This window comes from Lissotriton helveticus, chromosome 1_1, assembly GCF_964261635.1.
Source record: "Lissotriton helveticus chromosome 1_1, aLisHel1.1, whole genome shotgun sequence".
In the NCBI taxonomy this organism is placed as follows: domain Eukaryota; kingdom Metazoa; phylum Chordata; class Amphibia; order Caudata; family Salamandridae; genus Lissotriton; species Lissotriton helveticus.
In genome coordinates, this window is record NC_136057.1 from 251,489,359 (window position 1) to 251,777,716 (window position 288,358).

At 46.0% G+C, this 288,358-nt stretch overlaps 1 protein-coding gene and 1 pseudogene across 1 annotated transcript; one reads left to right on the forward strand and one right to left on the reverse strand.

The window, feature by feature from the left end:
- Positions 1-32,512: 32,512 nt before the first annotated feature.
- Positions 32,513-222,649, forward strand: LOC144769022 (glycine N-acyltransferase-like). The gene is made up of 6 exons (XM_078653022.1): positions 32,513-32,649; positions 85,331-85,444; positions 106,205-106,312; positions 122,673-122,799; positions 128,970-129,150; positions 222,145-222,649. Exons 2-6 carry the CDS (start codon positions 85,367-85,369, stop codon positions 222,569-222,571), a joined length of 921 nt encoding a protein of 306 aa, XP_078509148.1. The 5' UTR covers positions 32,513-32,649; positions 85,331-85,366; the 3' UTR covers positions 222,572-222,649.
- Positions 222,650-224,073: 1,424 nt separating this feature from the next.
- LOC144769030 (very long chain fatty acid elongase 6 pseudogene) lies at positions 224,074-224,857 on the reverse strand (annotated as a pseudogene).
- Positions 224,858-288,358: the final 63,501 nt, after the last annotated feature.

Sequence of the window (288,358 nt, forward strand, 5' to 3'; positions counted from 1 at the left end):
GGCAATTTCAGCTGGTTGGTCTGCTATATCTGTCTCTTTTAACCTCTGGCGGATCGCCACGTTTGCTGCTTCACCCTTTATGTTGGCTAGTAATATAGCCGATACCTGCTTGAAGTCTTTTAGTAATTTCATACCAAGAGTTAAAGCAGGTTCTGGACCGTATTCATCTTGAATTTGTTTTAGCACATCTGGTATTACCGAAATGGATGGAACACCGTGCGTTTTTGTGTAGATGGAAGCAAAGACTGTACCCCAAGTGTCACAGTCCTCAATGTGTGGTGCGATTCCCATTGGGAGACATATAGTCAGAATCCTGTGTTTTTCTAATGGGGTGGTGTCAGGAAACACCGCCTCTATTTGGGTAATTTTCTGTGCCAACCAGAATGGTATTTGTTCCCGTTTAGCTGGAACTTTACCTAGGCAGGATTGCATGTTCTGTGGTGTAATTTTATTTGTGTTCCCCTGGTGAGGGGTCAGCTGTGGAAGTTTAATCGCTGGCTGTATTGTTGAAGTCCGCATTACATACTGAACTAATTGTCTGTGAATTTTTAGTAGTTGTTTTAGCTGTATTAGCAGCTCTGCTGCAGGCATTCTTTCGATGTCTGGATATAGTGTGTATCCGGCTAAGACCGGCCACGTTGCTCCTGGTCTTCCTAAAGGACCGAGCCTTGTAATGTGATTATTATGTTTTAGGGCGCCATCAAATAAGAGCAAATGCTCTTGGAATTTGAGTGGTACTTCCACCTCCTCGAAAGGAGTGTACTCATTAGGAGGTTCCTCTACTTTGTAATAGTGGAAGTACTTTGTTATAGTATTAGCTGCTGGAAAATGTATCCATGTATAGTATACCTCTGTCTGCCGATATTCGTGTGCCTCGATTACGAATATGACTGTGCCACCTCTAGGTGTCAGTCCATTTTCTATAAGTTTTAAGGTTATAGATCTTCTTTTGGCGACCGGAATGAGTATTATATCCGCGTCTGCTGCTTGCATGGTAGCATCAGCATCTGCTATTTCAGTAGCTAATCTAGTAACCTCTCGTTCTTCATCGCTGTCCATTTTGCTGACAGGATGGTATTATGTTTATTTGCAGATCAGGTTTCTTTATGGAAACAGAGATTAGATGCACAATATTTTGGAACACTGTTTATCCTTCAACGTTGACTTAGACCAAGAACCATACATAGGAGTTCCCTCCTGCGAGGTTTTGGAGGATATTATAACCTTTCACCCACTCCAGACGTCTTTGGAGTATTTGGGAAAAGGGGTCTGAGTGAGAAATCACGACTGAGTTACTCTAAATGTCTTACGTTAGTTTTATCGCCCTTTCCAAACGCGTTGGGCGCCATGTAGTGTAGCTCCTATTTTCCCAATAGGCTCTGCGCATTGGAATAGTACCTACAGCAGTAAAGGCCTAGGCCAGACGTTAACTAGGTCTACTACTGTCGATACTAGACTTAATTTTTGGGTTTGCCAGCTAAGCTCAGAGTTCGCTAGAAACTTTCTCGAATGTTCAAGGAAGGATTAACTCCCCTGATTAGACAAGAAGGGATTTAGTTTCTGACAACCATAGAACATGACAACTTTGCTCTCCCCTAATCAAGAGTCAATCTCAAGAGTCGTGTGAGCACAAGGCAATTATTTTACTCAGTCAGTACGTGCATTCTTAGTCTCATCAGAGTGTAGAGAAAAGGAAGAGACGGGCGTGTTCAATAAAAGGTGTTATTTATTGATCAGTCTCTTTTCTCGTACAAGAGAAATGGATCGATATTATTGCAATACTTATAGTTAAGTAAAGTGCATACATTAGAAGCAATAGTATAAAATAATACTGTAAAAACATTGATATGGTTTCTGAGCCATATGATGTTTAAAATGATTAAAATATATTTACATACACATATACATTTGACTAAACGTACTCAACTGGTGTTTCTAAATACGCCTACCCCGTGTACCTGACCTAAGTCTAATACGTGGGCGGGAATAGAAAGTTACAGTTTAAGTTAAGTTTGTTTTTGCCAAGTGGATAACTAAAGAATTCTCTAGGAGGGGTTATTCAGTTCTGTACCTGGAATTTAGGATGAATGAGGAATGGTATCTCTTTCTCTGCTCTCGATATTCCAGGCTGCCTGCGAGGGATGCCCAGAAGCGCCGGTGCTGGGTCTCTCGGCTTGAGATAGCAGCGCGTCTCTCAGCGCGTCAGGAAGGCGGGGCTGCTGCCTGCGGGGTCTGCTTCTGCTCTCGGCTTCGGCAAGTATGGCTGCTCCGTCTTGTCACCACGCGTGTGTTTGCATAGGGCAAGGTCGGCAATATTTATACCTTAAAGGTGCCGGGATTGACGTAAGGATGGACATAGGTACGTCAATAAAGATGTCATACGACTTGCTCGTTAGCACATTCTTTACTAAAGTTCTCTGTGAAATCAAAACAATGGCCGCACGGATTATCCAGGTTGTCATAGGTTTGATTTGTTATGAGAACGTCGTATGCCTTATCAGGGGCTGGAGGAATGTCGCTTGTCTAATTAGATCTCAAGCGTTATGACCTAATCAGATAACACGTTCCTGTGCCGTAGTGTGACTGCGTCAGATAACGGTATCTGCATCATGGGGGTTTTCTTGCCTCATGGGCTGACTGTTAGTTAACTAGCTAGTAAGTTTAACCAGAATAGGGTCAGGAATAGGGGGATCGATTCAGAACCTATAGAAATACACGACATTACAACCAGTGCTTTAGGTAGATCTAAATTAACCATCGTAGGATCATAACCTGTATCGGGCACTGATTCGACAGCCCTATAAAGGGAGGAAAAATGAGCCACCCACTCATCCTCTGTAACAGCAATTTCCGTGCATGCTTTTTTATCATACAGGAGCGGAGTATTTATAACCCTCCAAAAAGCAGCCGGATCCTTTGATTGTGATGCCGAACATAATTCGTCCCATGCCTCCCTTTTTATCAGGTCTTTTCTATCCTTCAGCGCTGTATTATAGTTCCTCCTTAATTCTCTAATTAGGGTTACATCCCGGGGTCTTTTATGAATCGCATGTCTAAGATTTGATAAGACTTTAGTGCACTTCTTATCGAACCATTTCCTAGTAGACTTTAAGGAATTTTTTCGTGTAACCCACAAAACCTCCTTAATTGTGGTAGCGATAATGTTAAAATGAGCTAAAATGTCGTTACTCTCAGCGTGTTCATCCAGACAAATCGAGAAGCTGTTCATACATTTGTTCATCACTTTGGACAAAAAGTCATCCGGGACCACTTTACTCCATTTAAGAGTGTAGCCATTTTGGGAACCTAACTTCACATCCTGCACCATGTGCTTAATGCTTGCTACGTTTTCGGGTGGAGCAAATAGGTTCTCCATTTTTACTACCTGCGGAAAGTGGTCACATATAGCTAAGTCCATTATACTAGAGCTAATCAATCTTCCAGCAGAGCTATTTGTGCATAAACTAAAATCAATAATAGTTGAAGCCCCCCGACCCACAAAGGTTGGGACAAATGACATTGTGTGGTTGGCTATCTCATTCATAAACCCAAAATCGAAATTAAAAATCATCTCATTTAGTAAATCTCCAAGTAGGGTATGTTCAAAGTGCGTTAGATTAATATCCTGTTCCAGCATCAGGCCGCATATACCCTTCTGACCCTTTTTACACAGTGTACAATTAAAATCACCCCCCCATAATATCATTACTTCACCCCTTTTTTTTTTGTCAATTTCACACTGCATGTCTACAGTCATTGAGGCGAGTACTTCCTTAATCATGCTACTTGAAAAGTTATTATAGAAGTTAAAAAGAACAATCCTTGGACCCTTCATTGTATCTATCACTATTTTCTGATAGTAACTGGATCCAGGACAAAAGGAAATCTTATCGTATACAAGCAGGTTAGATATATACATAGTCAATCCACCTTTGGGTCTACCATATAAACCCCCCACCGCAGGAGTAAAATGGGTTTTGTAGCCATTTAGGTGTATCGGTGCGATGGCCCAAGTTTCTTGTAAAGCTAGTATGTCTACACCGTTAATTACATCATCCCAAGCTGGATTGAGGATTTTTTGTTTTAAACCTGCCACGTTCCAAAAGACCACCTTGCAGGAATCTTCTATGGGTAACGCTTCTACCGCAACCCCAGCTTGGCCACCCAGCATCCCTTGTGTTATCCCGGGCACCGCTCGAGTTTCATTTGCATACCGTGGATGATGGAGTAGGTTTAATGAATCCCCTGCTAAGCTAGATTCAGTTATTAAGTTAGCTTCCCTTGTGTCTCCATTCCCTTCGTCCACCTCGACTCCTGCTATTGGAGGGGAGAATGCACCTCCCCTAATTTCCCCTTTGTTCATTAGTCTTCAATCGCAGTCATTCAGGCCACTAAACACATCATACCTATTAGATGTCTCCAGTGGGGTGAATGGCACGAGATGGTCCATTCTCCCTAGTGCACTTATGTTAGATCTGGGGGGTATAGTATTCCACCCAGATGTATCTAGGGCTGCTACTGAATGATACATATAAGCAGAATTCCTAGCATTTTCCATATTTGGGGGATAGTTAGTGGAGAAAGCATGGCTATATGTAGTTAATGGTGGAAATACTACAGATCTTGGGTAGAAGTATGTTAAGGGGCGGGGCATGATACAGTGATTAGCATTGCCCTGTGGCCAGTTTAATATATATTGGACTGCATTTGGATCCTTGAAATTAACTACGACCACGTCACCCCCGATATCCTTTGATCTTCCACCTAACCATTGGAGGCGACAGACATGAACTATGTCGCCGTTAATATTACTGGCTATTGGCCTATACAAGGTGAGCCAATGCATTATCTTATTCTTCAATTGAAAAAAGCCTTCCCGTTTATTGTCAGATAGTTCTGGAACCCCAGTAAGGACTACCACATATGGTGCAGCTTCCGGCGGAAGTTCTGTAGGTGGTCTTCTACCTTTAGTCCTCCTGGAGTACCTAGGGCCATCTTCCACTGTTCTTAGTGTCCCTATTGGTATAATACCCGTATCCCTTACAGGCTTACTGACAGAGACATCAGGAGTGCTATTAGGTTTTACGGTTGGCTTTGTTATAGATTTAATTGGCTGATTTTGGATTGAAATTTGGGACTGATTGGATACTGATGTTGACTTAATAGATGGATGGTTAGTGGTTATTGCTACGGATGGTTTCGTGTTGATATGTATATTGCTAATGGTTGGTGCTGCTATAGGTAGTGCTTTCTGAAGGTTATAGACAGATGCATTGGCTTGTGGAGGGGCTACTTCTTTATTTTCTAATGACCCAGTAAGATTGCCCTGTCTTCCCAAGTCTACCTCGATTTTCCCTAGTCTGGCCTCCATACTTTGTAATCTTTCTACTATAGCCAGTGTATAACTTCTGACAATAAGTTCAATACTATCTAATAATTTGTTATTATGAACTAGTTGTGTGCCATCGACTGTTTGGTCAAGATCAATAATAACCTCGTTATCTGGGCATATTACCGGAGGCAGTGGTGGGGATGCTAAAACAGTTCCTACATCATCCGCAACCACTGCAACAACTGAGGTACCTGTAACATTAGTACTTGGAAGCCTAAACTTCTTCCCAAAATCAGAGTGGCTCAGCTTATGTTTTATTGATTCAACCTTTTTACGTCTCTTTTTAGTGGGTGGTGGACCAATAGTTTTGTGTTGCGTGGTCCTTTTGTTTTTACCTCGAACTATCTTACCAGGCCTAGGTGTTGGAGAAATCAACATCTTAGATGCGCTGTATATTGCACTGATATTATGGGGTGAAGTGGCAGCACCGTTCTGATTAAGTCCAGTAAGAGGTGCTAGGCATTCTCTGAGCAGGAGAGGCACACTATCTATGGTTGAGTTGTCATTAATAAGATCAAGACAGGACTCGTTGTCATAGTTAACAACAGGGGTTGGCTCAGACATAGTCCTGCTCTTAATACAGTCAATTGAGCGGCGCCGCTCAGCCCGCCGTTCTGCTAAGAAGAGTTCCTTAGAACCTTCATCAAAGGTTTTGATGAAATATTTGTCCAGGGTTCCATTCATCAAGACCCCGAGTTTATCCGATAGAGCCCCTGCCATGCTATACGCAAAGCATGGCAGGGCCAAGACGCCCTAGGGTATTCGCTGCGCTCTATAAATCTCAACAAATAAATAAATAAATAAATAAATGGGAAACACTGGAATACAATGGCAGGAAGATTACCTTACAGGAGTATATATTAAACAGCTTACTCAATAGCGGTAATGAAGCTTTGTCGATCGGCCAGGGGGACCGGCCCAGTCCAGGCTCCTCCGGCTTCTGAGGGCCACAGAGGGCTCGCCCTTTGCCCGGGCTTAGCCCGCTGGTCCCGCGCGCGGTCCCGCGACGCGGAGGATGTCCGGTAATTTATGCACCTCCTGGCGCCGAACCCTGGTGACCGCTTCCGCCCGCAAAGACTCCCGGAGCTTGTGGTCCCCCCCTGACTGCGGCCGCGCTCTGGTCTAGAGGAGCTGCGGCGGCAGGGGGAGACCGGCTGGAATGATGCAGGCACCGGGAGCAACAGGCAAAGACAACTGTCCCAGAGAAATGCCCCCAACAGCTACGGGCTTAATCAGGTAAGCAGCACAGGGTTTAGAAGCGTCCCCCGCTCCACCGAGGATGTCCGGTAATTTATGTGCCTCCTGGCGCTGAACCCTGGTGACCGCTTCCGCCCGCAAAGACTCCCGGAGCTTGTGGTCCCCCCCCTGACTGCGGCCGCGCTCTGGTCTAGAGGAGCTGCGGCGGCAGGGGGAGACCGGCTGGAATGATGCAGGCACCGGGAGCAACAGGCAAAGACAACTGTCCCAGAAAAATGCCTCCAACAGCTACTGGCTTAATCAGGTAAGCAGCACAGGGTTTAGATGCGTCCCCCGCTCCACCGAGGATGTCCGGTAATTTATGCGCCTCCTGGCGCTAAACCCTGGTGACCGCTTCCGCCCGCAAAGACTCCCGGAGCTTGTGGTCCCCCCCCCCTGACTGCGGCCGCGCTCTGGTCTAGAGGAGCTGCGGCGGCAGGGGGAGACCGGCTGGAATGATGCAGGCACCGGGAGCAACAGGCAAAGACAACTGTCCCAGAGAAATGCCCCCAACAGCTACGGGCTTAATCAGGTAAGCAGCACAGGGTTTAGAAGCGTCCCCCGCTCCACCGAGGATGTCCGGTAATTTATGCACCTCCTGGCGCTGAACCCTGGTGACCGCTTCCGCCCGCAAAGACTCCCGGAGCTTGTGGTCCCCCCCCCTGACTGCGGCCGCGCTCTGGTCTAGAGGAGCTGCGGCGGCAGGGGAGACCGGTTGGAATGATGCAGGCACCGGGAGCAACAGGCAAAGACAACTGTCCCAGAGAAATGCCCCCAACAGCTACAGGCTTAATCAGGTAAGCAGCACAGGGTTTAGAAGCGTCCCCCGCTCCACCGAGGATGTCCGGTAATTTATGCGCCTCCTGGCGCTGAACCCTGGTGACCGCTTCCGCCCGCAAAGACTCCCGGAGCTTGTGGTCCCCCCCCTGACTGTGGCCGCGCTCTGGTCTAGAGGAGCTGCGGCGGCAGGGGGAGACCGGCTGGAATGATGCAGGCACCGGGAGCAACAGGCAAAGACAACTGTCCCAGAGAAATTCCCCCAACAGCTACGGGCTTAATCAGGTAAGCAGCACAGGGTTTAGAAGCGTCCCCCGCTCCACCGAGGATGTCCGGTAATTTATGGGCCTCCTGGCGCTGAACCCTGGTGACCGCTTCCGCCCGCAAAGACTCCCGGAGCTTGTGGTCCCCCCCCTGACTGCGGCCGCGCTCTGGTCTAGAGGAGCTGCGGCGGCAGGGGGAGACCGGCTGGAATGATGCAGGCACCGGGAGCAACAGGCAAAGACAACTGTCCCAGAGAAATGCCCCCAACAGCTACGGGCTTAATCAGGTAAGCAGCACAGGGTTTAAAAGCCTTTTGTCCACCATCTGGGTGTAATCCATATCTTATCACATTCACTAGTCATACAACAAAGAACACTGACCAAAAGGCACATTTAATTAAGGCAGGAAAATGCCAAATTTCTAAAAGTAGCAAACACAAGGAGATGATGGACCAAATGCTTAAACGTTTCAGACACCTACGCCCAGTCACAGATCTGGGTTGAATCTATCATCATTCTTTTGCTCACTTCACCATCTCAGTTCAGACCCAGATATATGCAAATCAGTCTTAACCCGGTGCCTCATGAGAACAGTCCAGCACAAACTACTAAGCCAGGTCATCCCTGAACTGGAAACTATCATCCTGGGACCGGTGCTCTCCATGCCACTGAAGTCAAGCTATCCTGGCTGATGAGAGGTGAAACCCTGAAACCGGTCCTAAGATGCTGGTTTCCAGTCCAGGGAGGACATGGCCTGGCAGTTCAGACTGGACTGTTCCCTTTGGGCGCAGGGTCAAGACTGATTTGCATATGGCTGGGTCCAAACTGGAATGGCATGGTATGCATAACAAGCATTTGCAATGCAATCAGTCTGGCCTTTGGGAACTTATATGTATTTAGCTATGCAGGGCATTAGCCTGGGTACTGATACATCTACTGTTTTTTAACCTGGAGGGAAAGTAAGCACCGTGACCAAACTGCATGACACGCCAGGGGTAAACATCCTTTACAACGCAACTTTTACCACGCAGTGCCTTTACGACACAACTTTTACAACGCAAACCATTACAACGCATTGCGCTGGGGGGCGCTCTAGGATAGGGAATAGGTTTAATGTACTATCCAACACCTTCCCTACTATCCACGGGGACTGGAGTTGGAATAGTAAATTAAACTATTCACTATCCAGCGCCCAAAAGCACTATGCTTTGTAAAGGTATTCGTTGTAAATACTGCGTTGTAAAGGCATGCGATGTAAAAGCATGCGTTGTAATGTCATACATCCCACGCCAGGTATGGGAACACATGGTGAGAAATATTGCCTTTCAGCTGGAAATGGTATAGTCCAAGCCCTGTTTTGAATATAAAATCAGGACCTTCGGTAATCATATCATTGAAAATACAAGATTTGTTTTTTTTATTGTCTACGGGTGCTCGTGGCAGACAATTTCTATGGACTGGAATCTAGAGAATGCTAAACTGATTCTGGTATTTTACTGGCCTCTGATAGTCATTTTCTATCAAGAAAGTTAAATAGAGGCTGTTGCCAGAAAAATTAAAAAAAGAAAGTCCTTCAGCAGAAAGCAATTCTGGTATTTTACTGACCTCTGCTGATCGTTTTCTATCAAGATAGTTAAATAGAGGCAGTTGAACAGAAAAAAAGTCCCTAAGCGGAAGCAGACAAGGCCTAGGGCTGTTCTCCAGAACCCACAAAGTACATACAAATATAAGTATATACTAAAGTGTATAAGTATATACTAATGTATATATATCTTGAATCCTCGACCTAAAAACTATGAATTTAGGCCCATATCTCTGAACTGGGGTGAATGTGTGACATTGTTCTGCATTCTGTCCATCAATTGTTCTTTTTGCATTTGTCACCCCTTGAGGGACAGGTATGCCCAGACGTAGGTTCCTTGCTCTCCATACCACTAGTGTCAAGCTTAGGTATATAACACAGGGGAATGATTCAGCTTAGGAGAGCAGAGGCTGGAATCAATATACAATAAATGTTATACACAAGAATGCCTCTGACACCATACATCACACTGTTTCTTATTGCCACAATAGTCCCTTTTATTGACTTTGGGCTTTAAATATATATTTTTTTTCATTATTTCACTCTTTCATGTATTGGGACTATCCTTCTTTCCCAGAAATATTTTCACCTCTCCTTGAATCTATACACTACATATATAACTATACACTACATATATATATATACACAAGACATTAATTTGTACAACATATACACAGTTGAATCTTTTACACAATTGAATCTTCTACACACAATAAGTAAATTCATCATAGTTCAGCATTTTTGTCCTACTTCTATTTACACAGCACTGGGACAATATCCTATTTTGACCTCAGTAGAGACTGATTGTAAAGTCCTATATAGAGTTGGGGATTTATTTATACTTTTTTTAGTGGAGAGCAAAGTCCATTCCACTGTACATGTACCAAACAAGAGAAAAGTCTATCCAATGTTGGTCTTTCCACTCCAATCCACTATTGATGGCGACACGTTTCGATCTTCTCCAATTAGGACCAAGATATTATTTCATATAAGGTCTTCTTCAGGGCTGAACACTGTAGTGGTAGGACATCTCTACACCTATAAACATAATACATTTTCTTTTAATTTGTGTTTAGTCATGATATCGTTCTTTTATGTTGCATTCGTACTTTTTACGTACCCCTTGGTTTCCACATTTGTTTTCCACGATGTATCTGTTATCTTATCACCCTCATCCGGGTTATGCTCTCCCAAGTTCTTTTTGTTAGAGCCTTCTGCTATTGGTGAAAGTAGGGTATATTAGTAATGCGCTCTTCTTACACCATTTTTATTGCACTTGTTAGTTGAATGTTTATAATTTACTGCGTTCCCTGATCCGTCCCCTTAGTTCCCAAATCTCTTATGACTACTTGCCAGTTTAGCCAGATTCAATTGATGGCGGCTGATGTTTTCTCATATCGTTCCGGGGTGGCAGAGTGGGCTAAAGAATGGTGATGGATTAAACCCAGATCTTTTGACTGGGTGTGAGTGTTTGAATGATTCAGATGCTCCGCCCATCACCACCCCCTTTTGTACCTCTTCTGGCCGCCATAAGTGTGGCAGGGAAAGCTCAGACGTGAGTACCTTGCTCACTTTGCCACTGGATTCAAGCAAGCCGGGCTGAAGACGGCTGGAATGCCAGAAACCGGTCCTCGGAAGCTTGTTTCTGGTCCCAGGAAGGCATGGCTTGGCAGTTCGGGCTGGACTGTTCCCATGAGGCACAGGGTCAGACTGATGTGCATATAGCCATGTCTGAACTGGGGTGGCAGAGTGGGCTAAAGAATGGTGATGGATTAAACCCAGATCTTTTGACTGGGTGTGAGTGTTTGATTGATCCAGATGCTCCGTCCATCACCACCCCCTTTTGTACTACTTGCCAGTTTAGCCAGATTCAATTGATGGCGGCCGATGTTTTCTCATATCGTTCCTCAGTATTTACATATATATTCATGTAAGCTCTTTATCTTTATCTTCGGGTTATGCTCTTTACGGAATTCGCATACTATTGCCACTGTATCGGACGCTTTACTTAAAGGTGGGTAGCTAGCTGCAACCTTAGCGCTTGAATTCTAAACCCCGGGTTGCCCGGTTTCGCACTGAGGATTACGCCTTTTTAGAAACAGTGCTTTATATCATTGCCTGTATAGCAGGCGTGTATTTAGTAACTTTCGCTTGAGCGTCACTTTATGGTGCTGAGTTGGAGCTTGGCACTGTCCGTCTATAGCCTGGCTTCCTTGGTTACATGCTGCGTGTTAGGTGATACTGCATATAGTATATAGGCGGTGGCCCTCTAGAGCGCTGCTTTTAATCTTAAACGTTTATGTTGCAGGCCTATATAGACAGTTCTTTGGCCTTACCTTAAGTCATCTGTCCGCTCGCGTTGCGTATCGGGGCTGCTTTCTTTGGCGTGTTCTTTCGTATCCCGCCGTTCTTGAATTTCTATAGTTTTCAGGTACTTCCGCATGCTGCGTGGACGGCGTCTTTTGTGATTGGATCCCCGTCATTATGGAAACTTCAACGTTATTGTTGCTCCACCTCGCGTCCCCTCTTTCTATCATTTGTTTTTTCTCCATGTGGATGAGGCAACTTTATTGTTCGTGCCTGCCTTTTTCACTTGACTTGCTTTAATTGGGGTGACTGTTTGGTATTAAGTTCGCCTCATGAATTTATTGTTCTTGTTGTACATTGCTGTAAAAAGTCTAAATTGTGGCGACTTTTTCGATCTTTCTCATTAATAGAAGGAAAAAAGGTGACTAGAGGGATTTAAAATATTTAAACGCTGCAGAGAGGAGTACATTTTTTGTGGCTGGAACAATTTAGTGTATTGAACGAGGCACAGAGTTGTTCTGTACTATACCCTAGTTATCCACAATTTGTCAGTTCTGACATTTCGTTTAGTCCATTTTCCATTGTTCCCAAAAACAGAATTGTTTTTGCCTCAATTTTTGAGAGTATATCATCGGTATTTTTTCCAGTAATGTGTCTTAAAACAGTCCATTTCATATCATTTGGTCCATGTCCTTTTTCTATGCAGTGTGACACCATGGGCGCATTTTGTGTTTTACATCTTATTCTTGAGCGGTGTTGTGAGATGCGCGTTTTTACTGGTTGGCTTGTTTTGCCAATGTATGCTGTGGCGCAAGGGCAGAGGACACAATATATTACGTTGTGAGTGTTACAGTTTGTAAAGTCATCATGTCTGATGTATTTATTCCCGTATGTGAATTTCGTGCCTTCTATGGTACTATTGCACGATACACAGTTCCCGCATTTCTTATGCCCCTAATAGGTGGTAGGGATAGCACTGATCTTAGAGAAATGTCTTGTTTTGGTATAGACGTGTCTGCTCCCATGAGTTTATTTTTGACACTTCCGTTCTTTTTCAGTGCAAAGATTGGTATAGCTTGGAACGGTTTAAGTCCTTTTACTGTGGTCCAGTTTCTCCGGACAATTTTCTGGACATCATTTGTTATACCTGAGAATGTGGTTACACACACTAGCGGTATAGTTTCCTTCTTGTCCCAAGGAGAGAGTAGTGTGTCACGTGGGGTATACCAACCCCTTTTCATTGCTCTTTTCAGTAGTCTTTTGGGGTAGTTCCTTTCCAAAAGTTTTCTTAGGAGATTTTCTTCATTTGGTAAAATAGTCCTCTTTCTTTGTGCAGTTTTTTCTTAGTCTTAAAAAGTGACTCAATGGCAAGTTCTCTCGCAGGTTTCGTTGGTGAAAACTTGAGGAATGAAGAAACGTATTCCTGTCTGTTGCTTTAGTAAATAGGGATGTATAGAAGAACGCTTCGTCATGCCGTATCATAAGGTCCAAGAAATTCATTTCGTTTTTACTTAAACTTAGTGTGAATTGTATGTTTGGGTTCCGATTGTTTAACCACATCACAAATTCATTCAGTTGTTCTGCTTCACCTCTCCACAACATGAAAACGTCATCAATATAACATCACCATATTTTAATATGGCCGTCATATGGGTTATTATTGTAAATCCACTTCTCCTCGTACAGTGCCATAAACATAATGGCCACTTCCGGCGCGAAGGGACATCCCATCGCCGTGCCCATTACTTGCAAGTACTGCACATGAATGAAGGTGAAGAAATTGTACTTTAAGCAGATCTCTGCTAATTCAAGTAAAAATTTGGATGGAACATTATGTGGTCTTTCTTGATTTTCCCAAAAAACTTCTAAGGCCTCTAGGCCGGCTTCCTGGGGAATATTTGAGTGGAGACTCACTATTTCCAATGTCACCAGTATTTCATTTTGTGCATCAAAGGGTTGATTTTCCAAGAAATAGATTGCCTGCATATTGTCCTTAATGTAACTAGTTATTGTACATACTTGAGGCTTCAAAAATGTATGTATGTATTTTGCAGGACGTTCCAATATTGAATTCACACCTGAAATAATAGGACGTCCTGGTGGATTCCTCTGATCTTTGTGTACTTTTGGGAGGACATAAAAAATTGGTGTCCTTGGATTTTCGTTAATTAGATACACTGCACGTACTTCCTCATTACGTAGATTCCATTTTGTAAAGTCTTTCTTTTTCTTGTCAAGGTCATCCAGATCTCGTAATACATTTTTTTCAAAAGTCAACAACTCCATTGGCATATCAATGGTTTTTGGAAAGATGTTGAAGCATATTTTAGACCTGAAAAGTTGCGTTGGGCCATGGTCTCTTGATCTTGAAAATTTATTTTGAGTCTCATTTTTCGAAATCATTGAATGATTTCAAGTTTAGTCTGGCTCAAATCAGGCTTGACAGTAGGGATAAAAGAAAGACCTTTCTGCAGTACATTGAGTTTACTTGTAGAGAGGATGTGGTTTGACAGATTGTATATTGAGTCTTCTCCTCTAGTTACCATCTGTACACATTCCTTCTTGTGGTGATTTCCCCTTGGGGTTGGTTCAATTGGGGATTGTACCATCTGTTGACTCATGAACGCCCTCTCAACCGGCTGTTCCCTCTGTCTGGAAAAGGTGCCGGTTGGTAAAATTGAAGTAAAGGTACCAGCAAGGGTTTTATTTTTAAATTCAACGTTACAGTGTCAAAAGGTCTATATCACTAGAACTCTTAAACTGAAATTATCAGTAGCTGTCCTAGTTGTTATCATACCCAAGAATTGGTGATTGCACCTCAAACACTACCACACTAGCTTTGAGGAATTGGAACAATTCAAAATGAGAAACCAGTTCAAAAAATGAAGAGCAGCACAAGGATTTATATTTCAAAGAGACTTATTATTTATATCTTTGAATCAAACTCATATATTATAAGGGCACACAATCAACTTAATTATTACCAAATCTTAAGTATAAGGAAACGGACATTCATTCCATAAATACAAAAGATAAAGAGTCCAGTCTGTATAATGAGTGAAAGTGACTTCTTGTTGAAATAGCCAGTAAGTCAGATGGAAGTAGATGCAGACATGTGGTTTCTGATCGGAGGTTATCGATAACCTCCGACCAGATATCTCGGTAGCAGTGTTTTTGTCGAGAACCATAATCTGGCTTGGTACTTTTGACCGAACGCAGTTCAATGGAGATACTTTGTGAATCCCCAAGAGTGTGACATCACAAACTGAATCGTTGTTTAGAAATCCCACAGTGCAATCTGTTTTGAAAAGGGTCATCTATACCATATTAACCTTTCGTCCTGATGATGGTCTTGGGATAAAACCATATAAGACCGAAACGTCGACATACCAGTCCATGTCTGCATCTACTTCCATCTGACTTACTGGCTATTTCAACAAGAATTTAAAAATAAAACCCTTGCTGGTACCTTTACTTCATACATATTGTTTGCTCGAGCCCGCAAGGGTATATCGGGTTACCCACCCCTCCTTAGCAAGGTTGGTAAAATTGGCGAGGGTGATTATTTCTGTTTCTTGTCGACTGTTCTGCGTCACTGGAACTATCAGAAAGCGAGGATGCGTCTGAGAACGTTAGGAATTGTCTTCTACTTCTTCCCCCGTACGTTCTTAAAGCTCCTGTATTTTGTGGTTGTTTGTAGAAATCTTTCTCCAAGTAAGGATAAGTCTTTTTTTCTGAAAAGTTGAGACTATCCCTTTGTAACTTCTGTCTCTTTAGGTCTTCTGTAGTTTTCTGGAAGATTTGATTTTCTTTTTCTAGTTTTGCTAGAAGGGCTTGAGCATTCTCTACAGCGGTGTTAGTTAGGAACGCTTCTTCTAATTCTTTATTTGTTCTAATTCCTTGAGACTTAAACGTTCTGCAGTTTTAATAGAATGAAACATCCAATCTCTGGAACATTTAGTGCTCTTCATTTTTTGAACTGGTCTCTCATCGAATTGTTCCAATTCCTCAAAGCTAGTGTGGTAGCGTTTGAGGTGTAATCACCAATTCTTGGGTGTGATAACAACAAGGACAGCTACTGATAATTTCAGTTTAAGAGTTCTAGTGATATAGACCTTTTGACACTGTAACGTTGAATTTAAAAATAAAACCCTTGCTGGTACCTTTACTTCATACATATTGTTTGCCCGAGCCCGCAAGGGTATATCGGGTTACCCACCCCTCCTTAGCAAGGTTGGTAAAGTTGGCGTGGGTGATTATTTCTGTTTCTTATTGACTGTTCTGCGTCACTGAACTATCAGAAAGCAAGGATGCGTCTGAGAACGTTAGGAATTGTCTTCTACTTCTTCCCCCGTACGTTCTTAAAGCTCCTGTATTTTGTGGTTGTTTGTAGAAATCTTTCTCCAAGTAAGGATAAGTCTTTTTTTCTGAAAAGTTGAGAATATCCCTTTGTAACTTCTGTCTCTTTAGGTCTTCTGTAGTTTTCTGGAAGATTTGATTTTCTTTTTCTAGTTTTGCTAGAAGGGCTTGAGCATTCTCTACAGCGGTGTTAGTTAGGAACGCTTCTTCTAATTCTTTAATTTGTTCTAATTCCTTGAGACTTAAACGTTCTGCAGTTTTAATAGAATGAAACATCCAATCTCTGGAACATTTAGTGCCTATATGGCTGAAGCCCTCTAGATATTCTGGATCTTCCACAAATATAACAGGGACGTTTTTAACTTGCAGGCCGATTGAGGTTGTACCAGCCCAAAGATGCTCTAATAGGACTTCGCCGTATATGTATGTATGTATGTATGTATTGGTGTATTTGTATAGCGCAATGACTGTCACCCAACGGGTATCCTGGCGCTTAGACTTTGATGATACATACACAGTGTTATTAAGCAGCTACGCAGCTTACATAATTCTTGGGAAAAGATGTGTTTTCAGAGCTTTCTTAAAGGAGGTGAGATCTCCCATGCCTCGTAGGCATAATGGTAGGGAATTCCACAGTCTCGCTGGGGTAAACCTGAAAGAGCGACCTCCCATCCGGGACCTCAGGAACCTGGGAACTACCACCAGGCAAGCTGAGGCCGAACGGAGAGATCTGGACGGTACATACCAAGAAAACAATTCTTGCAAAGAGGAAGTGCCCTGTCCATGAAGGGCCTTATGTACCAGACAAAGGGCTTTGAAGTCAATCCGCTGCGGGATTGGCAGCCAATGAAGATCTCTAAGTGTGATGGTAGAAGAGTCAGATCGTCGGCGCGATAGGGCCAATTTGGCGGCAAAGTTCTGCACACGCTGCAGTTTACCCACCAAGGACATAGGTGCCCCCAGAAGTAGTGAGTTACAGTAGTCAAGCCTACTTAAGATAATGCTCCGCACTACCTCTGGTCTGGTCTGGGCAGGGAGCATAGGTAATATCTTCCGCAGCATCCGCAACAGTGTCATACAAGTGGCCACCGTTTTATTGACTGACACATCTAGCTGCAGGCTGGGGTCGAACATCACCCCCAGGTTGCGAACTGATTCGTTCGGCAGACTGGTACCCTGAAAGGACGAAGGCCAAAAATTCAATGGAAGAGGCCTAGGGGTGCGATCCATTGAACAATGTAGCACCTCTGTTTTAGAACTGGTAAATTGTAAAGAGTTATGGCTCAACCATTCCGCCGTGGTGGACATACAGCGGTGAAAAGTCTCCTGTGACACAGCCTCCCTGCCCTCAAACGAGAAGACAAGTTGGGTGTCATCCGCGTAATTGGTGACCGCTCTACCAAAGGTCTTTATCAGTTTGATCAGGGGGCGGAGGTAGAGATTGAAAAGGATCGGGCTGATAGCCGATCCTTGGGGCAGACCCTGCCCAACCCTTCTGATGTTAGATTTGAACGGTGGCAGGGCCACCATCTGGTGCCTATTATCGAGATAAGACACCAACCAGTCAAGAGCCAGTCCCGATACCCCTATTTCCTCCATTCTCCCTATCAAAATCGTATGGCTGACCGTGTCGAACACGGCCGACATGTCAAGCAGTACTAAAAAGGCTGCTCGACCTTGGTCGGCACGCGTCCGAAGGTCATCTAGAACAGTCACCAACGCAGACTCCGTCCCATGGGCTGGTCTGAAACCAAATTGGGCCACGTCCAAGCAAGCATTGGTCTCCAAAAAGCTTGAATGGTGTTTTGTGACCAGTTTCTCCAGGATTTTAATTGGAAATGGGAGCAGCGAAATAGGTCCAAAATTTGCTGGACAGGAGGGGTCCAAAGTGTCTTTTTTCAGGAGTGGGGAGACCACCGCCAGCTTCCAACAGTCCGGTACCCGTGCAGACCTGAGGGACTGACAGCAGATGGAGAAGAGAGGAGGGAAAAGCTCTTCACGAAATAGTTTCCAAAATTTATGTGGAAGGGGGTCAAGTGGCGAGCCCGAGGATACCCCATCTGCCAATACACAGAAGTCTTCAAAGGTCGGCAAGGGAAAGTTGTTCAAATGTACTGACCTCGCCTCTTTTTCCAGGATGGAAGTTGAAGTAAGTTTACGCCAGGTCTGAGAATTAGAGCCTGGCAATAAAACGAGGTTGTTCAGAATGGTTGCAATCTTATCCTCAAAGGCCTGTGCCAGTGAGTCACATAAAGATTGAGAAGCAGGAATGTTCTTTACAGTGCAGGCGGGACACGCCAAGTCTTTTACGATCTTAAATAGGGCCTGGGATTTATTCACAGCTGACAGTAGTGATTCCTCTAAAAAGCTAGCCTTGGCCTTTTTGATCTGGGCTTTGTAAGTCGCCAGCGCCTGTTTAAAAAGAGCTCTATCTGACTCCAGATACTGCTTTCTCCAATTACGCTCAACCCGTTCACACTGGAGTTTAAGTTGAAAAAGTTCTCCTGAGAACCACGGCATTGCCTGCTTTGTCCTAGTTCTAATTTTTTGCAGTGAGCCAATGAGTCTAATGATGCTAAGATTCGCTGGCTAAGGGTCTCAACGCTTGCATCCACATTATCTCCCAAAGTAAAACCATCTGGAAGCAGAGTGGGGAGAGTGGATTGTTTGAGAAGCTAAGACCATTGTCTGCCTACCTTAGTGGCTCCTAAGCTACCTTTCTTTATTGATAAGGCGGGGAGTGAAAGAGAGAAATGGACGAGTGCATGATCCGTCCAACACTGAGGTAGAATGTTCCGAATGGTCACTTGGCCTGCATCAGCGAAGATCAAGTCTAAAATGTGACCCTTTGAATGGGTTTGAGAGAGTACTAACTGCTGCAGCTGAATGTTGCAACTGGCCTGGACCAACTCTTTAAAAGCGGAGTTGGTCGGGCCGTCTGGCCACAGATTGAAATCCCCCAACACTATAAGCCTAGTGTGGGAATTAGACAAGTCATAAATTAGATCAATAAGCTCTGTTACAGCAGACAAGGCGCTAGCCGGGGGTCTGTAACACGCAGCCCTGTGTATAGAGCACCTCCCTGACCATTGATTTAGAAGCCTAGTAGTTCGCAAGCTGGAATTGCCTTTATATCAATCTGGGAAAGATCTATTGTCTCCCTAAATATCAGCCCCACTCCTCCTCCTCTGGCCCCCACCCGGGGATTATGTCTAATTTTGTAGCCGGGGGGGGCATGCTAGCCCTAGTTCCACCGTGCTATTAGCACTAGTCCAGGTCTCTGTCATGAGGAGTATGTCTAACTCATGAAACTCAATGAGTAACGCAATTTCTTCTGAATGTTTACTAAGAGATCTCACATTTAGTAATCCACAAGACAGAGAGTCTAACTGGCTACCGATGGTAGAAGACTGGTGGCTAGGAGAAGTACAAAGGTTTTACCTTAAAAGATCATCACGGGAATAAGTAAGAACAACTTGGTGCAGAGAAGAATCATTACCCGCGCCCGGCGCGCCCTGTGAGCGAACGGGCGCAAACGGGCTTACCTCTGGCGCACCTCCGGCGCGCACCCGCTGCGCGCCATCTCTGTGCGCTGATTGACTGTCCATCTTAAATAACCGTACACGTGGGAGTCGTGCAAGGGAAACAACTAGTCCCCCACCAAAGATGGCGCCCGTAAATCGGCAGCCCCAGATTCCCTCTCCCAAGATGGCGGCCAAAAACGCCGTGAAGCGGTGGATGTCGGTGCCTAACTTCCCTGAGTCCTGCCAAGTGCAGGGTGAGCCCAACAATTATTGTGCAGGTGAGAGCTACTACTATAATGTTGCCCCAGACAGTCCTGTCGAATACAGCAAGCGAAGGTATGCAGCGCGATCAAATTAAAAGTTTAGCGCAGGTATACAGCGCGATTAAATGATAAGATAATAAGCTTTAAAATCAGTAAGCAACAACAAGCGCGCTGCGGTAAGTAAGTCATGTACAGATGTACGAATTTGTTTTTTCTTCAAGCGAGTTATTTTTTCTAATTCTGTTTGTTGACTTAAATTAATAGCAGTATTTCCTGGGTTCAAAGTAGATGGACGTCTAAGAAGTGCTTCAATATCTTCTTCTCTTATGCTCAAGGTTTTAGGCTCAGACATTGGTGGAATATTTTTGGGATTAAAGAGGAAGAATCTCTAACCTTTATGGGTACGTAAATAATTGACTGTGTCAAGCTATCCTGGCTGATGAGGGGGTAAAACCCCAAAACCAGTCTGTTAGAACTGGGGGGGTCTCTAGTTGGAAATGGTATGCACCTTTGACCACATAGGGACCTTTGCTTCTAGTCAGGGAAAGGGGGTTACACTCCTGGATAATCGCTGCTCACCCCCTTGGTATCTTGGCACGAGCAGACAGGCTTACCTCAGAGGCAGTGTGTTAAGCATTTGTGAACACATACAGTAATACAGCGAAAACACTACAGATGGACACCACACAGGTTTTATAAAAATAAGTATTCTTTATATAGACTTATCACAAGACCATAAATGACAAAAATCCTCAATACTGTAATCAATAATAATTCTTCAAGATAGTAGGACTAGTTCAAAATACATTATTCACTTAAAAGCAGTCTTTAGCTACAGATAACCCCAACTGGAGTTATCATGGCATCAAGGTCAAAGAAATCCCAAAGTACAGCACCGACTGCGAGGTGCGCGGCGTCGGGCCCGGAGTGAAAACAGACCCACACAAAACAGTGCACTGGAAAAGCAAAAAGAAAGACAGTTGACAGCTTCGGGGAGGTGCGGCGTCGTTGGCGTCCTGCGTCCGTGGTTCCTTGCTTTGGAGGAGATGATGCGTCAGTGTCCTAGATGCTGTCGCAGGCAGGGGACCCGTCGGTTCCTGACCGGAGAGGAGGTGACGTCATGAAGGCGCCGATACCACGGATCCATATGATGTCAAAATGTCGATGGATTCTTGACCACCCATGTCAACGATTGGCTCTGCGATGATGTCAACTTCAGAGTAGATGCGGCACAGCAGCAGGCGTCAGGCCTTTGTCGCAAGTCGGAGTAGCGCTCACAGCTATGGCAGGCTTATGATATTGTTCGCTGTCATCAGTGTGGCACTGCGGCGGGTCTACGTTGCAAGTCAGAGCAGTGCTCACGGCTTCAATGCAAAGGATAGTGTCGCTCGCCGGCGTTGGTGTTGCAGAATTCCTTCTGTAGCAGCTAGAACAGCAAGTTCCAAATGCAGGCAAAGAGAAGGGGTGAAGTCTGGTATCCCTGTGACTTCGGTCAGGAGACAAGCTCAGAATTTAGGGGTGGGCGGCAAATTCCGTTCCGCTCGCGGAACTTGCGAAATTTCGGCATTTCTGTGAAAATGTCGAAACTTCCGCGTTCCGCTGCAGAACGGAATTCGGGGGGCATGAGGTATTTTTAAACCTCGCCAGGAAGCACTTGCAGGAGCCCGAGTGTCCACTTCGCTGCCTCCCTTCCTCTCTCTCTCTTTCTTTCCGTCCTTCTCTACCTAGATCTCGATCCTACTGACGTGCTGGCAAACTTCCTCCATTTGTTCACCAGTGAAATGAATCCAAAATCGAATCAAACTCTGTTGCTGGAAAAGCAGTCTGTTTCTTTCGTTTTTCTCTTTCAAAGTGCAGCGTCTGGATGGAGAAGGGAAACAAAACACGTCCATCTGCAGGGCTCATAGAATGCAGTCGCATCATTGGTAGGTCATTTTAAATCCAAGGTAGGATCATCCTATCAGAGTCACGACTTCACTGCCCTCGTCTAATAAATTGATAGACTCAAGAGCACTGCTTAATTTGTAAAATATTAAGTGCAGGTGCTCAAATATTTTCAGAAGGCCACACCCGCTTCCCCTGTCTCTGCCCACATCCTCCACTAGCATCATTCACTTACTATATTGTCTCGATCCATATCCTCAACTGGCACTGCTGAAAGCTAGATGTAATGACAGTGCATGTAAAACTGTTAGTGCCGCAAAACATGTATTACAGCAATGGCACATCCCAGGCCTCACAGCCATGGAGATTCTACAAGAGGTTAAAATTAAGTATTGGTCCTAAGGTAAAGCTGGCTTTCGGGGAAATGTACACTCATGGCAGGAAGATGGTTCTAACTATATATTAGCTGAAAGTTGGAAAATATTTTTCCACCGAAGTAAATGATAAAAACAACTTTTTCTTAAGAAATTAGATTGGGAGACTTCCATTGAGAGCCTGAGCATGAGTGTAGGTGTAGTTTAAAGGTCTAGATATCCAAACATGTTATTGGGGCTTACAAGTGCCTGAAATGCAAGTAAGGCAGAAGGGCCTGAAATGAGAATGAAACATCTACCTCGTGCCACGCAATCACTCCAATATTTTATTTCATAGGCTTTGATTAAAAACCTCTTCAATTCTTTTCTGTCTTTGGGACGCTTCCATCTATAAAACGATACCAGTGTATATGTAGAAAATAAATAAGCATGAGATGTGACGAAAAGGCTCATATTTATTACCTTCACTCCCTGGCACGACCATCAGAGCAATGATGCAAATGTTATAATGCATGCTCCCGTCTGAGTAATGATGCTATGCTGACCCCAGTGTGGTGAATTATACACATGGAGGTGTCACCAAACTTCTACATGCATAATGGCACAGTGGCAACCATGTGTTTCTAAAATGACAGATGCTGCTCACGGAGGAGTAAATAAAAAAAAATACAGTGTGCTGTTTTTTAAATGGGGAACGTGGCAGCAAATTGCAGCTGCTGGTCCCTCCAGTCAAAAATTAAACTGAATATGCTTCACAGTACAGGCTGCCATAGTGGAGCATTCAAGTGCTGGCAGCTGCGGAACCAGGTAAACTCTGAAATTAAAGTCCTGTACTGCTGTTCGTTTCTGATAGTTCATCTGGGACAACACTCTGCTGGATTCAGTTCAGTGCATGTCGTGCGTGTGTGCGAGTTGTTAAATGTTAAAACCATAGGCAGCTACTCATATTTTTTAATTACTCCGACACATTAAGTTTGTTATCTGGCTGAGGCCTGAACTTTCCAGGACCCAGCCTGCCTCAGTACCTCGCCCCAGCTAACCCATCAGCGCGCCCTCCAACGTACCAATTAACGAATGTGAATGACATGCCCCTGCACCGTGCGCTACTGACATCACTTACGTGATGAAGTCATCATGCCTGGAGCTGGGTGGGCGATCCTCGGAAGACAAAGCAGGCAGAGCAGGCATGCATCGAAGCCGAAGGAGGCGGACAGAACAGGTAGGCATTTTTATTTTTAATAATTACTGGTCCTAGTCATCTGACAGGAGAGAAAGTAATCAATAGCCCCGGTCCTGGTAAATAAGTGCCGGTGCCGGCACAAATTAAGCACTGCTCAAGAGGTGTTGTAGCAAAGGAGGACGAGTTCCATAATTAGGAGGTTGTGTAGGCGCTTTGGAGAGCATCATTCTCATCAAACCACATCTTGTCAATTTAATTTGAAATTCATTCTATAAGAATTTGGCATACCATTTCCGTAGACAACAGAGGCAATTATTGACACAGTGCGTTGCGTGGAAACAGGTGCACATTTATAAGCTTAAACCACGTTTTGGGGAAAGGCCTTGCTCCATTCTCTTTTTTGGGGTGACAGTATTCTCCATTTGGAGTGTTACTTTCACAGATCCGCACAATAAAATGCATTTTCCGACACAGGGAATCTGTGAATACTGGTTAGGAGCTGGTGGCTGACGTCAATTACGTTTGTAGATCGTTTTCTTTCTGTTACAGTCAAAAAGTTGAAGAAAAGGTGAAAAATAAATAAATAAAGCACAGCACGTCGGCTGCAAATTGGCAAATAAATAAAATAAATAAATAAATAAAGCAATACACAGTGACCAGTTTGGTTTTATTCTCACGCAAACAAAGTAGCGCCACTTTTCAGGCGATACTTTTGCTCCCAGTCCCTACCCTTTATAAAGAAGTGGCATTGTGAACTCGCATTGAAGCCAGCACTGCCCCACACACACTAGCAGTATGCAACGTCTTCCACTATGATTGACAGCTCAATCAAGGGACCTCGACGCCATTAGAGGTAGCACTTACTGATTAGCCAGTAGGAAGTACTCCCGCTGAGTAGAGGAATTGCACAAAAGTGTGGCATCTTCTTGGATACATTTGCAGGGCAGGATTCATTCTGACTGACACGATGCTCGTCTGCCCCTGAGAGTGACCCTGCATAGATTATAACAGGGGCAGCAAAATGTCTAAGCCATTTCCCGGAATTTTGCAGACGACAACTTCGCAAATTCCGCCCTCCCCTAGCTCAGATTCAAGCCCTTGGACAAATATTCTGCAAGAGGATGAAAGTACCTTAAAAGTTCCTTCTCCTTTTCTTGGCAATGTAGAAACCACTGCAGACCAACCCAGCAAACAGCACACTGGCAGAGGGGCAGTCCAAACTCCTGCAGCTTCCTTGGTTCATCTCCTTGGCAAAGGTTTGTCTTGTGTTCCCAGAAGTGATCTAAAGTTCTTGGGCCCGATTCACAGAATGAACTTAAGACTCAATCCTAAACTTACTTACTACTATTTTGGTATTTACAGAATGCACTTACTACTTTACTTACTTACTTTTACTTACTTACTTACTTACTACTTTTGACATTCACAGAATGAACTTACAACTTTTGGTATTCACAGAAGTTAGGATTTTGTCTTAAGTTTGTCTTAAGACAGACTTAAGACAGACTTAAGCTAGGATTTTGTCTTAAGTCTGTCTTAAGTGAAAAACAAAATAAATAGGCTGAAATTCCCTATCAGGTCCTGCCACACCTATCAGGGCATGACCTACCTTTTACATACAATGCACCCTGCCCTTGGGCCTACCTTTAGGGGTGTCTGATATGTAGAAAAGGGAAGGTTTAGGGACTGGCAAGATGGTGCACAGGGTCGACATGGCAGTACTAGACTACACACAGGCTCTGCAATGGCAGGCCTGAGACACACTTTACAAACTGCTTCTGTGGGTGGCACAATCAGTGCTGCAAGCCCATCAGCAGCATTTGATCTACAGGCCCTGGGCACACATGGTGCACTGTACTAGGGTCTGACAAGTAAATCAAATAAGCCAATCATGGAGTCACTCATCCATTACAATAATTTACAATAGATAACATATGCACTTTAGCACTGATCAGCAGTGGTAAAGTGCCCAGAGTCATAAAACGGCTAACAACAGGTCAGACAAAATACAGGAGGAAGGCTTGAAGTTCAGGGATGACCCTTCAAAAAGAGCCAAGTCCCACACAACTCCCTTCCAGCCAAAACGCAGGATAGACCAATCACCACCTTGATGGGATTCCCTACTTTGGGCGATAGAACATGGACCCTGTCCCGCAAGGGCATATTCCAGTCGTACGCCAATCTGAAAATCTGAACCCATTTGGATCTCTTGGTCCAAACTCTCAGGGCCCACTAATCTAACCCATGGGGTACCATTATCCTTATCTGTGGGTACCACCTATGCAGCACCTAACCTTAGCTTGCTCACAGGTGTGTCCCAACTGACAGGCAGCAAGCCACAGTGGCCCCTGACAGTGGTCAGTGATGACACCCAGGCCTTATGCATCTCAGGGCTCTCAAACCTCTGTGGTGTCAGAGAGCGGGGGGCAGTAGCCCAAGGTGCTTGGTACCCTTTGTCTACTCTCCCTCCTGTCATCAGGTTAGGTATGACATCCAGACACTAACCCACCAACCCCGGGCCTGTACCCGGTGGCTGGACAGGAGACGGGGTGGGCTTTCCAACACCCGGTCCTCCTCCTCGGGGCTCTGCACCCTCCCACATGGAGTGGTGCCCCCTTCCAGAATTGTCAGGGCACCTGTGGCTGGTGTCCTGCACAATTCACCCACCAGTTCAGTGGTTCTAACATGCAACTGGGATCCCAGCCTAGGGTCTGTACCCTTAGACGGGACAGAAGTCACGGGTGAGGCTGCCCTCTCCCCGCCCCCTTACTGGGGCCCTGCACCCTCCAACTTGGAGTGGTGCCCCAGAATATAAACCGGTAAGGACACTGATTACAGTTGTCCTTCCCTCCAGGTAAGGCTACACCTGAACCTGGCTTCCCAACCCAGGGACCAACCCCTGTGGTTGAACACTTGCCTGGCAAAAACCAGGACTTCCTGGGGAGTACATATTCTCTCCCTGATGGTGACACATAACTCATGTGTCGTGCGTCAGTCTACCTGGTGCAGATCTCCCAACTCCTGTCCATCTGACAGTGCATGAAGGTCCCCCAGGACAGAAGTGATGTCACCATGGTCACTCCTTGGGGACTCATTCCTCTGGCTGGCCCCTGACACACTGGTTTTTCCACTGGGGACTCCTTCCCACTCTCACCCCTCAATTTGGACTTCTGCACCCTCCACTTAGGAGTGGCACTGCAAGACACCAGTATGGATGGAGGTCTGTATAGTAATCAGGACAAGACTGGTGTGATGAAGTCAACGTAGCTTTATTGAAGAGTAGACAAGCAGCTAAGAAGATCTCTGTCAGCATTCCTAAGTATCCATTAACAGTCCCTCAACAGTCCCATCAGGAGCAGCCTGCTAGCTGCTCAACCCCATCCATCCAACTGTCATTCTCCTCCAGTCACCCAAGCATTCCACACATTGCCCACACACCAAACATTCCACTCAGAACACTAACACGGGCTGAGCAGCTAGGAGCAAGTTAACATAAGAGATAGATAGTAATAGGAGAATACTACATATCTCTTTCCTTATAAGCAAAAAACGAAACTAAACATCTTGAAACTATAAACCTAAAAGTACAAGATACGATAAATAATCAAAATGTCTTAAAACTACAAGCATAAATGTACAAGACAAAAACATATACCGAACATCTTAAGACTGTAATCAAAACAGCAAAAGATAAGTACAATAGTCAGTAACCCAGGGATGACAGAAATAACATCACAAGAGGGATAGCGACTATGCAGTAGTAAAGGCCCTAAGCTTCCATTTTAACATTGTCAAATTAGGATAGTCCTAGTTAGTATATTTAGGTTACCTTTACATCTCTTATGGTAAAAGGTCCTTTATGTCCTTATGGTAACAGGGCCTTTAAGTTAAATGCCGCTAGTAGACTGCAGCACCTATTGTGCCATCTACTACATGGGAAATGCAAACATGCTTTAGGCCCACAAATGTAGCTTGACTGTAACAGTGCAAAACATGCACTGTAAGCTGCCAAAGTAAACTACCTTAGGAGGTAGAAGCCTTTCTATTAAATATTATTGTCACCGCTATGTGCAGCCCACAAGGTAACGTGCATGACATTTGAAAATTAGCATGTCATTACAGTGACTAGCCTCCAAAAGCTATGTTTACTGTTGGAAGACTGGCTGTCTCATGACATTGTAAAATAAAGTTTGAGTGTCAAATGCTGCTTGACAGGTTTGCTGGCAGGACTCTGCATTTATCCTGCCAAACCTCCATCCCAGTATTTACTAATAACCCTGAGGGCACATTTGAAAGGGGGGTGATCAGGATATGAAAGTCATTCTTGCGGCTTTATTGTCTGGTTGCTGAGGTACTCTATCTTTGTCCAAGCAGATGTCTGTGTCTGGGTTTCCTGTGGGTTCAGTGGCTACCTCAAACTGAATTTTAGTGTTAGATGTGGGAGGACACTAGGCCTGCACTATACCACAGCTTCCACGTGGTTTAACTATGTTTAATATAGTGACTTCAAGTGTACACCCTCAGAAAGATCAAAAGGGATAGAGAAGGGGTGGGAGTGGTTGGTTGCCTGATGGTTGATGTGAGAACGTGCTAATTTGCCATTTTACACAGAAAAAGTGCCCACTACAGCTGAAAAGCAATATGTTGAAAAGATGGATTGATTGTTGTTACTTCTTTCCAATTGGTGAAGATCACAGAATGTGCATATTTAAGTTTTTAAGAAATTCACCCCATCCCCTGGGACTGGCATTTGTTAAAAACGGACAGTGAAGGAACAAAGTGGGAGACTCCCTTGTCCAAATTGTCCAGTATCAAACAACTGCAAGGCATTCCACATTTGTTCAGTGACTGGTACAAGCAGGTCATAGTCTTCGTCTCCATTAATTAAGAACACATCGAAGTAAAGGCTGAAGATGGCAGAGATACCAAGGTACTACTGTAAGGGATGAAGGCATCTCTCCCTGCAAAGATGTGAGATGATAGACTAGTTCATCTTTTCTTGCTTGGGGTAAATAAACTTTGACTAAGTCAGTTTGAAAAAAGGTATTACCAAACTAAAGTCTCTGAACAGACTAGATAAGAAGTCACAGTGTTCGCAACACAGATTCAGCACCGGAAGAATCATGGGACTCCTTATCATCTGTGTAAGCCTTAGAAAAGGAATATGTAGAGATTCACTAATTATTACAATAGTGCAAAAAAAAGAATTCCGTTGTCATGAAGTAACCCACCAAAGGAGCTAAAACGTTGATAAATACCCTTGGAGATGAACAAGGCCTAAGGGAAGGACACTAAATTAGTAGTGTTGATTGACAACAGAGAAACACAGGAGGTTCTGATAATCTGGATGCTTTGGAATAATGTACATTTGGATCTTTTAAATCTAGAAATTTCAATAAGTTTCCTCAGAGAATCAATGATGGAATTGTCTCCATTGTGCCCAAGTTGAAGGTGAAAGGAGTAATAATCGGGTATGCTTCTTTGAAATTCAGGATAGGACAGAATTGTCCAGAAAAATTAAATGAGTAGAATAACATCTTTGTCCCCTCGATATGTCTGTTAAAATTACAGAATGTCAAATACATGAATACCATGAAGGTTTTTTATGATGAACTAGACTACTTCTAGCTGTGGTTATTGAATTTGTGTGGACATATGCTGGAGAATCGTACTCTGTAGCCTTTATCAACTTTTTGAAATATTGAAGTATGCAAACTCCTGCAAAGTTCCTCAGTGTAAGATCTTCTGAAGGCTACACAAACGAGCAGACAAGACTTTTTATAGCCCGACTGGCAGAGACAGTAGACCGAGGGATTGACCAGACCAAATGCTCTTGAGTTGAAACTCCTCCCTCCATAAGAAAGACACACAGGAGTCTTAAGCTTCTGATCCTTTGTCAATTCTTTCACCATGTCTTCTAGTTGTGGTTAACAAAGTTTTTTTCCAGAGAATGGACTGTGCCTGAGAAGAGACTTTTGAATGGAGTCTCACTTTCAGGCCCTCATACAAAGGTGTCTGCCTGCAGCAATATGTCATCCTGAACCCCCAGCAGCTGCACACGGGGAATTAAAGGATATGACAACCAGAAACTTGTGGCATCGATGCTCTGTTGCAAAGTGTCTAGAAGGCTGTGAAAGTTCTTCAAAAAGAAAAAGATTGAATACTGTAGGAGGGTTATGTGTTTGTGGGTACTAAGGAGTTGGAAGCTGCATAGATACTACAGTCTTCTTACATTCAGGCTCTGGAGGCACATCCTCCTCTGGAAAAATGGATGCCGGGCATGGCAACCTTGCCTTCAATCAGTCCACTTTAACATTGTGTTTATTAAATCACAACAAGATATCTGAAAGAGAATCTAAGAAAGTTGGATTTTTCCACCTCATGCTACTGCTTAGAAAACATCTATCGGATTGTATTATGCAATTTAGGCTTTTCAGGCTCTCCATTCATCTGATATTGCTAAAGAATGCCTCCTATCTCATCTAGACAGGACTCTGGAAATAACAGGCTCTTTCTGCTGTGCTGCAACCTTTCTTCTAAATTAACATCCTAAATATGCTTTGTGCAGCTGTGCCTTTTTGCAGTTTAAAATAGAGCTAAAAAAAAGTTAGGAAAGGTTTCATGTGGGCGATCCGGCGCAGGGTGGGCGCAGGGTGGGCGTTCCGTCGCAGGAATGCCTCGGAAAAGTGCCTGAGTGAAATCTGCAAGATTTCAATCAGTCACTTTTCCGACGCTGCTGCGTCAAAACCTTGCGCCTGCTTTAAGCAGGCGTAAGGCTTGATGCACCGCTTTGTGTATGGGCAGACCACGAGCATTGCTGGAGTTGCGTCACACTTGCGACACGACTCCATCAATGCGCCACCCTTCCGACGGGAAATGTGTCATGCATCTGTTCATCCTTGCACCATGATGCGCCGCATTGTAAATGTTACAAAAGGGGATGATGGACGGAGCGTTTGAGCAAATCAAACACTCACCCCCAGTCAACTGATCTGGGTTTAATCCATCACCATTCTTTAGTTCACTCAGCCACCCCAGTTCAGACATTCATATCTTCCCTGGACCAGAAACAAGCATCCTGGGACCGGTTTCGGATTCATAATCCTCATCAGCCAGGCTATCTTGAATCCAGTGGCCAAGTGAACAAGGGACTCACGTCTGAGCATACCCTGCTCAGACGTGAGTCCCTTGCTCACTTTGCCACTGGATTCAAGCAAGCCGGGCTGAAGACGGCTGGAATGCCAGAAACCGGTCCTCGGAAGCTTGTTTCCGGTCCAGGGAAGACATGGCTTGGCAGTTCGGGCTGGACTGTTCCCATGAGGCACAGGGTCAGACTGATTTGCATATAGCCATGTCTGAACTGGGGTGGCAGAGTGGGCTAAAGAACGGTGATGGATTAAACCCAGATCTTTTGGCTGGGTGTGAGTGTTTGATTGATTCAGATGCTCCGTCCATCACCACCCCCTTTTTTACCGCTTTTGGCCACCATAAGTGTGGCAGGGTATGCTCAGACGTGAGTCCCTTGCTCACTTTGCCACTGGATTCACGCAAGCTGGGCTGAAGACGGCTGGAATGCCAGAAACCGGTCCTCGGAAGCTTGTTTCCGGTCCAGGGTAGACATGGCTTGGCAGTTCGGGCTGGACTGTTCCCATGAGGCACAGGGTCAGACTGATTTGCATATAGCCATGTTTGAACTGGGGTGGCAGAGTGGGCTAAAGAACGGTGATGGATTAAACCCAGATCTTTTGACTGGGTGTGAGTGTTTGATTGATTCAGATGCTCCGTCCATCACCACTCCCTTTTGTACCGCTTTTGGCCGCCATAAGTGTGGCAGGGTATGGTCAGACATGAGTCCCTTGCTCACTTTGCCACTGGATTCAAGCAAGCCGGGCTGAAGACGGCTGGAATGCCAGAAACCGGTCTTCGGAAGCTTGTTTCCGGTCCAGGGAAGACATGGCTTGGCAGTTCGGGCTGGACTGTTCCCATGAGGCACAGGGTCAGACTGATTTGCATGTAGCCATGTCTGAACTGGGGTGGCAGAGTGGGCTAAAGAACGGTGATGGATTAAACCCAGATCTTTTGACTGGGTGTGAGTGTTTGATTGATTCAGATGCTCGGTCCATCACCACCCCCTTTTGTACCGCTTTTGGCCGCCATAAGTGTAGCAGGGTATGCTCAGACGTGAGTCCCTTGCTCACTTTGCCACTGGATTCAAGCAAGCCGGGCTGAAGACGGCTGGAATGCCAGAAACCGGTCCTCGGAAGCTTGTTTCCGGTCCAGGGAAGACATGGCTTGGCAGTTCGGGCTGGACTGTTCCCATGAGGCACAGGGTCAGACTGATTTGCATATAGCCATGTCTGAACTGGGTTGCCAGAGGGGGCTAAAGAACGGTGATGGATTAAACCCAGATCTTTTGACTGGGTGTGAGTGTTTGATTGATTCAGATGCTCCGTCCATCACCACCTCCTTTTGTACCGCATTGTAAATGTGGAACATCTGTGGTGGCGCAAGGGTAAACTTGCATGACACATCTTATCTGGTGCATCTCTGCTGATTTGCAGGGAAGTGCCAGTCGTCATAAATCTGCCCCCAGATGTTTGCAGTTCCCAGCACTTGCGCAGCCAGTAGGTTGCATTATTTGTTCTGACGTTCACAGTTCAGAGACGCAATCCCAGCAGATATAGAAACTTTACATGGCGAGTTACAAACAGCACCAAGAAACTTACATGCACTATCACACCTAACAAGTCACTGCCAACATTCAGTACGATTACAAAAAACCACATATCAAAATTACAAGTAAATGGACTGCAAGGTACTCTTAAAATGTTAACAGTCCAATAGAACTAGTAAAAGAGGAGCATTAGCTTTGCTAAATTCTGATCTCAATGAGATTGGCATGTTCACGTGTAAGCAGCAAACTTCTGCTAGGTTTATATCTATGAATTAGTTACACACATTTAAAACACAAATTTTGTACATAAACAATTAGCGTGATTACTAATGAAAACTTTTTTTTAAAACAAGTATCTGCTACCTCCTCAAGCCATTTTTTTTTATTTATTGCCAACCGAGATCGATTGAAATTGCCAATGCTTGTTAAAAGAGGTTAAAATATGAGAAGTAAGTGCAAGCCAAATCACAATTATTCCACTCACTTACAGTAACATTTCACAGGTCTTGTTTGTGTAAAATAAACCCCTAAGTCAACCAAAGGGCACTTGCCCCGCAGCAGTTCAAGTGTTTTGTCAGGAAAAATCATGTATTTCTCCAGGCGTCTGCTGTTTGCTGAGTTAGTGAGGACTGAATATTAATATGTTTGTGCTTTTTGTACCCTCCCCGGGTGCTGCCCTCACTCCCTCGAGGACTCAGTTCTCAACACCCCAAAGTGAAGAGGCATCCATCGGTCGGGCCGAGTTCACGCCGAGGCCGGGGAAGGGGCCGACTGCTGCTTGTAAACACGGGGCAGGAGAGTCCAGTGGTGCTCAGACGACACAAGATATTAAAGGTCGGTGATAACATCTATCGAGAATAAAATAATCGCTTTTGTCCCAGACGTTTCTCCTGTTTCTTCCTCCCTTCCACACTCGATGAAGCCTCCTCGTTCAGGTTCCATCCTGTTCTCTGACCTCCTTTCATGTCTAATCTCACACTTCTATTCCGCTGTCTCCCCATCATTTCTCTGTGTGCCTCACTATTGCTGTGTCTGTGAAAGGAACTCTTTTATTTGGCAAATGCCAGCTCTGCCATTGTTCATATAACACCAACGCGCAGAATACTCAGAGCAGGATTACTTTTCACTTAAACTCAAATGCATTTGTGTATCTCTGTGCTTTATTTGTTCTCTCGTTTTTTTCTTCCCCTTCTCTTTTCCGTTCTTTTCATCTTTACCACCATCTTTTTTTATCTTTGTACATCCAATCAAGCTTATCTGACTGCTCGTTCTCACTGCAATGTGCTAGTGGGCTCATTTTTTTTGGGTTCACTGATAGAATTTTGAATTTGAATTTAGAATGTTTTATTTGAACAATTGCTTGGTCACTTAAAACCCTTGCAATATTTACAGAATATATATTTTCATAGTAAGTTAAGATCTCAGTAAAATGTTCTTTTATCAAATATATCAGTACAATTTTCATTTATCAAATGTAGCATATTAAAAAGTCTAGTAGTTTCAACTTAAAATTGAAAAAGCTGGTATGCGGAAACATTTCAATTTGAGTATATGCCCATAGATTAAAATTCGCCATAACGGCCTACCAATTTAATATTTTCATATGATACTAACTGCTATATACAAAATAAAACCAGAACTGCATAATGAGGCGGAGTTCGAAAATATAATCTGTAATATCCAACTATTTCTAATGAAAGGAGGGAACATAGGTCAAGAACATTTAAATTCGTTGGTTATCCTTAAGGGGGTTCAGTTAAAGTCAGTAGTTCAACCAGTAGTAACGTTATGGGGACTCTAGTTTGCTTCTAATTGTTTGGTAAATAGTTAAATTGATTCTATGTCAAAAACACTGAGTGATTTTCATGTTCCTTAAGTCTTTGCTCCACTTTCAGTAGAAATTTGAGAAAACAGCAATTTAGTTGAGTGTCCCCAGGATCGAAGCAGCATACAATAGCCTGTCTTCTTGTTTGTATTCCTCTTTGGTTGAAAGCTTTTGTTAACAGTTGTTTTCCTTCTTCCCTTACAATGTTGCAGGAACAGACCAAATGCATAAGTTCCTCCTTGCTGCTCCCACAGAGGCGACAATTGACAGGTAGACTACCGAGTTGCCAGGGAGCCATATGTTCTTTGGCTGATAGTAACGCCAGCCGATATCTTAAAAACTGCCGCTTAATAAAAACTGGATAGCCGGTGGCAAAGTAGTTTTGTGGTGAGACGGACTTATAATTGTTTAGTGTCATCCAGCCATGTGCTCTTTGAGCTAGTGTGGCTTTATCTTCTGTTGCTGATTGAATTTTAAGAGACTTGGGGCGAGATGTAGGTAATGAAGATTTACCGATTCTAAAATACCGAATTTTACAGATTCGGTATTTTAGAATGGGTAAATGGGATGTAGGTAAGATTTGGTAATTACCAAATTGGTATTTACCGATTCGGTAATTCCCATTCATTCCTATGGGCCTGGAGGCCCATAGGAATGAATGAGAAAGATTCGGTAAAAGGGGGAACACATTGAAGGGTGGCAGGGTGTCACTTTGACACCCTGTTGCACCACATAATCATGCTTGTGTGCACATGTGGCACACATACATGCCCTAAGGGCATGTATGTGTGCCACACGGCACAGTTGAAAATGCACAGATTTGCATTTTCAAAGGCATTCTGTATTTACCACCAACTTATAGTTGGTGGTAAATAACGAATCCTTAAAGCACATAAGCACTCTTAAATGTGCTTCCTACATGCCATTTACCGATTCGGTAAATACTGAATCAGTAAATAATGATTCGGTAAATACAGAATTGGTATTTACCGAATCATCACCTACATAGCAAATGGCTCAATACCGGTCAGGAAGCCTGAAATTTACAGAATTTCGGGTTTACCGACCGGTAATGAGCCACCTACGGGCCCTTCATTACTAAGCATTTAAAGTCCTGTTGGTCAATTTACATTTTCCAAAGCTGGGCGAGACCTGTATGCTGAAGAGACTTTTGCAGATACTCTCTGCCTGGTGATATATGGCGATTCTGTAGCTCATCCCACAGCATATAATTTAATGTGTTCAATTCAGCATTCCTGATTTTATTCCAGCATGTTATGTATGAGCAGTGCCTGGCTAGTGATTGCTTGAGAAGTCTGAATTCAAGCCTTATCTGGGCCAGGGAGGTATAGCTTGGTAAAAGAAATATAATCCTATAAATTTGGGAAACTATGTTGTCCAACATGGTTGCATCCTGCCCTCTTAAATCTTCACTTCCATATTTAATTGTTGGAAGGAATTTTGCTCTTACGACTTCCAGTAGGGGCGACAAAACCGGTCCAGCAACCTTTTTCTTCCAATTTTTAAAAGTTGTAGCTAAAACCAGGCCTTTCTTTTAGATTGCCTCCTTCTTTGAATATCAATGCCAAAAACATAGATGCTAAAAATATCAAAATATATATAGATTGGACAAATATTGACTCCCTATACTTAAAAAAGGTAAGTACAAAAATAACGAATCAAAAATATAGAAGTAAAAAATATAGATGTAAAAAATATCGATTGAAAAATTTAAATAAAATAAAATATTATATATTAAATGTATAAAATATTAATATTATCTTTAACAAAATTAATTCAATGTAATATACATTTGAACGAAATAGAAAAATTAAACCTAATAAAAAAATATAAATACGCAAACATAATAATTTATACATATTCATATATTTACTTTAAAATAATGTTTTAAGTATTATCCTTATTTAATTTTTAAACTTTAAAATTATACAAAAATAAAATATATACATATATCAATAATTTGAAAATAAAAGTAATTAAAACATCAAACTAATAAAACAGAATTCAAACGTACATTTCGCAATACAATAAATAGGGAAACAGAAGGGAAAATGTTGGATAGTGAAATAATAAAATTTACTATTCCAACTGCAATGAGTGCAACAGTAGGGAAAGTGTTGGATAGCAGAGAGGTAAAAATTACTCTTCCCACTCCAAATAGTGCAATAGTAGGGAAAGTGTTGGATAGCGGAGTGGTAAAATTTACTATTCCAACTTTATTGAGTGCAACAGTAGGGAAAATGTTCAATAGAAACATTTTAATTACTATTCCCACTCCAGTGAGTGCAACAGTAGGAAAAGTGTTCGCTAGCAGAGGGGCAAAATTAGTATTCCCACACCAGTGATTGCAACAGTAGGAAAAAGGCTGGATAGGGAAGGGGTAAACATTACTATTCACTATACAAAGAGTGCAACATAGGGAAAGTGCTGGATAGAGGAGGGGTAAAAATTACTATTCCCACACCAGTGAGAGCAGCAGTAGGGAAAGTATTGGAAAGCGGAGGGGTCAAAATTACTATTCCCACTCCAGTGAGCGCAACAGTAGGGAGAGAGGTGGATAGAGGAGGGGTACAAATTACTATTCCCACTCCAGTGAGTGCAACAGTAGGGAAAGTGCTGGATAGCGGAAGGGTAAAAGTCACTATTCCCACTCCAGTGAGAGCATCAGTAGGGTAAGTGCTGGATAGTGGAAGGTTAAAAATTACTATTCCCAGGAACATTGTGGCCGCAGCGTAAATGGCCGCCAATCTCCATTCGGCTTTTCCGTATGATGATTTGAGCTTAACTCTCCTCACCTTTATGACCTTCTATAGCCCTCCTGTATACCCTCATACTTAGCCATGGATGATTTTGACACGCTGTTCTATCAGTTTTACTTCTCCTTGTAGCGCAAGTGATACCGTGTTTCCCCTCAATGATGCTGGGTGCGGATTGTGCTGTTCTGCCGTGGTGTCGGGTTCCCTGCTGGGAGGGAGCTGCTGGGAGATAGCACAGCCGCCGTGTTGCACGTTTCAGCTCCTGGGGCAGCAGAGGAAGAGTCAGCACTTGAAGGGGTGCTCTGGAGGGATTGAAACTGGAGAAGCATGCCGGTTGGACTGTGCCCTTAGCTATGAGGCGATAAGACCTTCCCATTAGGAGAGAAAGTAGTGCGTGGTAATATTAGCAGACAAGCTGTTACATTATGCCCCTCAGTGAATAATATTGAAATATTTTAGCTCATACCTTAAGCAGAGGGGGCTACAGAAGAGACCACGTGTAGCCTAATAGGGCTCAGTCAGGGGACAGTGCTGCAGCATATGGAGAAGGGAAAACTTTACAAAATAGGCCCACCACTGTAACTCCACACTACGGGGGCCTGGTGACCTCTCTACAAGGGCTGGAGCCTCTGCCCCCTCCTCATTTGGGCTCTGATCCGAATTTTGTAACAAAAGGAGGGAATAAAACTCTGGTGCCAGCCAAGGAAGGATCGAAATTAGAGAAAGTTATATCTCCTACTGCTGGAGAATCCCCTAGGAGTAGGGGCAGAGGGAAGGTCTAGATCACCCCCTCTCTGAAGTATTTTTATAAAGTTTTGTCCTCCCCTGCTGTTGCTGCTTTGGAAGCTCCTGGACCCTTCAGAATGGAATCACCAGTTGGAGCAGCTCAAGGCTCTAACGCGACAACTTCTGCCCATGCTCCTATGCCAAAATCATCCCAAGATGTCGTTTTCTATTCCTCCATTGAAACGGTTTCAGGCCTTAGAGGTAGTAGAGGGGGCAGGGGCATATGGAGAAGATTTGCATGTTGGGTTGGATCGTCCACAATCTACACGAATATAAACTCAGAAACATTGGTGGGCATTCTTCTAGCCTTTAAAGATGAAATGAAGGGCAGATTTGCAATTTAGGAGCAGAATCAGGTTGCCATACAGGTATCCTGAGCTGCGTTGATGCAGAAACTTGAGGAGGTTTCCCTGAGAACTGATGTTTTAGAACAGGAGTTACCTAAGCTAAAGCATACTATTGATAAAACATCAGTTGAGGTGAGCCGATTAACCTGCCAAGATAAGGAGATGAAGGAGGACCTGGAATGTCTTGAGAACCACAGCTGGAGGAATAACCTCAGACTTATTATTATCCCTGAGGATGTGGAAGGTTTGGATATTGATTGATTGATTGATATTAAGGCCTTTGCGATCACGCTATTACAAGATACAGTCTCTAAAAATCACCCAGATTTTGATCTTTCAAATGGAATCCAGCGGATACATCGAGATCCATTTAAAAGAAACATTGCAAGGCAAAGGCCAAGGGGAATTTTAATTAATTTCCTCACCTTCACTATTAAGGAGACTGTTCTGTCCTCCACTTTACAAAAGGGTCTTTCTCAGCAGGCTCCTACTCCTTTTCAATTAGGTCACATTTGTGCCACTCTACCTCGTTAAGGCAGTGAGATCTGGGGATAAGGGCGAAAGAGCTGAATAAACTTGGTGCAAAAGCTCTGTTAAAGTTTCCAGCTTCTCTCCATACAATGTGGAACAATCGTATGTACATACATCGTTTGGTGGAGGAAGGTGATTTGCTGATTGAAGAAATTAAGAAGGGGGTAGTAAATAAAGGGGTGTTGGTGTTGGAGGAGAGGAGGGGGAGAGCTCTGATATATTGAGTTTTCTTTTGCCGACTTGGAGACTATTTCAGTTGGGAGTTTCCAGGGAGGGTGGGGAGGCCCTCAGGGTGAGGGTGAAGGGGTGGGAGGTTAAGGGGGTCGCAAGGTGGAGAACAGTGGGAAAAAACTGTTAAAAAAATGTTTTCCATCTATTGTCTTAGTATTGTAAGTGATCTACGATGTCAGCTCATGGTCATTCTTGTGTTTTTTGACAGGTTACATGTGGGGATTTAATAAATTAAAAACCCTAACCTGGAATGTTAAGGGGCTTAGGTGTAAGCATGGACAGAGGTTGGCATTGAAGTATTTAGAAGAGAGTAGTACCCATATCTGTCTAATACAGGAGACCCATCTAGATACGCTAGAAGGTATTCTCCAAGTGTTGATGGATAGATACTTTTTTAGTGTCATAACAGTCTGCACACTGTAGGGGAGTTGTGATTTTAATAAAGAGAGGAGCAGGATGTGCGTTCAAAGCCTCCATGGTTGATAAATCTGGTCGGGGGTTGATAGCTACTTTTAACTGTGGGGAGGGGTAGAGTTAGTCTGTGTGGGCTTTTAAGGGCCTAATAGTGATGATTCTTCTCATTCATCTATTTTAGAATGGAACTTAATGGAGGTCACATCCCCTGTTATATGAGGAGAGATTTCGATGTCTTGCTGGACCCTGTTCAGGATAGATCCAACAATGACCAATATGATAACACCCCTCGAGTGAGGAGGATGCTAAAAAACATCCTGTTAGAATTAGGCTTGTTCGACGTCTGGAGATCCAAAATGGGTATAAGGCAGGGCTTTACTTTTCATACTAAGAAACATGGCCACTTTTCCAGATTGGACTATTTTTTTGTTGATAAGATCTTGGGGGGGAAAATATCATCTCTTCATATACCACCAACCTATATCTCTGACCATGCAGCTATGGTTTTCTCTTTGATTGGGTATTCTAGCCCTGTGAGATCTAGATGGATTGTAAGGAGATCCACATTATATGATCTTCATATAGGTAGGCTGTTTGTCGGGCCAACCTTTGTTCTGCCTCCCTAGATATAGTTTGGGACACATTTAAACCTTTCTCAGAGGGGAATTGCAAAGTCAGTCTTCGGCTCAGAAAAGGGCAAAATGTTCTGCTCTTAATGCCTAGAAGACAGAGTAGACCTATTGGAAGGCAGCCTGCTTCAAGCCGGAATGCAGTCCCATGATGTCCAGGTAAGGTTGGGCGAGCAACTTGAGGATGCAAGGATGAAATACAGGGTCTGTCTTCACCAAAAATGTAGAGCCCGGTGGGATGTAAAGTCTATGCAGAATTTTGAATATTGTTGGTCCTGGCCCTTTTTGGCAGGTTCACCCCGAAACTTTTTTTTGCTTTTTCCTAGCCTATTTCTGTAACCTGGTGTTGGTGATTTAAGGCCTCGGTACAGTGTAAAGTGTGTGAGCTCTCTGTGTATGTGTGGTGAGTGGCCTGCCCTCCCATAGGAATGCACGGGGAATATGTGTGTCCATGGTAGTTCCTGATGTGTGGGGAGTGCAGTGTCGAGTTTGGTATGTGCAAACTCATGAGATTGAATGCTGCGCGATGATGTGTGCGGCTTTAATGTGTCTAGTGTGGAAGTTGGTGTGTCTGTGCAGTGAATGTGCTGGCTTGTGATTGGCTGGAGCTGGCTGGTGTGCCTGGCTCCAGAAGTCAGGATGAGTCTGCCCCGGTGGTGAATGGGAGATCTGCATGATTGATGTGAGGGAGGAGTACACCTGGGACCTGAATAGGGCTGGTCTTTCTCCACACAATGCTTACTCCGCCCCCTGTAGTGCGACTGACGACCCTAGCCTGCCTAGTGAATGGGAAGAGGGGCTGAGCACAACACAGTGCTCCAAAACCAATTGCATCTGGTTTTGCCTTCACCCTGTAGCCACAGACAAAGGATTTTGCTGTATAAAAAGGGGGCTGTGACCCCATGAACATGTTCTTGTTTCCAACTCGAATCTACCAGGGGCGTGCTGCTGCTGGGGCCCAGAGGAAGGCTACCCTCCCTGGGCCTTGCCCAGCCCCTGGATGCCTGAAGGATTTTCCTTGCCCAATGTTTGGGCGCAGTTTTGTTCCTAGGGGCCAGTGAGGGCCCATGCCACAGTTTTGCCTCCACAGCTGCGACGCAAATAGTGGGCAGCTGCACCGTTTAGGCGCCATTGGAGAGAGAGTCCCTGAGAGGAACAGAAGTGGCACAGAGGTGCCGGCCTTCTACAGCTGCGCAGCACTTAGTGCCAGCTGCAACGTTTAGTCCCTGTTGTTGTTCCCAGCTGCCCAGCAATTAGTGGGCAGCTGCAACATTTAGGTTTGCGCCGGTGGCGCACCCCTGACGGGCGCTGCGATGGCAGTGCGCCCTGACATTCTGGACACAGGGCATTTGAGCCCCTTCTTGAGATGGCCAGTTGGCCAGGGGGCTGGTATGTGGATAGGGCGCAAGGCCCTAATGTGATTTTTGTGAAATGTGATTTCTACTATGTTTGTGATGATAATTGCCTAATGTCATTGATATACGCATTAAATGTGGTGCTTGGAAATGTAATGCATCTAGTATGTTTTACGCACCCTGTGATGATACCTCTAGAGATGGTTTTACCTATGGAGGTTGGTGTTAGTGAGATTTTACTTTACGCCCCTAAATGTGAGCTTAGGGGGTAGGGTCTAATGTGTTTAGACTAGTGAGGAGATTGCCTACTGTTTAGGCCTAAACTTGATTGCTGCGTAATGTGCTTTGCCTTTATACTTGATTATACTTCAAAAGGCGCGCATGCTTAGAAGTTTGCTTTGCCTAGTATGTTATACTAGTGAGTTTGTGTCCCTGCGTGATCTAGGCCTATGGTTATTAGTATTGCGTAGTGTGTACCTACCTTTACCAGTGGTTACTGGTGGTGTTCTACAATTGTCAGTTTGTGCTACAACTGTTCTAACAAGTGCTTGTTCCTGACAGTGGCCCACGTGGCACTGTCCTATGTAAATAATCCGTGTGAATATTGCCCGTGCCAGTTGGCACAATGTATATTGTGTGATACTATCTGATGTATTTTTGATAATACAAAAGTTATTTTTATATAAACTTGTGTGGAGTTCCTTTTGTAGTGTGCCTGGGATGTTGTTGCTGTGAGTGTGCACAAATGCTTTACACATTGCCTCCGGGATAAGCCTGTCTGCTCGTGCCAAGCTACTAAGGGGGTGAGCAGGGGTTATCTTGACGTGTGACTCCCTTGCCCTGACTAGAATGGTGGTTTCTGCCTGGCTTTGGCGCAAGCTTTAGCCAACCAGAAATCCCAGTTCCAACATATGGTGAAAAAGTAGGTGCTCTACTTACTTGGAAGGCTCGGACAGACTGGTCGAGGAACTTTCTTTAAAGCTTGTTGTCAATGATAGTGGCCACACTTCAGGGAAGCAGGAGGATATGCAGGCCTGTTTATTGTCTCTTTTTTCCGGCTTATATCGAGAAGTGATCTCTCCTGATCTGGAATATATTAATTGGTGGCTGAGGAAGTTGCAGCTCCCTAATTTAACAGATGCAAGCTGTAAGGCTCTCAATGATCCAATCAACAAGGAGGGGATCTGTTTGAGTATAAATAAGAGTAGGAAGGATAAAGCTGCGGGCACTGAAGCCCTTCCAAATTAATTATACAGCCTCTTGATGGATGATCTGATACCATTCCTGGAATCCCTGTTTAATTCTATATATGGACAGGGCAAGGAGGTTCCTAAATCCTGGAAAGAGACCTCTATAGTCCATATTTTAAAACTCTTGAAGCGGACTTGTATCGGCCAATCTCTCTGGTTAATGTGGATTATAAGATCTTTATGAGAGGTTTAGCGGGGATGTTGGCCAAGCTCCCCCCCCCAGGTTATCCATTCTGATCAGAAGGGATTTATCCCCAATATATACAGAATCAGACCCAGCACTTAATTGGCTCGAAAGATCTTGCCAGGGAACATTCTGTCCCTCTCGCCGTTGTGGCGTTAGATGCTGCTAAGGCATTTGATCATGTTTGCTGGGTCTATATCGGGGATGTTTTTAGCTCAATGGGGTTCGACCCTATATTTATTAATACAATTAAGGCGATTTATGCTGGGACTTCGGCCGTGATTTTTCTTAATGGTATATTGTCTTCCAGCTTAAATATCTTCAGAGGCACAAGGCAGTGGTGCCCATTATCTCCTCTTCGTTTTGATATCTATATAGAGCCTCTTGCCCAACAGTTGCAAATGGATCCTTTAGTGGTCCCATTTAGCTGCTCCCCTTATAGCTGCAAAGTCACGCTCTATGCTGATGATTTATTAATATATACGGCAGACCCTTTGACTTCGGTTCAGAGAGTAGAGGAGTTAGTGGGGGAATTTGGCTTTTTCTCTGGTTATTTAGTCAGCACTGCCAAAACTGAGGTTATGTGTTGGAACATCATTGATTGGGAGAGGGAAGTAAGTCTTAAGTGTAGATATCTAGGTATCACATTAGTAAGGGATATAGAGCAAATCCCACATTTGAATTTGTCCAGGGTCTCTAAAGAGATTGAGCGTTTATTAAGTAGGTAGAGAAACCTTCTATTGACAGTCTATGGACGGGTTAATTTGATAAAAATGGTTAATCTCCTCAAACTATCCTATCATTTTCATGCTAGCCCTCTTGGATTCCCCAAACAAGGAATTGATAAAATCCAGGGGAGGGTGTTGAGTTTCATTTGGGCCCAGATAGGAGCTAGGATGGCCTGAAAAAAACTTAGGGGGTCATTAGGATGGCAGGCGGATCGCTATCCCAACTTGATTTACCCCCGCCATATTATTATGGCAGGGTATCGCACGGATGAAAGGTGCGTCTGCTGCTTTTCCGTCGGTCAGCAATCATACTGATTGCCGGCTGGGTGGAGCGGGGGCACAATGTGGTGACGGTGCCTAGAAGGCACCGCCATCAATATTACAATGCCTGGTTTCGAAGGCCTTTCCATGGTGGCGATGCCGCCATGGAAAGGCTGGCGATTGTCATACTTCAGTGGTAAAACAAAAACCCTTTGATATCAAAGACCTTTTGGATGTTTTGCAGGAGTTAAATGAAACAAGATGAAGTCTAAGCAACACAGAAGCCAACGACCACTGAACAAAAACCACCTGTCCCAGCAAGACCTGTCTGGATTCCAACGATTGGGGATCTAGTCAGAGAAAAGATCGAGGACAAGAAGGAATTTGTGCCTTCTTTCAGAAAACCAGTACCTGTCTTAGCAATCCAAGGATCAAGAACAGTGTTTCTGCCGCCCCTTGCTGGAAGAAAGGAGAACCGGTTCGTATTCATCGACCTGGTAAAACCACATCATGTGGCCAATAATAAGTAGTAGGCCCAGTGGCCTCCAAAGATGTAGCAGACGACCAAATCTTGCCACTATCCAAGAGGTGAAACTGAGAGACTTGTCACCTTTGAAGAATCTGCAGTTCAAAAAGAAGGACTATGTAATAAAGCCATAGAACTTGTGCCTCTTGAGACCCAAACAACAGTTCATCAAGACACGTCTGTCTACAATGATATAGCATCTGACTATACTAATATGCCAAGGGATCAAGTAGCTCCAGCGATTTCAAGTAATCTGGATGCAATACCAACTATTGACAGAACTGCCTCTGGCTATTTCAACAACTTTGATACGTTTTCTGAGGATCCCAGTGAGCCCGAAACAACGCCAGCAAATAAAACCTTCAAAGAACAAGTAACAGAACTCTTTAATCAACTTGCAAATACATATCTGGTATCACCATGGGTTGAACTTTGGATTGTGTTAGGTGTAATTTTTCTCTTGATTTGGCTAATCCTTGTATTAAGTTTGGGAACGCTGATAGATGGGAAATATAGTGAAATGAATACAGAAAGTAAGAACATCAACTTGCAGCTGAAGCCACACAAATCATCTCATTGTGAACAAAGATACTTGTCATCAGTAAACATCACAGCCTTTCCTATACCTGGTGGTATAGCATGGGACAGAACTGATTATGGCATTTACGGTCCTGTAGAGCTGTTGAAGATTCCACATCAATTTAAGGTTTCCTTGAGTGACTTTGTTTCACCCAGCACATTTTCTGAGGATTAGGACTTTGAGACTGTTAATAACATGATGAATACTTAGAAGGTTCATCAGATTATGAACAAATGTATTGTTTTAATTATTATAATCATCATTATTTGCACAAATCTGCAAACCCTAGAAATGGTTTTAGTTATAATCAATGGGAACATTGTCCAACGCCACCAAAGGGTATCTCAAAATATGTTATGAAAAATGTCCATACTTCTCAGGTTTTAATGTCACAAATCCAGAAAACATTTTACTTTAAACATGTTAATAAGACAGGAATGAAAAGTATGTTGACTAATACTAAGCAAATTTATTCTGCGGCCTTTTATGCTTGATTGTCCATATTAGGTTTTGACTTTTGGAAAGACAACATTGAGACAAAAACTGTCTGGGGCACAAAAGACTGGCAAGTGCAGGGTTTGGAAGCTCTATTCAGAGCCTGCATCATCCCAGAATAAATAATGTTTTTGAATGAAACGGTTCAACAGACATCCTGTCTTGGCCTAGCCAAGATAAAAGACTTTAACAAACCGTCCATACCTAAATCCACACCTGATACTAATGGCACTACAGATGAGGAGATAGACGTGAAACATTTTTTACAACAGAACAGAACTAATCCTGATTGGAAAACATGGTTAATATGGTCCACAGACACGAATAACTGTCAAGATAGATTCCTGAACAAAACACAAGGGTTCACAATTCACTAGGACAGATCCAAAATATGTCCAGAGACAACATTCAGGATAGTAACAACATACAGTGTAGTGTAGCAGGCATTCTGCTCCTAAACAGAACTGTGCATAGAGACTTTGAACCTCAGTGAATTAGGGTGTGCCAAAACTCACCTTAGTAGCCAAATTCAGCAATCAGTGTCTCATTAGTTCTTCCATAACCCTAATGATTAGACAACCCAAAACATGGAACTTAGAATACCTCAGGCAATGTGGAACACATGAACACTCTTTCGTTATACTCTCATACCAGTCCAAAACAGGGAGTAAATAGAGACACGTGCAAGATTGAAACATACATTTCTAATGCCGTATTCTCATGCACAGTATTTTAGCTAATACAAGCAGACATATTATAATCAAAAGGATTATCAGCATAGTTACTATTCCTTAAACTACAAAGGGAGAAAGCATGTTACAATGCTAAATGGAAAACAGGTTAGAATACACCTCTATCTCACCCTCCCTTGCTAGTGGGTTATTTTATATCTACAGAAGGTCTTTTGGGATTACACAGGCGGCCCCATACCTCTGGTCCTAGCAGAAATGGATCACATCAGTTTCTACACCAGCTCTCTGCATGCAAATGTTCTCCAAGTATGTGTGATCATGCCTACGCAGTGCATTATTAAACGTGCCAAAATCAGAGGTGGCCACAGTTGCAAATATGTTATGTCTAGAGCGTGCGCTGATCAGTCCGAACAACAACCACTGTGTTGAAATAACCTTGAAGGCCCTGGCACTCACTGTTCAGACAAAGCTTACCAAGCAAGGCTGCTAATATAGAAAAACATATTATTCTCGTGTGAAGCAAAACACTTGGCTAAAATCTAAACTTTTATAATAATGTGTGCCATGTGCAAAGGCAGCAGAAAGGAAAAATGGTGTTTAAACTTCTAATAAGCTCATGCCAACTTAACACAGTGTAAATGCAAGGCTCATCCCCATGACAGTAGGAAAACAAGGCCTTGAGTGGCTACAGAAATCCACACTTCCAGACATAAAACAACACTTAACTTTACTTAAAGATGGCATTGATTTGAAAGACTTCTTACAAGGGCCTCGTAAACCACGTCATAAACGTTTCATACACGCCGGTATATATGCTGCTTAAAATGAAGCATGGAAAATCACGCAAATGGAAACTGCAGAACGAATACGAGAAATTGATCTGTAGTTGAGAATGGGTTAACAACTCTGTCATCCAGAATTTATTCTTTGGACAGTATTGTATCCTCTGGCATAGACATAGTGGAACAGGACTTGCTCATGTCACAACAATAACAACAAAAACAACAACAACAAATACATTTGTAAAGTGCGCTACATACGCGTGAGGGTCTCATGGGAATGGGGGTGGGGCTGCTACTGATCGAAGAGCCAGGTCTTGAGAAGTCTTCTGAAGGCCAGATGGTCCTGGGGCTGTCGTAGGTTGGTAGGGAGAGTGTTCCAGGTCTTGACGGTGGTTTTCTGGATGTGAGGAACTGTGGCGAGGGCGAGGTTGGCAGAACCGAGGCTGCGGGTGGGGGTGTAGAAGCTGAGTCGGTCGTTGAGGTATCCTGGTCCGGCGTTGTGGAGGGCCTTGTGTGCATGGATGAGGAGTTTGAAGGTGATCCTCTTGTCGACGGGGAGCCAGTGCAGGTCTCTTAGGTGGGGTGTGATGTGGATGCATTGTGGGACTTCGAGGATCAGTCATGCTGCGGCCTTCTGGATGCGTTACAGCTGCCTCAGTATCTTGGTTGTTGTTCCTGCGTAGAGGGTGTTCCCATAGTCCAGTCTGCTGGTAACGAGGGCATGGGTGGCGGTCTTTCTCGTGTCGGAGGGGATCCATTTAAAGATCCTCCGGAGCATTCGGAGGGTGTTGAAGCAGGACGCGGAGACTGCGTTGACTTGCTTGGTCATGGAGAGGGCGGAGTCTAGGATGATCCCCAGGTTGCGTGCGTGGTCGGTGGGTTCTGGGGCTGTTTCTAGCAATGTTGGCCACTAGGAGTCGTCCCAGCCTGAGGGGGTGGAGCCGAAGATGAGGACCTCCGTCTTGTCTGAATTCAGCTTCAGTCTGCTGTGCTTCATCCATTCGGCGACGGCCTTCATTCCTCTGTGGAGGTTGGCTTTGGCGGTGTGGGGGTCTTCGGTGAGGGATATGATCAGCTGGGTGTCGTCTGCGTAGGAGATGATGTTGAGGTTATGTTGTCGTGTGACACGGACGAGTGGTACCATGTAGATGTTGAACAGCGTCGGGCTGAGGGAGGATCCCTGTGGGACGCTGCAGATGATCTCGGTGGACTTGGAGCGGAAGGGTGGGAGGCGGACACTCTGGGTTCTACCAGAGAGGAAGGATGTAGTCCATGCTAGGTCCTTCTCTTGGATTCCGGCGTCATGGAGGCGTGCTGTTAGGGTGCGGTGGCAGACCGTGTCAAAGGCTGCTGATAGGTCTAGAAGGATGAGGGCGGCTGTTTCTCCTTTGTCCATAAGGATCCTGATGTCGTCGGTGGCGGCGATGAGGGCGGTCTCGGTGCTGTGGTTGCTGCGGAAGCCGGACTGGGAAGGGTCCAATATGTTGTTGTCTTCGAGGTAGCGGGTCAGCTGACTGTTGACAATCTTCTCCATGACTTTCGCCGGGAAGGGGAGCAGGGAGATGGGCCGGAGGTTCTTGAGGTCCTTGGGGTCTGCCTTGGGATTCTTTAGTAGGGCGTTGATCTCGGTGTGCTTCCAGACCTCCGGGAAGGTTGCTACCTCGTAGGGGGTGTTGATTGTTTTCCGGAGATAGGGTGCGATGGTTGCACTGGCTTTGTTGAAAATGTGGTGAGGGCATGGGTCGAATGGGGATCCAGAATGGATGAAGTTCATGGTCTTGATGGTGTCTTCGTCGCTGACGTTGGTCCAGGTGGTCAGGCGACTGGTGCGGGTGGAGGTCGCAGGGGTGGTGGTCTCAATGGTGGATGTGAGGGTGTTGGAGTTGAAGCTCTTGTGGATGTCGGTGATCTTGCGGTGGAAGAAGGTGGCCAGTGAGTCGCACAGGTCTTGTGAAGGTAGGATGTCGTTGGTGTTGGAGCTGGGGTTGGAGAGTTCTTTCACGATGCTGAAGAGTTCTTTGGAGTTGTGTGCGTTGTTGTCTAGGCGGTCCTTCAAAGCGGTCCTCTTGGCGGTCCTGATGAGTTGGTGGTGTCTGCGGGTGGCGTTCCTGTGGGCTGTGTGGCTCTCTGGTGTACGGTCGCGGAGCCATTTCTTCTCCAGCTTCCGACAGGTGTGCTTGGAGGTCCGGAGGTCTTCGGTGAACCATGCGGTTTTCTTGTTGGTGTAATTTGTTGTGGAGGTTTTGAGTGGGGCGAGGGTGTTGGCGCAGTGGTTGATCCACTGTTTGAGGTTGATGGCGGCGGTGTCGGGGTCGGTGGGGTCGGTGGGTGGTCTCAGGGAGAGGGTGGTGGTCAGTTGGTCCTTGGTGACTTTGCGCCAGCAGCGACGTGGCAACTGTTGGGTGCGGTGGTGTGTGGTGGGTTTCCTGAAGGTGAAGTGGATGCATCTGTGGTCAGTCCAGTGGGGTTCAGTGGTGTGGTTGAAGGAGACGTGGGGACTTGCGGAGAAGATGGGGTCCAGTGTGTGTCCGGTGGTGTGGGTGGGTGTCGTCACAAGCTGTTTGAGTCCGAGGTTGGCGAGATTGTCAATCAGGGCGGAGGAGTTGGCGTCGTTGTTGTTCTCGAGGTGGAAGTTCAGGTCCCCGAGGAGGATGTAGTCCGTGGAGGAGAGAGCGTGGGTGCTGATGAGGTCAGCAATGGCATCGCTGAACTGTGGTCGTGGTCCGGGTGGTCTGTAGACGAGTGTTCCTCTGACGGTGGTTTTGGGGTAGGGTGGATCTGGAATTGCATGTGCACAGCGGAGGTGAGGGTGTCGTCGGTGTTGGTCTAGATTCTGAGGGTGTCCTTGTGGATGATGGCGATTCCCCCTCCCACTCCTTTGGAGCGGTCTCTGCGGGAGATCTTGTACCCCTCTGGGATGGCTATGGCGATGACTGGTACAGAGGTGGCATTCAGCCAGGTCTCTGTCAGGAAGGCGATGTCGGGGATGGTTGAGTCTAGGAGGTCCCAGAGTTCAATGGCGTGCTTGCGAGCGGGTGTTGAGGAGGATGCATCTGAGGTGGTTTGGTTCTCTGGTTGATGATATGGCGGGCCGGATGCTGATGAAGCTGCAGTTCCAGCAGGAGAAGGGCCCTTGGGTGTGCTTCGGGGTGACCTGGTAGCAAGAGTGGTCTCGTCCGGTGTTGAGTGCGTGGAGGGTGCTGGAATCGTAGTGCAGTCTGGTGTCGTGGCGACTTCGGGGTCCAGGGGTTCTGGTGCTGGGCGCGGTCCTGGCGCGGATGGGCGCGGACAGGCGCAGACGGGCTTGCCTTTGGAGCGCCTTTGTCTCACAATTGGCGCGCATTAAGGCGGGGAGGGAGGAGGAGCAGCAGAGGCGGGAGCGGGGGCGTGGCCACGAGGGAAGCGGCGGGAAAACAATGACACAGAAGGCAAGAGGGGTAGTGGGGGGGTGGCTGAGGGCTGTAAACCGGAGACATAAGCAGGCAAAAAATACAAGTGGCAAGTTTACAGCAGTGATTAAGAAAACAAGCATCAGAACAGACCGCAGTCAGAGTGCTGGTCGAGGCACAGGAGGCTCGAACCCTGTTGGTGGCAGCAGCGGGGGAGAGCGCGAACAGAGGGAGCTGTTGGTGGCAGTTGAGCGACCCGGCCCTTGGACAAGGTCGAGGTCACCCCTTCTGACTGGCAGAGGCCGCCTTATATGGCGGGAGCGGGGTGGCGAGGGGGCGTGGCTGCGAGGGAAGCGGCAGGCAAACAATGACATAGAAGGCAAGAGGGGGGTTGGGGGTGGCGGAGGGCTGAAAACCAGAGAAATAAGCAGGCAAAAAATACAAGTGGAAAGTTTACAGCAGTGATTAAGAAAACAAGCGTCAGAACAAACCGCAGTCAGAGTGCTGGTAGAGGCACAGAAGGATTGAACCCTGTGGGTGGCAGCAGTGGGGAGAGCACGAACAGAGGGAGCTGTTGGCGGCACGGGGAGCGACCCAGCCCTTGGACAAGGTCGAGGTCACATGGACAGTCTCAATTGCGTTCTGTAATGCTGCTAGGCTGAACGTTAGAAAATCTTCGTTCAGGCTATGTGCCTTGGCGTCTAATCAACTTCATGTCATTGTTTACTGGATTTAACCTTACAGATAAATAAATCTCTTTGGCACAAAGGGGAGCAGACTATACGGTGCTGAGCATAGAAAAACTGGAAAGATTACAAATGACCATTTCTGAGAAACCAGCCGTAGAATGGATAATGCATGGCACCATTACGTTGCCAGTGACGATTTTCCAGTTTCCGTATTGCATGAAGCACATACCAGCAGGCCTGTATGAAAGGTTGGGTAAAGAATACATAAAGTCGACCTAGGATTTACCATACACACACAAATGTTGGAGTGGGGAAAATTAGGTATTGCTTAGTGGCAAAAATTGCAAAAGTGCACTGAGCGGTACACTTTTATGTCAGTGTATTAATTTACATGGAGCCTGCGATTGTTCTTCGACCAACTTATCCTGCCACCTTCAAGGTTCACCGGTAGCAGTGATAGATCAAATTTTTGGGCAGCTTTCCAATGGGAGCTACTTAATGTTGAATGATCACGGCTGCTGTGGAATGATGCCAGGAATAGCCTATCTCGTTAGTGTGTCAGCCAGGGTCACTTGTTGTATGCAAGTATTGTTTCCTAAAGCCAGACGGGGAGTCGCCATTATGGCCTTCACTGAACATTTTCTTTTTACGAATTGATACTTTAAGCAGAATGAAAGCCATTCTTTTAAAAAAAACTGTGCCACTGATCTCGTCCAAAGAGACGTATGATCGGCAAGTTGCAAGGTCCTCTGCAGAGATACATGCCCTATTATCAATGAACTGCCCCATACATTTCACAGAAATGTTAGGTCCCATCTTAAACATGTCTGATACCAGTGGTATTGTACATGTATTTAAGGCGATTTTTTCGGGATTGTTAGCACCCTTTGAAGCAGTCCTAGGCATTTTTCCAAACTTCGTGCACTCAGTGTTCGGCGGCTTGCCTATCATTTTGGGACTTGTAGCAGGAATACTATTCTGGTTCCTTCTGCTCCGATATGGCAAGTCCAGTCACCAGGGATACCCAGATTACCATGGAGAACACTCTTCTGGCACTGCAGTGTCGTGAGCGCATGATACACATTCTTGGCTTGGCTCATTTAAGAGATCTGAACACCACGTGATTTCTATCATTCAGACCAACCTGGCAAGATTGCATATTACCTGTTCTACGATGCCTGCTTTGTGGAGAGGAATGCATGTTGGATATCTGTCTAATACTTCCATCAGCTCTGCCAATGAATGTTGATACTTTGCTTGGTTCGGTAACGGCTAATGCATTGTGTTGTCCCCAGCGGCTACCAATCCTGATGACAGCATTCATTGAGGTCTCACCAGCACATCCAGCTGACGGTGAGATACATGGACCAACAGGCACACAGATACCATCTACTGCGTACATTGCTAATGCGGCTGACGCTGATGGCGATGTTTCTCATCTGTGTACGATTGATTTCACCTATTGTGGTAGCTTAGAAGATTTAATATTTTCTCCTGACAACGAGAATAACGTTTGAAATTAGCACACAGCGTTCTATCAACTTTGAACTCGACCTTCGCTTTTCAGAACAAAACTTCTCACTTTTGGAATTCTATTTTACTGCGATTTGATTTGACTTTTTTCCAAAATTGAACTCTTTTTTTTTGGGCACAAAGTAATCTGCTTAAAGTAGAACTATTCTTAGAGAATAAGAATTCTTTGAATAATTCCTAGAAACAATATTGACCTTATCTACAAACGAAAACAGTTTATATATTCTGCTATGGTATGTTTTGACTTTTTCTTCTGTATTTAAGCGCTATTTCATAAATGTAATGTTCATGGTTCATTCGGTTAGCATTGCCAATATCATACTATAAGCTTGGAATGAAATCATTGCTTTCAAATGCGTACAGTACAAATGCTCATTTTTTGTGTGCAACCATTTAAAAAATATATTTTGTGTATTTTGGGTGGGATTGTAAACACATGCTTTAGATATGTTTTAAATGCTTAGAATTTAGTAATGTAGAACATAATAAAGTGGAGTGGGTGTTGTCTAGCATCTTAGGACCCTAGTGTAAATGTTCCCATTCATGCCCTTATATAGGTATAAATCACCTTGTCCTTATATAGGCATATAAATCATAACCATATTTAGACATAGCCCATGCAGTCCAAATACAGGCATGTATACTTCCACTAGTTCCGATAAGCCACAACGATTTCTTGGAAAACTCGGCTTCAGTAGTCAGGGACTTCCCCTTGCTTGAATATTGATTTGTCCAAGAACTCATGAAGTTTTCAAAGAACTGCCATTCTTTGATGACGTTATTATGTCCAACTTTACGTCAAACTCTGCACCTTCAAGGCATAAATATGCCCACACTTGCCCTAGCAAACACACAGTGGTTTGGAGCAGTTTGACTATCTACTTGCCTGACACAGCTTGTTACAGCAAGTGCCGAAGGAAGCCTACCCTCAAGCTGACGCACTGTGAGAGACGCTGTCTTTTCTCTTGCTGAGAAATCCAGCTCCAGTGTTTCCAAGCTCCCCTTGCGGGGTGTTGGGAAACCGAGTCCCGAGGCAGAGATACCGGTCCTTCTTAATTCTAAACAAAGGTACGGAGCTAATTAGACCCTAAGAGAAACCTTGGATAGATTCTTGGCAAAGAATACTAGACCTAAGCTACACCTCACTTACTTCTTCCCTCGTACCAGACTCAGGTTAGGTACATCGGGGTAGGCGTATTTTTGAAGCATCAATTGAGTACTTTTTAGTCATTGTTATTTATGTGTGTATTTTATGGCTTTTACAGTATTATTTTATAATACTCTTCTTGCTGTACGTATTATACTTTGCAGCCAGTATTACGATTGTAGCAGTTAATTTCTTCTGCATGAGAAAGAAGACTGTACAATAAATACTTTTATTGAAAACGCCCATCTCTCTATTAATCTGCAACTCTGATGAAACGAAGCATGCACGATTAACTGAGTAAAATATCTATCTATTGTTTCCACGACTCTGAAGATACGTTTTATCTTGGGGAAACAAAGTTGTCATGTTTATGCGGTTGTCAGAAACTAATCCCTTCTTGTTTATTCGACAAAGTTTCTAGTGACCTCTGAGCTAGCTGGCACTCACAATTAAGTTTAATATATTCGATAGAGACCTAGTCGACGCAAGGCCTACGTCAATTCTATAGTATATATTATTCAAATGCGCAGAACCTATTGGGAATATAGGAGCTACACTATAGTGTATTTATTTTGGTTTATTTCCCACTTACTCCCAGACCTACAGAGTTTTACATTTAGGGGGGTGCCTTTTCTATTCAGATTCACACAAGGTACACCACCCTGGAATCCCCTACTTGTCTACTTTTCAAACATGTTTTTGATTGGTAGGTTTCAATGGGTGGTGTCCGATCATGGCCCCAAACCCCACAGCTACCCTTATTGATGATCTCCCCACTTGGCAATAAAGGGCCTTTTATGTCAAGGTTTCTTGGCACACCCACACAAGCAAAGTACCTTTGGGAGACTTGGTGGAAAGGTGAGGGTAAAAAAAGTGTGCCTCATTACAAATTCCAGAAGTTTTCTTCACAGAAAAGTGAGACAATATGTTGGCAGCCTACCTAACCCCAAAAGTGCATCCTTTCAGTATTGCACGTTGGATACTGGGAGTTAGCCAGACTCTCCTGGCCCATATGGAAAATCAACACTCAAAAGAATGAAATATCCTCTTGCTGCCATTGGGATTGGATGCTTGAGTCCATGGGGGTAGCAGAAATACTGTTGAGATTTCAGAGTTGAGGGTGGGTATTGAAGTTGTGAAAGACCCACTGCATTTTTAATTAAACATCTATATTGGTGCCACACAGTGGGCTTTCTGTTCCCAAGGGAGGCTGATCAGGGGTAATTACCTCATCTGCCCCCGGGGGTAAATTCCGGCCTGGAGGCGGAGCTTCCGGCTTGGGGGCGGAGCTTCCGGCCCGGAGGCAGAGCTTGCGACTTGGAGGTGGAGCTTCCGGCTCGGAGGTGGGGATTTTATCCATGGCTGAAATCTCCACCTCTGGGTCGCAAGCTCCGACTCTGGGCCGGAAGCTCTGCCTCCGGCCCGGAAGCTCCGCCACCGGCCCGGAAGCTCCGTCCCCAAGCCAGAAGCTCCGCCTCCGGGCCGGAATTTCCTGCCCGAGTTCGGACTTAGAGTTAGTAGTCTTAAATCAATTCTGTGAATACCGAAAGTAGTAAGTTTATTCTGTGAATCCCGAAAGTAGTACGTTCACTCTGTGAATCCCAAAAGTAGTAAGTGCATTCTGTGAATACCAAATAGTAGTAAGTTTAGGATTTAGTCTTAAGTTCATTCTGTGAATCGGGCCCTAAGAGTTTAGTGCCCTCCACTTTGTCACCATTTATAGGGGCAAAATGTCACTTATCTTTATAAATCACTCCCACTCCTCCTCCTCCCCTAATTAGCTGTGATTTATGAAATGATGTATAGCCTGGGGGGCAGGCTAGGCCCAGTTTGACATCAGAGTGTCCATGTTTCAGTTAAAAACAGTGCATCCAAGTTATAACATTCCAACAGGATAAAAAGCTCCTGGTGATGCTTTATCAGGGATCTGACATTATGTAAACCACATTTGATGTTATCTGATATATGGACTACCCCTCGTTTTCTCTGCTCCCCACCATTAGAACCCTGGTCCCCTTGCTCACCTATGGAAATTAGTTGTTCCTCAGGGCAACAAAGAATAGCATCCCCAGTGGGGCAGTATTTCTACACGGCTGCATGGCAGGCGCTGAGCGCGGCCGGTGGGCATACATGCACAGACGGGCTTGCCTTTGGCACACCTTCGCTCGCCTGCTGCATGCTTGCATTCCCTCTCCTTAAATAGGGAGGAGCGTGCTTGAATGGAACAACTAGTGTGCTCACCAAAATGGCATGTGCTCCGTGACCCGCTCTAACAGGCGGAGTACACCAGCTCACCTTGGCCAGATAAAGTCCAGGTGCGTAGCAGGGGTCTTATAATTGATTGCCCAACGTGAAAACAATAGTGCAGCTAAAAATAGTTTCCTCATTTAAAATGTGCAAAATCGCGCTACTTTCTCCCAAGCATCGGTAGTGAAATGCGCAGCGGGATGATCTTACACAGTCTAGTCTTGTAGTTTAGTATGGAGCTAGATGAAGAGGAGTAGTGCGATTGCATGGGGGGGAGTCTCCTTGGAATCTTCAGTTAAGAGCCCTAAAAATGAGATGTTCTAAGTCTTCCAGTAGGTGATTGTACTTGTGACTCTTGCTTCCATGGAGCGCTGCGCATTGGGTCGGGAAGTTGCAGAGTGAAGTTTGGGAGCTGGCCTCTTTGTCTAATGTTGTGCCAAAAAGGTATTGGTTTAGGTCCCCAGAGAGAATGAACTTTGGGGTTTCCATCCCAGTTATGAAGCTTGTTACATGGACTATTAGCTTTTCTGAGTCCTTGGCTTTGTGTTTTGTATGGGTGTGTGTGTTGATTAGCACCACCTCATCTTGTCCTCTCCAGAGGAAGATGGTGATCTTGACTGCTATGGTGCCTGCCAAAGAAGAGCCAACCAACATTGCATATTTAAGTACAATCAAATCTTATTTGTCAAGGCAGTCTCAACAAAGAATCACAGAGATGAGTTTAGAATAGTGGGCTAGGTAAGATGTAAGCAGAAATGTACCCAATGGTAGAACTTCCTCAGGAAACAGTGATTGAAGAAGTGTGGAGAATTATTCAAGAGAGGGGTGTGTCGAAAGGAGATCAGTTGAAGTTTATTGAGTCTTGGTGGGTGGAGAATGCTAAGTATTTAAGGGAGAAATGTGCTCATCAGAAAGGTTTCAGTTTCCATTTTGAATGTTGACGTAGAAGAGATTCTTCCGATGCTCGGGGAGAGAGAGAGACAACTTCTTGGTGCTGCTTCGGAGAATGCTCTATCAAATGTTTTATTCTTGCTGAAACAGGAAGGCCTTAAGAGCAGATTGTTGGAGCTCCTAGTGAGTCTGTTTCCTCCCGATAGCTTAAGTTTCTGGGTTAGGTATTGGGGTATCTTGTGGTGTAAGGCTTTATGAGTCATGCAGGCCATCTTTAGCTGTATTACCCCATTCGTAATGCAGCCAGTTGAGTGCTTTCAGGTGTGGCCTGATGTAGTTACATTTTTTAGAACCTGTCTTGCGGCTGAGTGGAGGCAAGCTTTTAAAGGGGCTCTGTAGATATTGGGAAGACCCAATAGTGTTGTACATCCGTATTCCAGCCTCAAAATGACTATCACTTGAACTGCAGTTTTGAGGTCCAGGTTCTCGATGAATGGTTTCATTTTTCTGAGATAGATCAGGTGAAAACAGGCATTTTAGCTAGCATGTTGATGCTTAGGTTCTTACCCAGCCTGATTCCAAGTGATTTGGTGGAGTCCACTGGGATCAGGATACAGTTTGGAGCGGAGATCATCTTGGCCCAGTCCATCAACATCCCAGATTTTTTGGGGGGTTGAGGGGAAATTAGAATTAACTAAGTTTTTGAGAGTTTAGCTTAAGGTGGTTGGTGGTTAGCCAGTGGACTGTATTTTAAAGAGCATGATTCATCAACTTGATCTCTTCAAGGGAGGTGATCTTGATGTACAACTGTGTGTCATCGGCGTATATATGGAAGGAGATATTCAACTGCTGTAGTCAATCAGTTAAGGGTTTGACTTAGAGGTTGAATAGCACAGGGGATAAGGTAGAGACTTGTGGTACTCCTAAAAGATTAAGAGATGGAGGAGATAGATCCTTGTTCACCAAAAGCTTGAAATTTGTGATGTATTGGTTTAATTGTTGTTGAACACCTTTTTCCAAGACAAACAAGCTAAATCAGGACTACACCACTCAAAGAGAACACAATAGTGCATATAGTTATAATAAAATCATCCTCAAGTTGTGGTTTGGTCATGATTAGTTCCTCATTTCTTCATCCTACAAGGTTATTCTATCTTTTGATGGTGCAGCGTTTTGTCACGCGAGGGGAACTGGGTTCCCAGAAGGATATCAATTGATTACCAATGGATGACTTTATCATTGGTGCCTCTTCTTCAATATATCTATGTCCCACCATTTGTTTCGTCTCTAGCATCAGCCCTCTCTGCTGCTAGCACATTCACTCACTTAGATCCCTATTCATTTCTGTTGCTTTTGTTATCTGTTGTCAAGATCTTGATTCACTCTTCCTAGTTGCTTAATCTTTACATATATATAGCAGTGACATTCATTCATTGGTGGAGGTTGTGTTGTGCCTTTGTATATAAGTATCGGTCCACTGCTGTTGGGTCAATTTTCAAAGTTACATGTACACATCACTGCGTTTATATGTACTGCTTGTACTTTTGTTTTCAGGGATTGTGTGGTCACTTGTGTAATATGTTCCATTTATATATTTATATATATATATATATATATATCTGTTCTGTATGTTATGTACATTGTATTTTATTGTATATGTTATTGTTATTTATATTTCTAACTTACAGCCCTGAAGAAGTCCTGCGTTACAGGATGAAACTCGTTGGCTGTGTCTTTTAAAAGAACAAAATAATAAAGAAGAAACTTTTTTCAACCAACCTGTGGAAGATTTATTATAACTATATACAATATTGTGTTCTCTTTGAGTGGTGCAGTCCTGATTAAGCTTGTTTGTATTGTTCCCCTAGAGTTGAAATACAGGTGTGCTCCTGGACAGGGGGTACTTTCAGGTAGTGTGCACACAGGTGAATCCACAATCTTTTGATTTGTTTGGTATATGTTTTTGATTGGTGGAAGATCTTTTGTGGTAGGTTCACTGTCCAAGCTGTGTTGTACCATATTTCCAAAACCTTGGCTAGGAAGGGAATGTTGGTTATTGGTCGGACGTTATTTGGGTCAGAGGGGTTATCTGAAGGTTTTTACAGTATGGGGGTGATGACCTATTTTTAGGCAATTTGGGATGGATCCTTGCAAGAACGAAGCATGGATGGTCTTGGTTCAGAGAGCGGTGATCATGTGGTAGACAGGAGATAGGCAATTAGAGGAGAGAGTGTAATTGAAATGGTTGTTAGGTTTGATAGTCGCGATGGCAAAGTAGGTTGGATTAGAGCATCTGCTTGATGTTTCTGTTGAGTAGCTGAGTTGATTGCGACTGTCTGAAGCTCATTCTTTAATGCGGTGGCTTTAGCTGTGAAAAGGACGAAGATTCCTCACTACTTACCTGCGATTTCGAGGTCAAGAAGGCGGATTTGGCCAGTTTGCGTGATTGTTGTTTTAAGATGTTGAAAAGATTCTTCGGTCTGTTTTTGGCATTGTCAAGTTCTGAGCGAAATAATTATTATTTAGATTTTAGTTTTTATTGTAGGTGTTTCTGGATTTTCTTAGCAGTTTGAGATGACGGTAGGAGGAATATTGTCTCCATATCCATTCAGTTAGTCTCAGTTTGTGCCTTTCTTTGTTAAGGGCTTCCTTGAACCACAAGGTTTTTGTCTTTGTTCGGAATTCTTTTGAGTTTAGGTGGGGCTAGGTGGTCAATTAGTTTGGTCATCATGGAGTTGTACTGATCCATGAGTTCATTGACATTGAAAAAGTATATACGTAGACTCCAATGCTTGTCTGACTTAGTGAATTCCAAATAGCAGTGTGTGGCGTGAATATTCTAAAAAGTTGACAGTTCCAGTGACAGTGGTAAAGTGACCTTGCATATCGACATCATTTCTAGTTCAAGGACTTGCGGTATTAAGGAGAGCGGAGTTAGGTTGGTGGTGTTGGCGGCGCAGTGAATTCGTTTTTCATATTGACCAAAAAATACAGAAGGATTAAAAACTGGCGCAGTGACTAGATGCTGGATTAGGAAAGGGAGCAGGGAAAATTTGTGTTTGTAGTGTAAGCGGCGCAGTGACATGGTGATTAAGGCATGTAAAAAAATCGACGCAGTGACTAAGTGTGTATAGTGACCAGGGCAGGGTGTTGAGGTATTGGGAGAAGCGTTAGGCTTGGGATCAAAGCCAATATCAAAAGGGGGCATCCCGTAGGCGTGTAGAGGTGGCAATGCTTACTCGGTGAGTCAGTAGCCGATGCTTCAGGGGTGAACCGCCGCAGGCGGGAAACCTGGAGAGATTGCCCCGAAGAAAAAAAGGGATCCTGTGTGGATCTATTTGAGTCATGGGGAGGGGAAGGAGGGATTTTGACGTAAGGGCAATTGATCTTTACCGGCAGGGCATATGATACAGTAGCGGTGGACAAAATGACATGGTTCAAGGCCGGTTAGTACCCCGAGCGTTTGGACGGCGGGTGCGTAGGTGGCCTTGAGGGCGGGTGGGTCCGGAACCGGTATCCTGAAAATAGGGCAACAGTTAGGGTGTGTAGGAATCCGAGGTTGCAAGGGCGAGTGATAGTCGTCCCAAGCAGAGGAGCCACAGCTGTGTGCTCGAGGAGGCGGGATCGCCTAAGGAAAAATGCCAAAGGGTCAATTACCGGCCGCCTGGGGCAGGTGACATGAAGGCTCTTGGGGGAGAGTATCTGGCTTACCTTTGGCTGGAAAATACGGTGTGTAACTTTGGGGGTCTGCTTCCTGGATGGAGGAGAAGGAAGACAGCGCCCAGGGATTCATGTAGGAAGAAGCGAGCAGTGATTGGTCGGGATGGAGTCACTTGATCGGGACGCTCCAGGGAAAGGGTTGAAGGACTAATTTTTGTGAATTGGGCCATATTGGAAGGGTGAGAGGTACATTCACTGTACAAGAAGGATGATAGACCACAAGGGGTTAGAGAGCCACATCCAAGGGAGAAGGTGATCGGTGAATTAAAACATTAGTGTATTGTATGCAAAATTCAGAATTATATACAAGATTAAGGAAAGAGAGAAGTTAACGGACATTGATGTAAATGTGCTGGACTTGTAAAGTGCACAGCTGCCCGTAAGCGTCTCGGCGCTTGCTTAGGGAACCCGTCCTGGTATTCCCCTGTGAGAAACCCCGGCAGGGTGTCCACAAGGTGAAAGCCAGGCATCCCGCCGCGAGGGGCCGTAGTGGAGATTAAGCAAGCTATTGCCCAGAGTCGCAGAGTGTGACCCCGTGAGTTGAGTAGGCACCAGAGCGAGAATTGTTGAGTCCGTGGAATTTTGAGCCCGAGACCCACCGAGGCGGGGAATCGAACCCTGGTCCACGGTCGATCTCAGCTTCCGGGTCTGCCGCCTCTAACCACTGAGCCACGCTTCTCCACTGATGTTATACAATCAAAAATGTTCTTAGATCAATTGAATGTAAGTAAAACTCAGAAGGGCAGTGCTTGCACAAAGGTTTGAAGAAGGCCAAGATTACAGATCAATTGCATTGTTTCAGGTTAGATAAGGGTTATCCAATCTTCAAGGCGATTAGGTCCAGAATGGAGGTTATTGGTTTTCAAAATCCACTTCAATTCCTCCTTGTTCAATAGTTTAGATTAGATAAGTCGCCACCCCTGGGTGGCAGTTTGACCCCACACTTATGACTGTCAAGCGCATGTCGTCCTCGGAATGTCCAGTTGCATTGTAATGGTCAACCAAAGAAGCATTCAGTGTCTTGCATCTACTCTGCTCCTGTGCTGACAAATGCGCAGTCGTATTTTCTGGGTGGTTTGGCCAATATAGATCCTATTGCAGGGATATAAAATAGCATACACGACATTGCAAGTATTACAGTTGGTGAATGTTTTACGTTCTGCTCGTATATTCTCACAGCAAAACTCTTTGCCTTCAATTGTCAGATCACAAATGCTGCAATTACCGCATTTGACATGGCCTGTGAGGGGAGGTAGTCCCCACTGGATACTTGAAGTGATTGGTTGAGATTTTGTGGGAAAGGTTGAGCACACAAGGAGGTCTTTTATTTTTTATTTTTTTTAATGTAAATATGGGGTGCTCGAGATTCAGACTGCCAGCATTATGGACATTTCGGTTTTTCAATATAGATTTGCGTACAGTGTTGGAGACTGGGGAGAATGTTGTCAAACAAACCAGGCGGTTTTGAGATGGTTTAGTTTTGACCTCCAAGAGGACTTCACGTGGGCAGTACCAAGCACTTTTCTTGGTGTTACGTACACGTCTACGCGGGTACAATCTGCTTGTTAGTCCTTGATTCTCGTGCCACCTTCTTTCTCTTTGGACCGTCATTGCATTTTTCAAAAGGTGGTTATGGTTCTGGTGAGTAGTCCAAGGCCTGAAGGTCTATTTCGAGGTGCTGGTTCTGCCCAGGGTTCATCTTGATGGTTCGGCATAGCATTGGCTCTCCTTTGGGGTGATTGTCCCAAGGCCCCTCTGAGCACTGAGTTGATGCACCCTAGTGATTTTGTGAGTATGGTCCTTGAAAGTGGTGTAAGTAGAGGTGACGGGTATCCTGAGTTTTGGTGAGGGGTGATGTAAATTCCCCAAGCTTTGAAGATACAATGTTCTGCGAGTACTCTCTGGGCGACTGTGGATGTTATTCATAATCTCTGGCACTGAAGGGTTTGCGGGGTGGCTGAACTCTATTGAGAGTAAATCAGTTCTGGTCAGGACAGCTAGGATTGGGATTGCCTGCAGCAGCCTTAGGATGTTCCCTTTGTTCTGAGTGTCCTGATGCCCTTTTGAAATATACATGGACTTAAAAAGCATAGAGTTTGTTTCCAGTTGCATAATGCTCAGTGATTGTGTTGGCTGGGACAGTTTGTGGTCAAACACCCCTGTTCCGTGTAGTCAGATAAGGTGAGTTGCTTCCCTTAGATGGATTTTTACCCCCTTGCTAGGTGATCTTGGTGTTGCTGTCTCTGGATTTGCCTCTATTGTGATTTTACTTGGGTATGCTCATTTGGGTTTGTGCAGGGGGTTCTGTTCTATGAGGGTGGTTTGCTGCTGACTCGGGCATTCATTGATGAATGGGGATGAGTATCCAGTAGTATGCACCGTGGCTCCGTATGTCCCGGTTTTGTTGTCTGAGTAATCGTGGCCGAGCCCATTACGTGTATCCCCGGTTTGTCTCCATGTCCTTTGGGACTGTTACCACCTGGTTGGACGTGTCTCTTCAATGCTGCTTGCAGCCAAGTCTGCTCTCGGTGGTGAGAGTAGTGGGGGGCTCTTGGCTGATGATCTAGACCATGGGACAGATGGTGGCTGCTTCTATTCGGAGCCTTCTCGTATAATGTCGGAACTCTGTTTTTGTTTTTGTTTTCTGTACGTGGTCCTCTGGTATTTTGTGAGGGGAGGGAAACTCCTTCGTCACATTGGTTTTCAGGCTGTTTCTTGAGAGTTGACCAATCTTTGTTTTGAGTGGTCAAAGCATTTGGCAGTGTCTGCTTTTGCGTGTTGACTAGAGAACATGGAGAAAACTGGTGTTGGGTCCAATAGAGTTTTCTGATTGCGCCCTTTCCTTTTCTGTTGGCGGTATTGCTTGGAGTTTAGCTTGGGGGCATAAACTCCTTCTTGAGGTGGGTTGAGTGATAATCCAAGCAATCCTGTTGTCCAGGCAGCTTCCCTGATGCCTGAGCCCGCCTGCTGGCTGTGTTGTCACTGCTCCAGGTTTTTCTTGTTTTTTTGCTGACCCTGAACTGCCCCAGAGGCCACGTTACGTCCTATTAAAGGTGAACTTGCAGGAGCTGTAGCTGAGCTCCTCATGTCCTTTAACATGCTATTTAGCATTGAGAGGAGATTGGATAGTTTGTCCACTATGACACTGCAGCCAAAGTTGGTTTGAACCTCAGCTTGAGCTCTCTTTATTAGACCATTGCTGATCGGATGAGTATGCAGCTAGCATATCCTCCCATTCTTGTGTTTTCAGGTAGGAGAGGATCGCCTTCCCCTCCTCCTGATGTGTTAGGTCAGCGGTCCCTCTTAACCCTGTCAGTCCAGGTCAACAGCCTAGATGGGGTGACGGCCAGTCTGTTGCAGGCATTGATGCAATTGTGTTTGGAGGCCGCAGTGTTGATTCCGGCGTGGTGTCACTGCCGATCAATGCTGAGATGGGGCTAGCGTTGGGTCTGGATTTTGTCTGATGGTTCTGAATACTCTCCTCATAGCGTATTAGCCCTATACTGTTGATCTTGTTTTGTGGCAGGATAAAGCCGGCCTCTTGACCCAGCTCTGACTGAGTTGTCTGTGTGCTCCTCATGTGCATTCTGTTTCTGTATCTATATGGGGTTAGTTGTGGTTGAGTCCTTCTTGTGTTGGACCCCATGGGTCAGCTGTTTTTAGATTAGGAATTGAGAATGCTGAGCACCTGGGTGTGCTGGTCCCCCCTCTGTGGCCGATGATGGAGCCAGATAAAGAGCTAGGGGCCAAATGTAGGTAATCCCAGATTACCGATTCTTAAATACCGCATCATACCGATTCGTTATTTAAGAACTGGCTATCGGGATGTAGGTATTTTTACCGAATAAATTACCAAATCGGGAAAATTCAGTAATTACCAATTAGGTGTTTACCGATTCGGTAATTGCCATTGATTCCTATGGGCCTTGAGGCCCATAGGAACCTATGGCAATTACCGAATCGGTAAATACCGATTCGGTAAAATTACCGAATTGACAAGGGGGACAGGGTGTCACTTTGACACCCTGTTGCACCCCTGATTCTGGCTTGTGTGCCATGTGACACACATACATGCCCCCAGGGCATGTATGTGTGCCACATGGCACAGGTGTACATGCACAGATGTGCATGTACACAGGAATTCGTTATTTACCATAAATAGTATTACATGGTAAATAACACATTCTTAGGGGCCTGTGGCACTGCTTCCAGTTGTTTTCAAAAGAATGGGGGAGAGAGATCTGGGTCGATCAAGAGGGCTGATTTACCACTCCAATAAAGTGGAAGGTCCAAGCCACAGTTGTAGCCCTCGTAATGTATATAACAAAAGAGAGAACTGGGCTGTTCCTATGGTATCAGTGTTGGTCAAAGTATGTGGATGTAGAAGGGTGGTTAAATGGTAACCATCCTCTGGGTATCCATTTTGTTGGATGTAATGGCCTCACACACCCTTGCAGGTGTCATGCTTCATCATGGGCCGGTGCTCCTCGTTTGGTGGGCGGTGCAATACCCAACGGGCTACACCTCAAAAGAGGGGCTCTTTGGCGGAGATCTTTTTCCAACTGCCAATGGGTGAAGTGTGGGTGAGGGGCCAGAGATAGTAGTAGACGGAAAGTGAAATTAAAATAACGCCAGAGTACCGGAAGGAATTTTATTCTGGTGGTCCCTGGTTGTTAACTAAAAAACAATAGTTAGTCTAGGAGTTATGGAAAATAATGCGTTCCGTGCTCAAGACTATACTATAAAATGGTGGTAGTGGTCGACATGTTTCTCGCTTGGGGCAAGGTTACCCGCGATTCATCAGGACCTATTAATATTGCTGTCTACTGTGTTGCTGATCTGTCTGAGTATCAGTATTCACATCTAAAGTATGGAAAATACCTGTTTATACAATGTTCCAAGCCTGGTGTAGGAAACAAAGGGGAGAAAACATTGTTTAGCATCTCATAAACAGATATTGTATTGTATTTCCACATATGTATTGACCTGGTGCACTTAGTGGCATGCTAGTGTAGGTGACTACTAGCAATGAACATGGCGGTAAAATCACACTAGTGAACATCTCCTGGTGGAACTGTGATAGGTGGAGTGTTCAAACCGTAAAGTGGAGAAATACCTTGTGACAAGTTTCAAAGTGACAGTTAAAATCAAATACATTAAAAACAGGAAGAGTTGCAGCCATGCTGTTTTACTTGCAGGACACCACTTACCTAAGGGTCAGTGGTAACATGTACCAGCAGTGCCTGGCGGGATAGACATCGGTGAGATAAGCCTCTGTTGCTAAGGCTAAATTGAGGGAGGAAATAGGAAAGAAGAGGAAGAGCAGACGACAAAACATCATCTCTGATTGTAGTTCTTAGTTAAAACAACGAGTGTCTCATGTCTGTTAAGGTGAGGATGTGTGCACATCTATGGTCTATAAAGTACTGATGGTACATGTTACCACTGACCCTTAGGTAAGTGGTGTCCTTGGTGTACAACTGTGGCTTGGACCTTCCACTTTATTGGAGTGGTAAATCAGCTCTCTTGATCGACCCAGATCTCTCTCCCCCATTCTTTTGAAAACAATTCCAAGCACGGCTAACCACCGTGGGAGTTCCATGCGGGTAAGACCAGTTCTATCCCCCGTTACTAACACCTCCTACTCTTTTTGCGCAGGTGCTTACACCATCCCTAAACAGGGAGATCACACTAATTCCTACTCACTTTCCTACTCTCCCCTCATACCTTGACAATCTTCCACAAGATGGAGGGACAAGGTTTGAGTTTCAGAGAAGAAGACGCAGCAGCCATACTTCGGGCACCCTCTATCCTCGGTATAGAAATAGAGTCGGCCACTGGGAGTAACACAGCCGACTGGCAAGAACTGTCAGACCTCAAAAGAGAATGGGTAAGAATCACCCTGCACAGAGCCTTAATGGCCGAATATTTCAAAGCCAAAATTGCACCCAATGGTCTAATCGTACTAAATTTCCCTAGGATTTTCTGGGAGGATGGCCAATTCAAGATTGAATGGTCCCAGATTTCCTGGAAATGCACCCATGACCTATTAATCCTCATTGTGAACACAGCCAAACTCCTAGCGGATGAATTGCTGAGTCACATACAAGCGGCTGAAAGCAAACTAAAAATCTTAGTCCCCAATCCTGGCTTCAAAACCAAGCTAGCAGAATTAAATAAAGAACTGGCTGAACACAAAGAATACTTAATGAACCAAAAGGTCACCAAGTGGCAAAAGGATATCAAACGATTTTCTAAAGAAAAAGTATATCCGTACCTGAAAGAGGACTATGTCCCACCGGGTTCAGGGTACCTTTCAGACTCAAGTGCTTCCTCTACAGTGGCAGTGACTCCAGTGGAGATAACTGGCAACCGCAACGACAACAGCGAAGAGGCAAACGGGGAGGTAGAGGTGGATACCAATTCCCCCAACAAAACGTTTACCAGGGTCCACCAATGTGGCCTTATCCCCAATTTCTACATCCACCACCACCATACGCCCCACAGTACCCCCCTCAATTCGCCCCACAAGGTAACAACCAGCCTTTTTTAGGCAGAGGCTGGGGCAGAGGGCGTGGGCGAAAGAGAGGAAACACGCCTGAGAAAAGGGTACAGTGGGAGGAACCTCAGGCCCAAGGGATGGACACCAGGAGCAAGACCACATGAAAATGAGCCTAGTGGTTAACCTCTCGGCGCACCAACTCACACCGCTAGAGGAAAAAGTCCTGGAGAAGGGACTTGGCTTTGTCCCCACCCCTAAAATTGACCATTTTAAACAAACTTGTGAAATACAGAAGTTTTTTCGCAAAATACGACTCAAAGCATTCTTTGAGGGAAGAGAGAGTGAGACAAGCGAAGACTCCGGCCTTCACAACCCCTCCACCTTCACCCCACACAGCGGGATGGTTCCAAACGAGGTACTGACATATGAACAAACAGTACTAAAAGAAATTGCTATACTCAGCCACAACAACAACCATCACAATATATCCAAACGGGAGTTAGAGACGCTAGATCGCCTAGCCAATGACCCAGCGATAACAATCAAGCAAGCAGACAAAGGGGGCGCCACCGTACTTATGGACACCAGCGATTATGAAACTGAGTGCCTCAGACAATTGGGAGATGGCCGATACTATACACCTATACAAGTCAATCCCACGGAACGCCTTACACGTACCATTACCGGAATAGTCGAGTCGGCCCTGAGCGAGGGATGGATCACTCCAAAGGAGGCTGAGTTTCTAACTAAGAAAAATCCCAGAGTCCCGTACTTCTATACCCTCCCTAAAATCCACAAAGAGATGACCCCCATACCTGGACGCCCAATAGTTTCAGGCATTGATTCAATATTGGAGCCACTGTCACAATTTTGCGACCACTTTTTTCAGCCTCTGGTCAGAAACATCCCTTCCTACATCCAGGACACAACTAATGTCCTGCGCCTTCTGGACACTTTTCAAGGGGACTTGCAGATAGATCTCCTTGTCACTCTAGATGTTGAGGCCCTCTATACCAACATCCCCAGAGGGCCTCCCTAGAAGTTATTGAGGAAATACTCAATAATGTGTCCTGGACCTCGCCAACACCACCGGCCTTCATTATGGAATGTGCTGAATTGGAACTAACTGAAAACTTTTTTGAATTCAAAGGCCAATACTACCACCAAACCCAAGGGACATCGACGGGAAGTACCTTTGCCCCCTCGGTGGCGTGTCTCTATATGGCTGACTTCGAGAGTAAATATATCGATCCCACCACCAACCCCTACCACAATAACATCAAATTGTGGAGGAGATTTATCGACGATATTTTGATCTTCTGGGCAGGCACCCGTGACTCTCTCACCTTCCTTACCTGGGTTAACACACTGAACACTTACTTACACTTCACCATGTCGGCCTCAACTACACAGATCTCTTTTCTAGATCTGACAATCAAACTAACTGATGGCCAACTGAGCACCAGTATGTTCAGTAAACCCACAGACCGCAACATCCTACTACATTACAACAGCCACCATCCCAAAGCACTTCGATCTAATCTACCCTTTGGACAATTCCTACGGGTACGGCGCAATTGTAGCAGTCTACCAGAGTACAGAACTCAATCCAATATCCTGTCTAGAAATTTGACAGAAAGAGGGTACCCACGTAGTGAGGTAGCAACAGCAAGAAAAAGAGCTCAAAATAACCACAGAGACGCACTCCTAGAACACAGGGTGCGACCCCCTGAAACTAATGAACCAATGACTTGCGTCACTACTTTCACGCCAGCCTCGAATGGGTTGAGGAAGATCATTTTGCGACACTGGCAAATCCTTAATACGGGTGAACTCCACATGGACCCTCCAAGGTTTGCTTATAAACGATCCAAAAACATAAAAGACATACTAATCAATACCAGGCCGAAAAAACATAACACAGCGTTGCAAACTAGTCTGTGGAGGCTACCACCGGTCACAGGCCACTATCCCTGCGGTACTTGTAGTGCCTGCCCCATCACTACCACACACAAGACCGTCCAGCTCACAAACTCTTTCAGATGGGAAATAAGGGGACACACAAACTGCAACACAGCTAATTGTGTATACCTACTGCTGTGCCCCTGCGGTCTCCAATATGTGGGGATGACCACCAGACCTATTAAACTGCGCATCTCTGAACATCGGAGTAGCTTCCGATGCAAAAAATCAAACACCAAGATGTGTAAACATTATCTTGAGTCCAACCATACAGCTGACTCCCTCAAATGGTTAATCATTGAAGCAAGCCCAAACATCACACAACAGAACCTGTTTTATAGGGAACAAAGATGGATCCATCGTTTGGCCTCTGACAAGAAAGGGCTTAACGAGGATATCCCATGGAGCACCCTCTGATGTCATTTTATAGGTCAATGTATAGTTCATACACTGCGTAGATCCTCCCTGCTAATAGGGGAACCATGCCCTATACATGCACAGTAACATCTGCATGTTTGCCAAACTTCACACATGTCAAATCCTCTGAACATGACATAATTAACATCAGACACTCGTGTTCCCCAATCTGAAGCAGGCCATTTAACAGGTCACTACCATCTAGCTATCCATGATATCTTGGGAGAGCCCCAATTGGATGGTATTTGGACTTTTTTCAAAACCACTACAAAATGGCCGTGCTATTCACATAGCAAAGCTCATAACCTATGCCAAACAGCGAAAACGTCAAACCGGAAGTTATTATACTGTCCCCCATAAACGTACCCAACCACCTCTCACTAGGGACCCCATTATGAGAAGCTATTGGCGTTATGAATGACAACCATCAACGCAACACACGTAACAAAATGTCCGTGACCCATAGAGACAGCCACAACTACAGGTATCTTTTCGTCTTTGGCACCACTGTAATATGGCCGCCGGGCTTACTGAGAAAATCACATGACCCGAGATAATCAGGACTAATGCCCTACCCGCCCACTATCTTTACTATAAACAAGATTGCCGCCGGACAGAACGTTACTATCCGGTCCTGGCGGAGAGGGGTAGGTGTTTCCACACCGACACGGGAGACCTAAGTACGTGACTATTATGCTATGAAGAGGATTTTTTCGCTATGAGCGAGAGTTGTGCTGGCCTGTGACGTAGCGGTACTGGGAGGGGATCCTGACCTTTACTATTTCACCCAGGATTGCTCCAGATGACCCGTTGTCTAAAAACATTCTGGTGACCGAGTGCATGCTAGACCCTCTTATCAACGACCCTGTCTACAACTGTAGTTTAATATCTATTTTCGTTCTGACATACCCTCGTGTTTACCGATGACTAAAAGTGTAAACCCATCGGGGGGGCCCTCGCACTACACCGATGGTGGTTACCCTAAAATACATATTATTGACAACTAAGCAATATGTGTACAGCGGCACTGAGGGAATATGTATATACTTTATAGACCATAGATGTGCACACATCCTCACCTTAACAGACATGAGACACTCGATGTTTTAACTAAGAACTACAATCAGAGATGATGTTTTGTCGTCTGCTCTTCCTCTTCTTTCCTATTTCCTCCCTCAATTTAGCCTTAGCAACAGAGGCTTATCTCACCGATGTCTATCCCGCCAGGCACTGCTGGTACATGTTACCACTGACCCCTAGGTAAGTGGTGTCCTGCAAGTAAAACAGCATGGCTGAAACTCTTCCTGTTTTTAATGTATTTGATTTTAACTGTCACTTTGAAACTTGTCACAAGGTATTTCTCCACTTTACGGTTTGAACACTCCACCTATCACAGTTCCACCAGGAGATGTTCACTAGTGTGATTTTACTGCCATGTTCATTGCTAGTAGTCACCTACACTAGCATGCCACTCAGTGCACCAGGTCAATACATATGTGGAAATACAATACAATATCTGTTTATGAGATGCTAAACGATGTTTTCTCCCCTTTGTTTCCTACACCAGGCTTGGAACATTGTATAAACAGGTATTTTCCATACTTTAGATGTGAATACTGATACTCAGACAGATCAGCAACACAGTAGACAGCAATATTAATAGGTCCTGATGAATCGCGGGTAACCTTGCCCCAAGCGAGAAACATGTCGACCACTACCACCATTTTATAGTATAGTCTTGAGCACGGAACGCATTATTTTCCATAACTCCTAGACTAACTATTGTTTTTTAGTTAACGACCAGGGACCACCAGAATAAAATTCCTTCCGGTACTCTGGCGTTATTTTAATTTCACTTTCCGTCTACTACTATCTCTGGCCCCTCACCCACACTTCACCCATGGGCAGTTGGAAAAAGATCTCCGCCAAAGAGCCCCTCTTTTGAGGTGTAGCCCGTTGGGTATTGCACCGCCCACCCAACGAGGAGCACCAGCCCATGATGAAGCGTGACACCTGCAAGGGTGTGTGAGGCCATTACATCCAACAAAATGGATACCCAGAGGATGGTTACCATTTAACCACCCTTCTACATCCACATACTTTGACCAACACTGATACCATAGGAACAACCCAGTTCTCTCTTTTGTTATATGCACTGCTTGCAGTGCCACCTACATATAGATTTACTGATTCGGTAAATTTACGGAATCGGTATTTTACAGAATCGGTACATTTACCGAATTGGTAAATTTACCGATTCTGTAAAATATAGGCCCCCTACATCTCAATCACCATATACCGGTCGGTAACGGCCGAAATCGGCCGTTACCGACCGGTATTTGGTGACCTACAACTGGCCCTAGGTCAGTTGTTGGAAGGGTTGAAACTTGGAGCTTGTTTTGGTCTTGGTGTGGTGCTCCTTGTTGATTGATAAGTGTTCCTGGTTGCCCTAGTTGCCCAGCTGGGAGCAAATGTTTTTTCACTGTGGTCGGTGTGGCATTTGGGGTCCCAAGTTGTTTGGAACAAGGTGGGCAGCGTGGGACTAGAGCCATTGTGCTTAATGTTGAAACAAGGAGGTTTACCTCTGAGTTGCGACAATGTGATGGATTGAACTGCTTGGTGACGTCATGTCCATTGGTTCATAGTCAGTTGCAATTAGTGAGGAATGGACACTGTGCTGGGAAATTGGACATGACTTTTGTCTCTTTCGTTTTTCCCCCCTGGCCTCGGCGGAATGGCCTCCCTAATTCTCTCTAACCTCATCTGCGGCCTGGGGCATAGTGCTAGGGGTTGTACCTTGCAGTGAGATCAGGCAGGTGGTGCTGCCAGGCACTAGGCTTCTAGGGCCCCTGTGCTTGATGCTTAGTACTTTGTGCTTGGCAGGGCCCCCAGGGGTGGGATAGTGGACCACCGCAGAGTGGTGAGCCCTGAATTGGCAGAGGTGCCAACTAAAAATTCTCCCTCCTGTCTTAATGTGTGTGGGGCGGCCCTTTTTGTTTGCCTCTGCAAGCCCACTGTCTGCGGTGCACTGTCCCCTGTGCGCCGTCCTCCCTCTGATTGCTATAGCCTGTGTTGTAATATTTCATTCAATAAAAAAAGTCTATCATAAAAGTAGATACAATTTCATCATAAAAGAATAAAATTCATATTAATCATATCATAATACAGACACATACAAAAAAAGCGTATTACAATGCAAAGTTAATATATACAGCTAAAAAGGCCAGAGGACATAAAGTGCAGTGGCATTCATTTCTTGATCAGCCAAATTGATTAATTAGTCTTAGCTTCCTACCCCATTCTCAATTGCATAAGCTTTGAGCGTATCTGCCAGGCTTTTCCCAGATACTTTGCAACTCCGCAAACGACCATCATGGATGTTGTATCCGTTGTCAGAATGCGAAGTGCCATCGTGTAGTGCCTCACTCCCATTTCCCTACATACAGGTTTTAGCCATCTTTTCCTAGCCCCCCTATAGGCACTACAGGCAAACAGGAAATGTGCTAGGGACTCACTGGGGTTTGCACATCCCGGGCAGGTAGCTTGGTAGGACAAGGAGGATTTCCAGCGCTTTGTAAATTCATGGAAGGGAAGTGTCCCATACCTCAATTTTAAAAAGAGAGTTCTACCTCTGGGTATTTTAATAACATTTAAGAAGGGTTCCAGCTTCCTCACCGGTTTGTGCTCTAAAAACTGATCAGTTAAAACACCCCACCTAGTATCTTTTAGTTTCTTAGCCTGAACCCATTCCCAGTAAATTTTCGTAACCGTTTTTTTTTGGGGGGGGGACTGGGATAACCACGCTTCACTCAACCCCAGATTAATGACCAACTGTCTCAATTTGTTCAGCCATACGATCTTCTTTGAGCTGTTCAGAGTGATAAGTTTGTCAAAAACCGCTGTGTAGTTTGCCAACTCCGGTGTCCTTCGAAGGCGCCCCCAATATAATAACGGACGAAGGCAAACTATGTCTTTGATTGATTATCACCCCATGTCGTGAAGAAGTGGTTTTAAATGGTAGACCAACAAGATCTCTAAAAAACTTGTTCTCAGCTTTAACTAGCTCTGCAGTATTGTCAAAACCCCATAATTCTGAGCCATAAACTGCAGCGGCTAATGCCTTCCCATCATAAACGGCTAGAGATGGGGCGATGGGTCTACTAAAAGAGGCTCGATGGTCTCTTGAAATGGCTCCCGACACTCTTTTAAGATTTAAAAGCATTTTAGCCACATGGGTGTCCCATTTCATTCTCTTATTGACCCTTATTCCCAGGTAGTCAAAGGCATCCACCTCCTCTAGTATTGAACCATTGAGGGCAACATTAATCTTCCTAGATTTTTTGGTCTGGGACAAACTATCAGTTTTGTTTTGGTGGTATTGATGATTAAGCCACGTTCTTCACAAAACAGGCTAAACCTGTCTAGGAGTTTCTGGAGACCAGAGGGTATCGTCCGCGAAGAGGAGGGTTGGTATCTTTTCGCCCGCCAGGGCGGGGGCATCGGCTGGGTCCTCTCTCAAATGGTCTGCCACCCCATTTACAAAGAGAGAGAACAAGGTCGGAGCCATCACACAGCCCTGATGGACCCCCCTATTCACAGGTATCCTCTTAGTCATTTGGCCCTCACTCCCCCATCTAATTCTTGCATAAGTGCCTTCATGTAATCTTTTTAGCAGCTCCAGGAGGTATCATGGGAAACCCATGTCCTGTAGCACCTGCCAGAGTTTGGCTCGGGGCAAAAGGTCGAAGGCGGTTTTTAAATCTATGAACGCTAGATTGCTATAGCACTTTTACTTGCGCTTGCGGTGAGTTCTGAAAGGATGCTAAGAGGTAAGTGGTAGGAGGTAGAGTGGTAGAGCGAAGGTGGCCTGGCTGACCGGCAGGATTATGGGGGCGAGATCGCCAACTGAGCAAGCCACATCAGCCTAATGGCAACCGATTCCACTTGTGTCAGTCTCTCCCTCAAGGTCCTAGCCTCCCGCCCAGCGCCCCGTGAAGCAATATGCTCCCCACCGCTCTCTCACTCACCACACTTGCCGGCCTGTTTTGTCCACGCTATCTTGGCTTCTTTCTCTGTCCTGGCCTCATGGGTAGATGGTTTAGATTCAGCTGCTGGCCCCACTGTTAAGCTCTCCAAGCCCGTCCAAGGGCTGTCGGAGCCAAACAGCCACTGAGCCAACAGCTAGCAGTAACTCTGGCTGTAGTCCGAGGCTGCGGCCACCGGTTGAGCTCAAAGCACGGAGCCGAGGGTGTGCTGGGGGAATAAGATGCTCCTTAGAGAGGTCAGAAGGGTCAAAAAGGCCGGTGCCTCTGCTGTACAGTGGCTGATTCTCCTCCACCTTGCATCTTACACCTCTGTCCCGTGACCCCGCTGCTCCCTCGGTCCCTCGTCCTTGGTGCTCGATGCTTCCTGCGCCTGGCTACCTGGGCAGCATTAAAAATAAACCGCTGTTCGATAACCTCTATTCTGGCGTGTGAATTCAACTTTCATGTGTACTGATGCTTGGCCGGCACAAACATAACACCAGCTCCCTTTCACGGAACAGGACTGCACTCACAAATTGTAAATGTGTATGCTCCAGATTATCAGAATTGGATAGTACAAGCTGTGTGCCGTCAACATAAGATAGAATGTCAAATCCAATGCTCTCAATATGCTTGCTAACAGATGTTAAATGAGTAAATCAATCATTCAAGGTCATTTATATAGTGTGATAAATAACCTCTGAGGGTCTCAAGGTGATGAGGTTGCTGGTCACTTGGTGTTCTACTGCTCATTCGAACACCCAGGTCTTAAGTCCTTTCCTGAACTCCAGGACCCAGATTCACAAAGGTGTCATGCAATGCAGCACAGCACCCAAAGCGGCTGCGCTGCATTGCATGACAGGAAGAGAGCAGGAGGGTGCTATATTCACAGAGATTGGCACTCTTCTCCCACCTCCCTAGCATCAGTGCTGATTTAAGCTGCCATGTGCCAGGCACACACCTTAGCTCCATAGTGCTAGGGTGCTTTTCAGAGTCTACCATAGGTTTTAGCAGGAAGGATACCCTTCCTGTACAAAATACTTTGGCTAGACAAGTTTAAAACCGTTTCCTACTTTGTTGTGTTCTGTACAGTGCAGAACACATTCAAAGTAAGGAGAAATAAAGACATTTCTTCTTATAAACCTGTTTCTCAGTGGCATCAATTTTTAATTCTTAACTCTGTCTACTAATGTTAGTAGATAGGTTTAAGCATTCAAAAATCATGGGTGGTTGCATGGGAATACCCATGTACCTCCCATGTAACGCCCCTGTGATGCAAAGTAATACAGAGCAGCATTTTGGGATGCTTTGCTTTATTTTTCCATACAAATCAAAGCAAATATCAATTTGTGTTGGTTTGTTAAACCCCAAAAAGGTTTAGCATGATGCTAAACCTTATAATCATAACCCTGGAACGATGAGGTGGTCTTGAGGTGCAGGAAAAGAACGTTCCAAGCAGTGCCGTTATTTTGGAGAATGAGCTACCTTGCTGTTGCTTTGCCAGAACCGGAGAGTATCAGAGAGGGAGACATCAGAGGAGCGTAAGAGTCTGTTCAGTTGGTGTAAAGTGATGTGCTTGTTAATGTATGCTTTCTCAGTGTTGTGCAAGACTTTGTGTTTGGGAGGCAGCATTTTGAAGTGGCACCTCTTCTGGAGTTGAACCCAGTACAGTTTTTTGAGGTGTGTTGTGATGTGTATTCACCTCGGGAGAACAGGATGAGTGTTGCTGCTGAGTTCTGTATTGTCTAGAGTCTCTGCAGTAGGTGTGCAGTGATGCCTGCATAGGGAGTGTTTCTGTTGTCCACTCTACTTGTGATGAGGGCCTGCATGATGTTCATTCCGGTACTGACTGGGAGACACCTAAGGATTTTGCAGACCATGTGTAGAGCTTTGAAACACACTTTGGACACTGTATATGCCTGTTTTTTCATGGATAGATTGCTTCCCATTATGATGCCAAGAATACGAGTATGGTCTGTAAGGGTGGGTGGTGGGCCGAGGACCACCGGCCACCATCATTCAATCCATGGTGATGGGTTATTTCTGAAGATGATGACTTCTGCTTTGTCTGAGTTGAGCTTAAAATAGTGGTTCTTCATCCAGTTGGTGTTGTTTAGCATGCATCTGTGGAAGTACATTTTAGTGGAGGTGGGACCTTCAGACCTTGAATGAATGAGTTAAATAATGTCATCGTAGCCACAAACCCTGTGCACCCACACGCTATGGATGTAAGCTTAGGTTTAAAAGGTGACAGGTCGACAGATTGTGGTCTGTCGAATATAAATGATTGGATCCAGCTCAGTCGCCTGAAGTAGATACCAATACCATGCAGTCTTTTGATCATTTTGTCATGAAATACAGTATCAAAAGTCACTGAGAAATTGAGTGAGATAAAGACCACAAGCCTGACCATATCTAGACTCTGTCTAATCTCGTCTGTGACCGCGAGTACGGTTATCTCCGTACTGTGTCCCATCCTAAAGAGAAAGGTCCAGCAGTTTGCTGTCCTCTTAGTAAGCAGTCAACTGTTGATTAACCAGCTTCTCTGTTATTGTAGCTGGGAAAAGTATGAGGGAGATTAGGTAATAATTTGAATAATACAGGGGATCAGCTGAAAGCTTTGTAGACAGTAGGGACACAGTTGCATGTTTCCAGTACTGAAAGATCTTCACAGTGACAAACAAAGTTGATTAGCGCAGCTAAAAAGGACTAAATAGCTCCAAATAGCTGTATATGATGTGGAATGTGGGCGATCACCCGAGGGCCCTGAATGAATTGTATGATTGGTTCCACATCTCGACTAGTTATGTCTTTACAATTCCCAAGATTAGGCCCCAATCCTGGCTTTAATTGATTTTGTAAGTGATTCAGAATGCTAACCTCAGGGCAGCCTTCAAAGTTGTATTTCTTTATTTTGTCTTGAAAAACAGAGTATAGCACAAAATTCCAGGTAAGCAGGGATAGTGGTCTTACAAGCAAGAAGTTTTGAGAACTATTTGGCAATGTTAATGATGTTTTTGCTGAGGTACTACTCTCCCCAATCCTTTTAGTAAGAAAGTTTCTATGATCAGTGTGAATGTTTTCGTGATAACCTTTAAGGGAGGATATAAGTTCAGCATTATCAGATTTCAATTTCAAACATCTCCACAAGTGTTTTATGAACTTACAGGCTAATTTTTGCTCTTTAAGTTCATTTTTTTTCCATATCTCAGCAGGAACTTTGCCAGAAGATTTATCAATCTTCAAATTGGCAATCATATTACATGTTTCAACTATGTCAGTATGGCAGTTCTTTACCATACTATGTTCAGTGCCTGGTTTATTGCTGCCAGTAGTAGCTTCAGAGAGAGTGTCTTTATTCGCCAGCTTCAAAGGGCAAAATCGTCTTTATATAATTGTTCGACTAGGAAGATTGAAGTTTGACTTAATTAAAAAAATCATACTATGCAGTGGTTAGACCAAGTAAGGGATATCAATTGTTCCAGCTAAGTTTCAAAATTCATACATGTGAGGTCCAGCAACTATTCTGTGATATGACTGGGACCCACTGTCCTATGTAAGTTCCTTAGCTTCAAAGTCCTATCTTAGAAGGATCATTACTGGCGTGAAAGTGGCAGTTGACCAGCTTTATGCCCACTGTCATACCCTACGTGAGGGTAAGTCCCGTTTACTCCCTAACCAATGGGGTTAAATTTCCTAAGAGTAACCTGTGGCATCCTGGCCAATGGTGACTCGTGGAATCATGGGCCAGGGCTCTATATATCTCACATTCTATTATAGTCAGTTTGCCCAGGCTCTTTTACCAAATGGTTTGTTGTATTTATTCTTAATAAATACATATTCAGTATTCCTCGTTTGACCTTCTTTTAAATCATAACACTGTCGATGATTGGTACTACCCACTGAAGAGCCTGGAGCGCTGCCTGAAGATAATTCTGTGGCAGATCAGGGATTTATCACCATCTCGACATTAAGAAGATAAGTGAAAAAAGCGTATTTCCTGTGCCTAGAGAAACCCTTTCATTGACATCTCTTGTGCGCTGTCAGATGCGTGATGATATAGACTCGATTTTAAAGACAAGATTGTCTCTGTTCCAGTCGTGAGTAATTGAGGTTAACCTCATAATTCATATTTTACTCGTGACTGTTTTGAAGCATTAAATCTAAGATATTAAGCTTGCCAAGCATGAAAGGAGCGTGCAGCCAAGCGTGAAGGGAACTGCATGATTGATCTTCTTTTGGCAACAACAATTACATTCAGCTGAGCTAAAAGCAGAGCGTTTATGGACATACTTTTAATTCTTGTCCCTTCTGACAACAGCAATTATATACAGCCAAGCTGAAAGTCAAGGGTTTTATCTAAATACTTTTAATTCATGTCGAAGTCTGCTATTTTAATCTTACGACATTCAACATTAACGTGAGGCTTGGGAGCGCGAGCTCAGTCGTTGCGTGTGAGGTCAAGTCAAATGGCATCTGGCGATTAGAAATATCCTCTGTGACTGTGCGCGAAGGACAATTACTGTAGAGGATTTTAATACGTCTTGTAGCGCACAAAGGCCAATTACTCACCTGCGATTTCAACGTGTGTGGCAGTGCGCAGAGGCCAGTTGGTAGTATAAAATAAACATCAAGCCTACTCCATTTTCAAGTGAATACCACATCAATCCATGAACACTTTCTGTTGTCTTACCTTCAGAGAGGCTATTTCAGTCGAGTCTGTATACATGAAGAAAAGCAACTGATTACATCATTTCCTGCATATTTATTTTAAAGAAGGATGCTAATTGGTTACATCATTTCTTGCACATTTTCAAAGAAGAATGTTGATTGGCTACTACTTTTCCTGTATATTTTGATAAAACAAGCCCAATGTTTCATCTAAACTAGCCCAAAGAACTGTATAACGACAATTTACTATTTTTTTTTTGTCTTTCTCTTTATCCAGGGCAGACAACCATTATTCGTTTTATTGGTGTATATTGTTGTATATATATATTGCAATTTACTTTATTCAAAATGGATGGTTTTGTTGCACCTGCATCTTTCTTACCTAGTCCAGGTGATCCTGTTCTTGAATGGAAACAATGGAAAGATGGATTTTTAGCATATTTAGAAGCCATTGGAGGGGAAGATTATACCAGTGAACATAAATTAGCAATTCTTAAACATTCTTTAGGTGCAGAAGGTAGACAGCATTTGAGTCTTTTACCACCTGTTGTTCTTGTAGAAGGTGAGGATGATGTGGATGTGTATGATATGGCTATTTCACAACTAGACTTATTGTATATAAAGAAAACCAACAAGGTAGTCGCTAGGCATAAGTTTTTAAATAGGGCACAACTACCCAATGAATCTGTTGATTCATTTTTAAATGGTCTAAGAATTTTAGCTGCTAAATGTATGTATGGTAATTTTCGAGATCAGATGTTTCAAGATCAACTTGTAGATAAAATTGGAGATACTAAGTTGCAAGAAAAATTACTAGCTGCCAAAGATCTAACTTTAGAGAAAGCACTTGACATTAGCCATAGATTCAAAGACATGAAAATAGGGATGCAAGAATTAGCTGTGAAACCGACTTCTGAGGTACAAATTGTAAAAAAATAAATGAGTGATGTTAAGGTAGAAGATAAATCTTCTAAAGAGGTCATTACTAGCAAAGAGAACACATGGTTTAATATGCAAAATACAAAAAGGAACAATTATATTTGTTTTAAATGTGGAATACCGGGTCATTTGGCTAACAACAAATCTTGTCCTGCTATTGGTCAGATGTGCAGATTTTGCAGAAATAAAGGTCACTATTCCAGAATGTGCAAAAATAGGAATAGATGTTCCAATAAACCTGCTCCGATCAGAGAAGTATCTCAAGAATCAGAAGTTTTAGATGAGGAACTTATGCTTTGCATTCATGAAGTCAATGAGAAAAAAAAGATTCCCCATTTTGTATAATCAATGTGGATGGTATAGACATAGAAGTGATGGCCAATTCTGGTGCTCATCACACTTCAATTGGTGATAATTATCTTGAAAAATTTCCCAATATTAAATTATTGCCTTCTGAAATAAAACTGGTTGGTTATGGTAACAGACCCATTGATGTTTTGGGATAGTTTGTTGTGAAAATCAATTTTTAAAGGCATTACCATGTCAGCTAATGTGTATGTTGCCAAAGAAGGTTCTTGTTTATTAGGATGGCCACAACAAAGGGATCTGCTCATCACCTTAGATCCCAACCATCCTAAACAAGTATTAGGATACACTGATTTTATTTCTCAAGTTGAGGACGATAAGATAACTGAGTGGGAGAAATTGTTTCCAGATGTTTTTGCATCTAAACTGGGTTTACTAAAAGATTTTGTTCATAAGATAATCCTGAAGCAAAATAGTACACCCAAGGTCCATAAGGTTTGAAATGTTCTATTATCTATGAGACAAGCAGTAAAAGAAGAATTGGATAGATTGTGCAGTTTAGACATAATTGAAGAGATCGAGTCATCCGAGTGGTTGTCTCCGGTAGTTGTCGTGCACAAGTCTAATGGCAAAATCAGATTATGTGTTGATTTAAGAGATTTGAACGAGTGCATGTGGGTAGATCGGCACACGTTGCCTAATATAAAGGAGATGTTTTCAGTTTTGAAAGGGGCTACTGTTTTTTAGACTCTGGACCTATCTAATGCCTATCACCAGATTGCTTTGCATGAGGATAGTAAACCATACACCTCTTTTATTACTTCTGAGGGTGATTTTAGGTACAACAGGATGCAGTTTGGCCTAATCTCAGCCTCAGCAGTGTTTCAAAGAGTGATGCACAAATTGTTTAAAGATGTCAAAAATACATTGTATTTTCAAGATGATATATTGGTTTTTGGAAACAATAAGCAAGACCATAATGATACTTTATGTAAAGTACTGAGCATCTTGCAAAACTGTGGAATGACTCTTACTAAGGAAAAATGTAAATTTGAAAGGAGCTCTGTTGACTATTTAGGACATAACATAAGTGGCAAAGGTATATCACCCAAGTAGAATTTAATAAAAGCAATTCAAGAAGCTCCTGAACCCCAAACTAAAGCTCAGCTCAGATCCTTTTTGGGTCTGGCTGAATATTACGCCAAATTCAGTCCTCTATTTTCAGACAAGACTAATCATATGAGGAGTTTAATGAAAAAAAATCAAAAATGTATTTGATGTGAAAATTGTGCTACAGAATTTTCTAATCTTAAAAAAGAATTATCTTCAACTTCTGCATTAGCAACATTTGACACGCATTGTAGTTCTGTTATCATTACTGACGCAAGTAATATTGGAATTGGTGCAGTTGTGATGCAAAATCACAATGGGAAATTAGTTACTATTGCGTTTGCATCTAGACCTCTACGAGATGCTGAAGTTAAATATTCAACACTTGAAAAGTAAACACTGGCATGCTGGTGGGGTATAGAGCATTTCCGGAAATATGTATATGGCACAGTATTTAAAATTAGAACAGAGCATAGTATATTGGTGGAATTGTTTACCACAAAGGGTTGTGGAAAAGCTACACCAAGGATTGTCAGTTGGCAGTACAAACTGCAAGATTTCCATTTTAACGTAGAGTACATTCCAGGTGTTAAGAATATTTTAGCAGACTGTTTATCCCGTTTGCCCATCAAGGAAGATAGTGACTCATTTATTCCTGATGAGAATACTGAAAAAGTCATATCTGTTTGTATGGTATCTAATGGTTGTATCAAACAAGACAAATGGAAAAATGCTTGTGACACCAATAAGGAAATTCAAGAAGTCATCAAATATATTTCTACCCGATGGCCATTGAAAAAAGATTTAGATAAGGAATTATTGCCTTATTTGTATGTGGCCAATGAAATGTCAGTTATTGATGACATGTTATTTCGTAGTGTACAATTAGTGGTACCCAAGAATTTGCGTGAACAGGTATTGTGTATGGCACACGTAGGACATCCTGGGATGTCTAGCATGAAAAACAGATTAAGATCAGAATTTTGGTGGCCAGCCATTGACAGATTTATTGAGTCAAAAGTAAGATCATGTACGGAATGTGCTATGAGTGATAAGTCACGAAAAGTTGTTAAGTATGAAAAAGCTCCTGTATCAAGATCAGAAAGTGTTTGGGAAAGAGTTTCTCTTGACATTGCTGGTCCGATTTGTTTGTCCAAGAGTCTGATGTATGTAATTGTCCTAATTGATCAATTTTCTCAGTGGCCAGAAATTAAGTTAGTTTATCATATTGATTCTCACACAATCATTCAATTTTTAAATGAAGTGTTTAATAAAGAAGGATTTCCCAAGTGTTTGGCTACCGACAATGGTACACAGCTAACATCCACTCAAATGGAAGATTATCTGGTTAAGCATGGTATTTCTCATATTAGAACATCAGTATATTATCTGCAAAGTAATGGAATTGTTGAAAGGTGGATGAGAGTTCTGAAAGAGGGTGTACAATTGGCATTATCTAATGGCAAGAATTGTTCTCAGATCCTCAAAGATTTAGTGTGGAATTATAGGGTTACTCCGAGAGTGGTAGGTGATTTGTCTCCATTTGAGAAAATGAGGGGAAGAAAGGCTGTTTGTGACTTAAACCAGTCGTGGATGTTAGAGATGAGAAACAAAGTTGACCAATCCAAAGTGTTTAGGAGTCATAATGATAAGTGTCGATGGCCATCTAATGAAAAGCAAATGTCATCTCAGAAATGTGGAGATACCTTGTCTCAATTTAATATTGGAGATTGGGTACCAGTAAAGAAGGGAAGATTAATAAAGGTGGAGAATCTAAGTTTTCGATGCCTATGAAAATAGTCAGAGTTGGACATCAAGTTGTAGAGCTAACTGATGGCAATGTGTGGAGCATGAGCAAGGTTGTTTAAGTGCCGAAATGTTTGTGGCCTAATTTAGATACATCGTCTGATCCATATAATTCCTCATTTAGACAACAAACTATAATGAGACAAGAGATTCAGCTACTTCAAGATTGAAATTCAAACCAGCTTGGTGTAAAGATTATGTCATGTCATATTACTTTTAACTATAATTTATATTCTTGTTTGGTGTTGAACACATGTTCACAAGAGTAACATTTGAATATGTTGTACAACTATTCTGATATTTGTAAAAAAAAATATTTGTTGTTTTTGTTTTGTCAACAATTTTGGTTATGGTTTAATCACATAATATGTTATATATTTCTTTTGATAACAATGTACTTGTAAACTTTGTGTTGACAAAGGGGGGGGGGTGTGGTATGGTATCTAATGGTTGTATCAAACAAGACAAATGGAAAAATGCTTGTGCAACCGATAAGGAAATTCAAGAAGTCATCAAATATATTTCTACCCGATGGCCATTGAAAAAAGATTTAGATAAGGAATTATTGCCTTATTTGTATGTGACCAATGAAATGTCAGTTATTGATGACATGTTATTTCGTAGTGTACAATTAGTGGTACCCAAGGATTTGCGTGAACAGGTAATGTGTATGGCACACGTAGGACATCCTGGGATGTCTAGCATGAAAAACAGATTAAGATCAGAATTTTGGTGGCCAGCCATTGACAGATTTATTGAGTCAAAAGTTAGATCATGTACGGCATGTACGGAATGTGCTATGAGTGATAAGTCACAAAAAGTTGTTAAGTATGAAAAAGCTCCTGTATCAAGATCAGAATCGTGGAATCATGGGCCAGGGTTCTACATATCTCACATTCTATTATAGTCAGTTTGCCCAGGCTCTTTTACCAAATGGTTTGTTGTATTTATTGTTAATAAATACATATTCAATATTCCTCGTTTGACCTTCTTTTAAATCGTAACATAACCCTTCCTACTTTTGCAGTACTTCTTGTGTGTTTTACTGTATACTATCCCAGAGTGCCCTTCCCTACTTAAAGGGAAGAATAATGCTTACCTGGTCAGACCTTGGTAGTGGTGCAGCTTTGATAATGGGTAAACCCTCCCTTGTGGTCACTTTAAATCAGCTTTGGAAAGCTCTCCTTCGTACTGGGTTGGAAGCTAAACTGACTAGGAAGACAAACAGAGGGAGGCCTAGATGTGAGGTACATCTGCCAATGATAGGGTAGAGATTTGAAGCCTAGGAAGGGGCCAGGCGATATCCATCTAGGCCATGCTACTCAAGGAAGATAAAACACTTTCTACACCCAAGCCATGTGTCCACAATCTGTGAGTAATCCACATCTCATCACGGAGGAGTCATTCACTAGTCATGTGACAAAGGACACTGGCTGAAAGGCACATTCAACCCCTTCGGTACTTATGATGGAATGATTCAGTCATGAGCACCAGTCCTCCTATTCTCATGACAGAACTTTTCTGTCATGTTCACAGGCACACAAAATCCCTCTGCAGCAGACAGCAGGGGGGTTTTATTTTTATTTTTTTATTTTTGCATGAGACAATGCCAACAGAAAAAAGAAAAAATCCAAGCCCTATGTGTCTCTGTCAGAACCTTGTGGAAAGTTATTATCTTTTGTGATTTGAATGTTGCTTTACACTCATGATTCATCCCTGAAAGAATCCAACATACATTTGTATCTCCTCACACTGGAAAAGCGTGTCTGTCTGAAGAACTATCTACAAGGTGCTTGAGTGCTCCAAAGACCGTGGAGATGGATGAGATGGCTCCAACAAATATGTGAAGCTCCAAAATCAGAAGACACTGAATTATGGGTCTGCAATATAATACAACAAACCACCACTATCTAACAAAGCATCCTTTCCCATCTGCATATTCATCCGGTTTATGGCAATTTTTTTATCACTTGAATTTAAATGTGAATAATGTATGGCTCATTAATCTACATCTTTTTTAAAATTAATTCTACTGCTGCACCTATATGTATAGTGTAGGATTAGATAATGAACACAAACATCATTTATTTATCAACAAATGCATTCCCTCCTTCCAAGCATGTTTTTGTTTAGCAGGCTACAAAATGATAAATTGTCACGTAAAATGTTGGGTGGTGTTTTATTTCATGAGTGTATAAGCGAGAGGAATATTATTCACAGTTGTTTATGATTAATAGTCACAATGAATCACACACCAAATTATGAGTCAATACCAGAGAGCTATCTACACAGTTTCTTTATGAACACTATGGCTGAAGTGTAGCATTGTCCTTTCTAGGATGCCTCAAAGATGTCAAATTGATAGCCAGTGGAAGCTGCTCCCCTCTATGCCTTGCCAAAATAGAGAGACTACTTAGATAGAAAACTCACTTTCAAAGTATAGTTAGATATTTGTATATTCTCCTCTGTTTTAAGATAAAGAATACCCTGACAAAATCAACTCTGCACCATAATTAAAACTTGGATACCGTACCTCACTGTTTAAATATAGTGACAGCATCATGCTGTTTCTCAACTGTGACATCACTTAAAATTAACCTGCTTTGTATCATTATTGATTAAACAACACTGGTCCCCATAGGAAGGAAGCTTTCTGCCTTTGGAAAAAAAGTTACAGAGGTTCATATATTGCATTGAACTTAGAGCAAACAGGGTCTGAATTTCACATGTTTACCTTGGTCTTTAGTGATCTGTCTAATTATGTTTTAGAAATCTGCATTCTGCTGCATTGGTTCCTGAACCACAATGCTGCTTTTAGAGAGCTCCGAGGATCGAAAGAAGTTAGAGAAACTTCTGTCCCAGAGTGTCCCTGAGTCTCTTAAGGTAAGGAGAGAAAGGATTCATTCTTTATTGCTGCTGATCCATTTACCAGTACTGACTTTTCAAGTAACCTACCAGATAATACCTAGTAGAGTTTAAGGAGGTCAAGATGAAGGTTGTAGGAAGAAGAGAACAATCTAGGCTGAGGTGGTGAAGGGGAAAAAGTTATCAGGTGAAAGCAGATATTGAGAGGAAGATAAATACAAATGTTGTAAACATGGCCATAGGAGAACTAGAAGGTGGCAATGTGCCTTGTTTTAGCTGCTAATGGTCTAAAGAAATAGCAGGGCGTAGAAACTAAAGAAAGAAAATACACCAGTCCTGCCTCAGTATCCACTGAGATAAATGTATTTATTTAATTATTGTTAGAGTTTTTTACAGCAGGAACAAGACCATTTCATTGACAGAGCACTTTATACGAAATAGCAAAGGCAGGTATGAGACACACAGTAGGTAGTGTACTAAAACACTGTACAAGTCATGAGGAGCAATATTTACATAAGCGAGTGGTAAGATGAAAAATAGGAACTTAGGGGCCTATTAGGATGGCGGACGGAAACGGGCGCCGTCGCCATGGTCGCGGCAAAATCACTCCTGTACGCACCACGGAGAATCCGCTGTTGCGATTAGGATATTTATGTCAAGAAACTCCGACCGCGGCCGACGGATCACATCAAACACCGTCCGCGGCGGACGGGCCACACCAAAGACCGCCGTAAGCGGACAGTAGCAAAGAAACACCCTCCACCGCGGACGAACATGAACGCGGGAACAGGCCCAACCGCTGCTATACCTGCCGAGGGTCTGGCTGCGCGATTAGGATAACACCGTCATTCGAACGGAACTCACCACCGTCCCCGACCGCCGTGGAAACAATGCATCGCCAAACGGACCATGAATGCGAAAGGACCACACAAACACCATCCCTGCCGTCAACCCGATTACAAAATGGCAGACGGAAGTAAATAGCATATACACTAAACAGGACACCCAACCACCTGAAACACCCACCCCCAGCAACGACACACCCCAATGACACCCCCCCAAGCACCGAAAAATGCACCACAATCACCACACCCACAGAACACCTGATTGCCAACAACCATTGGGACGGATGTATGACGTTACCACGCATACTTTAACAACGCATACCTTTACAACGCAATTTTTACAACGCAGGAACCATTACAACGAACTACCATTACAACGCATTTTTTTACAATGCAATATTTTTACAACGCAATACCTTTACAACGTAAGTATTGGTAAGTATATAATATTTTTTTAAATGTAATTAATTAAAATTAATATAATTTATTTTAATTTAATATTATTTTTAATTTATTTTTACCCTGTATCCCTGTATTGGTAAGTATATAATATTTTTTTTAATGTAATTAATTAAAATGTATTTAATTTATTTTAATTTAATATTATTTTTAATTTATTTTTACCCTGTATCCCTGTACCCCAACACCCAAACCTAGCCCTGAACCCTTAAAATACCCCTTTACCCAAAAACCCAAACCTAGCCCTGAACCCTAAAAATACCCCTTTACCCAAAAACCCTAACCTGGCCCTGAACCCTAAAAATACCCCTTTACCCAAAAACCCAAACCTGGCCCTGAACCCTAAAAATACCCCTTTACCCAAAAACTCAAACCTAGTGCTGATTCTGAACCCTAAAAATACCCCTTTACCCAAAAACCCAAACCTAGCCCTGAACCCTAAAAATACCCCTTTACCCAAAAACCCAAACCTAACCCTGAACCCTAAAAATACCCCTTTACCCAAAAACCCAAACCTGGCCCTGAACCCTAAAAATACCCCTTTACCCAAAAACCCAAACCTAGCCCTGAACCCTAAAAATACCCCTTTACCCAAAAACCCAAACCTAGCCCTGAACCCTAAAAGTAAAAATACCCCTTTACCCAAAAACCCAAACCTAGCCCTGAACCCTAAAAATACCCCTTTACCCAAAAACCCAAACCTAGCCCTGAACCCTAAAAATACCCCTTTACCCAAAAACCCAAACCTAGCCCTGAACCCTAAAAATACCCCTTTACCCAAAAACCCAAACCTAGCCCTGAACCCTAAAAATACCCCTTTACCCAGAAACCCAAACATATAACATTTTTACTATAATAATATACTTACCAATACCTACGTTGTAAAGGTATTACGTTGTAAAGGTATTGCGTTGTAAAAAAATGCGTTGTAATGGTAGTTCGTTGTAATGGTTCCTGCATTGTAAAAGTTGCATTGTAAAAGTAGTCCGTTGTAAAAGTTTCGTTGTAACGGTGGTTTACCCATTGGGACACCACCACCACACAGAGTATAAAATGAATCCCTCCCACTCCCACAGTCCTTTGCATCATAGCATAGCTGCACGCAAGAGCCACAATACCACTAACAGCAGGCACACACAAACACACATACAACCTGCACACAAACACACCCACCACACAAACCCCCACAACGCCATCCCTACACACCACACACCTGCACACCCCACCCCACCACACCAACACCTTGCACATCACACACCATGGCACCAAAGAAAAATCCCAACTTCACAGACAATGAGTTGAAGGTCATGGTGGATGAAATCATCCCTGTCGAACCACATCTTTTCGGCACCCTAGTCCAGCAGACCACCTTGGCAACCAAAAACCACATGTGGGACAGGATAGTGACCAGAGTGAATGCATCAGGGACCGTGCCATGCACCAAACACGACATCCAGAGGCGGTGGCACGACCTCAAGACAAGGGTGAAAGGCATCAGGGCGAAGAACCACCTGCGGGCACACCACACTGGCGGCGGCACTCCCCTGGAGCCCATACCATTTGCAGAATGGGAGGAGAAGGTGCTGGGCATACTGCACCCTGAGAGCCTGGAAGGAATCGAGGAGGGACTAGAGGTTGATAAGTACAAACCAATGACCACTATCACACTGCCATGGTCTGCCTTGTACAACTGCCAACATACATCTCCCTGGCTCCAATCCATGCATGTGTGCCACATAGTCACCCAAATGTGAAGTCCTGGGCTCAAATGCACCCACCATGACCAAACACAAATGTTGCCTCCTACGTTCCCAGCCTTGCATGTTGTCCAAGCAGCCAGCACCACAACTCCCAACAGGCTCCCATGTCTACAGGGAGGGTGGTGGTGGGTGTTGGGGGTGTGAGAGACCAGCACTACAATCCCCAACAGGCCCCCATGACTACAGGGAGGGTAGTGGGGGGTGTGGGGTGTGAGAGAGGTGGGTGGGGTGTGTTAGAGACCAGCACTACAACTCCCAACAGGCCCCCATGTCTACAGGGAGGGTGGTGGTGGGTGGGGTGTGTGAGAGACCAGCACTACAACTCCCAACAGGCCCCCATGTCTACAGGGAGGGTGGTGGGGGGGTGGGGTGTGAGAGAGGTGGGGGTGGGGTGTGTTAGAGACCAGCACTACAACTCCCAACAGGCCCCCATGTCTACAGGGAGGGTGGTGGTGGGTGGGGTGTGTGAGAGACCAGCACTACAACTCCCAACAGGCCCCCATGTCTACAGGGAGGGTGGTGGTGGGTGGGGTGTGTGAGAGACCAGCACTACAACTCCCAACAGGCCCCCATGTCTACAGGGAGGGTGGTGGTGGGTGGGGTGTGTTAGATACCAGCACTACAACTCCCAACATGCCCCCTAGTCTACAGGGAGGGTGGTGTGGGGTGGGGGTGTGAGAGACCAGCACCCATGTCTCACCCCAGAGCAAGATTGAGTCCACCCACCATTTGGTGACCAGTGCATCTCCTCCTACAAACTGACAGGTAGATAGACATCTTCTGAGGGGGAACATCCAATAGCAGGACAGGACCACACATATCCAAGTATTGCCTTCCCAACTCCACGCCACCATATTGCCCTGCACTGTCAATCACAACAACATGATGACAACAACAACCATGTCCTGATTCCATATGATTTGTAATGTGCTACCAAAAACATGTCATGTCCACAGCATTAATTGTGAAAATCTTGTCCCTCAGGTGATCGCAACTTGACCGGCCAAAGCAGCAACCACCAGCACCAGTCGCCCCCCTCACACCCAGGACTCTCTGGGGACGATCCCATTGACAGCTTGGGTGCAGAGGACGATGCTGGCCCAAGCACACTCCCAGGGCCATCAGGCTCCCAGGACATCCCGGCATCCACCACCTTGGCCTGTGTCACTACACCAACACCTGCTATTGTGAGCTGTGCAGCTACCACCACCACCACCACCACTCCTGCCTGTGCCACCCTGCCTGACCCATCGCCCGATGATGGGCCATCGACATCCCAGGCTAGCAGGGAGAGTGGGCAGGAGAGGACACTGGTGAGGCCACAGCTCACAACCAGGAGTGTAGTTGCTAGGCGAGGTCGGGAAGGAGACCCACCCCATCCTGGGGCCGAGACCCTGGAATCCATCGCCAGAGTCAATGCCTCCTATGAGCGGTCGCAGGTACAGTCCGATTGGGCCCACCAAGACTCGCAAGAGAGCAGCCAGCTGTTGCGGTCCATCGACACTCGCATTGGCCAAATTGTGGACCTCATGGGCCAGCAAACTGCTCTGTGGAGGGAGTGGTTGTCCCGCACCACACCACCACCCCCTCACCCAAGTGTTCAGTGGGACAGGTCACTGACACCAGCGCCACCATCACCTGAGGTCACGGACAGGGAGGTGGACCCTGACCAACCTGCCCCCACAGCTGGCTCCGCTCCGGTTCCAAGACGGAGGGGCCGTCCGAGGCTGGATGCAGCTGAGAGCAGTGGAAGTGGACCATCTACCCGCTCGAAGAGGGGCCGCCACTGACTTTACCCTTCCTTGAGCCTGCCATTCACCCTGTCAACTATCCTGCCCCACAATGCCAAGCATTGGCACACGTCTGTTAGACTAGGTGGAAATCACACAATGTGGTGTCCCCACGGTGTTTTCATCTGCCATGACCTTCAACTCTCACTTCCACCCAACACCTACTTGTAAATATGCACCAACATCAATCCACAACCTATAAATAAACACCACGTTAACACTCTATGCTGTGTAACCTCCATGTTTTAATCACATGTTTGTCTAATAAATTGCCATTACCAGGTGCAGGGATCAATGTTCTGGAGAATCATGCCTCTGTGGGAGTGACCTAGGGATAATGAGAGAACAACAAGCACAGGTCAGGAAAGTGATTCACAACCATCACAACACACTGTACTGCAGCATCCCACAAACCACACTCATCACCAATTAAGTGGATCACAGGACAAACATCAGGGAGCATTGCATGTACAACATCTCACACACACATCTGCCAACAGAACATACCCGAACCGGCAGCATAGACACACCACACCCACACATCACCAGCAAACATCCATCACGCATTGTCTATCTGCACAAGAGGTAGCTACTCACATTCAAGGAAAATAGCGATCAATGAGCTGACGCCTCTGGTCCACACCTTCTTCCTCCCCACTATCCTCATCAGTGGACATGGGTGGGATGGGAGGCGGAGCAACCTGTTGGTCTTCAGGGTCCATGATCAGTTCAATGTTATTGCGCAAGGCCAGGTTGTGGAGCATGCAGCAGGCAATCACGATTTGGCATACTTTGCCTGGTGAGTATGGCAGGGCCCCTCTGGTTTTATCAAGGCAGCGAAACCTAGACTTGAGCAGTTCAAAAGTACCTCTATCACTCGACGTGTCCTCCCATGGGCATCATTATAACGCATTTCACCAGGGGTAGTAGGATTCTGTATGGGGCTCAGCAGCCACGGCCGGTTTGGGTACGCAGAGTCGCCTAGGTGGGGGGATGACAGACACAAATATCAGTACCAGGATTGGTGGGAACACCATGCCACACATACAACACAATTGTCCTCACAGCACACTCACCTACAAGCCACGCACGTTCTGGATTCAGATTAGCCATCAGTTGGGGGACAATGCTGTTCCGCAGGATGTGGGAGTCATGTGCGGACCCGGGAAATATGGCACACACATGGGAGATGATGTTGTCAGCTAGGCACACCACTTGCACGTTGATCGAATGGTAGTGCTTCCGATTCCTATATACAGGTTCACGTGCCTGGGGTGGAATGAGACCAATATGTGTTCCATCAATGGAACCCACTACGTGTGGTATCTGGGCCAGGGCATAGAAGTCCCCTTTGACTGGTGTGAACTCTGCCGGACGTAGAAAATGGATATAATCATCCTTGTAAAGCATCATGGCATTCAGAACATCCCGCAGTACCATGCTGAACATGGATTGTGACATCCCCCCGGCATGACCGACTGTGTACTGGAAAGTGCCAGTTGCAAAGAAGTACAGTGCCGCCATCACCTTTGCTGTGGGTGTTATAGCTCCTGGATATGTCCTGCGTGGCTGCAGATGAGGTGACAATTGTGTTAGAAGCTCAAGCAATCTATGTCGATCAAGCCGGAATTTGCGGATCACCTCCTCGTTAACCATGTCCTCCAGTACAGTGTATGGTCGATGCACATTTGGAGCCCTCCTGTGTGGGAGTAGATGGTAGCAGATGTCAATTGACCAACAACGCATAGCTGTGCCACACTATCACATCTTGACCAACACAATGCAAATAATACATGTTGCAGACAGTGATTATATGTGTGATGTGACCAATATATAAGGCAATACAGCTAACTACACACACAATGTTCAACCACAAACAACATCCTGTGTGCAAACATGTCCAATGTAACGTGCACACATGTTGAAATATCTGGCAACAACACATGACTGAGGGCCCATATGTGGACAAGCGTCCCCACAGACACACATGTACGTGCACACACAACATGAACATGGAACACACCCTCCTTGTCTTCAGGCACCCATGAACCCACCTACAATGCTGGGCATCCTCACATGACATGCATGGGCACACAACAACAGACACGCATACATAGAATGCATGTACACCCACATCATTGTTACTTGCACACACAAACCACACACTCACAACAGCTTATGAATGTGGGTACACACCCTTGATGTATTGTGTAGATGTGTACAAATGGAAACGTGTGTCCGCAAAACCAAGACGTCAACACGTCGCCATGCACATCTGACGCAACTTGGGTGCACATCACTAGCCACTGGCAAGGTCAACAGTATGAGCACACATGCAACAAATGGACATGAATGTCACACGTGGACACGGTCCATTGACTTGACATCATTATTCTTGCAGCATTCTGGACATGTCCTGACACACATGTACAACTATGAACATTACATGTGTGCGGAGACATGCAGTGTGTGTACATACGCCATCTGGGGACACCTTCCACCAACACAGAAGATGATCGTTGACACAGCAATTAAGCATGACATATGCTGTATGGTCAAGGACCATCCCGGTCACACCCCGCATAATGCATGTGCACACTACCGCGACGGTGCATCATTTGAAACTAATCACTCACTGGCGTCGCTATGGCGGTGCACGCATTCCACGGGGGCGGTGCAGGTTAACACATACATTTGAAATGCAATTCGAAATGACAGTTGATACCCCCTCTTACGGTCACATTGCTGCACCCACCACTGCCCGCCGGTCCTGGCCGGTCACCCACTGCCAGTCCTGGCCGGTCACCCACCGCCAGTCCTGGCCGGTCACCCACCGCCGGGGGCTGGCGGTGGGTGACCAGCCTCTACCCGGCGGTGGGTGACCGGCCTGCATCCGGCAGTGGGTAACCGGCCAGGACTGGTGGTGGGTGACTGGTCAGGACTGGAGGTGGGTGACCGGCCAGGACTGGCGGTGGGTGACCGGCCAGGACTGGTGGTGGGTGACTGGCCCAGACTGGTGGTCGGTGACCGGCCAGGACTGGCAGTGGGTGACTGGCCAGGACTGGCGGTGGGTGACCGGCCAGGACTGGCGGTGGGTGACTATCCAGGATTGGCGGTGGGTGACCGGCCTGCACCCGGCAGTGGGTGACAGGCCAGGACTGGCAGTGGGTGACCGGCCTGCACCCGGCGGTGGGTGACCGGCCTGCACCCGGTGGTGGGTGACCGGCCAGGACTGGCGGTGGGTGACCGGCCAGGACTGGCGGTGGGTGACCGGCCAGGACTGGCGGTGGGTGACTGGCCTGCACCCGGTGGTGGGTGACCGGCCAGGGCCACCCATGCCATGGTGACCTCAATGCACAGGCCTTTCACCCCCCGCCAGCATCCGGCAGTGGGTGTCCTGCCAGGACCGGCGGTGGGTGACGCAATGTGACTGTAAGGGGGGGTATCAACTGACATTTCAAATTGCATATTTAAATGTATGTGTTACATACATAGCGGCGCCTGTGAGTGATAATTTTCAAATGATGCACCGTCACGGTAGTGCGCACATGTGGTTGCCGGTGTGTGACCGTGACGGTCCGTTCACATGTAGCCAATGGAAACAGGTTACGCGGGGCGCGTAAGCGCATTAAAAAATAGCGGAAGCCGTGCACCGCCACACCAGGGCGAGTCATTGGCTCTTTTTGAATGATGCATCCAGGGAAAACCAATTGCTGCAGACGTGTGCCACAGATATAAGCTCAGGGCCCTATATATGTGTGAACATCTTCTGCACACATTCACTGCTTCCAGCCACTGCTGCCTGCGACGGTCACCTCGACCTGCTGCTCCTGAGCTATCCAACAACTGCTGCCTGCGACCGTCACCTCGACCTGCTGCTCCTGAGCTATCCAACAACTGCTGACTGCCACCGTCACCTCGACCTGCTGCTCCTGAGCTATTCAACAACTGCTGCCTGCGACCGTCACCTCGACCTGCTGCTCCTGAGCTATCCAACAACTGCTGCCTGCGACCGTCACCTCGACCTGCTGCTCCTGAGCTATCCAACAACTGCTGCCTGCGACCGCCACCTCGACCTGCTGCTCCTGAGCTATCCAACAACTGCTGCCTGCGACCGTCACCTCGACCTGCTGCTCCTGAGCTATCCAACAACTGCTGCTGTTGTGCCACAGTCCTGGACCTTGCCATGCAGAGAGTGCGAGAGATCCGGTCTCGTCCCTTCACCGCAGCGGAGCTGGATGTCCTTGTGGACGGTGTGCTCACCCACTATGAACGGCTCTACGGTGCCCCCGGACAGGTGGTAAGTGCAGTGGGTAACATGTTGGTGGGCATGAGGTGGTCACTGAATCCTGGCTTCTGCAAGCTTGGTGGTGTGCTGTGGGACCTTCACATGTGTTGTACTGAGCATGGCTGCATGAAGATACGTGTTTCTACGATGTTTGTGAATGTCAAACTGTCCACTGACGTTCCCCTCTTGTCCCCCATCATGGTAGGTCCAGCTGCACCTTCGCAAGGCCGCGTGGAGGACCATAGCACGTGATGTACGGGCAGTGGGGGGGTGCAATAGACGACACACACACTGCCACAAGCATTGGGACGACATATCCAGGCTCAGCAGGAATTTAGCGAAGATGACACTGGGGATTATTCCAAGATCAAGCAGCCTTGCCCGACGCACCATGACCCTTCTAATGCACCGTATAATTGCTGTGACGCATCCTGACCTGTCCGCCCGGCTGAGAGGGGATCAACAGCAAACTAGCGGTAAGCAGACTGTATGTGTCTGTAACTTGTGAGTGCATGCATATATTCGTGCACAGACACAGTAGTGACATCCGTGGTGCGTATGATTTGCATTAATTGCATGTTGGTGCCATTAGCGGAGTGAGCGTTAGCACCCATGTCCGCCAGGTGGACATACTAGTGGATTTGTAGTTGAGGGTTCCAGGACATGCCGTTGAGGTCTGTGGTCCCATGGCATGACATGTGAGGTGGTCGGCATGCACTTGCCCTGTTTGTATGATGTACATGTTTCACAGACACCCACGGTTCTTTGATGTGAGGATGTCTGGTAGGGGTGGTTCGTGTGCAGGATGGGTGCTACATGTCAATCGACTGTAAGGAAAGGTGTGAATTTGTAACCTTCAGTACGTGAGTGTGGCACTTAGGTTAACATCTCTTCCCTCTCTTCCAGCTATGGCCGAGGGCACTGACACACAGATGACGGAGATGAGTGGTGGCAATGCATCCGGATCTGAGATGACACACACGCAGACTGACACTGAACATGGCAGCCCCGGAGAGGGGGACAGAACCGTCCCTTAGGACTCACATGTGGAGACACCATCGTCCTCATCCTCAGACGGTGGTGGTGAGTCAGCACTGTTGTCACAGACAGGGAGTGGGCAATCAACACCTTCAGTCGGTACACAGCACACAGGGCCCACACTGCCACCAACTGCAACAAGTACAGCTCGTGCTCGCCAGAGTAGGGGGAGCAGAGTTGCCTTTGGCGCAGGCACCGCTGCCCCTGCCCCTGTGCCACAAAGTGTACTTTGTGCTGAGGCTGTTGATCTGCTGCGACAGATGTGTGTAGGGCAGACCAACATGATCAATGCATTCCAAGACCACGATAGGAAGTTGGGGCAGGTGGTAGCATTCATGGAGGGGATGCGTGGCGATGTTGCTGGTCTCCACAGAACAGTTCAGACATTAGCAAACACTGTGTCGTCAGCCATTCTTCAGTTGCATGGACAGGGTGCTGCTTCTGTTCCCCCATCCACACCACTAGATGTCTCAGGGGAGAGTGAAATTTCAGGCCAGGCGTAATTTTCGGGGTATTGCACTAGGAGCAGCCACAGACAGCAAGGCAGGGCACGGAGGGCACAAACACCATCCCCTAGGACAGGGAAATCTTTCACCCATCACGACATGAGCTACACTGGAGTTGACACACAGGATCCTCAAGGGGTGTTGGGGGAAAAAGATTCACATGTAACAGATGCATCCCCCTCAAAAGGAACTCCCAAGGCAAGGGCACCTCCCATGTCCAGGGACACTCCCATGGACAAGGACTCTACACAGGAAAGGGCACCTCCAAAGAGCAGGGACACTCCCATGGACAAGGACAGTACACAGGAAAGGGCACATCCCAGGAGCAGGGACACTCCCAAGGACAAGGACACTACAAAGGAAAGGGCTCCTCCCAAAAGCAGAGACACTCCCAAGGACAAGGACGCTTCAAAGGAAAGGGCACCTCCCAAGAGCAGGGACACTCCCAAGGACAAGGACACTACATAGGAAAGGGCACCTCCCAAGAGCAGGGACACTCCAAAGGACAAGGACGCTTCAAAGGAAAGGGCAGCTTCCAAGAGCAGGGACACTCCCAAGGACAAGGACGCTTCAAAGGAAAGGGCACCTCCCAAGAGCAGGGACACTCCCAAGGACAAGGACACTACAAAGGAAAGGGCACCTCCCAAAAGCAGGGACACTCCCAAGGACAAGGACACTACAAAGGAAAGGGCACCTCACAAGAGCAGGGACACTACCAAGGACAAGGACGCTTCAAAGGAAAGGGCACCTCCCAAGAGCAGGGACACTCCCAAGGACAAGGACACGTCAAAGGACAGGTACACTACAATGGACAAGTCTGCTCCCAGGGACAGGGCACCACCCAGGGATCAGGGACATTCCAGAGACAGGACACCTCCTACGTCCAAGGCACATCCCAGGGCCAAGGATTCTCCCATGGACACAAGCTCCATCAAGGACAGGCATATATCACCCCTGGCTGCCCTGAGGCTGATGTTGTTGAAGGAACGTAAAACACATGTGTCAGCGGTTGAGTCCCCACATACCTGAACTCCCATCCACACCCCGCAGAAGTAGAATAAGGAGTACACTGTTGTTGCATCCCCCATTACACATGATGCAGAGGGGAGAAGGCAGGGCCACAGCAAACGTCAAGCAGGGTCCAGCACGTCCCCAGAGAGCAGACCACCACAAGCACATGATCATTCTTTGATGTCTGATGAGGCCACAACACTTACCAGTCCAGTCATGTCCAGGGTGCCCCTACATTTCACAAAGAAACGGAGACACACACCAGTGAGACCTGACCACCCCAATGTCGCTCCAGTACAGCTGTCCCCATCTCCCAGAGCCAACCTGCCTCCTGGCCCATAGAGTCCTGTGGCTCATCATTTCAGTGGTCCTAGTGGGTCAGCTGCCGTTCACTCTCATGTGTCAGATAGTGGCACTGTGTCTGTTGTTCGCTGTCATGCATCATGTAGTAGCACTGTGTCAGTTGTGCCCTCTTCTGTTTCAGGTACTGGCACTGTGTGTGTCAGCCACTCTCATGTGTCAGATGCTGGCATGGTATTTGTTGGTCACTGTACAGGGACATGTCCTGGCAGTGTGTCTGGGTCTATGGCTCATGTGTCAGTCACTAGAGCTGTGGCTGTGTCTCACACTCCTGTTCCTGGTGCTGGCAGTGTGTCTGGGTCTATGGCTCATGTGTCAGTCACTAGAGCTGTGGCTGTGTCACACACTCCTGTTTCTGGTGCTGCCAGTGTGTCTGGGTCTATGGCTCATGTCTCAGTCACTACATCTGTGGCTGTGTCTAATACACTCCTGTTCCTGGCGCTGGCAGTGTGTCTGGGTCTATGGCTCATGTGTCAGTCACTAGAGCTGTGGCTGTGTCTCACACTCCTGTTTCTGGTGCTGGCAGTGTGTCTGGGTCTATGGCTCATGTGTGAGTCACTCGAGCTGTGGCTGTGTCTCACACTCCTGTATCTGGTGCTGGCAGTGTGTCCGAATCGACTAGTTCAAGCAGTCCACCAGATTCTGTGCTGTGAGGTGTAGCTCCCATCACTCACATGTAATTGGACTTTGAGTCTCGATTGTCCATAGTAACCACCCTTGCCTTGTTACTGTCCTTGGGACTGGGCGCTTGACCCAAGTACTTGTGCTGCCTCTGATGTACCTGCTCTGTTGTAAACACTGCCCTGTTGTTGTTATGATACTGCATTGTGCCCTCTCATGTGCTGTCTCTGATGTACCTGTGCCTTGCCATGGACTGTTGATGCACTTTGCCCCTCTCATGTGCAGCTTCAGATGTACCTGTTCTGTGCCATGGACTGTTGATGCACATAGCCCTTCTCACGTGCAGCCTCTGATGTACCTGTTGTGTGCCATGGACTGTTGATGCACTTAGCCCCTCTCATGTGCTGCTTCAGATGTACCTGTTCTGTGCCATGGACTGTTGATGCACATAGCCCCTCTCACGTGCAGCCTCTGATGTACCTGTGCCTTGCCATGGACTGTTGATGCACTTTGCCCCTCTCATGTGCTGCTTCAGATGTACCTTTTGTGTGCCATGGACTGTTGAAGCACATAGCCCCTCTCACGTGCAGCCTCTGATGTACCTGTTGTGTGCCATGGACTGTTGATGCACTTAGCCCCTCTCATGTGCTGCTTCAGATGTACCTGTTCTGTGCCATGGACTGTTGATGCACATAGCCCCTCTCACTCATGTGCAGCCCCTGATGTACCTGTGCCTTGCCATGGACTGTTGATGCACTTTGCCCCTCTCATGTGCTGCCTCTGATGTACCTGCTCTGTTGTAAACACTGCCCTGTTGCTGTTCTGATACTGCATTGTGCCCTCTCATGTGCTGCCTCTGATGTACCTGCTCGGTTGTAAACACTGCCCTGTTGCTGTTCTGATACTGCATTGTGCCCTCTCATGTGCTGCCTCTGATGTACCTGCTCTGTTGTAAACACTGCCCTGTTGCTGTTCTGATATTGCATTGTGCCCTCATGTGCTGCTTCAGATGTACCTGCTCTGTTGTACCCAGTGCCCATGCTCTTGGGTAGTGTACAATTATACCACTATTATGTTTAATAAAGCAAGTCAATCATGTGTCGTGGTTTGTCGTTGTCATTCCTGGTTGTGTACTTGAATTGTTGATATATTGGTGCGATCGTAAAGGCAGTTTCACAAACATGACACTCCCCCTCCCTACGTCACAGCCCTGGCAGGTATTCCCCTTCCGACAGCAATTGGTGTGTTGGCTTACCTGCGTCGTCATCGGTGATGGGCCATGACTTGCTGGTGGTGGAGCACGAAGAGTATCGGAAATGCGTGTAGCGCTGGGTCCATGATGGCGATCTGCTTGTGGTGTGTATCTCAGCAATGGGTTGTATCTTCGCTGTGGCGATTCCGCCGTGTTCAGGCAGGTTGTTTTTCCGCAGCGATTTTATGTGTGTTTTCCGCCATCGTGATTTGGAGGACGGTCGGAGACGTCATTCCGTATGGCGGTGTCTCTGGATTGGTTCCGTCCGCCGCGGTGTCGGGTGTACTTCCGCGGCGGTGCGTGCTCTTCTGCCGCGTACGGACATTTGACAGTGTTTCCCATCCTAATATGGCGGACGGAGTGCCCGCGGCAGGCAGACTGAAAAAAGGCATTTTCCGCCTACTCCAGGACAGCGGTCGTCCTTCCGTCCGCCATCGTAATCGACCCCAAAGTGTCAATCATAAGTAATGGAATGAGCAAAGTCCAATACGTAGTCCTAACTTTACTACTACTAAATGCCTTCTGTGAATACCAAAAGTAGTAGGTTTAGAATTTTATCTCAGATTAGTTCTGTTAATCGGCCCCATTGTCTTCCATCCCATTTATCGTGCAATTGAAATCAATCAGGCTAGAGGGTTGGTCGCTACACTATGGCGCTGAGTTGTGGGGCATGGAGTGGATGAAGCTGGTGGAAACAAGTTTATAGGATCATTAATTAATCTTCAAATAAATATGCCACTGGTGCTGGTTTGCTTAGATCTCAGGCTAAAGAGCTTTACACACATTGCTGCATTGCAGGTTTTTTTGGTCTGGGTAAGATGATGGCCCAGCAAAACTCAGAATCCAGTCAAAGAAGCTGTTGCTAAAGAACAAATCCTTGATAAAGCAGTAGGACGATTAGTGGGGTTCTGGGAGGTCAGGCAGTGGTTGGTCAGACTGGGTTTGAGGGACTTGTGGGATGATTCGAAAAAACATGCTGAAAGAAGCAAGATTTGGAATCATATTCAGGTTCCTTCTTTGAATGCCTTCACACCTAGCACCTTAACTGATATGTATTTAGATTGTAAAACTTCTTTCCTGTTTGTGATTTTTATGGATGAGATCAAGTCTCCTCACACATATACATTTCATTTGCAATTTAGATATGAGATGTTTCCTGTGAACCTTAGCGGAAGCTAATGGAAGCATGCTACTGTAACCCAATTGTGCCCTGTGTGTAGCCTTAGCTCTGAATCTGTAGATCAGTTTATGGTTTTTTGCCCCCTTCATGCACAGATTAGAAAAAGATGTGTCAACTTCTATCATTCAAATGGCCGACAGAAGCCCTGCAAGTGTTTAGATCTGACACAAGTAATTGGCTAGTTTTAACTTTAAAACAATACTTGTTTATGCCTGGTGCATTGGGACTAAGCTCTTGTCCACTACTATGTAGTATGGCTATAACAAGAGTGCTCCTTTAGAGTGCATTAGATAGTATAAACTGACCTTAATATAAGTGGATGAATTAGGTCAAAGGTTTATAAGCCAATTTGCCCCTCAGAATAAATGAGTTGTTTTTATAGATATGTTTGTATTGAAGAGTACAATATGTTTTCATACTATGTTTATTTTTATAATTATGATGTATATATGATGCCTATTTTACATTATTGTGTAATATATTTTTCTGTAAATATGTTGTGTATATTTTATGTCAATGATGAATAATTGATCGAATAAAGTAACTATTAGTCTGGAGCTTGTGCTTCTGGAAGATCTGTTTCCATCCAAAAGGGTCAGTTTCTGGGTTAGGTAAGATGGGGTATTGTGCTGCAGCCATTCATGGGTCACACTAGCAATTTCGAGATGGATCCTGGTGTCATATGTTAGCCATTTTAGTGACTGGAGGTGAGGGGTGATATGAACACTTTTTTAAACCAGTGATGTGCCTAGCTGCCACATTCAAAGCAGCCTTCTGTAGTTCAAGTGTGATTTTCGGGAGGCCCACAAAGGTAGCACTACCATAATCTAATTTCAATAACACAAGAGCTTCAACTACTGTTTTTAGGTCAGTCAAAGGAATGAAAGTTGTTTGTTTTGTTAGTGTATGGAGTTGATGGTTAGCTCCTCTGGTGGCTGCACTGATGTGTTTATGCTTGAAGAGGACAGTGTCCAAAATTATTCCTAGGGATTTAGCAGAGTTGATGCGCGGGGTACAGTTCTAGATGTAAGATTTGGGAGACAGTCTTTGACAGTGGGGGAGATGGTGGGTGGTGGGATTATTAAGAATTTAGTTTTGAGGGCATTGAGTTTGAGGTGGTTACAAGTGAGCCAATGTTGCATTTTGTCAAGGTGTTATTGAGGATGCTGATGTTATCTGGAGTGATGATGTTCATGTAGAGTTGAGTGCCATCCACATACATGTGGTAGGAAATGTGAGTGAGTTTGAGGATTTTGGTTAGGGGCTCAAAATGTATAGGTTAAACAGCGTTGAACCCTGGGGTACATCAAGAGACACTGGCAACTGATCGGAAAGTGTGTGGTTGATTAAAATGCACTGAGATATATTGTGAAGGAAAAAGGAGAACCATTTTAATATGGTACTGGAGAGACCCATCCTGTGTGCTAATAGATTCAAAAGGGTATCATGATTGACCGTGTCAAATGCAGCAGATTGGTCAAGTAGGATTAGTAGGCAAGATTTGTTCTGATCGAGTGAGGGTTAGGCATCATCAACAATGTGGACCAGGGCAGTTTTGGTGCTATGACACCGTTGCAAGCCATACCGGCATTGGTGGAGATGATGGAACAGCTCAATGTCATTGCGAAGCTATAAGTAAGAATTTTTTTCTAAGAGTTAAGCCAAAGTTGGGATGTTGGAGATATGGTGGGAGTTGTTGGGGGTCTGAATGGTCTGTGCTGTTTTTTTTAGGATAGGAGTAACCTGGCCAATTTTGAGGCAGTCCAGTATAGACCCTTAGATGAGTGAGGCATTGATAATCTTAGTCCATAATATGAGTAGGAAGTGAATGATCTATCTGAGGAGTTTGAAGGTAAGGGGATTGTTGAAGTGGTTGGAGTTTTTTAGAGATGTCAATAATCATTTTCACTGAAGCTCATAAAGGTGGACCAAGAGGTGTTATTTATCGCAAAACAGGGAGGGTATCTCAATCATTCTTCCTGATCAAGTGAGGTGGGGTACAGGGGGGGGATCGCATTGTAGTAGTTTGAGAGCATTCTAGATATCAGTGGTGATTACCATGGTTTTCTAGGCAAAGAATGGGGGCAACGGTATCACAGTTAGTGATATATTGTCAGAGGATGGGGAATAATTTTTCGTTTGTCTGGTTTTTAACAATTTAGAACAGTTTCTTTGGTTGAATAATTGCTGATGTTTTGTTCTTCATTGTTAGAGGAGTTAATCTCCATGAGTTGTGTGATGAATGTGTGGTTATCTCCAGGAGGGTGGTAAAATGTGTGAAGGGAGCACGTTGTGTTGTTATTGGTGATGAGAAGTGCAGTAATAGAGAGTGTGTTTGTTTTAAAAAATAGCGTGTACCTGTAAACACATGCTAAATAAAAAGGGCACTGGCAGTGGCACCAAAGGGTATGCCTAGCCTCTCATAATTAGCATGCGTGAGAGGTTTGATGGATAAAAGAATAAAGATATACCAGAATACATTAGAGAATCTATCATATGTAGAAAATGAAGAAAAATGCGATATTGATAAAACGAGCAAGTGAAAGAAACTGAAACCCATGTTATATTCCTTTTGGATGTAAGTTAGCACCATAGTACGTTGTCAATAAATCGATCCATTATTTCTGCACCTCATAAAAGTTCCTATTTGTGAGACCATAATGTATTCCTTTTTCATGTAGCAACACAGTACTGATGTTATGTAATGTTGATGTAATGTTAGATAAACTTCATTTGCACATACCTACATGTCAGGTAATCAAATCATGCTTATGTACAATAAAGATATATGCTGCTACAACTTTCTGTTGGTGAATCGAATCAGAGGGACCATATAATGGATACAGCACACAATCTTTCTCTGCGCTGTGGAGCATAGGCTGTGACATTCTGCTGTATCACAGCCAATGCCCTATTCCTAGAGCAGTGGCAAATCTGCACTGCATTGAGGACATGAAGACACAGGCTGATTCATGTGGTGGTCCACCTTTCACTGTACAGGTAAAACCGTGGTCTACTTTTGAAGGGGGAAAGAGATGCCTCTCCAGACTCGTGCAGCTAGTGATTGCACAAGAGTGCAGGGACATTTTTGTAGGCTGCATGGGACTGCCTTAATCCACATTCAAAGGGTGCAGGGAGGGGAGAGGAGAAGGATGGACTAAACGACCTTAATGTGGCGCATAGTCAGTCCTGCTTTGCCTTTGTACCTGCGGCTATAATATTTAAATGCAACAGTGGCAGCCCAAATACCACCTTGAAGCAGGGGTGTTTATTTATGAATGAACAACAGGGGTTCCAAGTGTGACAACTATATATAGAATGAGATCAATCACATTTAAAATTAAGTATTAATCAGAACATCAATAGGTGATAGGGCCGATTACGATGGTCCGCCACACTGGCGGACGCATCCTGCATTTTAACATTGCGGCGGGTGGCAGCACCTGCCACAATGTTAAAAAACATTTTGTGCTTTTGTATGTACAATGTGACAGGCACCGTGCGGTGCCTGCCACCTTGTACATGCAAATGCAGGGGGGTACCATAAGTACCCTCCATGTGCAGCACCCACCCTGCCCCCCATCTACCCGGGGTGCCCACAACGGGCCCTCAAAGGAATTCACCACCTGTCTTTTTGCGGCGACATCACCGCCAAAAAAGGCAGGCATCCTAATACCCACGGCGGTGCCCACACTGCACCGCTGCCATTGCCCTATTGTACCTGGTCCCGGCAAGTGGGCGGAAAAGGACCGCCTTGCGGGACCATGGCGGACGGTCTTTCCGTCCGCCGCGGTACCTTTCCCATTCCTCTCGCCATCCTAATTTGGCAGTGGAAATATTTAGGGTGATGGCGGGAAGTCCCCCACCGCCGGGCCGGTGGTCCTCACTGCCGGCCCAGCCATGGCGGGCTTCCCCCCATCGTAATCGGCCCCCAAGAGACTGGGCCAATGGATACATCTTTAAACAATATATATGTTATTGTATTTACAGTCTGATACATTTGCGCTCAGCTGATCACACAGTGAGTGCAAAAGAAACTGTGTAATAGTGTTTATGAAAAAAACAAATGGCAATGGAACTTGTAAATATCGTCTGTAGTGGGTAAAATTATTCAGCTCCAAATGGTACACTCTCCCTAATATTCACAAAGATGCCAAACCTTCTCCAGGAAGGACAGTTGTCTCTGGCTGTAGTTCACTTCTTGAATCCTTGGGAAAGTAAATTGATTGCTTTTTCGAAGACTTTGTGTCTTGCACTGGAGGTTATGTACATGACAGTGGGGACATGGTCAATCAGATTGAAAATGTAGATTTTTACCATGAAACTCAGCTATTGGCACACTTGGATATAGCTATTGATCTCTTGATTGAAACTTAATTTTGAATGGGATTGGTCTCGCTGTAATTACAGCTGTTCCACTATGTTGTACATTTGTGCATCTATGATACTGCACAGACACAAAGGCTATGCCCCATGTAAATGCAGTCCATAACAGCACTATCTTAAGGGGGTGTTCTCTTATCTGCAAAGCAGTGTTGTCTCATGCCAATAAGAAAACACGCTACCCCAAGCCATATTACAGAGAAAGGCATGGACACAAAGAAGCAGCCAGGTGTTCCATGGTCAGCAGTAAAATCTACGAAACCGCCTCTTGAACAGGGGGGAATGGTCTCCCATGGACAACTAGACATCTCAGTGCGAATAGCTGTAGTCAGTCATTGCACCTGGCATCAGGGGAGCTATACCCGTCTTTCAAATGAAAACCAAGTTGTTGCATGCACCGGAAAATGAGAAGAAGTGGCATCATACTGCCAATCTGTCTTTCACTCATGGTCCTAATTTCAGTGCAGGTTTGGCTTTACGAAGGCACTAGGAACAGCACATTGTTTGCACTAGGTGAACAGACTTTAATATTCAGGTATAATATTTAAGTTTGCAACACAGTTCAGAGTGGTACAATACCACCACATCCATAATACAATCTCTATGGCTAAATTACACTTAGCGCCCCAGAGTGCAATGTGCATGTTCATCAGATTTCTGAGTGCTGGGGCACATTTGGATTACAGAAGTGACTTCAGAAACCTGTACAGCCCTTCTGTAATGCATTTCACCCGGTGAGCCACCACAATCTTAAGGGGTGTCCCCCTATTGCAATGGGGGCATGGCTTTATGCAAATGAGAGAACATGTTGTCTCTACACATGTACTCTATACAGATGTGGGCTCATACGCCAAGGAGCTGTTGGGAAGTGCCCTGTGGGCGTCCATCTGAGGGGCAAATGGTGGGTTGCAAGGAAAGCACATGCACATCCCTGCAGGCATGTGCAGTCACTCACTGAAACCACATGAAGGGGGATCCCTTTCACCAGAATGCATTTCTACCCACCTTTCACTAACGCATTGTCTTAAGAGCAGATGCAAGTTCACAGCTAAACTTGGGTCAGCGCATTTGTGTTACTACAATGCAAAATGCACTAAAGTCTGCACCATTTTACAGAGAGGATGTGTGCAACTCGATCATGTGGCCAAAGCAAATTTGTCCACACAAATATTTTCTTGTTGCTGTGAATTAAAAATTATATATTTTTTTATGATTGTAGTTTTTCTGTTCTTCCAATGTATATGAGATAAACCTATTGTAGTTAATTATTTCCTCCTAATTCCAGGTCTATGGCTCGGTTTTCTACATAAACCGTGGAAATCCTTTACATATGGAAGTTCTAGTAGATTCCTGGCCTGACTTTAAAACAGTGATTTGCAAATCACAGTCTATGGTGAGTAAACTGCTGGGCAAAAGGATTGAGCCTCTTATGAGCAGGGACATACAGTGCCTAGTGTGTTGGTTTTAAATAATGATTTCATATGCAACATTAATAACTGGAAAGCCTTTCATAGTTGGAAAATATTTTGAAACTGTCCCTGTTTGGTACACTACCATCTGAAATCTCCTTGATAGACAATGTGCCATTGTTTGGGAATCTTACTTACAAAATTGATGAACATCATATGGGTACCACATTGTTGGTAGCCTAATTACTATTTTCTAGGTCAATGGCTGTGAAAGATTGTTTCCATTCAGACTTTGCCTCCGTGATGGCTAAAACAGTTGAGGCCTGGTACGAATTTGGAGAAAGCAAATACAAAAGTGCACTCCTTGTCACCCTTCCTCTGCTTATACTGCCTTGTTTATCCCTGCATAATAGGGGAAATGCAGCCAACTGTTCTGGGATCCAAGTCATATGGACCCACCTGAACTCCTGCACATCTCTCATGTCTCCTAGTCTGGTATTGACTACTACCATACTTCTTATCAACATGTAGTCTGCACACAGGTGCAAAAGTTCTGTTTTAATGAGAGGTTAATGGGTGGCAGGATGCAGGGGCATATGCAATCCTGTTTAAAGTTACAGGTAATGAATTAGAATTTAATAAAAATGCACATGTTTTGCTATTTTGCAAGTCCTGGCAGTGACAAACAGCTAAACTTGTTTCTCACTGCTGTGAGGCATATTCCTTCCATAGGCTAGCATTGGGGGTTCCTTAATACCTTTTGAGCTCGATTTCCTGATTGATTAGAAGTAGCTACTTTACGTTTAATATATTTCGAATATCTTTGGAATAGTGATGATAAATCCCCTTTAGCAGTTAAGTTGGATTTGGCATTACCATTTAAGAAATGCTACTTTTAGAAAGTGGTTATTTCTTTGCTCTTAATTTTGTTCTGTGTGTCTGCAGCCTGCCTCTATTACACATCTGGGCTAGGTGACATCTATACTTTGTCCATACTCTCTAGGCATCCACCACACAGAAAGGACTGGTCTGACAGGGGATACATCTACACTCATCTGCATACTTATAGTCTTCTTGGGCAGGGAGAGGGAGCAGTGGTTCACACTTAAATTTGAATAGCTTGTGTCCAGCCCTCACAGAAAGGGCTGCTTCAACTCTCCCTGCGGGTATTGTGGAGCCAGGGCTCGGCTGAAAGGGATCCATGTGTACTTCGGGGAAATCTTTTGAAGTCACCCCTTACATCAAAGGCTCTTTGGGTATAAGTACCAGGGATTTGGCCCTTTCAAATCAGTACACTAATGGACCTGTAAAGAAATCTGACGGAGTAAAGGCTGCTGTGCTGAAGAATAGCCATTGTGCTTGGATTGAATGTTCCGAGAAACTGCTTTCCCGCTTTGCTGCACTGCTTTTCTGCCTGCAGATCTCTGCCCTGCTCAAGCAACAGGGACACTCAGCAAGTGCAAACTGTCCGCCATAGTCTGGAGTTGAGAGACAGCTGCCTGGGGCAAGCCCACCTCTACCAGCCAATCGTCAAGGTAGTGGAACCACTGACCTCTGCAAATGTGCTGTGACCACAGCCATAACCTGGGTGAACAGGTGAGGGAGATTGGTAAGGCCGAAAGGGAGCATAGGTAACCGGTAATGCTCATGGCCCACCATGAACCGCAGGTAAGGCCTCTGGGCAGGTAGGACAGGAATGGGAAAATTAGATACTGCAAGTCCAATGCTACCATCCAGTCTTCAGGGTCGAGGGCAGATAAGAGCAGAGCCAGGGTGAGCATCCACATTTTTGCCTTTTTCAAGAAGTAATTGAGAGAGTGTGGATGTAAGATAGGACGGAGGCCTTCATTATCCTTTGGCACTAGAAAGCAATCTCAACTTACTTGTGATGATGGTACCTTCTTGATGGTTTTTATGGCCAGAAGAGACAGTACCTCCGTCCACAAGACCACAAAGGTGGGTCTGTCAATCAATGGGGGGACCAAGGAAATGGCATTAGAGTCTGTTGGAAGGGGAGGGCATAACCACAGTCAAGAATCTGGAGCACCCATGTGTCAATAGTGATATTATCAAATTGACGCATATGGTGTCAGATTCTGCGGCCACCCGGATGCCCGTGCTGGATTAAGGCTGTATTAAAGGGTCTTCGGGCCTCATTTACAAGGCCTTGCGCGCTGCTGGAATAACACTTTTATTGATGGATCGCCGCTGGTGCACATTGCAGGACCATATCTACACAAAGCCACCATATGTGGCTTTACATGGCCATGTAGATATGGCCTGAGGGTACACAGTTTCTGCATTGCCTCTCTCTACGATAAGGAAGTGTGCCATGGGCATTATTGTGGATGTTCCCATATAACACCAATGGCATTTGACACATTCCCAGATTTAGGAGATTTCGTAAACCTTGGAATGTGTCAAAAACCTACGCATCCACAGAGGAGGCTTAAGGGAGGCGCAATGGGGATAAATACATTTATTTCTCCTTGTTTTTAATTTTTCTATGTGTGCCGCATTTTGCAGCACACATAGAAAGAGGAAAATGCCTTTAATGATTGTTTTTGGATAGGAAGATGTCCCTTTATGCACAAAAAACATCATCCCCTCAGTGCAGATTCCCTTGCAAAATGACACAAGGGAATCTGTACCCCCATACAGCTGCTGTTTGCTTTTCTATTGCCGTAGGGCAAGCATCAAAAGGCAGCCCTGCTCTTTGGCAAAACCTTGTAAATGAGGTCCTTAGACTGGGCAACTGCAGAGGGGGGAAGATTGGGTGATCCGAAGGCTTTAGGCCCAATGAGGCGTGTGGGAGCCATGTATGTGGCCGCAAAAGGCCTGTGCCTGCTGACCGTTGTGGCTAGGAAGAAATGGCCCAGACTGATATCCCTACCGTAGCCACGGAAGGAGCGTAAGGAATGCAGTTGTCATGGGGACACAGAGAGGCCCAATATCCTAGAAGTAGTCCTACTGTAGTTTAATATCTCCCATGCCGAATCTTCCTTGTTGCCAAAGACCAATCAAAGTGCATGTCCATAAGGGATGCCTGAACATCACCAAAAAGCAATTTTTCCTCAACCAGACATGATGTCAGAGCTCCACTGAAGAAGCAATAGCTCTGCCCAATGAGTCGGTCGTATCCAGCCCGCATCTTATCATGAACTTTGCAGCATCTTGTCCATCAGCAGAGCTTGGGAGAGAATGACCTGGGTCTCATGCAGGTCTCATCCAGAACCATAGGCAGCCCGTGCGTAACCATCTCCCACACCATGTAGTATTCTTGGACTTTACTGTCAGGCTGGCTCAAGAGAAACTCAACTTAGTGAAGACATCCAGCCTTTTGGATTTACTATCCAGTGGTGTGGTAGGGAACTCACTGGGATTGATCTGGGAAGTTGAGGCCAGGACCACCAGTCTCTCAGGGTTAGTATGACGGGAAAGGAAAGCTGGGTTCCCAGGAGCGGGACAATGGCAGCTAGCAATGGTCTTGTGAACAGGAGTGCCTGTGGCAGACGTGGCCCAGGCTCCAAGCAGGTCAGCCGGCCCATACATGAGGGCTTTGTTAAAGAGTAATAGGGGTTCTAAAGGAGATACCCAGTGCTGAAGCACCTCTGCCAAGACATTGATTTTGAACTGAACCATGGACAGCATTGTGTATAGCCGCCCTCTGGGCTACCATCACGTGAGAATCCCCTTCCTCTGTAGCCACTGTGGAAGGAGAGAGGTGTCTAATGTATGATAAGGTGTCCAGACCACTGGCATCATCCATTTCCTCGTTCCAGTTGTCACTGGCCATGGACTCTGCTAGGGAGTCAGTGTAGGTATATGGATCCTCAAAACCCCTCCATTTGTATTCCTCAGCAACCTTCAGGGAAATAGGACCCCATCTACAATTCAGGCTGCACAGCCTCCCAGTTCCAGAACTGATGTCATGTGATGCCGGCCCACTCCGTATTGGAGTTAGGAACCACAATGGGCTTGGTGGTTCCAATAGGTATTCGTGGTGTTGAGAATGGAGCCACTGAAACGGTCAGCGGAAAAGGTTGTGAAGCAGTGGCTGGAGCAAATTTGAGCCTACCAATGGATCCTGAGGGGTAAACTGGTGGCAACAGTGGACCCGCTGGTGGAGCCCAATTGAAGACCCTTCCACATCAATGGAGCCTGAGGAGGCTCCAGCGGAGTTTGGCCACCTAAAGCTGAGATTTATAGCCTCATAAAACAGTCAGAGTTGGGCAAGGGTTGAAACTCGCAGAAGCATGTAGCAGACCCATAATCCAACACAATCTGCATAGCAGCAACCTGAGTGCAGGGTCCTGATTTATGTTGTTGTTCTCTCATGTCGTCCGAAGAGCTGAAAGAGTACTGAGAAGTCGAAGAAAGCTTCGACTTCTTTTACTTCTTCTTATGAGACTTATCTGAAGAAGTCTAGCAGTGTAACATGAACTGATGGGAGCAGTTCAGAAATCTCCAACATGAACAGGACCTGGAGTGGCACAGAGTTGCATGTGGAGCAGCCAACAGTTTTATGGACCCCTTATGGATGTCATTAGTTTTATGGTCATGCACTCTACACACAATGTAGGGCCATGGTCACTCTCCAAGCGCTGACACACCAAGTAGGGATACATTACTGACAACTGTCGATCACAAGGCTTAATCCAAGTGGGTTTCTTAAAGGGCAAATAAAAAAAGGCACAGTAGTTGTTGACAAAATGGTCATCAAATTCAGTAAAAAAGTGACTGAGGGAAGCTTGTCCAGATCAACATTGAGGTCAGCTCACTGGGGTGGAGCCTGTATAGACACCACCAATGTCACTTCCAATGCGGATAACTCCAATGATGCAATGTGGAGCTGAACATCATCACCTACATCAAGGGGATTGCTAAAAAAATTCCAGATCCACTCTAACGCCTGTGGAATATTCTAAGAGAAGGAATCTGGAGTTAAAAGTCTCTAAGAGTTAGAATTATTTATTTCTAAAGGCAACATTACAACATATATACACAATAACAAATTTCCCCTTGAAGTCGGGGCTCCAGTGTACTGTTTTACTAGCAAATTCCTCTCCCACCTGTTCTACGTAATGTGACAGGGGAATTCTCCATTCACGGGTGGCTGCATCCAGGGAATGCTTACTAGTAGGCCTTCACTCAAGAGTGCACTCCCACTCCTTGTAAACTTGTCAAAAGTGTTTTGGCACCACAGTGCCCTCAGCCACCAATTCCCACAGGGCCTTATAGGACCATAACCATCCTTTCCTCCTCCTAAAGCAAGGAGGCTTGCTATATCTCCATGAGTACCCCGATCGTGGACATTCACACTGCTCTACACTGGTGTGGGGAGTTGGCTGCATGCAGCTCTTTCCTGAGCATAAGTGGTCAGCTCCAGCAGTGATCGGAGGTGCCCCAGTGCTCCTCCTGCATGGTAAGTCTTGTGCTCCCCAAACGGTTTGGGGAGAATTGGATTTCTGTGCTCCTGGCTTGGGTCCCATTTGATGCAGGTATGCACACAGGGTTCTTCCTCATTTTTGCATTGGCAGTTCCAGCTAAATACTCATTGTTTTGTGGTGACCCATGGGTCACCACTTCAGATTTCTCAGACAATGTCCTGATCCTCGCAACTACTTAAGTATTAGAATCCCCTCCATACATACGTGGTTGCCATAACTCCACTGCAACATCCCTAATTACACAATAGGATGTACAACTGCGGCCCCTTCTAACATATGGGATGCCATGAGACCCTTTGCAGGCTTCAGCTCTTCAAACAATATCTTTCACAGCTTCCATTCCTGGCATATGAGCTCACTTCCACAGGTGCCACACAATTTCACTTGCCCAGAATGGCACTCAGCGTATGGCTTTCTTTACAGTGGCCCTGCCCTGGCATACAGGAGTCGCTGACTGGAATCTGAACACAGGCAACAACTGGTTTGGTGCATCAGCCCTCTCCTTACTCTTTGCACCCTAAGTCCACTTGTCGCCCAATGCCCTGGCCACAAGCTGAAGTTTTGCCGACCTTCCCCTCCTCACACAGCCCATCTGGCTGCTTGACAGATTATATATTTTGGGGTCTCAACCCCTTCTTATAGTTCATTTCCAGGCATAAAATATGATCTAGGGTCAGGGTCATTGAAGTGTTTGTCCTATGGTGGAGTGGAGTGTTGTGGCTCACTGGTTAGAGGCGGCAGACCCGTAAGCAGAGGACGGCCCGGGACCAGGGTTCGATTCCCGACGCGGCAGGGTCGTGGACCAGGGTCAGCGGGCTCGATAATTCTCGCCTCGGTGCCTACTCTAGTCAGGGACCACACTCGGCAACTCTGGGCATTAGCTTGCCTCATCTTCACAACGGCCCCCCAGACCGCCGGGGATGCTTGGTCGCACCTTAGAGATACCCATTAGGGACCATCTCTCAGGGTGAGCCAGGACGGGTTCCCCAGCGGTCGAAGCGCGGAGATACTCCTCCGGGAGTTGATTCTAGCGCTATATAAACCCACAATTAATTAATTAATTAATTATGGTTCAGCCTTCTCTGGAGAACACCCTTCTTTTCTCTCTTCTTCCTCTTGAAAGGTCAACACAGATAATAGTCCCACAAGAGAAGCCATAAGAGAGACTATAATTCATACCTTGATGTCAGCTGCAGTGATACGTGCATCACACGTTAATCCTGGGATCTGGGCCTACTCTTTATGATTCCCTTAGCACCCCCATTGCATTCATGAGATGTGTCCAAGCCCCTTTCTTGTGATGTCTCTCATAATCAAAGAGAGCCTTTTGAAGTGGACAGGGCTAGTTGCTTTATCCCTACTTAAGTGTGGCCCAATCACCACACAGAAATTCATCAATACACAAATCTGTCTGGTGGGAACCCATTACTCCTCATGTCTTCACTAGGCAGGACTGGACCTCCCAAAATGAACCCATGACAATCCATATAATGTACCATAGGGGGTGCATTCAGTGCATGGACACAGTACACAAACGATTTTGTACTGTTACCTCCATACATTTTGCCCTCACAGACACGCATTCATTCCCCTCACATATTCACTTTGTGTACTGCTCCATACTGTAGCCATTCTGTGCAGCGTCAAGATGTGCTACATCCAAACATGCACACTGCCAGCAAACAGATTCATCACATGCGCACTGCACAATGCAAAACCTTTAATGTATTGTACTTTTCTAAGCACATATAAACCCAGCACATGCTTCCACTGCGAAACAAATGCACAGCATACACCCAATACATGCACTCACGCTATATGTACTGCACATTGCCAAAAGTCTAGTCGTCTCATACTGGGTTTGTAGGTAGAGCTTGGAGTTATCATTACAGAAAACTGAGTGGCAGTGACAGACTGCCGTAGTTGGAGTGGGACAGTGATCCCATTTCATGGCTATGTGGTGTTTGGCCAGCAATAATGCCAGCATGGTGAACTTGAATACCACTTTGGGTGTATCATTTACATAGCCCAAACTTGCCATCAATGGATCTGGTATCATCTGTATGTCAGTCATGACTAATAGTTCCTTAAATGCCTGTGCCCAATTCTGCAATATGGACAGACAATGCCATGACTGGTGAAGAAAGTCCGCTTCTGAGTGTCTGCATCATCCTCTTGGAGATGCAAAGTATGTGGTTTAGCAAGAGTGTAGTCTAAACATTTATAATGTATGGCCCAGTGGCGACCATTCATTGAGGCCTTTTCAGTCTGCTGGGAGCAATATAACTATTGTTTCTCAGTTATCTGCCTGCCCAGGCCAGCTTCCAATTTCCCTTGGATTGGGATGTGTTTAGAAATGATATGTTTTTTCTCTGGGCTCACACTGCCACTGAAAAGAATCCCCAGCATGATGTAAGCCAATTAATGGTGCTGCGTTCTGGCATTGGGTTCAGACGTATGTGGTATTCAGGGATTACAGAGTAAGGGTATTTACTGAGGGAACAAGCCTGCAGGATGGTACATTTTGTTAGGAAGTGTTAGGCAGATGCTGCAATTAAAAGAATAAATCTCTTTGGGGAAGTTAAAGGTCTTCCAGCAGATTTGTGTTTGTAAGGGTGCGGACTGGCTATATCCGCCTCTACCACCATTGACTGCGAGCAGTGCGATGCAAAACCAACAGTAAACAACATGTCTTTTACCCAGTTGTAATTATGGGTTTGGCACTTCGTGCTCACCACCCTGAAAAGGCCATATTAGTATATTTAATTTTACTCAGGTTGTTTGTCTCCCCAAATGAGTCTAGTTAACAGTGAGTGCAGTTTATTGAAAACGAGCATTGTTGGGTGTATCAGTATAATATTGAAATAATACAGCAGTCTGGGAATGACTACCATTTTAATCAATGCAATTCTACCTATAAGCGTTAGCAATAACCTGGTCTGAAAGCTTGGCGATAGTTTTGACATAGTTCTCTGGACTCATGTTGTCAACTGTGGAGCATACATAGATACTGAGGTATTTTATGGATGTCAGGGATTACTCTAGTTGATATTCTAAGTGATATTTTGGAGTATGACTATCCAGAGGGACTATACTAGACTTGACCAGGTATTATTTATCCTGGAGATGGCCCCATTTTATAATCACACTGATTAGTAGCTTCAGGTTAATAAGGTAGTTGACATCAACTGGGTATAGCTAAACTACTATATTCTCGAACCCCCTCTGGGTCTGGTGCTGTTGCAGCATACATACGATGGGTTTTATGCTGAAAGAGAACAGCAGCGGAGACACGACATCCCTGCCTTGCTGTGTGATACACATCAATAGTTGAGGATATTTTATTATTATCACACAGCACTGCCATAGATTGAGCATACAGCAATCCCACTCAAATAGAAACACTTACTATACTCATCCTCAACCTCCCCAGATAAACTCAAATCACATCCCACCTTAAGAATCTACACCTTCGCCTGATCCAGAAGAAATGCCAGTTCAAGATGTCGACCCACGTATAGAAAGAACTGCACAATTAAGGACCAGCCTATAAATCTCTGATTGATTGATTGATTGATTGATTAAGCTCAATCCAATCCTGCCCAAGATGTGCAATGCACTTAAATTTCAAGAGGTCAAATCCCTTAGCGGCATCCAGAAACACTGCTACAGCACTTGTCTGAGGGTCTAGTTGGTGTAGGAGACCCAAAATAATATGTTGGTTATGATGTTGATCTCTCAGGCACAAAGCCTAACTAATCAAGAATCACAATGGTAGGCATGAAGTGGTCCAGTCTTTTGGCAAGTTTCTCAGCCAATATCTTATTATCAGTATTTATCAGTGACAGCTGCCTAGAGGAATTGCAAATGGTGGGGTATTTTCATGGCTTAAGTATAGTGATCACCTGGGACTCACATGCAGTGCCTGGGAGACTCCCTTTTTCAAATGCCTCCTGATAAACCTTGATGAGGTACAGAGCAATCATCATGGCATACTCTCTATAAAAGTTTACAGTCAGACTGTCACCGCCAGATGCTTTGCTGCTAGCCATGGACTTACTTAGGTATTCCCTCTGACTGTTTGTCAGCCATGTCAAATATATATCTTTCAGGACTTTTACAATCTCACACATGTTTTTAAAATAGTTTGAGAATCAGTTGCTAATGTCCTTTCAGCACTGCAAACTTCACTGATATTGGGGGCTGCCCAGGGCTTATGAATACGAGGGAGTTCATCTTCCCTGTATCTCTGAGATGTGGTACATTTTACTAGGAAACTAATCTTCATATCCGCTTCAATGAGGATTTCCTGAACTTCTCATAGTAGGTCTTTATGAACGTGGTCTCTGTCACTCCTAACTGTGTCACATTTTAGTTAACAAACCTTGTCATTCAGCTGTGCTAGGTGGTTTCCTATAGATTTGAGGATGCCACTGGCTTTAGATGTACAAATTCTTAGTATATGCATTAAAAGCTTTCCAAACAATGTTAGGGCTTTCAACATGGTTGATAGTGATGTAAAAACATTTGATTATGTCTGACTTTAGTTGAGCTGTAAATTCTCAGTCCAGTGGAACATAAGAGGGAAAGCGCCATCGTCTGTATTAAATTAATTCAGCAGACACAGCCAAGTGAGCAAGACTGGGGAATTTTCTGAGAGGGTTCTACCAAGTATCTTAATGTTTATATACATCCATTTTTTAATATGAGCCAGTGATCTAGTAATAAGGAGTGACTAGCATTTGCCAAGGATGAGTACTCATAGCTTGTAGACTTACATTGTAGCAATATGTGCATGGCACCACTCACTGACATCATTCAATTCTAAAATATCATCATCAGCTTTTACACTGAGAACAGCAAACTCATCCTGTTCCAATCAGACAAAATAACAACCACCAGAAATAACGTCATCAATTGCATGATAAGGATAGCAGAATAGATGAGAACCAGCTGCTTGAATCTCACCTCAGACAAGACGTCTTTGGAAACAAGACCTTCCCATGGGACACCACCTATTTGAAAACAGGACTAGGACAAATGCGACCATGGGATCATCCTGGATTACAAGATCAACATGACAGCATAAGTCAAAACAGTGAGCTATGCCTGCTTCCACATTCTACAGATGCTGCAAAAAATCTTCAAGTGACTGCCACAGACCACCAGATGAACCATCATGCAAGCCCTCATCATAAGGAGACTCGACTATGGCAGTGCACTCGACATTGGAATATCCAAGTACCTCCTGCTTAGGCGTCTCTAACCTTCCGTGTACAGAGAGCTACTTATCTTCAATGTAAAGCATTGAGAGCTACTAATATTATTATTGTTGTATAATTTCCATTTTCTTATATGTATCTTATTCAACAAAGCTAAAGCTTTCTAATTTATTAAGCAGGGCTTCACACATGTGAGCTACTCAGAGGTAGCTACAGTAGCTCACAAACTACTGGTTGGTGACCCCTGATTCAGACCATTCAAATCTCCACTGCAAGATTCATACTTAACCTATCACAGCACACCCGAATATTGCCTCACCTCAGAGAGCTCCACTTGCTCCCCATTTACAAACTCTGCTGAATCAAACTCCTCAACGCACACCTACAAAGCCCTGCATTACACTAGATCAGCATACCTGACAGCCGCCTATACTTCCACCAACCAGCCGGACACCTACTCTCAGTCTCATCTCTCACTCACACCCCACACCCCTGCATTCACAAAAGCAGATTAGGAGTTTTTTTTTCTCCTTCGTTGTACCCAAAAGATGGAACAAACTTTTTCTTCAGAGCCTTCTCCTCCTCACTTCTTGAGTTCCGGAAGAAGCTGAAACTGTAGGTTGGGAATGCACACTCACCACCAGCCTGAATGACTTCACTGGTGATTAGTGCAATCTACAAGTTGATGTAACATAACATATCATGCCCATCAATTTGAACTGGGCTGTATTTTGTTGTAGTGCTTTAACTGCCTGAGGCAAAAAGTATTTAGTGCTGGATGTTCTGTCAATTAGGGGAATGCGACCAAGAATAAAGTCTCCTTCCCATCTTAGCATACCAGATGGGCACTACTGTAGTTTGTCTTTGACCTTCTGATGTAAGGTGGGTGTGGAAATATTAGGTCCATATACATTGATAATTGTGTTAGGTAACATACATATTTACCCACTTACTATCAAGATGCGGTCTTCAGTATCATTCATTTTTGCCAGAGGTTAAATAGTGTTTCTTTATTGATTATCACAGGCACTCCCCAGGCATAGTTGGAATGGGTGGAAACAAAATCTGTGGTCTAGCTGATAGCCAATCTTTTATCTGTGCAGAGGCTCAAATGTGTTGCTTATATATCAGACCCATATGTATATTGTGGCAGTCTATGCAGGTGTTATTTACCCCATAAATGTTCAATGTCAAGAAGGTAATCGTGTCTCATTCCTGGTTGGGTTGCTCGATGGCAATTCTGGGCTCAGGAATGAGACACGATCGGTCCGGTCTCCTATGAAGAGGCTTTCTTGCCCTGGTTTGGAAAATGCTCAGATAATTGAGTACCCCACCATATGTCCCTTGATATTGGGCACCGCCACCTGGAAATAAACAATGTTTGGACCTAAATCTGGCCAAAAATTGCCTAAAGATTTTCAAGACAAGCTTTTTTATTCTCTGTCCTGAAGATGATGCCACTCATGTCACAATAGGCATGGAAACGTTGTCGACATTTTAGCGTCATATGTGAAATGAAAAGTATAAATTGTATACAATGATGCTTCTAAAATGTATTTTTGTCTGTTCACTGAACTACTAGTATACAGACCGCCTTGTTCGTTCTAACCCCATCCCCTTGTTTTGTCTTGTCCCCTGTGGGTTGCTGGCTGCACCCACTGTGTAAAAAATCCTCTTTATTCTTGCTTATCACTTTAATTAAAATTCCTGTCCGGCTGGACAAAGGTCATACATACTATTGAGCGTATGTCTATCATTTTTGCGAAAGATCCCTGAACTACTAGGGACCCCTGTTTTTTGTAATAGAGTCTTTTCTGTAGCTTGGCTGTGGTTCCGGCGTAGAGGGCGTTTCCGCAGTCCAGTCGGCTGGTGACGAGTGCCTGGGTGACAGTCTTCCTGGTCTCGGTCGGGATCCAGCGGAAGATCTTGCGAAGCATACGCAGGGTGTTGAAGCACGATGAGGAGACGGCGTTGACTTGTCTGGTCATCGAGAGGGAGGGGTCCAGGATGAAGCCCAGGTTGCGTGCGTGGTCGGTTGGCTTGGGTGCGGTGCCCAGGGCTGGGGGCCACCAGGAGTCGTCCCAGGCGGAGGGCGAAGATCCTAGGATGAGGACTTCCGTCTTGTCCGAGTTCAGTTTCAGGCGGCTGTCCTTCATCCACTCGGCAACGTCTTTCATCCCTTCGTGTAGGCAGGTACTGGCGGTGTCGGGGTCTCTGGTGAGGGAGAGGATCAGCTGGGTGTCGTCGGCGTAAGAGATGATGTTGAGGTTGTGCTGGCGTGCGATGGCTGCGAGAGGTTTCATGTAGATGTTGAAGAGGGTGGGGCTGAGTGAAGATCCTTGCGGGACGCCGCAGATGACTTCGGTGGCCTCGGAGCGAAACGGGGGGAGGCGGACTCTTTGTGTTCTTCCGGCAAGGAACGAGATGATCCACTCCAGTGCCTTCTCTTGGATACCGATGTTGCTGAGGCGCTGGACTAGGGTGCGGTGGCAGACCGTGTCGAACGCAGCGGAGAGGTCCAGGAGGATGAGGGCCACTGTTTCCCCCTTGTCGAGCAGGGTCCGGATGTCGTCGGTGGCTGCGATGAGGGCGGTCTCGGTGCTGTGGTTGGCTCTAAAGCCGGACTGCGAGGGGTTGAGGGATCCGTTCGTCTCGAGGAAGGCGGTCAGCTGTCTGTTGACGATCTTCTCGATGACTTTAGCAGGAAAAGGGAGGAGCGAGATGGGGCGGAAGTTTTTGAGATCGGTGGGGTCCGCTGTAGGTTTCTTCAGGGGGGCGCTGATCTCGGCGTGCTTCCAGCTCTCTGGGAAGGTGGCGGTGTTGAAGGAGGCGTTGATGATGTTCCGGAGTTGGGGTGCGATGGTGGAGTCGGCCTTGTTGAAGACGTGGTGTGGGCAGGGGTCGGTTGGTGATCCGTAGTGGATGGTGTTCATCGTGCGGGCTGTGTCTTCGGTGGTCACCGTGGTCCAGGTGTGAAGGGTGGCGGTGGGGGGCGTTGGTTCGACGGTTGAGTGCGTGGGTGGGGCGCCGAAGCTGTTGTGGATGTCGGCGATCTTGCGGTGGAAGAACGAGGCGAGGGAGTCGCAGAGGTCTTGTGACAGAGTGATGTCGTTGGTGCCGGTGCTGGGGTTGGAGAACTCATTCACGATAGTGAAGAGCTCTTTGCTGTCGTGGGCGTTGTTGTCCAGTCATTCCTTCAGGGATTTCTTCTTGGTGGTGCGGATGAGCTGGTGGTGCTTGCGGGTAGCGTGTTTGAGGGCGGTCATGTTGTCGGTGGTCCGGTCGAGGAGCCAGGCTTTCTCGAGGGTGCGGCAGGTCTTCTTGGAGTCCTTGAGGTCGTCGGTGAACCAGGATGCCTTCTTGCTTCTGGGTCTGCTGGGAGGGTTCTTTAGTGGCGCGAGGTCGTCGGCGCAGGCGGTCAGCCACTGTGTGAAGTTGCGGGCTGCTTCGTTGGGGTCCGTTGTGTTGGCGGGTGGGCTCTGGCTGAGGGAGGTGGTGAGCTGGTCTGCGGTGATCTTGCTCCAATTCCTGTGAGGTACCTGTTGCGGGTGGTGGTGGGTCGTGGATCTTTTGAAGCTGAAGTGGACCTAATTTATGTGTGCTGTGGTGAGGCGGGAAGGCCTGCCGGGTTGGAGCGTAATCTATCCAACCTAGGGTGCAGCACCCTGGCAGAGCACCCACAGTTGCATGGGATGGCCAACCAAGGATCACCTTTTGAATGTAATGTCACACCTCCCTATTCTGCGCTGGTCTCTCTATGGTTCAAGCAGTACCATGCCTCTGCTCTCTCTTTTAGGAGGGCCCGGCACTCAATGCCATTTGCAGAATGCAATGCCGAATGGGGCTGTCGTCCGGGCCTGACCAAACGCTCAGCTACGTCCGGTGTGACCTCCCCATCACCGGCGTCTCGTGGCTCAGCCCCAAGTCACCAGCATGGAAATTGGACTTTCAGCCCCAAGCACTGGAGCTTGAAACTATGCAGCCAATTTGGGCTGCGTCGCTCCAGCAGTCCCTCAACAATCCACTGTTAAAAGATTATTGACATACACTTTTCACAATACATTTGTCAAGCTTACTGCCTTTGTCATAATTTTGCATAATAACCCAAACAGGATTCTAGCCTTCAGCAATACAAATGCACCACACCAAACACAGTTCTACTCTACTACTGGCTCCCTGTAAATAAGCGAGTACTGTTCAAAGCCTTATGTATAGTGCATAAGGCACTGCAACTCAAAGGACCTGAATTCTTTCAAAAACACTTTTCGTGATACTCACCTAGTAGAAACCTACGCTCATCAGGTGCCAAACTGGTTGTTGTTCCATCTACAAAAAAAGTCTCTTGGGGTGGACGGAGATTCATCTATGGAGCAGCCAAGGCTTGGAATAATCTCCCTCTAAATCTGAGAGGGACCAGTGATCTGTTGGCCTTTAGAAAGGCCTTGAAAACGGGGCTTGTTTTCAAATTAGACGGCATTTTAGCTGACTAAGGCTGTGGCTGTAAGGAGAAATAACGAGCGCCAGGACACCTCAGGGTAACCGTTTGCGCTTTATAATTGATTTAACATAACATAACTTAACTATTTTTTTAACACAAGCTTTTACACAAGGCAAAACGTGCCACTAAACGCACACAAATTCTGCCCAAGCAACATGCGAGTGGAGCCTAAGCCCCTCGTTCAATATTGCTGCAGAGAATGCTTTTTCAGTTGATCACATAAGGTCTGTCAAGACAGGCCTAAAATCTATGACCTTTCAACTGAAGAAGCCATTTCATAGCCCGATAACCCCCTGGAACCATCTGCTACTCTCAAATCTACCTATTGGCCATGTTGTTGTAGAGAGTGATGATTGAGTGAGTACATTCATTGAAGGTCATGGCTTGATGGACCTTTCTTTTATGCCTATGTAATCTCAGTAATTTCAAGTTACACTTGTTACGAGCAATTTCCCAAATTATTCTATAATGCTACGTGATGTAATTAGATGCTCAGCACTGCAAAAATGTATTGCAAGCACACGGTAACATGACAATGGGCAGATTGTGAGCAGCTGCTGTTTGTGGTGCTTCAGCTTTTTGTGTTTTTTTAGCTCCAGATGTGCCTTTGTATCCAAAATGGACATAAGGATGCATTGTAAGCTAAAATATAGCACTGACTGTCAGTTTTGCATTTTACATAATTATGTGTAATTTCCCTAACATTTTCTTTAATTGTGCAAATTCATATTATGCTAGTTTTGCATAGTCCTAGACGTGAACTGCTATGTCCTTCGCACACAGGAAGAGCAGCAGGGGCATCCTTCTTGTTATATTGTGAATGACGTAAGCAAAATAGCTTATGTGTAACCATCAACCATCCCATCTAACTGCCACACGTGCAAGAAATAGGCATCCACATTGGGGCTTATCATGCAATGTATCATAATTCACTATTGTCAGCTGACAAGAAAACATTAATGTTCCTCTATTTCTGCTGCTATGTCATAATCATATCACAATGTCTGCATCAAAGGGCCAGCTTCTCGCATTTATGTCTTCAACACTTCGTTAATTTATTCTTGAAAGCTGAGGGTCTCAGCAGCACAGTAGTTGTCATGGAAGGTAGAGAGGTCACACTTGCCGTACTTTACAATCACTAAATGTCATATGTGGTTTTCCAATATTTGTTTAGGAAATGCTGGATGATACAGATATTTACACAAACACCTACAATGTCTTCACCAAAGATCCAGAGAACTTTAGGGCGATGCTGTGGAATACAGATGTCATCAACTGGAATCAATGCCTTCTGATACAAGGTAAGTGAAACTGAGTGTGTGTACCTGGATATAATGGACTGATGTGGCTATATTCAACACAAATATGTTTTAAGTATTCCCCTTGAAAACGGATGCCCATTTTTCTTTGATACTTTGTGTAAGCTCAACAGATAAATATAAATGGAAAATCCTAGAAAGTGAAAAGGATCAATTTTCATAAACATCACGTTATCAACCAATGGACAAAAAGTGCATCCTGTGCAGCGTGAGGTATTTCCCCTGCTTCCAATGAATGGGGATTTGGAAATATGAATCCTGAAGCTCCAAGTCAACAGATAATCATTTCTCTGAAGCAACAGGAGGATTTCTTGGAATGTTTCCAGTTTTTTTCACAGGAACATGTTAAGTTCCCTGAGGACCAGAATAGTTCTCAATTGTCTTTTCGTTTTCCTTATCAGAAAGAATAAGAAATAATGATCTCACTTGGACCTTCTCTATCAGTCCTTTAAGAAGAAGGAGAATTTCCTAATGAAATTTCTCAAGTGAAGTCAACGTTCCATCTTAAGTAGACAGAGAAGTGGTTGCAGTATAAACTGCAATGGATGACCTGAAGGTACAATCTGTAGCAACTATCCGTCCAAAGTTACAGATTTCCCAAATTGGGACAAAAAGGGAAGTTCTCTCCCTTACATTTGAGATGAGATTGCTGAGGCCAGCTGCAAGGAGTCAAACTTGTTTTTGATTGTCACAGAATGGCGTGTGTGAGGCATTCCTTTATTGGCTAGGTGGTCTGCTATATCCTTGTCTTTGGTATCTGTTGAGTGCATGGACCCGGTCGTATCTTGGCTGCCTAGGGGGATATTATGGGCAGCCTTGAACTATTACTGATGAAGCCTCTCCTGTTGGTCTGTGAGCTAAGAAAAGTTGTTAAGCCAGTGTGACAATACTCAAGGGGACCTAGAGATGTGGCCATATATGTATTGGATTTAAAATTCTGCAAGCTATTGTTAATATGCTTCTCAAGCAGCATGTCCAGTATTTTTTCTTGGACTTCTGAATAGAACGTTTTAGCCCTCAGTTACCCTGTCTTCTTAATACAGAGATCCTGGCCACCAGGCGAAAGCCTGCATTTGAAACATCCATTTTATTGTCAATTATTACAGCTCATATTGTTACACCCTCATTGATGATAGCTTTATCAGTCTCCCTCTTCTACTCTATTAGCTTCATTTGTGTTGAGATGTCCTGAGACATCTGATAATCTTAATGGACCAAAATTACCGGGGCACGTTCAACATTGATTGATGTTGCCACCATGGAACCGACTCTATATTCAAAGTTCTCTATGTATGTGACATCCCTATCTCAAAGTGCAGATGATGGCGCAATCATGTTATTTGATCTGTTATGTGTTGCAAACATGATAACAGAGTCTTGTTTATGATGGTATGTAAGGTAGGTAGGTAGGGGCGGGCTTTGGGGTTGTGTGTACTTTTTTCCTAAATAGGCATTCACCAGTAAACAGTCCATCAGTTTCACGCCTTCTGACCAAACAAAAAGCCCATTAAAGGTATGGACTTAATAGCTTTGCATGAGTGCACCTTCAGGCTAATTCAGGCTATACAAGATGCATTACTGCCCCACAGAGTTGACTAAGAGATTGAATTCTTTAGCCAGTATTTCCATCAGCGAATGAAAACAGGCTATGCTGTCCGGTGGTAAGTTGGGTTGGACTGTTGATTTGTAACCTTTCTTTGGTATGTTGTAATCATCCTGCTCCTCATTATCTACATTGTTTAATAGTTTTCTCTCCTCCTCCAAATCAGAATAAAATAAATCCAATTACTTCTTGTTTCCCATATCTCCATTGGCCTCAGTGGTGAAGCGACCGTCCGTCAAAGCTGAAGGGAGCAGATGTGGAAGAGGAGGCATAGTTAGCGGAGCTGGCAGCAGAGGTGGGCAAGACATAGGTTGTCCTGCAGGCTGCTGCTGAGGGAGCAGTCATTGAGAGGTGTCCATTATCTGTTGCACAGTTGGCAAACATGCAACAGGTACCTGCATGACCTCAGAGTTTGTATTGAAACAAAGAAGTGCGTAACATCTGTGGCTACTCTCTCAAACTCTAAAACATACCACAACACACCCAACTGCATAGCACTCTAGGAAATCTCTCAGAGTAATCCTGACTGCTGAAATCTACTTTGAATTCAGAATCCAGAATAGGGTGTGAATGCATGCTGTCACCTTTATAGGATGAAAAAGTCAATGGTGTGGAAAATACTTAGAAAGAGGATATTTCATCCTTTCTAGTACATAAAGGGCCAACCTCCTCTCAGTACCCTTTTGGGTCTTTGAAGGAAGGATTTACAAATGCAGCATGACGCCTTGTGTGATGAATGTAGAAAATGTAGAATTTGTTCATGTGGGACATCAATGTAGATCTTTCACTGACCAAAGGTAGAGCAGGATTTGAAGATACATTTTATTTTTTTCTCTGACAGTTATGATGATAGGTGGTAGCAGAAGGAAGGTATCTCGGGTTCAGACAAATGGACATTTCCCAAAAAATCATGTAAACAACTGAAAGCTTAGTATGGGGCTGGGTAAGCTCCAGGGTAAACCTGAAAAGGATCAGGATGACATCAGCGAAAGGTTAGAGGAGTGTCATGATTTGATCCCTACGCTCTTGTCCCAACCACCAGGGGACCTACCTGTGGGTCTTTCCAGATATCAAATAATCTGGCAGATGGACCTCCCGCTCTATGCATATACTGACTTCCAGCCTATTAGACTTTATTCTGAAATTCTCATTCAGTCCAGATCCATGCTGGGTCTTGTGGAACCCAGTATGCTCTTGCTAAAGACTCCATTACCAAGAATGCTTTGCTCACTGCTTTGCTTCTACCCTAGCAGACCAAGGATGAGAAAAGGAACCAAGCACACCTGTTAGTCTGAGGCATGTGACCACGGTGAGCTCTTTTAAACCCCTTTTTCCTTCAATCCAGCATTGGTCATTGTAGCAGTGCCCCTGTTTGATTAACTCCTGGTTTCTCGAGTTCCTGAGCTTTTGATATCCTTGTTTTCAGAGTTACTGAGCTATGGTTCGTGTGTGTTTCCTAATGCCTGAGTAGTTGCTAGTTCCTTGTCCTTAAACAAGTACTGCCTACAGTACTACATTTAGTTCTGATTCCTGAACCAGCAGTATTTTGTACATCATTGACCCTTGAGCATTCTCTGTTTCTGTAGTTATGTTTTTCCCACCCAGTGTCTTTCTCGTTATCTTAGTTTCAGTTTCCATTTTGCTGCCTTCCCGTTTCTTCTGGGTTGGCTTCCAGTTCCCTTGCGTGGTTTGGCACTTGGTTTCTGACAAGTGTGCCCTATGTTTTCCCTTTTTTCAGGCTAAGCACTCCTCCTCGCTAGCTATTTGTCTATTGTGGATGCATATTTCTTATGATACCTTTGCTATTACCGCCTTACGTGCTCCTGTTTGAGCACTCAGATTCCTGGGCACTACTGAAAAACTAGATGGTGTTTCTTGTTAACTGGGAGTATTATATTTGAGTTACTTTTATAACATCACTAAAGGTATCAGCTTCACATTCCCTGCCTTTTCATGTACATCCTACATGTTGGTATTTGCAGTAAGTATCTGTAACAGCAATTGTGGGTGAGGAACTAAGTACACTTCAGTCTAATCATGTGGAGTTCCTGAGTGCTTTACCCCACATCCCCTCTATGGCCTGTTCTTTCTGAGATTTGAATTTCTGGTTCCCTTGTGCAGTGTTCCCCTTTCTACCCTGACTCCCTGTGTGATCGTAGTGGGTGGCTCTGTACCCAAAATTCTGCTTACTTTCACTTCTTTGTCACCTGTCCTTGCCGGAGTATTTGACAAGTAGGCTCTTCACAGGGGCTCCATCGTGCATGACATGCAGTAGAAATATAAGCTGAGGTGACTTATAGGGGGAATAGGAGAGCTTAGCTTTTCCACCTAATTGACCAAAGTTCAGATTGTTACACATGATGTGGATGTGCAACTAAACAAGCACTGTTGTGAAGGCCAATGGTCATTTCAAAATAGTGTACTGCTATTTAGGGTTACCTGGGATTCCCACCATGATGACGGAGAGAGAAGCAAGTAAATATATGAAAGAGTCATTGCTGGAGAACTACTCAATATTTATGTACTCTTAAACTCTACCTGACCAACTTGTTGTACATGACACAAATCTATAGAGTTTATGGTAGGCTAGCATGAATATGTCCTGTGATGAAGCAGCAAGAGCTGCTACCATTTTTTCAAACACCCATCTTACTTATGTGACATTACCTCAAACATAATTATTATGTATGTTGGTATGTATGGATGTATTGGTATTTATTTAGCACAAACATAGCTGGTATGAAGCAGAGAGTTGCACATTACCTGAAGGGTTTGGGGATGATTGTAGTTCATGTACATCAAGTGGGGGTTATACAAATACATTTTACACACACATTTAGGTACAGAGAGACTAAGGGCCAGATTTAACAACTTGCTGCTCTGCACTGCATGAATGGAATAGCACAGGAATGCCCCATATCTGCCAAGATATGGTGCATTCATTCCTGTCCTCTGCCTGCTCTGGCACACAACCTGAAGCCTTGAGCCAATGTAGGCACCCTTGTGTCATGGAACAAGGGTGCCTGTCTTACGAGGACGATTGTTTCTGTGTAGGAAGGGCGACCTTTCTGCACAAAACAATCCATAAATGCATTTTCCTCTTTCTAAGTGTGCTGCAGCTATTTCTCCTCAATGGATCTCTTGTGGAAAGGCATATAATTCTGACAAATGCCCAGGTCTACGAGTGTTGGTAAATATGGAAATGCTTCAGAATATGAGTGGATGCTTGAGGATATTGCACTGAATAATGTGAGGTAGCAACTTGAGCTACTCCAAATGTGCCAAGCCATGCAGAGACATGCAAGATGGCCTTGTGTGGCTTGGTAAATCTCATTCTAGGGTTTAAATAATCTTGCAACCACTTACGTGGCACAAGAACGAAACAAAACCTTAATAAAATCTAGTATCCAATGATGTTGGGCCTAGCGTCAAAGCCAGGATTTGAACCTGGGTCCCCAGATTCCAAAGGGAGAATCATGAATAAGAGATTCTGATAGGATAACACACGTTTGGTGACCAGTGAACCGTTTACTATATAAAACAAATACGATTCTGCTGTCCTATATCTAAGCCATCATAAACTATAGTAAAAATGAATGAGCTACTGAGCATTAGAATAATAATTTGAAGGTGGAGACGCAATTATCCAGTGTACAAACAGCACTGTTGTGGTCTATATGATTGTGTAAAACATATACATTCAAGCCAAATGTTCTTTATAAAATGTCTGAAGGATTTATGTTGAGGACTTAAACATGTCAGAGAGAATTCTAAAAACCTAAATGATGAAACTTACCGCCCACATTTACTAAAGTTTGGGTGAGTGCAGCACAAAGGTTAGTGTCTATTTACTTACCATCGTAAAGATTTTGTTGTGCCTCACAAGCAACTTCAAAAACGTCTGTAAATGTGGACATGAGCTCTGTTACTTAGTATGTAGGACATTAATGATATAGCCTTGAGCAGTCAGTGCTAGAGTGTTGGAATTGGAGTCAATATCCAAGTTGCACTTTTTATGGGTGTTAGCTGTATGTACAATTTGCTCATGTCCAGATAGTATAGAGGGGCCTTCTGATCTATGACACTGAGAATTGGCCTCAAGTTAAGCATTACTTTATGATACCTACACAAACAGGAAGCAGCTATGTACTTGCACATTGTCAGAATGGTGTTCTAATGTATTGACTCTTCAGTGTGGAATGAATGAATACGTTTATTTGCATAAGTTAAATAAAACCATTGCAATACAAAATAAAAACATTTTCTTGTACACAAATAAAAAGTTAATAAGATACGGTTCTTGAGTGTCAGCAATTGTATCAGGTCTTCAGTGTGGATGAGGAGGGATTTCCACATTTTCAGATACATTGTCGTGTTTGATATGCTCGTTGTTTTTGAGCAGAGTGCTGTACTGCCTGCGCATCCACTTTGTGATGTTGACTTGATGCATTTCTGGTACAACAACCCAGAGTCATTTTTGACAGGTTTACACTTTATTAATAAATATGAATGATTACCAAAGTTTACTATCATTATTATTTCTTTCCAGGAGTACAGCAGTGCCTAAATGATGTGATTATGAGCATTGCTGAATCTAATGGGTTGGAGGTGAAAAGTGAGGTAGCAGCCCTGTTTGTCAAGGAAATACATGCAGGAGTCTGTGAGAAGAGTCCAAACACAAGCCTTGAAGAGGAGTCATCTGCTCAAACCAGCAGTCACTTCAAAGCAAGGTGAGTGTATCATGACAACAACAAACAATAGGTAAAGAATAATACATCGATCTAAAAGATCACTTCCAGTGCTAGCACTAGAGTGAAACAATCCATTTTATGTTGACAGCTCTTGAACTGCTTTTTTCATGACCCACGTCTAGATTATAAGCAGTTGAGGAGGGCCCATTCCCAGAAAATTAAGCATTTTATGAATTTCCTGAGACTGATGGCATTGAATTTGGAACCAAAAGTTCACCAGAATGCTGACATCACTGTGTAAAAATAAAGTTTGTTTACATAGCGCCTCATACAACAGTTGTTTCTAATCTTTAAGCACTGGAAATAATTGGTGTTACTATTATCCATTTAAATAGTCTTCTAAGTTGATTGACTTGGGAAGCATGGAAGTTTGAGTTAGTCCTGTTGGAATTGAAATGTGGAATAAAAAACAATAAATAGAGTTCAAATGACTTAAGACTGGCAGCTCGCAATGGTGTTCTTCAGCTTTATTGTATTGTCTGCAGCTGTATGTCTGCAGCACTGCTCACATAAAGTTTTGAATGGCAATACTTGAATACTAAAAACTGTTAACCACAATGCATCTTTAAAGCATGCAACATGGTGAATGACCCCTTTTTGTAACTCATCACACTGTGTGTGTGCAGGACTGCACTTTAAAATGGAGGCACAGGACTAGGATTTTCCTAACTAGAATCTGGATGCTTGTAGCTCTCTGCTTCATAAGAGACCTTGAAGCTGTGTTCTCCAGTATTGGGGTGTCTTTCATAGATTCACATGCCTGAATCATTCCCCGTCATCAGAGTGGGAGTCCCACGGTACATAAAAAAGCAATAATATGCCATATTTAACATAGAAAAAACTTGGTAGTAACCAACCAGGAAGTAAGGTAGCAGAAGCTACAGGAGAAAAAACCTCCACACTCATGACTGTCCTAGTCATTTTGTACAGCCCAAACTGCAGCCAATCAGGCGTCAGCACCCACCAGAAGGTTCTCCTCAGAGGCTCAGGCTCTCAGAGTTTCTACTGCACGTCGTGTGAAGGGAATCTCCCTGAGCTCTGCTCAGTACATCTCTATTTTCCTTCTAGAAGCTAGTTTTGAAGATGTCTTCATCTAAGAAATCTTTGTTCAGGCCTTGTGACTCTTGTAGTAGGCCCTGGTTTTTTAAAGAAGATCCCCACAAGAAGTGCATTTATTGCCTGTACCCTGATCATCAAGTGAAGGACTGCTAGATATGTCGGACCTTCCCTCAGAAGACCCTCAGGGACAGAGATGGCCGCCTGCTTTTGTGGCTACAAAAGCTAAAGGATCAAGATTATCCTGCTTCTGAGGTATGTATGTATGTATGTATAGGCATTTATATAGCGCACTACTTACCCGTAGGGTCCCAAGGCGCTTCGACCGCTGCGAAACCCTTCCTGGCTTCCCTGAGAGATGGTCCCTTAATGGGTATCTCCAGGGTGAGACCAGGCATCCCCGGCGGTCTGGTGGGGCCGTTAGTGAAGATGAGGCAAGCTAATGCCCAGAGTTGCCGAGTGTGATCGCTGATCAGAGTGGGCACCGAGGCGAGAGAATTATCGAGTCCGCTGACCCTGGTCCAGAAACCTGCCGCGCCGGGAATCGAACCCTGGTCCCGGGCCGTCCTCTGCTCTCGGGTCTGCCGCCTCTAACCAGTGAGCCACACTACTTCAGGCAGTATTGCCTCTGCATCTACAACAGCTTCTAGGAAGAGAGCTGCTGAAGAGGTGTTGTCTTCTCCTGGGGCCAAGATTGTAAAGAGGCAACAATCTTCTAAGGAGTCTGAGAGGCCTTCCACTTCTAAGGCTACTCCCCCAACTAAGGCCAAACTTGGGTCATCCACCCCCCGAGAAGGACGACGAAAAAATTACCTCAAAAGATGACTTCTGAGAACACTTTACCTCAGAAACAGACCCTGTCGTCGACGATGCCGTCGTTGACTCAGATCGCCGTTGACGCAACATCTACGTCTACGGTAACTTTCACTTCACCTAAGCCTGAGATGTTAATGTCGACAGCGTCTTCACTGTCGACTATGGTCTATGTCGCTTTCAGACCTATCTCGTCAGCGCCTCGTCGGCAGCCAAGCTGATGAAGATTCCGTCGACGATAGCTTTGTCGACGCCACCGTCGACAGCTGCTCCATCACCGTCGACGAACATCCCCTCATCGAAGAGCTCGTCGACGACTCCTACACCGTCGATGAAGACACCGTCGTAGACGAAGACAACGTCGTCAACGAAGACACCGTCGTCGACAAAACCTTCCTCGCCGGCGAAGACAACTCAATCGACGACGGCGACCTCTTCATCGTCGGGAACCAAACCTCCGTCGACGAGCCCGTCGATGGGGCCTCCGTCGACGTCGCAACTGTCTACATGTACCACCTTACAAAAAATACCAGTGCACATCCTATTTTTAGTAACTATTATCCAATAGGCATCTAGCCACGTCAATCCGATATATCAAGTGTTCATTTAGTCCATAATTGAGGCAGACAATGTTCATTAATATTCAGTGTTCTTTTATTTATTCTTCTCTTGTCACAGCCGACGCGCGTTTCGCCCTCCCCGGGCTTTTTAAAGGCAAACACTTATTCAGTTGAGCAGCGTGTGTTCTCAAACTTGATTGTTACTAAAAAGCCTTTGGGTGTTGTTCCTCCGAGCCTTTCGCTTTCACACGTGAAAGTGCTGTAAGTATAAGTCCTTGATTTAAATTCCATCCCCATGCGATAATTCAAAGTTCAATCGTAAAATCTTGGAGCCTTGATAAGTTCCATCGCCATTGCGCGTGTGAAGTTGTTGGAAAAGGTGGCTTCCTTCCGCGTATCCCTTCCCTTTTTGTAAAGTGTATATGACACTCTACCTTACCTTGAGTGGGTAGGGGGTCGTAGATTGGTGCTAAAGGTGGATGAGCACCACATCAGATTTGCACTCCAATTGAGCAATACAATTGATACTCATCAGATTGATAAAAAGAAGGGGGATATTTCACTTCACGATGTGCTGATCGTGTTAAGCAAATCCGCCATTTGTTTTTTGTGATACATGTACCACCATGCAGGTTTGGTCACCATCTACGGCTTTTACGTCCACGCCAAAGCCATCCTTGCTTCAGAGACGCGGTTCTGTCCTAGAACCTTTGTCTCCTCTACGCCTGTCACCTCAAACAGTATCCCTTCACGTCCCTGACAAGTTATTGGAATCTGAAGATAGTGAGGAGGATTCTGATATGGATGAAAGGTTTGGGGAAGCTACAAGACCTTCTGAATTAAACATCAAATACCAAGAGGACGATCAAGATGACCACCATTTGCCTGAGCTTGTGACATCACCTATTACAAATGTCCCCTCAGCTCAAATGCCAGTAGCATTGCTTCAGCACATGCTAAATGATTATTACAGGCGTTTTCCACCGTCTGAGTCAGCGGACTCTGTGCCTCCTACACCTGTGGTGCAAACGCCGATATCTGATTTAAGACCTCCAGGGTCTCCCCCACCTATAGCGTCCCATCAGCCTGAAGAACAACATTCTGAGGAAGAAGAGAGAGAAGAAGGGGTAGTCGATGTCGGATCCATGATGTCGGAGTGGGACGATTATCACGTCCAAACACCTTCTCCTTCGCCTCCGGCTACTGCTGATCCCCCTCCAGTGGATGTAGGAGGATTCCATCTTCTAATGGAAAGGGCTACAAAACGCTTTCATATTGACATGGAGGCTACACGACAAGAATGCTTTCTTTATAATTTCAAGGATCAGCCAAGGAGGCAAGTTAAGTCTATACCTATTATCGATTTCATTTGGAAAGAAGGGAATAAAGTCATGTCTACTCCTGCACCTATTTCTCCAGAACTGCCAAGGATAGATAAAAAATATAAAGGCTCCTGAAAAGTCCCCAGCTTGCCTTATAGAACACCCGAAATTGGATTCGGTGATCATTCAGGCTGCACAGAAGCGGTCCAGAAATCCTTCCTCTCCAATCGCAGCCCCACCGGATAGAGACGGCATTGGTAAACGTGTGTCAACAATGGCAGCAACCACAGTCCGGGCTGCCAACTCATTAGTCATTCTCGGCATATATGACCGGCAAATGTGGTCTGACATCTCGTCATATGTCAACATGCTTCCAGAGCCCTCCAAGTCAGAGGGGCTGAAAATCCTGCAGGAAGGTGAAAGGATCTCGGCGGAAATGATTGACTCTGCAGTTGATGTAGCTTCAACTGGATTCAGGCAGTTGGCAGGAGCTGCTGTCTTGTGCAGGCAAGGCTGGCTAAGAGTGACTTCGTTCTGCCAGGAAGTTCAAGCTAAGGTGTTAGATATGCCTTACGACGGGGAGTTTTTGTTTGACCCGCATATAGAGGAAGACCTGCAGACAATCAAAAAGGACACGGAGACAGCTAGATCCCTGGGCACCCTACAATTTTGAAAGCCGCCCTTTCGAGGTGCGAGAGAACGTGGATCGTCCTCTACTAGAGGAGGTTATAGTCAGCAGTCCTTCTACAGTCAAAGGAATTAACGTTACCAAAGCCAACATTACCAGTCCTACGGCCAACGCAACACTAATTATTCCCAAAACAAAAGAAAGCCTGCCTACTGTGGAAAGGATAAAAGACAATAAGTGTCATCATCTGCCACCGCTACTGCCACAGTCTCACATAAAAATTGGAGGAAAAATCTCAAATTTCTACTCAAAATGGTCCTCAATAACATCGGACAGGTGGGTCCTGGACATTGTGGCCAAGGGCCATGCCCTCGTATTTGAAAAGTTTCCTCCAAACTTTCCCCCAAGGGGCCCACCTCCAGCTCATCACTAAGAGTTGTTATCCCAGATCAATTTGATGTTAAAAAAAGGAGCAATCGAAAAGGTTCCTCAGGCTCAAAGAGGAGCAGGATTCTACTCCAGATTCTTTCTGATAAAGAAAAAGTCTGGAGAATGGCGTCTAATTCTGGATCTCTGTGCCCCAAACAAGTATTTGAAAAAGCTGACGTTTCGGATGCTGTCACTCCAAGAAATACTGCATCTTCTTTCGGCGGGAGAATAAATGGCCACCTTGGACCTCCAAGATGCATATTTCCACATCCCCATTTTACCTCATCAGAGGAAATTCCTATGATTCAGAGTGGCTGGCAGGGATTATCAGTTCAAGCGTGGCCCTTTGGGCTACGCTCGCCACCCAGGGTGTTTACGAAGGTCCTGGCCCCAGTAGCAGCACACCTCCGGCTGGAGGGAATACAAATATTTCCCTACTTAGAAGACTGCCTTATCAAGGAGAGTTATTACGCAAACACAGACAACCATATCCAGCGGTGTCTGTCTCTCTTCCAGTCACTCGGTCTCTCCATCAATTTCAACAAGTCACAACTAGAACCATCCCAAAGACCAGCTTTCTTGGGAGAAACCTTGGACACACAGCTGGTCCAAGCTTTCATATCGGACGAGAGGCAAGAAAGAATACAGGACATGGCTCGGAGTTTACTCTCAAGAAAGTCAGTTTCAGTCAGACAATTCAAGTCTTTTCTGGGGATGGTCTCTTTTTGCATTCCTTTGATACCGAATTGCGGTCTCAGGATAAGGCCTCTTCAAGAAGAACTCAGCCTGCAATGGCTGCAGGTCTCCGGCTCATTCGAGGACCTCATCCGGATCGCCCCTCGCATTCGAGGTGCTCTTCTCTGGTGGTTACAGAGAAAGAATTTACAACAGGGTTGTGCATTCCTCCAAGGCGCACCAAACTTTACAATCACGACGGACGCATCCCTCGAAGATTGGGGAGCACATCTTCAAGGGTTGATGATCAGCGGGAAATGGAGTCCTCAACAGAAACTCTTGCACATCAATCTGTTGGAGCTGAGAGCCATCTTCCTAGCCCTCAAGTCCTTTCACGCGATCATTCAAGGGGCCACAGAATTGGTTCGCACAGACAATACTACAAGCATGCACTATTTGAACAAACAGGGAGGAACAAGATCGGCTCTTCTGTCTCAGGAAGTCCAAGAAATATGGGAATGGGCAATACGACACAGAATCAATCTTCTGGCGGTCCATGTACCGGGAACGGCAAACGTTCTTGCGGACACTCTCAGCAGGACAACAGTATCCACCCACGAATGGGAACTTCACCAACCAGTGGTGGATCGGATTTTTCAACAGTGGGGTCATCCAGATCAAGACCTTTTTGCGACCAAAGAGAACAGCAAATGCCTGTCTTTGCAAGCTGGCAACCCCACAAAGACTCTTAGGGGAATGCGTTTTCGATCAACTGGTATCAAATATATGCTTACGCCTTTCCTCCGATACCGTTGGTTTCCAGGGTTCTTCGGAAGATGAAGAGAGAACCGTATAGCCTGATTCTTATTGCCCCCAGATGGCCTCGCCAATACTGGTTCACCGAGCTCCTTCTCCTCTCGGAGTGCAAACCAATCTAATTTCAACCGATTCCGGACCTCCTCTCCATCCAGGATTGTCAGATTTTCCACCCGGACCTGACATCTCTGAAATTAGCGGCTTGGTGCCTGAGTACCTGGAATTCGCCCACCTGAATATCCCTGCAGATTGCAAGGAGGTGCTAGCCAAAGCAAGAGCACCTTCTACAATAAAAACATACAGACTTAAATGGAAGAGATTCTGTATCTGGTGTCACTCAGCTGGAATTATCCTTTTCTAGCCAAGCCAGAGCAGATATTAGTTTTTTTCTTACATCTGGCAAAATCGGGTTTATCTCACGCAACTCTAAAGTTTTTCCTAGCAGCCATTTCAAGGTACCGCCTGGAAGGGTCCACTTCACTTTATTCTTCAAGAATAATTCTTCAAAAGACTTTTCAGAATGTTCCCTCCTGTATGTCGTCCACCGCCATCGTGGCATCTCAATGTAGTGTTAGTGCAGCTCATGCGCCATCCTTTTGAATCAATTCACAGAGTGGATTTGAAATTTCTTACATAGAAGGTATCACTTTTGTTGGTTTTGGCTTCATCTAGAAGAGTCAGTGATGTCCAGGCTTTCACGGTCCATCCACCTTTCCTGCAGTTCACGTCCGATTCAGTAGTGCTCCGCACAAACCCAAAATTCATTTCTAAAAGTGCCTTCGGACTTTCACCCGAATGAGCCAGTCATCTTAAGGACATTCTTTCCTAGCCCACAATCCCCTGCCGAAAGGGCATTGCATACACTAGACATCAGGAGGTGTTCAAAGTTTTATTTACAAAGGACTTCTACAACACGCAAATCTGATCAATTGTTTGTTGCCTATGGAAAAATTTGTCAAGGTTATTCAGTGTCTAAGCAAACAATGGCAAGATGGATCTCTGCAGCTATTGACTTTTGCTATACAGAAGCAGGAAGACCTTTGCAGGGAGCACCAAGGGCTCACTCTACGAGAGCCATGTCTTCCTTGACTGCTCTTTTTGCTGGAGTTCCTCTTCAGCACCTCTGCAGAGCGGCAACCTGGGCTAGCAGGCATACTTTGACCAAACACTATTGTTTGGATGCAGCCAGCGAGACTGATGCTTCAGTGGGTCAAGCAGTTCTGCGTAATCTTTTCAAATAAGGTGAGCCTGTTTCCCTCCTCCTTTTATTGCTTTTCATATGCTTGTTCATGCTTATTACTATGTACATGCTTACGTAACTACATTTTTTCATGCTTTTAGAAATGTGATATTTCTATTATATGGTCATGTGCTTTTCTTATATACAGGCTTATGCTACAAATAGCGGCTTCCAGGCACGGATATATATACTGCTATCTACTCTGATTCAGGCATGTGAATCTATGAAAGACACCCCAATACTGGAGAAGAACAATAGTTACTTACCTGTAATCTGTGGTTCTCCAGTATTGGTGTCTTTCATAGATTCACATGCAACCCGCCCACCTCCCCGCAGAGGCTCTTTGGTTACTTTGGTTTACAACACATCTCCTGTGCGAGAAAATCTGAGAGCCTGAGCCTCTGAGGATAACCTTCTCGTGGGTGCTGACGCCTGACTGGCTGCAGTTTGGGCTGTACAAAATGACTAGGACAGTCATGAGTGTGGACGTTTTTCTCCTGTAGCTTCTGCTACCTTACTTCCTGGTTGGTTACTACCAAGTTTTTTCTATGTTGTTATGGCATATTATTGTTTTTTTATGTACCGTGGGACTCCCCCTACGACGATGGGAAATGATTCAGGCATATGAATCTATGAAAGACACCAATACTGGAGAACCACAGATTACAGGTAAGTAACTATTGTTTGTCTATGCTATCAAGAGATTTCTAATGCCTTTATTCACTGACAGGCCCCTGGCTTGAGAGCTCCTGCCTGGCTCTGTAGAATAGGGGGCCCCCTCTATGCTCTTAGCTGGAGGGTCATGCTGAAGTTCCATTAAACCACCACAGCTCCTTCTGTAGTTTGCATTCCTGTTACCTAAAAACAACAGTTGCATAAACAATATTCACTAAAAAAACATAGGTTTCATGGACATTATAGTTACAAATCAGCTAGTAAAGAACCTTAGAAATTCACTGAAAAAAACAAAGGTTTCAGGGATGTTATAGTTAGTTGGACATTTAAGTCATACCAAAACGGAGATATTCAGCCCTTCTAGTTAGTTGAGGTAACTATAACTTGTGCCCCCGCACTGCACTGCTGATGACATCACATACTATTTCACTCATGACATGGTCAGTTACATCACTGATGACATCACTGATGACGTCTCAAATGGCATCACTGATGGCATCATCCAGTGACTGAGTGTTTTTAAAAAGTTTAAATATGTTTTATATATTAAAATATATATACCAAGGTGTATTGAGTGAATAAATGTGTTTTACTAAATGCGTGGGTTAGTGACTAAACTGTGTGAATGTCTGTATCAGTCTGTCATTTGGTGTGTAAGCAGCTGCATGGGGTGGTGAGTAGCTACATGATTGTCGATATGGGTTATTAATTGGTTGCCTGAGAATCTGTGTGGGTGGTTGGGGGGTGTGTGACTCTGTGCATAGATGTGTAAGTGGGTGATTCACTGTGTATGTGGGTTCAAGAGCACATCTATGAAGGGCTGTGTCGGTTGGTGAGTGTGTATATGGGTGTGTTGGTAAGTAAATGGATGTCTCAGTAGTACATGTGTGAGTAACTATGTATGTGAAAGGCAGTATATGTGAGTGTTGGAGTATATAAATGACTATATGTGAGAGTGAGTCATTGTGAGAGTGGCTGTATGGATGAGAGTGTGCTTGTATCAGTGATTGTTTAAGATAGTAAGTATGTGTTAGTATCTGTATGAATAAGTGAGGTCGTGTGTGTATAACTGTATAGGTGAGTAAAAGGGAGTGACTCTATGGATGAGTGTCAGTGTGTGAATGTTTGTATAGATGTATGAGAGCATATGATAGTGCTGTATTGATGAGTGACTGCATGTATGAGTGACTGTATGGTTGAATAAGTGGATGTGTGTGTGTAGACCTGGGAATCAACTGGTATTAGGGTGTTTATGGTTTCAAAAATGGTAAGTCTATATTTTAGAGTGGGTGTATCAAAGGTTAAATTAGAGTTTGAGGAGGTGCATCAGATTATCATGTGGATGACGTCATCAGTGATGTCATCACTGATGTCATTTGAGATGTCAACAGCGATGTCACTGACCATGTCATAAATGATGTAATATGTGACGTCATCAGCAGTGAATTGAGGGGGGCACAAGTTATAGTTAGCTCAACTAACTATAGCAGCCGAATTTCTCTGGTTTTGTATGAGTGAAATGCCCAACTAACTATAATGTCCCTGAAACCTGTGTTTTTTTCAGTGAATTTCTGAGGTATTTTAAATGCTAATTTCTAACTATAACCTCCATGAAACCTGTGTTTTTTTCCAGTAAATTTTAAAGGTTTTTTAAATGTTAATTTCTAACTCTGCCTACAGAAGTAGAACATGTGCAGAAAGAGAAAGGAACGTGCAGAAAGAAACAAGAGAAATGCAGAAAGAGGCAACAGAAGTCCAGAAAGACGAAGAAAAAGTGTACACAGAAGCAAGAGATATGCAGAAAGAACCAACAGAGGTGCAGAAAGAGGCCATGTTGCAGTCATCCTGTGCCCCCAAATGTTTTCTGACTGGTACTGGTGGTAAATGATTCTAACTAACCAGGCCCAGACCCAATGTCATGCTGAAAGACACTTATAATTAGGGATGGGCGGAATTTGCGGAATTGTGTTACGCAAATCTCTGCGAAATGGTAAAAAATCTCCGCGAACACGCAGAAATTCCGCGAACACGCGGAATTGCTTGTTCGCGAAGCTTTTTTACTGTTCGCAATCGCTTTTTGCGTGCTCCAGGGGAAATATCTCACGAACAAGCATTTGAGAACGCGAAGTCGCGGGACGCACAATTTTGTGTTCTCCGCGGTACGTGAAATTTCCCAAATTCCGTGAACGGAACGGAATTTACTGCCCAGGCCTATTTATAATACAGGGAAAACACCTACATACACTAGGGTATACTATGAGAAGGGGTACCCCTGTAATTGGCATGACCTCCCCTGTAGGGCCCTAGTACATAATGTGGCAGGGGGATTAAAACTACCTCTAAAACAAAGGTGCAGAAAGAGGCAAGAGAAGTGCAGAAAGAAGCAACAGAGGTGCCGAAAGAGGCAAGAGAGGTACAGAAAAAACAAGTGAAGTGCAGAAAGAAGCAAGAGAGGTGCAGAAAGAGACAGGAGAGGTATAGAAAGAGGCAAAAGGGTTTCAGAAAAAAGGAAGAGAAGTGCAGAAAGAAGCAAGCGAATTGCTGAAAGAAGCAAAAGCTGTAGAAAGAAACAAAAGTTCAGAAGGAGGCAAGTGAGGTGCAGAAAGAAGCTAGAGCAGTACAGAAAAAACCAACAGAGGTGCAATAAAAGGCAAGAGGGGTGCAGAAAAATATAGGAGAGGTGCACAACGAGCGCAGAGAGATAAAGAAAGAGGCAGGAAAGGTGCAGAAAGAAGAACGAGAAGTGCACAAAGAAGCAAGAGAGGTGCTGAAAGAGGAACGAACAGTGCAGAAAGCGCAAGAGAAGTACAAAAGAAGCAACAGAGGTACAGGAACAGAGGTCCAGAAACAGGCATGAAAGGTGCACAAAGAGGGAACGGGGTGCAGAATGAGGTAAGAGGGGTGCAGAAAGAGGTAAGAGGGGTGAAGAAAAAGGTTGGAGAGGTACACAAAGAGGCAAGAGAGGTACAGAAAGAGGCAGGAGGGGTGCAGAAAGAAGGAAGAGAAGTGCAGAAAGAGGCAAGAGAATTTCTGAAAGAAGCAACAGAGGTACAGAAAGAAGTAAGAGAAGTGAAGAAAGAGGCAAGAGAATTGCTGAAAGAACCAATAGCAGTGCAGAAAGAATCAACAGAGGTGCAAAAAGAGGCAATAGAAGTGCAGAAAGATGAAGGGGAGGTGCACAAATAGGCAAGAGAGGTACAAACAGAGGCCTGAGGGGTGCAGAAAGAAGGCAGAGAAGTGCAGAAAGAAATAACAAAGGTGCCAAAAGAGATACAAAGGGTGCAGAAAGAGCAAGAGAAGTGCAGAAAGAGGTAACAGTGGTACAGAAAGAGTTAAGAGAGGTGCAGACACAGGTAGGAAAGGTGCAGAAAGAGGGAACAGGGGTGCAGATATAGGCAAGAGAGGTACAGAAAGAGAAAAGTGGGGTACATAAAGAGGCAAGTAAGGTGCAGAAAGGGGAAAGATAGCAGCAGAAAAAAGTAAGAGAGGTGCTGAAAGAGGCAGGTGAGGTGAATAAATAAGCAAGAGAGGTGAAGAAAGAGGCACTAAAAGTGCAGAAGGAAGCAACAGATGTGCAAACAGATACAAAAGGGGTACAGAAAGATGCAGGAAAAGTGCATAAAGAGGCAACAGAGGTACAGAAAGAGGCAAGAGGGGTGGAGAAAGATATAGGAGAGGTGCACAACGAGGCAAGAGAGGTACAGAAAGAGGCTAGAGGGGTGCAGAAAGAAGGGAAACAGTGCAGAAACAAGTTACAGAGGTGCTGAAAGACGCACAAAGGGTGCAGAAAGAGCAACTGAGGTATAGAAAGAGGAAAAAGAGGTTCAGAAAGAGGCAGGAAAGGTGTAGCAAGATGGAACAGGGGTACAGATAGAGGCAAGAAAGGTGCAGAAGGAGAAAAAAAGGGTGCAGAAAGAGGCAAAAGATCTGCAGAAAAAAGCAAGAAAGGTGCTGAAAGAGGCAAGTGAGGTGAAGAAAGAAGCAGGAGAGGTGCAGAAAGAGGCAATAGTAGTGCAGATCAAAGCAACAGAGGTGCAGAAAGAAAAAAAAAGGGTGCAGAAAGAGGCAAGACAAGAGATGAAAGAGGCAACATTGGTACATTTAGAGGCAAGAAAGGTACAGAAACAGGCCTGAAAGGTGCAGAAAGAGGCAAGAGAGGAGGTATTGAAAGAGAAAAGAGGGATGCAGAAAGAGGCGAGAGATCTGAAGAGTGGTGCAGAAAGGGGGGGAGATCTATGGAGAAAAAAAAGCAACCAAGGTGCTGAAAGAGGCAAGTGAGTTGAAGAAAGAAGCAAGAGAGGGGCAAAAAGAGGCAATAGAAGTGCAGAAAGAAGCAACAGAGGTGCAGAAAGAGGCAAAAGGGGTGCAGAAAGAGGCAAACAAGCACAAAAAGAGGCAACAGAGGTACAGAAAGATGAAAGAGAGGTGAGAAAACCGGCAGGAAAGGTACAGAAAGAGGGAAGAGAGGTGTAGAAAGAGGCAAGAGAATTGCACAAAGAGGGAAGAGGGTTGCAGAAAGAGGCAGTAGGGGTGTGGAAAGAAGCAGCAGGGGTGCTGAAAGAAGCAAGAGAGATGCAGAAAGAAGCAAGTGAAGAGAAGAAAGAGGCAACAGAGATGCAGAAAGATGCAAGAGAGGTGCTGAAAGAGTCAGGAGAAGTGCAGAAAGATGCAACAGAGGTACAGAAAGAGGCAAGAGATCTGCAGAAAAAAGCAACAGAGGTGCTTAGAGAAACAAGAGTGGCGCAGAAAAAGGGAAGTGAGGAATAGTAAGAGGCAAGAGAGTTGTACAAAGAGGGAAGCGGATGCAAAAAGAGCCAATTGAGGTACAGACAGAAGCAAGAGCAGTGCAGAAAGAACCAACAGAGGTGCAAAAAGAGGCAAGAAGGGTGCAGAAAGAGGTAGGAGAGGTGCACAAAGAAACAAGAGTGGTGTAGAAAGAGGCAGGTGGGGTGAATAAAGAAGGTAATGCAATGCAATAAAAGGTAAGAGAATTGCTGAAAGAAGCAACAGAGGTGTTGAAAGATGCAAAAGAAGTACATAAGGCAAGTACGGTGCATAAAAAAGCGAGAGCAGTGATGGAAAAAAAACTAAGGTACAAAAAGAGGCAAGAGGGGTTCGGAAAAAGGTGGGAGGGATGCACAAAGAGGCAAGAGAGGTACAGAAAGAGGCAGGAGGGGTGCAGAAAGAAGGAAGAGATGTGCAGAAAGAAACCAGAGAGGTGCTAAAAGAGAAGCGAATGGTGTAGAAAGAGCAAGAGAAGTGCAGAAAAAAGAAACAGAGGTACTGAAAGAGGCAAGCAAGGTGCAGAAACAGGCAGGAAAGGTGCATAAAGAGGGAACAGGGGTGCAGAAAGAGCCAATAGGGTCGAAGAAAGAGGTGGGAGGCATATACAAAGAGGCAAGAGAGGTACAGAAAGAGGCAGGAGTGTGGTGCAGAAAGAAGCTAGAGCAGTGGAGAAAGAACCAACAGAGGTGCTAAAAGAGGCGCAAAGGGTGCAGTAAGAGCTAGAGAAGAATAGAAAGAGGCAACATAGGTACAGAAAGAGGCAAGAGAGGCGGAGAAACAGGCATAAAAAGAGCAGAAATAAGAAACAGGTGCAGAAAGAGGCAAGAAAAGTGCTGAAAGAAAAAAGAGGTGTGGAGAAAGAGGAGAGAGAGGTGCAGAAAGAAGAAAAAGACGTGATCAAAGAAGCAAGAGGGATGCAGAAAGAACAACGAACAGTGCAGAAAGAAGCAACAGATGTACAGAAGGAGGCACAAGGTGTGCAGAAAGAAGGAAGAGAAGTGAAGAAAGAAGCAACAGAGGTGCTGAAAGAGGCACAAAGGGTGCAGAAAGAGGCAAGAGAAATGTAGAAAGAAGCAACAGAGGATACAGAAAGAGGCAAGAGTTATGCAGATCGAGGGAAATGAAGTGTAAAATGAGGCAAAAGAGTTGCACAAAGAGGAACGAGGTGGGCAGAAAGAGGCAGGAGGGATGCAGAAAGAGGTAACAGAGGTGCAGAAAGATGCAAGAGAGGTCTAGAAACCAGCAATAGAAGTGCTGAAAAAAGCAACAGAGGTTTATAAAGAACAAAGAGAAGTGCAAAAAGAGGCAAGTGAGCTGCAGAAAGAAGCAACAGAGGTGCAAAAAGAGGCAAGAGTGGTACAGAAAGAGGTAGGAGAGATGCACAAAGAGGTAAAGAAAGAGGCAGAAAGAAGGAAGAAAGGTGCAAAAAAAGTTACAGAGGTGCTGATAGAAGCGCAAAGGGTGCAGAAAGAGCAAGAGAAGTGCAGAAAGAGGCAAGAGGTATAGAAAGAGGCAAGAGAGGTTCAGAAACAGGCAGGAAATGTGCAGACAGAGGAAACAGGGGTGCAGATAGAGGCAAGAGATCTGTAGAAAAAAGTAAGAGAGGTGCTGAAAGAGGCAATTGAGGTGCAGAAAGGGGCAACAGATCTGCAGAAAAAAAGCAAGAGAGGTGCTGAAAGAGGCAATTGAGGTGAAGAAAGAAGCACGAGAGGTGCAGAAAGATGCAATAGAAGAGCAGAACGAAGCCACAGAGGTGCAGAAAGAGAGAAGAACAGAGTAGAAAGAGGCAAAAGAGGTACATAAAGAGGCAAAAACAGGCAGGAAAGGTGCAGAAAGAGGGAACGGGTGCAGCAAGAGGCAAGAGAGATGCAGTTAGAGAAAAGAGAGGTGCACAAAGAGGCAATAGAGGTACAGAAAGAGGCAACAGAGATGCAGAAAGATGCAAGACAGTTGCAGAAACCAGCAAGAGAAGTGCAGAAAGAGGCAAGAGAATTGTTAAAAGAAGCAACAGAGGTTTAGAAAGAACAAAGAAGCAATAGAGGTTTAGAAAGAACAAAGAGAAGTGTAAGAAATAGGCAAGTGAGGGGCAGAAAGAAGCAAGAGCAGTGCAGAAAGAACCAACAGAGGTGAAAAAGGGGCAATAGAAGTGCAGAAAGATGTAGGAGAGGTGCGCCAATAGGCATACGCGGTACACACAAGGCAGGAGGGGTGCAGAACGAAGGAAAAGACGTGCAGACAGAAGTTACTGAGGTGCTGAAAGAGGTGTGAAGGGTGCAGAAAGAGCAAGAGGAGTGCAGAAACAGGCAGGAAAGATGCAGAAAGACGGAATAGGGGTGCAGATAGAGGCAAGAGAGGTACAGAAAGAGAAAAGAGAGGTGCAGAAAGAGGCAAGAGATATGTAGAAAAAAGCAAGAGAGGTGCTGAAAGAGGCAAGTGAGGAGCAGAAAGGGGCAAAAGGTCTGCAGAAAAAAAGCAAGAGGTGCTGAAAGAGGAAAGTGAGGTGCAGAAAGAGGTAATGGGAGTGCAGAATGAAGCAACAGAGGTATAGAAAGAGGCAAAGGGGGTGCAGAAAGAGGCTGGAAAAGTGCAGAAAGAGGCAACATAGGTACAGAAAGAGGGAACAGGGATGCAGAAAGAGGCAAAAGAGTTGCAGAAAGGGAAAAGAGGGTGAAGAAAGTGGGAAGTGGGGTATAGAAAGAGGCATGAGAGTTGCAAAAAGAGGGAATAGGGGTGCGGAAACAAGCAAGGAAAACGCAGAAAGAGGCAAGCGAATTGCTGAAAGAAGCAAGAGAGGTTTAGAAAGAGCCAAGAGAAGTGCAAAAAGAGCCAAGTGAGGTGAAGAAAGAAGGAAGAGCAGAGCAGAAAGAACCAACAGAGGTGCAAAAAGAGGCAGGAGGGGAAAGAAGTAACAGAGGTGTTGAAAGAGATGCAAAGGGTGCAGATAGAGCAAGAGAAGTGCTGAAAATGGAAACAGAGGTACAATAACAGGCAAGAGAGGTACAGAAAGAGAAACAGGGTGTAGAAAGAGGCAAGAGAGGGGCAGAGAGAAAAAAGAGGGATACAGAAAGAAACAAGTGATCTGCAGAAAAAAGCAGCAGATTTGCTGAAAGAGGCAAGAGTGGTGCAGAAAGAGGTAAGTGAGGTATAGAAAGATGCAAGAGAGTTGCACAAAGAAGGAAGAGGGGTGTGGATAGAGGAAGGAGGGGTACCAGAGAAGCAACAGAGGTGCCGAAAGAGGTTAGAGAGGTGCAGAAAGAAGCAAGTGAAATGCAGAAAGAGGCAACAAAGGTGCAGAAAGACACAAGAGAGTGCAGAAACAAGCAGAAAGAGGCAAGAGAATTGCTGAAAGAGGCAATAGAGGTTTAGAATGAACCAAGAGAAGTGCAATAAGAGGCAAGTAAGGTGCAATAAGAAGCAAGAGCAGTGCAGAAAGAACCAGCAGAGGTGCACAAAGAGGCAAGAGGGGTGCATAAAAAGGTAGGAAGGGTGCACAAAGAGGCAAGAGAGGAACAGAATTAGGCAGGAGGGTTGCTGAAAGAAGGAAGATAAGTTAAGAAAGAGGTAACAGAGGTGTTGAAGGGCCAGATCAACTCTGTCTCGTCCTTCTGCTTCCACACCCTCCACCTCCTACGGAAGACCTTCAAATGGATCCCCCTCGTACACAGAAAGACTGTCACTCATGCCCTGGTCACCAGCAGGCTCGACTATGGCAATGCACTCTACCAGAATAAACAAAAACCTCACCCGCAAGCTACAGAACATCCAAAACGCTGCCACAAGACAGGTCCTCAACCTGCCAAGACACTGCCACATCTCCCAGCACCTGCTCACACTCGACTGGCTCCGCATCGAAACTAGAGTCACCTTCAAGATGCTAACCTACGCTCACAAGGCCATCCATGACACTGGACCAGCATACCTGAACAGCCGACTCAAATTCCACGCACCCCAAAGGCCCTTACGATCAGCCCAGCTCTCCTATGCCGTGGTTCCCTGCACCAGAAAGACCAGATCGGGAGGCCGCTCCTTCTCCTTCTGCACGGCCAGAGCCAGGAACAACCTTCTGCTCTACCTCAGACAGATAACATCGCTCCCCATCTTCGCAAGAAATCTCAACTGGAACCTGCGAACCCCCCCACCCCCACCCCCCTTGCAACAGAGGTGCAGAAAGAGGCAAAAGGTGTACAGGAAATGGCTGGAAGAGAGCAGAAAGAGGCAACAGAGGTACGTAAGGAGGCAAGAGAGGTGCAGAAACAGTCAGGAAAGGTGCACAATGAAGGAACAGGGATGCAGAAAGAGGCAAAAGAGGTGCAGAAAGAGAAAAGAGGGATGCAGAAAGAGGGAAGTGGGGTATAGAAAGAGGCAAGAGAGTTGCAAAAAAAGGGAAGAGGGGTACGGAAACAAGCAAGAGGAGCGCAAAAAGAGGCAAGAGAATTGCTGAAAGAAGCAACAGGTTTAGAAAAAACTAAGAGAAGTGCACAAAAGAGCCAAGTGAGGTGCAGAAAAAAGCAAGAGCAGTGCAGAAAGAACCAACAGAGATGCAAAAAGAGGCAAGAGAGTACTGAAAAAGTTATGAGGGTGTACACATAGGCAAGAGAGGTACACACTGAGGCAGGAGGGTTACAGAAAGGAAGAGAAATGCAGAAAGAAGTAACAGGGGTGTAGAAAGAGGCGTGAAGGGTGCAGATAGAACAAGAGAAGTGCAGAAAGAAACAACTGAGGTACAGAAAGAGACGTGAGGCAGGAGGGGTGCAGAGAGAAGGAAGAGAAATATAGAAGGAAAATTGCTGACAGAAGCAACAGAGTTATAGAAAGAAGCAAGATATGTACAGAAAGAGGCAAGTAAGGTGCAGAAAGAAGTAAGGGCAGTGCAGGAATACCCAACAGAGGTGCAAATACAGGCAAGAGGGGTTCTGAAAAAGGTATGAGGGGTGTGCAAAAAGGCAAGAGAGGTACACACAGAGGCAGGAAGGGTGCAGAACAAAGGAAGAAAAATGCAGAAAGAAGTAACAGAGGTGTTGAAAGAGGCGCAAAGGGTGCAGAAGAGTGCAGAAAGAGGTAGTAGAGTGGCAGAAAGAGAAAAGAAGGGTACAGAAAGAGGCAGGAGATCTGCAGAAAAAAGCAACAGAGGTGCTGAAACAAGCAAGTGAGGTGCAGAAAAAGTCAAGGGATCTGCAGAAAAAAGCAACAGAGGTGCTGAAAGAGCAGAAAGAGGCAAGAGGGTTACATAAAGAGGAGAGAGAAGTGCAGAAAGAAGCAAAAGAGGTGCTCAATGAGGCAAGAGGAATGCAGAAAGAGGAAAGAGCAGTGCAGAAAGAACCAAGAAAAGTGCAGAAAGTAGCAACAAAGGTGCTGAAAGAGGCACACAGTGTACAGAAGGAGGCAAGAGAAGCGCAGAAAGAAGCAACAGAGGTACAAAAAGAGGTACAACTGTTTATAATAACTAGTCAAAATTACAGATTTCAATATATTTCTTGTAAGAAATTGTTTGTTGCCAGTCACATCCTACTACTTATAGGATCTTTTCTTGACTGGTAAGTACAAGTACATTTAAATAGTTTATTTTGGCTGTTTATGCTATTGGTGGGTGTACATTTTTTCTAAATGGGAGGAGTGGTTTCAGCATACCGACTATGGGCCCGATTCACAGAACTAACTTAAGACAAAATCCTAAACTTACTACTTTTGGTATTCACAGAAGTTAGGATTTTGGCTTAAGTTTGTCTTAAGACAGACTTAAGACAGACTTAAGTTAGGATTTTGTCTTAAGTCTGTCTTAAGTCTGTCTTAAGACAAAATCCTAACTTCTGTGAATACCAAAAGTAGTACGTTTAGGATTTTGTCTTAAGTTAGTTCTGTGAATCGGGCCTAGTGTTTGTATAACAATTCCATATAATAGATACAGTTTCGCAAATAGTTACTACAGGACTCTCTCAAGTGGTTGAAATGTCAATCACAACATCAAATCTGCATATACACTGTAGCTACTCTAATGGCCTGTGGTAATTTTTAGTAGGATAAATAAATATGCCAGCACTGGATTATATTTAAGCATGGGCGGATCTAGCGGATCTCGCGTACGCGAACTTGCGGATTTACGGATTCGCAATCCGCGAAGATCCGCGAACTCTAGCGGATTTGCGGATTTTCCCGTTTTTTGTGTTGGCGCGCGTTCGCGCCGATTTTGGGACAAGTTCGCAACTGCGAACTTACTTTTCGGCTCGCAACGGCCGCGACTATGTTGTTTCAACGTCTGGTTTATCATCACAGGTTCACAGCACCCTCTGTTTCACCACTGCCACCCTCTGGGACACCCATGCCACCCTCTGGTACATCCTCACTGCCACCCATTAGGTTTATTTATCACTGTAGATTATGGTGGTTGAAAAAAGCAAGCACACCTGCCCTTCTTCAACTGCCATCAATTAATTTGTGTTTCATTAATGTGTCAGTTATTTAGAAAGTTCCAGTCTGGCTGGCACCTGCTTCCTTCCTTATCTGTAATTTGCTTTTTGTTGCAGTGAAATTTTTTTTTCACAGGACCTTTATGGTCTACTTGTAGCTATTCTATGAGCCTGCTGTTTGGGTCACAGCAGGGTCATAGAATAGTTGCAAACTTTGGAGGGGCCCATCAGGAAGCACTACCTTGAATGTTACTAATGTGAAGTTTGAACTTTTGCACCTGCTCATTGCTTTCAGTTTAGCTAAAATCGTTTTTTTCTGCAATTTCGCGCGTTTTTTGGGGCGCGAATCCGTGCGAGATCGATTTCGGAAGCCGCGAATACGTGCAAATACAAAATTGTTTTTTTTGCGACGTGTATGTTCGCGTGATCTTGCGCGTGTTCGCGAGGCGCTTCTAGCTATACGTTTGCCAAGTTACCCTATCGGTCGTACACGGGCGCGGCCATCTTGTTGGCGTGACGTAATTCCGTTTCCGCCCGCTATGTGTAATCTCGCAAAGTGTGCTGCTCGCTAGTACAATTTCGCGCGTACTCGCAAGGAAAATCTCGCGCGAACTTACCCACGCGGTCGTGAACGGGCGCGGCCATCTTGTTTCTCATTCATTGCTATGGTTCTGGGCATGCTTTCTCTATCCTCTCTCAATCTCTGCCATCCTTTGCTTGTTTGAAGTTTTTTGGATCTAATTTTACTTATTATCTATCCCTCTATTTTTCTAGCTCTATATTTTTGTGTTTTCTGCAGCTTTTAGTTACTTTTAAACTACTTTTTTAAACTCTTTTCTTTTCTTCTTCACTATTCTATTTCTTGTTTATCATTTAACTCTATTTCTGCCCAGACCATGGTAAAGGGAGCCGGGAAGCACCCTGAGAAGGGGAAGGGTCCCGCACCCCGTGCCCGGCTCCCGTGCGGGCGTTTAAGGGGGGAGCAAGTGGTCCCGAGGGAGATCTTCAGCGCGGAGGAAGTGGCGGCACTGATCTTCCATGTCCAGCGCCGCCTCCCCAAGACGATCCTGGGAGGCGGCAAGATCGCGACCGGCTATGGCATCCGGGAGCGTCGCAAGCGGTGGGAGAAGGTGTGCCGGGCCATGTACAAGATCTCTGGGGTCCGGCGCACATATAACCAGGCCACCCACCGCTGGACCGATGTCATGGACCGGGAGCGGGACTTGCTGGACGCGCTCGGCGTAGAGGTCCCCGGGCTTGGTGAGTAGTAGTAGTAGTACATTTACTACTCTGTTTTATCCTGCTCTGTTATTTGCAAATCTTTGTTCTTTACCAAGAGCAATAATGCTGCCGATTACATTGAGGTAAATTATATTTCAAAATCTTCTATGCATTTCAGGTGCACTGCTCTCCTTCTCAGTAGCCTTGCTTGCTACTATGCTTCTTTGTTTTGTATGTTGTGTTCAGAAGCATTTCATTGGCCTGAGAAATTATGTATGAGTGTAGTGTAAAGAAAAGAACTGCGTAATGCTAGACAGTAAGGGTCATATTTTCAATTACCGGCGCATCCCTGCAAAGTAGCAGGGATGCGGCAGTAATTGTGTGCCATGCCACCACCACCCATTGGCCCAAAACGTCACAGAAGCCTTACGCATCTGTGCCGTAAAGGCAGCGCATTGCTGGAGTTGCGTGCCAATGATGGCGCAGCTCCAGCAATGCTCTGGGGTACCCTATCTCCCCAATGCTGCATCAAGCCGTACGTCGGCTTCAAGCGCGCAGGTTTTGAGTCATGCATCATTGTCCTAAAAGTGACTGATTGACATCTTGTAGATTTCCCTCAGCCACTTTTAGGATTCGTTCCTGCGCAGGTACGCCCTCCCTTGCGCCGGAACGCCCCCTGATGGCGCAGGGCTTTACAACGTGATGCATCGCCCATATGCCCATATGTGTTTTTTTTTAATATATACGCCGCACCAACACCATGGCGAGTCTTTTGTTCTGCCGCTGCGTCAGAAAAGGCACGCAACAATGGAGGAAAATGAGCCGCAACTTCCGCAAGGGACTTCTATCAGCCCCAACAGACTGAAGTCCAGTCCTTCCTCTAGACATATGGCTATAAGAAGAAATAGTGGCGGTGGTGGCGGGTGGATTGATAGTTTGAATATTCACTGATCTGCAAGCAGGATGGACTTTGTCTGTCACGTGTTGCGCACTGCTGCCTGCAGTGCCAGGCCTAGGCAAACCTCTTTAGTAGTCTGTTTATTGAGTTACATAGGAACTTTCTAAGTCAACGTTCCGCAAATCAGGCAATACGAATAACGTAGTATACCACATGAGATAGATCCCGTGGAATAGTTGTCTATCTATTTCCTATTTTTCCAAAATATGTTGTTATTGTTCTTTTGAAATGTTTGATTTGGTTGAAAAATCTCATCCATGTTTTCTGGTTTTTCTTTCTTTCATGTTGTACATCAGCTCCCCCCAAGGGCAAGAGGACACAGGAGGAGGGTGCTGAGGATGCAGGCCAGGATCGGGCAGGCGAGGGCTCCTTTGCTGGCCCCAGTAAGTTTACATTTTAATAAACAGTACCTATTTTTTCCTAGCGTTCCTCATTCGATTTTTTCTAAATCGTCTTTGATCTTCTTGTAGACTGGATATAAATTCTTATCCTGCCTCGAATATGACTCCCTGTGGTATTACTAGACTATTCTTATTAGTCTGTCTGTGTAGCTAACTAAGATTGGACATTTGGCAATTCCATTGGACTCCCATTATATTCAGCAATACCTCTATGCACTGTCTCCTTACTGACTAGATAGTGTGGCAGAGTCATTCAGCTCCCGAAGTCACCGATTATAGATCCCCAATGATCTCTAGATTATCGTACGCAGGACAAGAGAGTAGTACGGAGTCACAGCACAGTCAAGAAGTGTCAGAGGCACTCATGCTTGCAAAAATTCCAAAACCTTTAGCTCATCCACTCTAGTCTGGAGGAACAAAAACCACAGAGTCTATTTAAGTTTAAAAGCTTTATTAAAAGTAAACACATTTATTAAAATCTACTTTGTCATAAAACTATTTAACTGAAAACGGAAAAGTGGTTAGTGCTGACGATTAATTGGACACATTTCTTGTGGTCGAGCCGAGCTCTCACCTGGTTTGAACTTGATCCTGGTCGTGTTCTTAGGACTCAGGAGTCAAGCTTCTGTCTGTTAGGAGAAAAAGTGGTGCGTGTTAAAAATCAAAAGCAAGCATTCATCAGTTGTGCATAAAAGTGCAGCAAGACAACAGCCTTCCCTGGAAAATGGGACATTTTTACTATGGAGTAGACAGTCACAAATTATTACATTGTATTCTGTTTTTTTAACATTTCTCCTAGACCAAATATTATATAGTAGTGAGTGGTGTATTCTAACATTCTTAAATGTACTTTGTAGGTGTAACATCTGGTGACGGGGCCAGCGTGGAGGTGGCTGTGTTGGACCAGGACTCGGAGGCCTCTGGGGAGGAGGCGGTACAAGAGCCGGCGGACGTTCCTGTGGGGGATCAAACGGTGGTGGCGGAAACAGGTAAGCTATATATTCCTTACTTATTGAGATTGAAGACTGCATAGTGTGCTTTCTGCACGGGTGTATTACAATTACAAATCAACCAGGTAGTAGCCTCCTCGAAATGTACTTCGACTTAGCTGTGAAGTTTTTGGTGAGAAGAATCCCAATAAGTTCTTAGACGAACGTGATGGATGGGATGAACGAAAAGCGAAAGAAGGGTGTAAGTAAGTGGGACGCGAACTTGTATGATGGCTGGCAAAGAAGAACGATATGTGTTTGCTTGGCCCCCGAGGTGGCTGGGAAGGAAAGAATATGGTATGGTGCATGGCTGGGTCAATGATGAAGCAAGGATGGGTGGAAGGACAGCAGCCTGGGTGGGTGAAACAGAAACTGTATGTGTGCGTATACTTTGACTGAATGGATGCCTGGAGCATGGTATTCTCTGACTCTTAGATAGCACATGTGTATCTAAAGAGAGTAGATGGTCGCCAGGTGAAGTAAGTGTTACCTTGAAGAGCATGTACCACCGCACCCGCACGTCCGTTCCAGTGCAGGGAAGGCAAGGAAAAGAAATTGTAAATGTGTCCAATACTACCATGAATAGTAGCAGTACTTTGTATTGCGTTTGCATTCACAGCATATATCTGGTTATTACGGTGGACACTCCGTACCTCTCTTAATAACTTTAGTTTACTTGTAGTACGTCATTCATGTGTGGGTGTATCACTGTTCACTCAATATTAAGCAAAGCACCTAAAGTCATCTCATCTGTCATTAAATACGTCCCATGTGAAGTGATAGATAATCAAATTAGTTAGCTTCTTCATTTTCCTTTTCTAGTACTCATTTGCACTGTAGGGTGAAAGGTAAATTAATTAAGCAGTAGCCCTTGTAACAGAGTATTCTCAGTGCCACCCGTAATAGAAAAGTAATAGCTTCACCACCTGCATGTACTGGACCGGTACAGTAACGCAAGTCTGTCTCACTCATCATGGTGTGCAACTTTTTTTCTCGGGTGCAAGTTCACTGTGCTGTCCATGTCATTCTGCCGGCTTGCATAAGATAACGTACCCATTTCCCTAAACAAGAGAGAAGAAGAAGAATAAGACTGGTGTACTGTCATAGTCGACTGTAATGGAAGTCCATAGTGGTCGTAGAATTAGTTCATTAAACTACCACTACTGTTAGAGCAAGGATGCAGAAGTGGGAGGTTACATAGATACTGTCCTCAATAGTTATGTACTGTGCTTTCAATTTGCTACTTGTACTCTGTGACCCAACTTTCGGCTCGATCACTTTGTGTTATTAATAAGGAGCATTGGTTACAGACTATGTCTTTCTTTCTTCATATAGTTGCTCCTTCCAAATCAACAACAAGGAGGGAGCAGGCTAGATTGGCCCGGCAACGGAGGCTGGAGGCCACAGTCGCCGAATATCGGCGGCTGGTGGCCCTGGAGGAGGAGGAGGAAACGCAGTCGAGCGGGGGTGCAACAACGACATCCTCGACTGTGACCACTGCATCCTCCTCCGTGACTAAGCCAGCGGGACCGAGCCGGGCTAAGAAAGACGACCGCCACCGCCAAGCAACCGAAATACCAGCTGCCCCCCACAGGAGCTGCAAGGACCGCCAACGCCGCCTACGAGTCCGCATGTCCAACCTGGAGCAGGAGGTCCTGAGGTATAAGAACTTGGTTAAGGGCCTCCGCTCCGAGCTTGCCACCCTCCGCAAGGAGTATGATGCCCATGCCGCATCATGCACCAGCACCAGCACCCTCCAGTAGTGGAGTGTCCCTTGCCCTTTTTTTATAGACTTTTGGGGGGTGGGATTTGGGAGTTGGGATCGTTTTGGGACGTTTCAGAGACAATCGTTGGGGTTAGGGTGGGTGAGGGAGATTATTTTGTTAGGGCTAAATAAATATATTTTTCAACTTTATCTGACCATACCTGTTTTTTACTGCTTTTCAGTCTGGTGGGTGGGGGGCGGGGGTGTAACAGTAACTTTGTTTTCCTGAACAGTCGTAGGACTTTAGTAGTACAACCGTCAATCTCTTGTCTACTCCGAAATAATACTCCATTATACTACCTCCCACCAAACGCTTATCTTACCTGTAATTTGTGTTAGAAATTAGGGCTAGGCCCAGGGCTGGCTCTAGGTGAAATGGGGATTAACGTTGTCAATCCTGGGCGGGTGACATTTCCTCATTGCGGTGGTACTAGTGGTGTGACACAGTGGCAGTTGCATGCCTATGGAAAAAAAGAAAACGAAACCTTGTTTGTCCTCCTTACTGTAGCATTACAACGGTTACGGTACGATCGAGAAAATAGCAGGTGACAGTACACTAGAACAGTGCCATAATGTAGCCTAACAAATGGTAAAGTATTTGCTTGCAAGTATAACTAGTACTTGCGTTGAATTTATTTGACATTGGCTACTACTACTAGAAGATATAGTACTGAAGCTGAGTAAGTCTAGAAGATATCCTCGTATTCCTTCACCAGCCTGTTGCTGCTATGACCTTATCCTCCCCAGCAAGTGTGTGGAATTATTGATGTCATTTTAGTCAGACATCAAGCAAAACAACACAGCCCGGGGGAAGAGGGTTAGGGTTTGTAAAATGGATGGGAATGGGGTTTTCTTTTTGGGTAGGTTTTGTTGAGAGAAGAAAAAAAAAGCAGAGCATGGACAAACAATAATTGAAGATACAGACAATCTTTGGTTACAAACTAAAGGTAAGCACATGCAGTCACACTCATAGAATAAAAGACAACAATGGATACTGTATCTGTATTGCGTATGTTGTTGGAGTTGTCCTGTTGAACTTGGTAAGTAATAAGCATGCAGCAAACAATTCCTCTTATTGGCGGCACTCCTCCATTCCAGCTGACGCTTTGTCCATCAATGTGGTGACCACTGACAGAAGACACCCTGTCCACTGCCTGCCTGGCGGATGTTGACTGAAACCCGGCCTATAATTATTGAACGGAAAACAGGAAGTGCTATTACAATACCACTGATAAATAAATAAAAGGTATGTACGCTGTGTGGTGCAAAAAGTCACACTTTGATTTCCCTAATAGACAGTACAATATTTTTGAAATTGCGTGCTCTGTCTGAGTCACCTTTTTAAGGATCAATAAGTATGGCCAAAATATTATAGCGGATCTTTCCCCTCAAGGTAGGTGTACTACTGTGTTTTAGAACAAAATTTGACCTTGAAAAAAAGGCTGTTCCTTATGGATTTTGTCCAAAACACTTCTATCCGGTATTAGACCTTCCCAGGAATGCCCCAGGCAAGACCCGCCGGCGCCAACCCACCCGCAAAAAACCACCCGACAACACCCCCAAACAGCGAAAAAGCTAAATCTCATACTTACAATATCTCTCGGCCTTCGGTCCAAATGCGGCGCTGTTCAGCTAGGTCATCATCATCAATCATCATAACTCCTGTTTTCCACCACGGATTTCCTGAAAAGCAAATGCAATCAAGATTAGACTGTCGCAGCAGTGCTTCGACAGAGACCCCGGCCGCAACCCACCCACGAACAGCAGGAAGCCCCCCAAAACGCTACATTGAGCAAGATGTCAGAAGAAATAGCAAAAAAAAGGCTGTTCCTTATGGATTTTGTCCAAAACACTTCTATCCGGTATTAGACCTTCCCAGGAATGCCCCAGGCAAGACCCGCCGGCGCCAACCCACCCGCAAAAAACCACCCGACAACACCCCCAAACAGCGAAAAAGCTAAATCTCATACTTACAATATCTCTCGGCCTTCTGTCCAAATGCGGCGCTGTTCAGCTAGGTCATCATCATCAATCATCATAACTCCTGTTTTCCACCACGGATTTCCTGAAAAGCAAATGCAATCAAGATTAGACTGTCGCAGCAGTGCTTCGACAGAGACCCCGGCCGCAACCCACCCACGAACAGCAGGAAGCCCCCCAAAACGCTACATTGAGCAAGATGTCAGAAGAAATAGCAAAAAAAAGGCTGTTCCTTATGGATTTTGTCCAAAACACTTCTATCCGGTATTAGACCTTCCCAGGAATGCCCCAGGCAAGACCCGCCGGCGCCAACCCACCCGCAAAAAACCACCCGACAACACCCCCAAACAGCGAAAAAGCTAAATCTCATACTTACAATATCTCTCGGCCTTCGGTCCAAATGCGGCGCTGTTCAGCTAGGTCATCAATGTCATCATCAATCATCATAACTCCTGTTTTCCACCACGGATTTCCTGAAAAGCAAATGCAATCAAGATTAGACTGTCGCAGCAGTGCTTCGACAGACACCAAAAATTACCCACAAACCCCCGGAACCCCGCCAAAGAGCACCTCAAAGGCAAGCAAGTCAGCAAAAACGGCAAGAAATTTCCACCTCATATTTGGTCCAAAACACTTTTGTCCATTATTAGAGATTCACAGCAATGGGCCCAAATCCGTCAACTCACCCGCAAAGAAGTACAACACCCCCACAAGTGCTGAGTCTTTCTTCATTGGGCGTAATCCAGCACTCTGCTTGGAGGGAAATCGCAGTCTGGAGGAGGAGGATAGAGGAGCATGTTCTTCGGAACTTGTGAACCTGAGGAATATAGACTGCGGCACCTTCAAAGCAATAAGCAAACAAGTGAAGACAGTTCTGATGATGGTCTTGTTTTTGGGATTAGGTGATTAAAGTTTGAATTTAATTAACTGTGCAAAACAAAGAAAGAGAGACACAAAGCACACAGGAATAAAAGTGAATAAGGACGAAAAAGAAAGTTCTTGATTGATTGTCTCATTTTCAGGGCTCGGTGTCAGGGAATAAGAACAAGATTTCGTCATCATACTCTGCGAATTCAGGCTGGATGAGGTCAGTGCCACCGAACAGAGAAAAAATCCCCTCATCTACGTTGCCGTCCTCCTCGTCTTCATGCGGCGTGCTTTCTCGTACTTTGTAATCTGGTGGTATGAGGTGCTGATTCATCTTGATCATTGTCAGCCGCTCCACATTTTTGGGCGAGAGGCGGCTCCGTTTGGGAGTTACAATGCCACCAGCAGCACTGAAAACACGTTCAGAAGACACACTTGCGAGTGGGCAAGACAAATAGTTTATAGCCAGGTTGTAGAGCTGTGGCCACAATTGTTTTTTGCCATGCCAATACTGCAATGGCTCCTCATTAAGAAAGACCACTGTTGAGTCATTCATATAGTCCTGCACCATCGACTCAAGGTCATCAACGGTTCCTCCACTTTGCTTACTTTTTGCTGTGGCTGTGAAATTTTTTCGAGAACCATACCCAAGCAAACTTAGCCAATCCTCTACAACAGCCACTGTTTTTGTTGTGTGTTGTGCAGATGATCCAGTTGCCGGTGTCTTTAACGGCTGAGAGGTCACTTGTGCCCCAGCCACAGGTGCAGAAGTGGATTCTTGTGACTGGGGATGGCCTGCTGATGCTGATGCTGATGTACTGGCTTCTCCTTCAATAACCTGCCGTTCTTTTTCAAACCTCTTGGCTGACAAGGCTAACCAATGTTTGTACTTTTGAACATCTGCATCATCAAAAGGAAAGAATGCTTCGCCTGCCAGCGCCTTTTTGTAGCGTGGATCCAGAATAGTAGCACAAATGTAATGCTGATCTGACTTGATCTTTTGAAGACGTTCATCACCACGTAGGCGCTCTAATAATTTCTCTGACAAAATGAAATGTTTTTTTTTTCTTCATCTTCTTTTTCAAACTCAGAAGACACCGCCATCAGTTGGTGCTCCAGCATGCACAACAATGGGATAGCTTTTCCCAAATTACAGTCCTCCTGGCTGACTGCACACGTGAAGAACTCAAAAGGACAAAGCATGTCTGTCAGGCTTTTAACTATGTCCCATTGCGCCGCACTCATCCGCAGGTCCTCCTTCTGAGATGTACCCTCTGTGAAGAAATAGTGATCGAGTACCGTATACTGCTCATACAGACGCTCAAGCATGTAGAAGGTTGAGTTCCAACGTGTTGCCACCTCCTGGATGAGTGCTTTCACTGGCATTCTACGTTGAAGTAGCAGTCTCCGCAGATGCTTCCGGGCCTTAAAAGAATGGCTGAAATGGTTGCACATTTTGCGGCAGGTGGCCATTACCGCGAACGCTGCACTGTCTCTATCACTCAAGAATTTTTGAACTACCAGGTTGATACAGTGCGCCAAACATGGCACTCTGAAATAGCCACCCTCCGACATGGCCTTAACTACATTGGAGCCATTATCCGTGGAAACATAACCAATCTTGCGTTTTAGGGGGGATATCATTGTCAAGACCTTTTTGTTAAACTCTTGCAAAAGGTTTTCTGCTGTGTGACTTTTCTCCAAGCCAAACATGGCTAGTGTTGCATGTTTCCGAGCAGCTTTGAAAACTTGGTCCGGGTCAACACCTGCGTTTAGCTTTGCTGAAAAAGAGACCCAGTGTGCAGTGATGCACATGTAATCATGGCCTGGGCCACTGGTCCACATGTCTGTTGTCAGATGTATTGTGTGAACAGCACTCTTCTGCAAAGCTGCCCCAATCGCCTGCAGCACATCTTCATGTAGTGCTGGAACCGCAACTCTGGCAAAATAGAACCGGCTCGGAACTTTCCATTTAGGGCAGAGCGTTGCCACTAATTCAAGAAAACCTACCGCTTCTACAAAAGAAAAAGGTAGAAGGTCCACAGCTAGCATTTTAGCCAGCTTAGTGTTATACAGACGCGTCAGTGGGTGGTTGCGTTCATATGGCACGTCTGAAGTAAGCATTGTTCTAATGTTGGCCTGGACCAAGCATTTACGGGCTGATAATGACTTCGTTGACCAAATTTTGCTCGCTGGTGAACTTTTGTGCGTTGGTGTCTTACTCGCTCCAACACTCTTAGTGTGCCTCACATTGGGTGTGCTGCTGACAGGGGTACTGGGTGTAAGGGACGTGTTTGACACGTCTTCTTCCTGCTCGTCATCATCAGATGAAACATCAACGTTTCCTTGATTTTGGCCTTTCTTGATCGCATCTAGGTGCGCAAACCATTTGACAGCGTGCTTTCTCTCAAGATGACCACTCTGGCCGCCGGTACCATAGTTGGTACCTGACTTACCACGACTAACTGCAAGCTTACAAAGGGTACAAATGGCAAACTTTGGATTTTTGGGACAAACAGTAAAGAAGTCCCAAACTGGGGACTTGAAGTGTCTGTGGGACCTGGAGGAGGCGGCGATACTGGTGGTGGTGGTCATGAAGCTAATGCCAGATGAAGTGGAGGATCTGGATTGCCCAACATTTGTACGTTTTGCACTTTCACCGCCACTAATTAAGATCGAGGTTGACGGAGGTCTCTTCTTGCCAGAAAGAAATATGGAAGCGGGACGAGTTGGTGTACTACTTAACTCCAATGATTGTGGTGTTTCCACTGCCTCCTCATCGACAACATCATCATCATCATCATCACGCGCAGCAGCTCTTCGGGCTAGGGTCAAAATGTCTGTTTGCTGCATGCCCGCTGGGGCTGCAGTGACCTTTATGATGACTGGGTCGTCGTTGGCAGAGTCTTCATCAGCAGCAGTATCCGCCACTTCTTGTTGAGCCTCATCACACTCCATAACTCTGAGACTTTGGACGAGCTTCCTTTTACGCTTAACTACCTTTGTTGGATCATGGTGTGCCTCACTCTCAGACGGCTGTGGTGCTGGTTCCCAAGTTTGATCCGTATCATCAGAAGGAGGTGTGCTTGAAGAGGATGTAGACACCACCCTTGATCTCTTCCTTGCTAGGGGTGTGGAAGACAATGAAGGATCATCAGGAGGAGTGGCTTCCTCAAATGATACCTCGCCTTGATTGTCGATTTCCTGATGTGCCCCTACTTCGGGAGGAACAACTATTGTGGGCACTTGTGACCCTCCATGCACCTCTGCTTGCGCATCTCCTTGCGCTGCCTCTCCTTCCACATGTACTTGGGCTTGTACTTGCACATGTGATTGTTGTTGCGGCTGTGGTTGTTCAACACTCGTCAGATGAGCTACAACAACCTGTGTTGATTGAGGGACATTGCTGCTGCTTTCTTGCGATGAGCCAACATCACTGGTCGATGGTGATTGAAGAACTATACTGGCTGCCTCTGCAGCACTCAAGGGCTTGGACTTAAGTTGGCGTGGTGGTGGTGGTGGCACTGAGCCCAATGGAGCGGGGGTGCTGCTGCCAGCTTGGTCCCCAGCAGATCCCGCTGCTGCTGCTGCAGGCATACTTTTTTTTTTACTCCCAAAAAAAGGGGCGGGCGGCACACCAGTCTCCTTGGTAACTTGCTTCTTCTGCTCCTTACTGGCACCTTTCTTGCTAGAGGAGCTACGGGTTACTTTTTTTGGGGCCATCCTCTTCAGAGCAGGTCAGCAGGCAGCAGTTGCACGAGTTGCAGAGGGTTCTGTGTCCAGACGTGACGTCGCGTGACGTTATGCTGCACACACCGCTGCAGGACTTCTTCCTGGCACTGGTGGTTCTCTTGAGTCTTCTTGTGCACCTAAAAGCAATGGAAGACAGAGGAACATCAGTTCAGTTATACACCCCAAAAAATCGACAAAACACAGAAAAATGAGCACAATCCCATGCCATCCTTGATGTTTACATTGAAGACACCCCACAGAAAGACTACGGACATGCAAGTATGCAACACTCACTACCCCTGGGCATAATGGATGAAAAGTAGGCAAAATAAGTGCAGGCCTCAGACACTGCCTCTCCTCAAAATGGCCCCCTTACACCCCAAGCACATGTTGCCTGTACCAGCCAGCACTCAAGATGGCCACCACCACCACCCACATGGCCAGTCCACATCAACAGTACACCCCCAAAAAACAGAAAAACAGCCAGAAATCACCACAATCCAATGCCATCCATGATGTTTACATCAAAGAGAGTGAGACCACACCACAGGCACACTCAGTCCATGCACCACCACCACCCCTGGGCAAGCAAAAGGCCACACCAGCAGCCCCCCAAAAACGACAAAAAACAATAAAATAAGCACAATCCCAGCCCATCCATGGCCTCAATTATGTTTAAATTCAAGAAGACACCACACAGAAAGACTAGGCCCATGCAACACTCACCACCACCCCTGGGCAAAGGGCCACACCAGCAGGCCCAAAAAAACGACAAAAAACAATAAAATCTGCAAAATCCCAGCCCATCCATGGCCTCAATAGAGTTTAAATTCAAGAAGACACCCCTCAGAAACACTAGGCCCATGCAACACTCACTACCCCTGGGCATAAGGGATGAAAAGTAGGCAAAATAAGTGCAGGCCTCAGACACTGCCTCTCCTCAAAATGGCCCCCTTACACCCCAAGCACATGTTGCCTGTACCAGCCAGCACTCAAGATGGCCACCACCACCACCCACATGGCCAGTCCACATCAACAGTACACCCCCAAAAAACAGAAAAACAGCCAGAAATCACCACAATCCAATGCCATCCATGATGTTTACATCAAAGAGAGTGAGACCACACCACAGGCACACTCAGTCCATGCACCACCACCACCCCTGGGCAAGCAAAAGGCCACACCAGCAGCCCCCCAAAAACGACAAAAAACAATAAAATAAGCACAATCCCAGCCCATCCATGGCCTCAATTATGTTTAAATTCAAGAAGACACCCCACAGAAAGACTAGGCCCATGCAACACTCACCACCCCTGGGCAAAGGGCCACACCAGCAGGCCCAAAAAAACGACAAAAAACAATAAAATCTGCACAATCCCAGCCCATCCATGGCCTCAATGGTGTTTAAATTCAAGAAGACACCCCTCAGAAACACTAGGCCCATGCAACACTCACTACCCCTGGGCATAAGGGATGAAAAGTAGGCAAAATAAGTGCAGGCCTCAGACACTGCCTCTCCTCAAAATGGCCCCCTTACACCCCAAGCACATGTTGCCTGTACCAGCCAGCACTCAAGATGGCCACCACCACCACCCACATGGCCAGTCCACATCAACAGTACACCCCCAAAAAACAGAAAAACAGCCAGAAATCACCACAATCCAATGCCATCCATGATGTTTACATCAAAGAGAGTGAGACCACACCACAGGCACACTCAGTCCATGCACCACCACCACCCCTGGGCAAGCAAAAGGCCACACCAGCAGCCCCCCAAAAACGACAAAAAACAATAAAATAAGCACAATCCCAGCCCATCCATGGCCTCAATTATGTTTAAATTCAAGAAGACACCCCACAGAAAGACTAGGCCCATGCAACACTCACCACCCCTGGGCAAAGGGCCACACCAGCAGGCCCAAAAAAACGACAAAAAACAATAAAATCTGCACAATCCCATCCCATCCATGGCCTCAATGGTGTTTAAATTCAAGAAGACACCCCTCAGAAACACTAGGCCCATGCAACACTCACTACCCCTGGGCATAAGGGATGAAAAGTAGGCAAAATAAGTGCAGGCCTCAGACACTGCCTCTCCTCAAAATGGCCCCCTTACACCCCAAGCACATGTTGCCTGTACCAGCCAGCACTCAAGATGGCCACCACCACCACCCACATGGCCAGTCCACATCAACAGTACACCCCCAAAAAACAGAAAAACAGCCAGAAATCACCACAATCCAATGCCATCCATGATGTTTACATCAAAGAGAGTGAGACCACACCACAGGCACACTCAGTCCATGCACCACCACCACCCCTGGGCAAGCAAAAGGCCACACCAGCAGCCCCCCAAAAACGACAAAAAACAATAAAATAAGCACAATCCCAGCCCATCCATGGCCTCAATTATGTTTAAATTCAAGAAGACACCCCACAGAAAGACTAGGCCCATGCAACACTCACCACCCCTGGGCAAAGGGCCACACCAGCAGGCCCAAAAAAACGACAAAAAACAATAAAATCTGCACAATCCCAGCCCATCCATGGCCTCAATGGTGTTTAAATTCAAGAAGACACCCCTCAGAAACACTAGGCCCATGCAACACTCACTACCCCTGGGCATAAGGGATGAAAAGTAGGCAAAATAAGTGCAGGCCTCAGACACTGCCTCTCCTCAAAATGGCCCCCTTACACCCCAAGCACATGTTGCCTGTACCAGCCAGCACTCAAGATGGCCACCACCACCACCCACATGGCCATTCCACATCAACAGTACACCCCCAAAAAACAGAAAAACAGCCAGAAATCACCACAATCCAATGCCATCCATGATGTTTACATCAAAGAGAGTGAGACCACACCACAGGCACACTCAGTCCATGCACCACCACCACCCCTGGGCAAGCAAAAGGCCACACCAGCAGCCCCCCAAAAACGACAAAAAACAATAAAATAAGCACAATCCCAGCCCATCCATGGCCTCAATTATGTTTAAATTCAAGAAGACACCCCACAGAAAGACTAGGCCCATGCAACACTCACCACCCCTGGGCAAAGGGCCACACCAGCAGGCCCAAAAAAACGACAAAAAACAATAAAATCTGCACAATCCCAGCCCATCCATGGCCTCAATGGTGTTTAAATTCAACAAAACAGTTGTATCATGCACCCATAACCAACCCTGGTCCTACTGGATACTGTGGCTACCCACAATATAATTTATTTAATTTTCTGAAAAAGTTCAAAAATTGTACTTGCAGCAACTGTAATGCCCCAAACAAACTTACTTGTGAAAGTTGATTTCTAATCCAAAAGTGATCCAAAGACAGTCAAAAAGGCCTCAAATCCAAATATCCAGCAGCACCCATAAAAAGTAATCCTTCCAGCTCCAGATCCAAATGAAAGTGACCAGGAGATGGACAAAGCACTGGGAGGAGCCTGCTGGACAGGAACAGGAAGTTGGAGACTGTGGGGCACCTCCTTACTCCCCCCCCCCCCAAAATGGACTCCTTGCAAAAAAAAAGGCCATGCAAATGTCAACCTGAGGAGTGATTCTGATAAAAATCATAATTTTCTGAAGGTTTATCCTGTTTGCTGGTGATTTTCTTGTGCGAAATTGCAAAATCTCTATTTCGCAAGTGCGAGATTGTTCCTTTCCGCCGCAACTACGTGTTCGCAATTGCGAACTCTCGCGAGGTGTGCTGTGCAAGGTGGCAAGCCGCGAGTACGTATTCGCGGGCGACAAACTCCCGCGGGAACACGCAGCAAGATCTAAAATGGCGCGTCACTCGCAAAGAAAAACAACTCGGCAAACGCTAAAATGACGGAAAGTGAACACCGTGCACCACGCCGCGCGCCGCAACCAAGCAAAAAATCCGCCGCGAGCGGATTCACGGATTTTCGACAAATTCGCGAGCGTTCGCGGATTGCGAATTTGCCGAAAATCCGAAAAATCCGCGAGCGGAGCGGATTTTACGCCCATGCTTAATTATATTGAGAAATGAACACTTTAATTTACAATTAACGTCTTGAGGGTTATAAAAATAGTTGATGTGACCCTACTATGCATAGGGACTATCAGTCATTGGGTAGTGCAAGATGGTAACTATTATTTAGGTGTATGTGTACATGTGCAAAGGGATATGCAGTTTCTCAAAGTGAAAGCTTCCAATGGCTGGAGTGGGCTGCTCTATTATCTATAATTTATCCTGGGGTGGGACAGGGTATACGCTATTGAGTGACATACCAAGAGACTAATTATGAAAGAGTGTTTATTAGGAGATCATATATATATATATATATATATGGAATTTTTGTATGTTATTTTTTGTAAAACACAAGGGTTTCTTTAGGCCAAACCTTAAAATGTTAGATCCCTGGTGTCCAGATAGGGGATATTACCTTAACAAAAGTTGTTAAAATTATTAGTGATGCCCTACTCCCCAGGATAATGACTATCTGTGATTTTCTCAATGACAAGCTGTGCTTTATTTTTGTTATATGTCCATATTTTGCTGAGATTAATTTACTTCTCATGTTGTTACTGAAGTTTAAGGAAATATTTCAGAGGGAGAAATGATGTAAATATCCATTTCATAAGTATATATAACTTTATTGCGTGATTTGTAAAAAACCTTGCAACGATCTACAATGTAGAAAATCATTACCATATATAAAATAGGTAACATGATTAAAAACTTTACATACAGTTAAAAGTCAGCCGTCATTATGATATATACAACTCTCTTACAAATGCACTGTCCTTAGCTTTTGAAAGGTTGTGTTTGGACAAGGAGACGGCAATCCTAATAGACTAGAGATTTAAGTCCCTAGCCTACTAGCCCATGCGAGTCTCCCCTCCTTTTAGCTTTTTTTTTTTTTTTAAAGCTGTCCATGATCCAGGCCAGGTCACCAGTAAGGATGGAGTACAAATAGGCAAGAATAATAGGTCCTAGGCCGAGAGTCCAAAACGTGTGTCACATCCTCTAACTTTTTGGTGAAGGGGTCCATGAACCTGACCAAGGCGCAGTTTAGCATGGTGTTCCTTGGGTCGAAGCAGGCCGGCACTGCTCCTCTGCAAGATCTAACGTCCTTATCGATCCAGCCCCTTCGTAGTAGGGTTCTTCTATCCTCTAGTACAGAGCTTTCCAAACTGTGTGTCCAGACACAGTACTGTGTCGCCTGCAAATGGTGGGTGTGTCGCGGGCACTTAGCACATAACTGCTGCTCATTAAGAGGCATTCCTAGACACTCTGCACTATGGGGGCCGGGCGATTCACAACAAAGCCTCATTAACAAGTAAATGGTCTTTTAAAGACATGTGAAGTACTCGGGTGCGGCTGTGTTTGTGCCCCGGAACCTGGGGTGAGGTGACAGAGGGTGACAGACAGAGGGTAACAGACAGAGGGTGACAGACAGAGGGAGACGGAGGGAGGAAGACAGAGGGAGGAAGACAGAGGGAGGGAGACAGAGGGAGGGAGACAGAGAGAGAGGCATAGGGTGACAGACAGAGGGAGACGGACAGAGGGAGGAGGGCGACAAGGGAAGGGAGACAGACAGATGGAGGAGGGCAACAGAGGGAAGGCAACAGAGGGAGGGAGGCAGAGGGAGGGAGTCAGGGGGAGGCAGAGAGAAGGAGAGGGAGACAAACAGATAGAGGGAGACAGACATGCACCATTTGCCCACTTTTATTTCAACATTTTCTTACGGGGGATAACCCCCCGAACCCACCTTAGGTGGTTCGGGCTCGCTCGCTAAGCTCGCTCGCTATGCTGGCTTACTGTGTCCGAAAATGATGCATCTCTAAAAAGTGTGTCACCAACATGAAAAGTTTGGAAAGCTGTGCTCTAGTAGATTAGGGCACAAGCATAGCACATGCAGTATGTCTTCCCTATGTTGACTGCAAAGCAGGCACGTTTCCTGTGCATGGTCTCTTTTCCATTTAGGGAGATGGCAATTCATAAGATTCGCCCCCTCTCTGAGCCTTCAGAATGGGTGCTTAGTACGTGCATGGAAGTTGTGTACAGGAACTTATATAGCGCAAATCACCGAGCGGTTTCTAAGCGCTTGCTTAGGGAACCCGTCCTGGTATTCCCCTGTGAGATAACCCCGGCAGGGTATCCGCAAGGTGAAAGCCAGGCATCCCGCCGCGAGGGGCCGTTGTGGAGATTAAGCAAGCTATTGCCCAGAGTCGCAGAGTGTGAACCCGTGAATCGAGTAGGCACCAGAGCGAGAATTGTCGAGTCCATGGACATTTTAGGACTCAAGACCCCGCCGAGCCGGGAATTGAACCCTGGTCCCGGGCTGCCCCCTGCTTCCAGGTCTGCCTCCTCTAACCAGTGAGCCACACTTCTCCACGAAAGTTACCTAACGAAGTTAGTCGTTAGGTAACTTTGGAGTTTCAACTGTGGATAGGTGCGAAGGGTCATCCAGCCGTGACTCCATGCCGAAAGGCTTGCCCTGTCTTCTGCTGAAAAAAGTTGTTTCGCACTGAGTTTTGCTAGTCTCTTAAACTCTTGTTGGCTTGCATGTAGGGTCCAGAGGTTACTCAGGCGAAGAGTGCTAAGGGGCAGGACAGATAGCCAGATAGCGGTTCCCTGCCTGCCGTCGACTTTTGTCCAGCTGGCTCCAAAGGTGGTGGGCCAATCTGCCTTCCTTTGATGCCCTCAGCTTATGCCAGCTTATTAAAAAATGCAAAAACAACAGTTGATGGACAAAATGCAGAACAATGTCATACATTCACCCCAGTACAGAGATCTGGACCTAAATCCATCGTTTTTTTGCACTCCACACCACCCCAGTTCAGACATGCCCATATGCAAATCAGCCTTGACCCTGTGCCTCATGGGAACAGTCCAGCCCGAACTGCCAAGTCATGTCTTTCCTGGATCGGAATCAAGCATCCTATGACCGGTTTCTGGCTATCAGGCGTCTTCAGCCAGGATAGCTTGACTCCAGTGGTGTGGAGAGCATGGGAATCACGTCTGAGCACACCCATCACACTCAGGGTGACAAATGCAAAAACAACAGTTGATGGACAGAATGCAGAACAATGTCATACATTCACCCCAGTACAGGGATCTGGGCCTAAATCCATCGTTTTTTTGCACTCCACACCACCCCAGTTCAGACATGGCCATATGCAAATCAGCCTTGACCCTGTGCCTCATGGGAACAGTCCAACCCAAACTGCCAAGCCATGTCTTTCCCGGATCGGAATCAAGCATCCTAGGACCGGTTTCTGGCTATCAGCCGTCTTCAGCCAGGATAGCTTGACTCCAGTGGTGTGGAGAGCATGGGACTCAGGTCTGAGCACACCCATCCCAGTCAGGGTGATAAATGCAAAAACAACAGTTGATGGACACCTGGTCCAGGGAAGACATGGCTTGGCAGTTCGGGCTGGACTGTTCCCGTGAGGCACAGGGTCAGACTGATTTGCATATGGCCATGTCTGAACTGGGGTGGCGGAGTGAGCTAAAGAACGGTGATGGATTGAACCCAGATCAGTTGACTGGGAGTGAGTGTTTGTATTGTCAACGCTCCGTCCATCACCACCTTTGGTTTTTCTTTGTTCGCCCTAAGTTGGCAGGGTATGCTCAGACGTGAGTCCCTTGCTCACTTTGCCACTGGAGTCAAGCAAGCCCGGCAGAAGACGGCTGTAATGCCAGAAACCGGTCCTGGGAAGCTTGATTCCGGTCCAGGGAAGACATGGCTTGGCAGTTCGGGCTGGACTGTTCCCATGAGGCACAGGGTCAGACTGATTTGCATATGGCCATGTTTGAACTGGGGTGGCGGAGTGAGCTAAAGAACGGTGATGGATTAAACCCAGATCAGTTGACTGGGAGTGTTTGTATTGTCAATGCTCCGTCCATCACCACCTTTGGTTTTTCTTAGCTTATTAAAAAAGTCACCATATGGCCCAGTGACTATCTACAGATTCCAAATTCCAATCTGATTGGTGCTGGTGACGTGTAAGGAGGTAGCTGGAAGATCGTTCTGTACATTTTTGGGACTGTTTTATCTAATAGAGAGCTATCCAACCCTTTTAGTGCGTCACACCTGTAGGTTAGAGTTGGAATGATCTTTGTCTGGGCCTCCTTGGGTACTGGAGTGAAAGTTGTGCCATTTAGTTTTTGTGGGATGGAGTTAAGTGCGAAGGACAACGCAATTCCTTTCTTTTTCAATTCACCCAGTTGGTTTGCATATCTGCTGTTGTTGTTAAAAAAGACTCCTAGATACTTATGGCATCTGGTTGCTTCTATTCTTTCCTGCTTTAGGAACCATGCCGGATTTTTGGGCCGTGATGTACAGACCACACAAATTTTAGTTGTCTTGTTGTTTATCAGTAGCCCATTCTTGTTAGAATACGTGGTAGTTGCATCCAAAAAACATTGTAATCCTATCTTGGTATGACTCAGAAGGACCAGGTTGTTGCCATACAGAAGATTGGACAGGTCAAGGCTACCTATCTTGGGTGGATGAGAGTTGACTAGATTGAGGGCTGCCGGAAGATCAGACAGGAATAGATTGTAAAGTTTGGGAGCAAGGACGCACCCTTGCTTGACGCCTTGCGTTGTTGACACTGATCTTAAACCTGACCCATGAGTCCTGATGCAAGAGCTGCAAGGCCCTGAGTAAGCTATTTGGAATGTTCAGTAGGGAGAGTTTCTGCCACAGCTTCGTCCTGTTAACCTTGTCAAAGGCCAATTTGTACTCTATGAACCCCAGGTATATGGGGCTGGTACTGGATTCAGCCTGGTCAATCAAGTGAGAAAGTGTGATGACGTTGACCGTTGTGTCAGTGTTTTTCATGAATCCAGTCTGATTTGGCGGAATTATTGAGCTTGCGTCGGCCCATTCCCGTAAAGAATTTAGCAATATGTCTGCAAAATATTTTGCATCATTGTCAATTAAGGCGACCAAGCGGTAGTTACATGGAGATTTTTTGTTGTCACCTTTGAAAATCGGAACGAGGATCGATCCTTGCCATGAAGCCTGGATGGTACACTTTTCTAAGATGGAAAGGTAGAGCGGGGCTAGCTCAGTTGCCCAAAAGGCTGGATCCTCCATGAAAAGGGCTGGTGAAATGTCACCCGGACCACGGGCCCCATCCTTGCCGACTTTTCCGATCTACTTTTGGATTGTTGTCACTGTGTATGAGTGCCTGATAGGTGACTTCCCCTGAGGCAGAGGTTGCACCTCCGGGGCCATGCTGCCCTCAGTATCATTAGACTGTTATTGTGTCAGGTCGGGCTGTGGAGGGTCATTGAAATGGATATATAGAAAGAGGTACCAATCAGACTCCAGTATGTTGGACAATACAACTTTAGGGGCCCTACCCCTAAGCTGTTTATGGTGTGTCAAAACCTCACAGGGTTGCTGGAACTTATATTTTATTGTAGTCTGGCCCAAAAAAACACAGCGCTCCACTCACAGCCAAGGGCGGCCCTAAGATCCTATGGCCCTTGATCCTCACCCCGCTCCGTGTTTTGCCGCTCTTCGCTGCTTCTGTACTCGCTGCACCACTCGCCTCTATGCTCCGCAGACTCGCGAGAGCAGAAAAGATAAAAACATGAGCAGAATGCCACAGGGTCCACAACTTTGGATCTTTTTTCAACCACTGCCGCAGCGGCTTTCTCAGGGGTGTTTCTCAGCCCGCTCTGCTCCTTGAACTCTGACTCGGCGTAGGCTGGTATGCATTCCATACAATAAAATACGATTTATTTTTATCAACTATCCTTTAAACGTATTTGATAGGCAGAACAAGAGTAGCTTGATGACAGGTGCTAGTAGCTAAGGTCTTGAGGTTCTACTACTGAAAAAAGGAATGGCAAATAAGTGAATGTGGCATTTACTTTGAGGGTATTGAGGTGAGCCAGGTATGGTTCTGCTTTTCCTTTGCTTGTTGGTGTAGTGTGCACTACTTTGGAATGCATTTGTGAGAGACAGTGATATTTTGATTTCCACCAACCATAAATGTATGATGGAATTTTTTTTTTCTAAGTTTTATATAGCACAAACATGACCCGAAGCTATCGGTTATCAGAGCACCTTACATGAGCACAAGTTGCGTTACATGAGGATTTGCCCAGAATCACAGGATGTTGCACATCCTTGCCGAGACTTGAACCCTGTTCCCCAGATTTGAGGTTGACCACCCTAGCCGTTAGGTCAACTCCTCTCCCCAAAGGGTGCGGTGAAAGCCACTCCATAACCAGCTAAGTGGAAAATTTGCTTACACCAAATATGACTATAAACACGAGTATGTGTCTGGTAAAACAAATACCAATGGTGATTTTTTTGTCATTGCATTCTCATTATCCATGTCATCCACTGTTGAAAATACTTGGTGAGCCTCCACTCAGGCCCTTAGAGCCTTCAGGATCTCAAGTTTCAGTATTTCTCCTGACTGTAAGTCTCCTCTCTCTACATAACTCCTTGAACTCAGCCACAGTATAGACATACATGCTGGCAAGCTCAAACTCAATCCTTGCTGGTGTGACCACAAGCTCAGTCAGAAGGAGAGCACAATTGGAAAAGCAAAAATGGCCAACCAATGAGAATTTTAAACTCAAATGTATGTCAAGTAATGTATACGAGATTCTAGTGTATCACAACATGACTGTATGGCACTGCACAAACACAAATCCTAATCTCACCACTGAACACCAATGTAGGCAATTGGGTTACTGGTTGAGGGGGATGAAACCCTACTTAAGCAGCAAACACCATTTTTGCCAGGGTGAAACCCCCAAATTAAACTGCCAGTGCTTAATTTGAGCTGGTGGTTTTGTTGTGAATGTATCTAGGACCCTAGCCTTAGCGCCAAGACACCCTTGGGTATTTGCGCGCTTAATAAATTGTATAAAAAAAAACATTTAAATATTCCCTATTCATGCCCTTATGTGGTTATAACAAAACATATCCTTATTAAGGCATAAGAATAATATCCATATTTAGTCATAGCCAATGCAGTCCAAATACGGCAAGGCTAATCCCATAGACTCCTAGAAAGTACAACGCGTTCTTCAAACAAACCAAGCCTCCAGCAGCCCGGGAATTCCCCCTGCTTTTGTTTTGATTTGAACAAGAACTCCTGGAGTCCAGAAAGAACTGTAAGTTCTTAGTGACGTCTTATGTCCAACCTTACGTCAAACTCGGCACCTTCCAGGTATAAATATACCAACGTTGCCTTAAGCAAACACACCGTGGTTTTGAGCAGAGCGGCTATCTACTTGCCCGACGCCCAGCTGATGCGAGAGCCGAAGGAAGCGGACCCTCCCCTTGACGCACTGAGAGAGACGCTGTCTTTTTTCTTGCAGAGAAATCCAGCTCCAGTGTTTCCAGTCACCCTTGCGGGTTGCTGGGAGATTGAGTCCTGAGAAAGAGATACAAGACCTCCTTCATTCTATAACCAAGGTACGGAGCTGATTAGATCCTTAGAGAATTCTTTATTCAAATTCTTGGCAAAAACGAACTTAACTTAAACTGCAGCTAAATTACTCCTTCCCACGTACTAGGCTTAGGTTAGGTACACCGGGGTAGGCGTATCTTAGAAGCACCAGTTGAGTACGTTTAGTCAATGATTTTATGTATGTATATATTTTATCCATTTTAAGTATCATATGGCTCAGAAACCATATCAATGCTTTTACAGCATTATTTCATAATACTCCTTTTACTGTCCGTGTGGTGTTGGGTTCAAATCAGGCCTACATACTCTGCTGAACTCTCGAACATCTTAGTATAGAAGTTGGCACGGACACTGGAAAAGGTAAAAGACAAGTTTATTAAGACCCCATGGGGTGGTGATACATTCCTACAACACCCTTCGGCAATGTAAGAAGTAGCACACCGAACATCGGTGCGCGACCTCTTTTATACAGTTTAATAGCAATAAAAAGATAGGCGGTTACAAGTTACACATTTTAGGTACATATAAGGTCATTTTTGGAACACAGCCAGCATGTGGGAGGAGTTCAACAGCACTGGTCAGTTAGTGCTAACATTCCTAAAGAGTGACCAGTTGATGCATAGTGCGCATGTGCGCTTGACCAGTACTAAAAATAGCCTGTTGCCGAGCAGACTAGTGACCATGGGTATCAAGAAAGGACGAAAGGGCACACTGACCACGAGGCAGCATGTTCATAGGAAACGGAAGTCAGAGGGATTCAAAATGGCCCCCGTTCATTTTGGTCAAGTTAACAGAAAAGACCGTGTAGCTGTGCTAAACGCTAACTCAGGAGCTGCCAAAACACGACAGACGGCCCTTTTAGCGTTTAGCAAAAGCTACCTCATAGTGGACATAGTCAGAATGTTCATCCTCAATGTTAATAGCCATTATTTTCAATACTTCATCATTGATCAGTTTCTCTTGCTTAACAATAGCTCGTTTGGACGGAATACAGGCTGTGATACATACAGAACATAATGTAGGGCCACATTGAATACATAGACAAAGAAAAAATAGTATTCCAATAAAAACACAGAGAATCGTTAATAATTTCCAACCCCAAGTACTAAGCAGGGTCCAGAACCAACCAGAAAAGGTCCATGTTCCATTTTCTGGGTGGATCTCAGCAGCTATCTTGTGTAATTTTGTAATCGAATCATATACAGAAGGTGAGTTATTTGGTACGTACACGCAACAACTACTTCCGATGACGCGGCATGCTCCACCCCTATCAGCTAGTATCACATCTAGAACCATTCGATTCTGGAGCGCTACAATTCTGGTAATTTGTAATTCCTCAGTAATATTCCCTAAAGCAGAGGCAGTTTCATTGGCAACGGCTTCCACTACACGTGTAAGCCGCCTTATCTTCCTGCTATTTAATGCAGCTCCCACGAATGAAAATAACCCCAGATTGAAATCTACATATTGTTGTAAAGTGGTATCAGTCTGGTCTATTTCATCAAGATCTATTGTTCGTTTCACTCTATTCAATATGAAATCATGGTACAAAACATAATCATTATGATACATGGGAGGAGCAATAAACACAGGTGGTAATACAAATGCTACATAACACGTTCCTAACCAACCCAATGGTAGACGATGGTATCCCTTATTTCCACAAATGAAATATGTGTTACGTGAAGCTACAAATGCAATTCCAGTTGGTGTATCAAAGGTAAGTGTAATATTACATTCACTGCGGCCTACAGGGATTGTACCTTTATTTCTAATACACAAATCTGCTTTTGTATCGATAACGGTTATTATATGCGAGTTCGTCACATTTATAAGTCTTTGATTCGTATATACACGAGGTGTAGAAACATTGTCCGGACGATATTCTTCCCATTCAAATTTAGTTCCTTCAGCGTGTGGATAGCCATCTTTATCGTTATAGCATATTTTATTCAACCGAAAAAGTAATCCACCTTTCGTTGGCCATCGCAGAGTAAAAAGAAGAGTGTACCAAGCATGACAAGAACCATTATGAGAAAACGGGAGAGGAATGAGTGGTGTTCCTCCCTTCTTCTGGTGTCCGGGCAACATTCCACATACCCAACAATTGGACGTATTGGTCATGTTATGAGTATGATGCAAAATTTTAATAAAACTGTTATTCAAATAAGTCTGCCTATGCCTTTCTTCGTGAAAAGGCAGAGTGAAATGAAAATGTTCAGACGGACTTGGAGTGGTGGGCAGTAAATGTTCTCGTACAGGAAACAACAGTTCTATAGTCCAGGCTAATACTGCGATCACCACTACGGTCAAGACAAACAAAACAGCACCAAGAATTCTCCCTCTTCGTGTCGAAGGAGATGCCATAGTTCCCAAAAAAAAAAAACTCTTCAAAAGCAACACTAAGCGAGAAAAAATAAAACGATGGTTCTGAACCGAGGCTGCCGTTGATTTGTTCTCCGGGATTCAAGACGGGTGTCGCTACACTGGGCAGAACTGATCCCCCCCCCTTGATATTCCCGGCTTCCGTTTCACAAACCTCAGAGCGGTTACCAACCAGTTTCAAAAACACAAAAGGAATCTTATTTCCTGGGGCGTAGATTGTACTTCACTTTATCAGAAACAACGTGGTCCGGGAAGGCTCCCTCCAATTCATCAGGCGTGACAGCTGGGCTCTTTTCTGTATCCAAAATCTTTCTGTAATCGGATAGTACCACAGGGCTCACCAGGTCCGGAGAGACACGTCGGCAGTGCGTTGAATGAATCCACCGCTTCTTGTTGGTGACTCTCACAGCAGTTCGCGTAGCCAGCAGCACTTGCTCAGGGCCATGCCATCTCGGTTCCAAACTGCTGGATCGCTCAAAGATTTTGACCATCACGTGGTCCCCAGGACGGAGATCGTGAGCCTCACCAGTGGAGTTATCAGGGAGCGCCTCTCGAACCTGTTGATGAATAGAAAGCAAATCATTTGTCAATCGTGCCAGATAATCGTTCATCATTATACAAGGCATATCATGTATCAAACGAGGTTTTGGAACTCCCCAGATATTCATAGGCCTTCCAAACACTACTTCATAGGGTGTGAGGCCAGACCGAGAATGGGGCACTGATCGAATGGACAGCAATGCCAGAGGCAAAGCGTCCGGCCATTTCAGAGATGTCGATGCCACTATCTTTGCTAGCTTCAGCTTCAGGGTTGCATTATATCTCTCTACTAAACCTGCCGATTGCGGATGAAAGACAGCATGGAATCTTTGTTTGATTCCCAATCCTTTCAGGACATATTCCACTACTTTTCCAATGAAATGAGGGCCATTATCACTCCACATAAGTTTACAAACACCATAGCGCGGGAAGTACTCCTTGAGTAGCACCTTAGCTGTTGTCAATGCTGTATTGTCTTTCGTAGGGTAAGCCTCAATCCATTTGCTGAAGGCACACACCACCACTGGGACATACTTGAGATTATTACAGCGTTCCAGCTGGATGTAATCCATTTGCAATACTTCGAATGGTGCAGTAGGTGGAACAAACCCACCTTTAGGAGTATGAGTCCCTTGTCCAGGATTGTGCTGCAAACATATCAGACAGGTCTGCACTACTCTCTTAGCCGTGCTAGCAATGTCAGCATTGTCCCAAACTCGTGTAAGCAATTTAGTAATTGCGAGAGCTCCAATGTGTGCCAGTCCATGTGTCATTTGCACCATTGTTTGTAAATAGGCCATGGGTAGTTTCCATCTCTCCATATCTTTACTACGCCAGCAACCCTCATCATCCAATACTCCCTCGGTGGCCCATTTCACAAGTTCTGCCTCTGATGCTGACTTCTGTATATCGAGTATTTCTTCTCTAGCATCATGCCACCGCTCAGCTTGTGACTTCACCACATACATGGGGAAATTATTTTGCAGCATAGCGGTCTCTCTCGCAATGCGGTCTGCAAAAGCATTGCCCTGTCCTATTTTGTCCGTCACCTTTTTATGTGCACTGCACTTGACTATTGCAACTTTCTTTGGGCATAACAGTGCATTCAGGAGATCGCGTACCAATTCTCCATGCATGATGTGTACTCCGTGTGAAGTCAGGAATCCTCGTTCCTTCCAAAGTAGGCCAAAATCATGCACTACTCCAAAAGCGTAACGACTATCCGTGTAAATGTTCACACACAGTCCAGCACTTAACTCACATGCCTTCGTTAAGGCTATCAACTCAGCCGCTTGAGCTGATTTTTGGGGTATCCGTGCTGCTTCTACCACAGTCTTAAGTGTCGTGATCGCATAGGCTGCGGAAGTCGTACCATCTTGTAACCTCACACATGACCCATCAACCCACAGTTCCCCATCTACATCTGGAAATGGCGCATCCTGTAAATCGATACGACCCTTTGTCTGTTCCTCAGTCAGAAAAACACAATCATGTTGTTCTTCCTTCTGGGTCTCAGCAACAGGATCCGGCAATAAAGTAGCAGGATTTAGTGTTGCACATCGTTTTAGTGTGATGTGCGGCGCCAACAACGTTAGCTCATATCCTGTCAGACGGGCACTAGTTAGATGCTGTGTTTTCGTTTGATTCAGTAACGCATCTACTGCATGGGGAACTAGCACCAACAATTTGTGTGACAAAACTATTCCCTCACTTTGTCGTATCGCTACTGCTGTTGCTGCAACTGCTCGAAAACATCCAGGTAATCCTCGAGCCACAGGGTCGAGTACCGCCGAGAAGTATGCACAAGGCCTCTGTTTGTCTCCGTGCGTCTGCACTAACATTGACAATGCACACCCATCTTTCTCGTGTACATATAATGTAAAAATCTTCGTGTAATCAGGTGTACCTAACACTGGTGCAGAACAAAGAGCTTGTCTCAATTGTTCAAAAGCATTCTGACATTCATCCGTCCATTCAATGGGAATCGGTGTATCTTTAGACAACAATGCTAACAATGGTTTAACGATATGTGAAAAACCCAATATCCATTGCCTACAAAAAGACGTCAAACCTATAAAGGCGCGAACATCCTTCTGAGTGCGAGGGACTGGAGTATCTAGGATTGCTTGAATTCGATCTGGTGTCAATGCACGGCCCTCCTTAGACAAAAGATGACCGAGGTAGGTCACCTTTGGTCTACAATATTGTAGTTTTTTTCTTCGAGACTTTATGATTATGCTTAGCCAGGAAGGAAAGCAAGGAAAAGGTACTCTTCTCACATTGTTCTGGTGTGTCTGCAGCAAGTAAGATATCATCTACATATTGAATGAGAACCACTCCCTCTTGTAAGTCAAAGGAATCAAGCTGTCTTTTTAATGCCTGGCTATAAATGCTAGGACTTTCAGTATAGCCTTGAGGAACTCGACAGAATCTATACGATTTATTATTTAATGTAAAGCCGAATAGATATCGACTGTCAGGATGTACAGGGATCGAAAAGAAGGCGTTCTTCAAATCAATGACTGTAAAAGTAGTTGCCGTCGGTGGAACCAACGTAAGCAATGTGGTGATGTCAGATACCACTGGATACTGAGGCACTACTATCTTGTTTATTTCCCTCAAATCAATAATGAAACGGTAAACTTTAGCATCTGTATCTCTTTTAAGGATCGGTAAGATTGGACTATTGCAAACATTGTAAGGAACTTCCTCGACTACTCCTGCCGAAATCAAATCATTTACAATGTGTATTAAAGCAAGTTCACCTTCTCTAGAAATCTTATATTGCGGGACACGTGGCAGAGATACTCCCTCCTTTACAGTAATACGCACTGGAGGAATTATCATTCGTCCTACATCCGTGTCAGAAGTGGCCCACAACGTTTTTGGTAAGGAGGCCAATACTTCAGATTCATGGAGAAAACACACTCGCTCAAAGTCTGGGTAATTCTCATTCAACACAACTCGCACTCCTTCTGGGGCACAGCGAATAGTAGCTCGAAAGTGTTTTAACATGTCGAGTCCCATAATATTATCTGGTGTATTTGGAGACAACAAAAAGGGACATGGGGCAGCAAATTTATCGACATGGAACGTAACTGGTTGAGACAATGGGCTAGAAGTAGGCGTTCCATCGAACCCTATAGCTGTAATTACCTCGCCAGACAGGGGAGCCCTTGGAACCAAGTGTTTGGACAAAGCGCTACGAGTAGCTCCTGTATCGACCAGAAATTGATCAGTAGAACCCAAAACATGTGCTTCTATGTATGGACCCCTCTGATCAACTGGTACCTCAACCGATTCCACACCCCATCCTACGCAATCCTATGCGTAATGCTCATCCCGTGCTTCAGCAGGACCACCCTCATTTATCTGATATTGATTGCGGTTATCAAACGTATTATAATCTGACTGACCACGACCCCTTGCTCCATACCATCACGATCATTCGTGCCATAACCTCCTCTTGTCCCTCCATAATAACTTCTAGACCTTCCACTTCCTCGCCCCCTCAAATTACGCTGTTCTCGAAACACCGGACAGTCTGCAATCCAATGCCCAAACTGTTTGCAGTATGCACATTGATTCACAGAAATGTCAGAACGAGGGGGAGGAGCATTACTGTACGATCCTCGTCCCCCTCTATTGTTCCCTCTCGTAGCCTGAACCTGGGCTAACATTACCTTTGTTTTCAATTCCTTCGCCTTCTTTTCACTACTTTCTTTCGCCTCCAATTCCTGTCTTTCATAATATTGAGCCATAGTCAATAAAGAAGCAGGGGTTGCGGTGGTCCATGAACTTTCACTCGCTTTTAATCGTTTCGCAATCTCCGGTAGGAGATTGGCTACATACTTATCAACGAATAGATGCCTGCCAGTATCTTCTGTCAATAATTGACCACTGTAATCATGGAACGCTTCCTCGAAGCGAGAGAAAAAATCGGAAACTGATTCATCCGCTTTCTGCTTACACGAGGCTAATATAGTCCAATCAATCTTTTTAGCGGGAGCAAGAGTCTTTAGTTTTGTTAGTATGGCCCCTGGAAGGTCTAATATTAACTGACACGGCTTACATGCTGGTTCTCTATCTAAATCAGCCTGAACAAGATCTTTCCAAGTGGCCCCGAGAGTCGTGAGGTCATCAAACCTACGAATCACTCTCCACATATCAGGGGGCAATATCAACCCGAAAAATAGATCAATATCAACTAACGTCATGATACATGAAGAAATTGCACTTTCAACATTTTCATAAAAAGCCGCAGGGTTTTTACGGGGATCAGGTAAAGCATTCTTAAGCGCCATGACATCTGCTCTATTCCAAGGCGTATAAACCCAATTATATACAAAATACCCTTTCGCATCTTTAGAACTTTTATCATCATCTGTGCCATCCCCTTTATGAGGGACATATAAAGGCGCAGCTTCTCGCATGGGTCTAACATTAATCGCAGTGATCTTATCTGTTTCAAAAATAGGGCATTCTTTGGATATCCCCGTCGCTCCGGACGCAGACGAATTCTTCGACGTTCCCAACTCCCGTAGTCGTATCGCCTCATTTCGTAGTTGAATCAAACGCTTGAAGAAGTCGTCCGCATCTGAAAGAACAAAAAGACCTTTACGAAAATTCTCACGGCCCTCGGATATCTCCTTGGGTTCTAACTCGAGAGAATATTTTCTATACCGCTCAACAACTTCATCTCCAAAATGATCTAAAAAATACAGTCGTTCCTTATCAGGCCACTGTTCCATTTTTACAGCAATGTCAGAAACAGTAACAGTATTAATATTTAGCTTTCGTGCCAACGAACGTAATTCCGCAGTTCGTTCCGCATGTAACCTGGTACGCTGTGTTCGATCACTATCCTCGTCTGATCCCTCGCTCGGAGCCGTGGGTGCGACGTACGGAGGCGGACAACGATCTAGTAATGAAAAATCATCCGTTTCATTAGTAAGGACTGGATAGAGAGGACGCCTGATAGGGAATTGACCATTAACCTGTAAATTACGTTCTCGTCTCTCCCTCTCTTTCTTTTCCTGTAATTCCTTCTCCTGTAGCTGTAAAGCTTTGTCATGTGCAGCCTTCCGCTGCACTTTCTCCGCCAAGGCTTCCTCACGCTTCACCCGTTCACGCACCTCTTTCTCCCACATACGCACACAATCAAACATATCTTGTCTAGACCTTCGCTGAAACAAACACTGCTCTACATACTGTACCTTTCGAAGGTCAAACGACCCATATAGTGGCCACTGTAATTCACGATCAGTTTTAGTATACTTATGCCATAATGTACTATACATTATTGGTGGAATACCGAATTTGACATACATTTCACGATTTGGAGTCCCCTCTGGGGGAGCCGGCTGTTTTGCACTTAATCGATAATTGGTACCATTTTCAGAACAGCACATCCTACGGAGTGTGCTAAAAACAGGCATGTTTCAAAAAGTACCACGAAAACGTGATACTACAAAAATGCCACCTAACACGGTGCACTGTTCAAATCAAATAAATCAGAGAAATATCCCTACATGCCTGCCTATGTGAGGTGCACTTCACATATTCAAATTCAAATTCAAAGATTCAAAAACGTTAGCTAACAAATTCAAATTCAAATTCAAAGTTTCAAAAAGCCACAGTAAGTGTCAGTAGACTACTTCACCACTCAAAAGCTTACCAAATATTTTCAAACGTCCAAAGTCCAACTGCCAAGTTCTGTGGTCAAATCAGCCAAAACGGCACATCACGACAATCCAAGATCAGAATCTCAGTCGAGGACCGGCGCCACCTGGAAGGTCAGATCGGAAGGAAGGGAAAACACACCGTGGGTGCCGAGACTCGGGTCACTCAATGGCAGCGATCGCGTCCATGGCGAGTTTCCTAACCTTCGTCACGACCTCTCCTTCGGGCATCCGAGTCGCCGATGAGTCCCTTCGTGGTCGCCAATTGTGGTGTTGGGTTCAAATCAGGCCTACATACTCTGCTGAACTCTCGAACATCTTAGTATAGAAGTTGGCACGGACACTGGAAAAGGTAAAAGACAAGTTTATTAAGACCCCATGGGGTGGTGATACATTCCTACAACACCCTTCGGCAATGTAAGAAGTAGCACACCGAACATCGGTGCGCGACCTCTTTTATACAGTTTAATAGCAATAAAAAGATAGGCGGTTACAAGTTACACATTTTAGGTACATATAAGGTCATTTTTGGAACACAGCCAGCATGTGGGAGGAGTTCAACAGCACTGGTCAGTTAGTGCTAACATTCCTAAAGAGTGACCAGTTGATGCATAGTGCGCATGTGCGCTTGACCAGTACTAAAAATAGCCTGTTGCCGAGCAGACTAGTGACCATGGGTATCAAGAAAGGACGAAAGGGCACACTGACCACGAGGCAGCATGTTCATAGGAAACGGAAGTCAGAGGGATTCAAAATGGCCCCCGTTCATTTTGGTCAAGTTAACAGAAAAGACCGTGTAGCTGTGCTAAACGCTAACTCAGGAGCTGCCAAAACACGACATCCGCACTTTACTTTATAACAAGTATTGCAATTGTGGCAATTCACTTCATTTGCATGAGAAAGAGGACTGCTCAATAAATAACAACTTTTATTGAAAACGCCCGTCTCTCTATTTCTCTGCACTCCTAGTGAAACTAAGCATGCACGATTGACTGAGTGAAATAGCTGTCCATTGTTTTCACACGACTCTGGAGATATACTCCTTATTCTGGGGGAAAAGAAATTGGCATGTTTATGCGGTTGTCAGAAACGAATCCCTTCTTGTCTATTCAGGAAAGTTAACTCCTTCCTGTTCACTAGAGAAAGTTTCTAGTGACCTCTGAGCTAGCTGGCATTCATAATTAAGTCTAACATATTCAGTAGAGGCCTTGTCGACCTCAGTCCTAGGTCTAAACTATCGTTTATGTTATTCCAATGCGCAGAGCCTATTGGGAATATAGGAACTACACTACAGTTTGCGCACTTAATTGTGAACACCAGCACTTGTGACAGTCTGACACATCGTGGGGCTATCTGAGTAATTAAGAAACAACACCAACTTTTTATTATTTCATTATACATTAGAAGCAACTAATAGCTTCTGCCCATGCCATTCTTATAATTTTGGAGGCTTGGAATAGTCTGAATTGTCAAATTTGTAGGAGTGTTAAAGTTAGAATGTGTGTAGATACTGTTGATGGTAGCACTGGCGTGGGCAATGTGTGAATAATGCTGCACTGGCCTCCTGACGAGGTCTGTTGCGCCTATTTTACTACAAATTAAGCACTGGCATAACCCTCTGGTAGTTTGGCACAAAAGCAGTCAGGCTTAACTCAGTGGCAATGAGTAAAGTATTTATGTAGGACTTCAAACAATAGTAAAATGAAAACACAACACAAGGAAAATCTCACACCAATTTTGAAAAATAGGATGCATTTCTAATAAATAATTTGAGAACATGATGATAAAAATCCAATCAGTATAATCAGAGAAATGCAATTTTTAAGTATAAATAGTGTTTAAAAGCAAAAAGCTCCAACTGTAGTTATCTGATTGTGCTGACACGGGACAAAGACGGGGGCTGGATACAGTGACCAAGACAGGCCTACTAAAATACTAGCTTAAATCAGGATTGAGAGGCAATGCAAGCTCTCACGTCAAGGATGCATTGTGCAGCAGCAACTTTGGCATCCTGCGATAAAGAAGTGTTGCACAGTGGAAGTTTTGAGTAGCTGCAGGGCTGTGATGCGAGGTCCTGCATCACATATGTGCTGTGCCTGTGATGTTTTGTGGATGAGTTTCACTGTGGCGATGCATTGTACTGCATCAGTTCTGCCCAAGAGACCACAGCTGGGTTAGCAGAACACCTCTCGGCCCACTTCCAAGGGTGCAGGACAGGGGTCTCTAGACTTGGGGGGAAATGCTCACAACAGGTATAGTCCAGGTGCAGGGATTGAGGTGATTGGAGGCTTTTCTGTCTGTCCCTGAACGTATGATCAGGAGACGAGCCAACTAGCCCTTGGAGTCACTCCGGTGGTCTTGGGTTTAAGATGCAAGTCCACTCTGACTCAGGGAGAAGGGCAACAGAGTAGCAGTCCATCAAGCAGAGCAACACAGCAGTCCTTCTGACATAACATAACATAACAGATTAATAATTTGCAATAACAAATTATTTTTCAAACAATTGTTGTGTGTTACTTATAATTTTTTTCTGTTCTATGTGTATTGAGTGATTATGTTGCAGTTTTATTATTGTCTTTTTGTTCTTTTTCATAAAAAACATCTACCATATGGTATCTTTCCCAGCTACTGCGCCAACATTAAATGCAACGTATTCAATGTAAGCCGATCTAGGCCCATCTTGACACACGAAGTCCAGCAGAGCTGTTGGCCGGAATATCCAAGTGTATGGGATATGAACCATGGTGGGTATCACCAGAGACAGCTTCACAAGAGTTTGGTCCAATAGCATTTTGGGCATGTGTGTTATTTCTTCTGCCCAAATGCACACCTCCCAGGACGCCAGCCAGTAGTCCAATCTGGACCATGACCCATGAACCGCTGAGGTGAATGTACCCTACCGCAATGTTGGGTGTAACATCCACCATATACCCTACTGCCCATATTCCTTTAGGCCTGCCAATATGAAATCAGCAGATTGATTGCCCTGCCAACCCATTACTGCTGAGCTGTCTTCAGTGGGATCTAGATAAGTATTGAGATCACCCCCAGATGATATGTAATGGCGACAGAGTGTGTAAGTGGGGTCATAAGGTCATGAGGAACCCTCAATTATCCACATTGGGACACTTGGTATGGACTAGAGTGATAGGGTTATACCATAAACGTCCCTGCTTAACCGTGAGACAACCCTGCCCATTGACAACCCAAGTTCGTCACTGTGAATAGCTGCCCCTATTTTATCAGTATCATAACCCCTCTACGGTATGACGAGAAGGATGATGTCAATCTATATACTGTCCACCTAGAGCCATTGGCATGTTCTGTGCTATGCATTAAATGTGTCTCCTGTAAGACGCTATTGTTATTTTACGGTGGTCAGAATAGGAGAGGACAAGGCAGGACGTATGGGGGTTATTTATCCCCATGCATTCAAAGTTAGTATTGCTGTTTGCCTCCTGGGTTGTTTCCTATTATCTCCAGCTGTTGTGTTACAGTATCATACAACCCAGTCAGTAGCATAGATGTTGTCCTGAGATTAGTGGAGCAAGCAGCATGCTGATGAAAAGTACAACATACTGTCTTCCCTCTTTCCACCCAATTCAGTGTTTCAAACTCCCTAAAACATTCCCCATTCCCAGTAACTTAAAAAATAAACACATTGCATTACAAAACAAGCATACCTGCAGATTGCTTATCAAGTTCATTCATGGTGCACCCTCTTGAGGGCCGCCAGGTTCCCAATCATCCTCCTGTTGGTCGGAGGTGGACGGGAAGCATATCATGCATACCATCCATCGCTTGTCCTGCAGGCAGTCGGGACCTGTAGCTCTATCAGGAGCCCTGGTCCTGCCATGTTCAGCAGTTCAGACATGACATAGTGCCCTGTCCATGAAATGAGGGCAACTCTACATACTTGTGTTTGCGCTATATACCCTCCTCATCTCTGAGCTCTCTGGGCATTTCTCGTTTCCATGTGCGAGGGCCTTGCCAAACTCCTAGGCTGCTTTGGGATTTGCGAAACATTTCTGTTTACCACCGCATTCGACATTAAGTCACGCCAGGCAGAGCATGGGGTACTGGATCTCCATCTTTTGTGGTTGCTACTTAATTTTGTCCACCATAAGCGTGGAAGGGTATACTCAGATGTGAGTCCCTTGCTCATTGCACCATCAGGATTCAAGCAAGCCGGGCCGACGACGCCTGAAATGGCAGAAACCGGTCCCCGGAAGCTTGTTTCCTTCCCAGTATAAGAATTGGCTTGGTAGTTTGGTTTGCCCTGTTCCCATCATGCACTGGGACAGGAACAGACTAATTTGCATATAGCCAAGTTCTGAGCTGGGATGGTGCAGTGAGCTAAAAAACGGTGATGGATCAAGCCCTGATCTTTGGACTGGGTAAGAGTGGTCTTTTTAATTCAGGCACTCTGTTCATCACCACCCCCTTTACTGAATCATTTTGTCCACCATAAGCGTGGAAGGGTATACTCAGATGTGAGTCCCTTGCTCATTGCACCATCAGGATTCAAGCAAGCCGGGCCGACGACGCCTGAAATGGCAGAAACCGGTCCCCGGAAGCTTGTTTCCTTCCCAGTATAAGAATTGGCTTGGTAGTTTGGTTTGCCCTGTTCCCATCATGCACTGGGACAGGAACAGACTAATTTGCATATAGCCAAGTTCTGAGCTGGGATGGTGCAGTGAGCTAAAAAACGGTGATGGATCAAGCCCTGATCTTTGGACTGGGTAAGAGTGGTCTGCTTAATTCAGGCACTCTGTTCATCACCACCCCCTTTACTGAATCATTTTGTCCACCATAAGCGTGGAAGGGTATACTCAGATGTGAGTCCCTTGCTCATTGCACCATCAGGATTCAAGCAAGCCGGGCCGACGACGCCTGAAATGGCAGAAACCGGTCCCCGGAAGCTTGTTTCCTTCCCAGTATAAGAATTGGCTTGGTAGTTTGGTTTGCCCTGTTCCCATCATGCACTGGGACAGGAACAGACTAATTTGCATATAGCCAAGTTCTGAGCTGGGATGGTGCAGTGAGCTAAAAAATGGTGATGGATCAAGCCCTGATCTTTGGACTGGGTAAGAGTGGTCTGCTTAATTCAGGCACTCTGTTCATCACCACCCCCTTTACTGAATCATTTTGTCCACCATAAGCGTGGAAGGGTATACTCAGATGTGAGTCCCTTGCTCATTGCACCATCAGGATTCAAGCAAGCCGGGCCGACGACGCCTGAAATGGCAGAAACCGGTCCCCGGAAGCTTGTTTCCTTCCCAGTATAAGAATTGGCTTGGTAGTTTGGTTTGCCCTGTTCCCATCATGCACTGGGACAGGAACAGACTAATTTGCATATAGCCAAGTTCTGAGCTGGGATGGTGCAGTGAGCTAAAAAACGGCGATGGATCAAGCCCTGATCTTTGGACTGGGTAAGAGTGGTCTGCTTAATTCAGGCACTCTGTTCATCACCACCCCCTTTACTGAATCATTTTGTCCACCATAAGCGTGGAAGGGTATACTCAGATGTGAGTCCCTTGCTCATTGCACCATCAGGATTCAAGCAAGCCGGGCCGACAACGCCTGAAATGGCAGAAACCGGTCCCCGGAAGCTTGTTTCCTTCCAAGTATAAGAATTGGCTTGGTAGTTTGGTTTGACCTGTTCCCATCATGCACTGGGACAGGAACAGACTAATTTGCATATAGCCAAGTTCTGAGCTGGGATGGTGCAGTGAGCTAAAAAACGGTGATGGATCAAGCCCTGATCTTTGGACTGGGTAAGAGTGGTCTGCTTAATTCAGGCACTCTGTTCATCACCACCCCCTTTACTGAATCATTTTGTCCACCATAAGCGTGGAAGGGTATACTCAGATGTGAGTCCCTTGCTCATTGCACCATCAGGATTCAAGCAAGCCGGGCCGACGACGCCTGAAATGGCAGAAACCGGTCCCCGGAAGCTTGTTTCCTTCCCAGTATAAGAATTGGCTTGGTAGTTTGGTTTGCCCTGTTCCCATCATGCACTGGGACAGGAACAGACTAATTTGCATATAGCCAAGTTCTGAGCTGGGATGGTGCAGTGAGCTAAAAAACGGTGATGGATCAAGCCCTGATCTTTGGACTGGGTAAGAGTGGTCTGCTTAATTCAGGCACTCTGTTCATCACCACCCCCTTTACTGAATCATTTTGTCCACCATAAGCGTGGAAGGGTATACTCAGATGTGAGTCCCTTGCTCATTGCACCATCAGGATTCAAGCAAGCCTGGCCGACAACGCCTGAAATGGCAGAAACCGGTCCCCGGAAGCTTGTTTCCTTCCAAGTATAAGAATTGGCTTGGTAGTTTGGTTTGACCTGTTCCCATCATGCACTGGGACAGGAACAGACTAATTTGCATATAGCCAAGTTCTGAGCTGGGATGGTGCAGTGAGCTAAAAAACGGTGATGGATCAAGCCCTGATCTTTGGACTGGGTAAGAGTGGTCTGCTTAATTCAGGCACTCTGTTCATCACCACCCCCTTTACTGAATCCTTTTGTCCACCATAAGCGTGGAAGGGTATACTCAGATGTGAGTCCCTTGCTCATTGCACCATCAGGATTCAAGCAAGCCGGGCCGACGACGCCTGAAATGGCAGAAACCGGTCCCCGGAAGCTTGTTTCCTTCCCAGTATAAGAATTGGCTTGGTAGTTTGGTTTGCCCTGTTCCCATCATGCACTGGGACAGGAACAGACTAATTTGCATATAGCCAAGTTCTGAGCTGGGATGGTGCAGTGAGCTAAAAAACGGTGATGGATCAAGCCCTGATCTTTGGACTGGGTAAGAGTGGTCTGCTTAATTCAGGCACTCTGTTCATCACCACCCCCTTTACTGAATCATTTTGTCCACCATAAGCGTGGAAGGGTATACTCAGATGTGAGTCCCTTGCTCATTGCACCATCAGGATTCAAGCAAGCCGGGCCGACGACGCCTGAAATGGCAGAAACCGGTCCCCGGAAGCTTGTTTCCTTCCCAGTATAAGAATTGGCTTGGTAGTTTGGTTTGCCCTGTTCCATCATGCACTGGGACAGGAACAGACTAATTTGCATATAGCCAAGTTCTGAGCTGGGATGGTGCAGTGAGCTAAAAAACGGTGATGGATCAAGCCCTGATCTTTGGACTGGGTAAGAGTGGTCTGCTTAATTCAGGCACTCTGTTCATCACCACCCCCTTTACTGAATCATTTTGTCCACCATAAGCGTGGAAGGGTATACTCAGATGTGAGTCCCTTGCTCATTGCACCATCAGGATTCAAGCAAGCCGGGCCGACGACGCCTGAAATGGCAGAAACCGGTCCCCGGAAGCTTGTTTCCTTCCCAGTATAAGAATTGGCTTGGTAGTTTGGTTTGCCCTGTTCCCATCATGCACTGGGACAGGAACAGACTAATTTGCATATAGCCAAGTTCTGAGCTGGGATGGTGCAGTGAGCTAAAAAACGGTGATGGATCAAGCCCTGATCTTTGGACTGCGTAAGAGTGGTCTGCTTAATTCAGGCACTCTGTTCATCACCACCCCCTTTACTGAATCATTTTGTCCACCATAAGCGTGGAAGGGTATACTCAGATGTGAGTCCCTTGCTCATTGCACCATCAGGATTCAAGCAAGCCGGGCCGACGACGCCTGAAATGGCAGAAACCGGTCCCCGGAAGCTTGTTTCCTTCCCAGTATAAGAATTGGCTTGGTAGTTTGGTTTGCCCTGTTCCCATCATGCACTGGGACAGGAACAGACTAATTTGCATATAGCCAAGTTCTGAGCTGGGATGGTGCAGTGAGCTAAAAAACGGTGATGGATCAAGCCCTGATCTTTGGACTGGGTAAGAGTGGTCTGTTTAATTCAGGCACTCTGTTCATCACCACCCCCTTTACTGAATCATTTTGTCCACCATAAGCGTGGAAGGGTATACTCAGATGTGAGTCCCTTGCTCATTGCACCATCAGGATTCAAGCAAGCCGGGCCGACGACGCCTGAAATGGCAGAAACCGGTCCCCGGAAGCTTGTTTCTTTCCCAGTATAAGAATTGGCTTGGTAGTTTGGTTTGCCCTGTTCCCATCATGCAATGGGACAGGAACAGACTAATTTGCATATAGCCAAGTTCTAAGCTGGGATGGTGCAGTGAGCTAAAAAACGGTGATGGATCAAGCCCTGATCTTTGGACTGGGTAAGAGTGGTCTGCTTAATTCCGGCACTCTGTTCATCACCACCCCCTTTACTGAATCATTTTGTCCACCATAAGCGTGGAAGGGTATACTCAGATGTGAGTGCCTTGCTCATTGCACCATCAGGATTCAAGCAAGCCGGGCCGACGACGCCTGAAATGGCAGAAACCGGTCCCCGGAAGCTTGTTTCCTTCCAAGTATAAGAATTGGCTTGGTAGTTTGGTTTGCCCTGTTCCCATCATGCACTGGGACAGGAACAGACTAATTTGCATATAGCCACGTTCTGAGCTGGGATGGTGCAGTGAGCTAAAAAACGGTGATGGATCAAGCCCTGATCTTGTGACTGGGTAAGAGTGGTCTGCTTAATTCAGGCACTCTGTTCATCACCACCCCCATTACTGAATCATTGTGTCCACCATAAGCGTGCAAGGGTATACTCAGATGTGAGTCCCTTGCTCATTGCACCATCAGGATTCAAGCAAGCCGGGCCGACGACGCCTGAAATGGCAGAAACCGGTCCCCGGAAGCTTGTTTCCTTCCAAGTATAAGAATTGGCTTGGTAGTTTGGTTTGCCCTGTTCCCATCATGCACTGGGACAGGAACAGACTAATTTGCATATAGCCAAGTTCTGAGCTGGGATGGTGCAGTGAGCTAAAAAACGGTGATGGATCAAGCCCTGATCTTTGGACTGGGTAAGAGTGGTCTGCTTAATTCAGGCACTCTGTTCATCACCACCCCCTTTACTGAATCATTTTGTCCACCATAAGCGTGGAAGGGTATACTCAGATGTGAGTCCCTTGCTCATTGCACCATCAGGATTCAAGCAAGCCGGGCCGACGATGCCTGAAATGGCAGAAACCGGTCCCCGGAAGCTTGTTTCCTTCCCAGTATAAGAATTGGCTTGGTAGTTTGGTTTGCCCTGTTCCCATCATGCACTGGGACAGGAACAGACTAATTTGCACATAGCCAAGTTCTGAGCTGGGATGGTGCAGTGAGCTAAAAAACGGTGATGGATCAAGCCCTGATCTTTGGACTGGGTAAGAGTGGTCTGCTTAATTCAGGCACTCTGTTCATCACCACCCCCTTTACTGAATCATTTTGTCCACCATAAGCGTGGAAGGGTATACTCAGATGTGAGTCCCTTGCTCATTGCACCATCAGGATTCAAGCAAGCCGGGCCGACGACGCCTGAAATGGCAGAAACCGGTCCCCGGAAGCTTGTTTCCTTCCCAGTATAAGAATTGGCTTGGTAGTTTGGTTTGCCCTGTTCCCATCATGCACTGGGACAGGAACAGACTAATTTGCATATAGCCAAGTTCTGAGCTGGGATGGTGCAGTGAGCTAAAAAACGGTGATGGATCAAGCCCTGATCTTTGGACTGGGTAAGAGTGGTCTGCTTAATTCAGGCACTCTGTTCATCACCACCCCCTTTACTGAATCATTTTGTCCACCATAAGCGTGGAAGGGTATACTCAGATGTGAGTCCCTTGCTCATTGCACCATCAGGATTCAAGCAAGCCGGGCCGACGCCGCCTGAAATGGCAGAAACCGGTCCCCGGAAGCTTGTTTCCTTCCCAGTATAAGAATTGGCTTGGTAGTTTGGTTTGCCCTGTTCCCATCATGCACTGGGACAGGAACAGACTAATTTGCATATAGCCAAGTTCTGAGCTGGGATGGTGCAGTGAGCTAAAAAACGGTGATGGATCAAGCCCTGATCTTTGGACTGGGTAAGAGTGGTCTGCTTAATTCAGGCACTCTGTTCATCACCACCCCCTTTACTGAATCATTTTGTCCACCATAAGCGTGGAAGGGTATACTCAGATGAGAGTCCCTTGCTCATTGCACCATCAGGATTCAAGCAAGCCGGGCCGACAACGCCTGAAATGGCAGAAACCGGTCCCCGGAAGCTTGTTTCCTTCCAAGTATAAGAATTGGCTTGGTAGTTTGGTTTGACCTGTTCCCATCATGCACTGGGACAGGAACAGACTAATTTGCATATAGCCAAGTTCTGAGCTGGGATGGTGCAGTGAGCTAAAAAACGGTGATGGATCAAGCCCTGATCTTTGGACTGGGTAAGAGTGGTCTGCTTAATTCAGGCACTCTGTTCATCACCACCCCCTTTACTGAATCATTTTGTCCACCATAAGCGTGGAAGGGTATACTCAGATGTGAGTCCCTTGCTCATTGCACCATCAGGATTCAAGCAAGCCGGGCCGACGACGCCTGAAATGGCAGAAACCGGTCCCCGGAAGCTTGTTTCCTTCCCAGTATAAGAATTGGCTTGGTAGTTTGGTTTGCCCTGTTCCCATCATGCACTGGGACAGGAACAGACTAATTTGCATATAGCCAAGTTCTGAGCTGGGATGTTGCAGTGAGCTAAAAAACGGTGATGGATCAAGCCCTGATCTTTGGACTGGGTAAGAGTGGTCTGCTTAATTCAGGCACTCTGTTCATCACCACCCCCTTTACTGAATCATTTTGTCCACCATAAGCGTGGAAGGGTATACTCAGATGTGAGTCCCTTGCTCATTGCACCATCAGGATTCAAGCAAGCCTGGCCGACAACGCCTGAAATGGCAGAAACCGGTCCCCGGAAGCTTGTTTCCTTCCAAGTATAAGAATTGGCTTGGTAGTTTGGTTTGACCTGTTCCCATCATGCACTGGGACAGGAACAGACTAATTTGCATATAGCCAAGTTCTGAGCTGGGATGGTGCAGTGAGCTAAAAAACGTTGATGGATCAAGCCCTGATCTTTGGACTGGGTAAGAGTGGTCTGCTTAATTCAGGCACTCTGTTCATCACCACCCCCTTTACTGAATCCTTTTGTCCACCATAAGCGTGGAAGGGTATACTCAGATGTGAGTCCCTTGCTCATTGCACCATCAGGATTCAAGCAAGCCGGGCCGACGACGCCTGAAATGGCAGAAACCGGTCCCCGGAAGCTTGTTTCCTTCCCAGTATAAGAATTGGCTTGGTAGTTTGGTTTGCCCTGTTCCCATCATGCACTGGGACAGGAACAGACTAATTTGCATATAGCCAAGTTCTGAGCTGGGATGGTGCAGTGAGCTAAAAAACGGTGATGGATCAAGCCCTGATCTTTGGACTGGGTTAGAGTGGTCTGCTTAATTCAGGCACTCTGTTCCTCACCACCCCCTTTACTGAATCATTTTGTCCACCATAAGCGTGGAAGGGTATACTCAGATGTGAGTCCCTTGCTCATTGCACCATCAGGATTCAAGCAAGCCGGGCCGACGACGCCTGAAATGGCAGAAACCGGTCCCCGGAAGCTTGTTTCCTTCCCAGTATAAGAATTGGCTTGGTAGTTTGGTTTGCCCTGTTCCCATCATGCACTGGGACAGGAACAGACTAATTTGCATATAGCCAAGTTCTGAGCTGGGATGGTGCAGCGAGCTAAAAAACGGTGATGGATCAAGCCCTGATCTTTGGACTGGGTAAGAGTGGTCTGCTTAATTCAGGCACTCTGTTCATCACCACCCCCTTTACTGAATCATTTTGTCCACCATAAGCGTGGAAGGGTATACTCAGATGTGAGTCCCTTGCTCATTGCACCATCAGGATTCAAGCAAGCCGGGCCGACGACGCCTGAAATGGCAGAAACCGGTCCCCGGAAGCTTGTTTCCTTCCCAGTATAAGAATTGGCTTGGTAGTTTGGTTTGCCCTGTTCCCATCATGCACTGGGACAGGAACAGACTAATTTGCATATAGCCAAGTTCTGAGCTGGGATGGTGCAGTGAGCTAAAAAACGGTGATGGATCAAGCCCTGATCTTTGGACTGCGTAAGAGTGGTCTGCTTAATTCAGGCACTCTGTTCATCACCACCCCCTTTACTGAATCATTTTGTCCACCATAAGCGTGGAAGGGTATACTCAGATGTGAGTCCCTTGCTCATTGCACCATCAGGATTCAAGCAAGCCGGGCCGACGACGCCTGAAATGGCAGAAACCGGTCCCCGGAAGCTTGTTTCCTTCCCAGTATAAGAATTGGCTTGGTAGTTTGGTTTGCCCTGTTCCCATCATGCACTGGGACAGGAACAGACTAATTTGCATATAGCCAAGTTCTGAGCTGGGATGGTGCAGTGAGCTAAAAAACGGTGATGGATCAAGCCCTGATCTTTGGACTGGGTAAGAGTGGTCTGTTTAATTCAGGCACTCTGTTCATCACCACCCCCTTTACTGAATCATTTTGTCCACCATAAGCGTGGAAGGGTATACTCAGATGTGAGTCCCTTGCTCATTGCACCATCAGGATTCAAGCAAGCCGGGCCGACGACGCCTGAAATGGCAGAAACCGGTCCCCGGAAGCTTGTTTCTTTCCCAGTATAAGAATTGGCTTGGTAGTTTGGTTTGCCCTGTTCCCATCATGCAATGGGACAGGAACAGACTAATTTGCATATAGCCAAGTTCTAAGCTGGGATGGTGCAGTGAGCTAAAAAACGGTGATGGATCAAGCCCTGATCTTTGGACTGGGTAAGAGTGGTCTGCTTAATTCCGGCACTCTGTTCATCACCACCCCCTTTACTGAATCATTTTGTCCACCATAAGCGTGGAAGGGTATACTCAGATGTGAGTGCCTTGCTCATTGCACCATCAGGATTCAAGCAAGCCGGGCCGACGACGCCTGAAATGGCAGAAACCGGTCCCCGGAAGCTTGTTTCCTTCCAAGTATAAGAATTGGCTTGGTAGTTTGGTTTGCCCTGTTCCCATCATGCACTGGGACAGGAACAGACTAATTTGCATATAGCCACGTTCTGAGCTGGGATGGTGCAGTGAGCTAAAAAACGGTGATGGATCAAGCCCTGATCTTTGGACTGGGTAAGAGTGGTCTGCTTAATTCAGGCACTCTGTTCATCACCACCCCCTTTACTGAATCATTGTGTCCACCATAAGCGTGCAAGGGTATACTCAGATGTGAGTCCCTTGCTCATTGCACCATCAGGATTCAAGCAAGCCGGGCCGACGACGCCTGACATGGCAGAAACCGGTCCCCGGAAGCTTGTTTCCTTCCAAGTATAAGAATTGGCTTGGTAGTTTGGTTTGCCCTGTTCCCATCATGCACTGGGACAGGAACAGACTAATTTGCATATAGCCAAGTTCTGAGCTGGGATGGTGCAGTGAGCTAAAAAACGGTGATGGATCAAGCCCTGATCTTTGGAATGGGTAAGAGTGGTCTGCTTAATTCAGGCACTCTGTTCATCACCACCCCCTTTACTGAATCATTTTGTCCACCATAAGCGTGGAAGGGTATACTCAGATGTGAGTCCCTTGCTCATTGCACCATCAGGATTCAAGCAAGCCGGGCCGACGATGCCTGAAATGGCAGAAACCGGTCCCCGGAAGCTTGTTTCCTTCCCAGTATAAGAATTGGCTTGGTAGTTTGGTTTGCCCTGTTCCCATCATGCACTGGGACAGGAACAGACTAATTTGCACATAGCCAAGTTCTGAGCTGGGATGGTGCAGTGAGCTAAAAAACGGTGATGGATCAAGCCCTGATCTTTGGACTGGGTAAGAGTGGTCTGCTTAATTCAGGCACTCTGTTCATCACCACCCCCTTTACTGAATCATTTTGTCCACCATAAGCGTGGAAGGGTATACTCAGATGTGAGTCCCTTGCTCATTGCACCATCAGGATTCAAGCAAGCCGGGCCGACGCCGCCTGAAATGGCAGAAACCGGTCCCCGGAAGCTTGTTTCCTTCCCAGTATAAGAATTGGCTTGGTAGTTTGGTTTGCCCTGTTCCCATCATGCACTGGGACAGGAACAGACTAATTTGCATATAGCCAAGTTCTGAGCTGGGATGGTGCAGTGAGCTAAAAAACGGTGATGGATCAAGCCCTGATCTTTGGACTGGGTAAGAGTGGTCTGCTTAATTCAGGCACTCTGTTCTTCACCACCCCCTTTACTGAATCATTTTGTCCACCATAAGCATGGAAGGGTATACTCAGATGTGAGTCCCTTGCTCATTGCGCCATCAGGATTCAAGCAAGCCGGGCCGACGACGCCTGAAATGGCAGAAACCGTTCCCCGGAAGCTTGTTTCCTTCCCAGTATAAGAATTGGCTTGGTAGTTTGGTTTGCCCTGTTCCCATCATGCACTGGGACAGGAACAGACTAATTTGCATATAGCCAAGTTCTGAGCTGGGATGGTGCAGTGAGCTAAAAAACGGTGATGGATCAAGCCCTGATCTTTGGACTGGGTAAGAGTGGTCTGCTTAATTCAGGCACTCTGTTCATCACCACCCCCTTTACTGAATCATTTTGTCCACCATAAGCGTGGAAGGGTATACTCAGATGTGAGTCCCTTGCTCATTGCACCATCAGGATTCAAGCAAGCCGGGCCGACGACGCCTGAAATGGCAGAAACCGGTCCCGGGAAGCTTGTTTCCTTCCCAGTATAAGAATTGGCTTGGTAGTTTGGTTTGCCCTGTTCCCATCATGCACTGGGACAGGAACAGACTAATTTGCATATAGCCAAGTTCTGAGCTGGGATGGTGCAGTGAGCTAAAAAACGGTGATGGATCAAGCCCTGATCTTTGGACTGGGTAAGAGTGGTCTGCTTAATTCAGGCACTCTGTTCATCACCACCCCCTTTACTGAATCATGCTACTTAATTGGGTACAACTTTTGGCATGCTGCCTTTACTGTCTCTGTGAAGTCCAGGTAGAACATTATTTGTTTGCCTTGGTAGCTAAGATCCTTCTTTCCTCGTACCAGCCTGAGTACAGGGTAATGGTCTTGATAATTCAACAATTTTGCTATGATTGGGCATGGAGGTGTCCCAGGAGGTGGTTTTGCCATAAGTGATCTATGTGCACACTCTACCACCAGCAACCTTGACAGATTTTTGGGCCCAAAGAACTTGGTGAGTATTTATTCTACATATAGTTCAATTGTTCCTGTGCTCATCATCTCCGGGACCCCAAGAATGCACAAATTGGTATGCCAAGAGTGAGCCTTTAAATCTTTTTTTTGGCCTGTATAAAAGCTAAGACTTTTTTTAATAGAGGCATTTAGTTCCCACATATTGTAATGTATCCTCCACCGTGGATTTCTTCTGCTGTGCCACTGTGAGGTATGTTGATTGCTTGTACAATCTGCAGACATGTGATCCATGTATAGGTTAAGGGAGTCTATTTTCTGATCAATGGACTGCAGGTTCTGTTGTATAGCCATTCAAGTGGTCTCCAGGTCTTTTGCGCCCTGCATGTCAGAGTCCTGATCAAGGTCTATTGGATTGTCCTGCATTGTCTTGGTAGTACACTGGTATTCAAAGTTGAGGCACTTTTAACTTCCATCCGCTTTCCCCATGTTCATGGTGAGGTTGCTGCTTCCATTAGCCTGCCCGCCTCGGTCCGACTCTGCAATTAGTGCCGTAGAGCGGAGGGCGGCCAGGTAAGAGCCTGACAATTACTACACTTCCGCTAGGTTAATCCGGTAGCGGTCTAGTCTCCCACAAGGAGGGGCTACTTAGCCCTCTCGTCGCCCTGAGCGCGCAGAGGTCGCGCGCAGGGGAGCGCCTGAGGACGCACCTGAGACAAGCCAGAGAGAAGCCCGTCTGTGCCCGTCCGTGACTGGACGGGACCAGGGGCCATGGGCTTTGTCTCAAAGGACACAGACGCCATTATGAGTCATAGCATTAGGTATTCCTCCCAGGCGCTTAAAGATCTGCAGCCACTCCCTCTGGTAGGTTGCGCTGTGCGCTCTTCTCTATGCCCTGAAGGTCCTTTCTCATGTTTTCATTGCTGCTTCCAGGCCACTTTAGATACTGGTAGTATCACTGTGGGAAATAAGCTATCTATTAAACCCTGTCCTCCTATCTCTCCCCATAACCTTTCCTCTAGTTTTGACATCGAGGAGACTGTGCCTGTGAACAGTCTAAAGAGCTTTCTTTTAAACATTCGCTCCCTACCAAAGCACCATCTTGCTTTTTGGGATCTGGTCAATACTGTGAATCCAGATATCTGTTTCCTTACAGAAACTTGGCTAAAGCCCCACACAGTTCCCGCCATCACGTTGGGGGTTCCTAAGGGATATAAGATACTTAAACTCGTTCGTCCTGTCAAAACTGGGGGAGGTATTGCTATTGTGTATAAAGAGGAGGGCATGAAGATCTCCCTGTTAGAACAAAGGAGTTGTCCTATGATGGAAGTTATGGTTTTTAAGATTATTTTCACTCCTAAAATTCACTGGACCGGGGCACTAGTATATCGCCCCCCAGGGTCAAGTGCGGGCTTTTCTATTTCCCTAGTGGAATTTCTGGCCCCTTACCTAAAAGCCAAAGATTTTATTCTCCTTGGAGATTTTAACATTCATGCAGATCTTCCTAACCATCCCGATACTGCATTATTACTTTCTGATCTTGCAATATTAGGGCTAGAGATCCAAAATAATGATCCCACACATATTGGTGGACATATTCTGGACCTAATTTTCACTAATTGCTTGAAAATTAAATATTGGTCAACATCTCAAGTGTGCTGGACCGACCACTATATGGTGGAATTCTTCATCTGTGGCTTTTCCCCTCCACATCAGAAGTCTCTTCCTGCTGCTTTGCGAAGATCTTGGCGCAAGGTAACACTGGACGAACTTCAGAGGGTATGGAAGGAACCCATCTTTACGGAGATAGATGATGTTGAGTCCGGCTTAGCGAAGTATAACGCTGCTCTTTTAGAAGCGGTAGACCTATTGGCGCCACTGGAGCTTTGTAAACAGCATTCAGTAACCAAACAAGAGATATGGTATACTGAAGAACTTAGAAGAGAGAAGCAGAAGTGCAGAAAGCTCGAAAAAGCTTGGAGGAAATCACACAGGGATACGAATAAGAAAGAGTATACTGATGCCCTGGCCTCTTATCATAAAAACTTAAAGATGGCCAGACGGAGCTGTCTTGCATCACAGCTGGAGGAAGCAGGCAATACTCCAAGAGAGCTCTATAAGATTCTACAGTCCTTTATAAAACCTGTGGCCTGTGAGAGCCCTGACGAGTTCTCTCAAACCCTGAGCGATGAAATATCATTATTCTTCGAGAATAAAATAGAGCTTATATATGAGAAGATCAAGCAAACAGAGACTGTTGGGAGTAATATCATCAGCTCCTCCCTGACATCACCTATTCCTTCTATTCCTCCTATGTCTCCTGTGTGCGCCAATATCTCACTTATCAAATTTCCGGAGATTACTCTCTCTGAAGTCACTTCTCTGGTTGGTTTAATTAAAACAGGGTCTCCTTCAGACCTCCTGCCAGCTAAGATGATGGGCTCATTAGGGAACCTGCTCCTACCTGGAATTCAAACAGTGATCAATCTCTCCCTTAGAGATGGGCATGTGCCAGGTGAATGGAAAAGAGCGGTGGTGAACCCTATTCGAAAGAATGCAGCCTTGCCATGATCGGACCTTTCCAACCTCCGTCCTATCTCCCTACTTCCTCACATCAGTAAGATGACCGAGAAACATGTGAATACCTATCTATCTAAGTTTATCGAGGCAGCGGGTGGTCTGGACCACTCTCAATCTGGGTTCAGACCTAACCACAGCACTGAGTCGGCCCTCCTCTCCGTGACCAATACCATCAGGATGGCACAGGATAGAGGAGGTTCCATGATCTTGGTGCTGTTGGATTTATCCTCCGCCTTCGATACGGTTTCACATGATATTCTTCTCGGTCGTCTGCAGAAGGTGGGAATAGGCGGCTCGGCTCTGGCCTGGTTGGAAAGCTTTCTCTTGGGTCGATCACAAACCGTCAAGTTGGGCTCCCATTATTCGATCTTTAGGGAGCTCACTAAGGGGGTCCCTCAGGGCTCATGCCTAAGCCCCACACTTTTTAATGTGTATGTGGCCCCGTTTGGCGGATATTGTAAGAGAAAATGGGTTCACCCCAGTATCGTATGCTGACGATACCCAGCTTCTGTTTCCCTTCCATACCATGACACCGGCAATTAAACATGCATTTGCCACCGGTATGAGAGCAGTATCTGACTGGATGACCTCCAATTGCTTACAATGTAATGTGAGCACGACGGAGGTCGTGCTTTTTGGAGAAGCCCCCCTCCTATGGTCGCCTGAGTGCTGGCCCACGGATTTAGGAGCTGCTCCTTGCCCTAAGCAGATAGTGAAAAATCTGGGAGTACGGCTTGACCAAGCATTATTACTAAAGGAACATGTGAATCTGGTGGCGGGAACCTGCTTCAGGACCATTGGGCTCCTGAGGCGTGTGTTCCCACTCCTGGATGATTGCTATAGGAAAACACTGGTTCAGACATTGGTCGTCAGTAGATTGGACTACTGCAATGGACTGCTCCTCGCAGCCAACGAGGAGCAATTGAGCCGTTTGCAGGTGGTCCAGAATACTGCGGCCAGATTAGTCCTGACGCTCCTAATAGGTCCCCGTCTCGCCCTCTTCTGTATAAGCTCCACTGGCTGCCCATCCGCCAGAGAATTGAGTTTAAAGTCTGTTGTGTAATTCACAGATGCCTTTGTGGATCTGGCCCTAAATATCTGGCTGAATTTTTTCAGCCTTATATTCCGACTCGCTCTTTGCGATCTAGCAATTTATTATTGCTGCAGATTCCACGGATCAAGAAGGCAAAACAAGGAGGTCGTGCATTATCTTATAAGGGCCCCACTCTATGGAACACTCTGCCCCTAACCTTAAGACAAATCACCAATCTACATGCCTTTAAGAAATCCTTGAAGACTTATCTGTTTCCGGCTATGTAAGATCTAGGGCTCCTATGACTATGGTTTGATCTGGCATCTTGGAAGATCTTTAAAGCGCGGAGATACCTCTTGGGGTCGATTCCGGCGCTATATAAGAAATAAAATAAATACATAAAAATTCAGATGTGCTCTCTCTATGTTGGATGGCCTCAAACTTTTAGTTGGCCCCATCTTCCTCTGTTTCACTGTATAGCACTGTGTGTGCCTGTTGCCCACGCCATGTATCACCACCTCACTCAGGGTGTACTGACTACCAGCTGGGAGGGGAGAGACTCAACTGCACTGGTTCCGATACTACATTATCTTTAGCGCAGGAGCATGTATATACCATCATGGCATGATGATATGCACTCTAAATAAGCCCCCCAACCTTCCTTCTTCACTGGGAGGAGAGTGCATTCTTTGATATCCTGGTGCAGCATGGGCTGGCAGTATGTTATACAGAGTTGTAGTGTTAGGTGTTGCACTCTGAAGTGGGTCAAACAGAGGCCCACTGTTCTCTCCTCTCCTATCAGGCAGATGCACATCCTGACAACTCTCAGCAGTATATAGCAGACCTAGAGGCAAGCCGTCAGCGTATGATCAGCTCTCATGGGTGCACCCCTGTCCCAGTCCTTTGGGCCACAAGCAGTGGAGTGTCAAACTCGCTCAACAGGGCATTCCCTTCTTCCAGCCCAGGGCCTGTAAGCCCCCTCTGCAATGGTCAGTTCCTGAGCTTGTAGTACTCCAATTGACTGCCTGTATGTCTTGTGAATGACCATTCCTCTCCTGGAACTCTGGCAGTGCCAGGTAGAGGCAAGATACTTTTTCTGGGGCACAGCAGTTTATCAAGCCCAGTGTCCACTGGGACAGAGGTAGACTTCCCACCTTGTGTCCTCCTCTGGGTGGGATCAATACATTGTCTGGGACACTATGGTCGATACCGCCAGAGCATTCAGAAGCACCAAGGGACTGCTGCACCATCCCTCAGCACACTGTTAGATCATGCTGCCTCCCATCTGTTGTCTGGTGAGGCATCTGCTGTGTTTCCAGTCTTCTCCATCCATGTCATATCGGTCTACCAGTGCCTTTCATGAATTCAGGGCAGTCCATCACCTTGGACTGGGCAGCACCACTCCTCTCAACCAGTGCTGGCCTGCCATACCGCAACTTTGGCTTAGAGATGAGCGGCACATGCCCCACTCTCTCGCATCATGCTGGCCTCTCTGCTTTGTCCAACGGGCTCACTCTGTCACTCTATCATCCACAGCAGCAGTGAAGAACCGGATTAACCCATTTACTGGGTCTCGGCGGCGGGGGGACTGCCCAAGCCTTCCATACCCTTCAGACGTAATAAAAGGAGACACAGGAGCCTCGTCTGCAGGAGTATCCCAGATTTATTTAAATAGCCCTGGTCTATGGAACAGAGTCCCAAGCTCGTCAGAAACAAGACAGAGGAGGCTGCTGCTTTACTCCGCAGCTTACAAGCCTTTTATACTTTTTCATCTCAGTCTTTTGGCTGTTAGTTCATTGTTCAATCTGGGCAGTGTTTGCAGTTGATAACCAGATCCAGACAAAGTTTGTAGATGGTGACCTGGTCAAGGCTTGGTACACAAATCTACAATAAGCACACTGATCTGTTTGGAGGGCTCCCGTACGTTGAGGGCTGGAGGTGGTAGACTGGCGAGCCCTTGGAGGGGGTTGGGGTTGAAGTCTGAAATTCCCGCGGGCATGAGGACCTCGGGGAGGGTAAGCCTGCCTTAGTGTTAAGATCCCTAACCTTCTTACTTTCCTTGTCTCTATCTTCATTCTCTCTATTTTTGTGATATTGTGCCATAGCCAAGATACCAGTCATAGTTTGGGCAAATCACATACTTTCAACTTTCTTAAGCCTGGCGGAGATCTCAGGAAGCAAGTTGCTGACAAGCGTATTGACAAATACTGGACCAGAACCTGGGGTCCGGGGATCCAAACCACTATGTCCCTTGTATTCTGTCTCAAAACGGGTAAAGAAGTCAGCCACATTCTCATCTTTTCTCTGCCTACAGGTGTTTATTTTATCCCAGTTAATGACAGTTTCTGGCAAAAGTGTTTTCATAAACGTTATTATTTTACCGGGCAAAGTCAGGATGGCAGCTTCTGGTTTAGTCCCTCCTACCCTTGCTTCTTCCATAGCCTCTAGGTCCGCCCATTTACCTCCCAACGCTACTTCATGGTCAGTATGTCGAATTTTGGCCCAAAGTTCAGTGGGGACAACTGTACCAAAAAGTAAATCTATATCCTCAAGAACGAGAGTACCTGCAGATATAATCTGACCTAATTCTCTGTAAAAGACAGCCGGATTCTTCCGGAGATCTGGTAATTGTGCTTTTAACTGCATTACTTCTGACCTTTTCCAAGGAACATGAACCCAAAGTCTGCGCCAGTGTGCCTCAAAAGCCCCTCGGCCATTATAATTTATTTTGGGCATTGGTAAGTGCGTTATTAAAGACAGGGTCCGCATCTCTCATTGGCATAGAGGTTTCTAGAGGGGTGTTGGGAAAAGCAGTCATATCACGGTACGCCATTAAAGCACACATAGTGCCAAACATCCCCTCTCTCTGAACATCGCCTCTTTTTATTTGCGACCTAAGGTCCATTAATCCAGTGGGTATCTGCATAAGCGCATTCTTAAATCTTTGCATGACCAGGGTACACAAGTATTCAGCCCAGGTGGTCTGTTCCATATTCGTCCACTGGGAAAAGGTGGACCATATTTCTTTAAAGGCATAAATATTCCCGATATTTATCCAACATTCACACTGTTGCCTCTGTAGGTCATTTTCTCGAAGGGACGAAAAGCTGACTGCAGAGCGCAAGGAGGCCAGTCGGGGGGAATTCAACAATTTATATAAATCCTGCTTAACTGTAGACCACGGGGAAGCAGGAAAAGGGCGTGTAGGGGTAACGTCACAGGGGTTGGGCGGATGGAGACTTGTTGTCATTCCCGCAGCGAGGACAGGGTTATCGGGCGTGGTCAGTGTCATAGGAAGAATCGGGAGGGATGGTGTGACAGGGAAAACAGTAGAGGGGCAGTGGGGGCAGGAGTGGGCTGTGGCTGGGGGACATGCGGGGTGTGAGGCGGCATTGCAGGGTACATTGGGGCATATGCAGGAGGGCTTTCTAACATGGCATCAAGCAAGGAATCACCTTCTTCTCCCCCTTCCATATGGCCCTTTTCTTTCTCCTCACGAGCTGGATAACGTTTTTGTACACGGGCCCTATGCTCCCTATTGGCTATTTCTACTGATTTTGTCATTAGATTTTGTAAATATTCTCTGGCGTGGTTGGCCATTGACATACGTTCTTGTTTTCTTTCTTGAGACTTCTGCTTTCTAGCTCTCTGCTCTATCTCTTTCCTCCAAAATCGGACAGATTCAAACAGAGACAGGCGCGTTTTTCTTTTCATTAATTGTTCCTCTAGGTTGGCGAGAACTTGGGAATTAAAGGAGCCATAAAGTGGCCACTGTAATTCCTCGTTACTTTGTTTCATATATTTTACCCAGAATGAGCAAAACATTATGTACAGGAATTTATATAGCGCAAATCACCAAGCGCTTGCTTAGGGAACCCGTCCTGGTATTCCCCTGTGAGATAACCCCGGCAGGGTATCCGCAAGGTGAAAGCCAGGCATCCCGCCGCGAGGGGCCGTTGTGGAGATTAAGCAAGCTATTGCCCAGAGTCGCAGAGTGTGAACCCGTGAACCAAGTAGGCACCAGAGCGAGAATTGTCGAGTCCATGGACATTTTAGGACTCAAGACCCCGCCGATCCGGGAATTGAACCCTGGTCCCGGGCTGACCTCTCCTCCAGGTCTGCCTCCTCTAACCAGTGAGCCACACTTCTCCACATTACGGCAGAAGGGCCATGATTAACATACATCGTATGGCCAGAGGTCCCTTCTGGAGGAAGCGGACAAGCCGCCTCCAGCTGGGAATCCTGCGTACACATACAACAACATAATCTCTTGAACTTACTACTGACTGGCATGCTTGAAAACAGATAACAGACACCAGCGGGTTTTAAAACTCACCTCGCTTGCTTGGCTTTTGCAAAAGTCAATAACAGCAGAATCATACAGAACAGACACCAGCGGGTTTTGAATACTCACATAGCTTGCTTGGCTTTGGCAAAAGTCAAGAACAGCTTGGCTTTTGCGAAAGTCAATACCAGAATTATACAGACTTGGTGGGTGATCAGTCCACCCTTACCTTACAGGGGTAGTTCTCTTCTGCAGATGTAGGGCTGTGTCCTGTTCCAGAAATTATTTCTTAGGGGACTCCAGCGAGAACGCGGTCATGTGGCCTAGACCGGGTGGGGAGGAACAGCGGGCGAGTCGTTCGGCTTACCGGATTGCAAGAATCCCTCGGGTAGGGTACCTCCGTCGGAGTCTCTCCATGCACCTCCTCACATCCACCGGGCCTGACCTTCGTGCTCGCGGAGTCCCTGTTCAGGTGTCATTTGAAGAACCGGATTAACCCACTTCCTGGGTCTCGGCGGTGGGGGGTCCGCCCAAGCCTTCCATACCCTTCATATGTAGTAAAAGGAGACACAGGAGCCTTCATCTGCAGGAGGACTCCAGATTTATTCAAATAGCCCGGGTTATGGAACAGAGTCCCAAGCTCGTCAGAAACAAGACAAAGGAGGCTGCTGCTTTACTCCGCAGCTTACAAGCCTTTTAGACTTTTTCATCTCAGTCTTTTGGCTGTTAGTTCATTGTTCATTGTTCAATCAGGACAGTGTTTGCAGTTGATAACCAGATCCAGACAATGTTTGTAGATAGTGACCTTGTCAAGGCTTCCTACACAAATCATTGTTCACTCAGCTTGATCAAGGCTCAGTCTTTCAGGTCATTGTTTAATCACCTTGATCAAAGCCCCGTCTTTCAGGTCATTGTTTAATCACCCTGATCAAGGCCCAGCAGTCAGACCATTATCCAGATAACCTGATCACGGTGTCAAGGATGTTTACCAGGCTGGGAGCAGGAGATGGAAAGCAAATCATTTACACAGGGTGTGAGTGTCTCATGACTTTCTGTTGAACTGCAAGAACAGGGGGGGTTGGGTGTTCGACAGTTCCTGGGCAGAAATGCAGGCTGCAAGATGGCTGTTGTCGTGTTAGTTAGATTTTCCTCAGGCATCAGCAGAAAAGACCAGGTGGGTCGTGTGGAAGTGTTTGACACGATATGGCAATGAAAAAGCAATGGAGTCTCGGTATAAATGATGCCGATCAGAAGAACACTTTTCCTCAGCAGTATAGAAAAATTATATTTAGGTGAACAATATTTTTGACATGATATTTGTGTTTTTCTATATTTGTGTACATGATATTCTGTCACTGACTACATCATTACTTGAACCTTTGTTTTTTCAGTGAATTTCTAGGATTTTTTTCCATAAAGTAATATTTTATCACCATACTCAAAGCCAACCCACACCAACAGTAATCTCAAAGTTGTGCATGGCCTTTGGCTGTGCACAGCAGGCTGTTGGCAACAGGCCAACCCACTCTGATGCAGCCAACCCCCACGCAAGCAGCCATCTTCATGTTATACATGGTGTTTCATCATGTGTTGGTTTGGGGTTGGATGAGTACAGAGCCTGGCTTGCAGTCAGGCCCTACATCCAATTCCCTGCATGCAAGTATCCAGAGTAAGCCAACCCCACCCTGCGCATAGCCTTTAGTCATGTGAGGTGGGTGGCCTTGCTTTCAGCAAAGTTCTGCATCCATCTCTCCTCAAGCAGCACTGCCCCCAGAAGGCAGTCAAGTCTGGGCAAGCCTTTGGCATGCGCGGGTAAAAGTTGTTTTTTAGGCCCTGGCGAGTCCACCCCCTGCAGCTAACTATCTTTTGTCATTTCTCACATTGATTATGCTAATTCATTCTACTTCTGCCTCCCGGTGTATTTAACAAAAAGATTGCAGTTTGTATGAATGAACCAATGAGCAGCGGGCTGTGAGAAGTTGGCCTGATATATGATGCTCGCTAGTTCTAATGATCACCTTGTATCATGCCAAGCAACCCTTATGGTGGAGGTTGTAAAGTCAACCTTATAGACAAGCTATCCTAGGGGTAGCATGGACTAAGCAGTCTTAGGCACGTGAAGCAAGCTGTTTTACCATACACAATCCCCTTGAATACCAAATGAAAGGACACCACACAGATATATATTGAAAATATATATAGATTTATTTCTACAAATATCCCCTATACTCTTTATGAGCACAGAAGCAAATGCGTTAAAACAAAACACAGTTTACATATACAAAAGTTGCACAATTATGGATGAGCCCTAGGGGCCACCTAAACCATATACTAAAATAGTGGTATAAGAACCACTATGGGGAAAGTGAAGAGGCCTAGGGCCTGGGGAATCGCTGGAGCTGTTCGAGACTAGCAGTGTTGAAGTCGGGAAAGGCCCGCGGGACTCGGGTGCAGTGCTCAAAGTGCACGCATACACCAATGTTAAGTCAATGGTGCGTAAAAGTTACAAAGTTAGTGTTTAAGGAACCTTCCGATGGACCTACAAGGATAAAACTTTAGACACAGGCACTAGAGGTGTACACCAGTGTGGGAACACCGGCGTTGCTGAGTTACCTCACCCACAGCAAGCGGGTGCACAGGTGCAAAGTAGTGTCGGGTTTCGTCACGCAGGTCGATGGTACTTGGAGCTGAAGAAGCTGCAGGCGATTCGTCGTGAAGAGTTCCGGTGGATCCAAGGGTGGATCTGAAGAGGTGAAGACCTGAAAGCAGAGGGGACAATGTTCAAAGTCACTAGCCAGTGACTACCGTGGAACCAGGATGGAACCAGGCGATGTCGGGTGCAAACAGGTGATGAAGTGAAGATTGTCTCTGCAGCCACGTGGACACGAAGAGGTCAAGGACGTCCAAGCGTCGATCACGAGCTGTCCCACGATGGCTCTCGCTGATGGCGGTGTCGGCAACTTGATTGGAGCACACAGGCCTTGGCAAAAGCAAGTCATGCAGGAATCGATTCAATCTTCTCACTCGGACCAGCAAGGTCAGAGCGGGTGCTCCTTTTCAATCAATCAATCAATCAGTGACACTTGTAGAGCGCGCTACATACCCGTAGGGTCTCAAGGCGCTGGGGGGGGGGGGGGTGCCGCTACTGCTCGAACAGCCAGGTCTTCAGCTTCTTCCTGAAGGAGAGGTGGTCTTGGGTCAGGCGCAGGTCGGGAGGGAGGGAGTTCCAGGTCTTGGCGGCCAGGTAGGAGAAGGACCTTCCTCCTGTAGTCGCTCTTCGGATGCGGGGGACGGCGGCGAGGGCGTGGTTGGCTGATCGGAGGTGGCGTTTGGGAGCGTAGAAGTTGACTCGGCTGTTGAGGTAACTCGGGCCTCGGTCGTGTAGGGCTTTGTGTGCGTGGGTGAGGAGGCGGAAGGTGATTCTTTTGTTGACGGGGAGCCAGTGAAGGTCTCTCAGATGTCCGGAGATGTGGCTGGTTCGTGGGATGTCGAGGATGAGTCTGGCTGAGGCGTTCTGGATCCGCTGGAGTCTCTTCTGGAGCTTGCCGGTGGTACCGGCGTATAGGGCGTTGCCGTAGTCCAGACGGCTGGTGACGAGGGCCTGGGTGACGGTCTTCCTGGTCTCGGTGGGGATCCACCAGAAGATCTTCCGTAGCATGCGTAGGATGTTGAAGCACGCCGAGGAGACGTTGTTAACTTGCCTGGTCATGGAGAGGGAGGAGTCCAGGATGAAGCCCAGGTTGCGTGCATGGTCTGTCGGTTTGGGTGCGATGCCCAGGGCGGGAGGCCACCAGGAGTCGTCCCAGGCGGAGGGTGAGGAGCCCAGGATGAGGATCTCCGTCTTGTCCGAGTTCAGTTTCAGGCGGCTGATCGTCATCCACTCGGCTACCTCTTTCATCCCTTCGTGCAGGTTGGCTCTGGCGGCGGCGGGGTCGTTGGTCAGGGAGAGGATCAGCTGGGTGTCGTCGGCGTAGGAGATTATGCTGAGGTTGTGTTTGCGTACGATGGCCGCGAGGGGGCTCATGTAGACGTTGAAGAGGGTGGGGCTCAGAGATGATCCTTGGGGGACGCCGCAGATGACTTCGGAGGCCTCTGACTTGTAAGGTGGTAGGCGGACTCTCTGTGTTCTTCCGTCGAGGAAGGAGATGATCCATTCCAGAGCCTTCTCCTGAATTCCGACGTTGCTGAGGCGCTGCACTAGGGTGCGGTGGCAGACAGTGTCGAATGCCGCGGAGAGGTCCAGGAGGATGAGGGCCGCTGTTTCTCCATTGTCCATCAGGGCTCGGATGTCATCGGTGGCGACGATGAGGGCGGTCTCGGTGCTGTGGTTGGCTCGGAAGCCGGACTGTGAGGGGTCGAGGGATCCGTTCAGGGTAGCAAGGGCCAGTCTGGCGCAACAAGACCAGCAGTGTAAGTCGTAGTTTTTGTCGCCAAGATGGCCACTAGCCGCGTGGCAAGTGACCAGGATGGCGCGTCGAGTGGCAAAGTGCAAAAGGGCCCCACGCAGATCGTGGAGATGCTGGGGGGCTGATCTTTGGTGCAAATGCTGCTCGGTGTTGGGGCTTCTCAAACCCCAAAGCACAGCATCAAGGGTGCCTCGGGTGCTGCACAGTCAGCTTCTCGGGGGTCTTCCAAGATGTCCGGTCCCACGTCTCTCGGTGCCTCCACGGGTCTCTTCTTTTCAGGGACTGTGTATCGGGCTCTGAGATGTCTTGGAGTCTGGATCTTGTCAGGCTCTGGGCTCGGGCTCCGGCGGGAGGTGGCGGCAAAGCAGACGTCGAGTTGCTGGTTGGTGCCTGTATTCACAGGGTGGTCACTCCTTGGCCACAAGGGAGATTCTCTTCAGTCTTCTGTGCAGCAGAATGTCGAAGTCCAAGTTTCTTCTGTATTTCAAGTCGAGTTCAGGATGATCTGAAGTCTAAGGACACAGCTCCTACTCTTATTCCAAATCTGGGGGCCGGATCACCTACTAGGTCCCTCCTCTGGTTGGGACCAGGAAGGGGGGTGGTTACACCCCCTTTCCTTTGTCCAGCTTCGCGCCAAGACTGGGGCTGGAAAGCCCCAGCACCGGTTTGAACTGGCATATGCACAGGGACACCTTGTGTGCCCCAGGCATGTCTGATTCTATTCAGCCCTGTCCTACCCAATACACAAAATCCTGTCTGGGGTGGTGCTAGCACCTCCCAAGGCAGGAAACCCTTTGTCCAAGCTGCCCTCGCTGGAAGGACTCCCAGCAGCAGGAGGTCAGACTTGTGTCTGTGGTGGCAGCATCCATTTTATGATGCTGAGGCTCTGTTTAACTTTAACTGGGGTTCAGGCTAGGTACATGTCGGGTCCCTCTAGAAGGGTGGAATGCTACCCCGTCGCCAAAACTGGCAAGGGGGTAGTATTCCAATTCGTATGACACCTTACTCGACATGTTTTGATAAAGCCAAACCAAAGATAGCATTTAACCGCGAGGTTCATAATGCACTTAAGAGTATATGGTATGGCAGTATCATGAAACAGCTAAAGGACATGGTTCTGAAAGCTGCAGACAGGCTCAGCTCATGCCAGAGCACCATCTCACATATTTACAAGCACTCTGTCTCCAGGATTGATGAGGCCTTCCATAGGAGTGGCTGATAGGAACATATGTGTCCATTTTGGGTTAGGTATAGGCATACTACACCTAAGTAAGGGGTGGTTACACCGACTTACCCCAGCTGAGTGATCAGCCAGTTGTGTCAAATATGGAGGCCAGGCCAGGGGTGGCACAATACGTGCTGCAGCCCCTGGTAGGCCTTGGAAGCACCTATGCCCTGGGTACCTGGGTACACTGTTACAGGGGCCAATAATGTGAACCAGTTCCAATTTCGTAATGCACCTAAAGTACATTGGCAATAATTTAGAGAGAGAACAGCAGGCTTTGGGTCTCATTAGCAGGCCCACAGCCACATTAAGTCATAAACCAGTGAAGCAAAAAGCAAGAATTCGGGGTGACCATAGGATAGCAGACCCTACTCTCCTACACAACCCCCCCCAACGCAGGGACATTAGACTAACCTTGACCAGTTGTGTCTTCATGTTCTAAGTGGAAGTACCTGGAGAGACCATCTGCATTACCATGGTCAGTCCCTGGGCGGTGCTCCACTGTAAAGTCCATCCCCTGTAGGGAAATGGACCACCTGAGCAGTTTGGGGTTTTCACCCTTCATCTGATTAAGCCATAAGAGGGGCTTATGGTGGGTCTGAATCTTGAAGTGAGTGCCAAACAAGTATGGTCTCAACTTCTTCAGGGCCCACACCACAGCAAAGGCCTCCCTCTCAATGGCTGACCAACGTTTCTCTCTGGGGGTCAGCCTTATGCTAATAAAAGCAATGGGCTGGTCTTGACCGTCTACATTAAGTTGTGACAGCACAGCTCCCACTCCCAACTCAGAAGCATCTGTTTGGACAATGAACTCTCTTGAGTAGTCAGGACTCTTCAGGATAGGTGCAGAGCACATGGCCTTCTTCAGGTCATCAAATGCCTTTTGACAGTATTCTGTCCACTGAACCTTTTTGGGCATCTTCTTAGATGTCAGATCATTAAGAGGAGTCACAATGGACCTATAGTTCTTAACAAACTTCCTGTAGTACCCAGTCAGGCCCAAGAAAGCTCTGAGCTGAGTCTGGGTAGTTGGAGGGGACCAGTCCTTTATGGTCTGGATCTTACTCTCCAGTGGTTGAACTTGGCCTCCACCTACAAGGTGACCCAAGTACACAACCTTACTCTGCCCTATCTGGCACTTGGTTGCCTTGATAGTGAGGCCTGCCTTTTGCAGAGCCTCCAGCACTTCCTTCAGGTGGACCAGGTGATCCTCCCAGGTGGAGCTAAAGACAGCAATATCATCGAGATATGCTGCACAAAAGTCATCCAACCCAGTAAGGACTTGATTCACCAACCTTTGGAAGGTGGCAGGTGCATTTTTCAAACCAAAGGGCATCACCACAAATTGATAAGGCCCACCTGGTGTAGAAAATGCTGTCTTGGCTTTAGACTCCTCAGCTAACCTGATTTGCCAGTAGCCAGCTGTCAAGTCAAATGTGCTCAAATACTTGGCAGAAGCCAATTTGTCTATGAGCTCATCTGCCCTTGGAATAGGGTGTGCATCTGTCCTGGTGACAGCATTGAGTCCTCTGTAATCCACACAGAACCTCATCTCTCTCTTTCCATCTTTGGTGTGAGGTTTGGGGACCAGAACCACTGGGCTAGCCCAGGGGCTCTCTGAAGGCTCAATGACACCTAATTCCAGCATCTTTTGCACCTCAGTCTTGATACAATCTCTGACATGGTCAGGTTGCCTGTAAATTTTGTTCTTTACAGGAAGACTATCACCAGTGTCCACCACATGGGTACACCAGTTAGTCTGACTGGGTGTCAGGGAGAACATATGTCGATATGACTGCAAAACCTGTCTACAGTCATGTTGCTGATGTTCAGTGAGGCTGCCATCTAAGGCCACACCATCAACTGATCCATCCTCAGGGTTCTGAGTCAGCAGGTCTGGGAGAGGGTCACTCTCTTCCTCCTGCCCCTCATCTGTAGCCATGAGCAAGCCCATGTCTGCCCAGTCAACATATGCTTTCAGCCTGTTAACATGGAGCACCCTGTGGGGGCTCCTGGGAGTTCCTAGGTCCACCAAGTAGGTAACCGCTCCCTTTTTCTCAATGATTGTATGGGGTCCAGACCATTTGTCTTGGAGTGCTGCTGGGGCCACTGGCTCCAACACCCATACCTTCTGTCCAGGCTGGTACTCAATCAGGACAGCCTTTTGGTCATGCCAAGCTTTTTGTAATTCTTGGCTAGCCTCAAGGTTTTTGGATGCCTTCTCCATATACTCAGCCATCCTGGAGCGGAGACCAAGTACATAGTCCACTATGTCTTGTTTGGGCTTTTTGAGAGGTAACTCCCATCCTTCCCTCACCAAACACAGGGGTCCTCTTACAGGGTGCCCAAACAACAATTCAAAGGGGCTGAAGCCAACCCCCTTTTGTGGGACCTCTCTGTAAGCAAACAGAAGGCAGGGCAGAAGGATGTCCCATCTTCGCCTGAGCTTTTCAGGTAATCCTTTGATCATGCCCTTTAGGGTCTTGTTGAACCTTTCAACAAGCCCGTTGCATTGTGGATGATAGAGAGTGGTGAACTTGTAGTTGACACCACATTCCTTCCACATAGCTGTTAAGTATCCTGACATGAAGTTGGCACCTCTATCAGATACTACCTCCTTAGGAAACCCCACTCTGGAGAAAACTCCAAGTAAGGCCCTGGCCACAACAGGAGCTGGTGTGGTCCTAAGTGGAATTGCCTCTGGGTACCTGGTGGCATGGTCCACCACCACCAGTATGAATCTGTGCCCAGATGCTGTAGGGGGATCCATTGGACCAACAATGTCAATCCCCACTCTTTCAAAGGGCACCCCCACCACAGGTAGTGGTATCAGGGGGGCCTTTGTGGTACCACCTGCTTTGCCACTTGCTTGGCAGGTTACACAGGAGCGACAAAACTCCTTTGTATCTTCTGACATGTGAGGCCAGTGAAAATGACAGACAAGTCTGTCCCAAGTTTTGTTCTGGCCTAGGTGTCCTGCTAAGGGAATATCATGTGCCAAGGTAAGAAGGAAGCCCCTAAATTGCAGAGGTATGACCAACCTCCTGGTTGTACCAGGCTTGGGGTCTCTAACCTCTGAATAAAGGAGCCCATCATCCCAATATACTTTATGGGTACCTTGAGCATTCCCAGCAGCCTCAGCAACAGCCTGCTGTCTGAGGGATTCAAGGGAAGGACAGGTTAACTGAGCCTGCCCCAAGTCTGCCCTAGAAGGTCCCCCTGTCCCCAGAAACTCAACCTGATCAGGTTCAAGCTCTTCAGAGACAGTTCCTTCAGGGGTCTCAAGATCATCTTCATGTGAAGGTTGATCCTCACTTGTAGGCAGTTGGGAAGGCACAGCCTTTACCCTCCTGTTCTTCTTCTTGGAAGGTACTTGGTCGATTGTTCCAGGATCGAAGACCTGAGGTTCAGAGAGGCACTTTTTGGCCTGTGACCTGGTCACAGCAAGGACATGTGATGATATCCCTAACATCTCTGCATGAGTCCTGTACTCAACTTCTGACCATAGAGAGTTCTCCAGGTTATTGCCCAACAAACATTCTACTGGGAGATCAGCACTAACCACAACTCTTTTTAGGCCAGTTACTCCTCCCCAGGAAAAGTTAACAAGTGCCACACTATGCGTAGTAGTGACATTGCTGGCATTGGTCACCAGGTAATTATCACCTGGCAGGTATTGTCCAGGGTCCACAAAGCTAGGTGTCACCGTGGTGACACTGGCACATGTGTCCCTGTATGCTTGAGCCACTTTGTCATTAATCAAAGGCGTCTGCCTGTACTTGCCCAGATTACTGGGACTGACAGTAGTGGACAAATCAATCTCCACATCACAGATCAGAACAGCCTGTGTAGGGGTTCTGACTAGGCCAGAATCTCCCTCAGTTCCCAAGGTGATACCAACTACCCCCTTAGTCTGTGGACCAACACTGCTAACTGTACTATTGGGTGCAGGTGCCTTAGGGGCTGCAGTGTTGGGAGCTCCACCCTTTTTACACTCACTTGTCCAGTGAGAGGTGTTTTTACAAAAACTACACCAGGGTTTTCTTTGACCTTCTTTCTTCTTCTTCTTGGAAGTTTGGGACCACCCCTCAGTATTAGTTTGGGGCCCTGTGGAAGACTTCTGGTCTTTGGCTTTCTGCTCCCCACCCTTCTGGTCTGTTTTCTTCTGGTCACCACCCTGCTTCCGGTTCTGGTTCTTTTGCTTAACTCTGGTTCTAACCCATTTGTCTGCCCTCTTTCCCAATTCTTGGGGAGAGGTTAGATCTGAGTCAACCAAATGTTGATGCAAGTGCTGGTTCTGACAGTTATTTAAAATCTGTTCTCTCATAAGCAAATTGTACAATCCTTCATAGTCTGTAACCTTACTTCCCACCAACCAGCCCTCCAGAGCCTTAGTGGCACATTCAACAAATTCAGACCAGTCCTGAGTCTGTGTCTTCTGGGTGTCTCTGAACATTAACCTGTACTGTTCAGTGGTTAAGCCTAACCCATCAATCAGAGCACTCTTCAGGACCAGGTAGTTTCTAGAATCCCCATCACTAACTGTGAGGAGTCTGTCTCGGCCTCTACTCTGCAGGCTCTCTCAAGTGCAGTCATCCATTTGTGGATGTCATCCCCACTCTTGTAAGGGGGCACAATCTTACTCAGGTTTCTATTGTCATAGGACCTGTCTTTATCCTTTTGGATATTGCTGCCACCAGTGGATCCTAATCCACTCTCTCTAGGCTGTCTTGCTCTAGCAAGCTTCTCTTTGGCCAGGGCAACTTCTAATTCTTGCTTAAGGATCCTAAGTTCAGCCTCTCTCATTTTGGCCTCATGTTCCCTTCTCTGAGGCTAGACAGCTCCCTTCTGGAGTGTCCACGAGAACCTCTAGAAGCTTGGGAGGCACTGGACTCACCTGAGTGATTCCTTCTCCTCCTTTGCTCCTGGTTAAGTCCACTTGGGGGTCTGAATGGGTTGCTCCCCAGTCCCAAATGTGCTTAAGTTAGCCAGGTTAAGCCTGCTGACTAGCACCTGACTATTTCTCTCATCATCAGACCCACTTTCCTCCTCCTCCTCCTCTTCTTCCTCATCCTCTGGCTGAGTATCTCCAGTGACCTGGTCTTCCTCATCTATCTGGATGACAGGGGCAGGGGGGTCAGTGTTGTCATCTTCAGTGGGAGAGCCTCCCTCTCCAGTCACTGAGGGGCCTGGTTTGGAGGTCTTTAGAGCTTCAGACTGGTCTAAAAGCTCTCTGAGGTGACCTGCTGGAGGGGTAGGACCCGTTTTGATTCCTCTTAAGAAACACAGCTGCCTCAGTTCTTTAAAAGTAAAGATAGCAAATTTGGATGGTACGTGTTAGACCTGGCATCATTGGCATGAGTCTCTCCTCCATTTTTTCTGTTTGCCTCCTCTGTTTACGATGTTTTTGCTGGTAAATGCTTTGGGCACTGTGCCACTGCTGATCAGTGCCACAGTGCAAGTGCTCCCTATGGGAAATTGCTGTATTGATTGAATTCCATGTTTGGCTTATTTGGTTTACTGTCAGTCCCTAGTAGAGTGCACCAGGAGTGCCAGGGCTTGTAAATACAAATGCTGCTAGTGGGCCTGCAGCACGTGTTGTGCCACCCACAAGAGCGGCCTAGTAAAAGTATGTCTGAAGGTCTACCATTGCTAGACCACGTGCAGTCTGGTACTGTCACGCAGACTGCGCAAGTACACCTACTTGCCAGTCCCTAAACATTCCCTTAACTTCATGTTAGTCACCCCTATGGTAGGCCCACGGGCAGGGTGCATTGTAAGCATAAGGTAGGACAAGCCTGACAAGGTTGGCATGTCCTAATAGTGAATTACAGCCATATTCGTTTTTCACTAGTGTAAGGTAACCTGCTCTCCATCAGTTAGAATGGGCTGCCAGGATTATTAATGCTATAATCCTAGCGGGCTCGGGGAGCATGGTGCAATGTCGAGTTTGGTATCCCTGAACTCAGGGTTTAATAACGCATCCATTTGTGTGGATGGTTTATGGACTCTGTGTTTGAAAATAGCACTTTTAGAAAGTAGCTAATTTCTTGTCTAACTGTCTACCGGTCTCTGCTGGTTCTGGTGTGCGTGTGACAGGAGCTGGGTGGCTCCAGAGGTCTGAATGAGTCAGTGTGGGATGAGTGGGACATTTGCATTGAGAGTAGGGGAAGAGTAGCTCCTGATAGCCTGCCCTGCCTGATACAATGCTGGCTCCGCCCCCCTGCCAGGCGACTGATGACTCTGTGCCTGCCTGGGACTTTCCTGGCCCACCTCCTGCCGGGCAACTGATGGCCCGGCCCCTGCCAGTGACAATGCTGGCTCCGCTCCTGCTGGGCGGCTGAAGACTCTGCCCTGCACAGTGAATAGGCCAGGTGCTTCGGCCTGGCAACACCCACAACAAACCCAAGATGGGGGGAAATTCCCCTGCATGGATAAAGGGATCAAAGCCAAAAAGGGGTATAAGAGAAGGACCCCTGAACCAAGAATTTAGATCACTTCTGACAAGGAAACCTGAACCAAGGACAAGAAGCCTGCTGATCTAAGGACTGCCTACCCCTTCTGCCAGAGTGCTGTTTGTTGGGGGAATCCTGCATTGCTTCTTTATTTTTGCCAAGGAACCAGGAGAGAGGAACTGGGTGTGTACTCTCAATCTTTGCTAAGAAAATCTCCAAGGGCTGGAAGAGTGCCAGTCTCCTGTTGAAGTCACAGGGCTAAAGGACTTCATCTGCTTAAAGTGCTGTTTGCTGGAACTTGTGACTCCAGCACCTCTGAAAGAATCCAGCAATCTCGACGCCGACGGACGCCGCCGAATCCAGCTCGACATCGTGAGTAACGGCTCCAGTGTCCCGCTTCCTCGACGCCGGCCGCTGGGCCCGATCGACGCCAGCAACAACGCCAGTGAGTAGTGAGTTCGGCTCCAGCTCCAAGTGACCTTGTGTCGGCACCGCTGCTGATCGCATCGACTTCGAGCCCTCTCGACGCCGTGAGCGCTGCTCACTCTTGCAACATCGACATCGACGAAGCCGTATCCTGCTTCATCTCGTGAGCGCTGCTCCTGCCTGACTTCGGTCGATGCCGCTGCAGATCGCCCCGACTCCGAGGCCCGATCGACGCCGAAGACGCGACGCCGCACATCTCGACGCCGCTGATCATCGAGTGCTTCACTTTTCCAAGGTACTGTGTTGTGGGGGTCTGTGCGACTCCGGGCTCGACGTAGCGCTCCTCGCGGTCGACGCCGAACCTTTGGATTAACTTTGCCTCGACGTCGTGTGACTCCCGTGTGGGTTACATTGTTGCCAAGAACTGTGTTATAAAGAAGAAGGGTTGCTTTTGATACTAAAGACTTTGTGCTAAGAAGAAACCGTGCTTGAATTATTATTTTTCATTCCAAGAGTACTTATTAAGATTGTGGTATATTTTTGTCGTTATTTGGTCTTGTGCTAAGCCTTATATAAAAATTCTTATTTTTATAATACTACTGTGTCGTGTCCTTTTGTAGTGTATTCACTTTATTACTGTATGTGGTCATAAATGCTTAACGCACTGCCTCTGAGATAAGCCTGTCTGCTTTGCCAAGCTTCCAAGGGGGTGAGCAGGGGTTATCTAAGTGTGTGATCCCCTTGCCCTGACTAGAAAAGGTGTGTCCCTATTTGTCAGAAGTGTATACCTCTGCCAACTAGAGACAGCCGCTTCTAACAGTGCCCTTGGAGGATCACTCTCAACAGAGATAGTTCCAGTGGATCCCTCTGCTCCAGACATTGCTCTAGTGTGGGTGGATGTGTTGCAATCTACCTACACTGGTGTTTGCCTACCAAACCTATCTACTAGTTGTAGTCAGGGTGTGCTACTCCCTATCCTCTACAACAACTAAGTTCAGTAGAACTTAAGTATACTAGTCTTGTTTTAGTGTACCTATCAGGTACCTGTATGATCTTTCAAATGATACTCTCAAAGATTGTAATGGTAAAACAACAGCAAGCTCAAACCCCAATCCGCTGCTCACCAATGTGAGAAGTTGGCCTGATATATGATGCTCACTAGTTCTAGTGATCACCTTGTATCATGCCAAGCAACCCTTATGGTGGAGGTTGTAAAGTCAACCTTATAGACCAGCTATCCTAGGGGTAGCATGGACTAAGCAGTCTTAGGCTAAACTCTGTAAAGGCATGTGAAGCAAGCTGTTTTACCATACACAATCCCCTTGAATACCAAATAAAAGGACACCACACAGATATATATTGAAAATATATATAGATTTATTTCTACAAATATCCCCTATACTCTTTATGAGCACAGAAGCAAATGCGTTAAAACAAAACACAGTTTACATATACAAAAGTTGCACAATTATGGATGAGCCCTAGGGGCCACCTAAACCATATACTAAAATAGTGGTATAAGAACCACTATGGGGAAAGTGAACAGGCCTAGGGCCTAAGGAATCGCTGGAGCTGTTCGAGACTAGCAGTGATGAAGTCGGGAAAGGCCCGCGGGACTCGGGTGTAGTGCTCAAAGTGCACGCATACACCAATGTTAAGTCAATGGTGCGTAAAAGTTACAAAGTTAGTGTTTAAGGAACCTTCCGATGGACCTACAAGGATAAAACTTTAGACACAGGCACTAGAGGTGTACACCAGTGTGGGAACACCGGCGTTGCTGAGTTACCTCACCCACAGGAAGCGGGTGCACAGGTGCGAAGTAGTGTCGGGTTTCGTCAAGCAGGTCGATGGTGCTTGGAGCTGAAGATGCTGCAGGCGGGTCGTCGTGAAAAGTTCCGGTGGATCCAAGGGTGGATCTGAAGAGGTGAAGACCTGAAAGCAGAGGGGACAATGTTCAAAGTCACTAGCCAGTGACTACCGTGGAACCAGGATGGAACCAGGCGATGTCGGGTGCAAACAGGTGATGAAGTGAAGATTGTCTCTGCAGCCACGTGGACACGAAGAGGTCAAGGACGTCCAGGAGTCGATCACGAGCTGTCCCACGATGGCTCTCGCTGATGGCGGTGTCGGCAACTTGATTGGAGCAAACAGGCCTTGGCAAAAGCAAGTCACGCAGGAATCGATTCAAGCTTCTCACTCGGACCAGCAAGGACAGAGCGGGTGCTCCTTTTCAGGGGAGCAAGGGCCAGTCTGGAGCAACCAGACCAGCAGTGTAAGTTGTAGTTTTCGTTGCCAAGATGGCCACTAGCCACGTGGCAAGTGACCGGGATGGCGCGTCGAGTGGCAAAGTGCAAAAGGGCCCCACGCAGATCGTGGAGATGCTGGGGGGCTGATCTTCAGTGCAAATGCTGCTCGGTGTTGGGGCTTCTCAAACCCAAAGCACAGCGTCGAAGGTGCCTCGGGTGCTGCGCAGTCAGCTTCTCGGGGGTCTTCCAAGATGTCCGGTCCCACGTCTCTCGGTGCCTCCACTGGTCTCTTCTTTTCAGGGACTGTGGATCGGGCTCTGAGATGTCAGGGAGTCTGGGTCTTGTCAGGCTCTGGGCTCGGGCTCCGGCTGGAGGCGGCGGCAAAGCAGACGTCGAGTTGCTGGTTGGTGCCTGTATTCACAGGGTGGTCACTCCTTGGCCACAAGGGAGATTCTCTTCCGTCTTCTGTGCAGCAGAATGTCGAAGTCCAAGTTTCTTCTGTATTTCAAGTCGAGTTCAGGATGATCTGAAGTCTAAGGACACAGCTCCTACTCTTATTCCAAATCTGGGGGCCGGATCACCTACTATGTCCCTCCTCTGGGTGGGACCAGGAAGGGGGGTGGTTACACCCCCTTTCCTTTGTCCAGCTTCGCGCCAAGACTGGGGCTGGAAAGCCCCAGCACCGGTTTGAACTGGCATATGCACAGGGACACCTTGTGTGCCCCAGGCATGTCTGATTCTATTCAGCCCTGTCCTACCCAATACACAAAATCCTGTCTGGGGTGGTGCTAGCACCTCCCAAGGCAGGAAACCCTTTGTCCAAGCTGCCCTCTCTGGAAGGACTCCCAGCAGCAGCAGGTCAGACTTGTGTCTGTGGTGGTAGCATCCATTTTGTGATGCTGAGGCTCTGTTTAACTTTAACCGGGGTTCAGGTTAGGTACATGTCGTGTCCCTCTAGAAGGGTGGAATGCTACCCCCATCGCCAGAACTGGCAAGGGGGTAGTATTCCAATTCGTATGACACCTTACTCGACATGTTTTTATAAAGCCAAACCAAAGATAGCATTTAACCGCGAGGTTCATAATGCACTTAAGAGTATATGGTATGGCAGTATCATGAAACAGCTAAAGGACATGGTTCCGAAAGCTGCAGACAGGCTCAGCTCATGCCAGAGCACCATCTCACATATTTCCAAGCACTCTGCCTCCAGGATTGATGAGGCCATCCATAGGAGTGGCTGATAGGAACATATGTGTCCATTTTGGGTTAGGTATAGGCATACTACACCTAAGTAAGGGGTGGTTACACCGACTTACCCCAGCTGAGTGATCAGCCAGTTGTGTCAAATATGGAGGCCAGGCCAGGGGTGGCACAATACGTGCTGCAGCCTCTGGTAGGCCTTGGAAGCACCTATGCCCTGGGTACCTGGGTACACTGTTACAGGGGCCAATAAGGTGAACCAGTTCCAATTTCGTAATGTACCTAAAGTACATTGGCAATAATTTAGAGAGAGAACAGCAGGCTGTGGGCCTGATTAGCAGGCCCACAGCCACATTAAGTCATAAACCAGTGAAGCAAAAAGCAAAAATTTGGGGTGACCATAGGATAGCAGACCCTACTCTCCTACACAGGCCACCACCTATATCCAGGGCCAAGAAACTGTATGGGGTACGTGTGCTTTATAATTATTTTTCACATAACACAATAATATAGTTAGGTGAGATAAAAAGATCTGTTTTTGTTTAAAAAGACCTTGGAAAGTCACTGAAAGAACCAGAGGTTATGGTAACATTAAAGTTAGGTAATTATATGTCAGTAACAACATTAACGTTTTGAACTCTAGAACACAGATATTCACCAATTATAGTTAACAGATCTAGCTATAACTTGCGTCCCCGCAATGCACTGCTTATGACCTCACATATTACATCACTCATGAAAAGTTCTGACATAATCTGCGGAAGCCGGCACTGCTTTCAGACTTAGGGAGCTGCTGGAAAAGCAGCTCTCTGTGTCTGAAAGCAATTCTGCTCCGGAGCATTTGCAGTGGCTTAGCAGGAGCGGTAAAGCTTCTGCCAAGCCACAGCAAACAGCTATGTTTGGGGGTGGGCTCCCCACGACATAGCAGTAGCCAGCCCTGGAGGTTGGAGGTCCCCAGTTTCATCTATGGTTGCAGAAAGGGGGCTGCACAGCCCTCCTCCTTTCTTCTTGCAGGATCTGCCCCAGGGAGGTGGAGATCCCCATGGACCAGGGAGGGGTTCGAGAGGCCCACCCATAACAAGGCATAAGCCCGGGGAAGGTGGTGGTCCCTGGAGCACAGGGGTCCATGAGGCCCCTATAATAAGGTATGAATCTTCAGGAAGTCAGGTAGTTGGTTCCAAGTAGTAACTTTATTGTTATTCAGTTACAAGTAGTATAGATGAGCTAAAATGGTAATTAGCTGTAAAGTACGCCCCACCAGGAGCAGGATAACCTTCCTGCTCAGCCTGCTGACATCAACTGCCTAACTCCCTGCACACCACATTCCATGCAGTCATGACATTCTATAGGCATCATAGGCTGGGCAAGATGAATGAGCAAAGGAAGAAGAAGGGCATGAAAATAACTTACAACAGCCCCTAATTCATTTTTGAAATTTTACCCCAGGGAGTAGATGGTCCCCGGTTTGGTTCGAGAGGCCTCCCCATTTAACAAGAAATAAGGCCCAGGAGTCGGTGGTCTGTGCTCCCTCCTCCTTTATTATGAACGTGCTCCTTGGGCCTGGCCCAACCAAGTATTATTTTCCCCCCAAATTCACGAATATCACAATTTTTCTGTATTATTTTTATTTTTTAAATGCTTTTTTGGACGGTTGAGATCCTTCTGGGCCACCAGGACCAACTTTAATAGGTCAGGATATTCCTACCATGTCCATGAATTCTTTTACACTCTGTGTGGGGGAAAGCAGGAAGTGTTGGCAGAGAATCAGAGCTTTGTATTTCCCTGCACAAGCTTGTTATCTTTCAAAAAATAATCGTACCCACAGATATCACCAACTTTATTTTCTTTTATGTCCAAGCAACTGATGAACAGATTCACACCAAATAACTGATCTGTGAAACAAAATCTAGCTTTCTGGCAAATTTGTTGTGATTCTATTCGGGGGTTCAGGCTGTGGCATGTTGACAGATCCTTTCGGAATTAACATTACAGATGCACCCTTTTTCGAACTCCATTTTTCTCAGCCTGTTTCACGAATCAACTTAGAATTTTCTGTCCACAATAAGATTCACCAGAGAACTTTTTCGTAAATATTTTGTGAAGACTTGTCAAACAGCCCCGAAGATATAGGCAGATCAACAAACATATATTTCCTATGGAGACATGATGCTAATTACACCTACTAGCGTCTGCCAGAAGGTAATCTACATATGCAATGGGCTGAGTGAACCCTCCTCGGGTCAGTATGGAAGTCACTCCTTTCATGTTGTTGAGGGGATAAGTGACTAGGAGTTTGAATTAGGAAAGAATGTATATGATATCTGTGATCCTACTAAGCTGAGGAATATCTGTGATGTGAGGGCAGTGGTGCAGAGGAAGTAGGAGGGAAAGATAAAGGAGAGTTTTTATGTTTTTTAGAGTGATTACTTGAGGATTAGGAGAATGGGTAAATGGACTCACAAATTAAAGAGCAGGTTTCTCATCTCAAGCATGTGAAGAATAAAATAAAGGATGTTGTAGCAGCTCCATCAACTCTACTAGGTTTGTCTACACTAGGATGACTTTAGGTGCACATAACTCATGTGGTAATGTTGATTCAATAAACTGAGACAGATAATACATACCACATTGGTTTTAGTGAGATACTTTCTCTTATTCAGTCTCTAAAAAAGCCTATATTGTCACGTAACAAGGAAGATTATTGATTTTGTGATTGATGTTAAATTCTTCCTAAATATTGTTTTGTCTCATTTCAGCAGGGATGATCAGCCTGTATTCTTCTCTTCTCCAGTCAGTGGTGCTGAAGCTGAGCTGGTGAATACTCACTGGATAAATGGTGGAAATGAGAACAGCCTTAAACTGGTCCGCCAATGCATCCAACACCTGCCCAGCCTGTGCATGCGTGACGCAGGTGGGAAGCCCATCTCCTGGACTGTCATGGACCAGACCGCAGCAATAAGAATGGGATACACTGTTCCAGAATATCGAGGGAAGGGGATCTTCACCAGCCTTCTCATAACCTTCATTGTCTTCCTCAATTTACAGTGGGATGATTTCCCATATCACTTTACCACCAGCAAGGAGAATGTCCAGATACACAGTGTAGCGAGAAGAGTGGGTTTACGGAGATCACCTTGTGACTGCTTTAGGTATATCTGTCGGCCTCAAGTGATGGCCACTTAACTTACCACAGGGGAAGTTTTCCTAAAGGGATTCTGGTTGTGTCATCGTGCGTGTGTCCAAAGTTTCCCTTTATCAAATTTAAGTATTTCTTAGCATGGGATGCTGGGAGTGAAGCTTCATTGATGGCGTTCAGAAGCAACCTGCAAGCAACAAGGTGTTAGTTGAGAAAACACTAGTAAAAACATGAATAAATATTTAATTTGTAAACAATTTCCTTATGAATCATGAATCATTATTGACTGTCACCCTGACACCAGAGCAGGACTGGTCACAACACATAAAACTGGTATGCCAAAAAGAGGTCAGAGGAAATATCCAGGGCAAAACGGTATTATATGATGCTGAGGAAATTCCATTGGGGCTGACACCTGAAGACGCCGGGGCTGCCCTACCGAGGCTTTTTAGTCCCTCAGGGATTGTGGCACAATTATTTTTAATGTGCTCCCATGCCCACCTAGCAGGCTAAGACTTCCTTTGCCACAGGCAGTACTGGAGGGGCAAGTGTGAAGGGAGGGCTGCTCACAAGTGTGCCTGTTGGCTTTCCTCATAATCTCAATCATCTGCCACTCTGCCCCCACGTGTGACATGACAAACGTATGTACCATGACGTAGGATGGAATTTGATTTAATATGTTATGGTGGTCTGATTGCGAGGGCAAAGACTATAAGATTTTCAGCAAGACAGGGGTGACTACCCACGGGTCTACATCTGATGGGCAGGTCCATCATTTTGCGTGCTAGAAATTTATCAAGACGCATGCAGTGATGTGTTGCAGAGTATTGCAGGAGAAGGCGCTGTGCAACACCACTTTTGTGTGTCATGGATGCACATTTACAATATGGAGCACCTTCTCGCACGGCTGAGAGATGTGTCATAAAGCACGATGCAAGTTTGACGTTGTGGTGCACCACACCATAACAAACTGCTACCTGCATGGCACCAACCTGAGTTGCTTGCAGCAAGACACCTTTAAGTGCTGCAAGCCAGATTTTAGTCACACACGTGGCTTTTGCATGGCTCAAAAGTTTTAAAAAATCCAGTAGTGGCTGGTGAAATTTGAAACTATTGGGGCATAAGAGTGCAGTATCATCTTGTATGCTGTTGTGCTGGCTTATGATGTTTACTGTGTATGTTTCTTTAGTTGTTGAGATAGAGGTTATCACGTTAAATACACATTTTATACAAATTGTTATTTTTATATTTTTTTGTACTTTTTGTTTATTTTTTCATTTGTGCCGTGCTAGGCTCTAGAAGTAAGTGCCATCTGATGACTGCTAAATTTCTTTTGTGTTTAAACTTGGTGATCCCAGTGAAGGAGTGGCATCCCACTGGGTTAGGCTGAACCTTGGTGTCTCTAGCCTGGCAAGTAACAAAAGTCTGGGATTGGCCAGATATGTTTTCATTGCGCCTATGAATTTATTTAATTTAGTTTAAATCTGTGTATTTCGTATGTGTTTGTTACTTAATGATCCTGAGCTCTGGCTTTTATCTTGTCTTGCCTCTAGTCAGCCTTGGCTGGTTTTATTGTTTTGTTGAGATAAGCTTCGAAGAAGAACTGACAGAAGATAAAAAGGTTGTTGATGTACATGATAGAGGATCAGATGATGTTTTGCATGTGGGATGGGCAATGGCCCTGCTCAATCCATGATAAGACCAGATAGTTGACTGCGCATCCTATCAAAATCTGAGAGATCTGTGCCAATGTGATAAACATGGCAAATTTGCACGTGACTCCAAAGCCAGCAGCTTAAAAAGCATAGTACGTGTACCTGACAGCATGCACGCCATGGTTCATGGTTACAACCAGCCCCCTCTAGCAACCATGTCCTTGTAAGAGTACCACGAGTAAAGTAAAATAGTAATGTGGTGGTCCTGATGCAGGAATATGAGCTTCTGTTTTCTAAGAGTAATACGAACTGTATCCCTAGTTCAGGTGCTTTACTTAGCACAAATGCATAAGCCCAGAATTTGCTGACAGGTCTGTAATAGAAGCACTGGTCACAAACTGACAGTTTCAACCCTTTTGATCATTAAAGGCAGTGCCCATTCGTACAGCACCGAATACTAAAGACAGCAAGGTATAAGGACCAGAGCATAGGTGGCCTTCTGAGCTCAAACGTAGCTGACTGTTTCATCAGGTGCTGACAACCAAATATGAAGGCAGGATGCAGAGCCTAGAAGAGGAACAACTTCTTTCACTTCTCCTGCATCCACTCGATGGCTTCATTCTCCTTGAACTGCTTTCCAAATATGTTTTCTTGCAAAGTGAGACCTGACACATTCATCTGGCCGGTGTTGAGGGGGGAAGCCGGTGTCTAGGTGTGGAGGAAAATGATTCTGGGTCAGGATATACCTGGTGCCACCACCTTCAGGCACACACACAAACTCATGCAGTTGGATGTAAGCACACATACACACACGCACACGTACTCTCTCTGGATTCAACTCCTGCCTTTTCCCCAGCACACTCTCCTACCCATTTCCACATCCACCCAGGAGGCCACGCATTCGCTACCGTCTTAAAGCCTTTACCTCTGGTGTATATTTGAAGAGGTGTGTGATGATCTGCCAGCATGAGCGTGGCACCTACTGTGGCACCCTCGTGCAGAGGATTAAGAAATGATGCTGAGAAACTGATATGTGGTCCTTGTTTGGTGGGTGCTTTTCTTGGAGGGTGGGAGCATGCTGTAGATGCAGGGGGTGGGTATATAAGACCGGGGATCGACGATAGCGTAAAGCGTTGTTGGGAGGCCTATCTGTGTCCTTTACATTTCAATGTTTGAAAAGCTTTATTAGAGAAAATTATAAGCAAACAAAGACAACAGCAGAAAACAGTAAAGTACAATTTAAAACATGGCATATAATAGTAAATGCTAATGTCAATGAATGGGAATCAAAAAAGCATTTTATGGGGATTTTAAAGAAAAGGGGAGAGAATAGGTAGGGAGGAAAAACAATAGCAGTACAGGATATAAAATGCTAAGAATGATTACGGCGAATGAGCAAATGGTACAATTCTAAGCAAAATTAAACAGCATAAAAGGAAATAACAAAGTGTGTGAAGAAACTGTAAAAGATAAAATGACAAGAAGGAGAGAGTCAGAGTCCTTCAAGGTGGTTTAAAATTCTCTGAGTGGGTAGAAACAGGCTGTTTTGAAGCCAAACGATCTAAGTATAAGGTGAGGGGTAACCAGTAGAGGTCAGTGTTGCGTATTGGTTTGCATGAAGAGGCAAAGGCGACATCAAGTCTGTGAAAATGACATAAAATATTCCACCAGCCCTGAATAGAAATTTTGTTAAGGGATTTCCAGTTGGAAGAGATGTGTTGGAATGCAAGAGCAAGCATGAGACCGAAGAGACCATGGGAATATGGAAGAAGTACCAAGGAATCGGAGAGGCTACATAGAAAGGGAATGTTAGTGGTGTATGGAATAGAGAGCGAAAAGATGCGAGAAATGTATGAACAAACCTTATCCCAAAAGATGGAGACAACAGGACAGAAAAAGAGTAAATGTCGAAGATCTGCATGTAAGGCACCACAAGTCCAGCACTTAGAATCAGAAGAAGGTATGAAGTGAGACAAAGCAAGAGGGGAAAGATAGAGTCTATGATATAGATAAAATAAAGATTGAGTAAGAGAAGCAGAACGAGAGATTTTTAAAGACCTGGACCAGATTTTGTCCCAAAGAGCAACGGACCAAGCACAATCTAAATCCACTTCCCAGGCAAGCTCCACTTTAGTCTTAGCACGATCCGGATTAGGAGAGGAGAAGAAACTATAAATTAGAGATGCTTTAGGGAGAGTGGCAAGGATAGTAAGAAGAGGTGAAGGAGGAAATTGTAATGGTGAAGAGGGAAGAGAATAGTAACGATCAAGAATTATTGCCATAAGAATAGTAAATTTGTGCAAAAAAGATCGCGGACATTTAAATAAAAGTTGAAATTGAGGAAAAGAGCAAGGGAGTAATCCATCAAATAGGTGTATAACCCATATGACACCCTTTAATTTCCAAGAGATCCAGGATATGGGTCTGCCATTTAAGGATAAGAGAATTATACCAAATGGGGGTATTTAAAAATGATTCACGTGTTATATCATGTGGAAGAACCAAAGGCTTTAAGAGAGAGGAGGTGTGTTTGAATAAAGGAGATAATGTAAAAAGAGATTTGGTAGAAAAAAGTATCACTTCATTGAAAGAAAAAGGTAATAAGAGAGTGTGTTTAATGAGAAGCGAAAGAGGGGTAAAGGGAGAAGATTCTGAAGAAAGCCAACGCGAAGCTTGACATAGGGAAAAAGATTTATGGTACAGACGAAAGTCTGGAAAGTTAACTCCACCGTTAAGTTTAGATTTGCGAAGAGCAACAAGAGAAATTCTAGCTTTTTTATTCTTCCAAAGAAACTTTGAGAGGGAGGAGTCAATACGTTTAAAATAAAGGGCAGGTATATGAACAGGTAACATAGAAAAAGTGTAAATTAGGATAGGAGCTATCATAATTTTAATAGAGTCCAATCGACCCCACCAGGAAAGGAAAAGAGGATTCCAAGAGGAAAACAGTAGATCAATTCGAGACAAGACTGCAGACATATTTAATTTAATTGAAGAAGAAATGGAATTGGAAAACCAAATGCCCAGATATTTAATCTTTGCATTATTCCAAGCAAAGCCAGTGGAAGAGAAAAGGTGAGGAAGACAAGATTTGGTTATGGGAAGAATTTCAGTTTTATCGGAGTTGATCTTACAGCCTGAGACTAGAGAGAAAGATTCAAATTCAGAAAGTAAAAGGGGACTAGATATTTTTGGGTTAGAAATAAATAAGAGAATGTCATCTGCATATGCAGAGAGTTTCAGTTGATTGTCGCCATAGGAAAAAACAGAAATGAAAGTATTATTACGAATGGAGGAGAGAAAAGGCTAGGACAAAAAGGAGTGGGGATAGTTGACATCCTTGACGAACACCTCATTGAAGAGTAAAGGAAGAAGAAAGTTGACCATTGACAAGCACTGAGGCTTTGGTACGGAGTATAGGAGGGATACAAGGGAGATGAATTTGGGACCAAAGCCATGCCAACGTAATGAAGCAATTAAAAAGGACCAATCAACCATATCAAAAGCTTTCTCTGCGTCAACAGAGACAGCGGCCAAAGGAAGAGAAAGTAGTGGGTCTTGATTTAAAACATTAAGAAAAAGGCAAGAGTTGTCAGAAGTAAGTCTACCCTTTACAAATCCACGGTATACAGTCAGAATATCGAGTTAAAAATATAGAATTGCATTAATATCGAGTTGAAAATATAGAATGAACTAAATATCGAATGGACAGAATATATACGACAAAAATATCGAATGTAATGGACAAAATATCGAATGGACAGAATATAGACAACAAAACTTGGCTCTTTCCTAGTAATGGGTCCTAAGTCTGTCCTTTTAGATAATTGACTCTGGTTTTCTTTTTTTCAGGACTTCTCTTTGATCCAAGCGCCAGGATACCCGTAGGGTGGCAGTTTTGTGCTGTATAAGTTCCCAATACAATACACTACAAAAATATTGAATTTGAGGTAAGTTAATATCGATTTACATAAATATAGAAAGTCAAAGTATCGAAGTATATAATATAGATGTTAAATATATCGATTTTTTAATAATATCGAATTTTTTAAATTGTTTTTTATGTTAGTATATGTGTGAAAAGTGAATATTTATTTTATAATTTATTTTAAGTAATGAATTTTATGGTATTTAATTTTTGCGTAATTTTATTCTGTAGTGGGTTGTGGGTTTATAGGAGAATAGGGTGGGAAGTAATTTAATTATAAATTATTAAGGGCCCGATAAAGGTAATTTTTTTTTACCGGTTCATAAATACCAACTCATACCGAATCGGTATTTATGAACCGGAAACCCAAATGTAGGTAAAAATCCGGTAAAAAATACCGGTATCAATCGGTATTCAAACTCGGTAAATACCGAATCGGTATCTACCGATTCGGTAATATCCGACTCGGTAACACCCATACAACCCTATGGCCTTCCAGTCCCATAGGAATGAATGGGAGACACAGAATCGGAATTTACCAAATCGGTAAATACCGATTCGGTAAATACCGAATCGGTAAATTCCGATCTCAAAATTTCGAATACATGACATGTGAGCCTGTGCACCAATGAGGGACACCCACCACACCCCACAACCAAGCATCTGAGAGATCAGCCAATCAGGTGCAAGTACCACACCCCAGTACCTGGAGGTGGCCACACCCATGCAGGTGCAGAGCAACAGAACTGCAGAGAGAGCTGGAAGGGAGACAGAGGAGCAGGCTGCACTGAGACCAAGAGAAACAGCATGAAGTCCCAGGAGGCACAAAAGGATAGAGGGGACAGAAAGAGAAAGGTGAAATTCAGCCCAACAGAGCTCCAGGTGCTGGTGGAGGAGGTTGTGCAGCACTACAGCCAGCTGTTCGGGAAACAGTCTCTGCAAGTTGCTGAGTCTGTAAAGAGGACCACCTGGCTGGCAATACAGAGCAAGGTCAATGCCCTAGGAGTGACCCACAGAGAAATTGACGACATGAAGAAGAGGTGGTATGATCTGAGGATCACCACCAAAAAAAGATTAGCCACCCAGAGGAAGGCATCAGCAGCAACCGGTGGAGGGAAGAGCCGTGCCCCAAGCCTCACCGACCTGGAGCAGCTCGTCGAATCAACCATGGAGCCTGAAAGCATACATGGGATCGGGAATGCTGATAGCTCAGCCAGAGCTGCAAGTAAGAAAGGTAAGATGCATGGACATGTACCCCACCCATTCCCAGGCCCCTTTCCCAATGTGGGTGAATCACTCACAATCTAGCACACATGACTGTAGTCCCCAGCAATGCATCATGGTAGTTGTAGTCATAGGTACATACATCAACGCTGCCAACACCGAACCCTCCATGCCATGCGACACTCCCCATGCACAAACAGTCTAGGCAAATGAAAATGTGTGTTAGGAATCTGTGTTGGGAAAACAGGCAGCTGATCATCGTCCATGTCTGTTTACAGGAAAGTCATCGCGCAGAGCAGCGCTGGGAGGGGAGTGTAGTGCCACAACATCGTCTGCGAGGGAGAAGGCCAAAGACACTGCTGGACCTAGCACTGTCCCTGAGGAAACATCCACACCCCAGGCACCCACAGCAATGGAGCACGGCACCACTGCTCAGCCACTCTCGCCCCTGCTGTTAGACACACAGACTCAGCCAGCACCAGCAGAAGCCACTACACCCAGCTCAGGGTCCCCTGTGCGCGTGAGGCCAAGGAGGCAGGATGTACCACCTTTAAGGATCCTGGAGAGCTCCGATGAAGAAGTGGTAGTGGCTCCCAGACCTAGTACACCAACAATGGCTGGCCACGCTGGACAACTTGGCTCACTGGGATCTGGCCGTGCAGGTGACCGTGTCCGTAGGGCACGAGAGCAGGATGAGGGGCAGGATGTGCAGGGTGTCTTCGCTGGGCTTGAAGCCACAATGGTGAAAGTCCAGCGTATGCAGGCCAAAGGCATCATGGCTGTGCACCGGCAGGTGCGCATCCTGAATACCAGGATATCGGACATCAATCGGGGGATAGGTGCCATGGCAAGTGGAATGGAGGCCATGGGCAAAGGGATGGAGGCAATGGGCAAAGGGATGGAGTCCATGGCAGAGGGGGTGAGGGGCATGGAGGTGCGCATGGGCACCCTCTGTGACAGGCTACAAAGTGACCAAGAAGAGAGGCGCAGGTATAGGCGCGAGGTCAGGCTGCTCAATCAGTCGATTAACCGGTTGGCAACTTCCACCACCCTGCAGTGTCGCCGCTCTGTTAATCTGCAGACTGACATTGTTCACTGCTGCAGTGACTTGTCCCGGGGGATGGGGAGGGTGACCTCAGCAATGGAGGCAATGCTGACACAGCTGACAGCCACAGGTGGCAACATGGTTGTTGGAGACACTGAGGAGTCAACGAGCAGGAGTGGGTCCAGCACGGGTGTTTCAGGACATACGTAGGAGCAGCAGACTCCATGCCTAAGACACCGGCACTACTGCACATGTAGACCCCCAGCCCCATGCCTCGCAAAACATCATGCGTAAGCGCAAGCATTGAGAGACATATTGATCACAGGACAGGTCAAAGTGAGGAAACTTTGGCAAAACATTGTGTAAAGTGCATTTAATTTGATAAATGTTTTTTGGGAAGGTGCAGTTGTGTACATTAAAGTGAGTGTTCCAATCACTGGGCATGGCTGTGTGTCATCGCTCAATTAGAAGTATCTGTTGGTAATTTCAGCACGTCGCAGTCGACCATCTGTTGCTTGTGCTGCTCCTGCTGCATTGTGATCTGCTTGTACTGTCCCATCATCAATGTCCTCATGATATGTGAGTTCTATCTCTGTGCCCTCCTTGGTGGCAAGATTGTGCAGCATGGCGCAGGTCGCAATAATCTTGCAACAGATAATTGGCGTGTACTGACGTGCACCTCCACTCTTATGGAGGCACCTAAATCTACGTTTCCGCAGCCCAAATGTACGTTCCACCAAGCAACATGTTGTTCTGTGTGCCACGTTATAACGCCTTTCACTCCTGGTGGATGGGTTCAGGTAGGGGGTGAGCACAAATGACCGCAGGGCATATGCACTGTCACCGGGGTGGGAAAGGATAATTAGATTAGTCACATACTCAGGAGTGCTCCTTCTGCATGAACTGTCAGGGTGTCTCACACATACTTACCCAGCAGGTATCCATCACCAAAATCACCAGCAACAAGGCGTCTGTATTTCCCACTGTTGGTGAATATGTAGGAGTCGTGGGTACTCCCAGGATATTTGGCTACAATGTCCGGTATCATGTTGCTAGCATTGCAGATCACCTGCACATTGAGTGAATGTGTGGACTTACGGTTTCTGTATATGTGCTCAGTTGCTGCAGGTGGGCATAGTGGGATGTGCGTACTATCGATGCAGCCTATTATGTGCGGGAACTGTGCAAGTTGATAGAATTCGGTTTTTGTCCTTGCTAGTTCTGCAGGTGTCTCAGGGAACTCAATGTAGTGCTCCATCCTCTGCATCATGGCGTTTAGAAATTTTCTGAAGAAGCGTGACAGGCAGCTCTGGGACACTCCACCTACAGAGGCTATCACGTGCTGGTAGCTCCCAGAGGCAAGAAGGTGTAGGCAGCACAGCACCTGTACATGGGGTGGGATGGCGTGTGCTCTTGGGGTTGGGTGTTCCAGATATGGGTGGTGGTCCCTGATCAAGTCCAGGATTGTTCTGGGATGGAGTCGGTACCTTTGCAGGATCTCTGCTTCAGTGAGTTGGAAGAGGGTGATCCTCTGCCTATGTACCTGCTCCTCCGTTAGCCAGACCCCCTCTCCTGCTGCCTGTATCCGTAGCCGCCTTGCAATTACGTAGAAGGCCGCCATTGTGGGTGTACTGTTGCATTTTGGGAGCTTCTTATATATCCTGTTCCTGGTTTCCACCTGCTTCCAATCCATGTTAAATACCGACTCTTAAATACCGAATTTCACAAAATTCGGTATTTCCTGACTTTGCTACATCTCAAATGGCCTTTTTTACCACTTCTTATTTACCGACTCAGTAAATATGAATTCGGTATTTACCGATTCGGTAACTTACCATTTCTTATTTACCGAATCGGAGATTATGTATTCGGTAAATTCCGAATCGTGTAATACCGATTCGGTGTTTTACTGACTGGTATTTACCGATTCGGTACGTTTTTGGTGACATACATCTCGATGCACTAATACCGGTCGGTAATGGCCGAATTTACCGATTTTCGGCCGTTACCGACCGGTATTTGGCTACCTACATCGAGCCCTAAATGTTTTAATTTATTTATTGGTATTTATCTTGAATTAATTGGTAATTAATTTTTTATTGGTAATTAATTAAAGTAGAATTGGTAATTAATTTGTATTAATTGATTAATTGCTAATTATGTTAATTTTATTAATTTATTTTATGTAGCGGGTTGTGGGTTTATAGGGGAATAAGGTGGGAAGTAATTTAATTATAATTAATTAAATGTTTTAATTTATGTATTGGTATTTTTCTTGAATTAATTGTTAATTAATTTTTAATTGGTAATTAATTAAATTATAATTGGTAATTCATTTGTATTAATTGATTAATTGATAATTATGTTAATTGTATTAATTTATTTACTGTAGAGGGTTGTGGGTTTATAGGGGAATAGGGTGGGAAGTAATTTAATTGTAATTAATTACATTTTAATTTATTTATTGGTATTTATTTTTAATTAATTGTTAATTATTTTTCAATTGCTAATTAATTAATTGTAAATTGGTAATTAATTTGTATTAATAGGTAATGATTTCTAATAAATATTTTTTATTTGTATTTTTAATGACTAATTATTATATTATATAAAATTGGTAATTATTTTCAAATAATTTGTAATTGATATTAATATATATATATTTTTAGTTATTATATGAAGTATTTACTTTCCCTACTGTTGCACTCACTGGAGTGGGAATTGTAATTTTTACCCCTACGCTATCAAACGTTTTCCCTACTGGTGCACTCTCTGGAGTGGGAATAGTAATTTTTACCCCTACGCTATCCAATGCTTTCCCTACTGTTGCAGTCTCTGGAGTGGGAATCGTAATTCTTTCCCCCTACGCTATCCAACTCTTTCCCTACTGTTGCCCTCTAAGGAGTGGGAATAGTAATTTTTACCTCTACGCTATCCAATGCTTTCCCTACTGTTGCACTCTCTGGAGTGAGAATAGTAATGTTTACCCCTACGCTATCTAACACTTTCCCTACTGTTGCTCTCACTGGAGTGGGAATAGTAATTTTTACCCTTACGCTATCCAACGCTTTCCCTACTGTTGCACTCTCTGGAGTGGGAATAGTGATTTTTACCCCTACGCTATCCAACGCTTTCCCTACTGTTGCACTTTCTGGAGTGGGAATAGTAATTGTTACCCCTATGCTATCCAACCCTTTCCCTACTGTTGCACTCACTGGAGTGGGAATAGTAATTTTTACCCTCCCGCTATCCAACACTTTCCCTACTGTTGCACTCTCTGGAGTGGGAATATTAATTTTTACCCCTACGCTATCCAATGCTTTCCCTACTGTTGCACTCTCTGGAGTGGGAATAGTAATTTTTACCCCTAAGCTATCCTACGGTTTCCCTACTGTTGCTCTCTCTGGAGTGGGAATAGTAATTTTTACCCTCCCGCTATCCAACGCTTTCCCTACTGTTGGTAATACTTAATTCCTCCCTTCCCGCTATCCTACGGTAAAAATATTGTACATTTTTTATTAATATTGCGTTCATATATATATATATATATTAACAAATCAATTTGTATGTTTTTTTACTTACATTAATTATTTATTCATTTTAAGGTTATTTATGTATTTTAAGTATGTTTAAGTTAATGATATTTATGATTTAATTAATTTTTATTTACTTTAAAGCATTTAAAAAAATTCAATATTTTGACTAACTATATTTTTTACAACGATATCTTTGATTCGATATTTTTGTACTTACCTGTTTGGAGATAGGAATTCGATATTTCCGCTGTCTATTTTTATTACTCGATATTTTGGTAGTTCTATATTTGTGTCATCGATATTGTTTCAGTGATCCCAAATCCACATTGTTCCTTACCAATAAGATGTGGCAGATCTAAGTGTAACGCAAGTAATTCGGCAAACAATTTATAATCCACATTAACTAAAGAAATCAGCCGATAATTTTTACAGAATTTGTTGTCACGACCATCCTTTGGAATAAGACAAATGGTGGCATCTTGAAAAGTACCCTCAGCCTTACCAGAAGAGTAAAAGGAATGACAGAGCGTTAAAAGCTTGGGCAGTAAAAGGTCAGAAAAATGTAAATAAAATTCAACCGGAAAACCATCAGTACCAGGTGTTTTACCCTTAGTAAGAGATGTCAGAGCCATGGAGAGCTCATGTAAGGAAAGGTCAAGGTCAAGAGCTGGAAAATCAAGATGAGAATTTGAAGGTGTAGGAAGATTCTCAAAGTAATTCTGAATAAGAGCAGGAGTGGTAGGAGATTCTGGAGTGTAAAGCTGTTGATAAAACTGTTGAAATTGATCCAGTATGTCCTTATCTTTATGTAGGAGAGAAGTATTAGGAAAGTAAATAGATTCTATAAAGGTACGTTATTTACGAGATTTAAGATAATTAGCGAGAAGCGAGAAGCTTCCCAGATTTGTTACGACCACCATAGTAACGGGCACTACTGCGAAAAAGGATGGAGGATGCATTATCAGTAGTACATTTATTAAATTCCAATTTTGCTCGTACAAGGTCTGGTGACATATGATTATCTGGTGAAGTATAGCATTTATGCTCCAGGGATTTTATCTGCGCTAAAGAAGGTTTACGCTTCTGAAGAAATTGTTTCTTTTTCCTAGAAACAAAATCAATAATGAATCCTCTTGCAGAGGCTGTAAAAGAATCCCAGAGGATATAAGGAGGGGTAATAGGGTCAGAATTAAATGGAAAAAAGTCGTTAGTTAAGAAACGAAATGCAGAAGAAAAATTAGAAACAGTAAGAAGCGTGCTATTAAAACGCCAGTGAGATGACCAGGGATGCGGTGGAAGTAAATCAAGATCCGTTACAATGGGAGAATGTTCCGAAATAACAATTGGTTCAATTGAAGAGGACAGTAAGTTTTGAGATAGAGTTTGAGAAAGGAAGATGTAAACCAGTCGAGAAAAATATATGTGAGGAGAGAAAAAAGAGTAATCCAAAGTGTCGGGATGGGAAAGTTTCCAAGAATCAGTAAGAGTTTATTGCATGATAGTATCAAGAAATTGTTTATATGTTTTATGAGGAATGAAGCGCACTGAGGATTTGTGATCAAGGAATGGATCCACTACCTGGTTACAATCTCCACCTAAAATGAATAAATCATCCTTATATTGAATACACTTATTTGTAATTAGAAGCCAAAAAGAACAGTCAGGCTGAGTAGGACCATAAATATTAAAAACAGTTAAAGGAATAGAATTAATAAGCAACTTAACCAGTACCCATCTACCATCTTCGTCATTTTCTTGTGATAAAACTTTACATTTCAATTTTTTATGACATAGGATAGCAACTCCATTTTTTTTGTTAGTGGAAGGGGAAAATAAAACTGTTCCAACCCAATGTCTTTTTAGCTTAAGGGACTCAATTGCCGAAAGGTGGATTTCTTGTAAAAGGACTAAATCAGGATTATAAGATGCTAAATGGGAAAGAACTCTCTGCCGTTTAATGGGATTATTAAAACCTTTTATTCCAGGAGATAACTCTGAATGTGAATAAAGCAAAAACTTAATAGAGGGAAAATTTGCAATAAAGATTATACATAATAAACAGTCGAAAATTGAAATACGGACAACATCAAAAAGGAAACAAAAACAAAGAAAGGGAGAAGGAAGAAAATCAGCATAGAAGTGAACAAAACCGAGAAGAAGAGAGATGAGAATGAAAAAGAGAGCAAGAAAGATAACAGCAACAGAAAAGGTAAGGATGGAAATAGGGAAAGAAGAGGAAAACTGCTTAAGGTGGGAGATGAGATAGAAGAAAAGACAGTACATATCCAAAAGGACGACTGAAAATAACATACCTGAGAGGGACATACAAGAGGGAGATGGGGCAATGGTGACACTCAACAAAACGGAACACTCGAAAGAGGGAATCCAAACCGAGCCAGGACATAGGAATCGAAGGAAAGGAGCCACATGGAATGAGGGAACAGACGTCACGGCAAGGAAATATAAAAAGGGAAAAAACTAATGACAATAGGAAAACAACATCAGGGATGCATATTACAATGTGCATAACAGATAATACTTCATAGCAACATGTTCAAAAAGTATCTAAAGAGAACATTTAAATGTAGAAACACCATCATAACCACTTTAAAAGAACTGTGAGGAATTAAATATGAAATAGGAATGTTAAGACAGTCAGCCACTGGGTGAAGTAGAGGTATCCATACCACTACTGGATTGAATGTGAATAAAATTCTTGAGCTCTCCTGGGTCTTGAAAAGTCCATGTTCGATTTTGATGAGTGACTTTGAAAATGCATGGTTGAAACAAGCCATATCTAGCTCCAAGAGAATGTAAGGTGTTGGACCCGGCCTCGTGGCGTGGTTCGCGCCTGTCCTGCCATACCCTGCGAGCGTAGGCCTGCACCCTGAGCCCCTGCGCAGCATCCCCGTAAGAGTAGCCTGCACCCCGAAGCCTGGTCGTCTCACCCCCGATAAGCCCGAACCCCCCGTAAACCCCGACCAGGCCCGCATGTCCCCGTCCCGCTCCCGGCTCCGAGCGCCTAACCTTGCATGCCCCACAAGGCCCGGCAGACATTTTCCCTTCCCGCGATCCCTGTCTCCCTGGGCCTAGCGTGACCCCGGCCCCAGCGAAACCCAGACTCCAAAGGCGCGCCAGTCCCGGCTGGGGGGTAAAGCGCTCCCGAGTGAGATAAGCCAGGCAGTTTCGATCGCACCTTTGGCCTCCCTGAGTGCTGGCTCCAGACCCGCTGGGTGTCTGGGAATTCCCGGACCCATCTTTCAAAGGATCATAGAGCCAACCGCCGGACCTCGCCAACGACCAGCCCCCAGGGCTTGAGACCTCCGCCTGCGAGGGTTCGGACATCAAAGGGCCACTGGACTATATCTGGGCCCGCCCGACAACTAGCGGGCAGTTGTATCTTGGACCTGAAGCCCTGCTGAGCTGATCCCGGCTGACCCTAAGAAGAACTCATCTGGAACCTCGGAGCCCTGCTGACGCTGTCGCGGCTCCAGTTGAACGGTAACCATCGGAGCCCTGCTGACGCTGTCGCGGCTCAGGCTGAACTGTAGCCATCGGAGCCCTGCTGACGCTGTCACGGCTCGTCCTCCCTAAGCCCTCGGAGCCCTGCTGACGCTGTCGCGGCTCAAGCTGAACTCGTAACCATCGGAGCCCTGCTGACGCTGTCGCGGCTCGACCTCTAAGACCATCCGAGCCCTGCTGACGCTGACGCGGCTCCTCATGAACTCCTCCAGATCAAGCCCTGCTGACCTCGTCGCGGCTTGAAGAGTACTCTGGTCCGGCTGGACCATCGAGATCACCATCACGACCGAGCCAACTCGACAGAGGTGAAGCAGCTAGTACGACCATCATCCCCCGTACCCCCCGGCTCGAGGATTGAGAGCTGTGCGCAGGGTACGCCGCGTACTGACCCAGAGACTAAAAGACTGTCCCGCTTCCCCCTTCCTGAATCCTCCCAAGACTTTGTGGTCCCTCGACCACTGTGTACATAAGAGTGCTTTCTTCGTTTTACTGCTTATATAAAGAACGTGTTATTCGAACCCAACGGGGTAGTGTCTGTTTGTAGTGTGGTGGGAGCTCAGCGTGTACGATCCTAGACTCGAAGTCCTCCCCGGTGAGGACCTCACGATAAGACTCGGCAAGTTCTGTGGAAGAGGTGGGTCTTGGGGGGACCGGGTGAGCATAACCTGGCCCTCTGAGATTGCCCCTTCTAACATTGGTGGCAGCGTCGCGATAAGAACCTACGTCTAGGGATCGTACAAGTACTGACACACTACCCGAACGAAGAACAACCATGAGCATCACGAACGACGAGACCACCTTCCAGATGGAACTTCTGGGAGATTATACACACCGGCAGCTGAAGCAGTTTTGCATAAATCGCCAAATCCCGACAACGGGACTAAACACCAAAGAAGACTTTCAACAAGCCCTAACAGCCTGGGTGGAGGCCGGAGCCCAACCTCCAGCACCGACAGAAGTCGATAGAGAGGGAGCCCCCCTGACCGAAACCCACGCTCCAGAGCGAGAAAGGACAGAGTCCCCGACGCGGACTCTCAGTACAGAGAGAGGTCTGTCTCGAGAAGAGATGACCGACCGAGAACGCAACCGAAACCACAAGCTGGAACTAGCCCGTCTGAAACTGGAGGAGAAGAAACTCCAGGGAGAACTGGAGGAGAAGAAACTCCAGAGAGAACACGAAGGGAAGAAACGCCAGCTGGAGCATGAGCGCAGCATGAAGGAGATCGAACTAAAGGCCCGGACCGAAGACATTAGAGCAGCGGCGACCCGAGAGTCCGTTCCCCCGGTGGAACCCAAGGTCCACATCCCCAAGGACGTGGTCAAAGAATATTAGAAGAACGATGATATCCAGCAATAGTTCAAGGCCTACGAGGTCGCCATGACCTCTCACCGAGTTCCGCAGAAAGATTGGGGAGCCGGGCTGTGGGGGCGATTCCTGAGTGAGGGGAGAGACACCCTACTCGACCTACCGTCTGCCGAACAGACCTCCTACAGCCACATGAAAGAAGCCCTCCTCACAAGGTACGGGCTCACCCCAGAAATGTACCGCCAACGCTTCTGAGACTGCAAGAAGATCCCCGGCACCACGTGGGTAGAATATGTCAACTTCTACAGCCGGGCCCTGGAAGGGTGGATCAAGGGCAGCAAAGTATCCACCTTCGAGGGGCTCATCGACCTCATCGCCTACGAGCATTTGTCCCTGAACTGCTTTGTGGAACTCCGCCAGCACCTCCTGGACAGCAAGTTGGCTGACCCCCGGAAGCTGGCCGTCGAGGCCGATCGCTGGGTGAGCACCAGAGTACCCCGGGGACCCGGGGGAGACTCTGGCCGAAATGAACAGGGGTCTTCCCGTCTGAGAGGGGGGGAAATCAGAATAGACAGAGGGGATCCCAGGTAGGGTCCCCGCGCAGTCCCCCCAGAAACCAGCCCGGCAACTCACCTCACACTGTGCGCGCAGGGTTTCCCCCAGCTAAGCCAGGGCCCCGAGTCAGCCAAGCCTGCTTCCATTGCCAGCAACCCGGGCACTATGCCAATGACCCCCGCTGCCCTTTGTTCAAGAAGCCTGCCGATGCCGGGCCCCCAGCGCGCCACATCACCTCAGTAGCCTTAGAAGAAGAGGAGTGAGAAGAGGAGTTCGAGGGAGCTGACCCCGCCGCAATGATGTTAGTCTCCCTGGGTAATAGGGAGATGGTCCCAGGAGCCCCCCTACCCGACAACACAGAGAAGTACCGACAGCAGGTGACTGTCAATGGCCACCACATAGGGGCACTCCGAGACACGGGAGCCAGTATCACTGCAGTCAAACGCCACCTAGTCACCGAAGCCCAGATTGTTCCCCACCTCTCCTGCAGGGTGATTGCAGCAGACAACTCCGTCCGCACCTGCCGGATCGCTCAAGTCCCGTTCGAATGGGGGGGCGTCTCCGGAGAGTTACGAGTGGCGGTCCGCTCCGACATGCCCGTGGACTGCCTGCTCGGCAACGACCTAGAGAGCTCCCCATGGCAGCGGGTTGAGAAAAGGACCCACTTGGAAATGGTGGGCTTGCCTGAATGGGCCTGTGTGAACACCCGATCGATGACCGCCCGAGGGGCAACTCCAGAGGCAGCACCGGCTACCCCCGAGGACCCCGAGGTCCCTAAATCCTCTGAGACCCCTGAGCTGTTTCCCGGGGAGAGCTTCCCCCCGATGCAGGTCCCCTCGGTCCTGGCGTCGAATCGACCCCGAGCTTGGACGACCTTCCTGAGCTGGCCCAGTGGCGCCAGGAAGGAGGACCGTCCCGAGAAGAATTCTGCCTAGAACAGACCTCTTGTCCGTCCTTGGTTGGGCCGCGGCAGCAGGCCGCCGCCCAGGCCGCGGGTGACCAGTCCGGCTCCCACTTTGTCTATTGGGAGAATGGCCTCCTGTACAGCGAACAAAAGTCTGCCGAGCTAGGGTCAGCCCGAGTGCTGGTTGTACCCCTACGCTTGCGCGGCTTTCTCCTGAACCTGGCCCATGATGTGCCCCTGGCGGGACACTTGGGTCAAGATAAGACATATCACCGCCTAGTCACCCACTTCTACTGGCCAGGCATGCGCTCCGATGTGGAGGCCCATTGTAAGTCCTGCCCCATGTGTCAGTCCAGCGGAAAGAGCGGAGGGAAGCGCAAGGCCCCCCTCCAACCCTTCCCCGAGGTCAGTACCCCCTTTGAACGGGTGGGAATCGACATCGTGGGCCCCCTCAATCCCCGGACCTCCTTGGGTCACCGCTTTATCCTTGTCTTGGTGGACCATGCCACACGCTACCCCAAAGCCATTCCCCTCCGAACGGTGACAGCCCCCGTAGTGGGGCGGGCCCTCATGGGGATCTTCTCTCGAGTGGGATTCCCCCGAGAGGTCGTCAGCGACCGAGGGACCAACTTCATCTCTAAGTACATGAAGTCCCTTTGGCAACAATGTGGGGTGACGTACAAATTCACCATCCCCTACCACCCCCAGGGTAACGGTCTGGTGGAGCGATTCAACCGGACTCTCAAGGGAATGATCATTGGTCTCGAAGAGCCCCTGAGGTGTAAGTGGGACGTCCTCCTTCCCTGTCTCCTCTTCGCCTACCGCGAAGTCCCCCAGAAGTCCCTGGGGTTCAGCCCCTTCGAGCTCCTCTACGGACATCCTGTCCAGGGGCCCCTCAGCCTGGTCAAGGAAGGGTGGGAGACGGCGGCCCCCGAGCCCCCTCCTGATGTGTTCCGATACATTCTGGCCCTCCGGAACCAGAGTAGGAAGTTCCGAGAACTGGCCGAGGCCAACCTCGAGGGCAGTCAAGAAGAAATGAAACGGTGGTATGACCAGAATGCCACTCTGGTCGAGTTTCAGCCCGGACAGCAGGTCTGGGTGATGGCCCCCGTGGAGCCCTGTGCCCTGCAAGACAAGTGGACAGGGCCCTTCAAGGTGGTGGAGCGCAAGAGTCAGGTGACCTACCTCATCGATGTAGAGTCCCCCAGGAACCCCTTGAGGGTCCTCCACGTGAACCGCCTCAAGCCCCACTTCGCCCGGTCCGAGTTGAGCTTGCTCCTCGCCACGGACGATGGAGAAGAAGAAGAAACGGAGCCTCTCCCCGATCTCCTGTGCGCAAAAGAAAAAGATGGCTCCGTAGAGGGGGTGAGTCTCTCCTCCTCCCTCTCTCCTGAGCAGCGCGAGGACTGTCGCCAGTTGTTTGGACAGTTCTCGGACCTCTTCTCCCTCACCCCCGGTGTCACCAACTGGTGCGTCCACGACGTGGACACCGGGGAAAGCCCACCGGTACGGCACAGAGCCTACCGCGTCCCTGACCGAGTCCGGGCCTGTATCAAGGCCGAGGTATCAAAGATGTTAGCTCTCGGGGTGGTCGAAGCCTCTGACAGCCCATGGGCTAGCCCCGTGGTCCTGGTTCCGAAGGCCGCCACCCCCGGTGCTGTCCCCGAGCTGAGGTTCTGCGTTGACTACCGCGGGCTCAACGCAGTCACCAGAACCGATGCACATCCCATCCCCCGAGCAGACGAGCTTATTGATCGCCTCGGGGCTGCTCGCTTCCTTAGCACGTTCGACCTGACCAGTGGATACTGGCAGATCGCCCTCACCGAGGGAGCTAAGGAAAGATCCGCTTTTTCCACCCCGGATGGTCACTACCATTTCCGGGTGATGCCCTTCGGGATGAAAAACGCCCCCGCCACTTTCCAGAGGCTGGTGAACCAGGTACTGGCTGGGTTGGAAGAGTTCAGCGCGGCATATCTGGACGATATCGCAGTTTACAGTTCCCACTAGTCCGAGCACCTCCAGCACCTCTGGGCGGTGCTGACGGCCCTGAGGAGGGCTGGTCTCACCATTAAGGCAAGCAAGTGCCAGGTCGGACAAGGGTCCGTAGTCTACCTCGGGCACCAGGTCAGAAGCGGCCTCGTAGCCCCCCTCCCGCCCAAGATCGATGCCATCGTGGCCTGGGAGGCCCCCACGACCCAGACAGAAGTGCGGGCATTCCTAGGACTCACGGGGTACTACCGGAGATTTATCAAAGGGTACGGCAGCATCGTAGCCCCTCTCACGGAGTTGACCTCCAAAAACCAGCCGAAGAAAGTCAGCTGGACCCCCGCCTGCCAGGAGGCGTTCGAAACCTTGAAAGACGCCATGTGTACGGCCCCAGTCCTACATGCCCCCGACTACTCCCGAGAGTTTGTAGTCCAGACGGACGCGTCCGAGCATGGCATCGGAGCAGTCCTGTCCCAAGTGAAAGAGAACGGCCTGGACCGGCCAGTGGCATTCATTAGCCGGAGGCTACTCCCTCGAGAGCAAAGGTGGAGCACCATCGAGCGGGAGGCCTTCGCGGTGGTTTGGGCCCTGAAGAAGCTGAGGCCCTACCTGTTCGGTACTCACTTCCGGGTCCAAACCGAACACCGACCCCTCCGGTGGCTAATGCAGATGAGAGGGGAGAATCCCAAATTGCTGCGCTGGTCCATCTCCCTCCAGGGGATGGATTTCATGGTTGAGCACCGGCCTGGTGCAGACCACGTCAATGCAGACGGCCTGTCCCGATTCTTCCGCCTCAACGAAGAGAACCCCCAAGAGGATGGGTAGTTCTCCCTGCCTTCAGCTGGGGGGGACGCGTGTTGGACCCGGCCTCGTGGCGTGGTTCGCGCCTGTCCCGCCATACCCTGCGAGCGTAGGCCTGCACCCTGAGCCCCTGCGCAGCATCCCCGTAAGAGTAGCCTGCACCCCGAAGCCTGGTCGTCTCACCCCCGATAAGCCCGAACCCCCCGTAAACCCCGACCAGGCCCGCATGTCCCCGTCCCGCTCCCGGCTCCGAGCGCCTAACCTTGCATGCCCCACAAGGCCCGGCAGACATTTTCCCTTCCCGCGATCCCTGTCTCCCTGGGCCTAGCGTGACCCCGGCCCCAGCGAAACCCAGACTCCAAAGGCGCGCCAGTCCCGGCTGGGGGGTAAAGCGCTCCCGAGTGAGATAAGCCATGCAGTTTCGATCGCACCTTTGGCCTCCCTGAGTGCTGGCTCCAGACCCGCAGGGCATCTGGGAATTCCCGGACCCATCTTTCAAAGGATCATAGAGCCAACCGCCGGACCTCGCCAACGACCAGCCCCCAGGGCTTGAGACCTCCGCCTGCGAGGGTTCGGACATCAAAGGGCCACTGGACTATATCTGGGCCCGCCCGACAACTAGCGGGCAGTTGTATCTTGGACCTGAAGCCCTGCTGAGCTGATCGCGGCTGACCCTAAGAAGAACTCATCTGGAACCTCGGAGCCCTGCTGACGCTGTCGCGGCTCCAGTTGAACGGTAACCATCGGAGCCCTGCTGACGCTGTCGCGGCTCAGGCTGAACTGTAGCCATCGGAGCCCTGCTGACGCTGTCGCGGCTCGTCCTCCCTAAGCCCTCGGAGCCCTGCTGACGCTGTCGCGGCTCGAGCTGAACTCGTAACCATCGGAGCCCTGCTGACGCTGTCGCGGCTCGACCTCTAAGACCATCCGAGCCCTGCTGACGCTGTTGCGGCTCCTCACGAACTCCTCCAGATCAAGCCCTGCTGACCTCGTCGCAGCTTGAAGAGTACTCTGGTCCGGCTGGACCATCGAGATCACCATCACGACCGAGCCAACTCGACAGAGGTGAAGCAGCTAGTACGACCATCATCCCCCGTACCCCCCGGCTCGAGGATTGAGAGCTGTGCGCAGGGTACGCCGCGTACTGACCCAGAGACTAAAAGACTGTCCCGCTTCTCCCTTCCTGAATCCTCCCAAGACTTTGTGGTCCCTCGACCACTGTGTACATAAGAGTGCTTTCTTCGTTTTTCTGCTTATATAAAGAACGTGTTATTCGAACCCAACGGGGTAGTGTCTGTTTGTAGTGTGGTGGGAGCTCAGCGTGTACGATCCTAGACTCGAAGTCCTCCCCGGTGAGGACCTCACGATAAGACTCGGCAGTTCTGTGGAAGAGGTGGGTCTTGGGGGGACCGGGTGAGCATAACCTGGCCCTCTGAGATTGCCCCTTCTAACATAAGGGCACACAAAGATTGAGAAATTCCTTTCTTGAGAGAGGAACACTCTCTGGCCCAGCCAAGAAACTTGCCGTTTGGATCTAGCAGCAGAAAAAACTGAGAGTAGATCCGTGAATTTCAAAAAAGAATGATGACACCTTGTGGTTTTGGAGAATCTGATGAATGCGGACCAGGTCTGTGGGCTCTCTGAATGGTGAGAGAAGTAGTGGGTGGCATATCCAGTAATTTTGGAAGGAAGAGGTAAAAAATGTCACAGGATCATCACCTTCCAGGGAATCAGGCAGACCATAAATGTGAAGATGATTCCTCCTGTTTCGATTTTCCAAATCTTCAGTGTGGTGTTGGAGGGCAAGGACCGACTTTTCTAGAGAAGAGATGCGTTGAGCATGGGTAGGCATCTCCGAGATCTGTTGTTCCACAGATGTAATTCTACTGTCCATAGAAGACCATTTTTCTTTCAAAAGTTGCATTTCATTGTTAGTGTCTTCAACAAATGGGCGTAGAGCACAAATCTCCTCCAAAATGTGTTCCATAGAGATAGGGGAAGACGATTTAACTGGAGATGGAGCTTCCTGCTTCCAACGTTTAGATGAAGTGGTAGGAGGAGACTTGGATGATGTAGATTGCGTTGAGGAGGAACGGTTGTGCGTAATCCCTGCCATTTGAGTCTTAGTAGTAGAGATCGTGGAGAGTGAAGAAGTCGGAATCTGAGCAGTTTTTGAAGGCACAAAAACAAATTTTGGCTTACGCAATTTGCCAATAGAACACTGTTGACAATTGAGGTATAGCTAGGAAAGTTAATGACAATAGCAAAGAAATTAAGGAGGGCATAACATGAGCCACAAAAAACCTTCAATACAAGAAGTTATAAAGGAAAAAACTGTGTTGTAATTCTAATGAATAGGAGCACACAAAAGTAGAAGCAGAATATGGCTATTTAGAAAGTATTCAGAAGGTTGCTGCATTCAATGATAAAAATAGACATCAAAAGGCACATGTAATCAGCATCCACAACAGCATGGAACTGCATTAAACAGGAAACAAATAGGCGTCAGAAAAAATATATATCCATGTCATAGTATAAATAAACATGTAAATCATCAGAAAGGTGAAAAAATAAAGCATGAGCGAAGAAATAGCTTAAATATGAAATGACACTTTGAGTGAAAGGGCAAAAATACAAATGTCAGAAGAAAGTCATAAATCCAAAAACAAAGCGCTTGAGAGGAGATCTTTCGATGAAGAAAAAGCGCACTGAAATAAAATGGCGAGGATAAACAGACCAAAGACGCATTGGCACCAATAACTGATGAAGCGCTGTGGCGTGAGTGAAAACAGGCAGTCACTTGATGTCAAACAGGCTTTAAGGTAAGTCGATGAAAGACTGCATAAGAGATGGTTTCAGGTATTAAACAGCAGCAGCAAACAATTGGGTCGCATGAGAAGCCATTACACTGGAACAAGCCAAGAGGATGTAGAGAAGGCAGCACACTGAGGTGATGAGGAGCTCAAAAATGTCCCATTTGTGGCAAGCGCTAATAAGAATAAGAAAGAATTACCATGGCCACAGGGGAGGCGATAATTCACCGCGAGTCATTTTGGAGCATGGAAGGACTCGTGAGGTGAAACGCACTTTGAGAAAATGGCGGGCGACACAGGCAGGCAGACGCGACGGCTGCAAAATCAGCGAGGCACTGTGCGGCGGACGAAGACCAGCAGCTCATCCGACGGCGGTTACCTTCCGATGCAAAAAGAACAGTGTTGCATCTCAGGGAACGCCATGATAATGCCGCAGAAGTCCGTAGAAAGGTCCGGCGCAGCGGAGACTCCTCTTCAAACTGCCATCTTGCGTGGTGCGGTAACCACGCCTCCCGTCCTTTACATTTCTATTCTTCAGTAAACAGACATTTGTTCCTGCTCTACAGTTTCTGGTCATTAAATTGAAAACTTCCTCTGCTCAAAGTTAATGAGCACTGAGCCCTGGCCCGAGAAGTCTTTGATTGTTGCATTGTGATACATCACACGTGCACCATCATGCACGGTGCACTGTATACCATTAAGTCTCATCACTCATCATATGAGCAGCAACTTCCAGCAGATAACAGCACAGGTGTACCTACTAACTTTTAAAATCCACACCGAAAATGTCAAAGAGATCATGATTCTGTTGGCTGGCCACGGTTTCTCTCCTCTCCCGGATTAGGAGGAAAGGGAAGGACAGTAGTTAACTTCCTGCAGCAAATCAACCAATCCTGGAGCTGCTTTCATGCATGGGAGCAGCTCCGGGATTGGTTGGAGCAGACTAAACCAGTGCTCATTTTGAAGCTGGGGCCTGTGACTGCAATCCCCCTGCTGTTTTACAACACAGGGATTGCAGACATTGAAGTGTGCATGTCAGATTGGCCGACGGTAGACAGCTGGCCAATCTTGCATGCATACTTTTGCACCTACAAAGTCATCCTGCAAGAATCTTCTGTTCCCCAGCATTCACTTGCTGTGGCCAGCGGAACACAGAACTATACAATGGTATTGATCATTTTATCATTCTGTGTATCATTTTATTATTCTGTGTGTACCTGCTGTGCTTGCAGCAGTCTGGGTGATGCTCCTTCGCATTAATTGAGTAGCTGCCACTGGAAAAAGCTACCCGGCACTAATCCATTGTTTGTTACAACACACCAGCACCATTTCAGAGTCATGGAATGAGCTTCAGGAAAGCAGAAGGGCACTGATGTGTAGTTCCTATAAATATATATAGGATCTGCGTGTTTAGACAACATAAACTGAGGGATTGGTGTTCAGACATATTACAGACACCTCCAAAGCATATGTTAGCCTTTTGACCAGCTAGCTCACAGTGCCACTATAATTCCTCTAACCATACCAATGAGGGAACAGTTTCTGGCAACTAACGAACATGACAACTCTTGATCGGTCAAGGATCATGGAAACAGTACAGTACTTTTCGCTCAGTCACTCATGCTCACTTGGTCTCAGAGAAATACACAGAATAAACAATGGGGACATTTGCAATCAATATTTATTGAACCAGCATCATTCTAGTACAAAGTATGTGTGCTGTGACAACCATTAGCCAGAAACATATATACATGATTACAAGCACCAACAGAGTAAATAGAAGGTAGAATTCTACCATGGTTCTAAAACAGTGAATATATGTAGGCATATAGATACATGGCAGTAATCATGCGTACTCCTCAGATCCTAACTCTGCCTAAGTGTACCGAAATTTACCTAGCATGTATACATGGGTAAAAGCCAAGAATATCCTAGGATAGAGTTAACCATATTACTGATGGGAGAGAATGAAGTACCCCATGTTGGTCTCGAGTTGGACAACCCGTAAGGGATGTCAGACCACTGCGTGCTGGAGTTTCTGTGTGCAGGAATCTCAGCGTCTTGTGCCAGCATGGAAGATTCTCCTCTGGTTGCCCAGTAAAGATGTTCTTCTTTTATACCCAAAAGGTACCGTCAGGAGTTCTAACTAGATGTTTAATGGTACTGTGGGCCTGTCGTCCAAGGATGATGATAGAAGTGACTTTTGTACAGAGTTATTATTCAGAAGATGGTAATCCTGCAGGCAGGGGATTAAGATATGCTAATAAGAATCCTCATGCATAATAAATTAGGCTCTTTTTTCAAAAAAACCACATGACATTTATTCGGCATGTAATTAGATCACAGGACTCGGAGCCGTTATGTAGAGCAAGGTAGGACACATGTAGGTAAAAGGTTGTGCAGCTGCCTAAGCCCATATTAGACATCTATTTTCAAACTGATATATATCAAATTCACCGTAATAAGTACAAAAATAGATTCAAAAGCCTGAATGAGTAAGCTCGCAGTAATCAATACTTTACAGAAATTGGTTTAAAAGAAAAGAAAGTGCATTAACCACAATTCTTTATCATACACCCAGTATTTATTTTGATTTATATCACAGGGTGGACCAAGGAATATTCACTTTATCTTGTTTGAGGCGAGATAGGGAAAAATAGGTTGCTCCAGTGGGAACGTGCAAAGAAGGGAGGTAAGGGGTGCTCAAGTGTTTAAGAAGTGAAATTAGAATCACAGAAGGGTGAGGGAGAGAACTTTAAAAACATTTGCTATTGAACTGGTTCTACACCCAGTGTTCTGAAAGCCCAGTCACATCAAACGTAATCAACACATTTTCAGTACAGTTTGTAGACACAAAAATGTATTCATTGAGTGGAGCTAGTGATCCAGGCCACTTATGTGGGCATTGACGTTTCGAACCGACTAGGGGCTATGAGGGAGATTCGTGGCCTCTGCCTTGCGGGTCTTCTTCAGGACTAGATGGGCAACCTAGACAAGTGTATTGGTTCAGTCCTACACCCACAGTGTATGTGCGAGACGCGCAGTCATCATATGGAGTAAATCCAAGTGGGCATGTCCATCCGTGTGTGAAGGTCATGGCGTGGCATTTGATGCAGTAGGCTGATGGCAGTAAAAACGGCATCCAAAACATGTAGTTTGAATCTTGGTAGTAGACCAGATCCTTATGGCGACTCCTTCCGTGAGTCCCGTTATTGCGAAGCCAAAGCAGTGAATGCAGGAAAGATTCTACGATCAGCACTTGGCAACCGTCTTCCTCTCGTATCGGCTGGAGACGAGCGGAAGACGGTTGCCGGTTGACTTTTCCTTTAAGTATTTGACAATTGCATTGAAAGGTAAGCAGTCAAGGTAACCAATTTAAAGACATCAGGGGATAGCAGGTTTGTCACCGCAAGTAATGAGCTGGAAAGTAAGTTCCATTTCTTGAGCATCAATGAATGCTCATTACCCAGTCCCCAACAGTTCCTCGATAATTCTTTGGTGGACCATACACCAAATGCTCTGTTTTTAATAGTGACATGGTTGCATGAGGCCTCTCACCCCAATGTATTTTCAGCTTTGCCACCTGGTTACTCCATAGTGAGGAAAGATAGGCGAAGGAAAACAAGGGATCACCACTGTATTTAAAAATAGTCTCAAATGCATCACTCAAGAACTCACAGTATCGAATTGTGAAGCAATGTTCATTTCATTAGAACTTACACACAAGTTCACAATATTAGGAGCCTTAGTATACCGCCCACCAGGTTACACAGAAAATTGGTGTACATTACTTTGGATCTACTTTCCCCTTATATTCTGAGATCTGATAATGTTGTTCTACTGGGTGTATACCTCAAAACCCTAAGCCTGGATCCAATTTGAACTGCATCTACACAAAAAGAGTGTCATCTTCTAAAGCCAATGTTGGCCAACATACAATTATTGGATTCAACTCCCCTCTATAACACGGATATGGTTGGACGATTAGGTCCCCTTTTTGGTCTGAAGTGGCATGGTCCAGCCAGAATGAGGGGCACGAAACAGATCAAAGCCAGGGCTTGGCTGAAACTGGACACAGTAGGCCTCAACAGCCAACATAGTGCCCAGCTTAGTTCAAGTGGTTGAGTTAGACCAGCCTACAATCAAAGACTGCTTGCCAGATGCGCTGGACATAGTTTTTGCGCAGCTAAGAACAGTCGGTCCGTCAGAATCCAGCCACACTGCCCCAAATTTACAAGGGTCCATAAATCCAAGGCAGCGGAAAAAAATACCCGGGGGGGGGGTGGTAAAGAGATGCATTAACCCCTTCGCTGCTAGGCCTTTTCCCCTCCTGTGCTAAGCCTTTTTTTGGCGTTTTGGAGTAGTGCGCGCTTAGGCCCTTGTAACTTTTTGACCACATAAGGGATTCGCGCCAAATTTGCGTCCTTTTCTTCCAACATCATGGGGATTCTAAAGGCGCCCAGGGTTTGTGGATTCCCTTGGAGGGGTCCCAGAAATTAACCAAAATATAGTGATATTTTTGTTTTTTTCAGAAAAATGGGAAAAACGGGCTGCAAATGAAAGCCTCTGGGTTTTTCCCTGAAAATGGTATCACAAAAGGGTTTGTGGGGCTGAAATCTCCATTTTCTCAGCTTTCAGGAAATGACAGACTTTTGTCAGAGAACCGAAATTTTTCACTCAGTTTTGGCATTTTTCTGGGACATAGCCTATTTTTGCTATTTTTAGAGATTTCCACCTCCTTCCAGTTAATGGTAGAAATGAGTTTGAAAACAATAATGGATCCTGGAAAGCTTTACATTTTCGAAAAGTAGACAAAATTCTGAATTCAGAAAGGGGTCATTTGTCTAAATCCATGAAGGTTTCGTTATAGAAACTAACAGTTAGATATTGGAATATTTGAAATTTTGTTGAAAAAAACAGCCTTTTGTCTCAACGTTTTCACCTATAACTTTTTCTAATTTTGACAGCTCTTGGAAAGCAATATACCGTTACATTTGTTAGACCTTCCTGGTTGTGGGGATATATAGGACTTGTAGTTTCACCAAGAACCTGACCAACCCAGATCCAAAAACTGAGCAGCAACTTGCAATGGTATTTTTTCATTTACTGGGTATAGTGCACTTTGTCTTGGAAAATGTATACATGGAATAATCTGTATGAAAGACACCTATGTATTTTTGAATTGGGTACAAATTATAGAGTTCAGAAACAGTATATAATTGCACATTTTCAAAGTTGGGAATACTCATACTAGCATGAGAATTATTAGTCATTTTTCATAAAGATTTTTTTTTTACACAATGTCTTTCATTGAAAGGGAGAAATGCATGAAAGCTCAATTGGTAATAACAGTTGATTTACAAATCTGCATTACCCCAAGTGTCCCGATAAAAACGGTACCTCACTTGTGTGGGTCGGCCTTGTGCCTGCGACAGGAAACGGCGCAAAATGCAACGTGGTCACACCTAAATTTAGCAGTTACAAATTGACCCTTTTTTGGGAAAGTGCCTACCTGTAGTTTTTGCACCCTAGCTCTGCCGGCACCTAGGGAAACCTAGCAAACCTATACATTTTTGAAAAGTAGACACCCAGGGGAATTTAGGATGGGGTGACTCGACTGCCTACCACCAGGTTTTGTTACCCAGAATCCCTTGCAAAGCTAAGATTTTGACAAAATAAACACATTTTCCTCACATTTCTGTGGTGGAAAGTTCTGGAATCTGCGTGGATCAACAAATTTCCACCCACCCAGCGTGCCCCCAGGTCTCCCGAAAAAAATGGTACCTCACTTGCGTGGGTAGGCATAGTGGCTGCGACATGAAACAGCGCAAAACGCAGCATGGTCGCACCTCAATTTCCCAGTGAAATTTAGCACGATTCGGACAAAAAGACTACCTTTTGTTTTTGCGCCGTAGCTCTGCCAGCACCTAGGGAAACCTAGCAAACCTATACATTTTTGAAAACTAGACACCCAGGGCAATTCAGGATGGGGTGACTCGTCTGCCTACCCCCAGGTTTTGTTACCCAGAATCCCTTGCAAACATAAAAATTTGACCAAAAAAACACATTTTCCTCACATTTCTGTGGTGGAAAGTTCTGGAATCTGCGTGGATCAACAAATTTCCACTCACCCAGCGTGCCCCCAGGTCTCCCGAAAAAAATGGTAACTCACTTGCGTGGGTAGGCATAATGGCTGTGACATGAAACAGCGCAAAACGCAGCATGGTCGCACCTCAATTTCCCAGTGAAATTTAGGACGATTCGGACAAAAAGACTACCTTTTGTTTTTGCGCCGTAGCTCTGCCAGCACCTAGGGAAACCTAGCAAACCTATACATTTTTGAAAACTAGACACCCAGGGCAATTCAGGATGGGGTGACTCGTCTGCCTACCCCCAGGTTTTGTTACCCAGAATCCCTTGCAAACATAATAATTTGACCAAAAAAACACATTTTCCTCACATTTCTGTGGTGGAAAGTTCTGGAATCTGCGTGGATCAACAAATTTCCACTCACCCAGCGTGCCCCCAGGTCTCCCGAAAAAAATGGTACCTCACTTGCATGGGTAGGCATAGTGGCTGTGACATGAAACAGCGCAAAACGCAGCATGGTCGCACCTCAATTTCCCAGTGAAATTCAGCACGATTCGGACAAAAAGACTACCTTTTGTTTTTGCGCCGTAGCTCTGCCAGCACCTAGGGAAACCTAGCAAACCTATACATTTCTGAAAACTAGACACCCAGGGGAATTCAGGATGGGGTGACTCGCCTGCCTACCCCCAGGTTTTGTTACCCAGAATCCCTTGCAAACATAAACATTTGACCAAAAAAACACATTTTCCTCACATTTCTGTGGTAGAAAGTTCTGGAATCTGCGTGGATCAACAAATTTCCACCCACCCAGCGTGCCCCCAGGTCTTCCGAAAAAAATGGTACCTCACTTGCGTGGGTAGGCATAGTGGCTGCGACATGAAACAGCGCAAAACGCAGCATGGTCGCACCTCAATTTCCTAGTGAAATTTAGGACGATTCGGACAAAAAGACTACCTTTTGTTTTTGCGCCGTAGCTCTGCCAGCACCTAGGGAAACCTAGCAAACCTATACATTTTTGAAAACTAGACACCCAGGGGAATTCAGGATGGGGTTACTCGCCTGCCTACCCCCAGGTTTTGTTACCCAGAATCCCTTGCAAACATAAAAATTTGACCAAAAAAACACATTTTCCTCACATTTCTGTGGTGGAAAGTTCTGGAATCTGCGTGGATCAACAAATTTCCACTCACCCAGCGTGCCCCCAGGTCTCCCAAAAAAAATGGTACCTCACTTGCGTGGGTAGGCATAGTGGCTGCGACATGAAACAGCGCAAAACGCAGCATAGTCGCACCTCAATTTCCCAGTGAAATTTAGCACGATTCGGACAAAAAGACTACCTTTTGTTTTTGCGCCGTAGCTCTGCCAGCACCTAGGGAAACCTAGCAAACCTACACATTTTTGAAAACTAGACACCCAGGGAAATTCAGGAAGGGGTGACTCGCCTGCCTACCCCCAGGTTTTGTTACCCAGAATCCCTTGCAAACATAAAAATTTGACCAAAAAAACACATTTTCCTCACATTTCTGTGGTGGAAAGTTCTGGAATCTGCGTGGATCAACAAATTTCCACTCACCCAGCGTGCCCCCAGGTCTCCCGAAAAAAATGGTACCTCACTTGCGTGGGTAGGCATAGTGGCTGCGACATGAAACAGCGCAAAACGCAGCATGGTCGCACCTCAATTTCCCAGTGAAATTTAGGACGATTCGGACAAAAAGACTACCTTTTGTTTTTGCGCCGTAGCTCTGCCAGCACCTAGGGAAACCTAGCAAACCTATACATTTTTGAAAACTAGACACCCAGGGAAATTCAGGATGGGGTGACTCGCCTGCCTACCCCCAGGTTTTGTTACCCAGAATCCCTTGCAAACATAACAATTTGACCAAAAAAACACATTTTCCTCACATTTCTGTGGTGGAAAGTTCTGGAATCTGCGTGCATCAACAAATTTCCACCCACCCAGCGTGCCCCCAGGTCTCCCAAAAAAAATGGTACCTCACTTGCGTGGGTAGGCATAGTGGCTGCGACATGAAACAGCGCAAAACGCAGCATGGTCGCACCTCAATTTCCCAGTGAAATTTAGGACGATTCGGACAAAAATACTACCTTTTGTTTTTGCGCCGTAGCTCTGCCAGAACCTAGGGAAACCTAGCAAACCTATACATTTTTGAAAACTAGACACCCAGGGAAATTCAGGATGGGGTGACTCGCCTGCCTACCCCCAGGTTTTGTTACCCAGAATCCCTTGCAAACATAACAATTTGACCAAAAAAACACATTTTCCTCACATTTCTGTGGTGGAAAGTTCTGGAATCTGCGTGGATCAACAAATTTCTACTCACCCAGCGTGCCCCCAGGTCTCCCGAAAAAAATGGTACCTCACTTGCGTGGGTAGGCATAGTGGCTGCGACATGAAACAGCGCAAAACGCAGCATGGTCGCACCTCAATTTCCCAGTGAAATTTAGCACGATTCGGACAAAAAGACTACCTTTTGTTTTTGCGCCGTAGCTCTGCCAGCACCTAGGGAAACCTAGCAAACCTATACATTTTTGAAAACTAGACACCCAGGGGAATTCAGGATGGGGTGACTCGCCTGCCTACCCCCAGGTTTTGTTACCCAGAATCCCTTGCAAACATAAAAATTTGACCAAAAAAACACATTTTCCTCACATTTCTGTGGTGGAAAGTTCTGGAATCTGCGTGGATCAACAAATTTCCACCCACCCAGCGTGCCCCCAGGTCTCCCGAAAAAAATGGTACCTCACTTGCGTGGGTAGGCATAGTGGCTGCGACATGAAACAGCGCAAAACGCAGCATGGTCGCACCTCAATTTCCCAGTGAAATTTAGGACGATTCGGACAAAAAGACTACCTTTTGTTTTTGCGCCGTAGCTCTGCCAGCACCTAGGGAAATCTAGCAAACCTATACATTTTTGAAAACTAGATACCCAGGGGAATTCAGGATGGGGTGACTCGCCTGCCTACCCCCAGGTTTTGTTACCCAGAATCCCTTGCAAACATAAAAATTTGACCAAAAAAACACATTTTCCTCACATTTCTGTGGTGGAAAGTTCTGGAATCTGCGTGGATCAACAAATTTCCACCCACCCAGCGTGCCCCCAGGTCTCCCGAAAAAAATGGTACCTCACTTGCGTGGGTAGGCATAGTGGCTGCGACATGAAACAGCGCAAAACGCAGCATGGTCGCACCTCAATTTCCCAGTCAAATTTAGCACGATTCGGACAAAAAGACTACCTTTTGTTTTTGCGCCGTAGCTCTGCCAGCACCTAGGGAAACCTAGCAAACCTATACATTTTTGAAAACTAGACACCCAGGGGAATTCAGGATGGGGTGACTCGCCTGCCTACCCCCAGGTTTTGTTACCCAGAATCCCTTGCAAACATAAATATTTGACCAAAAAAACACATTTTCCTCACATTTCTGTGGTGGAAAGTTCTGGAATCTGCGTGGATCAACAAATTTCCACCCACCCAGCGTGCCCCCAGGTCTCCCGAAAAAAATGGTACCTCACTTGCGTGGGTAGGCATAGTGGCTGCGACATGAAACAGCGCAAAACGCAGCATGGTCGCACCTCAATTTCCCAGTGAAATTTAGGACGATTCGGACAAAAAGACTACCTTTTGTTTTTGCGCCGTAGCTCTGCCAGCACCTAGGGAAACCTAGCTAACCTATACATTTTTGAAAACTAGACACCCAGGGGAATTCAGGATGGGGTGACTCGCCTGCCTACCCCCAGGTTTTGTTACCCAGAATCCCTTGCAAACATAAAAATTTGACCAAAAAAACACATTTTCCTCACATTTCTGTGGTGGAAAGTTCTGGAATCTGCGTGGATCAACAAATTTCCACCCACCCAGCGTGCCCCCAGGTCTCCCGAAAAAAATGGTACCTCACTTGCGTGGGTAGGCATAGTGGCTGCGACATGAAACAGCGCAAAACGCAGCATGGTCGCACCTCAATTTCCCAGTGAAATTTAGGACGATTCGGACAAAAAGACTACCTTTTGTTTTTGCGCCGTAGCTCTGCCAGCACCTAGGGAAATCTAGCAAACCTATACATTTTTGAAAACTAGATACCCAGGGGAATTCAGGATGGGGTGACTCGCCTGCCTACCCCCAGGTTTTGTTACCCAGAATCCCTTGCAAACATAAAAATTTGACCAAAAAAACACATTTTCCTCACATTTCTGTGGTGGAAAGTTCTGGAATCTGCGTGGATCAACAAATTTCCACCCACCCAGCGTGCCCCCAGGTCTCCCGAAAAAAATGGTACCTCACTTGCATGGGTAGGCATAGTGGCTGCGACATGAAACAGCGCAAAACGCAGCATGGTCGCACCTCAATTTCCCAGTCAAATTTAGCACGATTCGGACAAAAAGACTACCTTTTGTTTTTGCGCCGTAGCTCTGCCAGCACCTAGGGAAACCTAGCAAACCTATACATTTTTGAAAACTAGACACCCAGGGGAATTCAGGATGGGGTGACTCGCCTGCCTACCCCCAGGTTTTGTTACCCAGAATCCCTTGCAAACATAAATATTTGACCAAAAAAACACATTTTCCTCACATTTCTGTGGTGGAAAGTTCTGGAATCTGCGTGGATCAACAAATTTCCACCCACCCAGCGTGCCCCCAGGTCTCCCGAAAAAAATGGTACCTCACTTGCGTGGGTAGGCATAGTGGCTGCGACATGAAACAGCGCAAAACGCAGCATGGTCGCACCTCAATTTCCCAGTGAAATTTAGGACGATTCGGACAAAAAGACTACCTTTTGTTTTTGCGCCGTAGCTCTGCCAGCACCTAGGGAAACCTAGCTAACCTATACATTTTTGAAAACTAGACACCCAGGGGAATTCAGGATGGGGTGACTCGCCTGCCTACCCCCAGGTTTTGTTACCCAGAATCCCTTGCAAACATAAAAATTTGACCAAAAAAACACATTTTCCTCACATTTCTGTGGTGGAAAGTTCTGGAATCTGCGTGGATCAACAAATTTCCACCCACCCAGCGTGCCCCCAGGTCTCCCGAAAAAAATGGTACCTCACTTGCGTGGGTAGGCATAGTGGCTGCGAGATGAAACAGCGCAAAACGCAGCATGGTCGCACCTCAATTTCCCAGTGAAATTTAGCACGATTCGGACAAAAAGACTACCTTTTGTTTTTGCGCCGTAGCTCTGCCAGCACCTAGGGAAACCTAACAAACCTACACATTTTTGAAAACTAGACACCCAGGGCAATTCAGGATGGGGTGACTCGTCTGCCTACCCCCAGGTTTTGTTACCCAGAATCCCTTGAAAACATACAAATTTGACCAAAAAAACACATTTTCCTCACATTTCTGTGGTGGAAAGTTCTGGAATCTGCGTGGATCAACAAATTTCCACCCACCCAGCGTTCCCCCAGGTCTCCCGATAAAAACGGTACCTCACTTGCGTGGGTAGACATAGTGGCTGCAACAGGAAACGGTTCAAATCGTACGGTGGTGAATTTACAATACCTTATTGCAAAACAACCTTGATTTTGGGGGGGGGGCATCTGAGTTTGTGGCCCGGGGCTCGGTGGTATTCTTTGCAAAGTAGCAAACCCAAACAGTTCTGAAAACTAGACACCCGGGGGAGTCCAGGGAGGTATGGCATGCATGGGTCCCCCAATGTTTTCCTACCCAGAACTCTCTGCAAACCTTAAAATTATGTAAAAATTGCACTTTTCCAAACTTTTTGGCGTGGGATCGCCGGGCCGGCAAAAAAGTCATACCACCCTGCGTTCCCCTTGTTCTCCCGAGTAAAAGGATACCTCACTTGTGTGGGTGCCCCAAAGCAGAACACGCCAAAAATGAATTTTGAAAAAAGTAGTTTTTACTCATATTTACGTTTTACAAATTAAGCACCCCAGCCTAAGTCACATGCCTTTGGCCCACCCACACAAGTGAGGTATCATTTTACTCGGGAGAACAAGGGAAACACTGGGTGGTAGGACATTTGTTCCGGCAGCTAGATCCCACCCAAAAAAGTATGGAAAAGTGGGTTTTTTGACCAAAATTTCAGGTTTGCAGGGGTTTCTGGGTAGGAAAACATTGGGGGACCCACGCATGCCATACCACCCTGGACTCCCCCGGGTGTCTAGTTCTCAGAACTGTTTGGGTTTGGTAGTTTCCAAAGATGCCTGCCAAGCCCCGGGCCAAAAGCTCAGGTGACCCCCTCAAAAAATAAGATTATTTGGCTAAAGGTAATGTTTTCGTCTCCACAGTATGAATTGGGCCTTTTCCTAAAGCAGCCGCTATGCCTACCCACGCAAGTGAGGTACCATTTTTATCGGGAGACCTTGGGGAACGCTGGGTGGGAGGTAATTTGTGTGTGCCCAGTGATGCCACGCTTTCCCACACTAAAACGTGTGAAAAAACTGATTTTTTCCATGCAAAAAATGAGGTTTGCAAGGGATTCTGGGTAAAGGAACGTTGGAGGATCCACGCAAGCCATACCTCCTTGGAAGCCCCCGGGTGTCTACTTTTCAGAAATGTGTGGGATTGGTAGGTTTCCCTAGATGGCTGTCTCGCACGGGGCCAAAAACCCAGGTAACCCCTCTTGCAAAAGCTGGTGGACTCAAGATTTTCACCATTGTTACATTCACCAGCTTTTGCAAGAGGGGTTACCTGGGTTTCTGGCCCCGTGCGAGACAGCCATCTATGGAAACCTACCAAACCCACACATTTCTGAAAAGTAGACACCCGGGGGCTTCCAAGGAGGTATGGCTTGCGTGGATCCGCCAACGTTCCTTTACCCAGAATCCCTTGCAAACCTCAATTTTAGCAGAAAAAAATCAATTTTTTCACACATTGTAGTCTGGGAAAGCGTGGCATCACTGGGCTCACACAAATTACCTCCCACCCAGCGTTCCCCCAGGTCTCCCGATAAAAACGGTACCTCACTTGCATGGGTAGCCATAGTGGCTGCAACAGGAAAAGGTCCAAATCTAACAGTGGTGAATATAAAATACCCTGAAGCAATATAACTTTGATTTTTTGGGGGAGAAGCACCTGAGTTTTTGGCCCGGGGTGGGTGGTATTCTTTGGAAAGTAGCAAACCCAAACAGTTCTGAAAACTAGACACCCGGGAGAGTCCAGGGAGGTATGGCATGTGTCGGTCCACCAATGTTTTCCTACCCAGAACTCCTTGCAAACCTTAAAAATAGGTAAAAATAGCACTTTTCCAAACATTTTGGCGTGGGATCGCCGTGCCGGCAAAAAAGTCCTACCACCCTGCGCTCCCCTTGTTCTCCCGAGTAAAAGGATACCACACCTTAACAGAGTTACTCAAAAGTCAAACATTCAAGCACGGCTATCTATTCCTCAAAGACACACACATACAGGTTGGATTTGGCACGAGGGCGAGTGATGGTTCAGTACATAAAATTTTATTAACAAGATATTTCAAAAAAATGAAATGCTCTGTCAATAAATAAATGCATAAAAACTGAACCAGTGACTCGCAACTCGTGAGCTGTAAAGCCACGACAAGGCACCAACCGTTTTACAGGCCATTCACGCACCTTTCATACCTGATACAAACCAGACCATTGACACCATCCGAATGGAAAAGCAACACATAACAACAATCACAATAAGGGGCAAGGTACACCCTACTGCAGAAAGAGAAAAAAAACAATTATTACTGCACACCCATCTAATCCGCAAGCACACACACATACTGGTTGGATTTGGCACGAGGGTGAGTGATGATTCAGTACATACAATTGTATACGCAAGTAATTTCACAAAAATGAAATACACTGTGTATAATTGAAAGTATGATAAACTGAACCACTGACTCACAGCTCGTGAGCTGTAAAGCCACGTCAAGGCACCAACCTCTTTACAGGCCATTCATACACCTTTCGTACGCGTGACACATACAAAACATTCACACCGCCAGCCGCGGACCCATCACATTCCAACACTCACACCAGCAAACAGCGCCATTCAAGGGCCCATCACTTTCACACGCCGACATTTCGGACACTGCAACTACACAAAATGATGGACTGTGTGGAGTGTCACTCAACTAGCAGTGTGTGTAGTGACCAACAGAAAGTAACTACTCACACACCGCCTGCCGAGCGCCAGTCCACCCACACCACCATCCAAGCACCAGACCATGCACACCGCCAGCCAAGCACCACTCCGTGCACAGACAGCCAAGTACCACTCCATGCACACCACCAGCCAAGCGCCCCTCCACACACACCACCAGCCAAGCGCCACTCCACAAACACAACACCAGCCAAGCACCACTCCGTGCACAGACAGCCAAGTACCACTCCACGCACACCGTCCAGCCAAGCGCCACTCCACACACACCGCCAGCCAAGCACCACTCCACACACACCGCCAGCCAAGCACCACTCCGTGCACAGACAGCCAAGTACCACTCCATGCACACCACCAGCCAAGCGCCCCTCCACACACACCACCAGCCAAGCGCCACTCCACAAACACAACACCAGCCAAGCACCACTCCGTGCACAGACAGCCAAGTACCACTCCACGCACACCGTCCAGCCAAGCGCCACTCCACACACACCCCCAGCCAAGCACCACTCCACACACACCGCCAGCCAAGCACCACTCCGTGCACAGACAGCCAAGTACCACTCCATGCACACCACCAGCCAAGCGCCCCTCCACACACACCACCAGTCAAGCACCACTCCACGAACACCACCAGCCAAAGACAAATCCAAACACAACACCAGGCAAGCGCAAGAGCACGCACACCGCCAACCAAACACCAGACCACGCACACCGCCAGACAAGCATCTGTCCACAGACACCGGCAGTCAAGCGCCAAACCATGCACACAGTCAGACAATGGACACTACACGCAAACCAACATCATACATTAGTTTTTTTTGAAAATAAAAGAGAAACAAAAACAAATTGCAAATTGAAACAAATCTACTAACTCGACAACTAAATCTAAAAAGACTACACAAATACAAACTTTGAAACTGAACAATAACTATTACAGAATAAAGACCAACCAGTTCACTTTACCACTCATTGATACTCCCAAAAATTCTTTTGCGTGTGGTACAATCTAAAACAAGCAGGTACACACAGCCCGGGGTTTGAAGGGCAGTCGGGGCAGTACATGCGAACCTCCTTCCGCAAACCTCTTCGCCAACAGACTCTACATCTCCGACTGGGAAAGTCTTTTGAGGTTGTAGGAGGAATTGTATCAGGAAAGTGGCGATCTTTCAATCTGGCAACATCCTCCACCACTCCAACTCTAGGAACACTTGCCTGTTCCACTAAAACAAGGCTGCCTATTACAGACTCCTGAAACTTTACAAAAGTCAACTTTGACTGGGGACAAGATTTCTGGAACACAATAAAAGCATTAAAGGTTGCCAAGTGGAAAAGATGGATAGCCAACTTCTTGTACCAAATGTAAGCCTTACGAAGAGCAGCATACGGTTCCAACCTCTGATCAACTCTGTCAACACCACCCATGTACTTATTGTAGTCCAGTATGCACACAGGTTTGCGCACTTCTGCAACCTGACCCCAAACATTCCGCGGTTCAGTGCTTTCATCATGTATTGTACTCAACATGTAGACATCTCTCCTGTCTGTAAACTTCACAGCTAGAAGCTCCTCACAACGCAAAGCACTGCACTGTCCCCGAGCAAGCTTTCGACAAACAAGTTCTTTTGGGAAACCTTTACGGTTTGAGCGGATTGTGCCACAAGCAACAGTGTCCACTTTGGCCAATTCCCTAAACAACCGCACACCAGTGTAGAAGTTATCGACATACAAATGATGGCCTTTGTTAAAAAATCCACGACCAAGTTCCCACACAATTTTCTCAGTCACTCCAAAAGTCGACGGACAACCAGGGGGGTTAATCCTGGATTCCTTACCAGTGTACACCCTGAAATTAGAGACATATCCAGTCTCACTGTCACACAGCATATACAGTTTGATTCCATAGCGTGCCCTCTTACTAGGAATGTATTGCCGAAATACCAAGCGGCCCTTGAACAACAGCAAAGACTCATCCACTGCAATTTCTTTCCCAGGATAAAAGATCTCAGAAAATCGATCAACCAAATGATCAAGGACAGGCCGAATCTTGAAAAGACGGTCACAATCAGGGTGATCTCGTGGCAAAGCAAGACTATTGTCAACAAAATGCATCATCCGCAGCAGAAGCAAATACCTATCACGACTCATGACTGCCGGAAATATAGCTGTTGCCATCAAGGGACTAGTAGACCAATATGAAGCCATTGATGGTTTCCTAAGCAAGCCCATCAAAAAAGTTAAACCCAAAAACTTTTTCATCTCCTCCAAATTTGTGGGAGTCCACCGGGTAGCTCTAGCGTGGGGCTTAAGGCTGGCACTGTTCACCCTCAAAAAATTTTCAGCATACAAATTAGTCTGCTCTACAATCTCTGCCAAAAACACATCATCCATAAACAACTTGAAAAAATCAATAGGCAAAAAGTTTTCAGTGTTCACCCTACACCCTGGAACACCAGTAAATTCAGGCAATGCCGGCTGCACCATGCCTGGTGCAACCCAGAGGTCAGAACTTTCATCGTCAAGTCTTGCAGCCGCAGGCCGCCGCCCAGCTAACCCTTGTCTCACACCACCAACTGGAAGTCTAGCAGCCCCAGGCTGCAGCCCAGATGTCTCTTGCCGCACAATTGGCACATCACTGTCCTCCGCAACCACAGGCACAAGCATGTCCTCCAAAACCGTAAACACAGCAATGTCCTCCCCAACCACAGGCACATCATCCACACCAAAAGTAGCTTCATCAGCACTCAAAGTGTCTTCATCATCAGATGAAGCCATGTGTAGAGAAAACTCACTACCTGAATCTTCACCTCCCACCTCTGGCTCAGAATCAGAGTCAGACTCTGGACCATGGTCAGAGGAAGAATCAAAAAGCATTCCAACAACTTGCTGAGCAGTAATCCGGCGGCTAGCCATTATCCTTACAAATAAAGGAGTCTGCACAAACAACTCAACAACCCCAACACTGCGCAAAGTAAGATAAAAAAGTAAGACTTTTTCACCGAAAAATATATTTAGAAAAAATATACAATTCACTTACAAGACACAACTACACTCACCAGCACCTACTCTGCAAAGACACAGCAAATAGGCAACGATATCCCACTAGAAAGAAGAAAAAAAAAACTTACATCTACAGAAGGACACATCAAAAACAAATGCAAAACATGTTTTACAATCACAACAAACAGCAACAACACATACTCGTATTACTACACACTTTGCAAAATAAACAATTACATTACAATTGAACAAAAAAAAGTCTCTTACCAAACACATGCAACTACAGAAACAGCAGAACAACAGAACCACCAGCAACAGAACCGCACACTGCAACAATCTAAAGAGAAAAAAAATCAATACACATTAGAAGAAACAAAAACAACACACATTACAACAGGCTATGTCACAGGGTATGTCACAAATGGGGTGTCTGTCCCCAAGGGGGGAAGATTATAAATCATTATAAACGTGGGCCCCCTGGAAGCAACCCTACGGAGGGCAGAGAGGCCAAATAAAGACACGGCAGAACATACTGAAAACAAATGGGCCCAAGGAAGCAACCCTTGGCCAAGGGGTCGCTCCCTATAAAAAACAAAAACCTTGAGTACAGTGGGCTTTTCTACCCCCCCCCCCCCTGGGACCAGAAACTGTAAAAAAAAAACAGCCACTCCGCCCCCAGGGGGGGGGGGGCAGAATAGTCTACAATATTTATAATGCCCCCTGGAAGCGACCCTTGCCCAAGGGGTCGCTTCCGTTATAAATATACTAAAATCCCTGGTGTCTAGTGGGCTTTTCTACCCCCCCTGGGTCCAGATGTGGCCCAAAAAATGGGTGATCTGCCCCCAGGGGGGGGCAGACAAGTCTACAAAAAATTATGGGCCACTAGGAAGCGACCCTTCCCCAAGGGGGTCGCTTCCTTTACAATTAGAAATAAATCCCTGGTGTCTAGTGGGCTTTTCTGCCCCCCCCCCCCGGGTCCAGATAACGCACTAACATGGGCGATCTGCCCCCAGGGGGGGCAGAAAAGTCTGGATTGAAAAATGATGGCCCTAGGAAGCGACCCTTCCCCAAGGGGTCGCTTCCTTTACAACTATACATAAATCCCTGGTGTCTAGTGGGCTTTTCTGCCCCCCCCTGGGTCGAGATCGCTCGCTAAAACGAGCGATGTCGACCCAGGGGGGGCAGAAAAGTCTGAATTATAAAATAATTGCCCCTGGAAGCGACCCTTGCCCAAGGGGTCGCTTCCTTTTCAAACATAAACAATCCCTGGTGTCTAGTGGGCTTTTCTGCCCCCCCTGGATCGAGATCGCTCGCTAAAATGAGCGATGTCGACCCAGGGGGGGCAGAAAAGTCTGAATTATAAAAATATTGCCCCTGGAAGCGACCCTTCCCCAAGGGGTCGCTTCCTTTGCAATTATACATAAATCCCTGGTGTCTAGTGGGCTTTTCTGCCCCCCCTGGGACGAGATCGCTCGCTAAAACGAGCGATGTCGACCCAGGGGGGGCAGAAAAGTCTGAATTGCAAAATATTTGCCCCTGGAAGCGACCCTTGCCCAAGGGGTCGCTTCCTTTTCAAACGTAAACAATCCCTGGTGTCTAGTGGGCTTTTCTGCCCCCCCTGGGTCGAGATCGCTCGCTAAAACGAGCGATGTCGACCCAAGGGGGGCAGAAAAGTCTGAATTGAAAAATATTTGCCCCTGGAAGCGACCCTTGCCCAAGGGGTCGCTTCCTTTCCAACAAAAAACATCCCTGGTGTCTAGTGGGGGCATTACTGGTGCAGGATCGCGACGCTGTGCGCGATCCTGAACCAGTAATGCCCAGCATTGGGACATCAGGGGAGAGGAAACAGTGTTTCCTCCCCCCTGATGCCTCAAGGCACCGAGAAATGGCCCCCCCGCCCCACCGGAGCACCAAACACCGACCTTGTTCCTGGACGCGCTGGAAACAAATGGCTTCCAGCGCGTCCAGCGTTTCCTGATGACGTCGGCGCGCGCTGTGCGCGCTGACGTCACCAGGAAGCGTGGGGGGGCCAGGGGGTGGCAGCGGAAAGTCTTCCGATGCCACCCCAGCAAAAAAAACCAAGATCGCTGCACAGGGGGGGGAGCGCCAGCGCTCTCCCCCAGGGCTGTACTGATGACGGAGCGGTTCCGTCATCAGCACAGCCCAACCGATGCTGATGACGGAACCGCTCCGTCATCAGCATCGAAGGGGTTAATTGCTTTTATGAAGCATAAACACAATCTTCCCTGCAATGCGGGTATCCTTGAACCATGGTGCAAGAGCGCTCATATTGGCACATGGCTGCTGTTTACGCATCGACAAAGGGAGAGCACAGGAGCGCACTGCATTCTGGCAAATATGAAGAAGCCGTACATTTTTTAAATGACACAGTGCAGTAAAATTGCTTGCAGCGCAGCGTTGCGCCATTTCATTGTAAATATGCCCCATAGTTCCCTAGAGCCAACCATCCTTCAGCATCTGGTGGGTCTCCCTAACTTCTACCTATTGGAGGGGATATATTTAATAGCAGGAAAACATGCCTTGGTCTAGTCTCTTCTGAAGAGTCTCAATTTGGGTCCAGACAACTGGGGCAATAATAGACCATTCCCAATGCTTCCTATGATGGCAAAAATCAAAGAGATCCATATTTATAAACATTTCCTAAGTTCTATTTATTCCCAGGGCTCCTTACACCCTTCACAATACAGGTTTAGGACAGGACACAGTACCAAATCCACCCTTCTAGGAATCATGGAACATCAACGTTGGCTCCTGGATAGGGACGAGACACTGTGTCTCAGAAGATTCTCCTTGAGAGACTGGAGGTTGTCAGAATCCAAGGCAAAGTCCTTTCCTGAATAAGTTTGTTTTTAAAGGGACATTTTTTTCCGGTGATCTAAGCCAGTGCCACCTCCGAACAACACACCCTTACTTCAGTAGTCACCCAAGGCTCAGCCCTAAGTCCGGCACTATTCAACATTTATGTGCGTCCATTGGCAGACGTATTGAAAATTTGTAGTCTTACTCTATTTTATTACACAGGAGACAAAGAGATTATTTTTTCCCTGTGATCTGCCCAGAAATACAACTCTGAGGCCTTGAACTCATGCATGGGCCTTTTTGTTGGCTGGATGAACAAATATTCCCTACAATTATACAGCTATAGGACTGAGTTACTGGGAATGCACTGTGGCGTTCCCAACACTGGCCAGAAATATTTGGTCCCCTGCCAGAGCCAGGTAGCAAGGTTAATAACCTTGGGTGCACATTATCAAGTAAGGGCGTTACATTATCGCCGCTTTTATCGGCAGGAAACTGCCGATAAAACGGCGATAATGGGCTTGATAATATGCTCTATGAATTCCAATCGAAGCCCATGTTAGATGTGAAGACATCTAACATGGGCTTCGATAGGAATTCATAGAGCATATTATCAAGCCCATTATCACCGCTTTATCTGCAGTTTCCTGCCGATAAAAGCGGCGATAATATAACGCCCTTACTTGATAATATGCCCCTTGGTTTCTTGTTGGTCAGTGACCTATTCATGACACTGTAAGTGTTGAAGGTGGCTGCCACTTCTTTTGCTATCCCGAGATGGTTTCAGAATATTATCTGGCTTCTGTCATTCTCTGCTCAAAGGACTGTAATTCAGCCATGTATTATGCCTAGACTGGACTCAGTAGCGTGCTTTATCTGGGAGCAGATAAAGCTTCTATTAGACAGTTAGAAGTTGTTCAGAATTCAGCAGCCGGAATGCTATATAGAGTCCTGAAAAGAGCAACAACCTCACACCTACTCCATTGACTCAAGGTTAAGAAAAATAATTCTGTTCAAAACCTTGTGCTATATGCACAGAGCAAGATCAGAAGTTGGCCCAAGATAGCATCATGAATTTCCTAGATCTTATCATATGATCCAGGCTCTGCGCTCCAGTAGGCTGTCCCTTTGTGTTGTCCCTAGAGTAAAATGTACTCACATTGGAGGTGGGTTGTTTGCATATCAAGGTTCCAAGTTGTGAAACACCTTCGCAGATTCGCTGACAGGCTGTTCTTCATTCTTAATCTGGTTGTTTTAATCTAATGTGTTTTGGATGTTCTCCTTACTTAAAGCGCCGGGACACTCTTTTTGAGTAGCCGTGCGCTATATAAAAATAAATATAACATAACATAACATAACATAACATACACCCAACCTATCGTTTCAGTAACAGGACACCCAAGTGGGTAGCCAAGCTATATATAAAATTTCATAATAATAATTTTGTAGATGGAAGCCTTTTAGTGGTGTTGGTGCACGGGTAATTTATATAGAAAAAATCTAAACTTCCTGTGTACAATTCTGAGGGGACAATTACGATGCAGCTCTGAACCCTTCCAAGCTGCGTCGTAATGGGCTCCTCAGTTTACTTTCCAACTGCCTGATTAAGATATAGGCAGTCAGAAAGTAAACCGGACGGTCATTCCAGTTGGCTTCACCAATTCGGAAGTTCACCAGTCGGAAGCCGGCTAGTAATCCAATGGCGGGCCTTTCCGCCCTTGAGATTATGATGCATGGTTTCGACATGGTTTCCATGCCGGCCATGTCTGAAAGCTTGTTTGGGGGCCCCCAGCATGCCGAATTGTTGATCCGCGCGCCTGCCAATGGGATGCAGGGATGAACAGCACCTCCCATTTCCCTATGGGATCATGCATTATAGTCGGTTAACAGCTATAATGCATGCTCCCATAGGGAAATTTGGAACGCAACTGAACAGTATTTGGTCACATCCTAATGATGTGGCCGCGACTGATGAAAGGGCGTGAGTCGCTCCCAGGACTGAGTCAGTATCCCGATATCATAATAAGGCCCTTAATGTGAACAATCACTACTAACTTTGCTTTCTGTTACCATGTGTTTCCCTCATCTTGTGTGGCAGGACTCTGGTCCACTTCATCTCATTTCCATTTGAAAGGGGTCACAAAGAAGATGGGGGCGTGATCTTTCATCTCCTCTGAGGAGGTGGTAAAAACAATGTGTCCCATGTAACAGTCAGAACATCCTGCTGTGCAGTAAGCTCAACCTCCTGCTATGCTCCAACCCAAGGAAGACCAGCTACAGCAAACTATTGTTGCTATTCTGGCAAACATGTGGTTTTCCGTGACAATTGCATTCATGATTCACTGCTCTGAGTCATGACTGCAAGCCCTGAGAGAATCTGATTTGGTTTTGTTACGGTTATCCCTGTCCAGTAAATATACCATAATGTGCACCTTGATCAAAACATGATTCCAGTTTTGGCAATTGACTTCTATTCCTCACTCTCAGCTTTCTTCACAGCCGGCTCTTTCTTAAGAACCATTTTTTACTTCTTCTTGCTTAGCAGCAGAAGCAGTAGCAATTAGCAGAGAGGTTTCTGGACTCTGGTGTCAGCTAATTCACAGACTTCTTTCTGACTCATGGCCTGGTTTCAATCTTGGCGGATGAGTTACTCTGTCACAACAATGATGGATATCCCATCTGCCGAAGAATGAATCCCTTTTATATCTATGGGATTTCTATTTTGGAGGATGGGATATACATCACCATTGTGAGGGAGGAACATGTCAGCCAAGAACTAAATCAGGCCCTCAGTTTCAATCTCATCCACTTGCAGGCAATAAATGATAATATTGAAGACAGTTGAAATTGGTTATTCAAGTGAAGGCAATACAAGTCATCCTCATAGCAATAATAAACCCATTAAGAGCGCGATTCACAAAATATACTTGTGTATAATTACTAACATGTATATTTACTACTACAGCTATATGTAAGTGTACACATTTGTGCTATTTGCGATTTACGAGTGTAGATGTACACCTAAGTGTAGACATACATGTATCAAAACGCAGGTGGAGCCTTCTTCAAGATCTTTTTTTATTTTTATTGTAAAGTTACTATTAGACCTTGCTTTTTCCAGTGGGTTTACCCCCAGACTTTTTGCTTTTGGCCTTCTGTTTTTGACATTATTTTTGTTGGTCTTAGAACTTTGGGTACTTTACCACTGCTATTCAGTGCTAAAGTGTATATGCTCTGTGTGAATTGGTATTATGGATTGGGTTTCCTTAATTGGCTTAGTTGAGTTACTACTAAGTCCCTTGTACAGTGCACTGTGTGTGCTGAGGTCCTGTAAATCAAATGCAGCTATTAGGCCTGCAAACACAACAATGATGGACAGAATGTGGATCAATGTCACACATTCACCCCAGTCCAAAGATCTGGGCCCAAATCCATCGTTTTTCCACTCCACACCACCCTGGGTTAGACAATGGCGATATGCAAATCAGCGCTGACCCTGTGCCCCATGGGAACAATCCAGTCCGAACTACAAAAGCCATGTCCTTCCCAGAACGGAAACAAGCAACCGAGGACCGGCCCGGTTTCGAGGTAACACCTCTCATCAGCCCGGCTAGCTTGATTCCAGTGGTGTGGAGTGCCTGGGACTCACGTCTGAGCATCCCCAGTACACTTAGAGCGGTAATTGCAAACACAACAATGATGGACAGAATGTGGATCAATGTCACACATTCACCCCAGTCCAAAGATCTGGGCCCAAATCCATCGTTTTTCCACTCCACACCACTCTGGGTTAGACAATGGCGATATGCAAATCAGCGCTGACCCTGTGCCCCATGGGAACAGTCCAGTCCGAACTACAAAAGCCATGTCCTTCCCAGAACGGAAACAAGCATCCGAGGACCGGCCCGGTTTCGAGGTAACACCTCTCATCAGCCCGGCTAGCTTGATTCCAGTGGTGTGGAGTGCCTGGGACTCACGTCTGAGCATCCCCAGTACACTTAGAGCGGTAATTGCAAACACAACAATGATGGACAGAATGTGGATCAATGTCATACATTCACCCCAGTCCAAAGATCTGGGCCCAAATCCATCGTTTTTCCACTCCACACCACCCTGGGTTAGACAATGGCGATATGCAAATCAGCGCTGACCCTGTGCCCCATGGGAACAGTCCAGTCCGAACTACAAAAGCCATGTCCTTCCCAGAACGGAAACAAGCATCCGAGGACCGGCCCGGTTTCGAGGTAACACCTCTCATCAGCCCGGCTAGCTTGATTCCAGTGGTGTGGAGTGCCTGGGACTCACGTCTGAGCATACCCAGTACACTTAGAGCGGTAATTGCAAACACAACAATGATGGACAGAATGTGGATCAATGTCACACATTCACCCCAGTCCAAAGATCTGGGCCCAAATCCATTGTTTTTCCACTCCACACCACCCTGGGTTACACAATGGCGATATGCAAATCAGCGCTGACCCTGTGCCCCATGGGAACAGTCCAGTCCGAACTACAAAAGCCATGTCCTTCCCAGAACGGAAACAAGCATCCGAGGACCGGCCCGGTTTCGAGGTAACACCTCTCATCAGCCCGGCTAGCTTGATTCCAGTGGTGTGGAGTGCCTGGGACTCACGTCTGAGCATCCCCAGTACACTTAGAGAGGTAATTGCAAACACAACAATGATGGACAGAATGTGGATCAATGTCACACATTCACCCCAGTCCAAAGATCTGGGCCCAAATCCATCGTTTTTCCACTCCACACCACCCTGGGTTAGACAATGGCGATATGCAAATCAGCGCTGACCCTGTGCCCCATGGGAACAGTCCAGTCCAAACTACAAAAGCCATGTCCTTCCCAGAACGGAAACAAGCATCCGAGGACCGGCCCGGTTTCGAGGTAACACCTCTCATCAGCCCGGCTAGCTTGATTCCAGTGGTGTGGAGTGCCTGGGACTCACGTCTGAGCATCCCCAGTACACTTAGAGCGGTAATTGCAAACACAACAATGATGGACAGAATGTGGATCAATGTCACACATTCACCCCAGTCCAAAGATCTGGGCCCAAATCCATCGTTTTTCCACTCCACACCACCCTGGGTTAGACAATGGCGATATGCAAATCAGCGCTGACCCTGTGCCCCATGGGAACAGTCCAGTCCGAACTACAAAAGCCATGTCCTTCCCAGAACGGAAACAAGCATCCGAGGACCGGCCCGGTTTCGAGGTAACACCTCTCATCAGCCCGGCTAGCTTGATTCCAGTGGTGTGGAGTGCCTGGGACTCACGTCTGAGCATCCCCAGTACACTTAGAGCGGTAATTGCAAACACAACAATGATGGACAGAATGTGGATCAATGTCACACATTCACCCCAGTCCAAAGATCTGGGCCCAAATCCATCGTTTTTCCACTCCACACCACCCTGGGTTAGACAATGGTGATATGCAAATCAGCGCTGACCCTGTGCCCCATGGGAACAGTCCAGTCCGAACTACAAAAGCCATGTCCTTCCCAGAACGGAAACAAGCATCGAAGGACCAGCCCGGTTTCGAGGTAACACCTCTCATCAGCCCGGCTAGCTTGATTCCAGTGGTGTGGAGTGCCTGGGACTCACGTCTGAGCATCCCCAGTACACTTAGAGCGGTAATTGCAAACACAACAATGATGGACAGAATGTGGATCAATGTCACACATTCACCCCAGTCCAAAGATCTGGGCCCAAATCCATCGTTTTTCCACTCCACACCACACTGGGTTAGACAATGGCGATATGCAAATCAGCGCTGACCCTGTGCCCCATGGGAACAGTCCAGTCCGAACTACAAAAGCCATGTCCTTCCCAGAACGGAAACAAGCATCCGAGGACCGGCCCGGTTTCGAGGTAACACCTCTCATCAGCCCGGCTAGCTTGATTCCAGTGGTGTGGAGTGCCTGGGACTCACGTCTGAGCATCCCCAGTACACTTAGAGCGGTAATTGCAAACACAACAATGATGGACAGAATGTGGATCAATGTCACACATTCACCCCAGTCCAAAGATCTGGGCCCAAATCCATCGTTTTTCCACTCCACACCACCCTGGGTTAGACAATGGCGATATGCAAATCAGCGCTGACCCTGTGCCCCATGGGAACAGTCCAGTCCAAACTACAAAAGCCATGTCCTTCCCAGAACGGAAACAAGCATCCAAGGACCGGCCCGGTTTCGAGGTAACACCTCTCATCAGCCCGGCTAGCTTGATTCCAGTGGTGTGGAGTGCCTGGGACTCACGTCTGAGCATCCCCAGTACACTTAGAGCGGTAATTGCAAACACAACAATGATGGACAGAATGTGGATCAATGTCACACATTCACCCCAGTCCAAAGATCTGGGCCCAAATCCATCGTTTTTCCACTCCACACCACCCTGGGTTAGACAATGGCGATATGCAAATCAGCGCTGACCCTGTGCCCCATGACAGATTTGCATATCGCCATTGTCTAACCCAGGGTGGTGTGGAGTGGAAAAACGATGGATTTGGGCCCAGATCTTTGGACTGGGGTGAATGTGTGATATTGATCCACATTCTGTCCATCATTGTTGTGTTTGCAGTTACCGCTCTAAGTGTACTGGGGTTGCTCAGACGTGAGTCCCAGGCACTCCACACCACTGGAATCAAGCTAGCCGGGCTGAAGAGAGGTGTTACCTCGAAACCGGGCCGGTCCTCGGATGCTTGTTTCCGTTCTGGGAAGGACATGGCTTTTGTAGTTCGGACTGGACTGTTCCCATGGGGCACAGGGTCAGCGCTGATTTGCATATCGCCATTGTCTAACCCAGGGTGGTGTGGAGTGGAAAAACAATGGATTTGGGCCCAGATCTTTGGACTGGGGTGAATGTGTGACATTGATCCACATTCTGTCCATCATTGTTGTGTTTGCAGTTACCGCTCTAAGTGTACTGGGTATGCTCAGACGTGAGTCCCAGGCACTCCACACCACTGGAATCAAGCTAGCTGGGCTGAAGAGAGGTGTTACCTCGAAACCGGGCCGGTCCTCGGATGCTTGTTTCCGTTCTGGGAAGGACATGGCTTTTGTAGTTCGGAGTGGACTGTTCTCATGGGGCACAGGGTCAGCGCTGATTTGCATATCGCCATTGTCTAACCCAGGGTGGTGTGGAGTGGAAAAACGATGGATTTGGGCCCAGATCTTTGGACTGGGGTGAATGTGTGACATTGATCCACATTCTGTCCATCATTGTTGTGTTTGCAGTTACCGCTCTAAGTGTACTGGGGATGCTCAGACGTGAGTCCCAGGCACTCCACACCACTGGAATCAAACTAGCCGGGCTGAAGAGAGGTGTTACCTCGAAACCGGGCCGGTCCTCGGATGCTTGTTTCCGTTCTGGGAAGGACATGGCTTTTGTAGTTCGGACTGGACTGTTCCCATGGGGCACAGGGTCAGCGCTGATTTGCATATCGCCATTGTCTAACCCAGGGTGGTGTGGAGTGGAAAAACGATGGATTTGGGCCCAGATCTTTGGACTGGGGTGAATGTGTGACATTGATCCACATTCTGCCCATCATTGTTGTGTTTGCAGTTACCGCTATAAGTGTACTGGGGATGCTCAGATGTAACTCCCAGGCACTCCACACCACTGGAATCAAGCTAGCCGGGCTGAAGAGAGGTGTTACCTCGAAACCGGGCTGGTCCTCGGATGCTTGTTTCTGTTCTGGGAAGGACATGGCTTTTGTAGTTCGGACTGGACTGTTCCCATGGGGCACAGGGTCAGCGCTGATTTGCATATCGCCATTGTCTAACCCAGGGTGGTGTGGAGTGGAAAAACGATGGATTTGGGCCCAGATCTTTGGACTGGGGTGAATGTGTGACATTGATCCACATTCTGTCCATCATTGTTGTGTTTGCAGTTACCGCTCTAAGTGTACTGGGGATGCTCAGACGTGAGTCCCAGGCACTCCACACCACTGGAATTAAGCTAGCCGGTCTGAAGAGAGGTGTTACCTCGAAACCGGGCCGGTCCTCGGATGCTTGTTTCCGTTCTGGGAAGGACATGGCTTTTGTAGTTCGGACTGGACTGTTCCCATGGGGCACAGGGTCAGCGCTGATTTGCATATCGCCATTGTCTAACCCAGGGTGGTGTGGAGTGGAAAAACAATGGATTTGGGCCCAGATCTTTGGACTGGGGTGAATGTGTGACATTGATCCACATTCTGTCCATCATTGTTGTGTTTGCAGTTACCGCTCTAAGTGTACTGGGGATGCTCAGACGTGAGTCCCAGGCACTCCACACCACTGGAATCAAGCTAGCCGGGCTGAAGAGAGGTGTTACCTCGAAACCGGGCCGGTCCTCGGATGCTTGTTTCCGTTCTGGGAAGGACATGGCTTTTGTAGTTCGGACTGGACTGTTCCCATGGGGCACAGGGTCAGCGCTGATTTGCATATCGCCATTGTCTAACCCAGGGTGGTGTGGAGTGGAAAAACGATGGATTTGGGCCCAGATCTTTGGACTGGGGTGAATGTGTGACATTGATCCACATTCTGTCCATCATTGTTGTGTTTGCAGTTACCTCTATTAGGCCTGCAGCACTGATTGTGGCACCCACATAAGTAGCCTTTTGGAAGGTTTTCTGACCATGCCACTGCAGTGTCTGCACACAGTTTCTACTGCAATGTCGACCTGGCAAGTACACCTATTTGCCAGGTCCGAACCTTCCTTTTTATTACATGTGAGTGACCCCTAAGGTAGACCAAGATACCCCTGTGGGCAGGGTGCAATGTATGTGAGAGGTAGAACATGTACTGGTGTGAGTGAAATGTCCTGATAGTGAAATACAGTGTATTATTGAAAGCCTCTCTGTCCCATAAGCACTGAAAGGAAGGTACTTTGGAACATCTTACACATTAATTTCACACTGGGACATGATGGAGACATGTGATTTAGTACGCCTGAGCTCAGAATATAAAAATGCATTGTTTAGTAAGGATGATTTTTATGTTGTGTGTTTGAAAATAGCACTTATAGAAAGTTGGTATTTTCTTGCTTAGCCATCATGTGTGCCTCTGCTGGGTTGTGGATTGACTGTATGGCTCTGAGTGATAGGGGCTGGGAATGTGCATTCACTGTAGACAGCCATTGGGGGTTCATGGTGTGTCCTGCCTTTCCTGGATGAGTCAGGGCTGGGATGAATAGACATGGGCTGCACTTAGGGTAGTGTGAGGAGTTTAACCAGTATCAAAATAGGCCTGGACTGCATTTGGAGTACTGGAAGGATATTTCCCTAGCACCTGAATAAGTCTGGTCTGTATTTAAAGTGGTGGGAGTAGATTTCCCTTGCATCTGAATGGGCCTGGTCTGCCTTGGACAATGCTGTCTCCATGGCCTGCCGGGAAGCTGGACAAGAGAGGACAGAACTGGTTTGGGCTGAGCACAGACACTCTCTTCCCAAAGGAACAAAGAGAAACTGGGCCCGATTCACAGAACTAACTTAAGACAAAATCCTAAACTTACTACTTTTGGTATTCACAGAAGTTAGGATTTTGTCTTAAGTTTGTCTTAAGACAGACTTAAGACAGACTTAAGTTAGGATTTTGTCTTAAGTCTGTCTTAAGTCTGTCTTAAGACAAACTTAAGACAAAATCCTAACTTCTGTGAATACCAAAAGTAGTAAGTTTAGGATTTTGTCTTAAGTTAGTTCTGTGAATCGGGCCCACTGAGTCTAAATATTGGGGCCCAAACCCCAGAACTTCAGATAACTGCGGAACTAAGGAACATGCCAGGAAGAAGACCTGGAAATGTTTTCTGGAGGAACCTCCACCTTGCTGTGTGCTCTGCTGTGTTGGCCTGCTGATTGTTGCATCCGTCTTGGACAGGGAAAGGTCTGGATTGTAATATCATCTTCCTGCTGTCAGAGTTTTCCCCAAGGGCTTGAAATAGTGCTTGCCTTCTGTTAGAAGTCTCAGGGTGATAAAAAACTACAGAGAACTCTTTTGGACAGAAGAGCCAGGAAAGCTATGAGAAGGAACTACCACTCTGTTGTGTGCTTTGCTCTGTTTGCAGTGGCTGCTTCTGTTTTGGTCAGAGAAAGGACTGGATTGAACTTTCTGCAACTTCTTTGTTTGAGTTTCTCCAAGTTCTTGCAGTAGAGCTTGCCCCCTGTTCAAGAAGTCTCAGGAACAGCAAATATATCAAGTTAATCGGTTACCAGCACTAAGAACTGTGTTTTTTGTGCTGCAACCTCAGAGGGCACCACTGCACCTGGAACTGCAACCCTGGTTTCACCGACAACGACGTTTGACGCCACCACAGAGCTGCTGCTTAAACCATTACCTCTGGGCACCACACTTCTTACCGCCTCGCTTCACAATGCTGCCCTGGTATCCCTGATAACACCACTACACAACAACATCAATGCCGCTGCTTGCACCTTGTTTGGAGGATAAGCATGGTAAGTTACACAACACAACACACTGCCATCATCCTCCACCGCAGCCTTTATCTACTGACTCCAGTGCCATTGAATCCAGTTTGTCAGCCGATGACAGCACCATGACCTGCCAGCATTACGACAAGCACTGCATCACTACCCACCATAACCCTGGTCTCACCAATGCTGCTCAATGACCATCACCGCGCAACTGGCTGCACTACGACCTAAGGGCACCACCTGCCACAGTGCTGAACTTTGCACCACAGCTCTGACGCCTGCAGAGGCCAGCACGCCTGACTTCAACCGCAAGGAGTTCGATCTGCAGCACACTGCACCAATGTCCGGACCTGACTTCAGTGGACGTTGGCTCCTTGGTGCTCAAAGAGAGGTTGCTGATGCCCTGCATGTTTTAAGGTACTCTTTTGTGGGTCTTCCTGCTTCCCTAGCAGGCCCACAATGCCGTGGTCAAACAGAACTGTTTGGATTTGTTGTTCACAACGCTGTGATAGCCCCGGATGGACCTATTGACTTCAAGGATCTCTATTTCAAGTCTATTTTTGATTATTGATATTTCTAAGCACTGTATGATGGATTTTTATAATCATTTTTGGTCTTGTTTGCACAGACGAAATATTGGTTATTTTTCGAATAGTGGAGTGGTGTCATTTAGCAGTGTTTTCACTGTATTATATTATATCATATATATATATATATATATATATATTCATATATGTATATATATATATATATATATATATATATATATATATATATTGCTTTGTCTCTTCTCACCACAATTACCATGGATGAAGTCACGGCACAGCAACAGGTCAGTTCACAGATATTTTATACGCGTTTCGGCTACTCTTAGCCTTCTACTGGACCATAGAGTCCTCGAGTCTAGACCTCATTTTTAAAGTGCTTAGTGTAAGTACCCTTTTCCCTTTCCTTGGTCATCTAGACCAACAACCCTGCATAGTTCATTGTCGGCATACTAGGGCAGCCATTTTACATTTTAACATTTACGTAAAGTACTCTATTTGTTCAAACCCTATCTAAACCAAATTATAATATGTACATATTGACATTTTTACAATTTTACAATATTTACATCCCCAATTCTATTTACAATTACGATTGCATGGTAGTTAATGAACACATTGTTCCTCGACTATATTCAGTGAAGTACTCTGTTGAATACACAATCTCAGACAAAGTTGTATTTCAACATACTTTTAAAGCCAATTTCTAGTTCCGCTGGTATATATGTACACTATTTACATATTAATGATTACAGTCTGTTAAATTTTCCATAATTATGTACATATTCCTTAGTTGCTAGTTTATATGGCAGTATTTGATTGGGTGACGCAAATGAACATTCAAGATTTATGTAAAGTACAAGTTTTATATCCACTTTGTTCATATCCTAGGCACCCATTAATTCTATGTTGTTCCATTATTGTCCATTTCCTCTGTAACAATGATTCATAGTAATTCCGTACAAACTCTGGGATGCTATAATATTTTGGTTTATGGGTTCTGGCTAATGTGTTATGTTCAATTTCAAATCTCCTCACATCTATTTACATTATTTGTACCGTTCTTACACTTCTCTACTTTGTATAATAGATTTCTCGTTTTCTCTACCATTTCCTCTTACAGATGTACAAACAGTTCGGCATCTAAATTATATCCAAATGGGACCTCAGTTCCCATGCCTAATATCATTCTGGATTCCAGCTTTTGAAGTTGAAGAGTTTGATCTCCACCTCTCTCCGAGATTTTGCTTAATTTGATTCCTGAATATTTCAATAAGGCAGGGTTACTCTGATGGTGTTTGGCAAAATGTGCGGCCATCGGGTAGCTAGGGTCTTTGTTCTTAATTGCCCTTAGATGTTGTAATATTCTTAATTTCAACTTGTTGATCGTGCTCCCGATATAAGATTTGTCACAGGGGCATTGTAATCTGTAGACCACACATTTGGATTCACATGTAATGTGGTCCCTTATTTTCTCTGTTTTGCCGTTTTGAAGTTTGTACTCCTTGATGTTCACGCCATGTTCACAGGCTTTGCACTTGTAGCACTTCCAAAACCCAGGAGCAGTTAACTAAGTTCGTTTGTCCGGTTCTCTTAACTCAAGGTGACTTTGTGTTAAGATATCTCTTAGAGATGAAGTTTTCCAGTAGGCAATACTTGGAAAAGTTGTTAAGTTGTTTTTCAAAGTTTCATCCAGGGGCAAGATTTTCCAATGGTTATGCAAAGCCCTTTTCATTTCATTACTTTGGTTGTCAAAATCCATGATTAATCTTGTCACTTCATTCTCATGATTACTTCCCATGCCTATGATGTTTTCAGACCTTTGATTTTTCGGTACAAGCAAATTCACTCTATTTTTCATTGCCATCCTTGATTTTGCAGAGGATATTACTTCTTCAGGGTATCCCCTCTCAAGAAATCGAAGACTCATTTTGTTTATTTCCTCTTTTAGATCCATTTGTTCAGAGCAGTTTCATTTTGCCCGAAGCATTTGGCCATATGGAATGCTCCATTTTAATTTCACAGGATGTCCACTATTCCCGTGGAGGATGCTGTTGCATGATGTTGGTTTCCTGTGAATCTTGGAGCACAGTTTGTTATTCTTTACGAATATCTGTACATCTAGAAAGATGAGTTTTGTGGAACTGATGCTTGAGGTGAAGTGTAGATTATAATCTTTTACTTCCAGGGATTCAATAAATAGTTCTAGTGAGCTGTTGTCTCCTTCCCATATGATGAACAAGTCATCAATAAAACAACACCAAAGTTTTATTCTGGATCCGCGTCTGTTTTCTTCTTCTTTCTTCACCACCTCACTTTCCCAAGCCCCCATCAGGAGGTTCGCATAGGTGGGCGCAAATGATGTCCCCATTGCGGTCCCCTGCTTTTGGAGAGACATTTTCCCTGAAAACCAGGAAAGCATTGTGTGTTAGACAGTAGTGAAGCATATCCAATAGCATTGCTGTATGTTCCAACAAACTCACTGGGCGTGCTCCTAGTACATTCCTTACAGTTTTTACACCATCCTCATGGCGTATTGAGGTGTAAAGGGAGGCAACATCTATGGTTGCCATGAGGTAAGTTGGTTTCCATTCACTCTCAGAGATCCTTTTTAGGAAATCCATTGTGTCCCTTAGGAAAGAAGGTAGTGCTGTCACATAGTTCATTAAAAATATGTCTATGAATCTCGATGTTGATTCTAGCAATGACCCTATGGAGCTCACAATTGGTCTTCCTGGAGGTCGTATGAGGGATTTATGAACTTTAGGTAAAAAGTATATCGTGGCAACAATTGGGTTCTCTGTCTTGAGATAGCAATACTCATCAACATCGATTAGGCCCCTTTCTTTCCAACCTAATAACAAAGAGTGATATTCATTAGTCCATTCTTCCATTGGACTTTTTGTTAGTTGTTCATAATGTTCTTGGTTGTCGAGTTGCCTATTAGCCTCCTCAATGTAAGTTGATACATCCTGTACCACTAGGTTGCCACCTTTATCAGATGATTTGATTATTATTGTTGCATCGTCTTTTAATTCGGACATGGCTATATATTCTTGTGGTGAAAGATTTTGTTTCTTTTTCACAGCCTTGGCCGATTTATCCGCGATCTTGGTTATTTCTTCTACCATTAGTTCATGAAACAAATCCACCTTGTTGCCCGGTGGAAGTTGTGGACAGAATCTTGAACTTCTTTTCAAACCACTGTTGCCTCCTAAATTTGTAGGTATTCCCAGTGTGTAGAGAACTCAATCTCCATTTGTGGTGATATTGTGTTATCCTTTTGACTTGCTGAAGGAGTTTCTTTAATCGATGTTAAAGTTATCATAGCTGGTAGGTCCTTTTGTGTGACAGTAGACATTATTACTTTTGTCTTGGGGGCATGTGTTTTTCTAGGATCTTTTTCAGCAAAGTATTTTTTCAATTTCACTTTGCGGCAAAATTTATATAGGTCAATGCGTGCGTTTGGTACATTCATATTTTTCGTAGGGCAATATGAAAGGCCTCTGTTCAAAAGTTTTAGTTGTATATCTGATAATTTCCTGCTTGATAAATTTATAACTATGTTGTCAGATATCATCATTTTCTTCATTGCTACTTTTGCTTTCCTTTGCCTCTTTTTGGTTTGGTTTCTTTTTCCACCCCTTCTGGTTAGGTCTCGCCTGTCGATGCGCATGCGCATCGAGCAAGCGAGACTATGGTGGCTTATCCACTCTTTATCCAACTTGCAAGGAATCGTGGCGATTCCTTGCAGTGCACGAGAAATTTAAGCTCAATGCGCATGCGCATTGAGCTTAAAAGCGCGTGCACATGCCCCCAGCCGCCTGCCTTGCCTACTCTCCCAGCTGGTGCCGCTCCACCCCCTGCGGCATCAAAGGCTTTCACGGCCGGCCGGCCATGCTTTCAGTTTCACGACCGGCCGGCCGTGTGAAGTACATTTTAAAAGCCCGCTCTCCCTGCTCCGCCCCCTGCTCCGGCCGAGACGCATTTCTCCTCCCTCCTCCCCCCTCCTAGGTCAGTTCCAGTCCACCTCAGCCCAGTAGTTGATGTACCGCCATCATGGAATCCCACTGAGTGCTTGTGATAATTCCTTGCTGCTATTTTCTTGCACGGTTTTTGAGTTTGGAAATCGGTTAATGGTGAGATAAAAACAGCAGCAGATTTTTTTAGCATTTTTAACGTACATATGGGGATTAGCTTCGCCCACCCACTCCCCATATCTCTGCCACATTAGTTATAGTCCCATTTTGTGTCACTCAAATTTAGATATGCCCTGACCCCTGCCAGCTGCCAGGCCCCTGCTCCGCCCCCTCCCCTGCCCGCCGTGTCGCTCCAAAGCAGCCTACGGCCAGTATAGATAAATCTGTAGCTCTGAATTCGCAATGTATAAGCACACCGATGATTGGGGAATACTCCACAGTCTGAGCAGAACTTTGAAGTATCTATATTGTTACTTTTCATTGAAAAAAGCGTGAGTTTTGCTTTTTTTCTTCAGAAACATTACAATAATTTGCAGTTCACGGAGTTCACAGCAAAGCGTCCAACCCTAAAAGGGAGTTATTAATGTCACAACTGCACGCAAGTGTGCTTCGGCCGATTACTGTGCATTTTGGGAGTTGCACAGATGACTGCTCAAGAGCGTGAACATTTATTGCTTCATCAACGCTGAAAGCAGTTGCTTTAGGTGCACAATGTTCAAACGCACACATCCCATATACCCCCCCCCCCACCACCCGTCAGCCACCACGTGCTTCCCACATTGAGCAACGCGGTCAGTATGCCGGCTCTCACGTGGGTACCGTTTCCTGTAACTGAAATGCGACCATGCTTGACAAACATCCCGCGCACAGGAAAAAGCCCCACCCGGGCTGCTGCTCTCTCCCTCCGTCCCTCGAGCCACAATAAGCCGCTTCTCACAGGGTGATTCCAACGCCCTCCAGAAGTAAGCACCAGGTTCAGACCTCCAGGGGGCATTTCTCCTCCCCCCTCCCCTTATCTGCCGTTCCTTCGTCTGTTCCTTCTCCCTGCTCCGCCCCCTCCCCTGCCCGCCGTGTCGCATTTCTCCTCCCCCCTCCCCTTATCTTCCTTCCCTCCGTCTTGTTTATATCTGTAATCTATTGACTTTCGTAAAAAGCCGTGGGAAACGGTTTATGGGGTGATGGATGTTCGCCTCGACTCTGGGAGTAGGGCATGCTGCTGGACTTTGGGAAACCATGCATTCCTTCCTCGAGGACCAGACGTCTCTGCAGAGGTAAAACATTTTGTATATTAAAAACAAAACTCTGCCTTTCCCGCGACAAGTTCAAAGGTGCAACATTCAGCTTATAGGACGGACACATTCTAAACAAACTGTGCACCTAACCCTGCTCGAGAGAGTCCTCGTGGGCGCAGGCTGCCTCATTTCCTGTTGCACGTGCATACCACAGCCTGTCCTGCTTTGCAGCACCCCGCCCCAAGGGCTTGGCTCCCTTCCAGGAAGCAAGGACCGCGAGAGAGGGGGGGGGGGGGAATTGAATTACTATTTGAATCACATTTTAACCTCTCCAATTATATATTTTTTATAAACCGTTGCTTTTTGTTGTGCGTCTAGAAAACCTGGTTTGGATCACGCCTCCAGGATATAAGTTTAAGAGCGTTTTTCACCCACAACAATCCTCGCGGTACAGAGTGGAATGTATATGCACATGGACATCAGCTCATTAATTCGCTGAGGATAGCGAAAGTGACATCACTGATTATTTGACTCCTCGCCAATGACAGCACACATTTGACTGCCAGGCCCACCTTTATCCCCTCAAGAGACTCCTGTTTCATGGTGCTGGGACCAAAGTTAAGAGCAACGAGAGGCATCACTGATTATTTGACTCCTCGCCAATGACAGCACACATTTGACTGCCAGGCCCACCTTTATCCCCTCAAGAGACTCCTGTTTCATGGTGCTGGGACCAAAGTTAAGACACAACCCCTCACTCACCCTCACCCTCACTCACCCTCAACCACTCACCCTCACTCACCCTCAACACCTCACCCTCACTCACCCTCACTCACCCTCACCCTCACCACCCTCAACCCCTCACCCTCACCCTCACTCACCCTCACTCACCCTCAACCCCTCACCCTCACTCACCCTCACTCACCCTCACTCACCCTCATCCTCACTCACCCTCAACCCCTCACCCTCACTCACCCTCAACCCCTCACCCCCTCACTCACCCTCACTCTCACTCATCCTCACTCACCCTCAACCCCTCACTCTCACTCACCCTCAACCCCTCACCCTCACTCACCCTCACTCACCCTCACTCACCCTCACTCACCCTCACCCTCAACCCCTCACCCTCACTCACCCTCAACGCCTCACCCTCAACCCCTCACTCACCCTCACTCTCACTCATCCTCACTATCACTCATCCTCACCCTCACTCACCCTCAACCCCTCACCCACCCTCACTCACCCTCACTCACCCTCACCCACCCTCACCCTCACCCTCACTCACCCTCAACCCCTCACCCTCACACAGTGCAATAGGTCTCAGACCATTTCAGTTAGAGCTTTTAGAAATGTTTATGGCTTTTTTTATTTGTAATTCTTTAGCATTGGCTACAGGAAACAAAAATGTTAAACATTTACAAAAAAAACCCATAAACAATTCTAAAAACACTAACTCTAATGGTGCGAGACCTATTGCATTTCCAATGCTTGTTTTTGGTTTGTCGGGGGTTTCTTTGGTGGTCTTTGTTCCCTTCCCCACGCATTGAGTCTGCCTCTCCCTCTCTGTCGCGTGACCATATGTGCCAACTGTATTTCCCCCCGAAAATCCAGAGGTGTATTGATAGATTCTCCTTCAATAGAGCTCACTTCAGAGCTATCCACCTCTTCTGTTGGTTCAGTTACTGTGTCAGTATTCTTTTCCATTGCCACATGACTCCTCATAGTGTCGTATTTACGTACGATGTGTATATTTGCCCATTCGTGTAATCCAACCTATCTCTAGTAAATTTGTTGGCCTCACGTTTTTCTACCTCCATTTCATGTTTAGTTACCTTTTTTTCCATATTCTCAATGATTTCATTATTTTCTTCTGATGTGGGGATATCCGCGAGTTCAGTTTCTAATGCCGTTATTATGCTTGTGATCTTTTCAAGTTTTCTTTCGGCATGGATGATCAAAGTTCTCATCAATTTAAAGGAACATTAATTTGTATCGGTTTGCCGTAGTTTAATTAGATCCATATCTAGGTCATTCAGAGTTGGCATTATAAGGATTTTCAATCCTCGTGGAATTCTCTTGTATTTGATATATTTTTCAAGAGTGGTCTTCTCCCACCATTTATTAACTTCTTGAATACGCTGTTGTTGCAACTCTCTTACTATGGTTAAAGCCGTTCTGTCTATATATATATATTACCTACTGGCGGTCGCCAGTAGGTATATATAGTTAGGATTTTTTCTCTATGGGTTTTTTGAAAATTCTATGTCTAATAACTTTGGCGTTTGTGGACGGAATTGGCTGAAATTTTCAGGAAAATGGCACATTTTGTTTCTGAGCAGCCCTTGAAAATTTGGGGGGGGTTCGTCCAGTGGGGGCCGAGAAAAAAGGGGGGTCCCAAAACGTGTTTTTAACATTGAGTTTTCCATAGGGCGGTTGGCCTCACTTTTAGCCCGAACGGCTGAATGGATTTGCACGAAACTTGGCAAAATTGTAGGGACTGGTAGCCCGATGTGCCTTTTGTAGGTCTCAATATATGTGCTCCAGTGGATTTTGAGAAATTAACGTTTAAAAAAAGATATATATCTGTAACAGCGGACCGGTTAGCGCTCCGCTACGCGTACTTTTCGCGCAACGGAGCTTTGTGAAGCGAAGCTGATTGGTTCTCCGGCGTCTGTCAACATTCCAAACAGTCCGTAGCGGCCGCCATCTTGTCTCTCGGTAGGATCGAGAGACAAGAGGAGGTCAAAACAAAGGGGGAAATAACTATAAGGGGGCATAGTAGATCCTCGCTGACCCCCTAGGTTTGATGTGGAGGTTTTAAAAGGGCCCCGCGGGGCAAAAAAAAATAATAATAATAATAATCGAACGGCTGAATGGATTTGCACGAAACTTGGCAAAATTGTAGGGACTGGTAGCCCGATGTGCCTTTGCTAGGTCTCAATATATGTGCTTCAGTGGATTTTGAGAAATTAACGTTCAAAAAAAGATATATATCTGTAACAGCGCACCGCTTCGCGTACTTTTCGCGTTACGGAGCTTTGCGAAGCGAAGCTGATTGGCTCTCCGGTGTCTGTAAACATTCCAAACAGTACGTAGCGGCCGCCATCTTGTCTCTCGGTAGGATCGAGAGACAAGAGGAGGCCAAAGCGAAGGGGCAAATGACCATAAGGGGGCATAGTAGATCCTCCCTGACCTCTTAGGTTTGATGTACCATTTTGCCAAGTTTGGTGTAATTCCGTTCAGCCATTCAGGCTGTAGACGTATCTAAATGTCAATAATCGAACGGCTGAATGGATTTGCACGAAACTTGGCAAAATATTAGGGACTGGTAGCCCGATGTGCCTTTGCTATGTCTCAATATATGTGCTTCAGTGCATTTTGAGAAATTAACGTTCAAAAACAAGATATATATCTGTAACAGCGCTCCGCTTCGCGGAGATAAAATTATATGTGTATTACCTAGCTGTTGCTAACACCAGTTAGCGACGGCTAGTAGGAGATAGCGACCATCTTGGGTCCCACTTTGCATGTGAGTGATATTTATCACTAATGACATGCAAAGTGGGCATGCCAAGATGTTAGCGACTGGAAACAGTCGCTAACATCGCTATCTCCTATTATCAACTTTTGGAAATATTCGAGATAAGCGCGAATATCTCCAAAAAGTAACAGCTGCCCTGAGCAGTTCTTAGCCATGTTATCCAATGGGAGGTGGATAACATGGCTAAGAGCATTAGCTCGGTAATGCATGAATATCGCGGAGTTTTCAGCGACATTAATGCATTGCGCTCGTTTTTTATCGTATTTGCGATAAACCTTGATAATAGCAAGGTTTATCTGCGATAATTTCTGACGGTAAAAAAATCTTTGCAATGCATCGTTAGGGATAAATATCGCTTAACTTTGGTAATATGCCCCAACGTCTGTTAACGTTCGATTCGAAGGAAATCAGGAATTGTTGAAAAACATTGTGTGCGCCATCTTGTCTTTTTTCAAATGCCACACTTTTGTCGTGCACGGCAGCCATTTTAGATGCCTTGACCAGATCCACTCTGTGAACGCTGTCGATCCTTAGCATGGCTCCCCACCCTCGCAAGCATCTCCCCCAGGCAGTGGTCACCCCCGCTCTCTGTTTTATGCATGGGTAATAAACCTCCCCCCATCTGCGCTGTTCTTCCCTGAGAATCACACCCTGTGCCCGCCCGACACCTCCCTTTCGCCCTATTCACTACCGCACCCTCTGACACTCCTTTTCCTCTGTGTCCGATTGTCCAGGCTGGTCCTAGGGTATCAGCTAGCCCTGCAGATGTAGTTTATGGCCACAGCTGTAAAGAATCACCCCTCTTCAAAGGAGTTATAGTAGATCAAGGCCCACACTCGATGAGATCCGTCACAGCAGAAGCGTTGCTATTATCTGAAAACCATCCTGTATTGTGATTGGGGAGGGGACCGAGCCTGAAGCGGAAGATTCCAGGGATGACTCTTTGTACATCAAAGTTTTTACAATTATGTGTCACATTAAAAATATATAGCACTCCGACAAAGTAGTAAGATTATAAAACTTTAATAATTTATAAATATATACAAGAAAACAAAAATAGTAATAACATATAAACATTTTTAGAGAAAAACAACGAAGTAGCGGTCGGCTGTGCGAATAGTCCCAACGCAGCACAACGTCCAGATTTCCGGCGTGGGGCGTCGCGGGGGGTGGGTGATCAGTAGCAAACTGTTGTGCGAATAGTTCCAAGGCAGCAGAACGCGCCGAAATCAAGATGACACAAAAGTGATGTCTAGTAAGTTGCCACCCAGCAAATAACGGCGTGGGGCGTCGCGGGGGGTGGGTCATCAGTAGCAAACTGTTGTGCGAATAGTTCCAAGGCAGCAGAACGATGGCACCAAGGTGATGTCCAGTAAGTTGCCGCACTGGTTTTGGTATCCTACAATGCTGCTCCGAATAACGGCGTGGAGCGCCCCGGGGGAGGCGGCGTGAACGGGCCTCTCCAGGTGGAGTCTCGTCTGTTGTAGTGGGGCGCCCCTTTACCGTTTCAGTTGCCATTCCGTCCGCTTTTGGTCCACTGTGTCAAAATCCGCCATTCAGCTGAGTTGCGCCCACTCTTGCGGTGCAGCGATAGGCGGCTGCCACAGGACTCTCAAAATGGCGGCAGGCTGTTTCCTTTTTGGGCCTGGTCCACTGAAATGGCCCTGGGACACCTTGGAAATCGGACGCTTGTCTGCTAGGTCTTGGACCCCATTCTCGAAAGCGTCCCCTCCGCCTTGAGAATTCATCAAAAGTTTTGGGGTCCCCGACTCCTGCAGGCTTCTGGTGGGGAGCGGCTGCCATGATTGCTCGCGGAATGACCACGACGGAGCTACGAGATGGTGGTGCTCTCATGGTGACGCCAGCTTCAGTCTGAAACATCCAGAAACAAGGTGGGGCTTTCATCGTTTGGGGGGGAAAAAAAGTTTTCATCCAATGAAAAGTGTTGTTTTTAGGTCATATGATCAAGCCTTCCATCATTAGGAAACCAAAAGTAAAATGAACCAATGAAAAGTTTTATAAACAAGTCACATGACCTGTTATGCGGCATAGGGTATAAAATGCGGAGAAAATACGTTGGCACGTGAGGCGGCGTCAGTAGCGGACCGATGTGCGAATAGGCCGAAGGCAATACAACGCGCCAAGATCCGGATGGCATCGAGGTGGTGTCATAGTTGAGAGTTCTGAGCAGCGGTTGTAACACTGTCTGAAGCTTATTTGCAGCTGCTGCAGCTTAACTACGCGCCAAGATCCGGATGGCACCGAGGTGGTGTGTAGGAAGTTGCCGCACTGGTGTGGCCATCCTACAATGCTGAAAGTCGGCGTGGGGCGCCCCGTTGGCCTGTGAGTTTGCGTCAGTAGCGGACCGATGTGCGAATAGGCCGAAGGCAGCACAACGCGCCAAGATCCGGATGGCACCGAGGTGGTGTCTAGTAAGTTGTCGCACTTCTGTGGCCATCCTACAATGTTGAAAGTCGGCGTGGGGCGCCCCGTTGGCCTGTGAGATGGTGTCAGTAGCGGACTGATGTGTGAATGGGGCCAAAGGCAGCGCAACAATATTTTCTACTATATTTCCGGTGTAGAAGAGACCACAAGGCGCTGAGATGCCAAGATCCGGATGGCACCGAGGTGGTGTCTTGCAAGTTGTGGTACTGGTGTGGCCATCCTACAATGCTGAAAGTCGGCGTGGGGCGCCCTGTTGGCCTGTGAGATGGCGTCAGTAGCGGACCGATGTGCGAATAGGCCGAAGGCAGCACAACAATATTTTCTGACTGACACCACAAGGCGCTGAGATGCCAAGATCCGGATGGCACCGAGGTGATGTCTAAGTTG

Coding starts and splice junctions, on each gene's coding strand:
- LOC144769022 (XM_078653022.1), top strand. CDS start 85,367: ATGCTGCTTTTAGAGAGCTCCGAGGATCGAAAGAAGTTAGAGAAACTT. Junction 122,800..128,969: donor TCAATGCCTTCTGATACAAG/GTAAGTGAAACT, acceptor ATTTCTTTCCAG/GAGTACAGCAGTGCCTAAAT. Junction 129,151..222,144: donor AGCAGTCACTTCAAAGCAAG/GTGAGTGTATCA, acceptor GTCTCATTTCAG/CAGGGATGATCAGCCTGTAT.